At 40.3% G+C, this 223783-nt stretch overlaps 10 protein-coding genes and 1 long non-coding RNA gene across 19 annotated transcripts; 4 read left to right on the top strand and 7 right to left on the bottom strand.

Annotated features, from left to right (window-relative positions):
* Positions 1-1621: 1621 nt before the first annotated feature.
* Positions 1622-9873, top strand: LOC133981877 (ETS domain-containing protein Elk-3-like). The gene is made up of 5 exons (XM_062420744.1): positions 1622-1874; positions 4525-4733; positions 5434-6228; positions 8088-8210; positions 9087-9873. Exons 2-5 carry the CDS (start codon positions 4527-4529, stop codon positions 9183-9185), a joined length of 1224 nt encoding a protein of 407 aa, XP_062276728.1. The 5' UTR covers positions 1622-1874; positions 4525-4526; the 3' UTR covers positions 9186-9873.
* A 161-nt stretch (positions 9874-10034) lies between these two features.
* On the bottom strand, positions 10035-41873 carry LOC133981875 (cyclin-dependent kinase 17-like). Its single transcript, XM_062420736.1, has 17 exons — positions 41609-41873; positions 29470-29618; positions 24123-24287; positions 23171-23304; positions 17702-17827; positions 15830-15886; positions 15587-15701; positions 14460-14554; positions 14091-14153; positions 13521-13644; positions 13133-13253; positions 12650-12747; positions 12384-12489; positions 11891-11933; positions 11594-11684; positions 11345-11422; positions 10035-11243 (listed from the first exon to the last, which is right to left on the bottom strand). The coding sequence occupies exons 2-17, from the start codon at positions 29594-29596 to the stop codon at positions 11206-11208; spliced, it is 1581 nt and encodes a 526-aa protein (XP_062276720.1). The 5' UTR covers positions 29597-29618; positions 41609-41873; the 3' UTR covers positions 10035-11205.
* Positions 41874-46009: 4136 nt separating this feature from the next.
* ucmab (upper zone of growth plate and cartilage matrix associated b) lies at positions 46010-50283 on the top strand. Its single transcript, XM_062421416.1, has 5 exons — positions 46010-46067; positions 46250-46312; positions 46421-46516; positions 50025-50123; positions 50204-50283. The coding sequence occupies exons 1-5, from the start codon at positions 46010-46012 to the stop codon at positions 50281-50283; spliced, it is 396 nt and encodes a 131-aa protein (XP_062277400.1).
* Positions 50284-51460: 1177 nt separating this feature from the next.
* Positions 51461-73969, bottom strand: camk1db (calcium/calmodulin-dependent protein kinase 1Db). The gene is made up of 11 exons (XM_062420282.1): positions 73466-73969; positions 63591-63722; positions 62352-62426; positions 59665-59803; positions 59244-59370; positions 58906-58981; positions 56715-56827; positions 55562-55640; positions 54751-54838; positions 54442-54604; positions 51461-53454 (listed from the first exon to the last, which is right to left on the bottom strand). The coding sequence occupies exons 1-11, from the start codon at positions 73558-73560 to the stop codon at positions 53315-53317; spliced, it is 1227 nt and encodes a 408-aa protein (XP_062276266.1). The 5' UTR covers positions 73561-73969; the 3' UTR covers positions 51461-53314.
* Positions 73970-76280: 2311 nt separating this feature from the next.
* Positions 76281-89849, bottom strand: dhtkd1 (dehydrogenase E1 and transketolase domain containing 1). Its single transcript, XM_062420721.1, has 17 exons — positions 89614-89849; positions 89220-89372; positions 87762-87973; positions 87457-87651; positions 86990-87259; positions 85407-85578; positions 85079-85277; positions 84121-84433; positions 83433-83517; positions 83192-83331; positions 82909-83059; positions 82544-82650; positions 81091-81255; positions 80927-81009; positions 80538-80701; positions 77395-77480; positions 76281-77306 (listed from the first exon to the last, which is right to left on the bottom strand). The coding sequence occupies exons 1-17, from the start codon at positions 89783-89785 to the stop codon at positions 77205-77207; spliced, it is 2769 nt and encodes a 922-aa protein (XP_062276705.1). The 5' UTR covers positions 89786-89849; the 3' UTR covers positions 76281-77204.
* A 7259-nt stretch (positions 89850-97108) lies between these two features.
* LOC133981876 (CUGBP Elav-like family member 2) lies at positions 97109-127987 on the bottom strand. Of its 6 annotated transcripts, none has more exons than XM_062420742.1 (14): positions 127654-127987; positions 118074-118270; positions 115067-115149; positions 110359-110407; positions 109660-109794; positions 108615-108694; positions 107270-107431; positions 106126-106189; positions 105478-105606; positions 104680-104799; positions 103617-103793; positions 103347-103493; positions 101836-102016; positions 97109-100905 (listed from the first exon to the last, which is right to left on the bottom strand). In XM_062420742.1, exons 1-13 carry the CDS (start codon positions 127722-127724, stop codon positions 101889-101891), a joined length of 1542 nt encoding a protein of 513 aa, XP_062276726.1. In that variant the 5' UTR covers positions 127725-127987; the 3' UTR covers positions 97109-100905; positions 101836-101888. The 6 variants fall into 6 exon arrangements, with proteins under 6 accessions (XP_062276726.1, XP_062276727.1, XP_062276725.1 ...); XM_062420743.1 differs by having other exon boundaries at positions 103347-103490; XM_062420741.1 differs by lacking the exon at positions 127654-127987 and adding an exon at positions 123123-126296.
* Positions 127988-136237: 8250 nt separating this feature from the next.
* taf3 (TAF3 RNA polymerase II, TATA box binding protein (TBP)-associated facto) lies at positions 136238-143204 on the bottom strand. Its single transcript, XM_062421277.1, has 7 exons — positions 142879-143204; positions 142184-142426; positions 139506-141352; positions 139343-139425; positions 138495-138765; positions 138126-138232; positions 136238-136461 (listed from the first exon to the last, which is right to left on the bottom strand). The coding sequence occupies exons 1-7, from the start codon at positions 143042-143044 to the stop codon at positions 136347-136349; spliced, it is 2832 nt and encodes a 943-aa protein (XP_062277261.1). The 5' UTR covers positions 143045-143204; the 3' UTR covers positions 136238-136346.
* A 3790-nt stretch (positions 143205-146994) lies between these two features.
* tasor2 (transcription activation suppressor family member 2) lies at positions 146995-169191 on the bottom strand. 2 transcript variants are annotated; one of them, XM_062420122.1, is made up of 22 exons: positions 168751-169191; positions 168305-168453; positions 167901-167996; positions 167726-167798; positions 166088-166179; positions 165852-165989; positions 165324-165457; positions 165176-165192; positions 164066-164165; positions 163864-163958; positions 163666-163772; positions 163338-163410; positions 163180-163251; positions 160824-163007; positions 159025-159769; positions 158398-158854; positions 150143-154528; positions 149090-149212; positions 148851-149004; positions 148629-148734; positions 148268-148449; positions 146995-147975 (listed from the first exon to the last, which is right to left on the bottom strand). In XM_062420122.1, the coding sequence occupies exons 1-22, from the start codon at positions 168782-168784 to the stop codon at positions 147878-147880; spliced, it is 9615 nt and encodes a 3204-aa protein (XP_062276106.1). In that variant the 5' UTR covers positions 168785-169191; the 3' UTR covers positions 146995-147877. The 2 variants fall into 2 exon arrangements, with proteins under 2 accessions (XP_062276106.1, XP_062276107.1); XM_062420123.1 differs by having other exon boundaries at positions 159025-159331.
* On the top strand, positions 167444-171218 carry LOC133981440 (uncharacterized). The gene is made up of 3 exons (XR_009925300.1): positions 167444-167541; positions 167989-168441; positions 171050-171218. It is a non-coding gene; the product is annotated as an uncharacterized LOC133981440 (long non-coding RNA).
* A 24158-nt stretch (positions 171219-195376) lies between these two features.
* Positions 195377-202644, top strand: asb13b (ankyrin repeat and SOCS box containing 13b). 3 transcript variants are annotated; one of them, XR_009925329.1, is made up of 6 exons: positions 195377-195572; positions 196975-197174; positions 197268-197418; positions 198255-198389; positions 199188-199392; positions 200477-200612. XR_009925329.1 is itself a non-coding variant. In XM_062421401.1 (6 exons), exons 1-6 carry the CDS (start codon positions 195530-195532, stop codon positions 200924-200926), a joined length of 870 nt encoding a protein of 289 aa, XP_062277385.1. In that variant the 5' UTR covers positions 195377-195529; the 3' UTR covers positions 200927-202644. The 3 variants fall into 3 exon arrangements, 1 of the variants encoding a protein (XP_062277385.1); XR_009925328.1 differs by having other exon boundaries at positions 199015-199392; XM_062421401.1 differs by lacking the exon at positions 199188-199392 and adding an exon at positions 200778-202644 and having other exon boundaries at positions 200477-200668.
* Positions 202645-209764: 7120 nt separating this feature from the next.
* Positions 209765-219359, bottom strand: LOC133981707 (neuroepithelial cell-transforming gene 1 protein-like). The gene is made up of 13 exons (XM_062420532.1): positions 219110-219359; positions 217148-217214; positions 216828-216887; positions 215416-215523; positions 215154-215321; positions 214969-215031; positions 214769-214865; positions 214595-214671; positions 213708-213965; positions 213389-213559; positions 213099-213285; positions 209829-210607; positions 209765-209789 (listed from the first exon to the last, which is right to left on the bottom strand). The coding sequence occupies exons 1-12, from the start codon at positions 219220-219222 to the stop codon at positions 210276-210278; spliced, it is 1701 nt and encodes a 566-aa protein (XP_062276516.1). The 5' UTR covers positions 219223-219359; the 3' UTR covers positions 209765-209789; positions 209829-210275.
* Between the last annotated feature and the right edge of the window lie 4424 nt (positions 219360-223783).

Here is a 223783-nt window from a genome sequence, read left to right as displayed (position 1 = left end):
TATGCAATCTAAACTCAAAACCTTCCGTTTGACGGCAAAAGCTCATATTCAGCATAAAACAGTAGATGGGTCTGATACAATGCTACTAATAACTGGTGTAAATCTTAATACTTAAATGTAACCAGCTGTTCGTGTCACCTCTGACTCTCCTTCAATGTTTCCTCTCTGTTATTGTCAGTGATCAAATTTGGCAAATGTGCCCAAAAAATAAACTTGAAAGATGTAACAATCTCAAAGCTACAGGTTTAACATGTGTCAAATTACAATCATTATGCATCTGCCCTACAGTAACAATAGGTTGCTAAGTAGACATGCAACAATTGGATGTGTTCATTGATATTTTGCACAGTCTTTGTTCATATTGACAACATATTTGAAATACCATGACAAAAAATAGAATGCAACTTTAAATGCAATGCATATTTATATTTTCAGTAAGGTTTTAGCTGCTTTATTTTATTAAAACAGCTCCATGACATGTTGTCATATCGTTTAGCATGTCTCTTGTGTCCTCCACCGTCTCTACCCTCTGTGGATCAATAATGTCTGATTACTGTCATACAAAAGTTGCATTTCTTCATCACAAAATACGTAATTGGTTTAGTTCCAAAGCGCTGCACGTGTCCTGTCCTCTGATGTTTATTTAACCCACTTCAGTGTAGTAGCACAAGATGACCCTGATTATGAAAGATCCCCTTCACACATGTATGCTTGGAACAATAATGTGTGTCTGAAGTATAATTACCACATTAAAATCCTTTAAATGATATCAACTCATTAAAAATGTCAGAATTTCTCAATATGCACATATTTTTGATTCACAAGTTTAACTGCTGGATACAAGATGTCTCCTACTACACTGTCAAGTTCATACTCAGTGTATGCCCACTGGAGGCTTCAAGTTTCCACATCACACTTTAAAGGACCAGTGTGTGGGATTTAGTGGCATCTAGTGGTGATGTTGCAAATTGCAAACAAATGAATACACCTCCCTTTACCCTCCCTTTCCAGTGTGTAGGAAAGCCTGTTGTGGCCTCTAAAATCACCAAAAACACGAGTCAGTGTTTGGTTTCTGTTCTGGGCTACTGTAAAAGAGCGACTTCTGTAGAAGAGGATCTGCTCGGTATGTAGATATAAAGGTGTTCATTCTAAGTTTTAAAAGCACAATTGTTATTTTCAGGTGAGTATACACTGATTAATACATACATATGAATATTTTATTCAATTTCTGTCTAGTCTGTTGAGCTAGATGCCACTTAATCACTGGCCCTTTAAATTTTTGATTTTTAATGAGCATAAAGAAACTTTCCCCTTTAAGCAGATGAATGTATAAAAACTCATATATTATTCTGAACAGTGAAGTTAAAACTTCCAACTGTAGGGACATTTTTGACCGGAGGGGGACTTAATAGAAAAATAGATAAAACCTAAAAAAATAAAATAAAAACGACATGACTTTTGGCTGGGGAATGGAGGCATTTTGAAGTGACGAGGCGTACCTGAAAGCACCACAGTGGCCTGCTGCGGATTGATGATGTCAGTTTACGGGCTGTAGGAGTTTCTGTATCAACATGTGTGCCGACTCAGACTAGAGTAGGCCTACTGCTGGCCGTCAGCGGGCAGGCGGAGAAGAAGAGGAGGGGAGGAAAAGTGTGTTTACACAGACGGCAAACTGCCTGGGGAATCGTAGGGGAGAGGAAGTCAGCCGGCTCTGTGTCTGCCTGCTCCAACTTCCTGCTCAGAAAAAGAAAAAGCCCAGGATCCTATTTCAGTCCAGCACAACTGTGTAGACCAGAAGTAAGCATGGAAAAACAAGGAATCACACAAGCCTCACCGTAAAGTTTCGCGGAGGGAAAAAAAGACCAAGTAAGCAGGTAAGGTAAAACAAAGTGACATCTTTCTGTGCGCTGCGCTTTGTTGGATAATTGGGTGGTTCTCAGAGAGTGAAATAATGCACGATTCGCTGTATTAGCGGGGCGCATTCACGGTTTATATGATAAGTGTTGGCTGTGAAGTTTTGTCCTTGTGTAAAACTCTTTGGATCGACTGTATGTCCAAGTTTTATACAAGAATAGTACAGATCTAGATTCGGACACCATCTTCCGGTCCGAGCAACATATTGAAAATGAGTCAGTGGCTAAGACCTCTGTGCGTAAAAGTTGCTGCAACTTTTTTAACTGCGGATACGACTGTAGCCCCCCCCCCCCCCCCCCAACCCCCCATCCTTAAAAAAAAAAAAAAACAACAACAAAAAAACAAAGAGGCAAACAAAAACAGAGCAATGCAAAAACAGCAACCCGAGTGTAGAGATGCCTTTCCTATGGGCCCCTGTTGAATTTTCCAGCGTCTGCGAACAGGAAGAGAGCAGATTTAGTCATGGCTAAGTAATGTCTGCACACACACCATCTAATCTCATTAGGAGTTTCCGTTCAGCCAACACACTGGATGGCTTTGTGCGCGCAGCGAGACATCTCAGCCCGAGCATCCGCAGAAGGGCTCCTCATCCCGGACCCAAACCCACCACAATGCTCCTGAGATGTTCCTAGAAAGAGTTTATGTGTATGTGTGTGTGTGTGTGTTGTCACCTCATTGTAGGGCTACGGTGTGTGGTTTTACCTCTCTGTGTCAGTCCAGTCTTCACATAATGTGTCATTAGTGAGGTTATTACCACTTTGTTTTTGTTTGCTTTGTGACATTTAAAATCCTCTGCTGATTTATGCTGGAGTTTCCTGACATGTATACTCTGTGCTATTTCAGCCTCTTACAAAAGGTGAATGTGTATATGTCTGACTGACCTAATTGTAGACCTGTCAACTCAGTGGTCTTGAATTGGCAGAGTTTAGTGTTTGCTTCAAAGTGTTCTAAAGCCAAACTGAAGTCTGGGTTAAAGGGGTGGAGCTGGGGGAAAGGGGACAATGATTTGATCTTTTGACCCTCTACCTCTGGGATTTTTTGTGGGAAGTGTGGCAGGACTTGGGGAAACGCTCCCCTGCTGTGAGATCCCCTCTCCTCACCATTTGTCCTTGGAAGTAGAATAGGAGGAAGTCCTGACTTTGACAGGTTTGTAGTTTCACATGGCAGATAGAAAACTCAGGGGATAGCTCGTGTCGGAAATGAGTCCAGCCCTCCCTCGCCCCCCCTCTTTGCACAAAGGCACAGGGAGGTTGATAGGCCGCTCTGTTATCATTGTTTTTCAGCATCAGTCACCACTTATTCCTCGCATCCACAGATAAGACGGCGAAGAATACGAGATGCCAATACAGTCCAGTCCATCGGTGTCTGGACTCTGTATTGCTTCAGTACTAGTGTCAATACCTGAGTTTTGGCAGCGATTTCTCAAATACTTGTTTTCAACATTTAACATAACAACCCAAACTTTTCACACACACAGACAGACAAGAACTCTAAAAAGAAAAGTTCAAAATCATTAAAACTCTAAAATGGTAACTGATGAAAGAAAAAATGTACAAGAATTGTCAGTTTTGATGTCTTGTGCACAGACATATTAGTCTGTAGTATTAAAGTACAAGCTTTATCAATATGTATGTCTTACTAGCGTAGGATCGCAACTAATAATTATCGTCATTATTGACTAATCTGTAAATCTTTTTCGATTAATTCAGTCTCAAACATGTCAGAAAGTGAGTGAAAAATGGCAGTCATGGCTTCTCAGAGGCTAAGATGACATCTTCAAATTGTCATTTTCCAATCAAAAGAATAAAATGTAAAGATATTCAAATCACTGATGTGAAACCGAGAAAAGCAGCAAATCCTCACATTTGAGATGCTGAAACCAGACATTTTTTCCCCCTTTTCCCCTAATAAATGATTCATCGCTTATCAAAATATTTGCAGATTAATTTTCTGTCAGCTGCCTAATCGTGTAATCATATAATTGTTTCAGTGCTGCTCTGGTGTTGCTTGTCTGTGGTGACAGAAACAGCCCCCCCACCCCCAAACCCCCAAGTTAACGTGTGAGCTTTGAGCTGGCAGACAGGAGCTTCGAGGCTGCACATTCCTCTATTAAAGGAATAACCCACCCTGGGCCCGTCATACTTCCTGTGGAGAGAGGGCCAGGTTGAACCGCAGCATATTTCTGGCTTGAGCTGTTGTTCCTCCTTATATTTTTTTCTCTCTTCTCCTGCTGCCGCTACATTGCACTACACTCTTTTAACACACACTGTTCTATTCATCACCGGTACACTCGTCCTTACACCACATGTTACAGCTCAGACAGGCTGTTCCAATTTTAGTCTGTAAGGAGTAAAAGTACACTGGCAAGACAGAAATAAGGAGGAGGAACGTATGTTTTATTGACTGTTAGTTTACACATGTATACAACATAGAAAGTAATGAGAACAAGAGAGAAAAAGGCCACAGGAGAAAGACCTCAGACACCGTCATGAGGATTTTAAAGATGACCAGTGAGGACTTGGATGTTGCATGCTCGGCTCATTTAGCCAAACTGTGCTGCTGGTTTCACAAATCTCCTGCTGACTTTGTCATCCGCACGTCTTGTTTCAGGCATGGACAGCGCCATCACCTTGTGGCAGTTCCTGCTGCAGTTGCTGCTGGATCAGAGTCACAAGCACCTGATATGCTGGACGTCCACAGATGGCGAGTTCAAGCTTCTGAAATCAGAGGAAGTGGCCAAGCTGTGGGGGCTACGCAAGAACAAGACCAACATGAACTACGACAAGCTGAGCAGAGCCCTGCGCTACTACTACGACAAGGTGAATTAACATGGCTGTGGTTGTATGTGCAAAGAGCTGCTCCTGCGTAAGAGTCTAACTAATCCTGCCAGTGCAGCTGTTAGACTTGATAGGACCTGAAAGCATGTGAAAGCAACACTACAACTAATTCTTTGTTGTTCTGCTCTTTAAACCAACAATCTCCCGTCATAGACACTTCCACTTCCTCTTTTTAGCACAGCAGAGTTCCAGCTATGACACAAAACTGTTGCAGTGTGGCAATTTGTCTTAGCTGGACTCACCGAAATGCAGCCTAACATCTCTGTTACGCTGTATGTGTTAGGCTGGATGATATGAACACATTAAATATCACAAGATTTTTGACCAAATATCCATATTGACAACAATATTGTTAAGATGACTATTTGTGTTTTCATAAAATATTTACATAATGAGGAATTTTTAATTTTTAATAAATAATGACTTAGTAGTTAAAGGCATATAATAAAACAGCTAAACCAGTCTGGTAAGTTCAGAAAGATACATCAGTTTAGTGTAATGCAGCCTTTAAAACCAGGAAAAGACAACACTGATGCCATATCCAAAATTTAAGACAATATCTAGTCTCATATGGCGATATCAATATAATATTGATGTTTGCCCAGCCCTACTTTATGTGTTTATATTTTTTAGACTGATCAGCCTGTTGTACATAATTTGTTTTACTTTGTTTGTTTTGTAGAACATCATCAAGAAGGTGATCGGCCAGAAGTTTGTCTACAAGTTTGTGTCCTTCCCTGAGATCCTAAAGATGGACCCTCAGGCGGTGGAGATGGGCCTGGCCTCTGGAAGGTTTCCCCTCCAAGAAGAAGAGGCCCCTGAGCTGGAGGTAGAGGAGGAGGAGGAGGAAGAGGAAGGAGAGGAGGAGGCCCAGAGGAGGACCCTGGCAGCCCTGGGGGCACAGCAGTGTCGGAATGACTACCTCCGCTCGGGTCTCTATTCTTCCTTCAGCATCAGCTCCCTGCAGAACCAGCCCGAGCTGCTCCGTGCCCTGCGGGAACGCCAGGAGGAGCCGCGCTCCGTCATCCGCTTTGGCACCAATTCCCATGAGAGGAGCTCCCCTCCTTCTGCCAAATCTGAGTCCTATGTCTCCCCCAGGCCATCCAAACTCCCTTCTCTTTCCCACTCCCTGTCCTCCCCCCACACCCAACCTGGCCATAGCTGGAGCCCTGCAACCAAAGAGGAGGAGGAGGAGGACTCTGACCAGAGCGCTCAGCCCCTCAACCTCTCCTCTGGGCACAGGGAGCGAGCCCTGCAGCCTCCTGAAAAAAGGAGTAGCAGCAGCAGTGTTAGAAGTAGCTCCACTTCTAGTAGTAGTAACCAAGGAGATGGACTCCCACCAAAAAGCAAAAAGCCCAAAGCTCTGGAGATCTCCGCCCCGTCCCTGCTGCTTACAGGGAGTGACATCGGCTCCATCGCCCTCAACAGCCCGGCACTGCCGTCTGGCTCCCTTACTCCTGCCTTCTTCACTGCACAGGTGAGACGTTTAATCTGAATAATACACAACCAGAATCCGACAGCACGATCGACACTGCAGTCAGTTTACTTCAGACACTTTCTATGTGAAATATTGAATATCCTGCTCGCTTTAGATTTGATCCCTCTTTACAGACATGAATCAGGCAGATTAGAGACTCTAAATTGTGATTTTATAAGCCTTTGGGGAGCATTTCGGGAGTGGTAATCATTCGAGTCGTTCTCACCCTCTTGCCCAATCGGCCACATCGTGAAAATGACTGTTAGCAAGGTAGGTTAGCACACACCTGAGACCGCTCCAAAATTTACTTCATCTCTATCCAGTCGAGACATGTTCACACACCCCGCTGCTACCCGTTGACACATTTTTACTTGTTCTCTTATTTCTGCTCTCAATAATTGAAGACAAAGTAGAAATCATGTCACTATGTGCAGGCCACAGGCTGAAGTACTTTGAGCCCGATATTAATCAATTCTCAGAGAGTTAATAAATCTGTCCCCTCTGTGCCTGGCTGGCCGTGGGGAGGTGATGGGATCTATCCAGAGTATGATGTCAGTGTCCCTGAAGCGTTCAGAGAGCAGCAAGAGACATCTGACACAGCCTGGCATGTGTTGGTGGAAAGACTACCACTGTATTTATTTAAGTAGTTACTGGAGCTGCAATTCCCTCAAGAAACAGAGAGAGGGAAAAAAGGTATGAAAAAAGGTAAACATGTATGATTTTAGGTTAAAATATGCTCAGGCATTTTCAAGCCAATAAAGAGCATTACGATGCCTAAATTTGCTTGTTTTTGAAACTAATTTAGTGAGTCATTGTCTGTGTTTGATAAACAGTTCTGTGGGTTAAAGGCCAAAATTACTCCTAAAATGTTATGTGCTGCAAATAACAGGCCTTGTAGAAATGTGTCTATACTTAAAGTCTGAGGCATGAAAGCTAAGGTGAAATGTAAATTCGGTAAACACAGAAGTTATAATGCCTTGTGTTTTTACAACTTTTTTTTGTGTAGTTTTAAATGCTCTGAATGACTCTAACAGTATAATTTCTAGAGTACTTTCTGCCACAAATTTAGAGCCAAATCCACCCCGCTGTGACATTTTGGTTTGTTTTGATCTTTGCCATAACCCCAGAGGCAGTGCCCCAACCCTCAGCTGGTATTTAATAATCTATTTCAGTTAATGTGTTTACACAGGAATTTTTACAAAGAGAAAGTCCCCTGCCACATCAGAGCTTTGTCAACACATTGAGAGAGGCATTAATTCTGCACTCACACTGTCTGTTTATAAGGGTGCAAAAAAGTGAGATCAGAGGAAAAACAAGAGATTAACAGAAATCTTCTGCAAGTTCAACCTATGAGAGGGGGGGAAGAGGCCCTAAGTGATGCCATATGCTCCAATAATTCCATTAATAATGGGAGCAGGGCTGGGTCCCTCCGCAACACTGGCTCACTTCTCTGAGGTGACACAGGGGAAAGTGGGGGGAGGGGAAGAGAGAAGACCAGGAGAGAGAGGGAGAAATTGATTTCATATGTTTTCTCTGGAGTTGGCGTTCCAAGTGCTTGAGGACCCCCACCCCCCCCTTCCAATCAACAACTACCTCCACCATCCACCTCCCTCTCTCTCTCCTCCCCACGTCACCCCTGTATTCTCGGGGAGAAACCACAGACTTCCTTCCTGCTCCGTCAGTTTGTTTTTCCAAACGCCAATACACGTCCATTTACCATTTCAGCATGTTTCGCATTACTGAATCCTTCACAGCAAACGCCAGCGGGTCTCTGCGTTTCTCTTGTTGTCCTCACTGGTTTCGCTTATTTACACAACGTCTCCTCCTTCCCTCTCTTTCTCCTCGTCTCCCCCTCACAGACTCCCTCTGGTTTGCTGCTGGCTCACAGTCCGCTGTTGTCAGGCATCCACTTCTGGAGCAGCCTCAGCCCCGTCGCCCCGCTCAGCCCCGCCCGGCTGCAGGGCCACAGCTCCTTGTTCCAGGTAAAGACACACACACACAGACACAGGTGTGGACACTGAGAGGAAGATAGATGGACTAAAATAGCAGGAGATGAGAATAGAAGGTGTGCTCAGGGGAAAACTGGTAATGTTTCAGAGCCAAGGAGGAAGTTGTGAGGCTGTGCAGGTGAAATTAATGCTGCTGAAAAATCCGTTCTTCCCAGCGGCTGCTAAAATCAGATGAATGAACATTTTTGAGGAAATATAACAATTTTAAACAGTGAATAAAAGGTTTGAGTCAAGTTTTTAATGCCTGAAGTTATATTAAATATAAAAATATGCATGTAATCTTCATGGTCTCTGTATTATGTTCTTAAAGTGCCAGAATGGATCTTTATCAACTTGATCTGGTGTTTTTCAAGAACATACTCGACAGAAATCACATATTAAACATGAAAACAAGATGTTTTTGTGATCTGCAAAATTACAGACAGCAGTGGTTGTGAAACTAGTCGGGACTTAGTAAGCAGGTCCAGCAGAGGTGTCCTGTTTCAGCACTTGTGAGAGGGAGAGGAAATCCTGTGAATACTTCCTGTTTGAGCCCAGGGGAGGCAGTCTGAACAGGGTGGACTGGTTTGAGAGCTGCTCCTCATTTGTGAAACACACAGTCTTACACCACACCCCCACCACAGGCACACACACACACACCCCATACCGGATTCTTTTTGCACAAACAGTGTTGACTTCTCCTTCTGTTGCGGAGGTACAGGGGACAGAGACGAAAAGGAAGAGGCACAATGAATAAAAAAACAGGAAACCAGAGCAGTGACAATGCTGCAGTTCCTCACCGGAAAGCAGCTTTCATAGAGCCTCCGTCCCCTCCTCGCTAACTCTCAGCCCCTTTCTCTTCCTCCACAGTTCCCCAGCCTAATCAACGGACACATGCCTGTCCCCCTGCCAAACCTGGAAGGAACACCCTCCTCCCTGCTCCTGTCCCCCACCACCCACAAATCCTGATCCAGGGTCTGTCAAAAACCTCCCATCTTCATCCATCTCTTGTTTGAAAGATTCTCATCATCAACGTCATCATCAGCAGCAGCAGCAACAATCTTTTGTCCGTCTTGTCAAAAATTTGCTTCAGAAAAGTCCTTCGAGACATTATGTGACCTCACTTTTTTGCACTTGAGTTGCTTCAGATTCCAGTGGTTGAAAGCACTTGGTAAAAGCCATATGACATGCTGTCTGTGAGACGTGTGGCCCTTTGTGATAAAGTTCAGCACATTTCCACATGACCCTGTCCACGATGGACAGTAGTGACGTGTAGCTAGCTGTTGAGGACTAGCCAGCTGCTCATTCTGCGCAGAGCTTGGTTGTTTTAATCTTTGTTTTAAAAAATCGTTTTTTTCTCCCTCAAAAGATCATCACAGTGTGAAGCGGGTTGTTTCACTTGTGGGGTTTTGTATGTATTGTATGCACTATGCTTCTCAGATAGTACCGGCTGTGCCTTATTGTCCTATTTTTTTCTTTTTAATCTTTTAAATGAAGACGAGATTTCAAATCAATGAAAAACCTTTGTAACACTTGTAATGTTCTTTTTTTATACTGGACTTGGTATACAGTATGTATTCTGTATAATTTTATATTGTGAAGAATGTCTTGTCATTTTCAATAAACAAAGCATTGAATGCTTGAACGCAGGCGCCTTCAAGTTTTGCAGGAGCTCAAATAAAATGTGTGTACGTCAGAGGAAAAAAAAAAATTGAAACCAGTTCATATAATTTCTGTTTAAACTTTAAATTTAATTTTCTTTACTCTGGAAAAAAAAAAACTCATGGGAGGGCATCTGCAACGGAATCCCACACCAATAACAATTATCCACAAATAAAGTTAAAGAATATCATACAAAACATATCTTGTAACACTGTTAAATAGACTGTGACTCAGTATCGTATTCACTAGGGGCAGGACTATAGCTAGTTCTCCCTGAATTAGGAGTTCAGTGGCTGTGTGCTTCCTCATACAACAGAGCAGGCATGCAACAATGATGGAGGCAATCCAGAAAAAAAAAAGGATTTTTTTTTTTCCTTTTTTTTTTTTTTTTTTTACAGCTGATGGAGATGGGAATGGCAGCAAGGAGAACACCAACTTTGCACCTCCTCTCTGTAACAGATCAGAGGGTGAAATCGAGGTGGAAAACAACAAGGATGAGGAGGCTGGTCACTGCAGTTAAATATTTAGGTTTTCAGAAGAATTTAGGAGACCTAACCAGCTCTATGTTAATTCTACTTTGCCTCTTTTTTTTTCTCCTCCCCTTGCATTTGTTCATTGGTCACAACAGAGACCACAACATCCCGGAATAATATGCCAAAATCTGACAAGGATGTGATCTGTTTTCACCAAGCTTCTGGCAGCACTGCTCTTATATTAACCTCCAGTTAGGGTAAAATTATCAGTTACATCAAAGTTAGCCTCAAAAACCTTCAGAGTTAATGGTCACAAATGATGGGTGCTGCTGGGGACAGCGTCGTGGCAACAAAGACAGAAAATCTAAATCTTTTTGAGCTGCTACAGAAACATCTCTCTTGCTTGTGTGTCTTACACACTGACACACACTCAAGAGCTCTGAGGTGGAGTTTCTTTGTATGAAAATGGAAATAATAACAAAAAATAATCACAAAAAATACCACCACTTCAAAAAAATGTTTTAAAAATCTATACACATTGCATGTACTCAATAAAGTGACTGAGCCAGTTAGAATTCTAGACAGTAGTTGGATTTAGCAGCAAATTCTCTTCTCAATAAATATAGATGTACAGTATATAAATGTCTCTTTTGGGCCAGGTTCAGGATAAACCTGGAAGGGGGTTTGCACTGTGGACAAGTACCCCAAGTGGTTTGGGGGGGTAGGGGTGACGATGATGATGATTATGCTCCACGCCAACATCCATCTCAGGTTACTTATCCATCTGCGCAACTGTACAGCTAGGAGTTCCTTCCAAAATGTAAAAAAAACAAAACAAAAAAATACCAGAGAATCTAAAACAGCATGCTTTGCCTTCTGCTCTTTCCATTGCCTGAAGGGGGGGAAAAAAGAAAATGTAAACATGAAACTGGCTGCGTGAATTTTACAGTGAAAACAAGACATTAAGGTGTTGATTCCTGCGTCACTCCTCACCTGACTCGGGGTACGATGAGTTCCGGTAGCCAGGATCTCTCTGCAGCTGGACCTCCTTCAGTGTGAATATGGATATGTCTGCCAAACACACACAAAGTCAGTCAGTGCAACAGAAATCATCTTGCCAGGAGAATAGTGTCTTTGTTACGAGGCTGTAACTGATCCTCGCTGTACGCTGCAATATCCTTCAAGTTGTACCCAATGGAGTCTGCCAAGTCTGCATTACTGCGTTGCCATTTCATTACTCACTCTCTGGCAGTGTGTGCACACGTGGCCCCATGCTCCTGAAGTACGGCTGTCTCATTGCTTCATCAGCAGAGATCCTCTTTTTGGATTCATACTGAAATTTAGGGCAGTCGCAGAAACAAACACACATTAAACAATGAGCAAAAAAAAAAAAAATGGGGTCAGTGCTGTGTGATTGCATGCAAATGTGTTGGCGAGCCCTGATGCATTTCCATCCAAAAATACAATCCTGACATAGCTGCAAAATGTGTCACATTGCTTTTAACATCCCACTAATGCCTGACAGATATAATCACTTACTTTTAGGAATGACATCAGCAGGTCGATGCCATCGGTGTCCAACCTGCGGGGGGAGAGAGAGCAGGGGGGGAGGGGGTCAGTGGAGGTGGGGTGAGTCACAGATGCTAGCGAGTGTAAGGAAGGAAGCAGAGTCAACTATTCCACAGGATTTCCCTACAGGAAGTGACAAAAAGCACACACTCCTAACTAAACAAACCAATAACACTAATGTCTAACTTGCCATAAAAGTTACAAAGCTCTACACAGAAGTTCCTCTCATATACCTGGGTCTGATTAGAAATATTTGCTCACTTCCATCTCCAATGATTAGAGGGCTAACAGGAGAAGTGAGGGGGGACATTTTAGAAACTTAAACAGCAATACTAATAAAAGAATATGTTAACATTTGAAAAGCTCTAACACACTATGTCTGATGTAAAAATACAATACATACAGAATAGAAAGTGGAAACAGATCAAAGCGTATGCTCTGAGTATAAATATCCCAGTTGTACCTGGGTGCGTGGTTAATGAGCGGCTGGGGCTTGTACTTGGCAAACTTGTAGGACTTGAACTCGTCGATAGAGGATATCCCGGGCCAGCTGTCTTCTGTGGGAGTGCCTGTGGAGGGACATTCAATTGACCCTGTTAGAGTTGGGCTTTACCGTGGCAGCTGGGAGGGTTTTCACGCTGCCACAGGGGCTGCATGCCAGGGTTAATGCGATTAAAGACTCATATGAAACGTTTTACCGCTTCCCCGTCAGCAGGGGGCAGCACTGACCTAGTAGCCTGAAGATGAGGTGCAGCTCGTCCTCAACGGTGGAGCCTGGGAACAGGGGCCTGCCGGCAGCCATCTCGTAGAATATACAGCCCACACCCCTGATAGAGAGACACAGACAGAAGAAGCTCAGGTCATAAGGACGTCTCATCAGGTATCTAAACACCAGGCGTGTTCATCAGCAGCAACCACATCAAAGCCTCTCGACTGTAGATGAGGACACCTGCCTGCTCGCTTCATGTAAATTACTCAACATGAGAGCATCAACTAAATTAAAAGAAGCTCCGAACACATCATACTCCAAAAATCATTGAAGCAGCTACAGACTTCAAATAAAAACACATTAACAATTCATGACAGTAATTCTTTGGGTTAAACTCATCTTTGCGCATTCAGCGTGTTTCGTCATATGGACAGAGAGCAGTCAGGAGTCTGATTAGTGTTTTCTAACAGTTGTAATCACCCTGTTGAGTGAGGCCCACTCACCACATGTCGATCTGCGTGGAGTACTCGGAGGAGCCCAGCAGCACGTCAGGAGGCCGATACCAAAGTGTTACCACCTCGTTAGAGTATGTTTTCGTGGGCACAGACTTGGCCCTTGCCAGGCCTGTGGAACAAAAATATGAGAAATAAAAACAGATCCAAAGGACATGTTAAGCAGAACTCATGAAGAGTTTCATATTCATTCATTTAAAAAAAAAAGAAAAGAAAAAAGAAGAGTTGTTCAAATTTGTCATTAAGTGTTCTTTAAAATGGATGACTGAAGCTTAAAGGTTTCTTAATCTGAATGCTGCATAATTTATTTTGAAAGATCGCTGACATGCAAGAATCTCAACCGTAAACAAACCATCATTCATGTTTTTGTTTTTTTTACCAAAGTCAGCCAGCTTGAGCTCTCCTCTGTCGTTAATGAGAAGATTCTGGGGCTTCAAGTCTCTGTGGAGAACTTTCCGTCTGTGACAGTACGCTAAGCCCCGCAGGATCTGGAACAGAAAAATCTGAGAAAGAGATTTTTTGGTAAGTAAACATAATCACACTGGTAAATTTACTTTCAAATAGTAGTTCTGAATAATAACTATAGATTTTCTTTTCTGAATGACTAAACCATTAAATTCATCAAAACCCCACTGGAATATAGGTCATTTAAGGAAGCTAAAATATTTGAATTATTATGTCACTGTATGTTCCTTACACACAACCAATGTTCAAATACCCAGATTACATTTTTTCAGCACTGTTCAAATAAACATTAAAACAAAATTTAACAAAAGCACTGAAACAAAATACATTTTTGTGGAAAAGTAAACTATTTCCACTTTTCTGCACACTATCCACTCTCCACCACCAGGGGGCACACTAACAGTGCTTCTAGCACTGACTCCACCAGCAACAAAGTCTTGACAGTTGATGAAGTTGGCAAGCGGACAGGCCTGCGGAGGCTCACCTTGACATTCTGCATGCTCAGGATGTTACCGCAGTCGTCCATGTACTGCTTGAGGTCTTTGTCCTAGACAGGGGAGAGAGAGAGAGGGAGAGAGAGAGAGAGAGAGAGAGAGAGAGAGAGAGAGAGAGAGAGAGAGACAGAGAGAGGGGGGGGGGGGGAGAGGGAGAGAGAGGGCTTTAGAGGAAGAGTAAAAAGGCTGCAGGCACAGGAACTGCAACAGTTGGGCTGTGTTGTTCCTGTTTGAGCGTCCTCTACTCTGCAGGCTCATGAATAATAATAATAATGTAAAATATATTCATTTTAGCATCTGTGCACAGAATAACATGTGAGTCATGTAGGAAGTGAGGGCAGAGGTTTTGTTGTTCTCACCAGGTACTCAAAGACCAGTGTGAGCGACTTGTCTGTGTGGACGATGTCATGCAGCGTCACGATGTTGGCGTGTTTCAGGTCCTTCAGTAACGACACTAAAGACAGAAAGAGAAGAAGAAGACAGGTGGAATGGTGAAATTGTTTATATTCCTTGATCTGAACTGTAGACTTTGCTGTTACATTTCTGACCTTGTTGTGTCTGAGCTCACACTGATCAAGTCAAGTGAGGTTTATTTGTAAAATCTTGCGTCATACAAAAATGTCTCAGGCTTGACAAGAAAGCCTGCATGGATTTAACTAATCAACAAAGTCATAACACAAAAAGATAATATATAGGACTAAAAGTTCAAACAAAACACAAGGACACAAGATTAGCATGTTGCTAACATCATTCTCCTTATAAAGTCTTGTAAGCATGTTGGGGTTGTTTCCTGGAGTTAGTTCAACATTGTCACTGCAAACTAACCACAATGCATTTCTCTTGGATGATGGAAACTGTGTCCGACAATAACTTTTTGACTCACCTACCAAGGAGACTGGTAGATGAAAAAAATACCTCAACCAAGCATATTTTTACCAGTAAAAATAATAAATTGCCTTTTTGTGTCACATACTGCAGCAAGTGATAATTTAGTGGAGACTGCATGTCAAGTAGCTGATGTCTCATACAATAAGCAGCGCCGTGACACTAAGAGCGCTACAGACAGCGTGCGGCTGACGCTCCCATCTCGAGCGCTCCTACAGTTTCGAAGCACCGTTAAGACACATAAAAAAACACAGAAACAGCTTTGATGTGTGGGTCTACACTGTATAGGGACAAACATGAGTAATTTCCTCCAAGCATTAATGCCAGATATTTTATTAAATGACTATTTTGGTACAAACATTCATTTATCCGCCAGTGTGGTGGATAGCCTTCTGAGATTTACCCACCAAACGGAAAATCTAACCCCATTTGGCGCTCGGTGGGTGTTAATGTCAGACTGTGGATGGAAACCTGCTGTTTTGGTCAAAACGTTTTAGTAAATGTCCCAAATATGCCTGGTGACTGGGACCAGATAGCTGCTTATTATAAAACATTATACATAAATGGAGGAAGTTGTGGCGATTGTCGAAACACTTCGTACCTTCTCGAATAGCTGTGCATGGCGCTCCCTCCTCATGCTCCAGTCTGATCTCCTTTAGCGCCACGAGGTTGTCTGTCAGCTTACTCCTCCCCTTGAACACTGTAGCGTATGTGCCCTGGAGAACAGCAAGAGAAGAAAAACAGTTGAAAGAGCAGCTCTGGCGGGCTGTCAGGGGTTAAAGTGAACTCGCTTTCTCTAAGAACATCAACAGCTGAGAAGAAGTCAAGGTGAACGGCTACGTACCTCCCCCAGTTTGTCCAGTTTGATGTAGGTCTCTAGCTTCCCAAACCCAATTTCTGACTGGAGGAGAGAAAAGGACAAACATTATTAATGAGGGAAGCGTCTTTATTAGCACTGACAAGCTTACAGACACTGCGACAAATCCTTATGACGGCCTTGCAGCCACAGAGGGGGGATGTAAGGAGGTCACACAGCCCCCAACGACCATCACTGCTAATCTCTTGTGACAAATGACTGTTGGCTTTTACAATGTGTTTGTTTATAGACAAGGGAGGGCTAACTTTATTTATAAAGCATTTATAAACCAGGATGGAAAACTATGTGCTTTAGAGCAGCAATGATTAGTCAATTATTTATCAACAGAAAAATAATATTTGATACTTGTTTTAAATCAATTGATTTTGAGTCATTTTTTGATGCTTTTCTTTGTCATGAATGACAATACATTGAATAACTTTGGGTTTAGTCACATAAGAAGCTGTCTAAATGCATCAATGTGAGCTTTGGGGAAAAACAAACTATTTAATAACTGAGATACAAAACTCGTTCATTAAATGCAACAGATTTGAGTCTGTTTTGAACATACGTTGGAGCCTGAGCACATCTCAGCAAAGCTTTTGCATGTAACAGCATAAAGACCATTGCCAGATGCCTGAGAGGTCTGGGTGACTTGTAGCTTTTCAGTATGTCAAACACACATATTGTGGACTAAAGCCATTCAGTGCTTTATAAACAGCTCTGCAGGGGAACATGTATTTAAACGTAGTGGACTAGGGTGAAACAGTGTTTATACTTTTCTTCTGTTCCTCCTTTTGACAGATGTACCTTCAAAGTAAAACCAAAAGCCAATTATTCAGGCTGCTGACAAATGAATACTGAGCTGCAATGTAAACACATGACAGGAGGCTGAGAGGGTGAGATTAGACGGTCTCAGGACGAGGCGTGAGCTCTCACTCTCATTTCTGTTTCTTGCTGCCTTTAAATAAAACGCCACTCTCAAAGCCTTCGTTATCGCTCTGCAGGCCCTTTTTCTCTCCGGATTCTCAAACTACTTCTCCTCGCCGTCAGACATGGGCAACAAGAACTGTATATAAGTACAGTTTGGAGGTACTGACACTTTTTTACAGAATTTTCCTCAACTAGATTTCACAGGAAAATTTAACAACACTTACCTGACAACCATGGCTATTAGTTACTTATTCTGCAGATTTAAGCTGCAGAATGCAGATAACATGATGTGACGATGTGATGATAAAACTATATATAATATTTGTCAACCATCACAGAGTTGTCCATACAGTTTATACTGAGGTAGCTATCATGTAAATAACTTCGGGTGTACTGGACCATGGTGGGCCATGTCTTAAATGGATGAGCAGTACTGTTTTATAAAAGTATTGGATTATTGCATCAATGTGTTTAAGTGCCTCTGATAAGCCTTTCCACTGATTTTCAAAATTCAAAAGTTAATAAATTAACAAGTGAGTTTGACTCAGACTGAAATGAAAGTGGAACGCATTCCCACTAGCTAAAATTAATGAGTTGAATGCACAACTTTCACTTTATAACCTGTTGTATTACTACTTCTCATTAAATACATTTTGAATACTTTTCCCCCCAACAGTTCTCATTTTTCTGATTGTGTGAATGATAATGACACAAGACTAATCCTCGAAGGGCACTTCAGTGAGTAAACAGATTTTTCTTGCTGTGGTGATTTCCTTGAAAAAAATAATTTGTATTCTTTCGCCCTTTGTCTCCTTTCTAATGATTTGAAATGTTTCTGTCCCAGCATCACTTTCTTCCTCCATTCCTACCACACCCATCCCTCCCTGTTCCTCTGCACCCACACTCCGTTTCCTCTCTCCGTCTCACCAGTGATGCCCTGCGGGAGCGCCGGCTCAGTGGCTGGTCGAAGGGCGGGCTGCTCAGCTGCAGCTTCTCCAGGTAGCCGTCAGGTATCCGGATGTCAGCGGGCAGGGACAGACGTTTGTTCAGATCCTGCACATACACACAAATGGATAAAAACAACAGAGACCTGATTTAAAAACAGTGTAAACATGGTGTAACACCCTGAAAAAACAGGAGTAAACCTTCAGCAAACAGCGAAAGCGCTGAATAAATACCAATGATTGACACAAAAATGGCAGAAACCCAGAATAAACAAGCAGAATCCGTAAGAACCAGCATTAGACGGCATGCTTTAGGGCTCAGTGGTCAACAGAGAGGGCAGTGTGTGTGTGTGTGTGTGTGTGTGTGTGTGTGTGTGTGTGTGTGTGTGTGTGTGTGTGTGTGTGTGTGTGTGTGTGTGTGTGTGTGTGTGTGTGTGTGTGTGTGTGTGTGTGTGTGTGTGTGTGTAAATACAGTGAGTCTATACAGTTTTGTGCACATAATAAAGGTTGTCTGTGGAGCCCTTTAAGAGTTCAGGGTAAAGTCTTTCCCAGAGCAACAAAGTACTGAAGCATGATCCTAATGACTTGTTACATAAAATCAAAACACTCAGAAAACAACGTCTGGATTCTTCCCATCATGCATTGCCTCTTTTTGTTAGATTACTCTTAATCCGGCCTCTCTCTGCTGCTTTAAATCTACTTCCACCCCCTCTGAGGTAACACTGGACACTTAGTGACACCCCACTGCTCCACCCCTCTGTTCTGACGACGACAACAACACATAACAATGTGCAACTTTGAACTCATTTCAATATCGAGCTCGTTGATAAATCTGTAACTGAGAGCCGCTGACTTCTGACCCTACAGCCTTTTATTCAAACAGGACAGTGACTCAGCTGTTTGCCCTTGCAGTTGCCTTCAGCAGTGGATCTCAAACTAATTATTGCAGCTCCAAATACTTTATTGAGATTCTCTATTCTCTAAATTATTAAACAAAGTTTTTAATCAAAAATGTTTCACACACAAAACTTTCTGTGAATATTTTCTGGTTTTCTTTGTCCTGTTTGGTGTGTTGATGGGACAAAACAAGTGATTTAAAGATGTCAACGTGGGCTTTGTGTGAACTGTGATTAACATTTATCTCTTTTATGTGACATTTTATAAACCAAAAGATTAACCCATTCAGATATCCCTGTCAGATTAATATTTTAATGCTGGATTTCTTAGTCCAACAGTATGTAGGGTGAGATTGTGTAAAAGTATGTTGAAGCTGAATTTATAAATGAAGTAATATAAATAATACAAGCTTGGTTTGGTCATCTTGGTTTGGCTATCATGACATGCATCTGTATCTGTATTTTTAATGGTTTCTGTGTGCTGCGACATGATTGGTTGTTTGTCCCCAGGGCAAGTGATGCCATCCATCACCTGACCTTTGCACCCCTCCAGTTGTCCAATCAACCCGCCTTAATCTGTTACAACAGGGGCCCATCTGGACCGTATTACAGTAATCCCTGTGATGTAATTCCAAAACAGCGCTGTTTCCTCCCCAGTAGGAGACAGACAATCCACTACCTGACCACAGACGGAGGGATTTCCTCACTCTTCCTCCTACTTCCTTCCTTCCTTCTTTACTTCCTTCCTCTGTCCTCCTTTTCTTCTACTGTCCCTCCTCTGAGTGTGACAGCAGCACAAAGACAAAACCACGGGGCTGCACAGTGATTTCACTGTTGGATCACTCCATCAACAACGAGCCTGCAGCCAAACACGCTGCTCATACCAACACAAACAATGAATAGAGTGTTTGTTAAGCTGCAAGAAGAATATGAACACAACCGATTGTGTGTACACAGAGATTCAAGGAAGAAAAGGTTTGTGAGCCTGAAAAGTTGTCCTGGAGTAAATGTATATAAAAAAGTATTAAGTATTATATTAATAAAAAGTTCTCTATCCCTCTGAAAGCTTTAACTCCTGTGTGCGTGCAAATACTCTTTTTGGTTCGTCCGCTGTGAAACACAGGAAGTGTTGGTGTACTGCTTGCACATGCTGTCAATACACAGCAAGGGGTGATGTGTCATGTTACTGTGTGTGGGAAGCCCCAGAGGGAGTAAGCTGCTTAACCACGCGTTAGGTTTTTTTTTCTTCCCCCTTGCAGTCTTGCATGCTCGGTTTGTCTGCGCAGCTACTGCTATCCGCCTGTAAATCACCAAAGGTCCTGCAGTCAAATTAACCAATAACACAGTATCAGAGGATGGGAAAGTTTGTGCTCTTCAATCACAAGATCTGCCTTCCCTTGATCACCCAGCAGGTACTGTGCAACATGTGGTTCACTGGCAAGATGTCAACATCAACCGCACATTCAAAACACAAATGCAAGTACAAAAAGGAAATGCTGCTCTGCTCTAGTTTTTAAATGTGCTCATTTCCGACACTGAAATAGGTCACATTCAACATTACAACATTTTAAATTGGTCAAATGCAATGTTATGATTTTATTTAAAGTTTTAAACAGTATTTAATGTGTGTGTGTGTGTGTGTGTGTGTGTGTGTGTGTGTGTGTGTGTGTGTGTGTGTGTGTGTGTGTGTGTGTGTGTGTGTGTGTGTGTGTGTGTGTGTGTGTGTGTGTGTGTGTGTGTGTGTGTTTTTACAAAGCAACAACCAGGTCTCTTCAGAGTATCTTAAAAGCTCTTAATGGGATTGCTTCGACACACCTCACATCACTTAACTCAAACTCAGTATTTTGACACTTTTATCTGAAGGTTTAACATTTTCAGCTCCACCTTTATGTGTGAATATGCATTGAGTGAAATAATGATTATTACTGAAGACTCAAAACAGCAATGCTGAACATAAAAAGGACAACTGAGTTTAAACACACAAAATGATAAGTGATTATGAATCTACTTTCTTAACATGTTAGTTCTGTGTGTTTGAGAATATTAAACTTAATAAAAGAGTAAATAAAGATGTACAAGGTCAAAAGTTTACTTTCACTATGAACCAACAGGTAGTTAATACCAGTTGTACATCCTAAGATCCCATTAGGAGCCATTAAGGTGGATTGAAAGGACAGAGTTGCAACTTCGTAGTAGAGAAAGAGTTAAACACACAGTAAGAAGATACTGTTCACTACAAGCCAAACATCATGTCATGGGTCTGATTAGATTAGGCCTGTTTTGTTTGTTATTAAATTAAATTCTTGATTATGCTACGCATTAAACAAATGCATAATAGAAAACATTAAACACTGATGTCACTTTGTCGAACAGATTAATATAAGTCAATGTCAGAAATCAGTGATTTGTGGCTGGACCACAACAGCAGGGTCAGTCAGCCCTATAAACATAAATGTCCATGATTGACTGACTGAGTGATGTAGTTACACCATTGGTCAGCCGAAGCCAAGTATCCCAAGAATGCATTTCGCACCAACCAGCAGCAATGGCGGAGTTTCATTGTATTTTCATTGTATGACTGTTAATACGTCACTTTTTAAGTTTTAATATTTTTTCATACAACATTTACATTTAAAAATTAACTATTTAGATTCCCAATGTGTGCTCAGTTCATCCAAATGTTGCCTTTTTGTAAATTTGCTCCAATGTTTTCGGAGATGTGAGGATCCACTGGCTGGTCAACCAGCCGTCATCTAAGCTGCTAACAGCCTGGCTTATGCGATAATCGGCTGGTCATCGTCACCCCGGAGAAAACATGATCTGATGAACTGATCTGTGCAGCTCTTTGTTCATTTACTACTGGCACTAATGTCTCTGCAGCAGTTTGATACACAATATAATTCTTTTTGGATGATAAATGTTGGTCTCGGATGAAATCTAACACTTATAGCTGCCACATTAGTTTGAATGTAAAGTGAAGCTTCTTGTTTTTTACTTGACAGAACAACAGCGCTGCATCTGGGCTCTACATGTACACATATCAACCCATTTACATAAATATAAAAGTTTCAAAATGAACAAATCAGCCTATATTAAATTTTGTTTTATTTTATTAAGCTACATAACAGTTTGAATTTTTATTATAACTACATAACAGGCTGAATAACATAATTTACTGCGTCTCTTTGTCAATGAGGTTATTCCTTTGTGAGAAAAAAAGTGTTTGTGGAGCTTCCAGGTGAGATTATGTTCTTGTCCTCGGAGGTTGTGTCCTACTGAGTCGAACCAAATACTTGATATTGAGAAAGGCTCTATGTCATATTAGCAACAGTCAAAGCCCAGCACATTTCCTGGGGGCTTGTTTGCCACTTCCTGCAGCCGCTATTTCATATTAAAAGCCCTCCAGCGTTTCATACATGGCCATCTACTAGGTTTTGACCTTCTCTTGTTTAAAAAGGAAATAACTGTGATTGTGCAACCATTTTAATATTCTAATATAACTAATCCATTTAAGCTTAAGATGCAGCAATGTTTTATTTCCTCTTACTTCAAGCTGCCTTTCATGTGTCCATGTGAGCCAGCTGGATTAAAGCTTTCACTCTTGATCGGGTTCTGCATTTCTGTGCGCGTCTGTCTTTCCATATGCTTCACTGAACAGAGCTCAGCGTGCTGTGGTACAAGCCGTGTCCATTTAATCTTTAAAATGGGTTGTTTTATGTTTTCAACTTTATTATTTTGGGATAATAACATCATATTATATTTAAAATAGTGTATGTGAAAAAAATCATACATCCTGGATTCAAGAGATGTTTGTGGTGCAATGAAACTGTGTGTAGACAACAACAACAACAAAATAATAATAACAATTATAATGATGACAGCAAGAAGTCTTAACATAATGTGTTGACATTATGTAACCACGAGAGGAATGTCAAAATCTGGCTGCCCATGACCGTGTGTGTGTGTGTGTGTGTGTGTGTGTGTGTGTGTGTGTGTGTGTGTGTGTGTGTGTGTGTGTGTGTGTGTGTGTGTGTGTGTGTGTGTGAGAGAGAGAGACACAGAGTAAGTTGGGTGGATGGCGGCGACTCTGAAACCTTTTTAAAACAGATTTCAAAAGCATCTTCAGGAGTGCACTATGTGGAGTTACTGTGTGTGTGTGTGTGTGTGTGTGTGTGTGTGTGTGTGTGTGTGTGTGTGTGTGTGTGTGTGTGTGTGTGTGTGTGTGTGAGTGTCGTGTTGAGAATATGTGGGCTGCTAAAGGACTTTTGCGTGTTCATGACACATCATGAGAATACGCCTACGCTGAGTTACAGCGCAGAGCTATAATGCACACATCATTAAATACAACTTCGTGCAGGGAAAGAAAAACGTCCACTGTTAAACTTTTATTTTTTCAGTGATTTAATCAAAATGCACCTTTCCTACCTTTTCTACAAACGTCAAAGCTTGTTAACGGTAGCCAGTGACTCACATTCTTCAACATGTTCTCGATTGGAAAAGCAAAGAGGCAACATAAGGACAAAGAAAGTCTGGAGACACGGAGGAGGGTAGCTCACCTCAGCAGAGATGCGTCGGTTCCCTCTGTTCCTCAGACAAACACCCGTGGGCGACTGCACCTCATCGGAGGAAGTTCCCGACGCCTGGTCGCTTTCTCCGTCCGAGCCCATTTTCAGGTTCTCGTGGACGATATCTGGGGCGGAGAAAGAAGAGAGGGGACAGAGAGAGAAAAATGAGGATGAGAGGTTGAGTTTGACAGATGGATTCAGGTCTGTGGAAACAGGGCAGCCGATGATCTCAACAGCAGAACGGACAGAAAAAACACTCTTGACACTTTTATGAGTTGTCTGCTCTTGTCAAGCTCCTGGATGTACAGAGCAGAGGATAAACACAAGAAGTATACTGAGTTTAATAAGTTTGACTGATAGATTGAATTTATTTCAACGCTGCAGGGCCTTACAAGACAAATCCATAAATCATCTTGTAATTTCCCCATGAATAAACAAACTCAGGTTTAATACATATGAAGCACATTGCCCTTTACTCCAGGCTCTATGTTTCTATGAGGGAATATTATGAATTTAAATATTGTACCTGGGCTGCAGATCCAGGCTGCTGGTTTAAAGGAACTGTCCAAAATCATTATTTTTAGTCTCATTTTTAACAGATAGCGTATTGTGTGACACAGGAATGACTGACCTGATGTGTAGATGTGTGTGTGTCTGCACTAACATTTGCCTCTAGCTGTGGTTTGTTTTCTCACACGATGTGCAATTCAGTGTGCGTGCTGAACAGCTTCAAAAATGTTCAGGACGATGTAGTTTTGAGGTTAATCTACATGAGGACAGAATTTTAAGCAAAAATCTGGCATTAAATGTCATCACTGTTTGCCACAAGAGTCTGACACAAAAGAAATGTTCTGCACTAAACATCTTTTCTCAGCCTGAGGCAAAACTAATATTAAATGTGCCTAACTGATGTGCGGATGTGGAGTGTGTGTCCGTGTCTCACCGAGGCGACTGCCGTTGCGAGGCATGACCATGAGGGAGCCCAGGCCTCCACCGATGACGCTCTGAGGCCGCCGCAGCGGCGGCTTTTTAAAGGAGCCTGTGTATTGATGTAGGAAGGAGTGAACACTGTGGGCTGATGGAGGACGACCATTCCTCACTATGGGCTCTGTAAGAGGAGAGATGACAAAAAAAAAAATTATCCAGTATCCACAGAGCTCGGTGGCTTTCTGAGCATATGAATGTGGCTGTGGGGCATAAAGTCACTAAAAGGTTCACAATTTGCATTTCATTGTCCACATATTTAAATACTTCTGACCTATAATACAGACTCTGTCTGTCTTCATGTCTAATGAATTTGACACCCTCAGGTTGTTGTGCATCAACACACACACTGAAAGTCTGTTTCACCTAATGTAATTCTGAGTTTATCTTTGACATGTAAACCATTAAATTGTGTTTGTTTTATGAAAAACTGTATCAATAGAGAAATGTTGATAAATGAGAAATGATTGGTTATCATCTTCTACAATTGTAAGCTAGAGGTTATAAGGTCATATGATTTTATTGATTTTCCACATATTTCTTAGTTATTTTTACAGATTTGTATGTATATGTACAGTATGTAAGTTCAATTTTCTAACAAATCAAAGTCACACCAATAAAACTATTTGAAAGAAAATGGAACATTTTCATTATAATTAGAAGACAGAGAGGATATTAGGCATAACTGCTTCCTAACTGACTACAAGCTATCTGATGCAATAGCATGAAGCAGAAATCCAGACGGCACAAAATAAATGCTCCTTACATAAGAGGTTTTATCTTTTAATCTACTGAAACATAGATTTGCATGTTATATATGTTAAGTGCTGTGAATGAGAAAGATAGTCCATTGCATGCTAAGCAGAGAAAACTCTGACAAAATCATGGTGTTTCTATATATAGATTTAAGCAGGAAAACTTCTTCATGGCAGGTTTAAAACAGAGAGGCCAGAAATGTAAAACAGTGAAAACACGCCTGAGAACAACGAGCAGCGAAAGGTGTGTACGTTCAGAAGCAGAGAAAATGAAGAAAGAAACTGAGACAATTACAGTAAAAAACTGATGAGCAAATAAAATGTCTTGAGAACAGCGTACAATGTACACAGACACACTGTAGTTCAGGCCAAGTTATTAACAGCTGTGATATGAACACTAATATAAACATTAGTGTTCAATCTTCAATTATTTTAACAGTTTTTTAAATTCTGTTTTAATGAATTATTAAATCCACATGAAAATCTTATCAAAGTTTGTGATACTGTCGGCTGTAGTGTGGCCTTCGTGAGTCGACAAAATCAAAAGTTGAGAAGTGAGAGAGTCTCCAGTAAGTAAACAAAATGCCTTTTAGTCTTAGCTGTGCAGTTTGGTCAGAGAAACTGGCATTAGTCCAAAAGCAAGAATGGGGTTGACAGAATTAAAAAGATTTATTATGCAGTAGCACCAACTAAAAACACCCACAGTGACAGTGTGGAGAAAAATGGAGCCACGGTGAAGCAGTTCAGCAGAGAGTCAGTGCTCCAACAGAGGGACACTGTCTGACATGAGCAACAAGGGCAGTCATAGAGGAAATATTTCCATCAGCCAAAATGAAAGAAGTTATGGAGCATTTACTGCTAAGATTGTCTCTTTTAATGTGTACGATCAATATAGTATTTGACAAAGACATCCACACAAATACATAAACAGAGGTGGAGTGGTTAGTGTAAGTGTGTCGAGGCTGGACTAATCACATATATATCAGAGGTTACAACTGGTGGGTGATTATAGTTTCAATTATGGTAGCTATTCCTTTAATATCTTGTTAATACTTGACTGATTGATGGCAATATTTGATTTTTAAAGAGAGATACTGATTTTTCCATGTGTTTAATTTGCTGGATTGATCAATAACATATTCCTCTCTGGTTACTTCTCAACTTATTTTCAATAAAAAAGAACTGTGTCACAACATATATCAATATCACAATATAAAATTACTACTACGATAGATGATTTTATCCTCATCGGCCTACTCTAGAAAAAGTCAGTGACCAGACCCTTATAAAGGATGTCTGGTTGTAAACAAAATAAAAAAGATAATGATCTTTTATAGCCAGTGTTTAATTATGCTTCCGTCACTGTAGTCATGTTTGGGGCTGACGTCCCATCTGCTAAGCAGCACAATAGGTGAATGTGTTTTCCGTCAGTGAGATGTCAAAACAACCCCTTCCTACACCTGATAAGACAAATGGGCTGTCATCAACCATCTGTCCTGATCTTCAAACTGGAAAAACATGGCGACCGCTCTGTCAAATGTGTCAAAAACTCCCAGGCAGGAAATAAGTCATGTAGTTTCAGCGTCATGCTTCATTTTATATCTACAAAGCCTATAACAAATAGTTAACAAGATTCGTGAGCTTTGAGAGGCAGCAAGCTGCGTCATCATGTAAACCACCCCCAATAGTTCAGTCATTTATCTGGCCTCCAGTTTCCAGTGTCATTCAATTTCTCGATGCATTTTTCAGACTTAAATCTTATTGCTGAAATTAAGCTCACAAGGCTCAGGCCGCCTTTTTCGAGATGGACTCAGCGTGCTGTGGGTGCACAGATCTTGTTTAGCTATAAAAAGCGTTTTCACTACGTAATATTTCTGCCAACTGTCAAAATGTTGTAGTTTCTTGTTATATATTTGTTGCACACACAATTGCATCAAAATTCACTCATATACAAATCAAGCATTTCCTAGATTTGACATGAAAATGAAAATAAACCCCTCCTCATGTAATATCCAGGTCCTGATGCCACCTCTCCCTTATCTCTCTGCAGATGCTGCCGCCGCTGGCCTGAGTTATGAGTGTTACATAATCAGATCAGGACCAGAATGCTTTCCCCAATCACAGAGTTCAGATCACATCTCATCTGGCTACTACATTCTGTCTCCTCTCTACTCTACTTACTGTTACACAGGCTGCTAAAATCCCCTCACGCAAGGTCGCTAGCACGCACGCACACACGCACACACGCACGCACACACGCACACACGCACACACGCACACACGCACACACGCACACACGCACACACACACACACACACACACACACACACACACACACACACACACACACACACACACACACACACACACACACACGATTCTGTGTCCCCACTCACCAAGCACAGAACACTCTGGCCAAACCTGGTGTTAATCACTATACAAAAAGCTCTTTACAAAGTCCAGTTAGTTCTCAGAGGGAGATGTGGAGGGGGGCGGGTGGACTTGGACGATCTGATTGATGGAAGAAGGGAAAATAACACCTCATTTGGACAAAAGAAAAGAGAGGAAAACTGAGGACAGGCCTGAAAAGAAGTTTGGGAGGGAAAGCTCTGGGTGGGCAAGAGAGAGGAAGAAGAGCTGAAAGATGCAAAAAAAAAAAAAAAAAAAAAGGAGGGGGGAAATGCATCAAGATGCCTGGCTGGTTTCATCAAGTCATCCAAGTCGCCGTGGCAATGTCATGGAAACTCTAGAATTCTTCCAGACCCTGGGCACCATGGCAACAATGTGGTTGCATCGCTCCCTCCCTCACTCGCTCGCTGCAGATTTTGTGAATATCAGCAGCAGATAAGCTTATTTTGACGCCTTGAAGGCCGCAACCTACAGCGGGATCAATGTGAATGATGTAATTAACTGTATCTGCACGTGTGGAACAGCGTGTTTCTACAGTCAAATAAACTGTCATGTAGCACAGGGTGAACAAAGTCAGCGCAGAGTTGTGAAGTGGAAGAGTCCCGGAGGTAAAAGTCTCCTTTATTTTCTGTGTACACAATGTTAGATGACTTCAGCTGTATACTCTGTCAGAGCTGCTTGCCAGAAGGTTGAATACGATCTGAAAACTCCCCCTCCTCTCCTCATACCTTTCTGATCAGATTAAGGGGGAAGGACGTACAGCCATTTCTGTAACTCTCTGATATTAAAATCCACTTCACACTGAGATCTGCCAGCTGTGTGGAGGTGAAGGCCACAAAAAGCCATGAAAGCATCTGATGTGTGTGTTTCGAAGCACACCTGTAGTTTTTAAATGGCTGAACGTGCACCGAAAGCATAATGAGGTGCACCAAACTGCCCTACTCTGACCTTGTTTTAATTTTAGAGCACCAAATGAGGACGCAGAAACCAGAGCCTGTTTGTTTTTCTGCAGCTGAAAAAGAAAGAAATAGTGAGAGAGGGAGAGGGAGAGGGAGAGAGAGGAGAGCAAGCAGCAGTAGAGTGAATGAGAGAAATAAATTGTTGTCTAATTGTTTCATGGCGGTTACGTTATAAAGCACAAATAAATACTCAGCAGAACGATTAACTGAGGAAACAGACGCTCTTAATTTCGTTTTAATCCTCTGCATATCTTCTTTTCATTCATTCATTCAATGCATCCAACTCACGCAGCAGTAAGACAACAGGACAAATCTGTGTTGGTTCTGTGGTGTTGGCATTTCAAATCTGATGCCTGCAGTGCACCGTAGGAGCATCAAATGAGGCGCGTCAATTATCGCTTTCAGTGCATATGGGCCTTGAGAAAGCTGCCAGGACGTTAACTCTCCCTACCTCTCTTTTTTCACTGAGCAACCATGTAAGAACATATTTAGCTCTTTGATAAAAAGTCAAGGGTAAAAGACGGTACAAATGAAAAACAACAAGCACTCAAGATAGACACTTTCTGACTGTGCGAGCTGAAGCTAAAAATTACCCCTTGAAGCCATATAAAACATTCAGCAGTTTAACTCTTTTGGATTTTTGTATAAAAAGCACCATATAATACAGTACATTGAAACTCGGCCACTAAATCCCATTTCAGACATGCACTTAATCACATAAATGTGCTGTCAATTTTACGGTCTGATGTTTGAATAAAACTCAGAGGCTTCTCTGTAAAAGTCACATGGTAACAGTTACACTAAATGTCCCTTGTGCTTACGTTGGTCATTCATTTGGTGATGAAGTTAAAGAGTTAACTGGAGCGTACGTTTTAAAATGCATAACTCATGCAGCCTGTCATCGTCATCTTTTTCCAACATATATACATATTGCCGTATCGCATATATGTAAAGCCTAAAAAGCTGTGGCTAATGTGGTTAGTGGTCAGCATCATAAGCTGCAACATCCCCGTTTAGAGTCTATCTAATAAAATAATAAAATGTCCAAAAAAGGGGAAGAAAACTAAAAAAAACAGAAATAATTCTGATGACCTCTACAATCGTTTATTTGTCCAGAAGAAAAAAGTCTCTACACACAAGACTCTACACACAACAATCATCACAAACTGCTCATAAAACCCACCGCTGTCCTTCAGGCCGTTCTCCTCTATGGTCATCTGCTCGGCCAGCTCAGACAGCGACTCGTCGATGGTGTGGCTGCCTCTTAGCGTCTGAGAGAGACGTCGCTTGAACCGCTTCATTTTCTCCATGGAGCTCTCGGGAAGGGGAGGCCTGAGGAGGACAAATTTTTAAAAATGTAAATAGAGAAGCGGTTGTAACCAAAACTAAGTCAAAGATAAGAAGAGATATGTCTCGTTTCAGCAGAGCAATCCCTCTATCTGTGAGCCGCAGTGTTGATGAGGCCTGATAAGATCTGTAATGTAAACTGCCTTTAATTCACAAGAAAACACCTCACCTGCCTGCAGCCATGTTTCACAATCACACACCAAGAGCCAAACGGAAACTGAAGACTTGTTAGATCACCAGGTAACTCATAAACGCTGACACGGACCAATCAGCACTCTGGCGTTAATTATGACTCAGCTCATTCGGGCACGTTACTTTACATTCCTCCCGCTGGGAAAACATGACAAGTCGGTGAGAGATTCTTATGGGTGAGTTTGGAGTACAGTCCCTGGCACACCGGACTGTAAAAGCAAATCCTAAACCGGGGGGATTTGCTGCTGAATGGAGCAGGACTAGCCTGGGACACATCGAGTCCACATCACACATTCCAGCCGCATTTACTGCGTGCATGAGAGTGACTGTCTGTGAGAGCAAAGAGACTGTATGTATGTGTGTGTGTGTGAGAGTGTGAGAGAGAAAGAGAGAGAGAGAGAGAGAGAGAGAGAGAGAGAGAGAGAGAGAGAGAGAGAGAGAGAGCAGGTAAAATTGTGTTAGGAGCGGGAAGAGATTAGAAATCAAGACAGAAGACATTTGGAGACGTTTATTACATGCAGCCTCTCCCTGTGACATCAATGCAGAAATCATGACTCCACTACTGCTGCAGATCTGGACATGTGTCGGTCTGTCTGCCATGCTGATGAGTAAAGCCTTGACATGAAAACATTATGAGTATTACAGTCCCTCGGGGCTTTCTGCCTGGCAGATATTCCCCACTGACGGGCTTTTTGTCTTCCAAATATAACTCCTGAATTCTGTCCAGAGATGCAACAACTGACTCACTCAGTCAGTCAGAGGCAAACAGCAGAAAAAAAGTTAAGAGATGTTTGTCTTTGGAAAACACCCAGGCTGCCCTCTAAACGTTCATGAGTCATCAGTCAGGAAACTTAATATTATCAGTCTGCTTTTATTTCACTGTGTCACTGCACACAGAGAAATACAAGATAAAAGCACGCCATAAAGTGTAACAGTCTTCCTTTTAAAAAAGGACTTAAAACAGCTATTTTCATTATCAATTAATGTGTTTATCTCTTTTTTATTAATCATTTAATCTATAAACATAAAAATAGTATAATATTCCCATCTTAAAGATCCCAGATGTCCCAAAATTGCTTGTGACATCAAAAACCCAAAGACATTCAGTTTACAATATTAAACAGAGTAACCAATGTTTGACATTGGTGCTTAATAAGTTACAATTAAATTGATGATTTCTGTTGACTGATTAAACGCTTCAGTACTATCTCAAAATGACAGATGTGACTGTAATGAGAATATGAAGAAGCATCAGACTAAACTGGCAGAGATGGAAGCACAGGTGTTCGTCGCCTGCAAGGCATTTCTGCCTGTCGCACCTCTGCCGGTGCAAAACATGATTTGACTTGAAACTAATCAGAAACACGATAACTTTATCCAAAAAGGTGACAACAGACGACAGCGGCAGGCAGTCAGGCAGTGTACAAAACTGTGCCGGTCCCTTGTTCTTTGAAATATTCACTTTACATTTGAACAACCCAGGAAAAAAATGTGCTGAAGATCCAGTATCTGTGGAGAGAAATTGGCCATTCAGCTGCTGGATCTTCAGTGAGTTAAGAGCTGCAGCGGATGGTTAAAAAAATCTGTACACAGAGTTCAAAGAAGCAGCGATACTGTCCCCATTCAGTCCACATAGCGGAAAGCAGCAACCATCTGTCTGCACTGAGCTTTAGGGCAAAGAAAACTGGACAGAGCCAAGAAATAGAAACAGAAAATAGAAAAGAAATAGAGAGAAATATTAAACTGACTATGAGCACTTAAACTACACAAGGAAACACACAGATCCACAGCTTTAAGTAGCAGTGAAGAAGCTGAAACATCTGAACTTTAATACCCACAAATCAAATCACATTAGATGAGTAAACTACATCCAGGGACGTCGTGGTGGTTGAGTGGTTTAGCACAAGTACCGCAGTGACGTTCCCGGTTCAGTTCTGGCCAATTATCAATCAAGCAAGCAAAACCGAGCACAAACGCCAAAAGTTCTCTGGTTCCAGCTACTTATGACTGTCAATCAGACAAAACAGGCAAATTGAAGGCATCAGAGGGCTTTAAAAGCTTTGAAGAGCAGTTTTTCACAATATATTAATTAGACTGATTGAGGGAATAATTCAAATGACTAAGTTTGCCTCTCTCTCTCTCTTTGTCATAATAAGGGAAATACATTAAAAAAATGTTTTAGAGAGAGAGAGGCACTGTTTAATATAGATGAATCCTACTGTAATTTGGTTTTATATTCTGAACTGGCACTTCTTGTGAGAGGCGTATCTGACATTCAACTCCTTTTTCATTTCAGACTGATACATTTTTACACAATCGTCTCGTATAACTTTCATTATACGTTCATACATACTTTCCTTCTGTGCTTTTTAGTCTGTTAACAATCAAGCTAATTATTTCAGGAACCGAGATGAGGCAGAGCGTCAACTCGACTGTCACAACAGCTGCACATCAGTCAGTACTGCCCCACGCCGCCTCGGCAACAGCACTGGCAGGCGCTCTGTCGTCTCCTGAACAGCTCACTGCCTTACCCACAATCCTGCTGAAGCCTTACACGCGGCCTGCAACATGTGCACGAGACAGAGAAACTACACTCATTACCCTGATGAAGAACTATTTATTCATCACTGGTTTAAAGCATGCCCTGAATGGGACATGGGTGAGTTCATTGTCTCTGCCTCAGAGGTATAAGTTTGCAGCTGCTGTTTTCTGTGTTTTTTTGTAAATGTAAATTAACATTCTAGGTAAAGTAATAACGTGTAGCTTTTCCACATTAAAGTGTCTAAAACAACCAGAACTATGTTATATATATTTATGGAGTTATGTACTTGCATTATCCCAAATATTTCCCACAATGTTAAAATCCAGAGAAATATGTAATTTTAATCAAAGTAACAGTCCGTTTCATCTGGTCAGCAGTCGATGGCATCATACCCCCTTTGTGATGCATCAGCGTTGTGGTTAAAAAGCCAGAAGCTGTCATAAATTGACTTTTTATCCCCTTTTAAGCCACATTTTTATGATACACTTCTTAGATCTAGGTCATTTTTAACTATATCTTTTAACCAGATGAAGGATTTTAGTCATCAGACATCTGGATCTTAAGCCATCAGAGAAACAAGCTGAGCAAACAGCTCGCAGCCCCTCCGGACGTCCCGTGTCTGTCGAACAGCGTCGGAGAAACACTGATTTTTAACGTGAAACTGCTTCATTCAGTGTTTTTACTGGTTTTCATCACCAGGTCTGTTTGTTTTGGAGAGGAGGAAACCTTTGCCAATAATTCGGCTCCTGGTAAAAAAAAAACTCTGAACGATGAACGATGAACACTGAAAGAATCCTAAACAGGAGAAGCTGATTGCAATGACGTCAATGGTCATGATCCCACGTTACTTCACAACTTTGTGCTCTTCATGATATAATTTTGATGATTTTGAGAGACCCAAAACAGAATACATTATATATTGTGCATTTAAAGCTGAAGGGATTAATCAATTTATTATTTTAATCAATGAAAAATGATCAACAGAAGAGTCATCTGCAAAACTTTTGATGATCAATCAATTGTTTTGGTCAAAAATGCAGATATATTTTGTTGTTTCAGCTTCTTAAAAAGGTAAGATTTTCTGCTTTTCTCTGTTTTCTACCATTGTAAACTGAATATCTTTTTAACTGTTGGTTAGACACAGCAAAACATTAGACAGTGTCAACATAGGCTCTAGGAAGTTTTATGATTATGAAAAAATATTTGACAGATGAACTGACAAATGGACTAACTGATATTAATCTGGACCACCAAAACACCAACTGTGTTTACAATAGTTGGGATAAATTTATATCTAGATTATCCAACATGAAATTGAAATTCATTCACTGGTTGGTTTTTGCAGTCGGCCTCTCTTCCATTTCCATTAATATCCAGAATCCTTTGTTAATTTATGAGTGTACATGATTGACATATGAGGGAGTACATTATCATCTCATAAATAACCTGGATATGACTTAGTATTCAGTAGACTCTGTAGGTACAAATCACTTTCTGAGAGCTCCATGGAAACTTAATGGCAGCAGTAGAAAAGAGAAGAAGGGGGGGGGGGGCCTGTCTACAGTGCGCCTGTATCCGCTGGCCCGTGTTCCTGTTCTGGGATCGAGTGTGGAACTTTGGATATGATCCCTGTTCCTAGCCTTATCCCTGCTCCCATAAGTAGGCCGGTCTGAGGTCTGAGCTCCAGATCCGCTGGGAGGTGGCCAGGGACAGGGGAGGGGGTTGTGTAGAGGGTGGAGGGGTCCGAGAGCTGCACTGATTCAGGATTTGTTGCCACGGCAACCCCGCTGCTTTTTCCATGCTGGAAATGCAGAGCACGGCAGGAGACTGCATGCATGTTGATTTTCCGTCTTCCATCTCACACCCTATAGAAACCCCAACCCCCCTCCCCAATTTCCCCCCCAACTACGTCTACATTTTTTTCATCCCCTAAGCTGTCCATCAATACCCACCATGAATCTCACCTCATAGACAAACTCTGACATCTTCAGCTGTATGCTAAATTGCATTTTCCACCTCTGTTTTTACTGGCACATTCAGTCTGCAGGAGATAGATGAGTGAATGCAAGGGAAAAGGAGAGGGGAGGGGGCTGGGGGATTATGGGTGCTGCAGTAGTGACAATAGCCATATGCTTCATATAGATTCTTGTCCTTTTGCTGCTGTAGCCGTGAGCAAACAGCGACTGTGTGGATGATGATGAACAGAGGGCTACTGAAAGGGTAAGACCAGAGTTCCTGCAGCGAGGAACCATCACCACCACCCCCCACCCTCCCATGCGGCAGCCCTGCAACACCAGACTAGACAACACCACCGCTGATGTGCAGCATGTGCAATTGTCCCACTTGTGCAAGCCAGTCACACCACACTCGCCATCGCTGCCACAAGGTTACTATAACCTGGCCACCCGCAGAAACAGGAAAAGCAAGGTCATAACCTCTTGTGACCCCCGCAGGGTTCAGCAAAAACCCCTAGCATCACTGCCTTTAAGGGGACAGAGACCATTCAAAAAAAGTCCCCCTCTCCTCCCTGGCTGCCTCATTTTCAGAAGACAGAAAAACAAAAAGTGTGACTGTTGGCATGATTCATGGGTGAGCTCAGCCTTGCTTTTTCTAAAGAGCAGCCTTTTCTCATCCTGGCCAAGACAATGAGGACATGAGTGAAGGAGCTGGCTCCATTATGGGGGCCTTATATAAAGCCTGCATTGTGCACAGTAAAAAAAAAAGTGGGCTTTTTCTAGAGACACAGGAGGTAGCAGTGTGCTAAGCTGAGCAGTGCTGAGCATCACAACCAGGCAGGCGTGCTGCTTCCCCCATACTGCAGCAGGTGAAGCTTTGTTTTAACGGTGAGATCTGTTTTAACGTCGGACCTGCAGCTTCATTGAGACCAAACGCACAAAAAGTTTCATCATATCATATCTTTTCTTTACTGCTTTCCATCCTCAGTGTGGCAAATTCTTTTCTCACCCTGCTTTCACATTTGTCACACGTCACCTGTGTCCTCAGGCCTGAGTCACGCTGACACACAGGTCAGTGCTAATGTGTGTGTGTGTGTGTGTGTGTGTGTGTGTGTGTGTGTGTGTGTGTGTGTGTGTGTGTGTGTGTGTGTGTGTGTGTGTGTGCATGTGTGTGAGAGAGAGAGTGCGTGTGTGTGTGCATGTAGGACATTCAACAGCAGCAGCAGACTCCTCAACCAGAGTCTGTGGCCGAAGGAGGCCAGGCCAGTCCTGTGACGCACAGCTACAAATCTCACAGGCAATAAGACTCAACACTGGCTGGTTAACGCTGCTGCTATGGTTACGGCAGCTTGAGTGACAGGCCTGCTCCTCTCTAAACTCTCAAATTGCCGGCAGATAGTAGACGCCCAAGTTCAAAACAACAGGTTAGTAGCCGCAGTTTTACAGCATACTGCGCAATAACAGAGTAGTATATGCTCCAGAAAGAGTAGATGTGACTGTCCAACAGCCTAAAGATTTATAATATGATTCAGTATTTAGGGTTGTGACTAAATCAGTTAATCTTTTAGATAATTAGAGTTATCATTCAGTCTATACAATGTTACAAATACATAAAAAATATAATCACAAATGCCAGAGCACAAGCTCACATCTTATAATTACATGTTTTACCTGAAAGCCTTTCTCCAGTGTTTTATAGCAGAGGCCTAAAAACAAACACCACCTCCACTAACATCAGAAAATAAATCATATGCATGCACTTGGGAAAAATGCAGGAAAGCTATTCACACAGCATTTTTTATGGAGTGTAGATAGTGTTTAGGCCCTCATCTCACAACTAAATTGATCAAGACGAGACAAGATGTGTCAGGATCTGCAGTCCCAAACTCAAAGCTATTCAATTTCCAGTAACAGGAGAAGAAGCATATCCTCATGTTTAAGTGAACAGGAGCCAGAGGAGGTGCAAATAAAAAGATTGAAATACTCAAACTTGAAATAAGTGTTAAAGTATTAACTCTCATTCAGAAATGCCAGCCAGTCAGACACTGCTTTACTAGTGTTATTGAAAATGCTTTTTAATTTTTTGTAATTTGTTAATAATAATTTGTATTTTTGAGATGTTCCTTAAATATACAAGTATAGAGTGAGGAAGGGGGGTAAAGCACTGGACTTTCATTAATTTCCTTTCATAAATTTGTCATGAATAGCCAAAGAATTACTAGCAGCACCGCTTAGACTGAACACGATAAGACGGTTTGTGAATGGGATGAGAGGCGGGTGCGAGTTGTGACAGATAAGCTCTGTGCAACCAGCTGGGTTCATCGCAGGACGCTCAGATCAACAGATAGGGTCTGATTTTATCTGGCAGGCGGCAGACTAGTGTCACTCCAAAATAATGATTTTATCCTATCCAATGTTTTGTCAAACGTCCAGGAATTGTTAATTATTGTTATTGTTAATTTGATACGTTTGATTCATTTATTCTAGATAAAAGGCTGCAGGCTTATCACAGACTCCTGTTTGGCTCATTACAGAGATAATCGTCCAGGCGTGGACTCATCTGATCTGAGAGTCAAGTCACCTGGCCGTCGTTTGTGAGTGGAGCATTAGCATCAGAAAAAGCCACCATTAGCCTCCCCCTCCCCGCTCGTTCTCGCACCAGCAGCAGCAGCTTCAGCAGGTCCTGAGAGCCTTTCATGGCTGTTAAAAGACCGGGTTGCTATCTAACTAAGGGCAGGCAGCAGGATGGGGTTATCAGGATATCAGTTTCCATATCACACTGCAAACACAAGCAGCTCTCAGTAGTCTTTGTAGTAACTGTAAGAACTCTGCGGGAGAGTAAACATGCATCTGGTTTGTAACCAACTTTATTCTGTCTGTGTTAATACTGCGTTAAGATTATTTTTCAATTTATCATTTATAGGGCTGCAACTACTGATTATTTTCATTATCAATGTATCTGCTTAGTATGTTCTCAGTTAATCGCTTATACAGTTTGAGTCCTGATGTTTTAACTCAGAGGATATTGAACAAGCCCAAACTTAATTTTCCAGAATTTTTTTGCAAAAAACAGTCCAAATAGATTTCAATTACAAGGATATAAAACAGACAAAAGCAGCTGGAGCTAGCAAATATTTGGGATTTTAAAGTCAGTTATCAATATTTTCTTTCAGCACTAGTCTGCATTTTCTGTGTTGTAAGATCCCAGCCACACTGGTCACAATAAGACCAACTTCAGTGTGAGTGACCAGCAAGTGGTGAGAAACTTGCAAAGCTTTTAAAATTAGATGGAAAATTGATCACATTAGTAAGAAAGACTTTATTTTTAGCAGTCGAACAGAGGTCTACTTTCTCAATCCTTGATTAGAAAAACCCACTGAGCTGAGGTGGAGGGAGCCCGGGGGCTTCTAAATTCACTTAATTAAAAAACCAAACACACGGATTTAACATGGGTTTTTATTAAACCAGTGAGAGCTTAATTATGAACACCTCAACTCAAATATGCAGAGCTATGCTGGCTGTAATAACATTGGTGAGGATCAAGGTCTGTGTGTGTGTGTGTGTGTGTGTGTGTGTGTGTGTGTGTGTGTGTGTGTGTGTGTGTGTGTGTGTGTGTGTGTGTGTGTGTGTGTGTGTGTGTGTGTCATAGGCTACTTTTGGGGACAAATTTCAGGCTGACAAGCAGCTAATTGGGGACGGCATGTCCGATTTGGGACAAAAGCTGTGTCTTCAATTGGGAAAATACTGATTTTTGGGTCAGAGGTTAAGGTTCGGGTTATGATAAGCTTCCAGGAAATGAGTGTACGTCAATTTAATGTTCCCTAAACTGACGCACATATCAGGCCTTCAGGGTCTGATATCTGTATGTGTGTACGTGTGTGTCTGCTTCCAAATAAAGACCAGACATGTGTTCAGACAGCTTCTGCAAATCCTTCCAAGAGTGACGGGAAAAACGGCAATATTTGTCCCTCACCTGTCTCAGACATCAATACTGCAGATGATGACCCAGATATGTGGTTTAAGTTATTACTGTACGACTCAATTAAACAGGTTCTCGGCCAGCTGACTCAGGGGCGAGGATGGCATCTTTGGTACCCACCAGTGAGAGAATCAGGGAGTGGAAGCTGCCAAATTTGCAAGCGGCAGCATTTGTCTTGTGGGGCAACTGCATGCCGGTGCCAGAGTTCTTGTGTTAATGCAGCAGAGAAAAGAGGAAGAGTTTGTATTCATCGCTATCTATAGACAGGAGTGGTGCCTGTGACATAGCAGCTGCTCCCTGGAGAGCGGCGACACATTAACCTTCAGCCAGCTGTCTTGGCCTCCCGCTTTAACATGAGCTCACACACTCAAAAAACACACACTTGTATGCAAAACACACACGTGGAAGAGTGTTAAAAATCGCACAAAAATTCAATGACTTTTGGTTTGAAATCGTCCTGTGTACAACAGTATGATCGAAAGTAGAGACTGAATCATCCATTCATGTGTGCACTCACACACACACTGGACCATCATCTGATCTGTGCGGGGGCTCAAGGGATCAGCGCCACGTGGCTACAGCTGTTTCACAGTGGGTCAGGTTACCCTGCCACCACCATCCCCAAGGCCTTCACCAAGGGAACGACCCCACGTCAAACCAACACACACACACACAGGCACAGGCACAGGCACACCGACCCCCAACAGTTCCCTGTCGTCCTGCAGGTAACAGGCTCAACAGGAGCCCAAAAAAGCAACACACCTCCAGGCACTCCTCAAAGATACACATCTTACGAGCGAGCTCAACAACTTGTGGCTGTCAAACTGAAACCTGCTCGCAGGAAATGAGAGAAAATGCTACAGCAGCACTTTCATTCAGGGACGAAGAAAACAATGAAAACTGTAAACGGTGATATTTGGGGTTGAGTTTCAAAGAGTGAAGACAAAAGCTGGAATTTAAGGCAGGTACAGATTTGTACTCCTCTTTATTTAGTCTCTCTTTTTTAATCACAGTTTCTGATTTTAATCCGAGCCAATTGCAGACTGTTTTTTTAAACTTCCAATCAACACAAAATGAACTGTTGCCTATTTTTATATCAATTAATTGTTTAATCGAAATGTGTCAAATATTTATAAGATCCTCTGTGATAGTAAACAGAGCAGTTTGGGATTTTGGACTGTTGGTCTGACAAAACAAGGAGTTTTTTTTAGAAGTCAAGAAGAAGACCTGAAAAAAACCTGATTTATTGATCATGATATTAATCATTAGTTTCAACCCTAATGTTATCAATGTACAAACATCTGTTTTCCAAATTATTCTGAGCAAGTCATAACTTAAAAACTAACAAAAATGTGTTGTTTAAGTTTTTATTCTACACATATTTAAGAGGCTGGTTTGATTATTGGTCATATTGTGTTTTACGTATTGGAAAAGATCCTTATAAATATTGCGAAAACTATAACACACAGGCTTAGTTGATAGTTTGCATGTGCGTCAGTGGACTTCGAATGATGCTGCAACAACATGACAACAATAAATGTGGCAATGAATACAGCATGTAACTACAAACTCTCCTGGGTGTTTTCACACCAAAATGAACTTCCTCATCAGTTTGCCATGAGAAACCCTCCCACCAGAACAATGATGTCTTCCTTTTGGATATCCTGCTGACTTCACATACCACTCTCTCAAACACAGCTTAAATGTTAGGTTCAGAATATATCTGTCTTAAAACAGTATTCAGGTGCCCATATGAACACTGAATGAGGTTTTCCTTGTTGTGGTCATTCCTCCTGATCATACTAACCATTTAAAGTCCCCCTTCAAATGTGCTTTCAGTGTAAGTAATGGAGGACAAAATCCATGGTGTGTCCTGACAGTAGTCTTGTGCAAAAATGTACTTAAAAGTTGATGTGAAACTTATATGAGGCTTCAGCCGTCATATCAAAAGGATAACTGCCACATTTACAGTCTTAGTAGCATCATATTCCCTCTTTGTTTCCCTGTAGATCTGCAGTGGAGGTATAGTGGCAAAAAGCGGGACTTTGGCACTAAAAAGACTGTAAATTTGAAAGATATGAAGCTCCATATTAGATTCATATAAACTTTTAAATACATTTTTGCACAGTAAGATACACAGCTCAAAATTAGCAAGAGCCACCAGCAAAATAGTAGTGAAATATACAAGTGGATGATAGATTTGTTTCAATCAGTAGCAAAAAGCTGTGATAATCTATTGAGTCATTTATTAGCCATTTAGCCAGTGGACAAAAAAAGTTAATTTTGAATCCCTTTTGTCCCACATCACTTACATTATAAGTGTATTATGAAGAGCTTTTCTAATGGCTAGTGTGAACAGTAGGAATGATTATGGCAGTAAAACCCTATTTAACGCTCATTCGGGCACCTGACTGTATTAAAGCAGGCTTGAAAAGAAAGTGTGAACCAGTCCTTTAACTTCCCTAAGAAGAAAGACAGAAGTAGAGGAATGTTCGGAAAGCTTTATGCCTTGGAGTGATTCCTCGAAACTGTGCAGCAGCAGCAGTGTATAGTGTGTTTCCCATGCTCAGACTCCTGTGTTGCTCCTGTCTTGGCCTTACTACAACAGCTGAAAAGGCTTAAAGCAGCTAATAGTCTACTGGCTGTGTGTGTGTGTGTGTGTGTGTGTGTGTGTGTGTGTGTGTGTGTGTGTGTGTGTGTGTGTGTGTGTGTGTGTGTGTGTGTGTGTGTTGTCTTGTCTTGCTGAGAGGAGCCTTGTACTGTTTGTGTGGTGTTTCAAGTGGTTTGAGAAAGCGGGGTAAAAAAACAAAAAAAAGTGGACCAGACAGACAGGACCATCTCCGAAATGTGGGTCAGTAAATGTTTTGGTAGCAACTATGCAAGACGATACATGCACAAGCTGCCTGCCTGCTTTTACCTTCACAGCTCAGCGTCGTACAGTTTGTGACATGATCAAACCAAAGCAGACTCTTGTGTTTTTTTTCTACGTTATCTTGAAAACAAACTGTGACCTTAAAAGAGGGGGAGAAAAGATAAAAGTATCAACCACTCTCTGAACTTACACCACCGTTCTTTTTTTAAGCTGTGCGTAAGCTTACCTCACTTGTTTGTTTTAGTTAAATGCGGCTATTCACCGGTGAATGGGACAAACCTGAACAAGCGCCTGCATTCACACTGTCACAGTAAACATTGCTGCATTGTTGAGCTCGTTTTGTGTGACGGTTCAGTCACTGCTTCACTATGAAACTACACCGACATTTTTCTTTTTTTAAAAGGACTTATTATAGTTTTAAGTTAACAGGCTCACCAGAAACGATGAGCGTTGCTCCGACCGGAGTCCCCGACCTCGGAGCTTCTTCTCAGGCCGGATGCCGTCTTTCCCTCCGGGCGTGAAGAAGAGAAAAAAAATGCTTTGTGGCTTTGGTGTGGAGGTGGTGGCTACTTTGTGCTCTCTCGCTTATATCCGTGGGGTTGTTGTAGCGTCCACCAGCATCTTTTGTTTTTTCTTAAAGGCGGAGTGGAGCTTTAAAGTTTCACTCCGGGTGTAAAATAGGAAGCGCCGTGTTGTTGGTTTTCCGAGCGTAGACCATGGCAGTGTGAGACCTGATGGTGATTACTGGTTGATCTGAGTGTGTCCTGCCTCCACACAGCCGTGTCATCAAGCGTGTCAGCCGGGGAAACAGCGACACCCAGCGGCCGCTTCTGGAAGAGACGGACAGCTGGCCAGTGTGGTTCCACGGCGGCCCCTACTGGAGGAAATGCTGCACGCCTACTAATCTACATACACATTTCAATAAATGCTCTATTCGAGCAAGGGTGGAAAAAGCGTTCAGATCCTGTACTTAAGTAGATTTGACCTATCTCAAATCTTCCTTTTATAGCCAAGATCATTGAGAAAGTGTTTTTTAATCAACTCAGCAATTTCTTGAACTCCAGTGGCCTTTTTCACAAATTTCAATCAGGCTTCCGACCACATCACAGTACAGAAACAGCTCTTATTAGAGTGTCAGTGTTTAACCTTATGTCATTTAGACATAAGGTTAAACACTGACTCAGGCAAGGTGTCAGTTCTGGTCCTGTTGGATCTCAGTGCTGCGTTTGACACTGTGGATCACAGTATACTGTTGAACAGGTTGGAAACTTGGGCAGGACTCAGCGGAACAGTCCTAGAATGGTTCAGGTCCTACTTGGAGGAGCGGAGTTATTTTGTGACCATTGGAAGTTATGAATCCGATCGAGTGGCTATGACATGTGGAGTTCCTCAGGGGTCAGTTCTTGGACCCCTTCTGTTCAGTCTATATATGCTGCCTTTGGGTCAAATTCTGCAGCACTCTAATGTAGACTATCACAGTTATGCAGATGACACGCAGATATACCTAGCACTGTCCCCGGATGACTACAGTCCAATACAGTCATTGTGTCACTGTTTAGAGCAAGTAACAAATTGGATGAACCAAAATTTCCTTCAATTAAATCAGGACAAAACTGAGGTAATTGTTTTTGGCAATAAAGAGAAGAGGATTGCTGTCAGTAAACATCTCGAGTCACTCTCTCTAAAAACTAGCGACCAAGTCCGAAACCTTGGCGTGCTGATAGACTCAGATCTGACCTTCAGCAGTCATATCAAATCAATCACCAAAACAGCCTTCTATCAGCTTAAGAACATATCCAGAGTGAAGGGTTGATTCATGCTTTCATCTCCAGTAGACTAGACTACTGTAACGGTCTTCTGACTGGACTCCCACAAAAAAGCATTAAACAACTGCAGCTCATTCAGAACGCTGCAGCCCGAGTTTTGACCAGAACAAAGAGATCAGAGCACATTACTCCAGTTCTAAAGTCTTTACACTGGCTCCCAGTCAGCTATAGAATAGATTTTAAAGTTATGCTACTGGTCTACAAATCACTGAATGGTTTAGGTCCAGAATACATGAATGACATGTTAGTAGAATATAAACCCAGTAGAGCTCTGAGATCTACTGACTCAGGTCAGATAGTGGAGCCCAGAGTTCAGACTAAACATGGTGAAGCAGCTTTTAGCTGTTATGCTGCACACAACTGGAACAAACTACCAGCAGAACTGAAATCAGCCCCAACTGTGAATATTTTTAAATCCAGGTTAAAAACACTTCTCTTCTCCTGTGCTTATGATTGAGCTCTTTCAAAGCACTTTAAATTTTAATCTTTCATTTGCACTCTGTCCTTTTAATGATTTTAAAGCAAATCATTATTTTATGCTGCAATCTTATTTTTAATGCTCTATTATAGTATTTTATTTCTCTCTCTTTCTATGTTTCTGTACTTTGTTTTTATTATCTGTTGAATGTTTGTTTTATGTAAAGCACATTGAGTTGCCACTGTGTATGAAATGCGCTATATAAATAAAAAAAAATTTTTTTTTTAAATAAATAAAAAAAGTAAAAGAACCAATACATTCATCAAGGACTCTCCCCTCCCAGGACACCCACACTTCACACTGCTGCCCTCTGCAAGGCGATAAAGGGCCATGACATATCGCACTTCCACACTCCTTACAACAGTTTTACCCAAGTGCCATTAAAAGTATAAACCCTTCAACTCTGCAATAGTACCTCGCAATTAAATCTGACCTACTGCTCTTATTTATTCCTGCATCTGTATTTATTACTACCTCCTATAGGCTATTAATTTATTCTTGCTATTTTTATATGCTCCTTTTTTATCCATAGTGTATTGTATGTTTCATTGTATGTTGTTTTATGTTTATTGTCTGTCGCTGTTTTTATGTGTATTAGCCACAGGGGAATTCACAATTTCGTTGTACTGCTGTGCAATGACAATAAAGGCTTTGAAGTATACAGCAGTAAAAAAGTACTCCATACTCCATACTAAAGTAAAAATCCTGCTTAAATAGAGGTAGGCCTACACAAGTATTTGCTGTAATACTTAAAGTAATAAAGTAAAAGTACTCATTTTGAAATAACTGATATATTATTATTACTGAAGCATCAGTGTTTTAGCAGCATGTTACTGTTGTTGCTGCTGGTGATGGAGCTGGTTTAGTCCAGTGGTTCTCAACCTAGGGGTCAGGCCCCTCCAAAGGGTCACGAGATAAATCTGAGGGGTCATGAGATAGGAGATTAGGAAAGAAGAAGGGGAAAATAAACAATAATAATAATAAACAAATCAATTGTCGGGTTTTTTTTTACATTTTCTCTCATTTTTTATTTTTGGTGAAATATTGGATCATTAGAACATTTATTGACATGAATCCATGTGAGAAGTTAAGAAGGAAAAATCATTATTTAGTGGAGCTGTTAACAGCTCATAGACATCTGAAATGTGAGGCTGACTACACACTGCTTTTTGTAAGATGTCAAAAGCCAAAAACGTTGCAAGCCACTGGTCAGAAAAATGAGAATTAAATACAATACAACTTCTAAGAAAGTGCCTCTTTTTCAGCAGTAAAAAACATGAGGTGGCTGTAGCTCAGGTGTTAAATGGTTTGTGGTTTGATACTGAGCTCTTCTTGTCCACGTGCTGAGGTGTCCTTGAACAGACAGTCCCATAATGCTCCCCAAATGCAGGTCACTTTGCATAAATCACTGTAACATAACACAAGGATGGAGTTCATGACAAAACAGAGAACGTGTAAAAAAAAATGCCACGTCTTACATGTTAAAAAGTCTGTTTAAAAAGGCTTCAGATCCAAAAGCTATTGTATAAACTCATTATTTGACCAGTTCATTCACTTTCCACCAAATTTTTAAATCCGTGAGCAAGTTTTGGAGATCTTCTCTGACCTGCCAAATTTTTTTGTTGCCACATTGTCAGTTAGAATCTCTCTCTTGAATTCAGAGTCCTTTTTTCCTTCAAGTATGCTATTCAGCTGGGGCAAAATAGGTTTTCTTTCTCCTGTGTGCCCTCCTCACTTACCTGAACAAAACATCCTCACTACACATATTATCAGACTCTCCCTCCAATTTCCTCTCACTTCCCTGAGCAACAATCTTTCCACCTTGGATTGCCCCACAAAACAATTTAAACATTCACTCTTTTGTGGGTCACAGCCAGAATTCAGGTGGGAAAAAAACTCAAGCAAACAGAAGGCTGCATACTTTCCAGCAGGAATTTATGCCGAGCAAGAGAGAGCAGCCTTGTTGAGGGGCCCGTTTCAGCTGCATCTGCAGAGGAGACATGAAGCAAAAAAAAAAAAGAAAACCTGTTCCAGCTCTGGGCCTCGGTTGTTTCTCTCACTTCTTTCCAGAGACATCATTGTTTTTGTTGCTTGTCATCCATATTTTTTTCTGATAGACGTTTTTATTAACCAGGAAAGTGTACATTCAACCTACAGTGTAATTTCCAGTGAGTCCTTGTATGACACAGGACTCACAGGTTCATGACTTCACAAAGTGGCGAATTAATTCACAGCGTACACTTCAGAAAGCTTAATCTTATCGTACCTGCACTGGCTGAAAATGATTAGTACACAGTACACAATATGTTTATCAAGTTAGAATTAAATTCTCAGCTTCTTATTAATCAGCACATTCCTGCCCTCTGTAGTTTGTTGGATCCAGCCTCTTATCAGACCTGCATGGTCACTCCCTCCGTCTTCTGACAAGTAGTCAATATTCAGGCTCCCACCCCACCTCTCACATATGTCTTACTCACCTCCTGTTCTCCTTCACTGCTCAAATCTCTCAGCAATTCAGACACAAAGCTGAAGATGTCCTGGACATACACAACCCTCCTGGCGCTCCTCATTGTGCTTTTGGCACTTTCCTGTGAGTCTGATGCAGGAGAATGTGGCATTTGGGTTTTTTGCATCTCACTTGCATGTGGATTTTTATATCAGGAGTTTCTTAGAAGGGTATAGAGTGATTTTAGGTATTTGTTTTCTCTGTCTTTCATGGAGAGGTAAGCATAAAACCTAGTTTCTGTGCTCCTGTTTTGTCCTCTGACTCAGTGTCTTCAGAGGCCGACTCTGCAGCTGTTTCCAGCGGCACAGGCAGTGCTAAGGATCCACAAGGTGAGAAACTACATCAGCGGCATCTCTCCCACTCTGCCTGCAGACAAAATCTTCTTTTTTATCCCTTTATGTTGTGAGCTGAGCCTCCTTTTCCTGCTTGCACTGCAGGTCCACTGAAGAAGATCTTCATGAAGGAGGCTGATGCCTCAAACTTCTTCAGACAGCGCAGCAGACGGGGCGTGAAGTCTCAGGATGAGATTAACGGTGAGTTCAATCACAATTTGTTTTTGTAGCACTAAACCTGGTCAGTCAAGGTGGTTTGTGTGGTTGAATGTTTGTGGTAACATTTGGCATCTGTGCTTCATTATACATGTAAACATTCATTCTCATTTCTTCACCATTGTGCCATAACGAAAGTGTCAACATGCTGCATCCAAACTGATAATAATATTTATGATGATTCACTACAAAACCACTTATCTTAACACCTCATATAGTCCAATTTCAGTCTTTAATATTTATTTTATTCATAAAACATCCTGTACTCACATTAGTATTTGTGGTTTATTATTATTAATAAAGTGAGTATAAGTGAAGGACAATGTGTGGCAAGAACTTTGTTGTAAATGCTACATCCTAAAACAAGAAAAAAAAAAATCTGAAAGTTCCCAGTGAGGTCTCCCACATTTGAGAATTTCCCAGAAAGTAGTGTAACATAATACAGTAAACGTCTGCAGTAAATATCAATAAATGTACACTTGATTCCAGAGAAACTGCTGTGAAGAAACATTTACAACCCCTCAGGGAATTTGTCTTGCACAACAGGAGAGGAATAAAATAGATGTGCATAAAAACAGACATCAGACATCACCTGAAAACACTGACAAGATACAGATCTAATCATATTTACAAGGCCAAAGGTACTGGTGCAAAGTAAAGTCCTTTTTGTTCCTATCCTGGGAATAAATTAGGTGATGTTATCAAACCCTACTCACAGATTTATTTCACTTATTTCACTTTCACTTATTGTTATAAAACAATAATATTGTGTGTCTGTTACGATGATCAAACTGAATAAAATCCCTAAGATGGAGATGAAGATGGATGGATCAAACATGGACCTAAGATGGATAGCTGCAGACTGAATGGACATGTGCAAACATGTTTATGGCAGTCTGAATGTTTTATGAGTGTGGCAGCCAGCAGCTGTTAACTGTCTCCTGGACCTAGTTTGACCAGACACCACCTCAGACCTGTTTGACCACTCAGCAGCACCTCCTTTTCTGCTGGAGGCTGCAGCAGGAGCCACAGGGCAGCATGGAGCTCCCTCACACACACTTCAGTGAAGACTTGTGAATATTCTCCTTACAAGTGTTGTGAAAATTCATATACTGTACAATGTTTGACATTCATAAGTGATTTAACATCACTGTTATGTGTAGTTCCGCCAACAGGAAGGTGAGAGTACACACGACACCAAGACCACTCTGAATTGGAGTTGTATAACAGGCTGTGGGTCTCTGAGTGTGCACACAAAACATTTATGCAGTTATAGGAGGAATATAATGAATACAAAGCAGAGGACACAGTGAAAAGACTGAGATGGACAAGTGAGTGGGAGAAAAACGAAGAAAAAAAGTGGGACATAAATTGTGCTCACTTTGAAGAGCCTCTCCTGCTGCATAATGACAGAAGAGCACAATGTCTCCTTGCAGGTGGATGAAATTTGCAGAGGAAATATCTGAAATATGTATTAGCTGTTTCAGTAGGTGGCTGAAGGTTTTACATCTAAGTGGAGACATCAGACTCCAAACAAATGCTGCTAGCTGCCTTTGTGGGAGCCACAAGAAGCAGGCCAGCTGTGGTGTGTCAGATGAAGGAAATGATGGATGATTAAACCCGCTGTGCAGTATTTCTTAGGGAAAACAAGCCAAAAATAGTGGTTAGATGTTCTCAGTATTCATCCTACTAAACATGTCTGATATGCAGTTCAGCTGTGAATCTTATAAACATCACATTTTGTAATTTACAAAGTGATGTGAATTCCCAACATAAATTCCAGCATAGTTTGCTCCTACTGCATGCACAGACCTGTCCTGAGAATACCAGTGTAGGTCAAAGGTCATGACCGGACTTTGGAAAGGTTAAACCTAGTTTAATCTCAGCTGAAGCTACTGTGGTCAGTGTATGCATTCCAACTGACACTAACTTGCCCACACGTGACAGACAACTACATTTATGTGTACTGATCTTTTTCATATGTCTAAACCTGCAGGTCAGAGGTCACAAGCAGGTTTTCTGAAATCCTTGGACCCATTCCTCTCTGTATTCGTATCAGTAAATAGTTAGGTTCAAGCCTTTCATACTTGGTTTATTAGAGCTTAAAACTGTATTAGAGCATTAGAGCCCAATCCAACAAAAGCTGAAGTTTTCCCTTTTATAGAAGGCATCTGAACTTTTATATGAGTCACTGACAATGTAAACACAACTCAAATAAATTCCGATAATCTCTTATAAACTGACGAAATGAATAACACAGGTTCCTAACATAATTTGGCCTATGTGACCAGAACAGATTTGTGTAAATAACAGCACTTTTCTTCACCCATAGATTAAAGAGGCCACTGTTTATTGCGTAGATAAGCTATCAATTACATTTCTAGTCACATAGTGTAACTCTGAAGATATGTTCATGTTTGAGTCATTTCTTGCCGGATGAGCGTAACTCTGTTAGCCCTCACTTTCTAATAATGTGAGTGTGCCCTCAGATACAAACCTAAAACAGATTTTAAATTAAACTGATTTATAAATCAAAATTATTCTTAAACGGATTAAAAGAAATACAAAACAAAACATTTAAAAACATGAGTTGTGTTTTCACAGTGTGTATGTGCATGTGCAATGTCGACACCTAATAAGCAGCGGTAAAGAAAAGTGGCCCATGGTCGACCCTAATGGTTAATGCCTGGCTTAAAGGATAAGTTTACAATTTTTAAGTCAGCCTTCAAACAATACTCACATGCTCATGGGTGGATATCTGCTAGAGTTACTATAATATTTGAAAGAAATTCACTTGTTATTGCTCTTCACTGCCAGTCTCGACAGGATAAGAAATTAAAGCAACCAAAAATAGTTTCAATAAACAGTATATCAGGGCCTGTGGGTACATGGACTTGTGTACGAAGTGTGAACCTGTTCTTTGATTTAGCTTTTTTTCACACATAAAGCTTGCTGGATCTAGTAAAAAGGGTGAGACATGACTCATTAGACTTCTTTCTGTCACCAAGTTTTTGTGTCTTTGTGTCTTTGTGTCTTGGACACAAGCAGCTTTTATGAATCACAGCTTAACCACAAATACCAGCTCCATGAAGATCACAAAAAGCTGCTTTTGTTCCGAAGCTGTGATTCAGTTCTCTGGTATTTTTAAAAGTTTCTGTTTGGTGATGTTCAGGAGTTATTGTTTCGAGAGTATGTGTGTGTCTATACTTGTCCCTACTGAGCTCTTTTAGTTAACTCATCCCTTAAAAACTCCTCAATAAAACTGATCTTAGTATGGCTCTTTTTAAAGCTGGCACATACAGTAATAGTAATTGCACCCAACTGTGCGCCAGAAGAGCCTGAAGTCAGTTAATTTGTCCAAACTGTCTTTTATGTCGGATGTTTGTTCTGGCCCCTCTTCAGCAAACAGGAGCCAGATTAATATGATAATCAAGTACTGAATCTAGGTGTTCATAACTTTATTAATTCAACTTCTTTCTTCTCTTTCTTACAGCTGAGCACAAGCAGGTTCTGGCTGCAGATGAACGTAGGAGAGAGTTTCATGAGGAGAAGAGGAACGAGTTTGAGAGCTACGCTGAAGAGGAAAATGATGGTATGTGAACTACTCACGTCTGATGCAGCTGAGAGAGAGATGAGTTCATTCACTCTGTGAGCTTTCTCATAATCTTCCAGAACAAGATGAGAAGACCAGAGCGAGCACCGAGCAGTGGAGAGAGTTTCACTATGACGGGATGCATCCTCCACAAGAATAAAACCGTCACACCAACTGAGACCAGAGGGCAGTCAGAGAGGAGAGACGGCAGGATTTTAAGGAAAGATCTTCTTACTGCACGGCAATGCTTTTCTCCGCACAGCTTCAGTTGAAATGTCTCAGCCGCATTTGGGTTTGATTTAAACTCATTTTGATAACACTGGCTTTATATCCTTATTGTTTGGGCTCCCACAGACTCCCCTTCTTTATATGAAGAAGTAAAAACTATAATAATTACAACATTTTCAAATTGTTCCTTTGAAATTCTGACCATATTAAATCCCACTATGTAAACAATTGTTAAGGTTTAATATATTAAATTGACTATTCATGGACAAATATACATTCTGTGAGCTAAAAAGTCATTCAGTCAAACAAATGTACATATTGACATCACTCAATTTTTGAGGTCAATTAGACCCCAAAGAGGCATAACTCTCTGTTATGAAGAAACTGAAAACTCCAATAACAGAAATCAGAATAGACTTATTTAAATTTTACGAGGGGATTTTTGACAGTACTTTCAAAGATATCAAAAAGATCTTTTTTTAAAACAACAGAAAAAATATGTTGAAATTCAGGGGTTAGGGTTTCGGGACAGCCACCTCCTGATTGAAAGTAATCTATAAATTATGACTTTATTTATGTTAAGCTTACTGCTATCTTAAATATTATTTGAGTTTCAATGGATAATAGAGAGACCTTAGTATACATATAAGATTTTCAAACTTTTTGGTTGTAGGACAGCATTTTGCACCAATTGGGGTTTAATACATTGTCGATATGCACATCATAATGACAATCTACTGTATTATCCACATTTTACAGCTGGGATCTGAGACCTCAGAAAGAAATAAGGTATAATTTTCTGTTTTCAATTTTTGAAACGTCATCAGTTGAAAATCATGTTTAGATTAAATTCTTATTAGGAAAAGTCATTAAGTATCAAGTTCATAAAACCATGTCAGTTATGTTTTTGGGCTGTTAAAAAGAGCCCAAGACCCCAAACAGAATATAAGGGTTAAATGGATGTGCAATGTTTTTATATAACACATTACCAGAAGCAGAATAAATGTGAAAATACTGTATCTTTCATATATATATATATACACACATATATATTTAGTATATAGTTACTATATATTTACCTTAACTTGTGTCAAAGATGAAACAACACATGCAGCGTCTCTTTTTTTAATACACAAATCTCTACAACTCCAAAGCACATTTCTGCAGCAATATGTAATACATGCATACGGAGGGAATTTCACTGTTTCATATTTTTGCTTTCTTTTGAAGTTTTTTTCGGAGGGGGTGAGGAGGAGAAAATACCAGGAAGATAAAAAATAAACACTCAAGACTCAAGCAAACTGTGTTGTTGAGATTTGTATTTACAGTAAATGAAGGCTCAAAGTCCTCACCATTATGTACCACGACATTTCTTAGATAATTCAAGATGTCAAAGCCTTGACATTGGGCATGTTCTTTTTGGAGTGTTCTTTTTTTCCCCCCAAGCATTCATGTTGAGTGACTTAAAATCAAATAGAACCACAGAGAAAACACAAAGACAGATCCCTTCTCCACTCTGTGTGAAAGTCTCTAGACAGCGAGCGGGAGAAAGAGAAGGAGAAAGAGCCTTTCTGCTAAATTCAACAGGCTGGTATGAAAGCACTGTGATTAAACACAGAGTGAATGAACTGTTTTGAGACCAGCCACTTCATGAGCAGAAGCAGAGCAAGATATTTTAACTACTGAACTGTACACTACTGATTTGACGACTCTGCAGAGGGAGCAATCATTAGCAAGATACATTTGCATTCGTTTTGTCTGACATTTTTAAATTTTACTGTAGACATGAATGCACTGAAATACACTTTCTCTATATCCAAATATTTAATTCAAGGGTTTTAAAAGGGAAACAAGTAATTAATTATGAATTTAAAGAAAGAAAACTAACTAACTCTCCCAATGGCACATAAGAATAATATGCAGTATTTGGAGGTTTTATTTTTCTACTGCTCTAAACACCAGTGTCTGATCTCTGTGAGAGGGGTTTGGTTAGCTTCATGTCGGAGCACATCCCTGAGAACTGGTCACAAAGCGACAACACATGGTTGCCCTCCTGTGGTCAAGGAGAACTTCACAGTCACATCAAAACTAGTTAATCAAATAAAACAGTGATTACAAATGAATAACTATTAGATATCGTATTTTTATCATTCAATGCAATAGCTTTTCAGTCCAATCTAATACACATTTACACATTTCTGCAAGTGTATTCTTACAAAAGTCATAATATATTGTAAGAAAATAAATAATCCAATACATTAGTGCAATGCACCTGCCCTCTTAGCGATCGCAGCCATGACTGATGTACATGGTCCAGCTCATATTTCAAGTCCACACACTTTAAAGCAAAGAGAAAACACATACGGTCATACTGTTGGGAATTACGACCCTGTGAACCATTGTAGCAAATACCACAGCAAATTAACAAGAGCTGTCAAAACGACAAGAAGTTCAGAGTGCAGATGATGTCACAATTATTTACCACAGTTTGAAGCTTATATTTCACTTGCATAACAATCATTCCACTCAACAGTTCCAGGCAGGATATTTACACAAGGCATACAGTGGAGCACCCCATCTCAAGATGCTCACAGTCACAATTACAGCAGCTTCAATAAAGAGTTCCCTTTAGTGTGGCACTTTCCAGACACAGCTGCGTTTGTCTGCCAGACAACCACGATCCAGGCTGAACACGGCTTCCACAATAATATCTTCTGGTGTGGAGACACTCTGAGTCTCTCCCTCTCTGTACTGTACTTCCATGTCTGTAGACAGTGGGAAGTGCTGAGCCATGGTAAATGGAGCTGAGCCGCTCCTCAAATTCCTCCCTAAATGGCAGAAACAGATGGGAGGCGGCGGGATGGGCAAACTGGGCAAAGACGTTAAATCACGAGGCCTGGGATGGTTTCATCCCCGTCTCAAAGCTCCGTGGTCTCCCAGCTCACCTCCCGCGGAACCTGGCGTCATTTAGTCCCTGTGTGGATGACGGTGACGGTGGAGGGTCGTGGTCGTGACGGCTCTGCAACCACCGGTGGTTCCTCCCGTACAGGAGGAGAGGCATCAGAGTCTTGATTGCACGCTTTAACAGGAGATGGCAAAGAAGCTGCAGGAGAAAATATAATTTCAGCAAAGTGTTGGTTTTGTTTCATGAGGAGGAAAAATTTAAGTTGAAGGATACAGGAAGCCAATATTTGTTTGTTGGATCAATTCATTGTAGGTTTAAGTTTTTCATGGGATTTGCTGATAAGAAAGCCACAGAAATATGACCAGACTTATCCGATTAAAGTGAGTGATAAAGTTCATTCTTGACCTTTGAAATAATACAAACATTACTTATTTGTTTAAACGTTATAAAACCAACATTTACAGTGAAAAAGTGGTTGTAATTATAGAAATATCCCTGAGTAGAAACAGTAGAAATTATAGTGAGCAATCTCCATGACGACTGAACAAACTCCAGACACTGAGGGAGATGGTGAAATGTGGTGAAAAGCTCCAGAAAAAAACAGATATTGAGTTCTGAGGGATATGTTGAAGTCAGAGTTGTCAATCAAAACATATTGCAACTGCACAACTATATAAAAAGTTAGGTTAGCAAATGAACTCATTAAAATAATGATTATCTTTTATAACGGATTAATCTTTTGATTTTTGTGTAGTTTATTTATAATTGAGTCTATTAATTGATACGTTTTCTTAGTTAATAACATGTATGAAATACATATATCCCAAGGATATGTCTTGTAATTGCTTGTTTTGTTAAGTCCACAATCAATATATATTCAATAACAAAGAAAATCAATACAACAATATTTGTTTAAACACCGATTAATCAGCTCAGCTTAATATTAATGTAGTGTTATAACAGAGCTTAGTTTTTGAAGATCTTATCAAATGAAATGCCATTGGAGACAACATGACCATATGGCGGATGAGTCAAACTCAGTTTAATCCGTTTAATTGAAAATGACACCTCAAGAGCTTTTAAACAGTTGCCAATTAGCGGTAGACTGAGCGGACTTCAGCTGAGCGCGGTACAAAAAAGTTGGACGTGTTCAGGTCCACAGAGAGTATCTGAAGTGTCACTCACAGTCCTTCAGGGAGAGCGGGGCGCAGTCCACGGATTGGCTTTTGGCTGGAGCTCGGCTCTGCGGGTTGGACACAGAGTTGGAGCTGTTGAGACTGCTGCCAAAGCTGGTGCCCAGCTGAAGGCGCCTCATGTGGCGAATCACAGCTGTCGCATTAAAGGCTTGCTGTGGTGGCAGGGGAGAGAAGATGCACACAGACAAATGTAACACCAAAGACATGACACTGTATGATTTTATTCCTCAGCAGGATACAGAATATTATGTGTTTACTACTAAAAGATGTTTGATTTGAAAGATGAAGTCTTGCTCACCCTCCATTTGCTTTTGGCAAAGTTTTTCCGCATCTGCCGACTGACGGATTCATGTATGTTCTTGCAGAGTGCGGTGCCTCCAGCGATCCTGAAAATGATTAAAGTCAAGTCCTTTTAGAATCATGTAAATAACATTTCACACATACAAATACAGCCCCACCGGACTGATTTATATTTGTATGCGTAGCACCTTGGGAATCATACTCATGCTGTTTTCCTATTTGCTACCATTGTTTATTTTCATCCTGCTAAAACAGCTTTGATTAATGGGCTGAAGGTTTTGCAGGAGCTGTTTCATCATGATATGTCTGTATGAAACCGTGTCAATGAAAGCCATTTCTCTCTGTTATGACACCTGTTACTTGTGTCACAAACCACATATTTGTAACCGTGGGACCACCTGCTCAGGACCAGAAAGGCCCATTACCGGCTAACAGATTTATTCGTATTGGCCAGCTCAGCTGGAGACAGCAACCCACACCAGCTCGCTCTCGCTAGCTCCGGCTCAGGCCTGGCAAGACATCCTAATTGTTCATTAAAGCTTCCACATTCTTCAAGGATCCTTCAGGACGCCAGCCACTAATTGGCAGCCATTTATTCAACAGATTTCTCTCTGAGGGCCGGCGGTGCTGAGCAGAGGTGGGTTCGCGGCTCGGAGCCATGGTGACAGATGACAGTGGGAGGACATGCTCTCCGTGACAAATGCGTAAGCCTGGCAATCTGCGTCATACTGCTGTTTAATCACACTGAGATGTGTGGCTCCCTGTGATTGTCTGGTTGGGGTGCTGTGTGGTGGCGGTTAGTTTCTCACCAGGGGTGCTCAAGAGCCTGGTCACATGTGAACCTCTTCTCTGGGTCCTTCTCCATTAGGCAGCTGATGAAGTCTTTGGCTGTGGAGGGAGATGAAAAAGGTCAAGAGCACATCCAGCGGAGAACATGTTGAATACTTTGCCACAGCTGAGGACTAAAGATTTTATGCAATTTCATGATAATTTCTAAATACAATTTCAGGGAGAAAAAAATTGAAATTTGGATTAAATTTTAGGGTAAATAGAGTTCAGAGACAGCACTCATAATACATACCTGGACTTCTATTTATCAAGCTACTAAAAGTTAAAGATTTTTACTCTTTATTCTTATTTACTAAAATGGACATAAAATACCTGCTGACCTAGGCACCTCACTGTAAACCCTTTTCTTGTATTATCTTATTATTGTCTTTTACTTTTATTTTGTGTACCAGCAGCAGTATTTCTTTCCTGCCCCAGTTTAGTTTTGTGTTTGTTTCTATTTCAGCCATTTCTCTATCATATCATCATTATTTATGCATCGATACTATATCCATTATAAATGTGACTATGTAATGTTAATTAAAACATGTTGATTGCTGCTAGAGATATTGAGGATTCATTAATATTTAAGTGACTACACAGCGTTATTCATTATTCCTCACACTCAGTAAATTTGTTTTCTTCTCAGTTGGCTCTTTAAAGCACTGAAGTGTAATTTTCACGAGTTTGATACAGTAAATATGGGCCGTGCTCAGCAATTATATCAGCAGAAACCAGGAAATGTTACAGCTGTGTAGAGTTTGTAGTTAGTGATATCCAAACATAATTTCAGTTAAACAAATGCTAATATTTTTATTACTGGAAAAACAGACAGACACACTAATGTATTATTGTAATTTAAATTCTCAATATTTGCTGAACTGTTAGTAATTTTCAAGTACGACAAACTATTCTTGTAAGTTCAGCTGTCTGAAAAACTTTGTCATGCTGCAATTAAATTAAATTATTTATTGAAAGTCAACCAATAGGACACTATCACCAAATTATATATCCATTTTCAGGAACCTTCCTAAAGTATCTAATATTCCCTAGAAATTATTCAGAAACTTTTACCTTTTTTTTTCAAACAACGGAATATAATCACACACAAAAACACAGTTCATCATAGCTCACCAGAGTCTGATATGTCATCCCAATACGGTGCGTCAAACTCATAGTCTGCCTTGAGAATCTGCTCAAAGAGCTTCGAGTCATTCTCATCATAGAAAGGAGGGTAACCGCAAAGCCTAAGAAGATGGATGATTACACAACAGTCCATGTGAGTGCAGTCATCCAGCTGATGTTAGAAACTTTAGCCTAAATCTAAAAAGGATTTGCTGTGGCCTAATCTCATTCACTGGCACTTACATTTTTCATTTAGCATACAGCAGAAGACTATTCAGAGGGATTATAGAGACTACATGACTATTAAAAGAGGAAAAAAATGGGACAAAAAGGTTTATTTTCATATTATCTGAAATAAATCAACCTGCAAATCAGTAACAATAATCCATCCTGTGTCTTAAAGTTGTGCTTTTCATTATGAAACAGTATAAATTATTCCGTAGCCGCCATCAGGCAGAAGTCTCTCTTGTGAGGACATCAGAAAATTCACACACAACAAATGGATAACGAGATCAGGTTTTTTTTTTTTTGCAAATGAGCAACATCACTTTTCTTAATGAGTTTGGCAGCTTCATGCAACTTATTCTACTTAAAGCTTTACAGGCGCTGTAGAATAAGAACAGCAGCATTATATTGTGAAAATCCTTCACACTACAATATCAACAATGCAATAGTGGTTCAACATCAAAATGGAGTAAATTAGGATGTTGATTTAATTTAGTGTTGCAGCTAACAAGATCATTTTTTCAAATAGGTTAGTCTATAAATTATCAGATAAAAAGTGGTCGAAAACCAAAGATATTCAAGTTCACTATCATGTACAGTATGACACTTTTGAGTTTATAATCATTCACTTATGACCTGAAAAGCATGAGCAAATATTTGGCATTTTTGCAGGAATGCTGGCATGTTTCTATATTTTTGTTATTGTCAACAAATCCCATGAAAACATTAAAACCAACAATGTATTAGAGCGACTCTTAATACTTTCCGACTTTCCCAGCCGGTCTGTGTGTCTTCAGCCCCAAGGCCACCAATTCCTAGTTAAGAAATAAGTCTCAAACACATAGTTTGATTTTAATGAAGGTTCAGTTACTTGGGCACTGTATTTTTTAACGAACATGAAAACGTGACGAGTAAATTTCCTGTGGACTATTTTCAGCTGCAGATATGTGGTACAAAATCAAGTATTTATGGAGTGGGAACAGCAATGACCATGTTAATTGTAATGAGGAAACAGTGCAACAGTGTAGCTCCTTTCTGTGTTTTTGAGCAACAACAAAGGTCTACAGCCATATTCAGACTAAATCAGGTGTTGTGTGGAGGTGTGGGCTTGTTCATTTGTGCTCTGGACGCGTGACTGCTGTTAAACAATCAGAAAATAAAGTTTTATTGATCTGATTCACCAGCAGTTCCCTTGCTTCATTTGCTCTCTAGCTCGCTCGTCCACAGCTGCTTTCTTTCTCTCGTCGTTTTTAAAAGGAGTAGGGAAGCCGACACCAAAGTCTAATTTTTCTTTTAACGAAGAGAAATCTCCTCCCTCCGTCCTAGTAACATCTTTATACTCCATCATGGCAATGTTTAACAGCTCTGATCAGTCTGATCACCAGCAGCAGATTGGCCACCGCAGTGTGACATCAAAAGTTGACTCTGCAGGCCGGTGCGATACAACTGCAGCCAAAACACCCACAGCCTAAATGCACTTCCCACCATTCAAATGAATAGAAGAACTGGTGTTTTTGCAGCAGTGCCAGATTTGGTCTGAATGCGTTAAGATAGAGGAACAGACGACATCAGGCTCTGCACAGATTATGCTTGTTAGTAGGATCAATTTGTTGACAATAAAAAATAAACACAGAATATCTCCAGCCTTTAAGATACCAGTTACGGTTGTTTTTAGGATGTGATCATTAATCTAATCCTTGTTACTGCTTAAAAATTTAAATTCTGATCTTGTGACATATATTCCATGTTGCCTGTTTATGTAATACGTCTGCAAATTATTGTCTTAGCTGCCTATCTTGGTCAGGACACTCTTGATTAAGAGGTTTTTAATCTCATCTAGGCTTTCCGGATGGTTTTCAATCTGAGCAAGGCTTTCCTGTTTTATAAAGGTTAAAAAAATACAAGGAAATCAAGCTATCAAATGCAAAAAAAAAATAGGCTTCAGGAAATTACTGTATTTATGTTTAATACTCACAAAATATAAGCAATGACCCCGATAGACCAGCAGTCCACAGCTTTACTGTAGGGCTTCTGAGCTAAAACCTCAGGAGCTGCAACAATGACATTATATTAAAACATGGTCAGAAGAACGAATATTCATGTAGTGAAAATATGTATACAGTTTTAGGCCACACAGTATGACACAACGGCTGGAGAAGAATGTGAATGTTTGGTGGTTTGCCTGCAGCAGATGGCCAAGATTAACCTGTGGCTACTGGCAGATTAGACTAGATCATGTTGTTGGCCAACTAGCGCATCTAATTATCTCAGAGTTTCTTTCCACCAAAGCCGGAGCTCAGAGGACATGCTCACCCACATATCCTGGAGTCCCACAGGCGGTGGCCATCACGTCACCTGTTCCCTCCATTTTGGACAGGCCAAAGTCACTGATCATGATCTTTGATTCATCGTGAGGACTGAAGTAAAGCAGGTTCTCAGGCTGAAAAGGAGAGGAAAGAGTCACAAAGTTTGCCTTTGCATGTATTCATGTGAGCTGTGTGGATTCATTTTATTTATCCAAACAATGATATGTCAGACAAAATATGAAAAAAAGGCTTTATCAGTTTTACTAAGAAGGAAAATCCCAAACGTTAAATACAGGTACAGGTTAAATAACATCCCCTCTTAGTTTGATCTCAGAGTTCTCTTGGACAGGTAGCAAAACATTTTCAACTTTTGTGGTACACTCTGAGGAATTACAGCCTATATGAATGAATGATACAAGCTCGGATACCTTTAGGTCTCTGTGGACTATTCCCAAGGAGTGAAGGTAGTTGACTGCATCCAAAACTTGTCGAATGAGCCGACTGGCGTCCATCTCTGTATAGAAGCCCTTCTCTACGATGCGGTCAAATAGCTCACCTCCAGACACACTGTCAGCACACAGAGAAGATAAAAGAGAAATATTTATATATATCCATTCACTTTAATAGGTATACCTGTGCAATCTAATGCAATCCAACAGCTCTGCCATAAATTCTACTTTTATGAAGCTTATACATTTTCAGTTTTTGTTGACATTGTCATTCAGAAAGGTAATAATTCTACCCTAGTTTATTATTGAAGTCATAGTCAGTGGTAGTGGTGTACCGGGGTGAACTATAATGAATGGTGTTTCTAATATTTTGTCCACTCCATTAACACAGATTTGGATTAGTACAAGAACCCAAATGTTAACTAATTTCATGAGGATTTTGTTTGTTTTTGCTTTAGTGGTAAAAGGTCATACTGAGTCTGCAAGTTCACTGTGTGGTTGAGTCAATCTGTGTTGACAACTTCTTTGATATTTCCTAACGCAGTTTTCAGAAATGTTTTCATATGTCGTAATGGTTTTTGAGACTTGTCCTTTTGCCACATTGTGTAACTTTGCAACGTTTGACACGGATGCACAGGCGATTCTTCTCAACTACTTTAAATCACTATTAAAAAAATGCAGCCACACAACAAGTGATTCATATTAAGCTGAACATCAATTATGAGCATGGCGACAGGCAATCATAATTTTTATAAGTGAGTCTTGAAGGCAACATTATGCATCTTGCAGAAGTACAAAGAGGCAAGATAATCGCTGTCTAAATTGCTGGTGCATTAGTCTTGAACACTGTGAAATTATGTGGCGAGGGGAAAGGTCACGGAAATCGTGACGACATACTGTACGCAACACAAAAGGAAAACGGTAAAGTCAAAGTGGAATAGTTACCACATGTACAACTTCACAGACACTGCCTAAAATAGACTCAAGATATTTGCTACATAACAACAGTTTAAACTACAGCCTTAAAAGTCACCATTATGCCAGATCAATAACTCAACACTGTAAGAGCTTAGTTTTGACATTTTGGGGAAAACACTTTTGCTTTCTTGCAGAGAATGAGATGAGAAGGTTAAAGACCCCTTTCACATCAGCACAACAGCACAAAGATAAAAAAAAACAAGGGAAACCAGCTGGCCTGGCTCCATTGGAAGGTTAAAAAAATCCACCAAACATCATCTTTAAAGCTCACTAGTTAACATGTCGCATCTAGTTTGTTTAATTAGTAAAGAACTGAATCATAACAATGTTAAGTGGTATTTTTAAAGGAGTTTATGAACTGGACCATTTCTTGGTAGGGAGCAGTAAATCCCCACTGGTTGCTTGGAAAACTCCTGGTGACAACAAGGTTTAAGGAATCACTAACTTATTGCGTCCAGCAACAGCCTCAATTTGTGCCTCTCATGTATAACTATTACATTCGAGTCATCTGTTTTTCTGAAAAACATATTTCCATAATCGTCAAGGACTCTAATACTCCAGAAATGGGTTAAAAATATTTTTAATTATTCTGCGAACAGTAAAAACAACAAAGTTGTGACTGTGTTTCCTGGTCCAATGAAAGATGGTAGCCTGCAATTGATAAATGGACTAAATGGCATCTATATAGCGCCTTTCTAGTCTTTAAACCACTCAAAGCGCTTTACACTGCATGTCAACATTCATCCATTCACACACGCACGCACACACACACACACACAGACACACACAGACACACACAGACACACACAGACACACATACACACAAGGTGCCAACCTCATCAGGATATTTAATATGATACTCATCTAATGCTCTTTCACACACACTGATGGCACAGCCTTCGGGAACAATTTGAGGTTCAGCATCTTGCCCAAAGACACTTTGACATGTGGACTGACAGAGCTGGGGACTGAACCGCCGATCTTCCAATTAGTAGATGACCTGCTCTGAGCCACAGCCGCCACTCAATTTGTATGAAGTGAAACTAAACATGTCATGATCAGTAATATTTGTCTACTTTTATATCCTAACAAAAAAAGGTGTTTATATTTCACACATGACACACTGGCTATCTGGAAAGGTTATCTAAAAATACAAAGCAGTGACATGCAGCATTTTTTCATCCAGATAGTTAAAAGGTCTTTTAGGATTCTGGAAAAACTATCTCGGGTTTTCATAGATTTTTTTTTTTTTTAAACAGATGCTCATTTCTGTGACTCAAATGTAACGTTAATACATGAGAGGCACAAACTGGGGCTAGTCTAGCACATGATCCGTGTGTAAAACTAAATCTTGTTTTTACAACAATTCAGGCGTTAGTTAGAGAGCTTTAAAGTTGGAAGGTGTTTGTCTTAATTTTAAACAGAGCCAGGTTAGCTGTCTCCTCCTGTTTCCAGACTTTATGTTAAGCTAAGCTAACAATCTCCTTGGTCCAGCTTCACATATACAGTGCAGGTATGACTTTTACATCTTTAAAGCATCGCTGTATTCAGTCACACGTTCAAAAGACCTCAAGGATATTACAGATGCTTATTCAAGCAAAAACACGATGCATTATCAAAATGACCAGCCAAACGGGAGGCAAACAGCTGACCTAAGCACAAACAGTGTGGTGGGTTGATGCACTTACAGCTGCATTATGAGGTACAGGTGGTTCGAGCTCTCGTAAATGTCCTCCAGAGCCACAATATTTTCATGCTTTATCCTGGAGAGAAAAGATAGAACATTTAGTTTGCTTGCTGTCAGCCTCTGTTCATATGAACACAGGCCACTAATGAGGTGCAATTAGCTCATTCTTGTTAAAATGATGCCCTGCCAACTGAAAAACTATACACTCTCTTGTGTGTTTGTGCACATGTGTATGATGTCAAAACAGAACCTGGCAAAGAGTATGTTTCACACAAAGCAGACTCGCAAGGGAGAAAACCTTTTGTATGTAAAGGAGAGCAAAAGAGGGAGGTGTGGGGGGTTCTTAAAGGATGCTAATCAATGAGTCATGAAGCGGCAACCCCCGTCAGCAGGAGCACCTAAAGAAGATATTACAGGGCGAACTGGGAGTCTGTGTCCAAGCAACCAACAAGGTTTTTGTAAAAGCAAAAAGAAAGAAAGAAAGAAAGAAAGAAAGAAAGAAAGAAAGAAAGAAAGAAAGAAAAAAAGGCCGCTGCAAGGAGATATGCAGATGACAGAGCGTGTACAGAAGGGCAGGTGGCTGAAAAAGAAAAGGCGGGGGTGGAAAAGGAGGAGGCGGGGACATTCTCAAAGGACCAAACAAACTTCACAACTTCCTCTCAGAGTCCAGAACGAAAATGAAGTTGCAGTCTAAGGTCTGTTAGACTAAAACAGAAGTAACGAGCACCAGGAGGAGGTGGCCAGAGAGAGAAAGAAGAAAAAGCGGAAGTCAAAGGATAGCAACTGTAACTAGGCAACTACACCCAACAACTGGTGTGCTCAATTCAAGAGTGACTGATAACCAAACTCTATGGGGGAATTACCCATCGGGCCCAGGAGGAGGATAGAGTGTCACCTGGTGTCAGCACAATCCTATCATACCCCGTGTGTGTTTGTGTGTGTGTGTGTGTGTGTGTGTGTGTGTGTGTGGGTGTGTATACTGTGAGCACCCAAAATAGTGACATAATGGATAGATCGGATTCGACAAGGAAGTCACTAAAGCCTGACAATGCCTGTTAAATAAACTAAGAGGCACTGGCATCCAGACTCCTGAGTCATTACTCAGCAGAGAGAGAAAGAGAGACACACACGAGCCTCCCGGAGGATGACACAAGGTGGTGACCCCTTTTAAAAGTGGCGTTCTCCTTCTTCTTCTTCTTATGCAAACTCCCCCCGTGGCTTGGTGGCATGCGGTACCTACTTCCTAAGCACAGCGATTTCATTCTCGATGCTCGTCTCCTTTCCCTTCAGCGCTTTTTTCGGGATGCACTTGATTGCAACCATCTTTCCTGTGGTCTGCTCCCGAGCCATCACCACCTCGGAAAACGCACCGCTGCAAGACCAAGAGAAAGAAAGAGAAACATGTTAGCTTGCTTTAATATGTGCTCGGGCAATATTGACAGAGAAAACCTATCCCCGATGAGTAGATAGAGGGCACTCAGAGGCAGACAAGCCAGAGTACACAAACAGCATATTGTGAATATTTACTGAGAACTGGCAAAGTCCCTGACTGTGGCCAAGAGCCTTCTGTGTTGGCTTACGACTGATGCTCGTGTGCAGCCAAAAGCACAGCAAACACTTTTAAAACGTCTAAAAAACACCCATTTAGGGCAGCAGATAGCGCGTCTTCCTTGGCCATCTGTCTACATACATGAGAGCCTTAAAATAAATAAATACGGAATTAAGCGAATATTTGCTCAAGCAATCTGTATCTGTTGCTATGATACCACCTCCAGTCCACCTTAATAAATCTTGCTGAGCAGGCAGCATGATTTACCCCCCACCTCATTTCTTCTTCTTGTTTTCATTACACACCTTCACAGGCACCCTCAGCTGGGCTTAATGTGAAGATCTTGAAAAAGGATGGACAATGTGAAACTCTGTGGATCATGTTTGTTAGACTAGCTCAACTGATGTAATTTTAAAAAACTAAACTAGTCTTTAATCAGCTGATGACTGATGTGTGATGGTTTTCTTGCTCGCTGTCAAAAGTATTTTAAAGACATATTAATACTGTGTCATAGGTTTAAGCAAGGATTCATGTATAATGTGGCAAAGAGCACTAGACCTCTATTCCAAAAGTTCTTTTCATCAATGTCTTGCCAATATGAAAAAAAAGTTATAGAACAAGCTTCAAAAATGGCTGGCACCTGCCTCCTGCATGTGCTTTGCCCCTTTCAGACATGAGGTTTAATTAAGTAATAAGTGGCTTGTTGGAAATGAACGTCAACGGTCATACAAAAGTAAAACTGACGTGGAGAAACACACCTGAAGTGATTCACCATCTTTCAAAGAGCAAAGCAGCTAACATGAAAGGGTCCATTATGTTCTCAAAGTGTAATCAGTTCCTCCCAACAGGCTCTAAACTCAGTGCCGCTCACTGCACTAAGTCCCACCATGGCCATCAAATCCACGCTAATCCCTCACTCCATCAGCCTGCAGGGGGGGAGGGTCAGTTAGAAACAACGGCACACAAACACAGACCGTGCACAAACACACTACCTGCTCACAAAGCCGGGCCCCAGGTGTGATGAGGTGGAACACACCGCAAACAAACAGAACTGAGACGGCTCCAAGCATACGCCCTTCTGACTTTGACCTCATTTTGACACATGATGTGGGACAGTATGTAAATTCAAGGGCTTGTGGAAGTGAGAGAGCTGGTGCACTACTTGTGGCGCCCGTTACAGCACTATCTTCCCACAGCAGCTGTTGCCGTGAGGACAATGAGCATCATTTCTATTCAGCACATGCGACTGATTTCTACAGCTGTGTGGACATTAGGAAAAGCACAAACTTCCTCCACCGGTGGCACGCTCCGCCTGTCGAGCGAAACTCTCTTGCACGGTTTTTCAAAGCATGCTTTCTGCTTTCTGCAGCATGAGATCAAAACCACAGGAACTGACTTAGAGGGTGGTTAGAGCGCATAGCACCATTTCTGTCCCCCTTTTTCACAATGACAAGTAGCAACATCACTTCCTGTGAATGACAGCATGACAAAATCCAGCCCTGTGACTTCACTCATAGTGTCGATGCATGAAGCATTAACTACACTGCAGGCTCTGATCACATTCATTTTGTTAATTCATAATTCCCAGGAAAGGAAAGGTGCAATGTCTGCTAAAGACATGCATATGGTGACGCTGCCACCCATATGCTGTTTTTGCACACACACATATATAACACAAATATACAGTCACACATCCAACACAACTATCACACATAACTCAACAACCTATGAGGCTACCAGCACACCAAATTGATCCCAATAATAATAATCCTAGATGGGATCTGCAGCAGCATTAAGTGATGAGAGGCAGCTCCATCTGAATTGGACCCTTGATTGAAACTCATCTCAATCTATTACGCAAGATAAATATGATTGTATGGCTGCGAAATGTTCCTGACCCAGTGTCACAGGCTGCACAATCAAGTCAGCACACTGACTCGCCTGGCTGAATAATAATAGTTGAATTTTAAGTTCTTCCCAGAGCAACAAAGCTCCCTCTTCGTTGTTCTTTGATGACAGTATGAGCTGTGTATGTGTGTGTGTGTGTGTGTGTGTGTGTGTGTGTGTGTGTGTGTGTGTGTGTGTGTGTGTGAGTCTGCAGTCACACAACACCACCACAATATGCGCAGGATGGCCAAGCCAAACCGGCTGACTAACGTGAAATGTGAATGTGGGCTGCTCTCTCTGTGAAACCAGCGGCTGATGCTGCAGATGCATCGAATAATCACCCAGAAAACTTTTCCAGGCCGTGACCTCAGCTGGTCGTCCTTAGCGATTATGAAATTGCAGGATACTCTTAACGGAAAAAGGTTTTTTTATTTTTGACAGAAGAGGTGGGGGGCTCAACAACTGAGGCTGGCTTATTGACATTCACAGGCGATGCATGTATTGTGCTGCTGAGTAATCGCCCTGAATCATCTTGTGTAAGATGCATTACAGCAGCCTGTTATGCAACATATGGGATGGAAAAGTCAGAATTTAATAATCCAGGAAGAGATACTGCCATTGTAACCTATTGTGTTCAAAGTCACCCTTTAACTCTGCAATGATAGCTTTTTATCAGGAGTGATGATCTGAGATGAAGGGATGCAAGTAAAGTGGAAGTGTGGAGTTTGTGAAGGAGCAATGATGGGAAAACAGATGTGTATATATATATATATATATATACACATATACATAGTTGTACACATTTATAGAACAGGTTCCTGAAATTTGGGTATCGCAGAGTTGCATTGCCCGAGGGGAATTTTACAATCACACAAAACGCTTTTATTTTTAAACAGACTTCACACCACCATCTGCTCAGCTGTGCTACAAAGCAGTGTGTCAGCGATACAAATTCAGTGAAAATGACACTGTTTCTTATCTTAGTTCATTACTTCCTGATTATCATCATTATTATAATATCAATATCAGGGAAACACGGATAACAAACACTGGATGATACTGGTGGCTTTTCTCCAGCAAGATCACTGTTCTTGGATTACTGTAATGCATCTTTATAATGGAAATGGTGGAAGTCGTATTTAGATCCTTAAATTAGGAAAATGTGGCGTTGTCACAAGATACAAACTCCTAATTACATGTTACAGAAGTAACTTAAGTATTGTCCACGAAATTACAAAAACTATTTTACAGGCAGGAACACCCCTGTCAGTGTAATACAGTATCAAATTATTCATGACAGTTCAGTAACAATTAAACAGCATTTTACGATGTAGCTGATGAGGTGGAACTCATTTCAACCATATTAGATGCTGGTGGGTAGTTTAATAAAAGCTAATCACGTGTTCTTTGTTAAATCTGAATCTTTACAGTACAGAGCTGAAAGTATCGCAGGAATTCTCCTTTGACAGAAAAATAAGGTGTAGCTATTTTGATAATCAATTGATAGTTTGAGTCATTTTTCCCAATCAGAAGGTCAAACATTTGCTGCTTTTCTTTGTATCTATCTACAAGATACATCTATCTGAAGGTGAACTTAATATTTTGGGGTGTTGCATGGACAAAACAAGAAACTTCATGATAGGTTTAGGAGACCCTGATGGCCATTTTTTACTATTTTCAATTACAATCAATAAATCAATCAGCAGATTGATCAGCAATCTAAAATAATCCATCCATCCATTTTCTTTACTGTTTATCCTCTAGAGGGTTGCGGGGGAGCTGAAACCAATCTCAGCTGACATTGGGCAAAAGGCGGGGTATACCCTGGATTGGTTGCCAGTCAATCACAGGACCAATATATAATATGGTGACAGACTATCACTCACAGCTACGGGCAGTTTAGAGTCACCAATTGACGTAACCTTCATGTTTTTGGTCTCTGGAGGAAACTGGAGTACCCAGAGAGAACCCACGTAAGTACGGGGACAACTCAACACGGAAGACACCAAATGGCCGGTGGGTTTGAACCTAGAACGCTCTTCCTGTGAGACGACAGCGTTAACCACTGCACCACATGCACCGTAAACAAAATAATTTAGAGAAAATGCCTTCTAACTTTAACTATCAAATTAATTTATGGAGAAAAAAGTTTAATATTTGTCTCTGCCACGTAGGCAAGTAGAAAATAATCAATCAATTATTTCAATTAGCTGACTGATAGAAAATGAATCATCATTATTTTGAGTGTGGTTGTTTGTTTTTTTTAAGAAGGAAAAGAAAACCCTCAAATTGTCTTGTTCCAGCTTCTTAAATGTGAATATGTTCTGGTTTCTTTTGTCTTCTATGATAATAAACTGAATATCTTTGGGTTGTAGACTTATCAGGACAAAACAAGATACTTAAGGTTGGAATTTTCTGATTTTCTCCATTTTCTGACTTTTTATAGACTAAATGTATAACTAATTAATGGAGGAAATAATCAACAGTATAATTGATAATGAAAAACATTGCTATTTGCAGTGCTAGGTAGAAGTAGAATAAAGTAGTAGCATTCAGGTAAAGCACCATAAAATTGTTCTTGAGTTATATTCCACCACTGCATAAATGTGAGGTCATACATTTAATTGTGGTTCGTTTCTCTTTGGTGCCAGACGAGCCAGCATTGGTTTTCTGTCCTTCCAGGTAGTAAACAGCATTGATCAGGTGTGGCAGTTAAATAAACTCCAATAATATGACCTGAATGAAATCCAGCAGCTCTCATAGTCCCAATGACTGGCCCTGATGGGAACTATTACCCAACAACACACCGGACCTGAGGCCACTTTCCAGGAATGTGCACTTTGTGTTCATCACCAGACTGATGATTAAAGAGAGAATGATGGTCAGTTTACAGACTGATAAACTAAAATACAAAAATATCTGACACTCCCGGGACATGTCTGGCATGAAATCCGCCTGAAACTACAGATCAGACAGTCAGAGAGAGGCTGAATTATTTTAATAAGGGTGATTACTGCATCCTGTGCACTGATACAGTCTGGTACAATTCAACCCCTGAGTGCCCTGGATGGCACACTTTGGCTCTGTAGGCATTCACTGTGCTGAGAGGGACATAAATACAAATGGAAACTCAGGAAATTACTACGCATTCAACACACTACGCATTATTTCTGTGAATTATTGGACTCTCCATCAGCAGCTGCCGTGACAAAGTATCTCCTCCCACAGTGAATGCAGCTGGAGGACAGTGGTGGTGGGAAGTGGTAGGTAGCATCTTCTTCAGAGGCAGCAACCAAGGACTTCCATCCTCCTAGTTGCCTAGCTGCCATTTTCACAGCATTCAAGCTGCTTTCAAGGACCAAAGTAGTCTCTACACAAGCTGTGTTTCAGGATGGGATCAATGGAGGCAGCCACAGTCACTTAAATGCATCACAGACGAGCCAGAGCTTCGTCAGAGCCGGGGTCAGTTTGATATCAGCTGCAGAGGCCTGATAATTCATTCATATCAAACTCAGAAAGACTCCATTTAAACATTACAGGCAATAACATGTAAAAAATAATGACAGAGATGTGTTTCAGGGGCAACAAGTGATATGAATGAGTCAGCTCCAGCTAAGCTCTGTTTGGCCCTTCAGTGGAGGTAAATAGAGGACAACTACTGTACTTTAATCTCAGAAAGTGGGATTCTGGAAAAGCACGACAAAGCACTTAGTAGGAATTCAAATGAAAAGCTTTTTAGCCACTACATCTAAATTAATCAAGTATGTTGCAGAGCCTGACACATACTCACAATACTGACAGTGATATTTGAGGGTTTAAAAATCCACTTGATGATATTCTTTTGTTCTACGTGAACATAAAAACATTCTGGACATAAGGTCTATGATGATGTTTTTTAAAATATATATCAGGAGATTGAATTACTATGTGTAAAGTGAAAGGGGGTCACATGTAGTGATAAACCCCACAGAAACTTTGCAGGTGCCCTCAGCTCTACCGAGTGTCTTTCAGCTTATTGTTCTGGTTTTCCAGCCTTCAATTTTATCATTTAGGTTCATGCTATCTGCTCTCTCACTGCATCATTTTCAGCCACAAAAGGCAGCTGTTTTCGGCAAAAAACCTTAAAACCCCACTTTGCACTTCTTGCTGAGCACAAAATGGCAGACAAACAAAGTTAGCAACTTTTAAGGCTTAAAAATAAACTCCTCCTTCGGACAAACAATGCAACAGAGAAACAGTTCCAAATCTACCTCAAATGTGCTGTATCTTTTGCATTTCTCTCCTGCTTTTTGTTACTTATGAAATGACAAAGATACAGCTAATCTGCACTAAAATAATTCCATGATTTATCAGCTCATCTAATTTATAGTTAAGGGGTTAGTTTGTTTTTGTTGACACTGCAGGTGGTAAACCTGCCTTATGCTGCACAGTTAAAACATTTTCCCACCGGGATCTCTGAAGGTCCTACTGGCCAGGTTACTTAATTTGCTTCCACAGACTATCAGCAGCTTATGGGTCTGAAATTAGCCGCAAGGGAAGTGGACAGGTAGGAGAACTGGTTTTAGTAGCAAAGATCTCATTAGCTCACAACAGCTAACGCAAGAAAACACGGGCCAAGAAGTGGGGCCAGAGTATTACTGACACCGCTGCAAGCCTCCTGCTCCCAAGCGCCTATCAATGTCCAGTCAGTCATCACGTTCACATGCAGACCGACCTCCAGCTGCTGCTGCAATCAAATATTTCCTCTTTGTAGCATGTTCACGTCAATATGCAAAATTAAAAATTAAACATCCTGATGTTTTGGAAAGTCACATTCCACAGTCAAAACAACTGAACGTCAAAATTTACCTCGACAACTGTGTCTCTCACCATTTCATCTCAGGGATGCAGCAGTGACGGAAAATGTATTCAGATCCTTTACATAAGTAAACATAGCAGTACAAAAATAAAAGTAAAATTTTATATTTTACCTATGGGAAAACATAAAGTTATTGAGCACCGAACAAAATGGCCCCCAAGAGCGTTATACTCTGTAAGATTTGATAGATATGAGTGATTTTAAATGGTGGAGGTAAATCTCATTTTATGCTGCTGGATACGAGTTTAATCAATAACAATGCAACATATTTTATGAGTTCTCCTTAGGTTTGGTCAATCTGAAAAGCAACTACTGTCAGATAAATTTATAGTACTGCTGCAACTAAAAAATATTTTTATTACCAACTAATCTGTTGATTATTGTTATAAAATGTTTCACTGTTTCCCTAAATCCCAATGTGACGTCCTTAAATGTCAAGTTTCTCTCCAAACCAGCAGCCCACATCCCAAAAATATTCAGTTTACTGTAACAGAAGACTAAATGACCAGAAAATTCCCTCATTTGAGGAACTAAAACCAGAAAATTTTGACCAAAACTGCACTGGTGAAAAGTAAAGTGTAAATAGTCAAGTATGAATGCCTTAAAATTGTACTTGAGTAAATGTTGTTGTGGTGTGTGGAGAGTTTTGTTTGGCACAAGGAAGCTGTAGAGAGATGATCCCTCTTGGGCACTGATGGGAAACCTGACGAGGAACCTACAGTTAAAAGGAGGAGGGGATAATCTATGTCTCTTCCTCTGGCCAGCAATCCTTCCTCGTCCATTATTAATCCCCAGCCAAAGCTGCAGGGCTGCTGGGTGGCCTTTTCTGCCCCAGGCGGCCTGTTGTGAACCCTGCCGTGCAGCAATGACTGTTTAACAAGGTATTCCCTGATTAAGACACACAGGAACTAGTAAATGGGACTAACTTAAAGTCAATCACGACGTGTACATGTTGTACAATATGCAACATGGGTGATATGCATTGGGTCGTGGGCGAGGGACCTGGCCATTATGTGGACAGAAAATCATGATGATTCACCGGTGTTATTCAGAAACTCTTCACACATAAATGAAAGCCTTGGGGAAATCAGAACTGCCTCCAGGTAGGAACGTCTGACTGTTTAGTACAGCAGCTCAAGTGCCAAGTGTGCTTTATGATTCACCGATCCGTAGGAGAATTTTATCATGCTACTACTCAGAAAAAACACAAGTCTGCGGTCACACTGGGAAGATTAGAGTTTCACAAAGTTGAATAATCATGACAGCAAAGATGACTCTGATTGATCAAAGTTTACACAAGATAAAGCTGCATATCTTGTAACAGAAAACCACAATGTGTCTGTTTTACCATTTATGAATGACTAGCTTCCTTTTTAGCTACAATCACTCTGACTAGAGGCCATTTTTTGTCCAACATGATGCTAGTTTCAAAAAAAACAACAAATATATTTCCCAGGGGAGACTCCTTCCTCAACACAGGCCTTCCCCAAAGCCCCAACAACACAAACATCACCACATTAAATTCCTCTCCGCCAAGAGAGGAGGGACATGACTGTAGGGGACAAAGCAGGCCAAGAAAATGAGAAACACACTCTATTAAATGTGCGATAGCTTTCAGCTCAGCACCTTGCAATCCATCCACAAGATTAACTACTCAAGCCTTTATTTTGCGTCCTCTCATATGAGCGTGACCTAACCTTGACCACTCTCCTTTAGCAGTGAGTGGTCTTTCTTTTAGGGAACACTTTCTGCAGCATAACTTATTCAGAGGAGAAAAGCCATGAAGTCAAGCAGCACTAACAGCGGACCAAAATAAACTCTGGAATTTGTCTGTGGTCCCAGGGCCAAGAAAAAAAACTTGAGCGGCCCCTTAAACTACAAGAACAGACAAATATGTGTGACAGTGGGATGAATTCATAAACCCGGACATAATGTTTTAAAATCTGCTTCTCTGTTTGAGGAAGTCTGGAGCACAAGAATCCATAAAGTCACCACAGATGGTCCCTTCATTTGGGAGGGAGCTGATTTCATCATTTGTATATGCAAATTTGAGCCCTGTCTTTGTCACAGTTAGGTCGTACAAAACGACGCCAAAATAAATGTCTGCCTGCACAGATCTCACAAGGTCGTGTTTCATCTCTGATCTGATCTTGATCTGTGGGATTTGAAAAAAAGAAATATGATGCAGTAGTTTTTTTTGAATGAACAGTGACATAAGGAGAGGCATCCTGTAGCTATGACTTCACACATAGTGTCACATGAAGTAAGGCAGGGTTATATATTGATACTATATTGATATTGTGATATATGACTAGATATAAGTGTATTTTCCTGATTTTAAAGGCTTCATCACAGCCACTTAGTCATTATATCCACATTACTGATGATTATCAAAAATCTAAATTTGTGAAAGCACCAATAGTCATCCTTACTATATCGTCACAGTATCAATATCGAAGTACTCGGTCAACAAAATATCGTGATATTTGATTTTGTCCATATCGTCCAACCCTAATTAAGAAGAAGCATTATTTACACTCACTGAACAATTAACTGAGGATAGTCTTGATTGGATTTTAACTCGTGTCTTTTAGCAAGGCTGTAACTTAAAACAAAAAACAAAAAAGCCAACACACAGGCCCTGTCTCTGTGTGTCACCGTCGAGCAATTCTCAGTTAATTCAACAAATATTCAACAGCTGTCAGTCGGTTTCTCATTTCCGTTCACACGACACAACGTATGATTGTTGTCTGTCACTAAATCGCACAACTGGATACAAAGTTTGTTGTCGCCTGCACGGCTGCGTTATCTTGTTACTCACGTCCCAAGGACTTCCTTGAAGTCAAATATCTTCTTGATATCATCGACATGCTTTTTCCAAGATCCATCGCTGGACTCGCCGTTTTCTTTCGCCATTTCGCAGCGGGGTGGTGGAGGTGGAGGTGGAGAGGTGGTGGTGGGGTGAGGGACAGAGGAGCTCACCACAGTTGTCTGCCAAAATGTATATTACAAAAATAAATAAATAAAAAGAGAGAGAGGAAAGAAAAGTAGTGCACTTCTGTTTTTTCTTTCTTTCGCAAAGCCAAGCGAGGGTTTCCTGGCTGAATGTCAGTGTTGCTTCCTCAGCCCATGCATGCAGCCAGGCAAGCCCAAGGAGGGGAGGTATGTCCTGTCCTACCCCCCTGAGAGGTTATTTGACTAATCTGTTTGACGTAGCGGATCCCGAGCCTGAGCTTCCCCACTGTCCAGTTTCTCTGTGATGGGGAAACACGTACAGGCTCTCCCTCCTCCTTCTCCTCCTCCTCCTCCTCTTCCTCTTCCTCTCCGGGCGGGATTCAGTCAGTGAGAAGCGGCGAGACGGTGAGGTAAGGTCGGGCTAGTTGCTTGCAAGGAGGAGGAGGATGACACTTGGCGGTAGCATCTGAGCTGCTGTATGTACCATGCACTCACACCGACCGCCCTGTGGTTGTTATAGCAATGGGAGGAGTGGGAGGTTGCTGCTCCCTCCCGTTTGTCTATCTGACAGCGTGCACTATGAGCGATTTAAGTGTTCGCATTGCACCAAACCACTGGCCCGGTGCAAACTCCGCTGGACTGATCTCTGTCAGGGATTGGAGCCTCTCAAATACACCGATGAGGGTTGTGTTTCTTGCCTCTGGTTGTCTCTGTAGTTGATGTCTCTCATAGCTGCTCAAATATTGAAATTTAAATGGCAGGTGCGTAGATGTAAGCTGTAGTGCTAATGCACAGCAGATGGCCTCCAATTCCACCCCCCCCCCCCCCCCCCATCACGTTTGACTGTTAGCAGTTTTCTAAATCACAAAATGCTTAAAAACAAGCATTACATATGTATAGTGGGTATCACAATACCCAGTGTCTGATCATCAGACTTAAAGGTGCATTAGAAGAGTGGATTGACAGAAAGAAAATGCATAATTTGTGTATAATCGCCTGAAAATAAGAATTGTGTTTCCGTTACCTTAGAATGAGTCCTTTAGGTCTAAATGGCAAATGGACTTTACTAATTGTGCTTTTCTAGTCTTTTTGACCACTCAAAGTTCTTTTTACATTACGTGTCACATTCACCCATTCATACATGCATTCATACACTGATGACGGGCTACCATGCAGAGTGCCAACCTGCTCATCAGAAGGAGACTAACAACTTTCAACGTTGTCACAGGTATCAGGAGAAATTTGGGGTTAAGTATCTTGCCAAGGGACACGCTTTACCTCCTTAGCCACTGCCACCCTACAAATAAAGTGGGTCCTCTTCCACGAAGGCCATGTTGCATCGCCATGTTTCTTCAGTAGCCCGGAATAGACGAAACAAACAAAGATTCTGAAGAGGACTTTTTGAGTTTCACAGACACCGTAGGTGCTCCGACATGCCTGGAAGTGGAATGTGAGGGGTATTCATGCCCATGATCCCACGCTACTTCACAACTTCATCAAACTCCCGTCTTTTGTTATTGTTTTGATTGAGAAACTTCTTACGACAGAAAATTATATATTGTATGTTTAAAGGACAGGTTTGGACGATTTAGTGGCATCTAGTGGTGAGGTGGCCGCAAAAAACGTGAAAGGCCCTCTGTAGAACCAGTGTTTGGTTTGTCCATTCTGGGCTACCGTAGAAAAATAGCAGTGCAATATGGCAGGCTTCCTATGTAGATATAAAGGACTCATTCTAAGGTAACAAAACACAAACAATTTTATTGTTTGCTACTTAAATTAAGGAAACCCGAAGCAGAAAAAGCAGAATTAGTGATTTTAAAATGCTCTCAAATTACAAAGCACTTGAGAAAGCTTCATGAGTACCACTTTTTGCCCCCATGATGATGAGTAATATTCTTTTCTCAGTGATTAGCTCAAGGAAACAGTGAGCAGTTTCAACACATTATAAGCAAAACTAAATATTTTTTCCCCCTTAAACCAACATTATTTACTGAAACTTTAGTGAACTTAAGGCTGCTCTCAGTTCTTCTCAGGCTTCAGACTTTTCTCTTTGCCACTTACTTATATTAATATTCATATCTCTCACCGCACTGCAGTTTTTATTCTTTATTTTAATCTTTTTATTTTCTATTCTCCTTTACTCTTTGTTTTATGTAAAGCACTTTGAATTGCCTCGTTGTTAACAGGTGCTTTACAAGTAAATTTACCTTCTTCTTAGAACAAAGTACACACTGCATTTGGGCTTTAATCTGGGGCAAATAAATTAATTTACTCTGAGTCACACTGAGGGAATTTCCTTCAGTCACACGTATATATTGTTGTGGTTTTCTACACATTTGCAGCCTAGCAACCAGTGATAGATTTTTTTTCTAAAGCCTTTCACAGTTGTAGATTCCCGTAGAGATAGAGGAGCTCACTGACTGTAACAGTGTTAAACTATGAACTCTTTTTAAACGTATTTCAATATTTTTCTGTTGTTTAAATTGTGTGCTTTGGGAATATTTGTTAAGCTGCATTTTGTACATGAAAGGTGCCATATAAATCTTTATTATATCAATATTATAAAGCAAATAACTATCAATGTTAAGTACATAAAGGACTATCTTTACATTACCATACTTAATGTAAACTCTCACATCCATCTTATATAATCATAAAATGAGGGGAAAAGAAACAAGATGAACAAACATGAAAATAGATTTATTTGAAAATATGTCCATTTGAATATTCTGATTTGGTTTATTTACATCAGCCCTTAATGCCATTATTTTTTATCCATGTCTGAGTTCAAACCATAATTAAATAATGGAAATGATGAAGTACTTCTTAACACAAATTCGTACCATGAAATGGCCAAATATACTGTCCCTAATTTACAGTAGGCAATTAATGGCAGCACATGTAACAGTCTCAGTGGTAACAACTCTTTGTTAGCTAAGAAACAGTTTCACATCCTTGTTAAATGTTAGTGTTAGTTAATTACTCGAAAATATTCCCACTCTTATATAAATATTTCACTGACACTTTAAACAACTTATACTGATATTTTCTGTTCAGAACAGTACAAAAACTAAGAACATATCCAAACTACATGCATGAGATGACTGAACAATTATGATTCCTGAAACAATGAGCCTGTATGAAACAGGCAAGATTCAGTCCGTTATGCTACAAAAGCGACGGTCAGCTAACAGTGCTTCTGAACTACAATTATATTGTAAACGTCGTCTCTAAGGCCTCGATTCAGATCTGAATCAAACCAGCAGTTGTTCTTCTATCTTACCATTGTGCCGTGTGATTAAAACACAGATTACAGGCATGTTGAATGAGACAAAGGGGAAAATAACAGATAGCTTCAAACCATATAAACTTACAATTAAAACCTGTATTTGACTATCACAGTACAAATAAAATGATCAACCCTACTCTCTGTAACGCTTCCTTTAATCTGTCTATTATTAGCCAATTTATCTCAAAACTGCACGTCCACATTGTCTAAAGGTCCCGTGTATCTGCTGTGCAGCAGCCCTGTACTTGTAGCGACAGCAGATACAGCTGGTAGTGTAGCTCTGATGATTGTGTAGTGTTTATTTTGGCTCCCAGTCTTAGGAGAAGGTAGCAGTGAGGATGGCCTCTTGCTGCTGGTGGTGGATGATCCCGATACCCACAGCAGGGGCAGGCAGAGCAGGTCGGCTCACTAACCGGAGCTGAGAAGGACAGAGGAGACAGTTTAATATCAAGGATTCATTTCCAAACCATAATTCTTAACATTGTATTATAGGAAATGGTACTCACCCTGCAAGCCAGCTGCTTCTCAAACCTCGGGGCAACAAAAGACCAGGGACCCATGTTCTGAGGCTCCTCCTGACTCCAAACAAACTCTGTGGGGGCATTTTTTTATGAATTACAATTGAAATCACACAAAGAAATGATTCAGTGTTTTTTTCTTAGTGAATGAAACTAGATTTGCTTCTCTGTCTTTGGGCAGGAGACAACAACGCAGCCGAAAGCTGAAGTGAAACCAGAACTTCCAGGTTTTGGAGGACATTAGCCCTCTTTTCAAATCACACTGACATTTATAAACGTACAGATTACTAGAAAACCTACAACACATATATAGTTTACAATCTTTAAAGTGATTCAGACTCGTCTGTCTAGACAGTGATTGTAAACAAACAAAAAAAATGTGCAATATTTATAAAGTATCAAGTCTGATGTTTTTTCGAAACTACTTCCTTTTAATATCCATAAAATTACATTTAGGTCAATTCTTTTCTTTTAACGGACAGCTTTATTATGACATACGTTTTATTTATGTTCTGTATGTTGTATTTCTGTTGTGTTTTCTATTTGCTTTTTATATACATCTATGTGTATATACAGCAGGGTCCAAAAGTTTAAGACCACTCAGAGAAAAGAAAAGGCTTTCAGTTGTCCCTCAGGCCAGACTTTCACAGAGTGGTCACACACTTTCGGACCCCCCTTTATATTTATATATATGTGTGTGTGTGTATATGTTTACTTGTGTTTATGCATTATATTTATGTACAAATATACTGGATGTATAATATTTGCATATTTTTATATCCATTTAAATCTTTTTTTATGGGGGGGGGGGGGGTTCTTATTTATATTTATCTTGAAAAGTTATTATCATTTTTATTATTATCATTATTATTATTTACACATCCTCCCTCATTGAAAAATCCAGACTATCGATATGCAAACAGTTTCATTTCAAAAGCTATTGGACAAAAGATGTCTCCTACTTCACTGTGAAGTCTGTTCTCGTTGTTTCTGCTCTGGAGGCTTCAAGTTTCCACATCGAACTTGTGTATGCTGCGTACTGGACCATGATTGGCTCACAAATTGTTCAATCACTGTGATGTCACAAATCACGCTTGTAGGTAACGACTTAAACAGATGTGTGGTGAGCGGAGAGATGTTTTCTACTTCAGGCAGATTAGTGTGAATGTCCACGTTTATCATTCTGCACAGTGAGGCTCAAACATCACAATGAAGAAACAAGAAGAAAAACATTGTTGAGAGGAAAGGGACTAAGATTTTTGTTTTTATTGGCCTTTAATGTTGTTTTGAATATCAATAAAAGAACTGTTGTTAGACTTTGTTAAAATAACTGATTATTCCAACTGCTGTAGGAGATGTTCATTTATCTTAAAATAAGGATAATAAATTAAAGGAATCCTGTTTTGCTTTTTCAGAAACCCTCAATGAGAGATTATTCCATTGAATTACGAAATTTAGTGAAACTGATGAGTCCAGAAGTGACGTCAGGACTTTAGTTTCTCTAATCCTCATTCAGTGCTGTGCTGTAATTGTGCTGCAGTTCATTAGAAGAGTGAAAATAATCTGCAATGACCACATTTAGTCCAGAAATACACATATTTACGGGTAAGGAAGGATGTTGACACTGATATCGACACGGTTACAATACCTCAGCTATCGTGGGTGGACAAAAACACTTCATACAATCTTGCAGTGAATACCACTCAGGTATAATTAAATGTTTTCTTAGGCAGATACATCGACTGGTTTCTTTAGAAGTGTCCTTATGTTGTCTTTAAGATTAACTTGAAATGTTGACTGTCAGACCGTCATTTAAGTTGACACATACTGCTGAAGGGCATTCAGCTCACTGTGACTCACTTGTGTAGCTGCGTTTGTAATTGTTTTTCTGCCAGACACTCAAATTTAGATGGCTGTCTCATTGGGTGACAACATTCAATCTCTAAATGAGTGCATTGAAGATGATCAATAAAAATGTTTCCTCCTGGCAATCAGAGACGAGTGAAATAACATTTTTTGCTCCCCAGTAGGAAGTGTCATACATTAGAGCTCACTTTAAACCCTTTTTAAAAGACTTTAACACCCTCATCTACTAATTCTTTATATCTTTTGTATTTGCATTGTATTTGCATTTGCAATGTGTAAATTACAAATAATATGTCACACTGTCACCAACTGAAAGACCAGGAAAAAGGAGTTTGCATGTGTATTTTTAGTTGGCCAGACTTCTGTAACTGTAGTTCTCAAAAAGACAAAGTTAAGAGGATTCAAACAAAACCTGGAGATCTGCATCACAAAAACATCTGGAACAAATTTCCATCCACATCTGAAGCCTGAACTTAAATCTTAAATCAAGGCACTTTTCTTTCTATTTAATCTGTGGCAACACATTTTTACATTGTACCTGCAATATAACATTTATTCCTCTGTGTTCACAAATCTTTAAATGTTACTTTATGATTTTTTTAGTAGTTTAAGTAAAGAACTATGAATTGCCTTTCTGTGTGTGACAGGTGCTGTAGCATCAGTCAAAAAGACTGCAGTATTATATAACGTAGCCAAGGGAAATGCCTAAAAAAAAACACGATGACATATGCAAAACTCAGGAAAACTGTGTAAGCATAGAAGAACAGTGGTCACAAAGACATCTACTATGTTGAGCTGAATAGTGTACTGTATATGCAACTGACGGAAAATGAAGCAATAACAATCATTAACTTACACATCACATGGTAGTATTACAGTAAATAGAATAATCTGGGGTTATTTTTTGACTTTCGGATAAAATAATAAAGTTAAAAACGTATGGGCTCTACATTGTAAATAGTCAGCTTCAGCAGATTTAATGTGGGGGGTTTTGCCTCATTCGTTCTTAAGTTTTATAAAGACCAGAAGTCATTCACACTTATGTACAACTATGTAAAGAAAAATGAGCAAGGGATAAATTAGATTAGTAAAAGTGTTAATATGTTCATAACTAAACCCAGTCTGTTTTTTTTGTAACCGAGAAGTGAAAACCTAAAAATAATATACAGAAATTAACTTTAACCTTATTTATCTGTTGCTGGCACCCTGTGAAGTTAATATAACTGTAAAGGTGGACAGCAGAGGTCGGTGGAAGGTCACCATACCTTTGGCATTGGGATATTTTTTGAGCTCCTGCTGCAGAGCGTCCAGTGGGAATGGACACAGCTCCTCCAAGCGGATGAGTGCAGTGTTCTGGTTGGCTGTGGTCTCCCTCTGCTTCAGCAAGGCGTAGTAATGCTTCCCTGAGCACAGCACCACCCTCTGGACACTGTGTGGAAAAACAAAACATTGGTCTAGACTTCATATTTGTGTTATTTATATGTTTCGTTCAAGTTTTAGCAGGTTACATTAAGGACTACTCAAAAACTAGTCTGTGAACATTTCATTGACGACATTTGAAGCCTTTAATCTCTGAAAACCATGAGTGTCCCTACAGAATAAATAATAAAAGGCTCAAAGTTTTCATGATCACCAAAACCTAGTGATTTTGTACCTTTCTGCTGCGACTGAAGTATCACCTATCACTGGTCTGAAAGATGTTCCAGGTGCCAGTTCAGCCAGACTGGATGCAGCCCCCTGGGGAAAGAACAAACACTATTTAGCCTCTTTTTCTTCCTTTTAATCTATAAACAACAATAAAATAATTACAGTACTTACAGAAAATCTCAAAAGCATCTTGGGTCCAACCACAATGAGAGGTTTGCGGAAGTTACGGATCATCTGTCTCCTCAGCAGGTGGAAGTACTGAGCGGAGGTGGTGGGGTTGACCAGAGACATGTTCACACTGTCACCATCCACACCCTCCTCTTTACTGTCACACATCTGAGAGACAGACAAGGACAAGTTAGCAATCATTTACAATTCAGGTGAAGTAAATCTACCAGCTTGTTAACTTGCAGCCTCTTTAACATTTATCACAACATGTGGATGATAAATATTTTAGCAGCGGTGCCGGAGACTCAGAGGTCCTGGTTGTCAGTTAACAAATAACAGCAGAGACGGAGTTGTGCTGTGAAAACAACAGTCTAAACATGTTCCTCTGAACCCAGGAGCGCTGTTTTAAAATTTCACTTTTTTGCATAAAACAGGACTGTCCTCCCCTTTTGTAACTGTGCCTAAAACTGTTCTTTTCACTACTCACCATAGAAGGAATTCAATGTAAAGGACTACAGCATGTAACAACAGCAGAAACTACTCTGCTCATTCTTCTCATCCACCAACAGACACCTAAATTTAACTTTTCTCTTTTTTTCAATACAGGATTCTCATGCTGCATTGTGGACCCACTATATGTAGTATTACAACTTTCACTTAGCGCTCACACAACAAATACACAGGCTCCAAAATTACACCCCATTTACTATGAATTGCACTATATCCTCCCATTTATTTTTATTGTTCATTTTATGCACTATACAAGCAGTTTCCTCAGGAAGTAAAATCCATACAACCCTGCCAACAACCCCACAATGCAATGCAATGTGTCACATTTCATAGCTGTGAAAATAACCTGTAATAACCACCTGTCAGAGTTGACGCATGATGACAATGATTCATGAATGTCTAAAATTTCGATTTCCTGCTCACTACAGAATAAACAGTTGAGGGTTTATTACAGAGGTAAAGAATGAGAGAATAAAGAGATGATTTCTGATAAAACCTCATTGATGATGTCTTTTGTCTGCTGGTGACTGATTAAGACACATTGCATCTGTTCTCTTGATTTGCTATTGATAGCGCCTGTTAGTGGCCTGCAAATACAATTGCACTGCCTATCTTTGTACTGAGAACAGTTCACACACTACTGTATTATGGCACAAATCACAATTTTAATTGCAGAGGCCATTTTGATAAATGCCCAAAATTATCCTAGAATATGAAATGTTTCTCTTTTTTGTTGTTTTCAAAGCCATCTTGCCCTTTTTAACGGGGCAAATAGTAGAAGTATAAAATTGAGCTTAAATAGTTTTAAGAATAAAAAGATAACCCTTAACCTGGCTGAAGTTAAACATTAAGCTACCATGAAACTTCAAGGGTGTTTTTGGTTCATCATTAAGCAGCAGTGGGTGGGTTAAGATGATTTTCAGCAGGTAGTTACTGTCCAGCAGACCTGGAGGAAGCGCTCCATACGGCAGGACGAGTGTTCGGGTCCTGCTCCGTCGTAACCATGAGGCAGCAGGATCACCATCCCACACTGTAGCAGCCATTTGGCCTCACCTGTGAACAGTTTGACATCTCATGTATGAAGTTTCGCCTAGGAATATTTATTGGTCAACAAACAGAGTGGATTGAATAATCATTTTTAATAATTTTAAATTAATTTAATAATGAATAATATTTTTTAACTATTTCAGAAGTTTGAAAAGAATCTTTGGAGATTTCAATCTTATTTTCGTAATTATCAAGATAATATTGGCCAAGATAATGTTAGTAACTGTGACTATTTATGGCAAACGTGTCAGGTGAGGAGTTTACCTCCAGAGATGAAGGTATCAAAGATGATCTGCGCCCCGTTGAAGAAGTCTCCAAACTGAGCCTCCCAGATGGGCAGGAGCTTCGGCTGCGCGACACTCATCCCGTATTCAAATCCGAGCACCGCCTCTTCAGACAGCGGGCTGTTACACACCTAAACACACACACAGACATCACAATACACACATGGATGAAGTCATTTTACAAAGGTGGTAAGAATTATCAAGCTAAATATGTCATAATTTAGAAACAGATTAGGGTTTAATCTGGTTTATAAGGGTGTTACCTCCAAGAAACCTTTCTGCTGAGGGTTGATGTGGTTTAGAGGGATGTGCATGTCATTGGTGTCTTGACAGACCACCATGGCGTGCCGCTGACTGAACGTGCCTCTTCCCACATCCTGGCCACTGATACGGATATTAAAGCCTGCAACAATAATTTGTTATTTTCCAATGTATATCCTATAAACATCTGATAACATGCAATGATTCCCACATTTGATCCCAAGTATTTTCTGACACACTGACCTTGGCAGAGGAGGGAGCCAAAAGCCAAGGCCTCTGCTGTGGACCAGTCCAGTTTGGTCCCCTCTTCCAGTTTGAGCAACCGAGCCTGAGAACAAAATCGGAGGAACATAAAATCATCTATCTGCTGCCACAGCTGTTAGAGTTGTTCTGATATTGATGCCAGTATTGGGAATGCGGAATTGGGTATTGGCGAATATGCGAGTCTATGCACCAATCTGATACCACATCATTTATTAATAAACCACACAGATAAAATTAAAGTTTTACCAGAGATCAATTGTTCTTTGCCGCCATTGAAACAGCAACTTTCCCAGCAAACTGTGCTGCTCAGGCATTAGCAACTAATTAGTGGAGAAGAATAATTGATCTCCGTTAAATAGTGTAACGTTAGCGGTTAGCAAAATGTCAGCATCACCAGTAAAAAAAGCAACGTTGTACAGTATGCAAGATTTTAGTTTCGAGGGGTGACAGTAATGTTGCCAATTTTAACACCAGAAATCTTACAAAGCATTTGAGGACGCATCCCGTGAAAGACAGAAATCATATCACATGCTCGAGTCAATACTACACAACTGATATGCAAGTTCAGGTATTGGAATTGGTATCGGGAAGGACAAATTGTATTGGAACATTTCTAACAGCTGTCACCCAATGGAAAATAGAGGCGTGACGGACACGACAGCCGCACCTGTGCATGGGTCTTCCCGAGGTGGCTGTGCATCTGGATGTGCTCGGGGATGTCGACAGACTTTGCTCCGACAAATTGCAGCAGAGGGATGGGGACACCCGTGTCCCAGGTGGTGACTCGGGCCTGGGGTTCAACCAGATCCCCCCAGCGGCCTTGCAGGTTGGTGGGTGGGGGGCTGTACAGGGTCATGTTGGCCAGCTTGTCGTTGAGCAGGCTGTAGTGTTTGGACTTGATCTCGTCACGCTCGGCTTCGGTCATCAGACCCTCAGAGATCAGCTGGTCTGAGTAGGAGTCAGGGACACTCTTACGAGAGCTACATGGAAACAACAAAGTCACAGAGTTCCATGAGCCTGTATTACTTCCTGTCTTATTATACATTTTTCTAGCGTTGTTCAAAGGAGAAATAATATTGTTACTACCATGTAGCACAAATATAATGTCTGAAACATGAGTTAACCAATGAATCAATAAGTACTTCAGCAGAGAGAGAATTTATGAGCTTTTAAAACTTAGTGATTTTCCTTCTTCTCTATTTTGGAAACAAATATCGACTGCACTCCCACCAAAATCCGTCAGTCTGGATGCAATTTCTGGCAACACTCTTACCACTACATGTGTACAAAACTGTGGTGGAACCAATTAATAGCACAAATCTGAAGAAAAAGGTTGTCTTTTTTATTTGTTTTGTTTTTTTACTATAAAACCTTATATGCCATGTTGTGTTTTAAACATACATATTAAGCAACAGTTTTTCGTCACTGTGAAGATTTTGATGGTTTCAATAATAGATGGACAATTAAAATATCACCTTTCAAAAGAATATTTACCTTTCACAAAAAATAAAAATTACATTACAATACATGACAATCAGTCCACATTAAATGTTTACACATATTCTATATCTCTGAGGGAAATGATTAACCTCAAAGTTAATATTCTGAAGGTAAATTTAACTGACCGGATTATCTTGTACATGGTCGGATTAGTGAAGAAAGGCTCATCCAGCTCGTTGTGACCCCACTGACGGTAGCAGATCAGGTCCAGGATCACATCTTTCCTGAAATTCCGCTGGTACTCCACAGCCAGCCGAGTGGCGCGCAGCACCTCCTCGGCATCATCACCATTTACATGGATCACCGCACAGTTCACCATCTTACCTGTGATACAGATGTGAGCTTTAGTTTCCCATTATAAACACTAGCCATGCCGCAATTTTATACAAACAGAATCATTGAAATGATATATATTATTAATATATACTGATGCTGTTAACGAGTTTCACTGACCGACATCACTACAGTACAAAGAGGATCTCGCTCTCTCCGATGGCGTGGTGTAACCCACTTGGTTGTTCACGATGAGGTGGATGCTCCCACCGACTCTGTAGTGAGGAAGGTTGGAGAGGGTCAAAGTTTCTGGAACAATCCCCTGACCAGTGAAAGAGCCATCGCCGTGGACCTGCAGAGACGAGAACAGAGATCGCCTCAAAAGTCAAGTTGAAATGAAAAATGCCTTTTTAACCCTTTTAGTTCACATCCTCAGTCATGTTGTACACCTATTTAACAATATTTGCAAAAAATAATAATTTCTTTGTATTCTTATATCAAAACCTAGTCATGTTTTCTTCCTGTAAAACTAATTATGACGTGTGCTTATGTAGGTTTAAACCAACTAATTTCAACCAATAATATCGTGACATTCACCCATCAATCAATCGTCAACTTTTAGTGGTGCAGATCTAAAAATATTCATTAAGACCACTTTTCAAAACTCGATGTTACGTCCTGCCTGTCACTCGAAAATGTGTCACAATACGGATGTTAAATACTCTCAAAATGTGTTTCTATCTGGACTTTAATTATGTAGGAAGGTTTGATGAGTTGACTTTCCTGCTTCACTTAATACAACTAAACAAATTCAATTGTCCTACAATGATGAACAGAGCAGAAGAACTTTGCTTAAATCTGACATATTAAACCCTCTGATGCACATATTCAAAGTCTACAGCTGCTCTGAACACACATTTGTTTCTGGACTGACATGCTATTATTTTTATTACTGCAAACTTTATTCCACCACAGTTACAACTAATCAGTTTTGTTTGAAAAATATTTGCTAATAAACCAGTTTGTTCAATTAGCAGTGTCCATCAGTAGCATGTCAGTACTAGAAAACACTCAGAAAGTGCAAACCTCCACCAAGGCTTATTAATTCTTAATGATAAAAATGTTTACAAATTTGTATTTGAATCAAAATTTACATGTGCCAGATTTCCTTCATTAAACTAAGTGCATCGGTTAATGAGAAAAGAGCAAAGACATTTAAAACAAATGTTTAAAAACTCTTGACATTCTGCACCTAGTTTTGAATCTAAGAAAACAAATGAATAAAACCCACGCAATCCTTTTTCTTTCATTTTTTTCTGTTGTTGTTTGGGTGATGTTGGGCTGAATAAGTCCATTAAATTATTTTATCTAGTTTATGTCTTTGCTTGAATTATGCTGCCTACTATATGTTTGCTTTTAGATACTATGGTTGCTTGTTTGCTTATTTTTGTGGATTACATAACTTTTGTATTTACTTATAAAACATATTGAGGTGAGATTCCTTGTATAAGCATCCAGGAGTTTTCGAAATCTCACCTGCACAATTTGCCTCTTCTCTTTTGCTTCTGCTGCTTTGTTTTAATGTGTAAATAAATATAATTAAATCAAAGTTGAAGTGGATTTCTTTTAAATGTTTTGACAGTTTTATCAAACACTTTATATGTGACTATTGGTGAATAATAAAAGTTTGGACTGCTTCCTTACTTTTAAAGTGTAGTTTGACTGTGTGCCACATCTTTGTGTCAGTGGTTGTGAACCTGTACCTGCAGACAGATGACCTGGTCCCCTGGCTGGGCGTTGTCTTCAGGTGAATAGTCGCCTTCTTGTCTGAGTTGCTGCCTGGCTCGAGCTTTGCCCTGAGCCACAGGGTTGATGGCCTCGAGGTGAGACGGGTTTGGGAGCATGGTCACATGGAGGGGGTGTCCAGCTCCGAAATCTAGCTCCACCGAGGAAGTGAGATGGGAGAGGACGTCACCGATGGCAGGCGAGGTTTCAGGGAACTCGCTGAGGCCACGCATCTTACGGAACATGAGCTGGAGAACGAGAGATTGTGAGAACAGTGTGAAATGATTAATCCAATAATCCATGAATAATTTGAGAATATTTAAGAATCATTAAATACAAATCACGAGGCCTGTTGTTTTGGAAGTTGAGATTTTAATCGTGTTTTGGCTTTGTGGGAGACGCAGAAGTCATTTTCTACGTGTCCCAACATGACCGGCTGTCTAACCTCTGGTGGGAACTTCAGCAGGCCCGTAAGCAGATTGAGTCGGCCTCTGTGGGGCATGCCGATGATGATGTCGGTGACGCCAGTGTGGGCAGAATGGTGGAAAAGCTCATAGAAAAAGCCCATCATGCTCTCTGCTCCTTCTCCTCCATAACGCTTCACAGTTGCAAACTTGGTGGCGAGGAAGTGGTCAAATTCCTGCAGATCATGAGAAAAAATAAAGAGATAGACAGATGAGATATACACAACATTCCCATATGAAACATATGTAGGCTATGGGGAGTCATCCTCCTCGTTCTGTGACCCACCTGAGACTCCAGCATGATCTTTGTGAGCTGCCTCCTCTCCTCAGGGGAGAAACTCTTCTTCTTGAGATCCTCAAAGTGGTCAGCGAACCACTCCTGCTCCTCCAGGCTGCCAAGCTGGTTGGTCTCCACTGACAGGTGCCCACAGTAGGCTTCCTCCAAATAGGCCTGAACCTCTTCCATCGAAGCCTCTGTCTTTCCAAAATGCCGTAATCCTGCAGAATCACATGCAATCAGCAGCAGAGATTAAACTGGAGAACACCGTCGTTGTCTGGTCAAATTTGTGGGCTGATTTTCTTGATTTACTCAGTAAGTTTCTTTGAGTGAACCATGTTTCTGTTCCTGTTTTGCATTATGACCGCAATTAAGTAGCTGGTTCAATAAAGAAATCTGTTGGGTATAATGAGTCATTTTAACCTGAGTAGAAGGAAAACATGATCTTTTAATGTCTTCCAACTCCCAGTTTAGAATGATTTTTTTAAAAAACAACAACAACAACAAAATAACAATAATATTATTGTGTCAAATTATGAAGAGATGATGAGTCACACAGAATGTTTATGAATAAACTCTGCTAAACTTGTTCTTTAAGAGATAAATTTTCACTCAACACAACTGGAATATGTAAATTTCCTCTAATTTCAATTCAATTTACATATTAACTTATTACAGTTACATAGAATGGGATATTTTAAGGCAATTCAGCAGTGGTGGACTTAATAAATTAAAGTACTGCAAATGCTGCAGTTAGTTTGCACAATGATTGCCTGCATGGGGTAATGTGTGAACGGGAGCAGGGATCGATATTCTGGGAACTACATGTGAAAAAGGCCTCTGAATTATCATCAGTAGAAGTGAAGTTTAGATGAATGTGAAAATTTGATTGAAGCTGATTCTGTAGGTGCAAAAAGAAGACTTTTAACCAGTCTAAGTTAAATAATGTTCAAGTTTAAATAAGAAAAAGATTAGAAATGATGAATCGTTTATCAAAATCCCTGCTGATTAACTTTCTTTTGATCAACTAATACTTATTTCACAGCTGCCAATCAGTGAATCAGCACCAGTGAAGTTTATCCTGTAGTGCATGTGAAAATGTGAATGAAACTGACTCTGTAGGTGCAAATAAAAGCCCTTTAACCTGTCTAGATTACATAATACTGCATGTTTAAATAAATAAAAGACTAGAAAAGATTAATAGATTATCAAAATTCTTGCTGGTTACCTTTCTTTTGATCGACTAATACTTGTGTCACTGCTGCCAATCGGTGAATCAGCACCAGAGCATATAAAAAGGTGAATGATACTGACTCTGCAGGTGCAAATAAAAACCCTTTAACCAGTCTAAGTTACATAATGTTGCATGTATAAGTGACAAAACCTGATTACAAGGAGGGGACACTGGCATTACCCCAGCCTCTGATGGATGTCTCCTACAGGTTTCTGTACTCAGCTGTCAGTTACCTGAGGTGTTGAGCTGTCCTCTTATGGTGCCAGTCAGCATGTTGATCTCCGGGACACTGTCAGCAACAGGCTTTTGGGGCAGTAAGGGGTTAATTTTAGCAGCCTTGTGTCCATGTGCTCTGTATGCCTGCACCAGACGGGCAAGAGCATGATCTGGGCAAAAAGCAAAAACAAGTCGCTGTGAGGACAAGTTGTCCCAAAACACACTGACACACATTTAGAGTTATTTTTAAACTTGTATTACAACATTAAATACAAGTTTGCAACAAATACATGAAAAGTAATGTGAAAATAAGAGATCTTCACACTATTTTAACACCACACAGACTGTTTTTTCTTTGTATATGTGGTGATGTGAAGTTGTCCACACACTGAACATTTGTCCCACACTGACCTTGATTCAGAGCAGCGATGTGGTCACTCTGCAGCTTCTGGTCCCTGACGGTGGGTTTGGGTCGGTACCCGTACACACCTTTCTCCGTGTGGTAACAGCAGCCGAAAACCTGCCGAGCGACACCCGGAGGCAGTCTGCTCACCGAGTTTTTCAGGAAAAGTAAGGCCGACATGTTTTTTTTTAAGTGTAAAGCTATAATGTTACATATCACAGGAGAGCACACTAGGGCTACAGCACGGCGGCCATACTGCACACAGAGGGACTGAATGGGAGGAGACGCCGCATCGGAAGCTTATTGGCTGAAAGGAAGGCAGCACACATCCTGTAAACGTTTCATAACTTTATCACGAAGACTACTTTTTGTTTTTTTGCTGCTCAAGTTTCTGTTAAAAATGCACAACGATATATATTTTATACTACTACTACCTTTTTAGCTACTTTTAAGTGAGTTTAAAACCTCCGAAGGGAATTGAAGTAGTCACCCGTGACGTAGCGCAACAAGTGGATTGGTGCCGCGTTCAGGTACTCTCTGTAAATTGCAAATCTCATTTGACCGTATGTGATTGTGTGACCCATGCGTTTCTGTTTTCCATATGTAAAATATCGCGTTTTTTATAAATAGTTTATATGGTCAACATATTGCTCATATTATCTCATTGTTTTCAATATACATTTAATCCCAATACAACAGCTCTTCCATATATTCTAGTTTTTGAAGTTTATACATTTTCAGTTTTTGTTAACATTGTCAAAAGGGTGATCATTTTACTTTATGTTTATTACTGATGTGGTGGTGGTGTACTAGAGTGCATTATATTGAATGGTGTTCCTAATATTTTGCCCCTCTCCTGTATGTTCATGGAACTGACAAAATATTAGGAACACCATTTAATATAATGCACCCTAATACACCGCCATCACCCATTATGACCTCAGAGCTGTTGTATTGGATTGAATTAGATTGCACAGGTGTACCTAACAAAAAGGCCAGTGAGTGTATTTTCCATATTTTTGTATTGTAAATTCTTCTGACAGTTATGCACCACAAAACCCAGGCAAATACCTTGTATGTGCAAACCTATTTGGCAATGATTATGATATGAAGACATTAATTGTTGACAATCAAAGAAAAAAAGACGAGTTGATGAGCAAAGAAAGATTATGAACACAGATGCTTCAATACAGGACAGGGGGAATTTAACCTTTATTTATTCCGGAGAGTTTCACTCTTGTTTGTGGGGACTGCTCATATTCACACAGCCACACGCATTCACAAATGGACGCTACCCATTGCAACCACAGTCTGACCTCCTGGCCTCTGATTAGCTCTACTGCAGCATTTTGGGTTAAAGGACAGGTTCACAATCTTTCAAGTCTGTCTCTAAGCAATAGTCAGGTGCCCAAATAAACACCAATTGTTTTTGTCTTGCTCTTATCGCTCCTCTTTTTCATACTGGCCATTATAAGATTTCTTATAAAAGTAATGGATTAAAAAATCCACATTTATCCTTCAGTGCAAAAAAATATTTTTAAGTTCATCTGAAGCTAATATGACTCATCAGTTGTCCAAATTAGTCAAATGGGACGACAATAAACTTGAACTTGAATTTTTTAGTACCACGTCCGTCTTTTTGTTACTATACTTCCACCGCAGCTCAACAGGGAAGCACTGTCTAAGGAAACACAAAGTGGGAATTTGATGTTAAAAAGACTGTAAATGTGACAGATAAGTACTTGATATGACTAACGCATATTGCTGAAGCCTCATATAAGTTTTACATCAACTTTTAAATGCAGTTGTGCACAAAATGACTGTGTACCTTTGCCTGTGATACAAGAGGAGCTGTAAGCTTTGTTTCTATTTCATGAGAACAGCATCAACTTTGTTTTGTCAGCATTTAAGGGCAGCCTGAATTCACACAGCTGAGACTGAACTCAGTCAACAGTTAACTGCAGCTGTGCATACGCCTCATTAATTGTAAGCACAGTATGTGATGGTCTGATCTGTATATACATGAAAATCAACGCTTGTAAAGATAATCCAGAGCTCTGAATCCTGATTTGCAGTTTAGAATGACATCATAGATATCAGATGTCTCAGATAAATAACCAAAAAAAAGCTTAAGTTTATCAAGAGACTGAAAACAAGATAAAATATTCCATAAACTGTGTCCATAAACTTTTGGCCAGTAGAGGAAGTTTCGATCTACAGTACAATAGGTCTGCAGCTGCCTCACTTTTCGTCACTGTGTAGGAGTAAGAAGATGAGTCAGTGGTTGAGCAATAATGTCAACAGCTGGTGTTAAGAGGTATAATTGTGTGTTTCAGGTTTCCACTGACTGAGGCGTTTCAGTGATTTATGCTACTTGGATTAAAAAAAACCAACATGATCAGTCTTGATCCTGTTTCATCAGTCTCATTATCAGAACTACTGAGAGTCAAATAACTTAAGCTGCCAAAACCAACAGAGTGTTCATTCATTTATAATAATCAGATAATAACAGATTATTCAAACCTTTTGAAATTTATGCAAGTAGTTTGGGCCTTTTCATAGCCATGTATTGAGAAACTTTACTCTTTTACTAAACAGCTGCTTTCATATGAAGCTTAATCCTTAAATGTTAAATGTTGTGCAGAAGTCACCACTTAATAAAGATAAAGAGAAAATCCTTTTCATTAAAAATGCCCTATATAAAAGATTATCCAATGCCCATCCGTGACTTATCTGCCACTATTTAAAAGTTTTATTGACACAGGGATAAATTAACGTTTTTTAAATCAATTTAGTCTGCTTCGAGGGACTCTCCTGCTAGAGGGCAGTAGCTGGTACTCAGCCTGTAGAACAAAGGATGGGTCTGTTACTATCCTATTGGCTTGCCTTAGGGTGCCTTTCATAAGTAGACTGCAGGGACGTTTGTGTTTTACCCCTTTAATCTTCCATTAAGTCTGCATCAGTCAGACCAGTTTGGACAGCACAGATGTTACCAAACCAAGCTGTGATACCATATCTGATAAGGTTCTCTAAAGCAGACTGATAAAAGACTACTTTAATTATTTGACCGACAAAGGAAGTGCAGTTGTGGTCATTCTCTAAATGCCATGGATGTACTGTACCAGCTACGTGTGTGACAGCCTGCTGATCCCACATCCTGAAAGTGGGAATCTTTTTCTTCATCACACTTAACCTGTCACACTATGATGTGCCGTAATCACAGTGTAAACACGTGTTTGAAGATTAGCACTGAAAAACACTTTCACACCAGGAATTAAGATGTAAAGTAATTTCATGGTAGATAAGACATTCACATATTTACATAACACTATCAATGCAATGTCTGGTTTTCTTATGTTTGTTAAAAATATTCTACAGATAATAAAATAACCATTTTTTCTCTTATATTACCCAAACTCAGAAGACTCAGCAGCCTCTATGTTAGTCAGCAAATTTTAGGATTAGCGTGCAAAACTCTTGTCTTGTCTCTATCTTCCTGCCTAGTGCAGTCACTTAAATTACAGGTCTGAGAAAAATCTGCCATCAGTATTTTAACTCCACACAGTGACCGATGAGATCTGAGCCACAGACATGAACTGTTTAATGTGTTATGTGACCGTGTCTCTATGTTTGTTAGTGTCGACTGCTTTGCTGTCTCTTCCTTTTAAGAATCATGTGTTTTCTTCTTCGTCCTCATGTTTCAGTGAGCCAAAGACAATTTTCCACCCTGGTGGACAATAAAGATCTTTTCTATTCTAAAAAAATTGAATAGATGGAGTGTAAAAACTGGCGTGTGCTTGTTCCTGGGTAACTCTACATTAACATTCCTTACCAAGGTTGTTTTTTTAAACAATATTTTATTAAGATTTTACACACGTACAAAAAGTAATTAAAAATGTCAAGGAAAATAAAAACCATGTAAAGTACTCACACACATAAAGAAAACAGGATCTACAAAAGTGTGAAATATGAAATAAAGGCATAAAAGAAATAAACTAAAAGCAGCTGTAGTGATGACATTCATAGCAGGAAATTCTCATTTTCTAAAAAATCTGAGAAAGGTTTCCATATTTTAATAAATATTTTTTTCTCTAAAAATGTGTTTTCAGTCTCTCTAAAGTGGGGCAGGTTGCAGTCTTCTTCAACCATAAGCTTACAGAGAGCGATCGTTCTCCTGGCCTGGAGAAGTCTGAAATCTATCAGCACTGACTACTTATAATTGACAGCTAAGTTCTGCATCTGTATAATGCTTCCCCAAAATGACTGCACATCTGAGCGCTCCCAAACACAGTGTAGCAATGTTCCCTTTAACTCTAAACATTCACAACAAATATCTCAAGCATCATGAAATTTGTATTCAATTTTACTGGAGTGATGTAAGTTTGCATTAAGCTATTTGTTTTGCAGTAATTTAATTCTTGTATTAATTGTACTTCATTATGCCTTGAAGTGTGCCATCTCCCAATCTATTGCATGTCTTCTCGGGTATCTGTTCTCCCTGCCTCCAGTCTGTCTTTAAATGATTCCTTTTCACGGCAGCCAGGTGGAGCTTGGCTCCTCTTATGAAACGTGATTCATGAAACTTTGGGGCTCTATAAAGTATTGACAATATGCTATTTTTACCATGCATTTCTATTTTTCTGTATCTTCATTATCATAGATCATGCATATAATTAGGCTGTAAGTGATGTGATGACTCAGCCAGTTGGTGTACACAATAGCAGATGTTTATGATACTTTCAAGAAAAGAGTTCCTTGAGTTTTTTCTCAAAGTTTTAAATCTGCCAAGAGCTTGAGGCAGAAGTCTGATGTACTTTTTGCTCGATGCTTACCCAAGCAGGAGGGGTACCAGAGTTACAGTAAAATGTAGCAGAGTGTAACTGGCAGACCAGTAGTACCAGTGTAGATTTGGACGATGTGGACCTCCTCTTTTATAAGGCAAATAAAGCAACTTCAATCGTAGCCTAGATTATTTTTATTGTTCCAACAAACAAAAAACAAAAAAAAGACTTGGAAAGGAGAGGGAGTGAATGATAAAGCAGATCAGGCGGAGGAGTTTTGGCAGATATCTATTCAATTATACTTGACCAATCACTGATACTGGCATCACTGTCAAATGGTTTAATATCTACATTATCCCATCCATTAGTGGATCACAGTTTGAAGGTATGATTATTTTACACCCGAAGTTAGACAAAAACACTTTTTGCATTTGTAAATGGTGTCTTTATGGCAGATGTTCATCCTGACCCCTGTTCATCATAACCAGAGAACTCTCTGAATTGTTTGATTAGGTTCAGAATGTCTTTAAGACAAATCAGAAAAAGGATCACATCATCAACATATAGAGACATGCTACGTTCTTGTTGGATGCCCGACAGTCCAGCGTGCGGCTTACTGTTTAAAGGTTAAGCCTGTTATCTGTGTAGTTCATAAATATATTTCACTGTATGTTTTGAACCTGTTTTTAACATGTCTTAAATGTTGGTCATGATTAAGCCCTGTAGGTGTAGGTCCCTGTATTAAGCTGCGCCCAATAGTCCTGTTTCATCAGAGTATACGTCAAATGAACAAACAGGGTGATGTTATTTCAACTTTAATCGAACTGAGTTAATCATCTAAAAGTGGTCTTGACAGGGTTAATCTTAGGAGGGATCTGAGAGTGATGCATTTAATAGTCCTAATCAATAAAATCACACGCTAGTTTCCATGTAATCCTCTTGAACAATTTCCCTCAAACACATTAATAATATTAAGATGTTTATCATGTGCTGGCTGATTGCCACATCTAGATCCATTTTGTTGGTACTTTTGGCCCATCACATTTGAAAGGACACTCATCAGCAATCATTGGTTTTGAAGTGACTTTTTCGTAATCAATAAGCTTGGACTTCTCCACCTACAGCAGCTATTTTTGCTGATACGGTAATTCAGAGAAAACTGTAATTAAAGAGGCAGTGACATCAGTTTCTCCACCTACACCACATTATGTCATCAGACATGCAAGGCATGTTGCATCTTGGTCCCTCCTGTATCCTAATAGAAATAATTCACTCTTCTACTGTTATTATGTTGTGTTATACAATTATTACAGTGCTGCTAGAGCTGTCATTGTCCCTGAACGTACAAGTGACAGAAACCCATTTACTGCAGGGTGTAGGAAGACAGGGAAATGAAGGCCTGAAGTAGCTGAGGCCAGTTTATAATAAAATATACACATTTCTATCATCCTTGAATCTTCCCCTGAAGAAGACTGTTTTAATTACTGTTTTCACCATTATGGACCCCAGTATGAGCCAAATGCATCACTAATGGTGTGTGAAACCAAACCAAATCAGTTACTGTGTCAAATACTTGAATATGAATGAGGAAATTAGGTGAAAATCTTCCTCTGCAATGTGAAGGTCACATCAATTCTCTTTTGAAGGGATATTCATACCAATCTCTCTTGAAACTGTGCCGCTGGCAAGGTATTTGGAGACCCATCAGATTCTGTGTCCTGAACCTCATATTCTAACCCTCACCATCTCACTCATGTTTAAATCTAACCAACACTGCAGGTCACTGAATCTGATGGATTTTCTGGTTTCAGTAAAGTTAAGGAGCTTTTCTATGGAGTAAGGCTGAAATGAACACATATTTAAGTTGTTGACGATCTGACGTTCATATTTTTGATTCATCATTTTGTCTAAAAATAGTGAAAAATGCCAAGATGTCACATTTTCCCCACAGCTGCAGATGACAAACTGCTTGTTTTGTTTATCAGACAGTCCACAACAGAAATATCCTTCATACACAGTGACGTAAAAACAGAAGAAAAAGGCAAACCCTCCCTTTTGAGAAGCTGGAAGCAACAAATGCTTGGCATTTTTATCTGATAAGTGACTTGGAGCCTTTAGGCCTTTAAAAAATGTCAGAAAATGGTAAAATTTCCCCCTTCACAGTTTCAAATTATCATCTTCCACTACTTGTAGATCTAAAAGATAATTGGTTTCATATCATTAAAAAGAGAGTAACATTAAAACCTTGCATTTGACAAGCTGGAAAAGTTTTACAATTTTGCTTTAATAATCATTTGAAATATTAAATAGCAATTTAATTTTCTGATTGACTTTGGCAGACTTATTTTGACTCTTACGGCCTCAACAAATGATCAAAATTGTAGACCAATTTTTAGGTAATCAGCTAATAGATGAGTCAGTTCACATTTATTAGAGTCTAACTGAAGCTGTGAAAACTAGACTGACTAATACCTTTGTATGCAGCCTTGCAAACATATAGGAGACCCAGTTTAGGTGTATTATAGCTTTTGGTCATTGAAGCCCACAATATTCACTCACAACAACCCTCAGCCCATCAAACATCTGGTTGCTTACACTAAGAATTAAGCAAAGAAGCACAACGAAGAGAAACAAGTTAGCGAGACATGACACACTGGGGGAGGGAGGGGTGGTTTGTAAATGTCTTTACAACACTGGACAAGCACAACACACAAAGACACAGTTCAGATTAGGGGAAATGGTTTAATTTGGAGACAGAGGCAAAGAAACACACCACACATGAACAAACATTGACCAAAAAAGAACACAGAGTCTTTCGGCTACACACTTCGCAATGGGAAAAAACAGAAAACTCTACACAGGTAAAAAGCAAGGCTCAAACTAAACAGATAGTTAACTCTTCAACTAAGACAATTTTCCACACAAGTTGTTGAAATCCTGATGACCATTAAACTATGTGGACAGCACAAATACTAACATGAAACTTACCACGATTAGAGGATCCCAACCCCCCCGAAACTGAAACTGATTAACGAAGTGAGGAACACGTAGATATCCACGTAAAGTCAAAATCTGGCATCTTTTAGAGACAAAACTTAAAAAGAAAAAAAAAAATTGCTTGACACCACCAAGAGGCCAAACTCAAGACCTGGTCAAGGGGAGGCCACATTGAGAGGCCAGACAATTTTTTTTCCAATATAGATTTTTTTCCTTTAATTTCCAATATAAAAAGCTTCACTGGTACAAAATACATATGAACAACCAGTTGTAGAAATTGGAAAGCCTGTGTATGTCTTTTTTTTTTCTTTTTTACTTGTTCAAATCCCACCCAGTTTCAAAAAATTGATACTGACTGAACAGAAAAACTACTGTATGTATACAGATCACATCAAGATGCACCCACTTTGGCTTTCATCAAGACAAGACAAAACATCTATTAAATTATTGGTGGAACATGAACAAAGTCCTACCGATTATCAGACAAGAAAATAACACAGGAAAAGATTATTTTTTTCTTCTTTTCTTTTAGTTCAAGACAATATCTAGAGATGCAAAGCTAACCACACTGTCAAAAAAATAAAATAGCACTTCAGAATATGAAAAAACAACAGAAGAGAGAAGGTGATTGTTAGAGCTGAATGGGATTTGTGATGGAAGCCCCTGAAGTGAGTCAAGTTTCTATTGGGACCGCTGTGGGTTGTACATTGTGCTTTTTTATTTTATTCATTCACAGTAACACTTCACCACAGACCTGCAATCATTTCAGTGTTTGACACAGTTTTATCACTTAATGGCACCCGAGTCGCCTTTTTTTTGTTTTGTTTTTTAACTAAAGTTTTAGCTTGTTCTCGACTTTATTAAACTGAATACAGATTCCCTAAAAACACCAGATCGATCGTTTGTCCTGCACATTGTGGTTCCTATCACAAAGTGTTACAGTACATGTGTTCACACTCACTAAGAAAGAGGTTTAACCTTCAAATGTATAGGGAAGTTTATTGTTTTATCTACATTTTTTTTAAACCAACTGTTCAAATTGAGTACATCACAATACACATTTACCAATAACTCAACACACAGAGTAGGTAGAGGATGGGGTGAGGGGAGGGGAGGGGGGGTAGGAGAAGGGAAGGGACATGAGCAGGTGACAAAGAGCTTTATCATGACACTGGCGTAAATAGACAAAAAAGGCGAACTGCAGCAATCTCTAACCAAGGCCTAATAAGGATGTGTAGGCAGTTTCTAGACGTATATGGCACTTTGAATATTGTATTGCATTTGGATAGAAAAAACACACTGTAAAAAGCACATGCCCATATTAAAAAGTGAAACTGGTGGAACCTTGAAAATCCTGGAATATAATCACACACACAACATTCTGCAAAAGTGATTAGCTCCCACAATTGTGCTTAACGTTTTCCTTACAAAAAAAAAAAAACTACAACACTTCTTCCAGCGCTGTTTCAAATTTGGTAGCGTTCTGTCTTTTTTTTGGGATATATATTAATGCATTTTGAAAGAAAAAGGAAGAAAAAAAATCCAAACTGAAAAAGGTCAAATGGTGAAAATTGTGCATTTTTTTGTGTTGTAATCTCGTGTGATCTAGATTCTCACACACAAAAAAAAAAACCCTGAGTCGACAACTCAATAGCGCCATCAGGTACGCGGTTTTACGGGAACCCTTCTTTGGGGGGAGGTGAGAGGGGGGTTGGTGAAGTGGTTATTTTACCAGGGCTGTCTCAACAACTCGAAGTACAATAGACAAAATACCACCCTGATAAAAAAAGTGTAAACTTTGTGCTGAAAAAATGGAATGTATTTGTAAACCAACACTATTGTGGTGGATTTAATAGTAGTAATGTGCTGTGCATCGTGTGCGACAGGAAGTCACTTAAAAGAATAATTAGCAAAAAAAAGAAAGAAAAAAGAAGCGTTGTGTGTGAGCGTATATAAAATGTGCAGAGACCCACGGATTGTGTGTTGTGTCCAAGTGATCTCTTCTTCAGGGGCTCCCACATTATTTGCAACCACAGAAAAGTGTTGTGTGTCGCTGTGTGTGTGTGTGTGTGTGTGTGTGTGTGTGTGTGTGTGTGTGTGTGTGTGTGTACATAAAAGTAGGTAATATTACAGGAAAGAATGCTGTGTAAATCCAAAACACTGAGTTTGACACATGGGCACTTTAACAATAAAACAAAAGAAGACATTGTCTGGCATCTGTATGATTAACAGACATTGTAAATAATTAACTTTTAACATGAGGCATCCAAACCAAACAAAAGTGAAACATCCATTAATTAAATTATTAATGAGAAATTCACAGAAATTCAACAAGACGTACCATGGAAGTTAAACATTAAATTTAACTTTTTATCTTTAACATAGGAAAAAAAAATTGCCTACATACTCAAAATGTGACCCTTAAAAAAAAAAAAAGAAAAAAGAATTTTGATAGTATTTTTTCCCCCCCAGAACTTGAAATCACAATTAATGTAGAGAAATTTGACTTAAAGTGTGTTTTCAATTTTCAAGAAATGACCCTCAAAAGGTCACACTGATCAAACTGATTTTTAGTCCTCTTTAAAAATGCAATACACTGAAGACCCCCCCCGACACAGATGACATTACAACATAATCTACAAAAAACCCAAAGTTTTGCCTGGGTTCTGTTAGTTAAACTTCTATAGATTCAATGGTATAAAATATAGGTAATCTAAGTGTGCATTTAAACCACAGATTGTCTATTTGTGAATCAGTTCTAAAAAAGTTGACTCATGTAGGTAGTCATTTCTCTAAACAGAGCAAATGTACCTTTTATTGTGCCATCAATAGTTCAAAAAAAGGTAAATACACTGGATATTTTTGTAAATGAACACAACAAAAAAGTTTTAAATAGCCTAGGTGAAAATCTTCACACTGCCTGCAAAATGTAGAGATCATTACAGAACACTGAGGGGTTTTACTGGTCAGACTTTCAAAAGTGTTGGAAAGTGGTCTGTAAGCATGTTTTTTTTTTTTTTTTAAGAAGCCAACATATTGCTAATGGCACCAAATAGCACAGCTGTGTGCCGATCCCTGTATTCAACTTTCAAGTGAACTTTACTGAGAGAGGTAAAAAGAAAGCAACATGAAAAAAAGAGCAAAAAATTTAAAATAAGAAATCCCACAGGTTTTTTTAAAACATTCGCAAGGAGAAAAAACAATTGCAAAAAACAACCAAAAAAAAGGTCTCTTAAATGAATTCAACGTAGGTACGTTTTCACATTAATTTGCTTGACCTCTCTCCCACCTGTCACATTTCTATACAGAAAGAACAAAAAAAAAAACAACAAATGAACGTACATGCAGAAAAATCAGGTTGAGCTAAGGTCAAGGGTCAGTGGGTGGCCAGGTATTGGTCAGGCGAGCTTAGAGAGACATCACAGACAATGGTGGGATGATGAGGCCAGGAGTTTGGCTTGGCTTTCAACATCATGAAGACATGCTAGGCTAATGATGAGCAAACAGGCATGGAGATTTGTTCTAAAAAAGGAACAAAAACACAAAAGGAAGAGAGAGAGGGAGAGAGAGAGAGGGAGAGACAGAGACAGAGAGAGAAGACAAAGAGGAGAGAAGAGAAAGTTAGGGGCACAGCACAAGAATCGTTTAGCCATGAGGCACAAAACCAACAAAAACAATGCCAATCACCACATACAGTAAGGACAGTGCGGTAAACATCCCCCTCCCCTTCCTCCTGACACACAAAACAATACACAGATTTAAGGAAGTGACACCACCAGGACATATGACAAAGAATCCGACATGCACAAACTGTATACTTGGCACCCAAAGAGATCCATCTAGAGCCAGTCCCTTGTGAGGAGACTTGGAGGATGGATGGAATGACTGGAAGAGGTTGTTAATAGAGAAAAGAGAGAGGTAGCCTAGCTCAACATGGCTTACGTAACGAGAGACGACAAGAGAGGAGGGGGGAGAGAAAGAGAGAGAGAGCGATAGAGTGGGGGACAGAAAGAAGAGATAAATAGGGAGAGCGACAAAATGAGACAGACTACATGTGAAAAGCAGAACGCGGGTTGAAGCTCGGGGACTGCTGCACGTGGCCTGGCTTCAGCCCTTCAACACAACTGATCCTTAGTCAACCTGTCTAGCTTGACCTGAAGGCAATGAGATGGCATGGAAACACACCTGACGCTCTCCACTAATTACAGTGACACAAAATACCTCCAGCGAACACTGACTCCAGTGATAGTCATAAATAATCATACATTAAAATATTTAATTTGACTCAAATTACATGATAAAACCGCAGGAATGAAATACAGTAGAATGTGGAAAGATCATTGCAACCATTTTTTTTAGGAATAGGGTGCGTCTCCCCTCCTGTGGTGGGCTCCTTTCCCCCTGCCCCACTGAGTCTCTGCTGTCGTGACCTTGGCTGGAGGGTGAACTTACCCTAGCAGTGCTAGCATTAGAGCTGGGGAGGGGGGGAGGCCCCGGGGCTAGGATCAGTAGGGTTTGCTGTCGTTCTTGGAGCGCTTAAGCTGAACCTTCAGCCTCTTCATTCCGATCTGGAAACCGTTCATGGCCTGGATGGCAGCTTGCGCAGACACAGGATTGTCATAGCTGACGAACCCTGAGAGCGAAAAAGGTAGAAGATACATTTAAAAAGACCCTGTTTTAGCTTGAAGACACCCCCTACTCAACCCAACTAACGTCAATCACATAATCTCTAGCTTCCAGCAACTGTTATGTAGGTAACTATGGTTGAATGAGTTCTGGCTGACCAGAAATGATATGTAATAACTGAACTCTGACCGTCCGCTGAGGCCAAAAAGAAGGAAAATGGAGCTCTTCACACCGCTCAGAGCTGATCTGTTTTTATATCTGTCTTCACAGCGAGGCATCGACCACACTGATGTTAAAGTACTCAGAGTTAAAAGGGTCACTGAACTTTAAGAATTATTCGATTTCCTCTAATACATGCACAGAAATGATGATGTGCATTAACCCTGCAGAATGCCAGCATTAATTTGTGACATTTAAGTGCACATATTTCACTATTTCAGAAAATGTAATCATTGATAAGATTATTCTGTCACTTTTGTGTTAACAGTGCCAATAATCTCAAGAAAAGAAGCCGTTTCATAACAGGCTCAATAATTAAGAAAAGATTCCGTTTTTTTTTGTCAACATTAAATTGATGCAGAATACTTTGAAAACCTGGTTAATGTTCATTAAGTTAAAAAAAACCATATCTAAATATTAATTTAAAAAACTATTGATTGATCAGTGATGAAAACAACTTAAGACACCAAGATAATAATCCACTTAAGAGTCTTTGTGTCATTATACATGTGATTATTTAATACTTCAGCAACATATCTAAGGTCATTACAACTACACTGAAAAGATCACTATTGTGTAACATAAAAATGACTTCCTTCACGTATTTCTAACTGTGAGGGAGGACTGCCTCAAAAGAGCATGTTTGAACTACATTGAAGACAACTTAAAAAATGATTCAACTTAAATGTTACACATTATAAATGCAGATATTTCATCTGCAGCTACAACACGGTGCAGAGAATATAAACTGTGCAGAAACGAAAGTGTAAAAGTGTCAATTTGTGGTTTTATGGGCGTTTTGGGTGATGACTTCCTGGAAAATTTGCTGGTTGCCTGGCAACTACACAGTGACGACAGCACATTACCACAATTTGTTTATACATTTTGGCTTTTGTATGGATTTAACATAAAATATACAACGTTAATTTTATTTATAGGTATCATTACTATTGTAGAGTATTATTCCTTTAACTGCACTGTGTCACATTATCAACAGAGAAGAGAAACACTGATGGTACCATGGCGACCTAATGTCCTGAACACAAAGGACCAGACTGGCAAGGTGTATCAGTTAGCATTAAGAGGCGTTCAGGGACCAAAGCAGATAACACACTTACCAAAGCACTTGCTCAGATTGGTCTGTTTGTCGATGAAGACTTTGGCAGAGACCACGTTTCCAAAAGGCATGAACATCTGCAGAAGATCCTGGTCCCCAAACTCCTGGGGCAGGTGGTAGATGAACAGGTTGGCCCCCTCTGGCCCTACTCCATTTGGTAAAAACATCAGGTACTCAAGTTAGATACAAATTAACTTAAAGAACACCTGTAAAATATCTTCAGAAATATCAGAAGTGTGGAGATGTGAAGCATTCGTGCGTTGGTGCTCACCTTCCTTCTGGCTGCCTGCCATGCTCTGCTGCAGGAGAGACTGACCATAGAGGGAGGGCAGGGCGGAGGCTGTGTACTGCTGCATCCCTGAGTAGGCCTGGGTCAGAGCGTCCATGGAACTGGCTGCTGACCCATTAGCCATGGAGGCTCCAAGACCTCCATTCATGGCCCCCATACCTGTTACAGAATCAAATCAAAACATTTTGAGCAAGTTGTGTAACGTCTATGTCAAACATAACCAGCTGCATTAAGTAAAGTTGACCACCAGGGGGCAGAAAAACAAATGTTATGTTGTTACATGTTGTCTCAGGTTTTGGTGAGATGGTGAAATAAAATCAAGGAAAGCAGGTCTGAGCTGTAGATGCATGACTATGAAGATTTATGAGACTTAAAAAGACAGCACAGTAGTTCATAATACTCTGAAAAGATTTAATAACATTTATATTTAAAAGTAATCTACCTGAATTCCCACCCCAAGTTTCTTAAGGTCTGGGGACCCTTTATTGACCATATTACGAAGGAGAAGTGTCTCACTGGGACCTATTTCAATAGGACTATACTGTATTATGTTGTATTGCATTGCGTATTGTATCGTGCTGTAATCCACCAGGTTAATGTTCTTTCCTGGGTTTCATTGACCTCTCGGTCTTAGTTTCATGGACTCGATTCCTGACGCTCAATTCCCTTCTGGACATTTCACTCATTGCACGGATTGACATGCATGTGCATCTTTACTGAGCTGGCAGTGTTGTTTTTTTCTTCTTCAATATTTTAGTATGTTCTGTTTTGTTGTGTCGCTTTGTCTATTTGGTTCTCTATGTGGTGAATAAGCAAAACTCATGAATAAAATATATATTTTAAAAAAGTAATCTACCAGTAATGCACTCTTGCATATGCATATAAGCATATTTGGCCAGTGAGATTTAGCTTTTGCCAGGCGACCTGGCTCATTACATAGCCGCAGAGACAAACACTTAATGTGGCTTTAAATTTAGTGTACACTCGCTTACAGTATACAGTCAAAATGTGTTTACATTTTTAATATTTAGAAGGATATTCTTACCACTGACGCTGCTGGTGAGAGCGTTGAGGCTGTTGAGGCCCATCGAGTTCGCAGTGAGACCCTGCAGGGTGCCCAGAGATGCCAAAGTGCTCATGGCACTGGACCCTGCTGTTGAACCGGCTGTTGAGACAAACATAAAAAAAAATTAAAAAAAAAAAAAAAAAAGGGCATGCGGATTACCACAGGGTTGATTTGCTAATGTTCGAAACACCTCTATGACTTTAAACGTCTGCCATCTTTGCCACACACCGTTATAGTTATGAGAGGATGACACAGCAGTGAGGGGGCAGTTAAAAATCTTAACGAGGAGAGGTCATTATCGCAGCAGCAATATACTAAACTCAGACAGATGGAGCCAACGTATATTTACACAGATTAAAAGGGAAATGGGGGCTCTCATAACATTTTATATGTGGATGATTAACTCCCATAAAATAAATGAGGAATAGCTGAGGGTCGTTAGGCAAATAGCGGATCAGGGAGTTTTTGCAGAGCAGTTGGTAGGAACTATCATCGCGGCAGGAGGGCTTACTGTGGACATTTATATCTCAACGGGTGAGGAGTTGTTATTTAGGCTTAGTTTATATTCACGTTACATTTAAGTAAAGATAACATGCGATTGAAACTGACAGTTAAAACTAAATAAAAAGGTCAAAACCTCAGCGAGCAAATAATCAAAAATACACATTCATAGCTGGTAATGATCATCAACGCTGCCAGGGGATTCAGGTGTTTAATATTGTATACACATGCTCACACTATGAATTTGCACCACGCTGCATGTTGGCGATTAATTACCTGGACTTCCCAGAGCCCCCAGGGCTCCGCTGTTTGCAGACAGGGCGGAGGTCGGGCTGGCAGAACTCTGGGCTGCGGCAGCGGCGGCGGCTAACGTGGCCAGGTTCTGCAGCTGGAGAGGATTCACACCTCGAGAGAGAGAAGACAGACACACTGGAGGTTATTATCAGATTGAAGAATACCAAATTCGTGCTCACGTACTCGCAGAGAAACATCTTCCTGACATGTTGTGGAGTAAACAACTAAGCAGAGAAAAGTCTCTTTGGTCTGATTATATTAGAACAAATCGAGGTACATTTACTCTGATTAGATGGTGTTATAAACATCAAATAATATGACAGCTCCTCTTTAGTTATAAAGCTGCACATACATGCCGTTTCTTTAAATTAAAAGCACACGTGTTTTTCCAGGTTCAAGTTGTGGTAAGGTGCTTTGTGCTAGTCTTCATGCAGCTTGCAGAGACCACGGATAGCAAGTCTTATTATTAACATGCCACTGATCTGAATGAGTTATGTGATTTACGGTAATAAAACCATGCATGTGTACAGAACTGAGTCACAAGATTGGTCACATGAGAAGTGTCAGCCTGTTTATTTACAGAGGATGACATCAGAATAGTTATCTTGACTTTTGAGAGGATGAGCTTACCTCCTAGCCTCTGAATACCATTGAAACTGCTCTGGTTACTGGTGGATGTCGCCTGCTGGAGCAACTGAGGACAGAGTGAAAAAAAAAGACTGAATTCAAGAAGCAAACAGGGAACGATCACACAATTAAGTCTTAATATGGTCTTAAATGTTGTCTTGATTAGTAATATAATTACAATTACTTGTCTCTGTGAATTGGAGAACATTTACAATTCAGTGTAGTTATTATACTCCAAGTGACCGGCAGGCAAAGGACAAATATTGGATGCAGTAATCTTGACTTTCATACAGTTATCTACTAATATCTGATGCCTAATTATTTGTATTCATTCATTTATCCAATTACTGAGAACACTGCATTTATTGGTTACAGTGACAACTCTGGGTAGAAAGTTTATCATCACGTGATTTGTTTATAAAATTCTACTAAATGACAAATTGTGAGATAGTTGAACTAATAAAATCAGTTTTTCCATGTCATCACTTAAACTGCAAGTAATAGCATAAATATCTTGCAGGTTTTTTTTGCCAGAAACACAAACAGTTCAGCTGTTCATGTTACGTCTGTGTTGAAGTCACATGCTCACAGTGGCCACATGCAAGTCACGCGCCAGTGTCCTTCAGCCAGAGCATAAACTGAGTGAGACAAGATGCTCCTATTCTGAGTTTAAGAGAATAATTTATAGTTCAGGTCTGAATACCGTGCCATATATTTTATTATACAATAACCTTTCATCCATCTGCATTATGGACCATCAAACTGTCTGTATGACCAGGGCATAAAATTAGCATCAGTCGCCAGCCAAATGCTGGTAAAATATGCAGGTGGCTGATAAATCTGCTTCACCCCCCCCAATAATCTTTCAAATACTATGTTTTGTTTTTGTTTTTTTAATTCCTCCTCACACATATAGCTCATAGGGTGCCTTAAATAAGCTTTTGGTGGAGAGACAGATATGAAGTCTAAATGCCAACCTGCAGTTTTGTGTGCCAATATAAGCTCTGGTATAGCCCATTATGAGTAGCGCAGAGAGTACTACTTGATTTACTTTCCCATATTTTTTGCAGAAACTAACGATGTGCCATTTGACAATACATGAATAATTGTGCAGCTCAACAGGGTATCGTGTTTGGCTAATACGTACAGCCAGGTACTGTGGTGTGAGGGTCCCCAGGCCGGCCAGGTTTCCCCAGGTAGAGGCGCTGTTGAGCTGCTGAATCTGCTGTACTAGCTGCTGCTGCAGGCGCCGCTGCTCCTTATCTCTCTGTGTGTCAGCAAACTTCGCCACTAAAGGTGAGGAACAGCCCTGGAGCAACAGAGAGGTAAGAAACGTTAAACCGGTTCAGAAGCACACAGAAAAATCCACAGTTTATTTACCAATGCAAGGACACAACATGTTTTGAGGAATATTTCCAAAAAAAAAAAGGAGGGGAGGGGGGGGTATCCTCTATGCCTCAAGACAGTTTAGTGCCTGTTGCATTCATATCAAATCTAACACACAGAGGACATCTGCCATGCATAGCTGAGCCAGGCCACATTCCAAAAGGGGCACAGGACAATGCTGCAGACAGTGAATCTTTTTAGCACTCTGAGGATCTGAATCGAGTCCACAGACAAGCAGAAAACAGATGGAGACAACACTTAAAAAACAAACATCCAAACGAGGATATGTCAGCAGACGTTAACAAGAAAAATGCATTACAATAAACACACAATCTCGCAAACAGACAATCACATACTGGACGCATGGACACAAGGCATGCGGTGCAAAGTATTTTGAGAATTGAGAGCCAGACAGGGACCAGGCTGGACAGGGAAAATGGCTTCTGCACCAGCAGCACCTCCCATGGCAGCTGGGAATTGGGAGGTCATGATATGGGGGGCGGGGGGGGGATAGGTGGCACCACCACTGGGGCCTGTTTTTAATCTGGTGTTATGTTTGGTTGGGCTCCTAATTAGACTTGGTCTGATGCTTCACTGGGGAGCCTCTGACCTGCTAGCTGTCAAATTATTGCTGCTCCACTTCCATAAAGACTCCTTTGGCTACATGAGGACATGGACCCAGTTTTTGAAGAAATCTAACAGGGTGGCTGCTCCAGTCTAGGTTAATTCTTTGTCAACCTATATTTGAGTGTGTGGGCTCTTTTTTGTGTGGTCTAAAATATAGATTGATTATGACAGAATGACAGCTAGGCACTAAAATATTATCAGAATCAATAAATGATATTCAGTTAGCTCAGCCCAAAATTAGAGATGACAGAAATTCTCCTCGTGCCCTGTTAGTTCTGGATTCAGCAGCTATGTTAGAGGCAATATTTGTAAGGTAATTTTGTAATTAGCAAGAGTGGTTTTAGAAATGACTGTGTGCTCTGATGAATGGAAACCATCTGCTTGGACAGGTTCTTCACCTTTCCAACACAAGGGGGCAGCAAAAATGTATGAGGGGGAAGGGAGGGGGGATGAGAAATAGGTGCTAAGGGGTACAGTACCTCCATAGTCTGAGAGTGATGCATGGTTTTGATTGCATTCTGTGCCATTGCCCTGGTAGCAAATGTGACAAACGCACAGCCTGTAGGGGGGGAACAATAGGAGAGGGGGGGAGGAGGGAGGGAGGGACAAGAAGAAACAAAACAAGACAAAAGGTTTGGACAACTCGTTATGAACCCCAAAAAAACACATTACAGTACAGAGAATGGCAACTCCCAAGCACACAGAACCACCCTCACTGGTTAGCACACAGAGAAAGAACACAACAAGGAGAACAGTAACAAGTGTCACATGAGCACAGTGATCGACGGATTAAATTGCCACCCAGAGAGGCTTGACTATGTGGTGTCATGGTGAAACAGTCAACGTGATTATATACACATATAATGCACACATAAATACACACTGAAAGGCTTTGATTTACAGAAATGTATAAGAGCTGCAACCATTAAAAGGGTATTAAGGTCTATTTATAATTGCAGTTTCATTACATACATTTAGTAGAAAAACATATGAAAACAATTGTCGAGGCCTCTGCTATAAGGTGTGTGTGTGTGTGTGTGTGTGTGTGTGTGTGTGTGTGTATGTGCGTGTGCATATCAATACACGATCCCCGTGCTGCTTGATATCTGAGGCTTTATGCAGCAGACAGCTATGTAGGAGATGCAACGACAGGCTAATTCAAGCCTTTGTAGAGTGTGATGAAGGAGGCGGTAAAGGAGGAGCCGAGCTGAGCTGAGCCGCCTGCCAGCTGAGCCCAGGAACACCAGCAGCTAGCGGTTGCCAAGGCAACGGGCCATTGTGCCGGACAGCGAGTGCAGTGGCCCTTCAATGTGCGATGTGGAGGCTGAGTGTCAAAGCGACAGGAGGAGAGACTATGGGGATGGAATGGGTGCCACTGGAGGTGAATGGCACTTGATTTGGGAGTTGAAACGATGAAGCGGAGAGGGGCTTGTATAAATACTTGATGGGAATATGTACTCGGCTATGCTGGAGGTGGCGTCTCTGCGGACAAGAACACTGTGCCTATGCTGTGATCACACCTACCTCTGCTCTGACCATCTGGCCCCCGGAGAATTCGGCATTCTTCGATCTGTCCGAAAGACGAGAACATCATTCTGACCTCATTCTCGCCGTATTTCTTTGAGACCATACCGATGAAGAGTTTTCTGTCTTCTACCGCTGCAGAAGGACGAGAAGAGAACAGCCATTCAGTTAAACTCAAACAATTATGGAGCAATGAAAGCGGCAGTTACATCAGGCACTAAATCTCACACCTCTCTTTTTCTTGCTCGAGCTCGCTCCTTTGTCACGCTGCCACATTTTCTGCCTCTCACTCAAGGTGCCAGCCTCTTGTATATTTCTGTGAAACTTGCAGCTTTGTTTTTTCCCCCCCCTCAGAGTCTAGTTCTCCACATGGATGACTGTATCACCCTTTTCTGCTCTCTTCCAGATCCTGTACCTGCTCTACTCTTCCCCCTTGTCACTTTTTAAAGCCCTTAATCCTCCTAACTCCTGACACTATATAGAAATTGTATATTGCTGCACATTCCCTGAACTAAGCCCTTCTTAGGCCTTCATTTTGGCATTAAATAGAGATAAAACCATGCCTTCTTTAAAACCCTCACACCCCATTTGTCTTAGCAAAATCTTCCACTTTCAAGAAATTTCCTCAACAGACATCACCACTGTACCCCTCTCATCCTTTGGTTGCCGTCACCCTGCATCCCAAATGAAGCCACTTACCACTTGTTTTCTCACTGTCAGCGGGTTTCATCTGGATAGGATGATGCATCTGGGGGGGGAAAAGTTTTTAAAAAAGACGGTTAGAGTATTTGTTAACATCACACCTGTCACTGTTATAAACGATGTAGGAGCTTGGCCTCGTAATCTCTTATCACAAGGGTCTCATAACTATACACTCATCCCCCCCATCTTCAAGCATTCCTCTGCGCCTTGTTTTGCTGAATCTCACTCTAAGAACATCATCCCTCACCACTGCCAGATTCAAGAGGAAGTGTCTATGAGTTGATGGCGAGGATCAAATTCTCTACTATCCAATTTCACTTCTTGCTCTAGTGTGGACTTTTGATTGAACTTATCGATTCTTCCTATCAACATCCCTCATCTTCGTTGGAACAATTTTACAGAAATGGTTGACAAGAGAGTCACTTCTGTATTGCTTTGAAATGTATGAAGTGTCTTAACAAGACATTTTGAGAAAATACTATACTAATGTATTATATTACTTACAATGAGAGCAAAGTGTGGTAAATCGGAGCTGTGAAAAACATCTTTGAACACTACACCCTTTTTCGAGCTGTGCTCATTATGTGAGCAAATGGATGCAGAACAACTGCTTTGAAATCTGTGATTTCATGCCAGTGGATAGACACTTTAGTCCAAGGCGACTCACAGAACTTCAAGTGAATCATTTTTAGCACATTTACCTGCCATGTGACGCAAAAGAGGGTAAATAAATCTATCCACAAGATGCCTGAGCAGCTTGTACTTATGAAAAATGGTGGGTTTGTTTTTGACAAGCACTAAAGAGAAGCAGACAGATGGCCTGCTCAGTATGGGCACTGGCTAGCGTCACTGACCAAGGAGAGTGAGCCACAGAAGGCAGAGAAAACAGGAACAGGGAAACAAGCTTCTCCACTGTCACGCAAAACCAAACTCAGTCACCTGCAGTTAATGCTGGTAGCAGTATGATCGGGGACTGGGACTCGAGCACCGAGCTGTTAGAACACACTTCATTTGAAATGTTTAGCCGAGCGAGTCGTCCGGTGAAGAGAGCTCGACCAGTGCATGCAGCCCGCGACACTCATTTATCATCCTGGTTCAATATTTACCTGTAATCTCACTGACAGCAGCTCCTTTTCCAATAGACTGGGCTATTGATTTAATCGATGACTGGAGTTGTTTGGTATGGATTTAATTGATTGGAAGGGGAGTAATTCACAGTGGTGTGTAGGCATGGAAGGTTTGTAGAGGTTTAACAAGCAATTGCACTTATTCCAGTTCACTGGGCTTTAATGTTTCTAGATAAATCAGGTGTGGAATTAAGAGACCATCTCAACAGACCTCAACAGAGACTATTTCAACAGGCTCCATTGTTACAAAAGACTTTAACTCACCTCCTTCCATACCTCTAACTTTGGGAAATAAAAATGTAGATGTGCATCAATGATTCATGAAGACAAGCATTAATAATTTGTTCCACTTTGTGGTGATCGGGCCCTGTGCCTCAGTGAATAACCTGCTGCTTGCATAAGCTCACTCTACCCGATACCTGCATGTGTGTGTGTGTGTGTGTGTTGGGTCAGCTGGTTTGTCAGATTCAATGTGTTGAGGTTCAGGGAAGTCATTAGTGCAGTGTTGGTGCAAAGGTACGGGATGAATATCGTGTCCTATTTCGAAACTGAAAAAGAAACCAAGTTTTGAAGGCTTGTATAATGTTTTGATAGGCTGAAAAAAATGTAAAGTCTCTGAAAACATTATTTTGTATTCTTCACACCTGCAGCACTCTTTTTACAGTGTTTCATAGACTGTTTCAAATTTGTCACAGTTCTCCTGGTGTATTAGTTTGTTTTCCAGGTTTAAAACCTTGTAAAATGGTGACATGAAAACTGGTGCACATATGTTGGGCAAATGACGTTTTGAAACAAATTTTGAAAGGGCAAATCCTTATTTTGAAACATTTGCGGATGTACAATTGCACTTGTATTGCAGACTATTCTTTCAGAGAACCCACACAACACCCACTTTCAGAAATCTGCCCACACAGCTGCGAGCTTAAGAGTCTTGTCATTTCTGGCAGTGTTGCGTCGCAGCTCTGGTTTAAAACCATTGACTGTATATAAATATGGATGATGCTTCTCCACTTCCTCCTGCTATGCAAAAGTGAAGCCAAAATCTCTCATATACCAAATTAAATATCAGGAGCTGCCAGTTTTGTTAGAACAGTGCATTTACAGTCTATGGTTAACTGTGATCATGCTAATGTTAATGCTAATTTTCAAAAAAGGGGGTATTTTAGTACAAACACTGAATGAGACTTTTTTGGAAAACAAAAATACGACAATTAACTTTCAGGTACTGAAAATGCACTGAAATAGTGACGTATACTCTATGCTTATAATATATGCCTATTCTCTGAATCTGGGGTTATTCCATGGTTACGTCAGCTAACCAACGTTGTTGCTATGGTAGCAACTGGCCTGTGATGGTACCCACCTGTCACTAACTTTAAAGGGGTGTTCAGACCAAACGCGATGTCGCGCGTCGATATTACATCGAAAGTCAATGCAAAGACACGATTAGACACGAATTCGCACCGGGCGCTGCGATAACGCGTGACACGCGAATTGAAAGTTTTGAACTTTTGCGGCGACAGCCTATCAGCGTTGAGATTCTCCCGATGTCACTGACGTATAGCCCCTGTTAGCATAGCTGGCTTTCCCTTATAAAGTTTTGAAGGAGAAAAAAAAAACAGCTGGCTTTCCCGGCATAGATTCAACAGTTAATTTACGTGCGTTTCTGTCAGTTGATGTGTGTCGCAGGAAATGGAAGCGCCTCAGGAGCCTCAGGGACACATATGAGAGATAAGAGTAAGTGATCTCAGCCATGGTTGATGATTGAAGAAGCAATGTTGTTTTTATCTAGTGAAAATGGGCGGGATCGCTACACGCGCAATGACGCGAATTTTACATTATGGTCACAAAAGGGTCATGCGTCGAAACTGGAGCGATAGCGCATCAGATTCTCATTTGTTGCGCGAAAAAAAACGCGTTCTTCGCTTTTGGTGTGAATGCGGCCTACGGCTTAACATTTAAACAGGCAATTTACCCCCTGTACGGTTGTCATCAACAGTGAAATTAGCTATAGAGACCAAATTCAATATTTGGACCAGGCTGCAAACATGTTTATTTCTGCTGTGGGGGTCTATGGAGAATGACTTGCTTATGGAACAAGCCCCAAGTGGCTATTTGAGGAACTGCAGTTTTTCAGCCTCAAAGGTTGCCGCTTGGCACCATCACTTGTGGTATATACCAGGATAAGTGGCACTGACAGACTGCTCCACCAATAACTGACATGTACAGGATACACCAACACGATGCACATTTCTCTCTGCTGCCTGGCTGAAGCGTCATGTGAAGTAACGCCCATTTTGGATGACAGTAGCTGATCACAGATGGATCAGCCATCAGTCTACTTTAACAGGTGCAGCGCATTTGATGGAGTTGTGTGTACGTGTACACTGTCCTCATACAAATTAAAAGAGTGCAGATTTCTGCCAGCTGTGCTGTGGGGGAATGTTTATTCTGTTTTCTTTAAGAAACACAGAAAAGTGTGACGATATTGTTACCAAGCATCCTCTGAGTTTATCTAACTGTTAAAATGTAGATCTAGGGTAACACACTTGAGTTTAATCTGTAAACTGTCTCAACACAGTTATGTCAGGTTGATCAGCTGCAGCATCCGATCAATTACTGCTTTCCAATAAGTGGGTGAATCAACTGGTAATGGACTTCCATGAAAGCTTCTCTCGTGTGTCTTCCCTAATGGACCCTCAGAAATCCCTCTACGTAATAAGAGCTCTGGGACGGACTACAAAATGGCAGACCATCGTTTCAAACAAGGATTGAAGAGCAAGGAAAGATCAGGTAAGGGACTTGGGAGGTTTCCTGTTCCTGTTTGCCTGTTCCAGTCAGTCACTGGCGGAGCAGTTTGCCAGTCCCACCTAATACGGTAAATAGGACATATGATTGGACTGTACTTCATCCGCTGCCTCCAGGATCACAGCTTTTTTCCCCCCAGACCGTCTGTTTTGGAGTTTCAGAGTTTCTGACCAAACACTGCCAGAAATCACGTGACTCAAAAGCTTGTAACAGTTTGGGCTGGTCTATGAACTGTGGGTGTTGGAAAATCTGCTCCAACAGAATTATCTGCAATACGGGTCCAAATGTACATCTGCAAAAGTTCAAAATTAACTTTTTACTCCCAACATATGTACACCAGTTTTCAGATAACATTTCATTAGGTTTCAAACCTGGGAAAAAAAGAACAGTGATGAATTTGAAACCATCTGAAAATGTGCTGCAGCTGTAAAGACAGAAAACACAAATAGATTTGCAGAAATATGATTCTTTTCAACCTATTAAAATATTATGCAATCCTTCAAAATTTAGTTTGAATCTTGCAAATCTTTTTTTATTCGATTTCAAGCTTTCAAACACGAGTTCCAACATTTCAAAGCTTTTTTTTTCCTGTTTTGAAATATGTCATGATATTAATCCCATACATAAGGGGGGCCCCCCCAAGATATTTCTCTGGCCAGACAGGCTTCAGTGAGCCGAGAGCTCATTATCGGACAGCACAGCACACAGCCTGCACCAGGGATGTAGAGGGGCTCAAGCAGCTAAAAGCAGCCCATACTGTGCTTACTCACCCCACTTAAGGTCTTTATGTTGTGCAGTGCATTCTGGGCCTCCAGTGCAGCTTTTCTTGTATAAAAAGTTACAAAACAGCATCCTGCAGAGAGAAAGACAGGGGCAAACAATGGGTAGGGGGGGGGAGGAGACAAAACAGCATTAAAAACATGGAGCATACAGAGAGTAAATGTGACACCACAACTGCTGCAGAACAGAGAAGCTAAATGGATGAAAGCATTTTCTCTGCATATCACATGTTAGAAACATGTGACAGGATATTCTTAGCGCTGCACAGCACATGTAGGAGCTTGCAGGGAGGACAGTGGAGTAATGAGATAGTTGAAGGCTGCTGTGTGACACGGCCATAGAGATGACCACAGGGTTAGATAGCTGTCAGGAGGCACTGAGGCATGGTCCACAGGTCAACACGGCACAGGCATGCAGGGGCAGAGTACTAACACATCAACACATCAGAGTGCTGCTGTATTACATAAGAATCCAATCGCAAACAAATGTACATACAGGAGGCATTTAAAACGGCACAAAGACAAGAGGGAGCAGAAGTGAGAGCGAGGAAGAGGAATCATGGGAGGAGGGAGGTGGTGGGGGAGGGGTATGAAGAAAAGAAGAGCGGGGGAGGAAAAAAAAAAAAGCCTCTCATCCTCCCGTCCCAGCAGACCGCCAGTGGCGTTCCAGCCTGTCAGTTTCACTGGGCTAGGGAAGTGGAGCACTGCAGCGTCTCTGACCTACATAGTGTGTATTATGCTGTTACTGGAGCTCCCAGGCCGCGGGGAGGGCTGTTGAACTCTAATATGCATCGAGCAGCTCTCTTCTCTCGTTCTCTCTCTCCCCTCTCTCACAACCAGCTGAGCTCTCTCTTACTCTGCTGCTGAGCCCTGCCTCCGATTTACTGGCGCTAAATAAACCATCCAGAGAGGCGTGATAGTTATCAGATGATTTTTTCATGACCTGCAGTAGACGTGACCTAAAAAAAAACCAAACAAAAAACGCAGCAAATCTGATGGCTCCTCAATAGCACCGCAGCAAAGTAAACAACCAAAATGGAAGCTGGATTATTAATTTCAACGGAAAATCAAACAAAAGGAAGATTGATGATATAATAAGGGGGTGACGGGTATATTATCTGCTTTTTAAATAAACATAAGCCTGATAACATCAGACAGGCCGAGCTTTGATAAAATAAAAACTGTCCACATTTCACCCAGTAAGAGTATGACAACTGGGAAAGGAGGACGGTGGTGAAATTGATGGGCATGGAGGTGCCGTTGAAACAAATTCACCTCACACAGACTGGGCGAGCCAGACCACTGTGATCAGGCCAGATTATCTATTAGAATACATTAACATGTCAATAGGCCATCACAGCTGACACTCTGCATAGAGTGAAGAGAGGGAAGGGCTCGGCTAAAAAAAAAAGGGGGGGGGGGCTTTGAACTCCTCAGCCTCCCAGTGAACTGCACAGTGGTGGCTGTATATGTGTAATTATATACACATACAGCCACATTATATATATATATATACCTACCTACTTATACGCTCACACACCATAAACAGCACCTTTGACACTATTTTGTGGTGTTAGATGTCTACATTTGTTTAAAAAAAAGTGAATTTAAGTGTGTTGCAGGTAGGGCCTCGACATACCAATGGGTCTTTTTTTAACTAAAATGGTAAATTAAACAAGTAATAGGTTAAAAAGAAACAGCTATGATTGAGACAAAATCTATCAACGCTTCAAGATAACATCATCATGTTGTTGTAATTTACTGTTACACAACTGATGTTTCAATGCATGCTAGGAAGGAGTTGAAAGGGATATGGAAAAAAAGGAAGAAAAAGATGTCCATCTCCATCGTGGTATTGTCTTTTTTTGTTTAAAAAGATTTTTTTTTAAAGAATAAATTGTACTTGTACAATGTGTGACCACTGATTCAATAAGCCGAACAGCCAGTCAGGCAAATGCTCACAGACAGCTTTCACCACTGATTCCACAAACTCAATCAGTGGAAGAGTGGCTGATAAAGGCTGAAATGGTGCCAATGATTCGGGACACACCACAACATTTTCGGGCTATGGTTGTACAGAGACCTCTAATGACAGCCAAACGGCTCCAGGCGGTTTAATCCGGCTTGATGTGTTGGGGGCTGTTAGATTACTGGCAACACACACACAAAAAAAGAGACTCCATTTGATGCTGGACGCGTAGTCCGGCATCAAATATGGTCTCACTCCAATAAAAACCCAAGAGTGGATTAGTTTAACCATAGTGAGTCATCCAAGCATCAAGGGAATTGAAATTTGGTTGATGCCGTAAACCGAAGATAGTTACATCAGGAAAACTGTTGTTTACTTTATTCACCTGCAGTTAGTTACGGCAGACTGAGCACTTCCAGCGGCACTCTGTGGCGCTCTGCAGACGCCAGGCTTCCACTTCACCGTCCTCTCTAATTGCAACCTAAACTGAAACACTCAACTCGAGCACCATTTCTTTTAAAAGGTGAGTGCATCGGCAGATGTCTTAATGGAAAATTGCAGTTGATTAACACTTCCTTAATACAGTGCTGCTGCTAAACCAGCATGGCAAAAAATAAAAATAAAAATTTCTATAATAGCGTGTTGATGAGAAAAGGTGTTTGTTTTTTTAACCCTGAAACAAAAGACAATTGAATCATCTGATATAGAAGTACAAACACAGCTGCATGGCATGTGAAAACAAGCGATGCAGAGCTTTGCCTAAAGGGATTGTGCTGAAATGTGACTGTGGATGATGAGACAATAACACAAAACGTGTTTTTGTACTCTGCTTGACCACTGAAAGCCAATCAAATAGAGGTGAAAGACATCAGTGGTCATATGACACAAAATGTCTTTTTATTTCTGGCCAGTTTGATCACCAACCAATATTTAGATGACCTAATTTATTACCAGTAGAACTAAAAGTTTTGATTATATTCAACATTGTTGGTGAATCAAACGATTGTGATTTTGGGGTCGTTATTGTACCTTTGCTCTGAGGGGGATTCTGGGTGCGATCGCGGAGGATGTTGATCTGATGCACGGCTCCGAAAGGCTCAAAAAGCTCTTTGAGTTCTGTTTCTGACCAGGCACGCGGGACCTGTCCCACAAACATTTTGATGGAGTCTGGGTCTGGCTGGTCCAGGTGTTCCAGCGACCCATTCATCTTGCTGCCGTTTCCGTTGCTAAGAAGGAAAAAACAAAAAAAGGCCATAGTTAGTGTACCAGAGTCTAAACATGTCAAAACTTGTTAGAAAATAGTTTCTGTGCAACATCAGTCATGTTTCTGGTCAACTGGTCAACTCTGTTTTTGGTCTCTAACAAATCCTGAGGGGAAATATTTGTCTCTTTAGCTCCTAAATCCTCAATTATGTACACAGGCTAGTTGCTAACTGTGCCCCTTTGCCATTTTGTGCTGAGCAAGTAGTTCAGCAGGCTTTAAGAGCTTTTTCAATGACAATAACCATGAGAGCGTTGAGAGTGACCGGAACGGTGAAGATGCCGTCTGGGCCGCTAAAATTAATAAACTGAAGCTTGTTACAAAAGTTTGTAAAGCCGAGTGGAGCTTCAGAGTCAGGTGTGACACCTCTCACATTACACAGTGTAATTTGATGCGCTGGTATTATAAAAGCATTGATTGTAACCACTTTAAGCTTGAATCAGTGGTCATCTTTACATTGAGTTCACTGGAGTTCACCAAGTGGGACTAAAAAAGATGAAAAACAAAGATGACTCAACACCATGATTTGAAAGATCAGCTACATGGTTTCTGAGAAACAAATTATCGAAATAGATCCGGTTATTCACTTCAGACTGGTAGAACAACTGAGTTCCTAAAACATCTATCACATGACTCAATGGAAGCCTCTGAAATGAGAAACAGTTGTAACGACAATTTACGGAAACCAAAATCATGTGCTTGACCAGAGAAACGTTATGTTTCATTTGGGGCTTCAGCCACAGCAGAAAGAAAAAAGGACGTGTGGAAACATTCGGAGCATAACCACCACGCACTCAGTATTTTTTGGGTTAGAATGAATTAAATTAAACTTATAGGACTGCACTGTGTGTGACAGCTTACAGGCGAGCACTGCATCATCTCGTTTGCATCCATTTCCTCTTAGCTGATGTTTAAATCTAATGCGATCCTTAATGCCACACAGACAGCCTGGTGTAATCATGTTTAAGAGAAAATGGTCAACGTAAACGGAAGATATTCTTCAATCTCAATCTTCAATTTTAGATAGAAATCAGTCACAATAACACTGCAACAGTGTTTCCCCCCAGCTTGACTTCTTTGGGGCGACGGATGGAGGGGTTTTCGGGGGGGGGGGGGGGGTGCTGAGCCAAACTCAGGATAGACTCATTTCAGCAGCCAGACATTTCTCTGTTCTGTTTACAGCAGGAGAGGATGAGATTGACACTAAAATGAAAATATCCACCTTAAAAAGGTCAGTCCACCTTCAGTTGGCCTGGTCAGGTTAGGCTAACCCACTGTCGCCAGCTTTGGTGCTAATAACCTACAGACTACAGACTTTTCTTGGTCTTTTATTAAGTGGCACAAATGTAGCCTGAACTGAACATTTACTGCCATACTGACAACTTATTGCTAGCCTTTCATCTGCTGCGCTCGTATTCAACGCCACTTTTCTGCTTCTCGCCCTAGTCGCTCAACTACACACTTTACACACTAACCTTAAAAAGGAGCCACGCTACTCTTACAACACCTTTAAGGTAGATGTCGTCTGGAAAAATGAGGAGCAGTAGGATTTTGGAATTTGATATTAATGATGATGTGACGTTAGGGGAAACATTACATAAGTGGTGTGGGTCTGTTAAAGGGTAAATATACCAAAGAGAAGCCCAGAGGTTACAAAAACATGCTAAACCAGTTTTTACTTCAGCGTACTTTGTCTGATGGCAGTAAAAACATGAGTACCTTTCCAGGATATGAAAAACAGCAACCTTTCGTTTCTGGCTCTCTTTTCCTTTTTATCTGCTCTAGTTTAGCCATTTACTTTTGTCAAATGCATTTTTGCTCAAAATGAGTAATGACTAAACTGTATTGTTTCTGCCACTCAGTCAAACACTTACACAGCTAATACAGTCAAATCAAGACCACAAAACATACAAAAATATGAACTTTTACCTTTAAAAAGAATTACATAATTTTAAGCAGAGAAAACCTGAATAGTTTCATATTAGCTGACACAACTTTACTCAATTATTTTTGACATTTTCTAAATAATCAGTGTTTGGAGAATGACTGTTCGGACATTTTCATGTTTTCAAAGTGAAGGTGTGATATTAACCAAATTGTTAATTGTGTACTTTATGTCTATTCACTTTGATATATTTCCATTTCTAATCAAGGAGTCAAATTGTTTAATCCTTTGAAGTGTGAATATTTAGCATGCGAACCTGTTAAAGTAGATGAAACAATACGCTGTTTACCATAATAGACAGCGTTAACGACTCCGAACTGCAGATTCAACAACACATCAAGCAACTATCTGGGTGTTTGCGAGTAGAAAAGCAATGATGGGAGATAAGTGAAATACTAAATCGTGCCATTTTCCTTAGAGGCGAGCCTTAGGGACAGAGAATCAATACCCGCCAGTGTACCTGCAACACACACACACACACACACACACACACACACACACACACACACACACACACACACACACACACACACACACACACACACACACACACACACACACACACACACACACACACACACACACACACACACACACACACACACACACACACACACACACACACACACACACACACACGTTGCAGCAGAGCGACTTGAAACTAGGACTGATGCTGGAGTTACAGCCATCCACAAGTTGTTAAGGCATGGAAATCATGTTAAGCATAAAGCATCATTCTCAACACACACACTATATGACCACAGACGATCAAGAAAGGCCAAGTGCAATACACACACACAAAAAAAAGATGGAGTTTGGCAACTGCACAGCTCTCCAAAAAATTATTCAAGACAACATTGTAAAAGCAAGACTGAAAAACGAGATACACCAACATTAAAAACAAACATTTTTTTCACACAGACCTTTGGACGCGAGCCATCCATCTCTTACAAATTGAGCCCAGCCGTTCAGCAGAAACACCAAACTCCTTGAGGGACTTAAATGACATACTAACAAATCACACTTTCAGGGTCTTTTTCTTCAGAAATCCAACTCCACACCTCGATATGAAGTGTTAGTTTCTTTCTTTCTTTCCCCCCCTCCTCCTCTGTGGGGCTGTCAATACATTTGAATGATGAGTTATGAAATGCAGAAAAAAAAGCTCCACTGATACAAAAGCTTCTCTCCACACAAACACAAATACACATAGGGGGAAAAAAATTTAAAAAAAATAAAAAATAGGGGTGAGTGGCCCCCCTCCCAACAGCTCTTGACAGCTACACAGAAAACAGCACTGCGGAGCTCTAAAAAAAACACAGAGAATCGCTGGTTAGCAGGCAGAGATTTAGCGGTGCATCTCCTCAGGCGCTTTTGGCGATGGTACAGAGAGTAACCTACAGCTTCTTCGCCACAGCATGGGGGAACAATCACATATTGTTCCCCCCCATGCTGGAGAACACTATTCACCGTTCCTCCACAGCACAATGGGCCAAGTCAGAGAGATGCTTTGGAAACACGTCGAAGGTTACGTCTGCTAAGGCCACGCCGCTGGTGTATGTGTGTGTGACACCATTTATCCAGTTTTTACCAGTGGCACCCAGTCGCCATTTTGCTGAGGGCCCTTTGATTAAAATCTCGCTTTAGAAAAAAACCCCGGCAAAACTCAACTGACAAACTGTATTTGTGTCACAGAATTCGAAAAAAATGAAGGCTAAAAAAATCAACATAGTCTCTTTTAGATTTGTTAAACTCCTGCTGCTGCAAATTGTCTCTTCTGCTTAAATAAATATATTAATACATTTTATTTTAGAGGCTGACTCTGAGCTTGTATGTGACAGATTATAACCACAATAATACAGTCTCTGGTGTTGAAATACACCTCCATAAAAATGAGAATTTTAACTACTGCAAGAAAAAAATGTCTATATGCTATTTATATTCCTCCAGGAACTTCAGTAAGACAAGTAATACAAATTATTGATTCAACTTGTCTGCCTAAAAAAGTGATGATATATTACGGTGCTATATTATACAAACAGACGAGTGCATAGAGAGTAATGTAATGTCACATCGAATGCTATATTTGACCGCTCAAGCTGAAACTGGATGAAAGAGAAAAAGAGGAAAAAAAGACAGGAAGAAGGAGACAGATAATAAAAAAATAAATAAAATGCCAGACATTATTTAAATGTTTGGTAGCATTTCAAGTAAGTGGTGCACCAGCCTTAAAGGGACAGTATTTAGCTACTTTGGTTATGAGGATCAGTATCTTGTCAGTGAGTATATCCGTTTTAAATTTCAGCTGCTGATAAAAGTGCTATCTCTGACTGAAACTAGGGTGTCGAGCTTGTCAATCAGCTTTAAGTTCTGTCGTTGTCCTATTTGCATTTCAGGCCTCAAACAAGCAGAAAGCCAGTTCAGTGAGTTCAGAGTAACCAGGATGTTGCTACGGTTAAAAAGGTTGCCATTAAATTTTTTTTTACAATGATTTGAGCACCACAAATAAAATTATATACACATCAAATTGTATTGCAGGAGGCAGCAAAAAGAAGATGTAAATGCGGATATCCGAAAACCTCACAAAATGGAAACCAAAACTATCTGACTAGACGCCACTAGGTGTGAGTGAAACTTCCTTTTGTAATAGTGTGAACTGAACCTTTACATCTTGTTCTGGTGTTATATCCTGTATTAAAGTGACGCTAAAGCGTTGTTAGCCACATTAGCAGCCATCATATCCACATAAGCCTCACAGACTAAGTGATTCACCCTAATTCAAAATTAAATATTGCATAAAAGCATAAATCAGATTATCAATAAAGTCACCAAGTCAAAAAAAATGCTGTAAGTGATTCTTGTTAATACTGCCCACCTCCAGTAGTGACAGTAGTGATGATGAAATCTTTTGCTGAGCCCCCTCCACAAACATGCCTCCATGATGTGGCGGCTCATCACGCTCCAAGACGCCCTGCAGCAGCTGACAAGTCATTTAGAGCCAGAGCTGCGACAGTTGCATGCTGCGCCGCCCATAAAAACTGGTGATTTATCTGGACCATGTGTCCCGTCCTGTTGGTGAGCTCTGACCGCGCAAGTATGCCAGCAACACCTTTGCCGTGCCCGTAATAGACAGCCGGGACAATTTGCCTGGTAATACACATGATTTTTTGAAAGCTCAGCGTTGTGTGTTTGGACGTTACTCTTCCTACCAACAGGGGTCACGGCAGCAACACATGTCACATGATGTTGAGTTTCGTCAACCCTGCTGACGAGGAAACAAATCTTGCAACTTATAATCCTGCTACGTTATTAAAAATGCATGATATCAATGTATACTTATAGTAGTTTTTATTTATCAGTGTCATTTAGAGCTTGTAATGTCAATTAACCTACCGCAATGTTATTTTAATTAAAATACTAATCAAGCAAATCCTTTTTTTTTTTAGGTCAATGTTACACATAAGGCTGACTGAGTCTCTTCCTGTTGTGAGTAACGGACTAAAAAGTTGCTCTTTTGCCCCTCTGGCTGTTTTGGAAACTGACAACACACCACTGTTGTCATGCTTTATTGTGGATCTAAAAAAAGGAGGGCCAAAGTTCACATGAACACACGTAATGCTTCTGCAAAAAGAGGAAAATCGTTTAAGTGAAACAGCTGTTTGCTAGTGATTCCCTCAAAAAAAAAAAGAAAAAAAGAAAATCACGAGTTGTCTTTTCTTTCAGGAAACCAAAGGGCCTCATAAGCTGATTCAACAAGACACAGAACGCCTCTAATGCCTTTGTAATATCTTCGACAGCTGTCAAGAAGAACACGTAGCCTCTCTTTAACCTCCATCTATTATCTCTGCTCCTGACAGGCTCAAAAGGTGCGACTCTTCAAAACTAGCCACAGAAAACAGAAGCAGGAAGTGCTCCGATTTGAACAAAAAACACGCAAAAAAAACCAACAAATTATGATCAAGGATGGATGTCGCTTCAGGCTGAAAACAGGCGCACTCTCGTTATTTGATTTCCATACCAAGTGGTCGACCATAATCAGCACATTGTGGTTCTGATGGGGAGTTAAGATATTTTCCTACTGGCATTAGTTCCAATTCAGCTCAATATGGCCTGATTTCATTGCTGCATTTCCCTTGATGAAGACAGACATGTTCAATCAGCCTCTGAACGGGGCCGCATGTTAACAGACGGACAGCATCTGATGACAAGGTCCGCCCCATTAGCTCCATAATCACACCCAGCGTCCCTGGCGATTATGGATGACGTTGCTAAAGTAAAGCTAGTGTGAACCAAATGCTTACATATCAAAACCAAATAAACTCTGTTCACAGCCCTGTCACGCTGAGATGGAGCATGAATGTAAATCTTCAGGTGGAGAAACCGGCAGCAGCCTTACCAATGCATCTCAAATGAAGAGACAAATAGCTCACTAAAAGCAGCAATTACACTTGATTACTCTGACAGAGTGTGCTTACTGCTCGGACTTAGTCAGTCATCCATTATCCTAACCTGTAATAGGAACAGAACATTTTAACTAATACAAAACTCTCCTTTAGAAAACATGCAATATTTCCTTTTTCTAGTACTTTGTGCAAAATTACTTCCTCTTTCCTTACACCCTACATTATAGACACTCTATAGTAAACCCTATACTAAAAAGGTGTGAAATAGAGATTTCACACATTTTACACCAGTAATAGATGGACTGCATTGTGGGTCTGTTAGTACTGAACACATCATGCACATTACTTTCATGGTATTGTTGAGGACCAATACTGCATTAAAAAAAACATTTCAATCAATTCAGACACCCACATAAATGGCTAACAGTAAATATAATGGACTATAGTAAATATTGAGTGATTTCAGAGACAGTCTATAACTGAGCACAGAGGCTTTCAGCTGCACAACGGCATCAATCCAAAAGAGAGGTTCACTTGTTGTTACATCCCCTCAATCCAATCCATTACCGCTACTCTTGACTCGTCCACTCAAGAAGTGCTTTTTCAACCACACAGCTGATTCCACTTCACGTGGACTGCGGACACTGACTTCTAGGTCACACAAGTCGCTGCATGACCCTGAACGGTGTAATATCTTCAAAACGTGCTAATTGCTATTCTGTTTTCATAAATCACAAGATCAGTTTTATTTTTGAGCCTTCAACACGGCCCTTCAGTGTAGATTTTGTTAACTGAGAAGCCACACAATTCTGACAATTATGTGCATGGTGGGTGCATCTGGTCTTATGTAACCCTGTCCCACAATATCTTTTGTTTGCAAAGCTTGCAGTAGAATTTGTTCAACCTTCGATCACACCACCCCACACTGGAGATAGAGGCCGCACGTAAGTCCAGGGACAGCCAGCCAGTCTTCTAATTATTGAAGTGCCAAGCTAGCAGCAAGAGAGAGACAGAGAGAGACAGGTGACAGGCCAGATCAGAGCCCTCCTACTGTTGATCTTCAACATCTGGCTGCATGGCACTCTCCCACCACCAGGACCGCCCTCTCAGCGTGGGGAACAGAACAGAACAGCTGTCCCGAGCAGCTCCAGACCCGGTGCCAAGATCTTACACCTCGCAACAGATCAACAGCTCCCGACTGCCACAAAAAGGATCACCGGGACGCTTAGCTTACTGATACAGCACCCCAATGGTGCTGGCTGCTAGAGGATCATGCTTAAGCCCTGATAGTCACTCTCACTGTCAACAATCAGACAGATAAATCAATCAAATACAGCTGGGGTGAGATCTAATCCATGACCTCGCTGTCTTCAAGTCCAACAGATGCGATATCTGTTAAAACATTTTATTTAAAAAAGGGATGTGAAACATAAAACAAATCACAATGCAAATGTTCGCAAACTTTCCACAATTTTTGAGATCATAATCAGCAGTTACAACTACTTTCATTTTACTTAATCTGTTGAGTATTTTCTCAATCAATTAGTAATTTTTTGGTCTGCAGGTGTTGCAGATACTAAAAAGTCTCAATCATAATTTCCTGAATCTCAAAGTGACATCTTGTACACTAAATAACCTTTGTTATTTGTGCCCCATAAAACAAAGGAAAGGAAGTTGAAATGTTACATTCAATGATAATTTGCCCTGAAAAACAGATACTATCATCACATTTATCACCTAATACCTCAGCTATGATCACAGGACTTTGTAATAATTCACACCTAACCATACAGACACAGACAAAAACTAGATTGTGTTTCTTTTGCCTTGATTGTAAGACCATGAAATCAAAGGACAAGGCCCATTTTGCTGCAAGATAAACGTAGCACTCCTGAGAGTGCAAAATTTAAATTTTAAACAGTCCTGAAGTAAAAAAAGAAAAACAGAAAGAAAGCAGGCTGTGGTTTTTTTGGTTAATGTTGTTGTCAAACACGATTAGCTGACATGACATCGACATTAGTTTTAATATGAACCTCTGGGCTCGCCGTGCATGTCTTCTACTCCCTTGTTTACATGTTCTGTCACAAGATTTCCATTAAGGGCTCAATAATGTAGCAAACCACGTGTTTTTCTCTCGTTAAGTAAGCACTCTGCATCCAACATGGACGGAGGCACCGACGCCTCTGAGCTAGCGGAGCTAGCTCAACCAAAATGCTAGCAGAAAAAAAGACAGGGAGGGACTGTGCTACAAACGAGCTTCACTTATACTGTTCAAGTCCCCCCCCAATAAAACACAAATTCCTCGACAACAAACTATATTAATATTAAACTTTCACCAACTTAGAGCTGTTTCTCTGAATCAACGCACTTCCCTTTAAACACAGTTTTAACACCTACCGTCTCCACCGAGTTTCCAACACTTTAACTTGATTAAATCTACCTAACAAAGCTAACTAAAGTGCCACACAAGAAAGTGAGGCTGTGTTTGTTTAGATAGCACTAAAATCCACCCTGTGTTGCTGTTTTTTAGTAGCTAATCGATGCTGTTTTTTCTGATACCGAAACGTGTGATCTCCGGAAGCACATGTCACTTGACTCGCAGCGCGCCGATAAGACCTCGGCTAGCAAAACTGCATTTATACTTCCACTTCACTTCTGAGTAATGCGTGTTAGCTGAAAGCCAGTGGATATAAATGACAGTACGTGTATCTAACTAACTTGTGTCGTTGGTTACGTTAATTATTATCCAAGTTAGACAAAACTACTTCCAACTCCAGGTGAGGCGGGTTTGTTTGATTAGCAGCGTTAGCATCCCCACTTCCCAGTTAAGCTAATGTGAGCTAACTCTCTGAACTGAGCCACATACATACATACATACATACATACATACATACATACATACATACATACATATTCACACTAAGAGAGGATAGGTTTAGCAAAGGCGAATAAGAGGCGGAGTAGTACGAAAAAACCCAGCGGATCGATAGTTGTATCACTTACATTGTGTCGCCTGAAGCCAATAACCGACTTTCGGTGAGAGGGTGGAAATCCAGGTTGTACGCCGAAGTCATTGCTCAAAAAACAAAACAAAACAAAAAAACACGTCTAAATCTAACAATGAGAGGACGTCCGCTCACTCGCAAGAAGCTCAACTCCTGCGAGACGGCGAGAAGACGAAGCGGAGCAGGTGCAAGGAGGGGGCGTCTTCTTCAAAACTGCATGAGAGAGAGGGAGAGAAAAGAGGAGGGGGGGCACCGGTATCCGCCTTATTCCTTCTTCCTAATTTCTCTCTCGTCTCCGACTGAAATAAACTGAGCCGCTGTCACAGTGCACACCGAGCTGCAGCACAGCAGAGGCGTGGCCTCTAACAAAAAAAGTCTGAAACCCACGCTGCCCTGCTGCTCCCACTGATGTAAAATGACTGTAATATCTCTGAAGGGAGAGACACGTGGTGCTCTATATTGGAGTTTTGTGGCCTATTGTGGTATTTGCCTGCTGTGCTATCACTATTACATGCACGTAATGACTAATATTCTGCAGTATTTCAAGAAAAAAAAGCATATTAGTAAAGGAGTCAGATCCTGTTCTGAGGATGAGTCAGTGGTTTAATGATCCTGATTAGAGGGCCATTTAAAATGTTCAAATATAGCACACAGGTCATTATAATCAAGCGTAATGAGGCTACTCCTGTTTCCATATTTTCATCAGGACTCCAAATTAGGCAATTCATTGGATTAAAGCAAATAAATATTATTTTCCAGTTGGTTACATGCGTTACAATGAAGAGAAGTCCATAAATAAAAAGTGAGATGATTAAAATGCTTGTTTTCAGTCCTGCTGTCTTCAGTCATGTTTTTTTCAAGGGTCATAGGTCGTGTTCCCCTTTGTGCCAGGCTGTTGTTTCCCTGGGGGAGGGGGAGCCTATCTTCTTTTGTTGAGCCGGACTTGCAGGGCGAGGCCTCTACACTTGGGGGGGAAAGGTAGGGGGGCTGTTGTCAAGTACTGTTTACCATAGTAGAGGCAGAGGGACCTAGCCTAATTATCAAACCATTCAGTATTGCCTCAGCAGCTGCACAATCCAAAAATATTATTCATAGCGAGTGTTAAGAAACATCCCATTTATGAAATCCGACTTAATCCTTGTATCCATAGCAATTTCAAGGCACCCTGGCACCAGTGCCGAGTGCGCTCTGTTAAACAGTGCCTAAAACAGGTTTGTATGCATAATGTGATATGCGACCTATTTTTCCATACATGCAGACAAGCCCACTTTGTAACATGCATTACCATTAAGCTTGAGGGGATGCTATAAAAAGCTAGTCTAAACCTCTCTGGAGAATCAGGTTTCATTAAGATGGAGCAAAAATACAATAATGTCATCCCAACTGCAGCATCCACATATTTCTTTTGACTCAATTAGATCTCAGGGGATGTTATTGAATAGATTTGTTATAAAAAGGAGTGGGATTCTTGTAAAGAGCCGCTCATGTTTCCCTTATGGATGTGTGCAATATATACAGTTCAGTTTTCTGTATGGTACATATAATGCCATCGCCCCAATTTATATCTTGGATTTTCTATGAGATGTTATTGGAGTAGATTCCAGAGGCCGATGGCTGGTTGCTGGCACCTTTTAATACTAGCCTCCTATTCTTAATCTCAGATTATTACTACTGTAATCCTATCATAATCCTTAACATGTACCATGCTTTTGTTGTTTACATCAAATGTTTTTCCCCCTCATGCGGGGGAACTGGATTCTCCCGCATCATCCAGCGTTGAAATTTGCACCCTTTTCATGACGAACTGTACAGTGTAAAAATAGGGCAGCTTCAAACCCAAATGGGCCACATCATATCTTATTGAACGCGTCGCTTTGAACTTGTAGGCACACTTTTTCTTAGCGCTGCCTTTTATGAAAGCATTTGCAGAATGGCGACCAACTAAAGGGCTCTCAAAATGGAGAGAGGGAACTTCATCTTATCATCCTTTCTAGAGGAAATCTATTCTGTACTATACTGTGTCAAGATGTACTAAGCACACATGATAACACCTCCTTATCATGGTCCAGTTCCTGTAAATGTATGCAAATTCCATGACAGATGTAAATGTTTCTTGTTGTTCTTTTAAATATCTTTGATATATTTTGTTGTTTTGACTGAAGGAGTATAGCTAGGCCTGGGTCGGTTTCAGTAAATATCTAATAACACAGGTTTGTCTTTTTCAGTGGTCTATTCAATTCAGAGACAACTGCATCACTGACACATTCATCTCTTTTTTTCCTCTTTTTTTTACAGTCCACACAAGTATGTCAGCCCTTGTGGAACTTTGAAACGCCGGGGAAGGTGATATAAATGACTTGAAATACTACAAGATATTGATTTTGCTATTCCAATACAATATAAAACAAAACTATAGTGGTTTAGTTTTATATCCTCCTCCTGATTGAATCATTTTTGTCTTGTGAGGAAAGGTTTGATATGAATTACCAAATTCATTCGATTGAAATACATTCTGTTCGGTTCGGGGTTACAAAAAAAACCCAAAAAACATATAGGGACACCAGAAGAACACTGTCCTGCTCACAGTCACAGCATGGGAGAACGCCTCAACTGGAAACAATACACCCTATGACAATATCCAGCCCAGACAAAGAGGCAGTCCAAATACGGGCTGCTCCACAAAAGCTAGCCCAGATTTGAATGAGGGGCCAAACCCAACGTACCTCATAGGCAGGTCCTCATTCCTAACAGAGATCCCGGCCGCAGAGGGGGGACAGCGCATGCTGTTGGCATACAAACTCTGCACCAGGGCCAGCTCAGAAGAGTGTTCCAACATCGGTGCTCTGGAAAAATCCACCCGGTGTAATGGACACTTTCTTCTCTTTTCCTCTTTCCTCTATGTGTTTCTCTCCCGTTCTCTGTCTCCCGCCCACTCTTTCTCCTCGGTTTTGTGCAGCAGAGCGTCGCCCACCCCCTTCACTGACTGGCGTGGCTGAAATAATCCTCTCTGACAGCTCATCGTGCGCTAATGCATTGTGCTGCCTGCGGCAGCCCAGTTTGCAGGCTATAAAGCTGTGGCCACAGTGGCACTCTTGCACTAATTGACACCCATATTAGGAAAACTTCAGGAAATTGGACATGGATGATTTATTCCTACTGTCAGATTGGGGAAAATTGGAGGAAACATCGACACAGTTGCCACAAGATCTCATCCACAAGCCCTGGTTTTGTGGCATGTTGGCATGTATTTGAATCATTGAACTGCTCCACATACAGGCCAGAGCAAATGGGTTTATGAAGCCTAGTACTATCATAACTGTGCCCATTATAACCAATTTTATCATTAAACATTCGACTCATCACTGAACACCTGTATATTCTGTCGGTAAACGTTTCAACCATCCTCCAGTTAGTTCCTGTGCAGTTCTCTTCCTAACATCTGGATGTACTGAACATGTCACAGTTGTTCCACTAGTTGGCTGATATGAACCAGTGGATGACAGATGGCGAGCTTTCCTTTACATCATGAAGTTATTATTGCACTGGAACGGATTTAAAGAAAACCTGATCTAATATAAGCAAACAGTATAAGCATGATTTCGTGTTAAATAAGAACAGATTACGGTCTCGTCCTCTCCAGGACGCATAGTTCACCATTTTAGACTGCAGTTTATCTACGTTGGAACTGAAATACCCGCAGTGCTTGAAAGTTAATTTAACTGGCAGTGAGTGTGTTATCAGCCCACCTGTGTGCCTACTTAAAGTATTTCAGAGCGTAATGTACACATACTCAAATAGCATCTGCCTGGATGTAATTCTACAGCAATATCAAAGATTGGATATAGTCCCTCTACATTTCAGTTTAATATACCCTTATCATCTGATGGCAGGATCCACAGCATATTGGAGAGGGCACGATAACCTCGTTCATCAAAAGAGGTCTATTGTCCAATGCATCTAATTTGCATTGGACAAAGCCCATTTGCCTATGGTCAGGACTATATAGTTAGGAATATTATTTGTGAAACTGATGAACACTGTGCAACACATATACTCTCATTTTGCTGCCATTATTACATCAGAAATTTTAAGAGTAACTTGCAAAAGTATTCTTCATATAACACCCAGGAGAAATTAAATCTAGGTCTCCCTCTCCCATAAGTGCTGTCCCATTAGAGTAACATGACATTAAGAGGGAAAGTCATCTGAAACAGGGTCATGTGAGCGTGTACTGGTATCATGAGTGAGAAGACTGGCATGAAGGGGCCCCACTTCCTCTGATCACAGCACAAAATCTTTTTCATTTCAGCCCCGCTCCTTCTGCTGACATGAATATTTTAAACACTGATGTTGAAATCCGGTTCGTTATGGTGTGTTGCTGCTTAGTATGAATGTTAGTGCCACAGGCGCCATGTAGAGCACTGAATAACTGAAGGCCCTTCTCTTCCTGCTCTGATCTACCGACATGTAAGAGCACTACAAATGCACTTTGTGGTAATGGCTGCGCTTTCCGGTTGAAACCATGTTTTTTTAAAAAAGGTTCCAGTAGAGCAAGTAAGTATAATAGTACGATAAAAAATGGCATTTGAAAGATATAAGAAATACATATGTAATTCGATGAACTGAGAGCTATAAAGATGACTTTCGCCGTAAGAGGCAGCCACATCCTGTGCACACATCCACTGTAATGTGAAAGCGGCTGTCAGTGGGTCTTGCATGCTGCAGCTGGAAAAAATGCACTCATGCTTGTCATGTAATAAGTCAAATAACAGCACATGTTTACAGCACTGCAGGTGGTGGCCTCGTGATGAGTGAAAGCAACCATCAGCTTTCCCTTTTTACCACTTGTGGGCTCCCGTGGGACTGATCGCCCAAACAAATTCTGTCTGTGTTTATGCAGCTTAAAACTGAAACTGTTACAGCTCGGTGAACATTGTGGCGTGCACTAACACCAAATACATGAATTTTAACATTGAAGACGCTAACCTAATGTGCACTTGAATTTGACACATATCATTTGTTTATATATAATTAAGCAGTGTATTCTGTATTAAAGCACTATTATATGCCGTTTTTGAGGCCGTATAGATGCATGTGGTTGAAAGGTGAAAAGACTTTAAACTAATAGGGAATAAAGATGTTATCCTTTTTATGACATACGTGCCACTGTCCTATCTTTACCAGTACTGAGCAGTGAAATTTATGATCCAACAGATGCTACCAGCAAGCTTCGACTGTTCGAGACCTGACACCAGCATGTGTGATTGAAGAGGGAGAGAGAGAGAGAGGCCCATAACCATGAGTGGAGGTAGCCTTTTAGCATTAGACACTGTTTGATTTGACTGTTAACATTTGAACTTCAATAGAAAGTCTCATCTTTTTTATCAACAACCTTTGACTTTGCTAGTTTATCGCTGACATGCTTTATTCCATATTTAAGATAAAGTATTCCCCTTTAATGCTGTTTGAACCGCCTGCTTGCATGAGTGAGTGCATTTCGTATGATAAAAAGCTACACCACATTAAAATGTCAGCTTATTTTGCATGGGCAGAAGTCATTTTACTTCCCCTCTTCACTGGTCACACATCATTTTTTCCACTTCCTCTTAGATTCTGTTTCATCGTAAGACACTGAGTAGATTTCCATTAGGGTTGTCTAAGGGAAGCGCAAACTCATGGCGAGAGAGGTCAGTGAGGAAGAGGTGGCACCGAACTGTACAGTATGTCACAAGTTTAATAAGTGAATGAGTCAGGTGTGCTTTCTATCTTTAGACAATATCAACTATCCAAGAGCCTGCGCAATGATCTGATTTATTACTATGATTGTTGTCTAATGGACTGTTTTTACCAAATATGGTTATGGAGCTCATCTGTGGTTGGGTGTGTGATAAGTTCCTTCAGTTAAGTGAGGATAAAACTAAAATAATTTACTTTATTGCCACAGTAGAAAGAGAAGACTTGGCGTGGTTAAACTTTAACATCAATCAATACATGTAAACCCATTACCACTTCAGCAATATAGCAACAATTAGATGATTACTGTCCAAACAAGATTTATAAAAACATATCGATGCTTTTACTCTTGAACAACTTTGGCAGGCTTTTCTCTAATAGCTGAGGCTCATTCAGAAGCACACCACACCATTATGTCCAAGAATATATTTTCAAGTATTTCTACTGAAAGAGCCCCTCCAGTCAATGTGATTTGCTTATTGTTGCTTCACTTTTATGTTTGACCTTCACTAAGCAGAATGATGTATGTGCAGAGTTTGACACTAAAGGGCTGTTTTCACATTCATCTGCTGAAGGGGGAAAACTCTCACTGATGCCTGTAAATACAAGCATGATTTTGTGATAAAACAACTAGTTTGGACAATTGGGTCTATAAAATGTTAGAAAGTGGTGAAAAATGTCAATTGCTGTTTCCTAAAGCCTAATTTGATGTTGTTTTGTCCCGACCAGCAGCCAACAACCCCAAAATATTCAGTTTACTGTCATGTAAGACTAAAGAAACCAGTAAATATTCACATTTGAATGACTAAAAACAATTGATTATAAAAAATAGTTAAGGTTTAATTTTTTCAATGGATTAATCAATCAACGGTAGTTAAATGTTTTAAAAACCCTAATATTTTTAGGATAATTAAACTTTTTTGTGTAGAAACCACATCAGACACAAATCATTGCAGTATTTATGTCATTAAACATGTCTGAAGGGGATCTTTAATTAATAATTGGTTAAGCATCAAAATACATCTGGCTTTCTGCTGTAATATCAGCCAACAACAACCATGAAGCCAGCCAGCACCAGTCTGCTGATTGTTCCCAGAATAAATAGACACAGTAAATCTGATAAACATCTAGACCTTTTAGAGTTCAGTGTGTAAAGTCATGGATGACTAGTAATAAATCCTTTGAACACAGTTGATGGCATACTTTTCACTGGTGCGTTTTACTTCAAAGAATGGAAAAAGGGAAATCACACATGCGAAAAACCTGGATCATAAACATGATAGTTGGTTGATAACTTGGAGAAACATGTTTTACTATTTCACAGCACATTCCCACAGAAATCTACTGTAGGTCTTACTAGCTTCTGACAGGCTGTAAATCTTATTTACAGTCTCAGTCATCTATAGGTTATTTTATAGTGGGCAGCAATTTTAGAGCAAGAGCTGGTTTGACGAGGCATGCTTGCAAGATAAGGATTCCACATGCATCAGCCAAGAGACACCTGTTTCATTTTTTACATTCATAATGTGACCAAACATGTTTTTTCTTTTTTTTGTGAGCCTGCTGTCTACATGTGTCCCACAAGCAGCATGTCACAGCGTCTGTGCAAGAAGAATGACACCATGTGGTCATTCAGGGAAAGGCAAAAACAACTCTGCTGCCAACGGCAAAGGAGACATTTTTAGGCACGGAAGATGTTACAAATCAACGCCTGAAAATCCACAATTTATCTTTTGAAAGAGCTTCAACGTGCAATGTGACCATCAAGCACCCCTGCACGTATATAGTGGAGGTGAAGCTCTGAATGAGGATTAGGCACAATAGCCTCAAAATCTAGTCTAATGCACTGAACAGGCTGCTGCAAGGGTGGATCCTGAACTTGAATCTGTAGCTGAACACGGCTTAGAAACATCCAACTCACCACAAATTGTTTCGTCATCAACTGAAATGAGTAGGAACAAATTCAACGTCTGAAACTTGGTTTGTTAAAATATTTTCATTCTATTTTTTTTTTTAAAGCAAATGCAAACAAACAGCTACTGGAGAGAGAAAAAAAAGGTTGGGATAAATGTTTAGAAATCTGTCCAGGTTGAAGAGAAAATAATAATAACGATGGAAATAAGGATACAGAAAATCTGTGTACAGTTTTGATGGTAATGAGATTTACGTCGTTAAGTCTGCGAGTACACAGACTGTTCATCTTTAATATTGAAATATCAGCGAAATGAATGACATTACAAGCACAGCTACAGTATAACTCCAGGACAAATCCATATGAGGGGAAAAAATAAAATAAAAATACAAACTTTAAATTTAAAAAATGTACAGAAATTACAGAAAATCATTCAAGTTAAAAACCAATATCTGAAAATGGATTTAACAAGTCAGAATCCTAAGAACAAAATGCACTTGGCTTGGAAGTTGGTATTTACACATTTTATACACACCCGATGCAATCATCATTATATACATGACATTTCAATGATACTGCAGAAAACTGGGGGGAAGGTCTGATGTAGAGGGCGTTCCTTTTGTGGCAACAGGAAGGGAACGAAAATAAAGACGACGGATGTTAGTTGTTCTCTGGTTCTGCTTTCTGACAAAGTTGAGCTCTGATCTTGTAGAAATCGTCATGGTTTCCTTATACAAACATAATTGTCGTGATCTCCTATGACGGGACATCCAATACAACAAGCAAACCATTTACAGGTGAGAAGGGGAAACCACAGAGCCCACATGAGAACTAAGGCTGGATATGTGCTGGTTAAAGCCTTTTTTTCCTACCAACTCACAAAGCATCATGGCTGACATCATTTTAAAAAATCATCAGAAGTTGGTATCAGCCACAATTTCTTTCTTTCTTTTTTTTTTTTTTTTTTTTTTTAAATTTTACAGCAGTGCCACAAGGGTTCAGTGATGGCTTCAAGTCCAAAAAAAATATGTGCTTTTTGCATAGTCTCAATGCAGTTTGTGTTTCCTTTTCTTGTGTTTTTTGTCCTTCTTCTTGCTGGAACATTTAACACAAAACCACTCCTGGTCCTCGGGAGGGGCTGTAAGGATCCCGACACAAGGCCTGAAGAGAAAGGGACAGTTCAGGTTAGTGAAAAGATGCTGAGGATGCAGCTATTTTTACATTTGCACTAGAGGTCTTACAAATGTGTATTAGTCCCAAACTGCTACAGAAGGCTTGGTTATTTGGCTTCTTTTGGCTTTGGCACCCTGCAAATTTAATAATTTCTGTCAAATAATGATAATATTGTTGAATTAAGTTTAATTATTAGCATGTGGAGAAAGGGAGTCACCTGGACAGCTGTGGCAGTGGTGCAGTTGTTTTCTGTTGACTAAACTATGCTAGTCAGGTTAGCCACTGGATGTATAGTTCATGGCAAATCCAAATGAGAAACCAGAACTGGAAGAGACTCATGTCACTTAGATGTATTGCTTGAAAGTTATAGAGACGCTGGACAAAAAGTGGAAGTGATGAAAAACGGGGGCGGCAACCTGTCTACTTTAAGTTCTGTGAACAATGAAATGTGTGTCGATTTGCATCACTTGGATTCTTCCGTTACATGTTTTGGGCCCCACTATGATGTGTATTTCAGTCGGTCTGTTATGTCTGCTCAGTACTATACCGACAAACCTAAGCTGTAGTGGTCCAGAAACCATCCACTGAATGCCAGGTACTCTCACTACTGATGAATAGACCTCCTTGGCTACAGGGAGCAACCTACAGTAAGCATGTGTAGACTGAGCATAATATTATACAAAAAATACTACACTGCCTATCAAAAACCTTAAACTGTACGGCTGGATTTAAAGTCCCCCTCCATTCAAAAAATGTGTTTTTCTTCTTGTTCTTTCAGTTGGATGATTTCAGTTGAAAACCAGATTTTAAAAAAAGATTTTTGGGGGGCATTTTTGCTTTTAGTGGAAAGTCAACAGTGAAGTGGCACACAGGGAACATGGAGAGAGAGAGATGGGTTTGACACACAACAAAGATCCCAGGCTGCAATTGAACTAGGGATGTTGCGGTTGTGTGGCGTGTACAGCAGGGCTTTTATTTACTTTATTTTTTATTTGGCCTTTATTTAACCAGGTTTGTCCCACTGAGATCAAGGATCTTTTTTAGAGGGAGATCTGGCCAAGACAGCAGCAATACAGTTACTGAACAATTAATCAAAATATGGCCTACTGCAATTTTCAATTCGAAAGGTCCTGGCTTACACGTGATGTTCAACAGACTTAAAAAAACATCTTTATGTGATACAGATCCCGGCAAAAATCACACATAATCGTTTTATGTTTTTCACTGAAAATGAGAATGAGAATAGTAATGTACAAATAATTATTCCCTCTTATATTGCAAACCGCAATTACAATATCACAAACTCAGATTGACTTTAACAACTGGCACAACTTATACATCCATGCTAACCTACTCTCTCTTTCTCTCTCAACCCAATCGGTTGAGGCAGATGGCTGCCCTCCGAGAGCCCGGTTCTGCCCCAGGTTTCTTCCTGTTAAAAGGGAGCTTTTTTTCTTGCCACTGTCCCCAAGTGCTGGCTCATGGGGGTCTCTTTAAATAATATTATGCTCTATATGAAAAGTATCCTGAGATGAATTCTGCTATGATTTAAGTTGAGTTGACTACAACATATGATCTTATTAATACACATCATGGAACAAGGGAGGCCAAAAAAAAAGAAGAGATAAATATAAGGAAATAAAATCTCTTACCAATGATACCAGTCATCACAGTCATCACATCCTATCATGGGACTGCCATCATCAGGTTTGTTGCATCCAGGACAGATCCAAATCTGGTTTCCCCACTCATCTCGAATCTTGGGTAGATACAAATAATGAAAAGTATTAGCAACGTGCTGCTCAATGACAAAATAGCCAATACATAAAAAACACAGGATATCAATAACTAAGCAAAACTTTAACAGTTCTTTTAATTTAGGTGTAGTATTTACTGTTCCGTCAGACTGAGTAAACCTGTTAAATCTGAAATGCACTGCATAGATTTTTGCTTTGCTCGAAGATAAATCACAATTTAAAAATACTGTCACATATACACCAAAGTGTAGAATAAGTACTCACCACGTAGGTACTGACAGTTTCTGTGACTACGCTGCGAACAGGCGTCTTGAGGGAAGCAGCAGGAGAGAGCATAGGAGGCGGGGAAAGCAACGACGACGGGGCAGGAGGTGGTGGGAGTGGGGCAGGAGCAGGGGGCAAAATGGGTATGATTGGGAGGGGAATTGGGGGCGGTGGGGGCGTCCGAGGACGATTCCCAGGTCCAGACTTGGCAGCCGGGGTCTTAGGTGCTGGCATTTTGGGCTCTGAATTTGGAACCACCTTGCTGATAACACTGTGAACAGAGATAAATACAAGTTACCACAAATAGTACAACTAGAATTACTTATAGTATTGACTATTAAAATGCTTTTCTATCTCTATACAGAGTATATAATGTAAAGAATAAAGCATACCCATGTTTCTATACTGATACCGAAACCATTTTTCTGTTTAACAAATTAAGCCAAAATTCACACATTTTAAATTAAGTCTAAATACGAGCAACTGTATAAGAACTTAACCTTAATATAATAGTCTAAAACTTTCAAAATGTGTATTAAAATCAGGCATTATATGATGAAATGTTAAGTAAACCAGATTTTGAGTTTGACCATGCACTTGATGCCAGCTTTTAAAACTACTTCTTACTTTATTAATATTATTGACACAGTCTAGTCGTTGCCAAAAATGATTGAGATTTGATACGCAGCCCACAGACAATATGTCTTCATAACACTGCTGAAGCAAATAAAATAAAAACGTTGGCTTTTAATTGTGCAAGAAAAAGAAGACCCTGTGTAACATGCAAAAGATAGAGGAAATATAACGAGAGTACCAGACGTCACTAGAAATACTTATTCAGTGCTTACATTTTATCCTGGCCAGCTCCAACTCTGAGCGTCAGTCTGGGGATGACTGGAGACGGTAGAGGTGTAGGAGTGTCTACTTTAACCTATGGGGAAAAAAGACATCTCAGTGCCACACCAATGCTAACACAGAGACATAATGACATACCGAACAAAAAAAGGTTACCTTCTCCAATCGAATTCTCTCCTTTTCTTTTTCCTTCTCCTTTTCCCGTTTTTCTTTTTCCCTCTCCTTTTCTTTCCTCTTCTCCTCTTTCTCTCGCTCCTTTTCTTTGGCCTTCTCCCGCTCCTTATCCTTCTCCTTATCTTTCTTTTTCTTCTTCTCCTTCTTGTCTTTCTTCTTGTCCTTATCTTTGCTCTTTATGTCCTTATTCTGGAGGATCGGGGCCAAAGGAGGAAGCATGGTGGGAATGGCGGGCAAGGGGGGCATGCGCAGACAGGCAGACGGGCTGAACAGTGCCGGGATTTCACCCAGAGCAAAGGGAGCGAGTGCAGACTGTTTCTGCCTGTCGTCCTTGCTCCTGTCTTTGCCCTTGTCTCGCTTATCTTTGTCCTTCTTACTTTTTTCTTTATCCTTCTTTTTGTCCTTGTGTTTCTCCTTCTCCTTCTTAGAGCCATCTCCATCTCTGTTTTTTATTTTACCGGAGCTCTCCGGCAGAGGGTAGTCTCGCTGACTGAAGAGCTCATCATCCTTCAGTCCAAACTCCTTCCAGGGCAACTTGCCATCCTTGGAAAACTCCTTGTTCTTATCCCGGTTTTTGTCCTTATTTTTCTCTTTCAGCTTTCCCTTGTCCTTGTCCCGATCTTTGTCTTTCGGCTTGTCTTTCTCCTTCTTCTTCATTTTAGTTTTAAGCTCCTTCTTCAGCTTTTTCTTAACGTCCACTGGTGAGACAAACTTGTTCTTCTCCTCAAAAATCTTGAGCAGAGGTTCAGGAGTCGGCGGTGAAGCCGATCCCGATGACACATATTGTCCGTGACTTGGCGGCGGCGCAGACGGACCACCCTGGTTGACTTTTCGGATCACCTCATTGATTGAATCATCCATAGTCCAATTTCCAAGGCCTGCGTGTGCCTGTAGGTGAAGTGGTGTTGATGTATCTTTTATAGAGTTGCTGGCCCCCATCATGATTTTGGGTGTGGATGGCTCCATAATGGTCAGTCTCCTGGGGCTCGAGAATCCATTGCTATCGGAATCAGAGCCCGATGAGAAAGCAAAAGGATCTGGCTCCCGCTCAGCACACGCTCTGGCGATCACAGCATCGATGGAGTCATCGATGGCTGTATTATCAGGTTCGAGTTTCTTGAAGGGGCCCTCAGCTAACTCTCTGTCCTCTATGTTCTGACGCATATGAATGTTCTCTTTTCCCATCCTCTCACTCAGTGCAGACATTGGTAACTTCTGCACAACCTCCGTCTTGATCTGGGGTTGAGATGTTTTGACTGAAACCATCTTTGGGCTCTTGGGGCTTTTAGGACTCTTTGTCCTGCCTGGGGATTTCTTCCTTTCCTTAGACGGTTTTGGAGAATGGATGGGGCTGCCACCCACTGGAACAGGAATGACCCCTTTAGGGGACTTAGTCCGTTGTCTGCCAGGGGAGGAGACCTTAGGCTTTCTTCCTGGAGTGGTGAGGGCCTTTTGATCAGAGTGTTTCGGTACTACCATCTGAGGTCTGAAGGAAGGCAGCGCCCCAGAAGGTGTTTCAGGTGACAGGGGGTCAAGGCTATCGTGAGAAGGCAGCATTCCAGGGGGAACACGCTGAGGGTTGAGCGAGGTAAGGGGCTCCCTGGGCTCAACCCCCCATTCAGGGCTGAGGCCAGGGTACAAGCGTGGTCTCTTCGAAGTAGGCATCATGCCCATAGCCGCATCTGGACTGTCCAGGGACCTCTTCAGTGGGTGGTTCTCATCGTTGACTGTCTCATCGTCATCCATTTCCTCCTCGTCCTCCTCCAGTGCCACCTGCATAGCTTCAGCTGAGGTACCCATGTCAGGAAGGACCTCTTCCTCTTCCTCTTCTACAAAAAAGGAAATAAGACAAAGAAATAAGTTAATCACTGTTTTCAGTTCGTCTCCCCGGATTCTTACTACCACAAAACCAGATTTAACATGTACACAGTTTATTTTGGAGAGTAGTTTTATACACAGTTTATTAGGTACACTGCCCTGCAATAAATCCTGCCTTCATAAAGGTTTAGTGTTCAATTTTAATTTAAACTGTTCAACTATATGTATATATTGAAAGGCTGTAGGTTGTGATGCTATTAAACAGTATTGTTTGATATTAGGAGGCATTACTAATATTTAATTTATTAATATAAAGCAGTTGGATAAAATATTAGAAACAACAAAACAACAAAAACTTAACTTAATATTGGTATACTTTATTGCAGGGCTGTTGTATTAGATTGCATTTGTTTGCTAGCTGTACCTAATATATTGGCAAAAGGAATATAAAAGATATAGATACAAGAATTAAAAATATATGCTAACATCCCCCCCCATGCACGTTAATGTAGTGGACACGTAGAATTATCATCTTTCTGATGTCAACAAAAACTGAAAATGTATAATCTTCCTAAATGTGGAATTTATGGCAGAGCCGTTGTATTGGACTACAATAGATTAGATTAGATTGCACAGGGGTAACTAATAAAGTTGCTGATTAGTGTATATACACATATATATTCTTTCTTCATGAATATGCAATAACTCTGCAGTGTCTTGTCCAGGTTTTCCACCTGCACATGACAGCTCCCCCCCTCCCCAGGAGCTGGCCACCACAAATAAACCTGTGGAAACTACAGACCAGCCACACAGATGTGCATATAAATAGCATAAAAACTTACCTTCTTGTAAGGAGACCAGGGGTGGCATGTAATCTGGAATGTAATCCTTCCTTTCCTCTGCATCTCGAGCTCCAGGCTGGGGAAACTGCAGGACATTGTTTTTGCTAACAGGAAAGAGCGGCGTTTGTTGGGCAAAGGCCACAGGCTCCAGGTTGTGGACGTAGTCCTCCAGTTCACTCAGACTCACCCCCAGCAGCCTGAAGGCCTGGCTGACATCGTCCAGGACTGGATCAGTTCTTCCATCTGAAATGTAGAATCAAAACAAGCCATTAATAAATATCAGCATGCTTAGTCACTAACTATAATTCTTCTTATTATGCATACTCTATTTTAGTGTTGATGATAGCGTGGGGCAAACGTTTAACAACATAAAAGACATTATGTTGTAGTTACACTGACTGATGTTGACATTAAAGCTAACAAGAAGTAAAGCTCAACAGGTTTCAGACTGAGAGAGTGAAGCCTGACATAGCTAACATTGCTAACTAACATGAATACATGTGTTTTCCAGAGCTGTAAAGCATCAGCCACACTTATAACAATACATGGACGCTGTTTTACTCTCGTTACTGTACTTTTTGACACATCAACCTTTCCTAGGGGGCGCCAGTTCAGACCCAGTTAACAACAACGTGATCGTCTACTTGAGGTTTGTGGGTTTAAAAAGTAATCGGGAAGACACACGAAGCACTTACAGAGCTCTGAGTACCGATGGCAAACCCTGGCCAGCTGCTGGATGTACCGATGCAACACATCGGACAACAGATCGCACGCAGTGAGCTGAACCGCATCCCAGCCCAGCGCTTGGCAGATCTGCGCCACCGACACACGCAGCAGCGAGCGGGCATAGCTCTCACACATCTCGCTGACTTTGTTACGGTCTTAATCCCGGTCAATCCCTCTTCCAAAACATGCCTCCGGTCTTCATGTTTCACGAACCCCGTGAGGGGCTTGAGAAAACCCGCTACGGCGGATAATTTGGGACATCTACTTCAGTAAATATATTGGCGCTTTTGCCAGAGTCGCCATCTTGAATCCAATCGATAGACCCATCCCCGAAAATCTTGACCGCGCATGCGCACAAGTGAGGGTCTGACTACACGGCTCTGCTGTGTTGAGGCGGTTCATCATTGAGCGACGCCGCGCAGGAGCTCAGTCACTGAAAAGGTAGATATTTTAACGTTATTACCCAAACATTTGACCTTTGAGACCGATAAAATACTCGATACTGAAGAGGGGATATATCTAAACAAACGACAGGCGGCCTGCTCACGAAAAACAAACCGTGAACAAGTCGGTTTCGGTTTTCTCTTCTCATTCGCTGAGTCACATTGAAGTGAGAGAAAATACCTGAGTCACTGTTTAACATGTAACTAACTAATAGTATAACTAACTAACCAACTAATTTACCAACTAACTAACTAACTAGACCATTGCATTAAAATCAGGCCAGTGGTGGGGGAAGTACTCATATCATGACATTTTGTAAAGGTGTAAATAAAATACTCTACTTTTAATTAACCATAACTCGTGTCTCAAATGTTTTTTTTCTCCTACAAATAAAGTTCACATATCTCGTTACTTCCCCCTTTCCCCCTCACTAAACATGAGGAATCTCTATTCAAAATACGGAAATAGCCTACATATTAATTCATTTCAGTTTAGCTGTTGAACACCAGATGTCTCCTAATTCACTGTAAAGTCTATTCTCAGCATTTGTTCACTACAGGCTTTAAGTTTACACATCACACTTGAGCAAGTGCTACTTTCCACTTTCAGCAGATGGATGTGAAAACAAACTCTGCACACTGACGCTCAAACATCCAACTACAACACGCAAAACACGTTTGTGTGGAGGGTGACTTTAAGTAAAAGTACATACAGTGCCTATAAAAAGTATTCACCCCCTTGGATGTTTTCCCCCTTTTATTGCTTTTATAAATTGAATCATGGTCAATCAAATTTGAGTTTTTTACAGAATAATTTATTTTTAAAAACCCTCATTAGTGTCAAAGTGAAAACAGATTTCTACAAAGTAATGTCAATTAATTAAAAATGTACAATGTAAAATAGGTGATTGCATAAATATTCACCCCCTTTAAAGTGACTGCCCTAATTCAATAGAGGTCCAGCCAATTCTTGCTAGTATTCTCACAAATAGTGAAATGGAGATCACCTGAGTGCAGTGAATGTAGTATAAAGACACCTGTGTCTGGAAGGTCCAATCACTGGTTAATCAATATTCCTGCTACAATTACACCATGAAAACAAAAGAACATGCCAAGAAACTCCAAGAGAAGGTTATTGAAAAGTATAAGTGAGGGGATGGATACAAAAAAAATCTGAGTCACTGAACATCCCCTGGAGTTCAGTTAAATCCATCATTTAGAAATTAAGGAATATGGCACATGTGTCAATCTGCCTAGAGTAGGCGTCCTCACAAACTGAGTGACCGTGCAAGAAGGAGACTGGTGAGGGAGGTCACCAACACACCTGTGACTACTCTGATGGAGTTAAAAGCTTCAGCAGCTGAGGTGGGAGAGACTCTGCATGCAACAACTTTTGCTTTATGGGACAGTGGCAAAGAGAAAGCCACCGTTGAAGGAAACTCCTATTAAATCTCGACCAGTTCACCAACATGCATGTGGGAGACTCCAAGGTCAACTGGAAGACGGTTCTTTGTCCTGATGAGACCAAAATACTGCACATCACCACAAACGCACCATCCCTACCGTGAAGCATGGTGGTGGCAGCATCATGCTGTGGGGATGCTTCATAGCTGCAGGCCCTGGAAGGCTTGTAAAGGTAAAGGGTAAACTGAATACAGCAAAATATAGGGAAATCCTCGAGGACAATCTGATTCAGTCTGCAAGAGAACTGCGGCGTGGGAGAAGATTTATCTACCAGCAAGACAATGACCCAAAGCAAACAGCAAAAGCTACACAGAAATGGTTTAAAAACAACAAGGTGAATGTTCTGGAGTGGCCAAGTAAAACCCCAGACCTAAATCCAATAGAGAATTTGTTGCTGGATGAACGCTGTTCATGTCTGATCTCCAAGCAATCTGACAGAGTTTGAGCAGTTTTGCAAAGGAGAATGGATTAAAATTGCAGTATCTAGATGTGTAAGCCTAATTGAAACCTATCCACACAGACTCAGTGCTGTGATCGTGGCCAACGGTGCATTTACTAAATACTGACTTGAAGGGGGTGAATATTTATACAATTAATTGACATTACTTTGTAGAAATCTGTTTTCACCTTGACATTAAAGAGGGTTTTTTTTGTAAATTATTTTTTATAAAGGCCATATTATATAGACCATGAGTCAATTTATCCACATCCAATGGGGTGAATACTTTTTATAGGCACTGTAAGTATTAGCACTGAGCATATTGCAGTAAAAGTAGCCTACTTATTTTGTTCCCCTGACTGATATATTATTATATATGACATCATTAGATTATTAATACTGAAGCATCAGTGTTATAGCAACATGGTACTGTTGTAGCTGCTGGAGGTGGAGCTAGTTTAAACTACTTTATACACTAGTTCAGTTCAGTGGTTCCCAACTTAGAGGTCAGGCCACTACCAAAGGTCAACAGATAAATCTGAAGGATCATGAGATGATTAATGGGAGAGGACTTTTTCCCTAATCTTTGATCTTTTTTTGGTGAAATCATTTTGATTTTTAAAATGTATTGAAAATTAAACCATGTGAAAAGTTTGGAAGGAAAATCACTATTTGGTGAAGTACCTCAAAACTGTAGTTTAAGTATAATACTTGAGTAAATGGTCTTAGTTTATACCTAAATCAGGCTGAACTAAACTAGCAGAAACCTTTAGTTCAGCCTCTTTTCAAGGACAATTTAATATTGTCTTTAGCCTTTTTTTAAGTTTCAGTTTTACTTTCAATTTAAAATCATTCAGATATGCAACCTACTAATGTTAGCCACAGTAAATAAATGTATGGTAAGATCTAACCTTTTTTTTTTCAGTGACAATAACTTGTCACTGAAAACTCTAACTAACTCGACCTCTACTTTGCTAAAATAGAAACAGTCCAAGATGTCTCAAGTCTTATCAAGGGTTTCTTGAAGAAATAAGTTGTACATTATTGTCATTAAAAACATTTCTAAAAGACAGAGTATTCATTTTGTAATCACAGAAGCTGAAGGTTCCACACTGAATACATATATTTATGAATGTTTCTCAAAAATGGCTTGATCATGTTCTCCCTTACTTTCATTTTCTGTCCAGCCTATCTTTGTAGCTGCTGGAGGTGCTTTCATTTTTTTCAAGCATGTTTGGGAGGGACACCAGATCATTTAATTTCTCTCTTTTTATAACTAATTCACAGATCTGTTCCAGTTTAAATACATCCCTTTACCTCCCCATAACGGCACTTTGATTTAAAGGCAAGACTTGATCAAGAATGTATCCAACTCATTTGGTTTAAATCATTTGTTGTGTGTAGGAATTGCCTGTGTCTTTTAACTATTGGTTGGGAGTATTAGGATATATTGTGATCAACAGTGCTATATATTTTGATTTTATCTATACATTTTGTGATTATTTTTAGGATTTTGATGCACTGTCTGCTTTTGTTTATATCTTTGTACCTTGTAATGCTTGGATTGCCTTCATATTTGACCATATTCATTATAAGTCTTGCACAATATGTTTTTGACTTATACTCCATGTGCTGTCAATATTGGCCAGGACACTCCTGTTAGAGAAACGGTTATTCTCAATGAGGCCCTCTCCTGGTAAAACAAAGATCATTGTAATTTTCCATTCCATGTTTATTGCGTCACTTTACCTACAACCACCTTTGTTGATATTTGAAGATAAATACAGTTATTAACATGCCTCTATGTACCAATAAGGGGTTTTCTCTCCACCTTCACACACCATATTCCACTCGTCTGTGTAAAATAAACTCTCGACTCTGAAGCTCATTGGTATTTGTACTGTCCCTGAGTTAACTTTCTTGTAGTAGGTATGTGACCTTTCATCTTTTTATATCTTATCTAAGCTATGGTCATTTAATGTTACCTTTTTATTGCCTAGAGACTAACTTTAAAGCAGACTTAGCAGCAACTTTAAACACATTCACAAATAAAGTATATTTTCTAACATTAACACTGCGTGAATGCTGCCCAGCACTCTCAAAAGCAAGGCTTTGATTTATGTGTTATTGGAGTATTGAATTTAATGCTCAAGCCAACTCTGTAAATCCCACAATGCAGATCGAGAACTACTCGTTTTGACAAAAACAATTACAAAAAGCAACAACAACAAACAAACACACATTTTGTTTTGAACCCCTAATAATTTTAATATCTAACACACAAACTGCCTAGACTGTTTTCACCTAAAAAAAATTAAATCTTTCAGCTGTCTCTCAAAAAAAGAAAGCCTTGTCATTAAACAATTGTAATGATTGTGCTGCATGTATAAAGTCAAGAACAAAATATATATAATTTGTAATCACATTAAAAATACAATATAAGATAAATTATTTTACAAATGAACAACATTAACATAAAAAAACAACTAAGGCATATTTACTGCTGCATACAAAAAAGCGAGCTGGTACGTGTAGTAAGTTCGATGACCCCTTGAAATGACTGTTACAAAACCTGTGCTTAGATCAGCACAACTTGGGTTCATCCATCTGACTTTTTCCAGGTCAGACTGTAAATGTTTCACTTGGAGAATTTGTCAGGAAAGAGTTGACAGTCAGTGTTAAAATTCCATTTTTCCCAAATGCAGCGTCCGTTGTCATATCTGTAAGAAAAAAATAAATCATTAATCCTTTCGCACTGTACAATAACTCAAATATTTACATATTAACTCAGACTAATATTGCTATTTATGTTTAGGGAATGTCCAACCAATACAGTAGTTTATGAAGGGGTGAAGCACTGAAAGCAATCAATCTTAATCATTTGTGATTAATTACATAATATTGGATATGCAATAGTTACAAATTCTTGCCAACTGCAATACATCGCCAAAAAAAAACAAACAATGTGATGGGATTCAATGAATTTCCAGATATAGTGCATTAGTGTCTCACCAGTTACAAAAACAGGGTATCGGGCTGATACATTTTGGACCTGCAAGCGGACCAGACAGGAGAAATAGTCGGGTTTATCTCTTGTCACAAGATCGCACTCGTGGTAAGGCAAGACCTCCACAAGTCCAGTTTCTTGGCACCAGTTTAGGAAGTGCTTCTTCTCTTTTGCCTCTGCACTCAACCTGGACATGGAAGGAACCATTCAGTTACATTATCTTTATGTTTTGTCAACTGAACACTGTTCACATTTGTAAGATTTCAAGAGAAAGTTTTTTTTAACAGCTGTGGACTGCCATATAGGGAAGTGAGAAGTCAAGAGTTTTTTTTTTTTAAAACACTATTTTAACAAAGCGTACCCTACCTTGCATTTTCTTTCAGACGACGACTGTCTCTGTAGTGCAACATCCATTTCCACTTCCCCGTTCTGCTAAGCTCTTGCAAGATTTCTGACATTTTTTTCATGTTGCCTAAAAATTCATACAAAGGAGATATCATTAATTAAACTGGAATGAATTATAAGACACTAATCAAACAATATCACATAGGACAAAAAAAATAGTACTTTCGTAGCAAATACACATACAAAGGCTGAGGGGCTCCAGTGCGGCTTTGTCAAGCATTATAAAACCACCCCTCATGAAGAGTTCCTGGTGGGTGAGATTCACAACATCATCTGGTTCATCAATTCCTGCAAACTGCACACCTGGTGACTTCTTTAGCTCCAGCAAATGTGGAACCTGACACAGAGAGAACAGAGTTGTTAATTCAAGATTTATTAGCCAAATTCCCCTGATTATCTTTTTACACTAAATGATTTGTTACCTCACAAATGTGCTCTGCAATGTCTTCATTCCTGAGGATGATGAGAAGAGATGAAGAACTATCCTCACCAAGGAAGAACTGGGATGGCTGTACAGCAGTATGGCCCTCTGCCTCTAACTGTGCCTTTTGAAAATGAGTTTTAAAATTACAAGCAGGCTTGAGCATGAGTGATATTTTGCTTCATTGCTAAGAACAGAACCTATGAGCTGTTTCATAATGGTTACATCCCCTCTATCTTAATCGAAAAGCACAACCCCATCAAATGAGTAAGCAGGTGTCTGCATGTGTGGTTTAAAAATTGAAGCAGGCACTCGCATCCCCTCTGCAATTCATGTTTGATAACTTGTGCATATGACTGCAAATTACAAAATTATAGCAGGTGGGAAGACCCAGAGCACACCTCACAAAGTGTAAAACATCACAGTATGTTGCCATATCGAAAAGCCGCCAAACATTAAGATTGTGTACATTTGTCCAAAGTGTCCACTACAGTATCTAATGTATTCAAGTCATAACCACCTTATTAACTGTTTGTGTACTTGTCATTATCAACACTAAATGTATGATTGTAAATTTGTATTAAACTTGTCTTAGATAAGATATTCCTTTATTAGTCCCACAACGTAACTTCCTGTTGAAGGAAGTGAAGCATTGAGCTTGAAAATAAGTAACCCAGAACAGACTGATGCAAGACCAGGAAGTGGGTGCTCTATAGTGCACAGACTAAGCACCAACACAGTAGACTATGAAGATAGAGGCAATGTAATAATCCATGTTTGAAATAACATTTTACTGGGAGAACACTTTGAGCATACAAATGGACAGCAGAGACATTGATTATACTGCAGAAACAGGTTGAGGCGTTTTGATTTTTCAAAAAAGTTTCATCCACCATGAAAACTTGACCTGGACCTTGACTAGACCTGGAGGAGTATGAAAGTTCAAATATTTGATTTTGGGTGGCATATCGCTTTCATTATTTTAGGAATTCACACTATTAAGTCCATCAAAAAATATAATTATTAGAAATATTGTATTAGAAACTTGTCTTACCTTGGTTTCCTCAAAGAAGGCATCACCTGATGTCACTAATATGTAGAATCTGTACTTTGTTCTGCAGGATTTCTTTACAACCGAATTCAGGTTATTCCGAAAACTCTCATCCAGTTTTCTCTTCATTTGACCACAGAAGTCAAAAGGGTCACTTGGTTCAGTCTTTGGGTAAATTCTACCCATTTGGGAGGTCTTGGCTTTAGATAGGACCTTTGTGCCAGCACAAACATTATTCATCATTTCCTCATAAAGTGTGGTGCATTCTGCAGTCACATCAGCAACCCCAGCATATTCCAATTCATTGCCAGTTGCTTTAGACATTCTTTCAGGATGCAAAGTCTTTTCTTCCTCTGTGGTGTCTGCCAAGGATTTCCTGTCAGACATGTCGACCATGATTTTTAGTCCAACAAGTGACGGTGCAACCAAGTGATCCAGAAATTCCTCCTGCTCCTCCAGATTGGAAAAGTGTACAGACATGGGAGTGACGCAAGGAAACTTTAATTTGTTATGTGTATCTTGTTGGCAGGGGGGTCCCCCTTCACTCCTTTTCAAAAGTTGTTTCATTTGTTCTGAGAAGATAAGGCACTCCTGTTCCAATGATGCCTGAGTTGGGTCATCCTGTAGGCACCTTTGAGAAAGTTTCTCCAAAAAAGAGTTAGAACTTTCCTGGCTTTTGTTGTAGATTGTACATGCAAGTGAGCTTTGAGGTCCCAGAACAAGACTCTCATCTGTTTCGCTATCATCATTGTAATCCACCAATAAAGCCAATGCGCCTGAGCAGTTTATCTGATCCATCTTGATGTTCTCTTTAGTTGTTTGTCTGACTTTCTCAACTGAACTGTATGTCAGCAAACGTTGGTTTCCATCATCAAGTTTAGAGGAACTATTTGCAGATTCAAAAGACTGTATGGAGGTAGATGAAGAAATGTTTAACTTTGAAATGCCTGTTCCTTGGTACTGACATGAAAGATCTTCAAGAGCAAATTTTGCTCTATCTTTATCGTTAGATTTACTGTTATTCACATTTGATAACCAACTTCTCTTGGAAGGAAGCTCACTGGCCTCCCAATTATCATAATTTAGTCTTTTAAGATATCCCTTGAAATCTTCTGTCTTTCTCTCTGAGAGCATGGGAGTGGATGTTATGTATGTGACTACAGGTATTTTAGCCTTTTTATTTTTTGAGGCGTTTTTGATTTGTTCTTCAATACAGATGCATTCTGCTTGACTTTCATCACTCTTTGATGGTTTCACAGCCATGATAGGACGCTGACTGTATGAACGGGGTTCATAAGTTAATTGGGTCTGTGATGTTGTTATATGTCTGTGTTGGTCAATATTTGGTTTAGTGGTTTGCAAAGACTCAGTAGATGAAAGGGATCTGTAGGGATGACAATAGTCTTGTCTGACAGAGGTTTCCTGCGATTTACCTATTTTTTCAAAGTATTGTTGATGAACTGTTGAGTCTGTTTTCTTTAGCTGCAACTTAACACCAAGTACTTCCTCTAATTTACTTTTGAAAGGTGATATAAGTGAGTGGTCTGATGATTCTGTACTCAGTTCTTGTGAGGTACAGGCTGCCACCACCACTGGCTTTGTATTGTTTATTGTCTTGTCTGTAACTTCAGCTGCAGTGTTGCCTAGGGCTAAGCAAGTGGGGGTGTACTTGCTACTGGGATTAGGGGTTTGATCAAGAGAGTGTTTCATGACAGCTGTTTCATTTTGGCTGGATTTGTCAGTGTGACTTGCTTTGGAGAAAAACTTGTCAATACTCTGTAGAACTCTAAGAGTTCTTAGTTCAAGATCAGGATGAAGGCCACAAGGAGGGTTGTGGTCACTATTTAGTGTAGACGTGTGGCAATGTTTTTGCTCAAGAGGCACTTCATCCTTTATAGGTGTTGAACTTCTGCTACGATATTTCTGAGTTACGTTTTTGCAGGTTTCACCATCACTAAAAGCAGAAGTACTACTAGTGCCTGAACTAGGTATGTACTTATATGGTTTCTCATCCATGGTTGGAGTAGGACATCTGTCATCAGACTCACTTCCCAAAACTACTGGCTGATTGGTTTCCCTTACATCTAGAAGAGAGGTTTTGCGAGCTGACAGTTCCGCCTCTTTCCTGTACATTTGAGAAGTGCTGTATTCCTGTATGGGTAGAATGGCGTTAGGGAAGGTAGTATCACTGATAAATGGTATTTCTTTCTGGCCTTCAGCAACTTCTTCAACCTTGCCTTGAGAAGGTAAGACACGTGGTTGTTTAGTATCTTCTCCTGAAGTGTCCATCCCAATAAATGGGATTACAACCGCACTATGGATCTTCTCCAACCCATCATTTGTTTTGTCTCTATTCCAAACTGTTTCTTCAGTCAATGTCACTTCAGCTTCACGCTTAACCTCACAGTGAGGTAAAGGAGACTGTTGATGGAATGGTTCTTTCTGAGTTGTGTTATCAGCGTTTCCCTCTGCCTCAATTGATTTGGTATCCTGATTTTCATGAACATTACAACTTGGACGAAAACGTACTTTGTTTTGGCTTCCAGTTTCAACATTGTCCTTTGTCTGGGGAACAGACCCACGTGCACAAGACTCTTCTAATGAACAGGTGCTCTCATCAGACATGGCTAAAGCTGCCTTCTTGAAATGTACCTTGTCAATCAAACAAATATATGTTTCTGAATTTACTTCAACTGCAGGTTCATTATGACAAGGAACCATGCCAGACAGAATATCAGGAGCTTTGTCCGATATGGCATTTTTTTCTGTCAATGCATTCCCATTTGCAGACAGCTCCCTCAACTCCAAGTCATGGCAGACATCTGTGGTGCTGTCTGCTTGATTTTGTCGCTCATCCAGTGGTTCTTGGTGATTACACCTTGTTAGGCAATCTTCTTTTACTGAATCAGGGCTTTCACACATCATAGGTACTAGCTGGACACTCAAATCCCTGCCCTCCTCCTTAGCTAAAATGCAACTGTCTTTTTCATCCAGTCCATTTTCCTTGTCAAAGCAATTTTCATCTTCAATTGCTTTATCTTCATGTCCTATACAACAATCCTCATCTTCATTGCCATTTCTAGCTTGGCCTGGTGAGACTGCTTTAGGTTCCTCTGTAGCTAACTGCCTCTCATCTTCCAAAATATTTCCATTGCAGGCCGTACCCAATTCTTTGTTTGTTAGATCATCACCTGTATGCATCACCTTTGGGAAAGGTTCTAGATTGCCTTCTTGGTACAGGGTTTGTCTCACTTCCAAGTTGTTTTTCCTTCCTGTTTCAACATTGTCCTTTGTCTGGGGAATAGACCCATCTGCATAATATCCTTTTAATGAATAGGTGCTTTCATCAGACATGGTTAATGCTGCCTTCTTCAAATGTGCCTTGTCTACAAAACAGTCAGAATCTGACCCAACTGCAAGTTCATTGTGAATAGCATCCATCCCTGAGGTAGTGTCAGGAGTTTTAACCTGTAGGGCTTGTTCATCTGTCAATGCACTACCATTTGCACACGGCTTCCTCAAATCCAAGTCATGGCAGACATCTTTTCTACTGTCTGCTTGTGGTGGTTGCTCATCCAGTGGTTGTTGGTGATTACATTTTGTAACGCAATCCCCCTTTACTGAATCAGGGCTGTCACATATCATAGGTAATAATTGGTCATTCAAATCCCTGCCATCCGCCATATCTGAAATGCAACTGTCTTTCTCATCCAGTCCACTTTCTTTTTCAAAGTTATTTTCATCTTCAATCACTTTATCTTCATGTCCTATACAACAATACTGATCTTCATTAGCCTTTTCAGCCTGGCCTGGTGAGACTGCCTTAGGTCCCTCTGTAGCTAACTGCTTCTCATCTTCCAAAAGATTTCCATCCCAGACTATACCTGACTCTTTGTTTGTTGAATCATCACCTGTACACATCTCTGGGGAAGGTTGTATGTGGCCTTCTTCGTATGGGTTTTCTTTCACCTCCCAGTTTTCCCCATCTTTGGATTTTGTTACATTATGCTCCACTGTATAAGCCGTATCACCTGCTTCTTTGTTGGGGTCCACCTGTTTGTCTGCCATGGATTTGGATGAATCCATTCCATGTCTTTGCATCAACCTTTTCTCTGTAGCTTCTGATTTCGCCATGCCATCTTTTCTTTCAGTCTTCTCATTGTTGGATCCATGTCGCATTTGGCCAATTCCTGAAGTAGTCCCATGATCCTCTGGCTGAACAGATATCTCTTCTTGTACAGGAATTACTGTTCCATCCCCTTTAACAGATGGTAGATTGATGTGCTCCAGGAAGCCAATGTTTTCCAAAGGAATACAAGTCGTCTTACTTTCATAGATGCTTCCAACATCATTCACCACATTGATGATCTCTACTACATTTCTGTGACACTGGAAAAAGAAAGCATAAACGGCATATAAGAATTATATTAATGAATACTTTGTTTACACAGTGAAAACCATGACTCTGATTACAAAATGTTCAAAGAAAAACAAACAAACAATGAATATTGTAAATCACAATTAAAAAGATAGGTTATCTCAAGTTGCATCAATCATAAACAAAGGGAAAAGCAAAACCTATAAAAATAACTATTTGGAGCCCTTCGTAGCCACGTGGTTACCGCGCATGCCACATAATCACAGCGTCCCTGGTTTGACTCCAGCAAGGGACCGCTTTGGTACATGTAATTCCCCTCTCTCTCTCCCTATTTCCTGTCAGCCTCTATGCCATAGTACTTTATAAATAAAGGCAAGGAAAAACCAAAACCAAGGAAATTGCACTGGATGCATCGTTTGGTGCCCATTTAAGTTTTACATTATATATTTTTTTTTTTTTTTTGCCCACCTATTACAAACACAAATACCACCAGTGTAGCACAAGTTTGGACATGATATAAACTGCAATGGGCTCTTGGGAAATACTGAACGTACACAGACATTTTCTGGTATAGCGTTTCTACAGTTCAAACCATTAGTGGTATGGATGGATTTACATTTAACTGCCCATTAGAGAATGTTAAAAAGGGATAAAGAGAGCTAAAGTTATTGATTGTGACTCAAACTAACCCTTACTTCAGCTGCAGGTAATGAATTTCTGCTGTGCTTGAAGTGTGTATGCCATCTTATGGCGGAGGAGTTAGCATATACCTGTGCACCTGGGAGCTGTATCAGGGATAACAAGAGCCTGTTGACGTGTTTTTGGGAATTGTATGTTCTTTTTTATTCCTCCGAAAACAGTAATTTAGAAATATTTTTAAACACTCTGGATAAAAAGCTACTATGTGCATGCCAAAAACAGTTGTATAAAGTGCTACTGTGTGGACAGATAAAATACACATGTGGTTGCCTATCAATGCCTATTTCAGTTGTAACTTTTATCAGGTTGATTTTGCCCAACAAATAATGACCAATCCCCTTTATCCTCTGCAGTCTTTTATTAGGAGATCCTTAACTGTGCTGATGATTGTATGCCTTACTATGTGACTGGCACATATGCATTGAATTCAGGAAATATTCAGACCCCTTCACTGTTTTCACATTATTTCGTTGCAGTCGTATGCTAAAGTTGTTAAATTGATTTTGCTCCTCATCAATCTACACTCAATACCCCATAACAATAATAAAGGGCAGAAATTTACAAAAGGTTGCAAGTTTTTTAAAAAAAAGGAAAAAACTAAAATATCACACTGACACAAGGCCCAGACACAGACCCTTTACTATGAGACTTGAAATTTAGCTAAGGTGCCTTCCATTTCTCTTAATCGTCTTTGAGACCTTGATTGGTGTCCACTTGTGGTAAACTCAATTAATTGGACATTATCTGGTAAGGCACACACCTACAGTTGCAAGAAAAAGTATGTGAACCCTTTGGGATTACTTGGATTTTCTGCATAAATTGGGCATAAAATGTGTTCTGATCTTCATCTAAGTCACAACAATAGACAAACACAGTCTGCTTAATCTAATACTGCACAAAAAATTATATGTTTTCATTTTCTTATTGAACAAAACATGTAAACATTCACAGTGCAGGGTGGAAAAAGTATGTGAACCCCTAGGCTAATGACTTCTCCAAGAGGTAATTGGAGCCAGGAGTCAGCCAACCTTGAGTCCAATCAATGTGATGAGATTGCAGGTGTTGGTTAAAGCTGCCCTGCCCTATAAAAACACACACCAGTTTTGAGTTAGCTGTTCTCAAGAAGCATTGCCTGATGTGAACCATGCCTCGCACAAAAGAGCCCTCAGAACACCTACGATCAAGAATTGTTGACTTACATGAAGCTGGAAAGGGTTACAAAAGTATCTCTAAAAGCCTTGATGTTCATGTGTCTACGGTAAGACAGATTGTCTACAAATGGAGAAAGTTCAGCACTGTTGCTACTCTCCCTAGGCGTGGTCGTCCTGTAAAGATGACCGCAAGAGCAAAGCGCAGAATGCTCAATGAGGTGAAAAAGAATCATAAAGTGTCAGCTAAAGACTTACAAAGATCTCTGGCACATGTTAACATTTTTGTTGACAAATCTACAATAAGGAAAACATTAAACAAGAATGGAGTTCATGGGAGGACACCACGGAGGAAGCCACTGCTGTCAAAGAAAAACATTGCTGCACGTTTGAAGTTTGCAAAAGAGCACCTGGATGTCCCACTACTGGCAAAATATTCTGTGGACAGATGAATCCAAAATTGAGTTGTTTGGAAGGAACACACAATGCTATGTGTGGAGAAAAAAAGGCACAGCACACAAACATCAAAACCTCATCCCAACTGTGAAATATGGTGGAGGGGGCATCATGGTTTGGGGCTGCTTTGCTGCCTCAGGGCCTGGACGGATTGATGTCATCGATGGAAAAATGAATTCCCAATTGTATCAAAACATTTTGCAGGAAAACTTAAGACCATCTGTCCGCCAACTGAAGCTAAACAGAGGATGGGTGATGCAACAGGACAACGACCCAAAGCATAAAAGTAAATCAACAACAGAATGGCTTAAACAGAAGAAAATCCGCCTTCTGGAGTGGCCCAGTCAGAGTCCTGACCTCAACCCGATTGAGATGCTGTGGCATGACCTCAAGAGAGCAATTCACACCAGACATCCCAAGAATATTGCTGAACTGAAACAGTTTTGTAAAGAGGAATGGTCCAAAATTCCTCCTGACCGTTGTGCAGGTCTGATCTGCAACTACAGGAAACGTTTGGTTGAGGTTATTGCTGCCAAAGGAGGGTCAACCAGTTATTAAATCCAAAGGTTCACATACTTTTTCCACCCTGCACTGTGAATATTTACATGTTGTGTTCAATAAAAAAAATTAAAACATATAATTTTCTTTGCAGTATTAGGTTAAGCAGACTGTGTTTGTCTATTGTTTTGACTTAGATGAAGATTAAAACACATTTTATGCCCAATTTATGCAGAAATCCAAGTAATCCCAAAGGGTTCACATACTTTTTCTTGCAACTGCATATATACAAAGGTCTCCCAGCTGACAATGCATATCAGAGGAAAAACCAAGCCATGAGGTCAAAGAAATAGCCTGCAGAGGTCAGAGACAGGATTTTGTCAAAGTACAGATCTAGTCATCGTATCATAAGGGTAGACTTATATTTAGGCTAATATGGTACCCAGAGTATGCTGTACCACATAAAGAACAAGCACCCAGCTGCCATGTCCAAGGATTGTTTGCAGTCACAGCCAAAGATACCATCACTGCTAGCTGGAGGGAAAAAGTGTGATGCGTGCCAGTCTGAGGCTGCCACCCAGATGCCTTGCCGATATGCTGCCAATCAGTGTGGTAGAAGGCAAGGGATCGAAAAAGCAAGTTTGGTATCCCGAGCCCATGTAGATTGTGCCATTGTGCCACAATGACTAAACGTTTATTTAATGTGTGTAGTCATTGTGTGACTAAACGCATTGAAAAACAATTTGAGGAGAAAAAGGATGAGCTAAAAGTCAAGCTTGCCAGGGTAGACAAGCTATCTCGGACCACTTACTGCTGCATAGCTTGCACAAAGGAAAGCTACATCACAACTTTTTTTTGGTTGTTTTTATTGGTCTCGAGCAAAATTAGCCAAAACTAACATCCCCAGCTAAGGCATAACAATATGAAAAAAGTGTACTAATCCATTCTGGTTGCAGTGTACCTGGAAATAAATATTTTCTATATCCTAAACAACATCTGAAAATCACAATAAAAACATTCAGTGCAAAACAGTCGTCAACGTAATAGGTACATTAAAAGCAAACTGGAAATGTGCTTACCTCATGTAGTCTGACTGATGACTTGAGTAAGTTCAATGTCTCAGTTGCTTCTTTCTGTTCCCTGGGCACAGAAGTCTCTTTTCTGTTGACTTGTAAATCTGAAATGACAATCCCTGCTTTGGAGTTTCTCAGTGACAAGTCCAAAATCTGAGATTCTTGGTCCATGACAGAGGTATCTTTTTTACTGAGGTCCAAAGCATCTTCAACAGGAAGGTCTGAGGTGTTCGGTAAACTCCCTAATGGATCAAATGAATTGCCGTTGAGGTCAGACTGAGCTGGAGCTGATACAGTTCCACTGGATGTTACCAAAGGATCACTCTCTGCTGAACATGGATATGTAAAGTTCGACTCAAGGTGAAAGAGCCTAGCTGTTGACCGGCTATAAAAAAGACCTATCCACATGTGGATGATGAGGCGAAACTCTTCAATGGGTTCTTGAATGGAGAAATCCCACGGGCTATCAAAAATGATAAATGTATAAAAATTAGCTCTTTCACAGGATCATGTCATGTCATTTCACCAAAAGTAGAATGTCCCACATTTGTTAACTAAATACAAATATGTTTGGAAAATGTGTGACCCTTATGTTGAGATACCTTGTATAATTAAGTAACACAGTATACATACCCATGCAACGCTCGGACGATAGCCTTCTCCTTTAAGTCAGTTGAAAACTTGCTGTCTAGATTGAAGTCATAGTTTTCTTTCCATTGCCTTGTGATTTGGAGAGATCCATCCTTGTTATCAAAGATACGGGAGTTTCTGAACTTTGTCCTGAACACCATGTGTTTTTTCAGGGATTTGGGAGTCCTGTTACCTCTGTCTTCCCGACCAACAGAGGGATGTAGTGTTTGAATTCCAATGCCATACTTTGTCTGGTGACGGTGCAGCAGTCTAGTAGAACCACTTATAGGGGATACCTGGAAGGGTGTACCTGGTAAACCCAACAGTAGAGAGGAAGACGGGGGCAATGAGTAAGCATGTTCTTTAGACACCAAATCAACCAACTCACTGCCTCCCACAAGATGGTTTGGAGAAGGAGACTCAAGAGGATGAATGGGTCTAGCAGTAGACTTTCTAAGTAGTGCATGAAGAACTGACTCTTGCTCAGCACTGGTAACATCTTTTGTAAGAGCACACTTCTTCAAACTTGACTCAGGTTTTCTCTCAAGTTCTGGGTTTGGTTGTGGTGGAACCTGGTCATTACTCGCACCAAGTGCCAAGTCAGCAAGTAAGTTCAAAGCATCTGTAGATGAGCAAGCAGTCTGCATTTTTTCCTTAACAGTCTTCCTGACAGAATTATCCCTAGTACACTCTTTGTTTTTGAGTTTTTCACTTGCATAACAAGCTGGGGTTTGAAAATGCAACCACCCTGTGAAGACAAAACAGAGAAGAAAAAAGAGACACTGCATGAAGATAAAAAGTAGCACATTGAAAGCATTTGAAAAATACCAGTGTATTACAATTATGAGCTTGTAACCAATAGGGCTGGGCCATATGAACAAAATCCTTGAATCCCAATATAGGTAATTTCATATCCTGATAATACTTATTGCAATGTAGCACATTTTAAATCAGTGCATAAACAGTTGGTTCTTACGCCACCCAAGCTATTACTCAATAGTACTCAAGTACTACACCTGGTTCACTGTCTCTCCTGTGTGTGCAGCACACACAGAGGGCTCAGCCAGCCCACGGTGAACCATAGAGAGCAGAAGAGAGTAGCACGACCATAAATGACAGCAAAATGCAATAGGGACTCTCACACTTAGCTGAAATGAAACAAGTGCACATACATTTGGTAAACATGGATAAAGACAGCCTCTTTTGCGTTTGGCTGTCATTTCTAGTCACCATCTCACTGCTTCTCTCCTCTTTCTCAGCATTAGTGAACTGAGCCCACCATGTGTATGCAGCACAGCAGAGGAGACAGAAAACCAAGAAGAGTCATTTATAAATATGATCTGCGCAACAAATGGACAAACTCCAAATGATGAAAAATATTGCTATAAAGAGTGCGACTCGCATCACAATGAAATAAAAAATAGAGCATATTAAACGATAGATGTTTTTCTATCGTCACACCATATATATCATCATATCGCACAGCCCTAGTCGCCAACATGTAAACTATTCAATGTTTTCAATTGTAGAGATTGGTTTATAAGACAATAATGCCACCTTAGGGTGCAGATGCATAGGATTAGCAAAAATGCCATGCAAGCAAGAGAAGAGCAAAACCAAGCTAAGAAAGAGCAAATACTAAGCAAAGCACAGCGATAGCATGTTCAGGGACAGTTGTACAAGCAAAACGGGCAAGAAAAGGGTCAGTCAATTTCAAAGTCGTGCACAATGTTGAAGTGATTTTACAAATCATGCACAAAAAACTAACATTAAAACTCTTAGTATTTTCAAATATGACTTACATTTCTTTTTAATATATTCTGCAGGGATGTCTTGGTGCTTTTTGAGTGTTTTAATCCTGCCCCTCCTTGGGAAAATTGATGGAGGCCTTTGTAGGATTTGAGGTTGTTTTTCTGAAATGGTTTGTTCATGTGTCTCTGATGTGTCTTTCTTTAGTTGAGTGTCCTGACCCTCAGTTTTCTTTACCATATCTGGTGTCTCTTTAGGTGTCAGGCCTAAGGCAAATGCAAAAAGAGGGTCAACTGACAGCATCTTTGAAACTTCCTTGACTCCTACATTGGTTTTCTGGACACCTGTTATTGCATCCATACTCCTCAATGTCTCAGTGTCTGAGTCACCTTTGCTCTTCTTAAGACAAGGCTCAGTTTCTTGTGCGGTATCTGCAGTTTTATTTGAAATAAGAAGATCAGTTTTTCTCTTTCCCCTTGAAAGTACAGATTTCAGTTTCCTCAACAGAAATTCACCCTTTGTATGGGTGATGCTATCAGTAGGTTTTTTTTTAACTGCTTTCGAGGGAGGAGTTTGTATGCTATCCTTCTCTGAAGATTGCTCAGAACTCTCTGAATTCAAAGTCAATGAACCATTGCCAGCATCTAATTGTCTCAAAATGCTGTGTTCAGGATTAACCTGACTGTCCACAACATTTTGAATATTGTTCCTTCCATCCTTGGATTCTGTCACTTCTTCCTTGTCCTCTGCTGTTTCTGGAGCAGCGCTTGACTTTTGTTCCATCTCCACTGCTCCATGAGTGTTGGCCAGGACATCAACCAACATTTCCTCCTGGATCTGTGCAGCTTTTGTAGATTGAAATTTATCCTTTAAAGACTTAATCTGATCTGCAAAGTCTACAGTGCCATGAGGAACCAGGATTCTTCCACATTTGCTGATTACTGGCTTTAAGTCCCATCGTTCAGTTTTCTTTCTCAGTGAACAAGTGTCCAGTTCCATTGAAATTGTGTTTTCAAATGTCTCCTTTCCTGATTCAGTCTTTTTCTCCTCTGCTACGGCTAAACTAACAGTAGCAGATCGCAATATTCTACTTGTTGATGATAGTCTATACTTGCGCTTATTTCTTGGTCGTTTTCTCCAATCAATAACTGGAGGTTTGTTCAACTGTGATTGGGCTAATGGTTCCGTGGCCTTGTCATCCCTCTGACTCTTAAAGTTATTATCCTCCATTGGTATTTTCAAAGTTTGCAAACTGAGAGTCTCAACAAGTTCTTTAGATGCCTTTTTTCGAGCTTTGTAACGTCCCCTGCGTACTTTCCTCTGTCGCGTTTTAGTGGGAATAGGGACCTCAGGGCAACCCAGAACCCTTTTGGTTATGACAGTGTCATCATTCAGAGAGTTCACTCCTGCCGTTTGTAATTTGGCTGTTGAAAAACCAGGAAGCTGAAAGTCATTATGCTTTGTTGCTGACACAGTACTGATCACAGTCAGACTCTCATCAGTGACAGTTCGCTCTGCTGAAGTAATACTGACAATCAGCTCTGCTCGTAGGTCATCTGCTGTAGGGGGAGGTAGGCAAGTCTTTGCCCCCATATCATCAGTTTTGATAAGCTCAGTCAGGTCAGATTTTTCAGTGTCTTTGGTTGCATCTCCAGCTTGCAAATCATTTGGTACAACATTTTGAGAGACTGTTAAGTTAACCTGTGCTTCAGCACTTGTTATACAACTGTCCACATTTGTCTCAATATTTGCTGGAGATATCTGGCCTGCCAACTGATCTTCTGACCCTATGCTAACAGGACAGGCTGGTGCCTCCTCAGGTGATGACAGACAGATGTAGACATCATCATCAAGGTCTTCTCTTCGCTCCTCTTGTCCAGCTGCCAGGATTTCGGAGGCCTTCGACACTGGCAGTTGAAAAGAAATTGGTTTGCTCAGGTATAACCTGATGCTCTGCCATGCCCTGTTGGTCCACTCTGGCGATGTGTAGAGGTGTTTATGGGCATCAGGTACATCATACTGATCTGGGAAGATGCTCGCTTCCCTAGAGGGACTTGATGCCAACCCAGGATTTATCAGTGCAGCATAACTCTGCATATGCTGAACCAACACGTCACACAGATCTTCACTTGGGTCAATAGGCGTTTTCTCAACTTCACCCTCTGCATAACTTAGTACTGGTAGAACCCGAAGAATTTCAGATGACATGAAAGGCTTTTTCTGTCCTAATTTTGTATCTGTGATAAATCGAGAAAGAATACTTGATTAATTTCTGCTTTTGCTCTCTTGAATATCATGAATCAATCAAAAACTTAAAAGTTCCACTGAGCAGAGAAAATGTCAGTTCATGTAAGTGACATAAGAAACAAATCAATTGAGAATATCCACCATTAAACATGCTGTAATTACCTCTCTGTATAACTCGTGAGTCTGGAAACACAAACAAGCCTTGCAGTACATCAGCGGCACTGGAACCAGTATCTGGAAAAACACAAATATATATTGCTGACCTCAATCTACGCAGAATTAACTTTTTTTTTTTTAAATTTTATATTTGCATATCTTACCATCATAGGTGAGAAAGTGGGTTGAGTGCAAGAGGATGAGAAATCCCCCATCATTCAGTGGAAAAGTGAGAGCCTGTGCAAAAAAAAACCAAAAACAGAAAGTCTTTTGGTTTCTAGATGTTAAATAGCAACTAAAATTCAACCATAAAATATAAATAATTTGCTGATTAAAGTTGTAAAATGTAAGGGTTTGTTTGGTTTCCAAATTCTTATAAACACATCACTTGGGCACCAATACTCTCACAATGTGTCATTATTTTTGACATTTCATAAACAGAATGACCAGGCCCTATTATCGCTTTGAAAGGTTGATAATAAACAAACTTACCAGATCTTTTTCCTTTATCTGCTGAAGAAGGACAGATAGTGAGCTTGTTCCCTCTGCCACAGAAGAAACCAACTCACACAGGATGCAGTATAAGCTATCCAGAAAGACTAAAAGATAGCAAAAAGGCCAAATTCAGTAATGATGCATTCATTAAACCTTCTTATATAGAGAGATTAATAAAGCAGGATTTTCTCCAACCTTCACCAGAGAAGCAGGTTTCAAAGACAGCCCTTGGCAAGAGCTGTCGAAGATCTAACATGGAAATGGCTCTGTCAACTTTCACCACTGGTGGCCTTTAATGAAAACCAAGACAAAGCATAGAAAACATGCTAATTGTATAATCTCAATCATTGAAGTCTTTAAAGAAAATAGTGTATTTTCTAGGTTTTCTTTAACTTACAGTTTTGCAGGGATGATGGCCCCTACTGGAGACTTCAGCCTAACATCATACAACTGGGTGCCTATTTGAAGTTGACCTCCCCATGGCATGTAATGAGAAACTGGAATAAAAATAATCAAATACAATAACTATTTAAAAAGTGATACCCATGTTAATAAAAGTCCATTTACAGTCAATTAAATATGTTCATTGCAAATTATTGACCAAAAAATGACCCATTATTGAACATGACAGTACTAATATACTTCTTTTGAGGGCAACTAGGGCCTATAAATAATGTTGCAATGTTTTTAGGCAAAATTGATATTTTAAAATCTCCTCAAAACTACTAAATAAACTAAAGTTACAATTGTTAAATAAAGTTATGTTAATAAAGTTAAGGAAAACAAAGTTTGTTAAAGTTAAATACAGTAATGTTAATAAAGTTAGGTTAAATAAAGTACTGTTATAATTAAGTTAAATAAAGCACTACTAATAAAGTTAGATCTAATAAATAGTTATAATAAAGTTAAATAAAGTATTACTAGTAAAAGGTAAGTTGAATAAAGTACTTTTATCATAAAGTACTGCTAATAAAGTTAGGATAAATAAGGTACTGTTATAATAAAGTTAAATAGAGTAACTCTAATAAAGTTAAGTAGAATAGAGTATTTTTATAATAAGGTAAAATAAAGTACTATTTAACTTTATTATAACAGCACTTGTGCTTTTATTCTGAAGCACCCAGTTTATCTCAGGCAGGAAGTGCAGTTGCTGTAACATGAATCTTCCAGTTAAAACAGCACCAGTTAGCAGAAAGTTAAACTGTTACCAATACAAAAGCACATATCCTCACCTCCATACGTCACACACACTCACCCAGAGGGGTCTGCGTGCACAGGCAAGTATGTGTGATGTATGTAGGGGAGTTTTTTTTTCTTTTTGTTTGTGAGAGGAAGAGGGCAAGAGAAACAAAATGCCAAAATGAGTGTCAAGCTGCTTAAAATGTTTGTGATATAGCAATTTACTATATCCCAAATAGAACAAGCTTTGATACATTTGAGCATATTCAATATATCGCCCACCCCTAGAAACATATATGGGGTTTACTATTTATTACATTTTACTTACCCAGTTTTTTCTCCACACTGAAAAGAGAATTTGGAAGGAAAAAAATTGTCAATATGACTTCAACATTCCCAACTTGTATGAAATGGATTTGGTCAGGTATGTAATGTATTTTAACATAAGGGGCAGAGTGTGTGTTGCCGTGGAGTACCTTTTCTCCTGTGGTGCTACATGTGTTGTTTTGGTGTCTGTATATGAAAATGCCACAATAGCAAAAGGACAGGCAAGGCTGGGAGATTGGGCTGTTTCATTGCTTCCATCATCTAGCAGCTCATACAGGTAATACTGCAAAACAAAAAGAAGAGGCACTTGACTACATAATGTCCTGCCATTTTTTTCTTCTTAGCATGAGTGCATGTTCCCAACGGTGCTCAATATTGTGCTCAGCTTCACACAGATAAGAGACAAGACAGATAAGAGACACATGGAGGCCGCAACATGTGATCACTGATACGGTACATGGGGACATGCAACCTTTCACAAAGACAAGTTCTTTTGTGGGTGATTTCATTCACATTTTCTGTATGTTTGTTATTCTACATGAAGTGAGAGGAAAGTGATGTTATATCTGTGATGAATGACTTTAATCACTGCAATCAAATCAATTAACAAATTAAGATAGTCTCCTGATTATAATTGTCGCTGTCATCATGGCACTCAGTCACATGCCTCCCCTTACCTGGGTCCTCTCAAATGCCAGAAAGGAACTGGTTTTGGCAGAAACTGAAGGCAACTGTTCAGACACGTGACAGTCAAAACCTGCAGTGGGTGCAGTTAAATTCTGTGTGTAGTTCTCCAAAACCTTGTTAACTCTCCCCTGTTGGTGACAACAAAGGACAATTATTCACTTCATATCATTTTTTTTCTTTTCTTTGAATGAAAAAACAATAAACACGTTAACCCTTTGTTCAATACCTTTGTCAGCCTGATGATGGCAATGTACCCTGATTTCCCATGATACCAGCGATTCAGGTCCAAACAGTCAGAGTACATGGATATGTACACACCTAAGCAAACACAGAACACTTTCACTTGATGTGTATTTGGTTTAAAGTAAATACATGAAGATTGTTTATTAGGATTTCATCACAATCATAAAAAATACAGTTTAACTCAAAACTCTGAAGAAGCATTCCAAAGAAGTGACGCCCACATATACCACACCTTAAAAGATCAATGTGTCATAAGAGTCAAGGACATACCCATATATACATGTGCAGCAACTATTCGAATGACCTCACCCACTGCTACCGATCAAGCAACATGAAAATGTTACATCACACTCTTAAGTAAAATATGCTTTACTGGACTGAAGTCTATTTGATAGACCGTAACCTATTAAGATATTAAAAAAAATCTGTAATGAAGTCCAACAGGGGTTGACACTGTTTTTGAGAAGAATTGCAGTTCACATGTGGTATCAGAATGTAGTTAAAACACATAAACAATTATTTATAGTTAAATAATTTTAAAATGTGAATGAGGATAGATGAAACACTTGACTCATGGAAACAGTAACATGATTGATGAACACTTGACAGAGTGGCATTAAGGTAGGTTTTCTTAATCCTACATTTCTTAGTGTAGGAGGTAAGAAAGTCAAGAACTGGTTTAGCAGGTTTGGCATTTGCTTTGTATTCACTCACCAACAGTGAGATTTAACCTTTTAGAATATACAGTATGTTAGCAGTATAACTTTTTAAAACATCTCTTGAAACCATAAAAAAATATAGTCAAAATGTTAGCAATTCATGTCTTTTTTATGAGAAGCTGAACAAAGAAATCTGTTGTGGCTCCGCTTCAATCTGTACAGGAACCATAGATCAAAACAAGGACGGATGTGAAGTAAAACAGAGATTATCACTGTGTACATTACACGTGACACAGTGGAGCTCTTGTTTTCATGTAGCACTCCAGTGTGCTTTTATACTACCGTTCACTGAAAAACAACTCCATAAAAAGGACCTAAACTGATAACCTCCACTTATCACAGCCACACCAGTTAGAGTGATAATAAATAAATAATTTGAGAGGCAACATTTTAAATTTAATGTTAAATTAAAAAAGGGGAAACAGACATATCTAACAGGACTGCATGTTAAAATTAACTTGGATTACTGTTTTCAAGCACAGCTTTCACATTCACTGGCTTGTATATCATGAACTGCTCAAACTTAAGTTTCTGTTTCACATAAGAAATTCTTCCACTTTCATTTGTATACATTCATACAGCTCTTTCCTTTACTTTCAATTTCACAACCTGGGGAACACTGGACACATAGCATGGACTGCTCCTAAGCTTGATTTCTACTACAAGAACTTTGGACAGTCTGCCTGCATGGACAGTGTCCTGGATTTTGTTCATTAAGGTAACCTTTTGGGATCACTTGAATTCAAGGATAAAGGTTAAATTTTAAGCTTTGCATTTTTAAACAAGTAAACAGTTAAGTTACATGTTAATATTTAACAGTTATTACATAGATATATCTTAACTTGCTTTTTCCTGTATGGAAAATGACCCTCTGTTTGCTGTACATTCACAGCAGTGCTTACCTTTTAAGGGGTCTCCCAAAGTTGTACAAGAGCTGTTTCCAGTGAGCACACTAGTTTCTCCAAGTGCATTAGCCTAAAAAAAAACAAGATTTATGAATTGTAATAAATACATAGATATCCAAAGATTTGTTTAAACAAGTATTTTCTAAGGTGTGGCAGTTGTTCTTGTCTCTACCTTGTTGACATCATCAAACAGTAAAAACCCATAGGTTTCTTCCAGATCCTCTTCTGAATATCCTATTTCTCTTCTCTTTTCTCGGAAGGCATTATACTGGTAGAAAAGACAGAGGGGAAGGAGAAGGAAACAGTTCAGACAGTGACAGATAAGTCATTCTGATTTCATGTTTGAGGTTCCTCTCAAAGTTTTTCATGCACTCACTTTATTCTTTAACAAAATATAAAGGCTATACTACTACAATAAAACTAGAATTATTACAGCAAGAAAAGAAAGAAGTAAAATTAAGGAGTGTTTCACAAAGTACGTTTTGACATCAAACCATGTGCAGGTTTAATCTGTATGTGGTTTTATGTTTAATGATATTTAAATATTGGGACATATGAATACAATAATGGACTAACCTTTTCTTCCAGTGCAGAATTTCTAATCAGGACAGCGGACTTGTATCTGAAAGACTGCTTTGACTCTTCATACAAGTACGCACTTTGAAGAGGAGCCAAAATGTTGTTTTTAAAGTCGTCACAGCTTTCTGGCACAGGTATAAAAACACCTAAAAGTGGACACAAAAACATATATAAAGATAACATACAAGCGACACGGCGACAGAAAAGCAAAAATACGTTTCTTTTTCTTTCTTTTTTTTCTAAGGAAAAGTTGCCGAGCTGTTTTACAGTGCTGGGACTATTTGTACTGTTCGGCGCGACACCTCAGCTCCACGTCCTGCTCTTATTTTATGAAATGGCGAGTGTAAAGGATATGTCTCAGATTGAAATAGGGGGGTAAACAAATCCGATCAACGTTTAGGTTTAAAGTGAAAGTTACACGAGGGCAGAAAAAGCGCCGTCACCTTTAGTCGAGGCACCATCGGTCCCACTTTCCATTGCTGAAACACTTATGAAATCGGTCGTTCTCCTTTTGCCCTTCGTTGAAAACAGTTGTCTCTGGTTTTAAACATTACTACAGGATTACAACGCCTCACATATTCGCTTTCCTATAAACTTTTTTCTTTTTTGTACCGTCACTTGAGCTTTGGCCGCAGTCGAATAGACATACTAAATGCGACAACCAAACCAGGAAGTTACAAAATAACCGAGAGTCTGATCCATGGTCCAAACACGTAGGAGCAAAAAAGACATCCACTTTATCCCAGTTTGATCGTTTCACGGGTGATAGGTCCGTTTAATAATGGAAGCGTCTCAGTGTCCACTTGTTTCCATATAGGGATGATTGGCGCATGTATAGTCGAAAAAGAAACAGAAACCTATCGAGGCTGCAGCGTCCATCTTGAAAGCTTCCACTGACTGAGCTAGAGAGAGAGGGAGTTGAACACATGCCGAGGCTGCGCCTGCGGTTCAGTCCTCCTGAGCTGGGCTTGGCAGTGTGTTCATCCTTACAGTCAAAAATCAATGATTAATATCTGCACACTGACGAGCAATGTCAAACAGCTTATGGCTTAGCAAGAAACGGTCGGGTATAGCTGTAGCAGGTCCACAAAATATTATAGAGACAAATGGTTTAGTCCAGTGGTGGAAAGTATAAATACTACATTTTGAGATAATTCCATTTTAACTTGAAAATTTATATTTTGGGCAACTTTTTACTTCCCACTCCACGTCATATATTATAATTGTCGAATATTATAAATATTCTTATACTCCATTTATTTTTTAGCAACTTTTCGGATTAAGATTTTAAAAACAGGGTTGGGAAAAATACTTTGAAAATGTAATAGGTTACAGATTACTAGTAACCCTATTTAATATGTAATATTTCAATAACTTAATCAAAGTAATGTAACTTATTACATTTGATTACTTTTTTTCTAATTTTCTAATGAATGTTTTAAACTGTTGGGGTAAGTGTGCCCATTAAGCACCAAAATATAAGTTCAGGTGTTTTTCATGGATAATGAAATGATGTGTAAGGGAGATAATTTCTCATAAAGAAGTATCTCTCATACATGTACATTTAGGAAAATAAAATAAATATGTTTTATGAAAAAGGTCAAAAGGCCTAACTGGAACTGGGACAACATTTAAGCCCATGTGTGCTCCAAATAAGCCCATATCATGATTTACAAAATATAAAAAAATATTGATTCAAAAAATTAAAAACGACAGTTCAGTAACATGTTAAATATTTAAATAACGGATTATAGTTACATTTGTTTTGTAATTTAATTACATGTTAATCCCCAACACTGCCTACTAATAAACACTGAAATTTGATATTTTAAGCAGTTTTCTGACCTACACTCACCCTAACCCTAACCCTTTATTAGGTAAACCTGTTCAATCTAACAGGTTTAAATCCAATGGTTTCAATGGTTTATAGTTTAAAATAGCAGGTAACTTCAAATACTGTCAAAAACCACAGCAAAAATTACAAGTGAAAAGTCTGCGTAATTTAGCCTAAAGCCTTTATCCACTGTAAATCATTTTCAAATCATGTTTGCTGTTCTTAAAAATGTCCCTTTCTAAACATAATATGAATGTAGGCGCTGCTGTTAAAGCGCAATTTACATACACTTTCTCTACCCATCCTGGATAAGCCTTGTCAAAAGTTGACCACGTTTGACATTAAAACACAAAACAAACAAAGCACAGAAGATCCCTACCTACCTGAGAGCTTGAACATTTCTTTATCTATGCAGTTAAATGTCATGTTGATTTACAAGCTTTGTTTTTATGAAGATAGCTAACCTAGTAGTTAGCATTAACGTCAATTGACATTAGCGGGCTGAACTTAAACTGTAGCTAAAAACAAAAGCCTCATGTAATTTCACATGATGTTATTTGCCTTTTTCTACATTATCGGAGTAACAATATCGACTACAAATTAATAAATCGACTTGTTTGTATCAAAAATCCTTCGAATGGATTTTGCGTGACTTTCTTTCTTTCTTTTTTTTGTCTTTTCAAACCTTTTTGCGTGACTTTCTTTTCTGCTTTACTGGCGGACTATACGTCAGCTTAAAGGTCCTTGTCGCCACCTACAGTATCGGAGTGTGTAACATCATCACTAAACACAAATAAATAAAAAATATAAAGAAGTAACACACTACATATTCAGTCTGTTTTGTTAAAAATATTTAAACAAAGCCATTTGAACTTGTAATATATTTTTTTATCCCCTGTCTCTAACAGATCTTTGAAGCTTCTTTCACACCAAGCAACTGCAGATGTGACTTAAACCTGCATTTCCTCTAATGGCCAACAGATGTCCACTGGGTCAAAAATAAAGTTTGATTGTGTGGAAATCTACAAGAAAATGACCCTACTTCTCACTTAATTTATTACCACAGTAAAGACTTAATGTGTTTATGGTCTCAATCGCTAGTTTCAAGTCTTCTGCAACATTTTGGTGGCCTTAAAAAACTTGTTGAGCATTTGGTTGTACTGAAGGACCCTCTAAGGAGTCAAATGTTTAGTGTGTCTGGTAAGTACATTTTATTTTAATGTTATTAAGCCTGATGTTCGCTAGCGAAAATTAGCGTTAGCATTATCCCAGTTAACCATACACTGTAAATGCACTGTGCTAGCCAAGCAGCTAGCGTTAGGGTCAGCACTAAAGAGCTCTACCCGTGGATGCATTGGAAGAGCTCTTATAAAACAAGTAGGTTATAAGAGCTCTTATAATACATCCATGGTTTTGCTCTCTTCACTTCTGGCTCCAAAAATCCAAGATGGCGACAGTCAAAAATGCAAACTCAACGGTTCAGTTCAAAACGGGAGTGTATGGCAAGCTGTTTTAACATAGACTTAAAAAAAAAAAAAAAAAAGTATCTGTAATTACATTTTACATATAAATTATATGATGTATCATAGCCAAAATATATATTCTTATACACAGCAACACTTTTCTGAAATTATTAATAAGAACATCAACAACATTCGCACTCTGTTTACTATGGTTGATCAGCTTACAAACCCCCCTAAACAGATTGCTCCAGATCTCATTCCACAGAAAAATGCAATGAATTTGCTTGCTTTTTCAGTGAAAAAATCCAGTTCATAAGGTTAAATATTAACACAAAACAATAAAATGATGCAATCCCTAAGACCTCCCAGGAATAACTCAACTGCGATGTCAGAATTTAATACAGTTGACCAAAAAACCATAGAGGAAACAGTTCAGCATCTAAAACCATCAACATGCTGTCTTGACACAATGCCATCAGACTTTTTAAAAACTATTGTGAACTCTGTCCAAACAGATTTGCAACAAATAATAAATAGCTCACTTCAATCAGGCACATTTCCTAAACCCCTTAAAGTAGCTGCCATTAAGCCACTCTTAAAAAAGAGAATGCTGGATGCTTCCATGTTAACCAACTACAGACCTATCTCAAATCTTCCTTTTATAGCCAAGATCGTTGAGAAAGTGGTTTTTAATCAACTCAGCAATTTCTTGAACTCCAGTGGACTTTTTGACAAATTTCAATCAGGCTTCCGACCTCACCACAGCACAGAAACAGCTCTTATTAGAGTGTTAAATGACATAAGGTTGAACAATGACTCAGGCAAGGTCAGTTCTGGTCCTGTTGGATCTCAGTGCTGCATTTGACACTGTGGATCACAGTTTACTGTTGAACAGGTTGGAAACGTGGACAGGACTCAGCGGAACAGTCCTAGAATGGTTCAGGTCCTACTTGGAAGAGCAGAGTTATTTTGTGACCATTGGAAGTTATGAATCCGATCGAGTGGCTATGACATGTGAAGTTCCTCAGGGGTCAGTTCTTGAACCCCTTCTGTTCTGTCTATATATGCTGCCTTTGGGTCAAATTCTGCAGAACTCTAATGTAAACTATCACAGTTATGAAGATGACACGCAGATATACCTAGCACTGTCCCTAGATGACTACAGTCCATTACAGTCATTGTGTCACTGTTTAGAGCAAGTAACACATTGGATGAACCACAATTTCCTTCAATTAAATCAGGACAAAACGGAGGTAATTTTTTTTGACAATAAAGAGAAGAGGATTGCTGTCAGTAAACATCTCGAGTCACTCTCTCTAAAAACTAGGGACCAAGTCCAAAACCTTGGCGTGCTGATAGACTCAGATTTGACCTTCAGCAGTCATATCAAATCAATCACCAAAACAGCCTTCTATCAGCTTAAGAACATATCCAGAGTGAAGGGTTTAATGTCTCAAACAGACCAAGAGAAGTTGATTCATGCCTTCATCTCAAGTAGACTCAACTACTGCAACAGTTTTCTGACTGGACTCCCACAAAAAAGCATTAAACAGCTGCAGCTCATTCAGAATGCTGCAGCTCGAGTTTTAACCAGAACAAAGAGATCAGAGCACATTACTCCAGTTCTAAAGTCTTTACACTGGCTCCCAGTTAACTATAGAATATATTTTAAAGTTCTGCTTTCAGATATCCACAATGATTCTTGGCTTGCTATTGTTAACCCCTTCTCATCATCTATTTTCTTTTTTGTGACCAGCATATAGTATGTCCTGCAACTGAAATTTAAAATCCCCAATCATAAAACCATCTCTCTACACTGACTATTGCTTTTTGTATACATCTCAACAGATGTTAGAAATGTTCTCCCCATTTTCAGATTGCTTCATCATCTGTGTATGATGATGATGTACAACTGTTCCTGTATTTTCAAATATATCATTAATTATGATATGAAATAGAATTTAACTGATGACTGATGAATATTCCAAACTTTGTGAGATTTCTGATCCTATTGGAACTTGAAATGTTTTGTTTGTTAGATTTAGTTATATAACCTATGCCAAATTCATTCATATTAATGAAATGATCTTCTCTCCAGATGCGCTCATAAGCTTTCTGAATCTCAACGACAACTATAGCTATCATTTCCTTCATATTTCATTACAAACCTTAATTACAGCATCTGTTGTAGATCTTCCTTTTTCTAAAGCCACTGTGTGTCAGTATCCTTGCATGTTCATTGACACCTGCTGGACATTTTGTGTGTTGCAACCATGTGCTTTTGTTTATTTTGGGTAATGACTCCACCCTCACCTGTCATGCTTCCATGTGGTCATTGTCGGCCATTTTGTGCTCACCTGTTTTCTGTTAAGTCCTAATGATTAGGCCTACTTATTCTGTGCTCTGTCAGCCCCAGTTTGTCAGATTGCCCCAGTCTTTTGTTCTGAGCATATCAAACCGTTGTTACCTGCTTTGCCTGTCTGCCAACCTGCTTGTTTGAACTCTGCCTGTGAACCTGGTTTTTGGATTTTGCCTGCCGATTTGGATTATCTGCCTGTTTGGACTGCTTATTTGGACCTGACCCTTGCCTGCCTCTAGACCACTCTTTGGACTGCCCTCTGGTTTGTCAGCTTTTCTCCTGTTTGAGTTTTGTGGCCAAGGGCCTGCATTTTTGTTGAGTTTTTTCACCGTTTGACGGGACATTCTTTGTTGGAGTTGTTTTTTTGACTTTTTCTGTTCAATTAAAAACTCTTGAATTTGAACTTTTTGCATCTGGGTCCAAACTTTCTACAAAACCTGACAGTGCAATCTGACCAGATAATGGACCCAGCAGAAATAAATAAGGTTCTTGATCGGCATGGAGCAACGCTGGGGAAACACCAGGCACAAATTGAGTTTGTTTCCAGGACGTTGGAGGCAGCTACAGCAAGTGTGACTGACCTTGCTGCTAAGGTGCAACAGCTCCAGTTAGCCTCCTCAATACCACCTCCTCCAGCTGCTCCAGCCCGAGAACCTCACCTGCCTCCACCTGAGACTTACTCAGGAGATCCAGGATCCTGTCAGTCATTCCTAGCTCAGTGTGAGCTGATTTTTGGACTACAGCCATTGACTTTTCCTTCCGATCGTTCTAAGGTTGCCTACGTCATCATCCAGTTGTCTGGAAGAGCTCGTGAGTGGGGAACGGCCATCTGGAGCAACCAGGTGGCGATCCAGGATGACTTCACTCAATTCACTGGTGAAATGAAGAAGGTCTTCGATCGCTCTAAACAGGGAAGGGAGGCTGCTCATGAGATCCTTAACTTCCTTCAAGGCCGCAGGTCAGTGTCCGACTTTGCAATAGAATTCCGGACTCTGGAGTCCTCTACTGGTTGGAAATTGGAAGCTCTGTATGATACGTTTTTCAATGGATTTTCTGAAGGGATTAAGGATGAACTCATTCCCCGCGATTTGCCTTCATCTTTTGATGGCTTGGTGGATGTGGCTATCCGTGTGGACACTCGGCTAGGTCAGCTTCATCGGTTGAGGACAACCAGTAGTTCTCAGCGGACTGAGCTTCGTCGAGGGTCCAGTTCTCCTCTTCAGGTCCTTGAGGGGGGATCAAGGTCGTCCACTCCGGCTCCTCCAGAGCCAATGCAGATAGACCGGACTAGTCTTTCACCAGCTGAGAGACAGCGAAGGCTGGAGTCTCGTGCCTGTCTGTACTGTGGCCATTTTGTTTCAACCTGTCCTGTAAAAGACAACGCTCGCCAGTGAGGCGGGGAGTACTGGTGAGCGCTATTCCCTCAAAGATCTCCCCATCCCTTCGCACTGTTCTGTAAGCAACTGTGATGTGGAGGAGCCATCATCACACCACCTCCGTCCTTATTGACTCTGGAGCTGAAGAGAGCTTCATTGACGTATCACTGGCCACCAGATGGGGAGTTCCAGTAACCACCCTGCAAGTGCCATTGACTGCCTCAGCGCTAAACGGGACCTGTTTCGCCAAGGTAACCCATATCTCATCCCCGGTGAGTTTGATGCTCTCTGGTAATCACACTGAGGAGATTGCTCATTATGTTATTGATTCACCACAGATTCCCATAGTTCTTGGTCACCCTTGGTTAGTCAAACACAACCCGCACATTAATTGGGAGAATAATTCTATTTTGGGCTGGAGCCCATTCTGTCATTCCCAGTCTCTGAGGTCTGCCCTTAACTGGTTCCCTGAGTTTCCAGACCTTTCAAGAGTCCCGGTGGAATACCTAGACCTGAGACCCGTCTTCAGCAAGTCCAGGGCAACTTCTCTACCACCTCATCGTCCATATGATTGCTCTATAGAGTTGCTTCCTGGAGCTTCTCCGCCTCGAGGTCGTCTGTACTCTCTGGCGCCCCCTGAGAATATGGCCATGAACAAGTATATTGAGGACTCCCTAGCAGCAGGTATTATCCGTCCCTCGTCCTCTCCAACAGGGGCAGGGTTTTTCTTTGTGGGCAAGAAGGATGGATCATTAAGACCTTGCATTGATTACCGGGGCCTCAATGATATTACGGTTAAGAACAGATATCCTCTTCCCTTGATGTCCTCAGCCTTTGAACTGTTACAGGGTGCCACAGTGTTTTCTAAATTGGACCTTCGTAATGCCTATCATTTGGTGCGAATCAGGGAGGGAGATGAGTGGAAGACGGCATTTAACACACCCACAGGGCACTACGAGTACCTTGTAATGCCATTTGGACTGACCAACGCCCCAGCTGTGTTCCAGACTTTGGTCAATGATGTACTGCGGGATATGGTAAACAAATTTGTTTTTTTCGTTTATTTGGACGATATTCTGATTTTTTTCTAAGTCCCTTCGTGATCATGTCCGGTTAGTTCTTCAGCGGTTACTAGAGAACCAACTTTATGTAAAGGCTGAGAAATGTGAGTTCCATCAACGCTCCACATCGTTTTTGGGCTTTGTCGTCTCTGAAGGTGGTGTTGGGATGGACTCCTAAGATCAAGGCAGTCATTGATTGGCCTACCCCTCAGTCCCGCAAGGATCTGCAGAAGTTTCTGGGTTTTGCAAATTTTTACAGAAAGTTCATTCGTAACTATAGTTCTCTCGCCTCCCCTCTAACTGCTCTGACATCCTCCTGTCAGGTTTTTCTGGTCGGAAGTGGCGGAGAAGGCGTTCCAACAACTGAAGAGGCGTTTCACCTCTTCTCCCATTCTGGTTATGCCAGATCCTTCGTGTCAGTTCATTGTTGAAGTGGATGCCTCTGAGGTAGGGGCTGGCGCTGTCCTGTCCCAGAGATCCAAGGAGGACAATAAGCTGCACCCATGTGCCTTTTTCTCCCACAAGTTAACGCCTGCTGAGAGAAACTACGATGTCGGGGACCGGGAACTTCTGGCGGTCAAACTCGCTCTGGAGGAGTGGCGTCATTGGCTAGAGGGCGCTGAGGTTCCTTTTCTTGTGTGGACGGACCATAGGAACCTGGAGTATTTGAAGTCTGCCAAACGACTCAACGCACGCCAGGCCAGGTGGTCTCTTTTTTTTTTAGTCGGTTCAATTTTACCTTGTCTTTCCGTCCTGGTTCCAAGAATGCTAAACCTGACTCTCTTTCTCGACAGTTTAGTGCTCCAGATGCTGCTCCTGCCCCTAACACCATTTTGCCTTCTCACTGTTTAGTGGGTGCAGTTTCTTGGGATATAGTCTCTGTGGTTCGCAGTGCCCAGCAACAGGAGGCTTGCCCAGCTGGTTGCCCCCCTAACTGCCTGTTTGTCCCCAGTTTGGTCCGTCCTCAGGTTTCGGAGTGGGGTCACTGCTCCCGACTGACCTGCCATGCCGGGGTTAGGAGGACTATGGCATTTCTCCGTCAACAGTTTTGGTGGCCCCGAATGGTTGCAGATGTCCAAGCCTTCATCGCTGCCTGTCAGATTTGCGCCCAAAACAAGAGCTCAAATCAGCCACCTGTCGGACTCCTCCAGCCGCTCCCGGTACCCAGACGACCATGGTCCCACATAGCCTTGGATTTTGTGACTGGCCTCCCGCCTTCTGATGGTAACTCTGCTGTCCTGACTATTGTTGATCGGTTCTCCAAGTGTGTGCACTTTGTTCCTCTGACTAAACTCCCTTCTGCCAAGGAGACAGCTTCTCTCATGGTTAACCATGTCTTTAGGATCCATGGAATGCCTTTTGACATGGTGTCTGACCGAGGTCCTCAATTTGTGTCCTCGTTTTGGAAGAAGTTCTGTAGGCTTATTGGAGCCACCGCCAGCCTCTCTTCAGGATTCCATCCTCAGACCAACGGCCAGACAGAGCGGGCCAACCAGGACCTTGAAAGGGTTCTTAGGTGCCTGGCATCCCAGAATCCCACATCCTGGAGTCGGCATTTGGCATGGGCTGAGTATGCCCACAATTCTCTCCCTGTTGCATCTACGGGTCTCTCCCCTTTTCAATGTTGCCTTGGTTACCAACCACCTCTTTTCTTCCCAGGAACTTGAGGCATCGGTTCCATCTGCCCAGGCGTTTGTCCGGCGGTGCAAGGCGACGTGGAGACGTGCTCGAGCCTCTCTGTTGCGTTCGGGTGCCCAGGTCAAGCGGTTGGCAGACCGCCGAAGGGTCAAGGCCCCCCACTACAGGAGCGGTCAGAGGGTTTGGCTCTCTACCAAGGACCTACCTCTCCGAGTGGACTCACGCAAGCTGGCTCCCCGCTTCATTGGGCCCTATGTCATCGAACGGGTCTTGGGCAGATCTGCAGTCCGGTTGCGCCTGCCCCTCTCACTTCGCCGAGTCCATCCCACCTTCCATGTGTCCCAGGTCAAACCTGTCTGTCACAGTCCTGTCTCCCCCGGCTGTGCCCCGCCCTCCCCCCCGGCTCGTTGATGGGGGTCCTGTCTACACTGTCGAGAAGCTGATGGATGTTCGTCGGCGTGGGCGTGGTCTCCAGTTTTTGGTTGACTGGAAAGGGTATGGGCCAGAGGAGCGGATGTGGGTTCCCGCCCGCCACATTGTGGATAAGACACTCATTAGAGACTTTCGCCAGCAACACCCACGCCATCCAGCCTTGACGCCGAGAGGCGTTCGTTGAGGGGGGGGGGATAGTGTCAGTATCCTTGCATGTTCATTGACACCTGCTGGACATTTTGTGTGTTGCAACCATGTGCTTTTGTTTATTTTGGGTAATGACTCCACCCTCACCTGTCATGCTTCCATGTGGTCATTGTCGGACATTTTGTTCTCACCTGTTTTCTGTTAAGTCCTAATGATTAGGCCTACTTATTCTGTGCTCTGTCGGCCCCAGTTTGTCAGATTGCCCCAGTCTTTTGTTCTGAGCATATCAAACCGTTGTTACCTGCTTTGCCTGTCTGCCAACCTGCTTGTTTGAACTCTGCCTGTGAACCTGGTTTTTGGATTTTGCCTGCCGATTTGGATTATCTGCCTGTTTGGACTGCTTATTTGGACCTGACCCTTGCCTGCCTCTAGACCACTCTTTGGACTGCCCTCTGGTTTGTCAGCTCTTCTCCTGTTTGAGTTTTGTGGCCAAGGGCCTGCATTTTTGTTGAGATTTTCACCGTTTGACGGGACATTCTTTGGAGTTGTTTTTTGACTTTTTCTGTTCAATTAAAAAACTCTTGAATTTGAACTTTTTGCATTTGGGTCCGAACTTTCTACAAAACCTGACACTGTGGTACTCTTTGAGCAAACTCCTTATTTCTAAAAAACTATGATAACCTGTATGCAATGTTTATTCCACCCATTTAAACAAGTAGGTTCATAGGGCTATTGGTCAGTAGTTTTCAGGAGATGACGGTTGAATCAACAGGGTTATCACTTCGGCCTGGGAGGGACTGCTCTCAACCCTCGGAACACTATGTCTATATGCACAGCAATATAAAAATCCCCACAACATAAAAGGGTGCACACCAGTTGGATGCGAATACGCTCACACTAAGGCCCACACAGGCTTCACACGAGGGTTAACACTACAAATATGGGCAGGAGATCATCCCCCCCCCCAAGCTAAATATACAATTAGATAAAGTAATACGCAAAACATAAATGAACTAACAGGTTTAAAATACTTAACCGGGGTCTGAGCTTGGCACTGTCCGACTCCCCGGGGAACAGTGATTTGGTCAGCGCGCAGCGGCGGGCTGAGCGCTGAAGGCCAGGACTGGAGAGCAGAGGCTCACACACAGTAGAGAGTGTATCTACTGTTCTGGTCACATAGTCGCTGACAGACGTAAACTTGTCCTTGGAAGCCACACCTAACATCACATCAACAGGTAACACTATTTCTTGCCCAAACAGGACTTTGTAGGGTGTAAAACCTGTACTAGTGTGAACACTAGTCCTGTAGGCCATCATGACATAAGGCAACAAACAGTCCCAATTAGTTCGATTGTCGTCTACGAACAGGGACAACATGGATAGCAAAGTGCGATTTAATCTCTCAAACCATCGGATTGTGAATGGTACGGGGATGTGCAGGTTTTTTAAATATCCAATAGCCTACACAACTCCCTGAACAAATTGGACTCAAAATTTCTTCCCTTATCAGAATGGATACTACGAGGGGCACCAAACCGACACACCCACTCCTCTGCTAAAATGCGAGCGATGGTTTGGGCCTCCAGGTTGGGCATGGGGAAGGCTTCGGTCCACTTTGAGAAATAATCGCCAATAATAAGGACAAACTTATTCTTTCTTTGGGTTTCAGGCAAAGGGCTGAGAACATCTCTGCGACACGTTCATATGGCAGAGAGGCGGCAGACTGAACCAGGGGAGCACAAGGAGCCTGTCCCTGATCTTTGCAAGATCCACAATCCACACACTCCCTACACCACTGCTTAACATCCCTGAACCGACCTGGCCAGTAAAAGCAATCCTTCACTTTAGTCTGTAATTTCTGAATACCCAAGTGGCCTCCAGTGGCTGTGTTGTGTAGTGTGGCCAGAAAAGCAGAAACCATAGACCTAGGCAACACAACCTGAACAGAAGACGTAGCATCACAATAAGGGGGCAGAATGCGAACTAAACGGTGACCCTGGATCTGAAGTTGATCCCATACAGGGGCATATTTATCAACTTTACCCCAGCAGCCTGTTTGAGTTCCAGGATCAGACCAATTTCGTCATCATTTTGCTGAGCTTCTACCAACTCATCTCCTAACTCTAACTCAGAGGACCCCAGCACTTGAGCATGTACACTATATACCGATGCAACTGGTGCCTGCTGTGTGGAGAAGGGGGTTATAGCCGGTGCCTGCTGTGTACACAAGGGGTCTCTAGCCAGAGGTCAAGCATCGGTGCCCTGAACAAAGGCTGGCAACCGAGACAAAGCATCTGCATTAACATGTTGTTTTCCGGGGGCGCTGTTGAGCCGCAGACCAAGATGGCAGCTTAGAGCGAGTGCTCCTCACAACTCTGCAAAAAAATTACAAAATCCTAGTTATTAATGCTCATTAACGCTGCTAATTAGCTCCAAAAGATGTCTAAACAAACAACACTTAAAGACTGTGACAATGGCTCCAGAGCACGCAGTTCTCTGAGACCTAAAACTACTAACACGACTACTGCGGTAGCCGATGATGCTAACCATGAGGCCGCTAGCAGCCCACAGACTGACTTAACTATGGTGTTAAGAGAGCTACAGTCACTCCGCACGACTATCACCGCGATTGGCACCAAGATAAGTACTCTTGATGGCTTTGGGGCAACACTCGACAACGTGGAGCGACGCATAACCGAGATGAACGGCTCTGTTGATGCTGTGCAAAAAAGTTTCGCGGAACTTCAACAGGATATCACTGCCAATGCTAAGCGGCTTGTGGAGGCTGAAGGCCGCATAGGAGACACCGAAGACAGCTTGGTGAGTGTGAAAACGGAGCTAACTGACGCCACTAAACGCATCGCCTACTTGGAGTCTAAGACGGAGGACCTTGAAAACCGGGGTAGGAGAAAGAACCTAAGGCTGGTGGGGCTCCCCGAGGGCGCTGAAGGGTCCCAGCCCATGATTGATTACATCCAACACAAATTGCTGACATGGTTGGGGCTTGACGGCGCTAAGACGTTCACTTTGGAAAGAGCGCACCGCTCTCTGGCAAGACCAAGGCCGGACCAGAGCAGAGCTGTAATCATACGGTTCTTGAGATTTCAAGACCGCAAGGTCGTCTTCGACACATCTAAACAACGCTCGCCCACCCATTACGGTCACAAGATCTTCTTTGCCCAAGACCTATCAGCAGGAACCATGAAAGCACGGAGCTCATTCAACGCAGTGAGGAAAAATTTCATCGACGCAGGAACCTTCCGGGGATTCAACCTACAGCCCTGCAAGATGAGAGTTCTACAGAATGGGAAAATAGTTCTTTTCTCCACACCAGAAGAAGCTGAGAACTTCCTCCTAAACTCCTAAACTTCTAAATGGCCGAGGAGTACGGGTAACTATGGCAGGACTGATACGGACAATAATGTTGATGCACTGCAGTTTATCATGGGTTTTTCTATGTTATATTTACATACGTTTTGCACTTCCTAGTTTATTTTGATTATATGCAGAGCTGCTACTACCATATTTGGTGGATACTTTATTTTATGTGCCTGTTATAGACCTGTTACTCTTGTTTATTTGACCCAGACTATTGAAGTGGTCAAATCAAGAAGCGTTAATAATATTATGCTTTATATATTTCATTCTAGGACGATAAATGTTTAAATGTACAGGTTAAGATGCAGGGTTGGGGGGGGGGGGGGGGGGACGCACGTGGGCTGCCTGAGAGATGTGCCTACAGTTAAGCCACTCCTCAATTGTGTGGATTGGTATTGCCCTTACATTGTTTAGTTTAAGTAAGGGAAGGGGGGTCGGGACCTCCAAGGTTAAGTATTCCTATATGTCTGGTTTAGTTCTTAATATTGTAACTCATTTTGTTTTTTGTTTTTTAGTTTTTTTTTTTAATTTTCTGTCACACTCAACTTGGTCACCTACCTCATTGTATTTAAAATGACATGGAAAGTTTAAAATTGTCTGATTTGGGATTTACAAGCTGGAATGTCAGGGGACTCAATAAGTTAACTAAATTGAAACAGGTAATGAACAGGATTAAAAATGTACATTCTAAAATAATTTTTCTTCAGGAAACTCATATCACAGTCACGGAAATTAAGCAAGTGCAGCGTAGATGGCCGGGTCAAGTTATACATGCCACATATAACAATTACGCTCGGGGGGTACTAATTCTTATCCACAAAACAATTCCTTTCCAACTTACCAATACTATTCGAGACCCCCAAGGGAGATTTGTAATCGCTCAGGGTAGGATCCTATCTTTCGCATTGAACTTGGTAAGCATATACGGCCCTAACAAGGACAATCCAAAATTTTTTGAAGATTTTTTTTTAACCCTGTCCTCATTGTACGGCCTAAATATTATCGGTGGGGATTTCAATTGCACCTTGAACCCGTTGGTAGATCGCTCTACAAAAAATGATCCCCATAAAAAACAATCTAGAAAAACAATACTGCAATATATTACGGACTTAAACTTAGCAGAAATTTGGAGGGAACTTAATCCAGATAAATTTGAATACTCATGCTACTCGGGAATACATAAATCCAGATCTCGCATTGATTATTTCTTGGTGTCACAAGAACTGGTATCCAAAATTAAGAAATGTTGGTATGACTGTATAGTCATTAGTGACCATTCCCCCATTTCCATGTCTGTACACCTGGAGAAACTCCAACAGTCTCCCCCTAGGTGGCGCCTGCAAGTGAGGTGGCTTCACAACCCAGAATTTGTTAAATATATAGAACATAAGATTGATGGCTACTTTCAGATCAATACTAATCAAACTAACTCATGCATTAGGTGAGAAGCCTTCAAGGCATATATTAGAGGGGAAATCATTAGTTTCACAAGTACTAAAAATAAGAAACAAAAAACGGCAGTTAACAAATTAGAGAAACAAATAAAATCTTTGGAAACAGATATAAATAATAAAGATGACCTAGGAAAACAAAAACGGTTATTAATCTTAAGAACAGAATATAATAAATTAACATCTGATATAGCAGCAAAAAGTTTATTGTGGTTGAACCAGGCTTTTTATGACCAGGGAGAAAAGGCTGACAAATTGTTAGCTTGGAGAATTAAGAAATTACAATCTGAGAGAGCCATTAATGGCATAATTACACAAACAGGAGTGATGTCAAACGACCCTCAAGATGTTAATAATGCATTTAAGGAATTTTATCAATCGTTGTACAGGTCAGAATGCTCTTCCGCTTCTGCCCATAGGGATACCTTTCTCAACTAACTCCAGTTTGAAACGCTTACAGAGGAGGTTACAGAGGGCCTGGATAATGACATAACGGTGGAAGAGCTATTGCAGGCTATTAAAAGTATCAACTCAGGCAAAGCTCCAGGGCCTGATGGCCTGCCGACAGAATTCTATAAAACCTTCCAGAAGCAGTTGTTGACCCCACTTCTGAATATGTTTACGGAATCACTTAATAATGGTATCCTTCCACCAACTTTAAGACTTGCTACTATAATCCTCATTTTAAAACCTGGTAAAACACAGACTAACTGCTCCTCATACAGGCCTATTAGCCTCATGGGAGTCGACACCAAAATATTGTGTAAAGTTCTTGCCAAAAGGCTAGACCCATACATCCCTTCGTTGGTACATAGCGATCAGAGTGGGTTTGTACAGGGACGCCAGGGATTTCATAACATTAGAAGGGTCCTCAACATAATTCACTCTCAAAATAATACCAAGGATACAGCACTGCTATCTCTAGATGCTAGACAAGCGTTTGATAGGATCGAGTGGCCTTATTTGTTCAATGTGTTACCGAGATATGGAATTGGGGGAAAATTTCTGAAATAGATAGAATTACTGTACACCAAACCTACAGCATGTGTAATGACGAATAACAATCTATCAAGCCCAATAACTTTAGAAAGGTCAACCCGTCAGGGCTGTCCTCTCTCCCCATTATTGTTTATTTTGGCCATTGAGCCCTTAGCCATGTCCATTAGAGCTGAAGCCAATCTATCAGGTATACAAATCGGTGATCACGAACATAGATTATCGTTGTACGCGGACGACGTGATCCTTTTTTTGTCCGACTTATCAAACAGTGTCCAGACATTATTACATTTAATCACTAAATTTGGTCAGTTTTCTGGATACAGTATTAATAATGCAAAATCTTCTATACTTTTCTTGAACAAGGACGAAAGAACCAATCCTATCATAAGAACACCTTTTTTTCGGTGCGAAGGAGGGCTTTACCTACCTTGGAATTAAGATTACTAACCCTTTTTTAAATATTTACAGTTGAAGCACTTCATCTCATCAAAACATCATCAGGTTTCACGTGAGCCACCGCTGTCCTGCCTTGAGGGTATTGTGTTTAAACATATGCACGGGAAACAGCAAATTTCTATACTATATGCAGCACTTGTCTCGCATGACAAGGAATCTAGTCATGATAGGAGGAGGGCATGGAGTTTAGACATTAAGGAAGATATAGACGAAGCTCAGTGGATGATAGCTTGTTCAAAAGCTCAATCACAAACTATTAATACTCGAATGAAACTACTGCAACACAAATGGCTAATGAGGACATACATAACCCCTGAGAAACTTAATAAATGGTCCCCTGACATTCCAGATACATGTGTGAAATGTTTGATTGAGAAAGGTACTTTAATTCATTGTGTATGGGAATGCCCCAAGTTGGTAGCTTTTTGGAAAACGGTTGTCTGTACTTTAAGTAGAATCACAGGTACCCAGGTACCCTGTTCAGCAAAACTGTGTGTCCTAGGGATATATCCAGATGATTTCTCTTCCAACTCTAAGTGTAAAACTCTGATCAATTTTGGCCTCTTGCAGGCCAGGAGGATGATTGCTCTGTCTTGGAGAGATACTGAAATATCTTCTACACAGTCCTGGATTAGAGAGATGGCAATGTGTGTAACATTAGAAAAACTAACCTATGTAATCAGGGGTAAAGCACAAGAATTTGAAGACGTATGGACACCCTTAATGGACTTTCTCAAGCAACAATAGAATATACACATCTGTACAGCTAGTGAGTGTGACAATCTATTTGTTTATTTATTTATTTGTTATTTATAGTTTAGTTTTGTTGTTTGTTTGTTTATTTGCTCTGTCTTGTTTTGTTTATGTCTTCTGTTTTTTTTTTTTTTCTTTTTCTTTGCTCGAGGGTACACAGCAGGACCAGCTTGTGTTTTATTGTGCAATTAATGTGATACTTGTTGACTGCTTTTGTACATTTCTAAAAAATATTGTTAAAAAAAAACCCCGTTGTTTTCCGGGGCGGTGCACTATTTTATAATTGAAACGGGCCAGCTGCTCCACCCACAGAGCTAGCTGCCCCTCCAGATCTTGAAAATCATGCAACCACCGCAAAGATCCATGATCCGTTTGTAAAACAAACTCCTTGCCAAGTAAGTAATGTTTAAAGAATTTTGTAAAGGTGACCATGGCCAGCAGTTCTTTCTTGGTGGTTGCATACCTACGCTCCTCCTCTGTCAAGGCCCTACTGGCATGAGCCACTATGCACTCTGCACCCCCTTCCTCTTGAGACAAAATTGCACCAATCCCAGCCTCACTAGCATCTGTGTCCAAAATGAATCTCTTTTTGGGATCTGGATATGCCAACACCGGAGCTGTAATCAAACTAGATTTTAATTGCATGAATGCCTGCTGACAATCCTCCCCCCACTTGAATCTCCTCCCTTTCTCTGTCAGCCGGTGCAAGGGTCGAGCAATGTCTGCAAATCCCTTTACAAACCGCCTATAATAGGATGCTAACCTGACAAAGCTCTTAACCTCTGTCTGGTTTTTTGGTATGGGCCAGTTATGCACACACTCAACCTTAGCAGGGTCCGCCCTGATTCCATCTGCAGAGATAATGTGACCCAAGTACTTCACTTGGGAAGAGAAAAGGTTACATTTGAATGGCTTGGCCTTCAGGTTGGCTGCATGCAATTTAGACAAAACCTCATCCAAGCAACTGAGGTGCTCTGAAAATGTACGGCCAAAATCAATAATGTCATCTAAATAGACCAGACATGTGGTCTATTGCAAGTCTGCTAGCACCAAGTCCATAAGCCTTTGGAATGTGCTAGGTGCATTGCACAAACCAAAGCTCAGGACGTCAAACTCAAACAATCCCTGCCTGGTGGCAAAAGCCGTCTTGGGCCTGTCTTTAGGATCAACCTCGATCCCATTCGCTTGCATCTGCTTTATGTGGTCTGAAACTTCCTGTTGGAGGTGCCGAGGAACTCTACGGGGCCCCATCTTAACTGGCTTTGCGGCCTCAGTATCAGTTTGGTGCATTGTAAGGTTAGTATTCCCAAGTCAGTGTCACTGGTGCTAAAAACTGCAGCATGCTTATTAAGGAGGTCCAAGACTGACTGAAGCTGAGCAGGAGAGAAGCCTTTTTCATTTAAACCAAACTCTCTTAACAATGAGTCACCTGACCACGAGCGTATTTTAGAGACATCCTCCTTGCTGTCAGCTACGCTATCCATAACAGTGATATTAGTGTCCAATGTCCCAATTCTAATGCCCTGTTTTAAAATTAGGGGGTCTTCTGTGACATTGATGACCCCAATAGGCACTACACCCTGATTAACATTACAGACAACTATAGCCACAAAAACACTACAGTGCTTAAATAGGGGGGCCAGGGGCTATACCATGCCAGTTGTACACCCCTCAGGTAGCGCCGCAACAGCCCCTGAAATTATAAATTCACTACAGTGGGGCACAACGGCATCTGTGTGAACAGTGACAATTTGGGGTGCAGTTTCATCAGAGGCAGAGACCAAAGGGAACTTTCTACCCAGTAGGTGGCAGCACTGGTTACCCACATCCACAACAGCCCCATATTTAGACAGGAAATCAAACCCCAACAGTATGTCAAAAAGTTGGGACATCAGCCACCAGAAACTCTGCAACCAAGGCTAGGAATACAATTGGCAAACTGTCTGCCACCGCCCCACAACACAAATGGGACGCCCATTAGCAGCAGAAGCATCAACTGTATACTCCATCAGTTTCCCATCCCCATTAGTCACACTCAACCACACTGATTTGGGGATAATGGAAGCATTAGCTCCGGTATAAACTAACATGACATTCTGACCCACCTATTTTGGCATGAAAATACATGTCAGGTCTATTCTGATTATGTGAGGCCATTCCAACTGAGTGAGCGAAGGGGGCGGGCATTTGGCCTGCTGTGCCAGCCCCCTCTAGTCTACCGACAAATAAGGGCAATCTCGTCTCAGGTGCCGATTACACCCATACTCCCCCTCGATTGGAACCCCGGCTGCTTTGCTCACGGGGGGCTGCAGCACCAGGGCGCATTGTGGATGGAGCCCTATCGGAGGAATCTTTGATGGACTACACAGTATTCTGGAGCGTTTTAACCTCTTGGCTACTATGCCCAGAAACATCTCCATTTGTTTATCATGTTGTGTTTTTTCTACAACACTGCGCACTCTTGCGTCAGTATCAAGGCGTGTTTGTTCCAGGCTCCTTATAAGCTCGAGCTCGGAAGCAAGATTAATTGCGTCTTCCAGTGAAGAGGGTTTGGCACTACGAAGGTTAACCCGCAATTCCCCACTGCCTACATGTTCAATGAAGCGGTCTCTAGCAAAGAGATTGCGGGTATTTATATCTGCATTTGGGTAAGCATTAATTATTAGCCTGTGTAACGCGTTACCAAATTCTCGTGCAGTCTCATTGTGTAAGCGCCGCTGTGCTAAAAAATTGGCCCGATTCCAGTCCCCGCTATCACAAGGCTCTAGACACCTCCAGCGCCTCCTTCAGCAGTGCGTAGTAGTAATCCCCACGGGACTCGATGGGAAGCCCATTATAAATGTCCCGTGCCCGGCCGGACAACAACAAGGACATGAATTTTAGCCTCAAATCCTCATCTCAGTTATGAGGATTAACTTCAGCAGCCATTTCAAATTGTCCTACCCAATTGGACTACTCTCGCCTGGTGCCAGTGAATGTCTCAGGTATAAACACAGGGCGCACTGTGTTGGGGTTAGACTGAGCTGATAAGTAATACGCAAAACATAAATGAACTAACAGATTTAAAATACTTAACTCGCCCCGCTGGCGAGTCAGCGGGCCGAGCGCTGAAGGCCAGGACTGCAGAGCAGAGGCTCACACACACACTCCTAAACCCCGGGCCCTCACTGGCTAAAGGAAGCGTCCAGCCTCCCCTTCTTGGCACTGGAACAGCTCCCCTAACTCACTGTCTTCGTGCCGGCAACACTATAAGCTGCGAGCACCCCACCCGCTCCCTGAGTGTACACGCTCACAAGATAACACAGTTCTCTCCAGCCACCCAGAGCAGACTCTAATCTCTGCCTTTTAAAGCCCCAGATTCTAATGCAAAGCTGCTCCTCCACAGCTGCAGGTAATCAGCCTCATCAAACCATCCCCCTCCCCCAATAGGTCCATCACAATACCATCTTCCACTTACCAGGTATAGTCTTTTTTCTGTCCATATTCTGTCTCTCATTGAAAAGTTTCAACACTATCTCGAATGCTCTCTCTGGTAATTGTCTGAACATGGCATAACTCAGTTGATATTGTCCTGGTGCCCTAATGCCCTTCTGCTTTCCCTCAAGGTGAACTCCATATCCAGAGCTGAGCTAATCTACTAATCTTCTACTTTTTTTTACCAAGCATCTTTTCATTATCATTTAGGACTTCTTCTTTCTTTGGTTATATATATCAGTAAGGTGTTTTCCATTGTGAATACTGGCAAGTAATCAGAAACTTGGCTTTTTCCATCTGTTATTGCTAAATTGTCTTCATCTGTACTGGTAATTTGTTGGTTATCTGTTTTTAACCATATTCCATACATGGCCTACATCTTTCTCTGTTCCAATAGAAGAACAAAAACTGTCTCCATCCATTCTGAGATGTCTGAGAGAACTATTTCTATAGTTTTAGGAATACTTTTTGTGGCAGCTTCAGTTATCATATATGCAATTTCTTACATTTATCCACATTACCATTCATTTTAATAATGTTCGGTAATTTCCTGCAGTATTCTGTTAATTTGTCCCACTGAGAATTTTGAAAGCCCCATCCGTATATTAGAGCACTTTCCTAGGTACATTTATCAGTATTTAGAGTACTTGTTATGGGAAAATGGTCACCACCTATGATAACATTGCATATTTTCCATTCACATAGGCAAGCCATATTTGCACAAACCAATGTTAAATCAATACATGACATTTTATTCCTCTTTATATCTAATCTTGTTCCTCTACCATTGTTTATACATAGAAGATTTATTGTTTCTATAATGTTTCAGTTACTTCAGCAGTTCACTTCCCCATAAACTATTGTCAAACTACTGCCAATCTTCTCTTTGACTTTCGTTTTCCAGAATTTCCCAAACACTGCTGCAGTTAAACTATGATATGGATTGTAATAATATTTCCTTTGATCCTGGTGTTGTGTATACCTGAAGAACTGTGCATTCATGTCCACCTGAATGATTTAATCTTCTGTATGTTAAATTCACTTTAATGAATGTGAGAAAGCCACTCCTTTGATTATTTGCTCTATCTTGTCTGACTGAATTATTGCCTGCCATAACAAAGTTTAGTTTAATCACTAAACAAATATTATATCAAAGGATTCATTACCACAGTACTCTTTTGCTGCCTCCACAGTTGTTTCGATTCTCTAATTCCTGTTATTTTTGCTCTAATCCGATGTAAACAACTTTACATATGAATGCAACAAAATGTACTTTATCCACTACATGGTTCCATCCTTTACCCTGCAGTTGTGGAAGGTCTCATGTTGGCAGACGAGCTCACACAATACTGATTAAGCCTATCTACGCCAGATATATCTCTCTGTATTTCACAGTATACTCGAGTTTTTTTTTTTTAAATGTATGATTTATTTGTGAGATTTTCAATATACAAAAAACATGTACAAAAGACCTTATACATATTTACTGACAATAATGCAGGTGTTCATTTTCAAAACTTAGGTCCTAATTAAGATGAAAATGCAAAATGTACCCTCCCTCCCTTGGCTCAGCCATTTGGTACAAGATCAAGCTGAAGGGACCTGATGTGAACTAAGAAGGGCTCCCAGATTTTCGAGAATTTTGCAATGGAACGGCGAAGGGAATATTTGATTTTTTCCAGTGTCATGAAATAGAGAACATCCCTTATCCACTGAGGGTGAGAGGGGGCGTGGGGCTTCTTCCAGTGTAACAATATGGCACATGTGAGAAAGGCCACAAGCTCAGTAAAGTAAGATGACAGGGGGTGGCCAATGGGTAAGACACCAAACAGGGCAAATAGGGGTGAGGGGCAGATGTTGGCAGATGTAATGGCCGAGAGAGTCAAAAACACCCTTCTAGAACAAAGTAAGGGTGGCACAAGTCCAGAACATATGACCTAGATTGGCTTACTTTTAGACCAGTGGACTCTATGAACCGCTTTGCATTGTAAAACTCCTTGTCAAGCGCAAATAGAGAATGAGTGAACCCATTTCAGAGCATGATCCCAGATCGCAGGCTCTATCTCTATATTGAGATCTGTGGACCATATCATGCGTAAAGCATTAGAGGCCGAGGACTGGTGTGAGAGAAGAGTGTTGTACAATACTGAAATAGTACCTTTAAGATAGGGATTAATTTGGAAGATGGTTTCAGTGAGGGTGGAGGGAGGGATGACAGGAAAGACAGGGAAATGATTGTGAACAAAATCTCTTATTCGTTGGTAACTAAAGAAATGAGTCAATTGTAACTTGAATACATGAGATAACTGTCCAAAGGAAGCAAATGTACCCTCAATGTAAAGATGTTTAATGGACATAATCCCATGGTCCTTCAGAAAAGCTTTGTCAATCACAGAGGGGGTAAACAGAGGATGTGAGTATAGAGGGGCCAAAACAGATATAGTCTACAGTGCAAAGTGACGTTTGAATTGAGTCCAGATTCTGAGGCAGTTTTTGACTACAACGCTATTGGAATGTGCGGATGGCGATACAATCAGGGGGAGGCACAAGAGGGACATAAGAGATGAGGAGCCACATGACGCTTCCTCAACCTGCAGCAATGGTGGGGGTTGACTGTTAGTGCAGCAACAGTGCAATATAGCTCTGATGTTCGCCACCCAGTAGTAGAGTAAATTCGGCAAGTACATTCATTTTAATGCAATTTGTCCGTCCAAGAGGGGGATAGATCTATCTGGGTCAGAGATAAAGAGCAGACGGTCATCGGCATACAAGGACAACTTATGTTCAATGCCACCCCTTGTGATGCCCAGTATCTGACTGGACCTGAGGGCCAACGGCAGTGGATCAATGGCAACAGCGAATAGTAGTGGAGAGAGTGTATTATTATAAATATAATAATACAGTATAATATAAAAGCATAATCCATGAAATAAATGTATAGCCAAAGCCAAAACGTTGTAATGCATAAAGTAGATAGAACCACTCCACCTGGTTGAATGCTTTCTCCGCATCCAGTGAATATAGAATATCAAATAACCGTCTGACATTATGAAAAGAATGTCTGTCCTTAACAAACCCTGTTTGGTCAGTAGAAATAATAGTGGGCAGGACAGATTCTAAACGCCTAGCTAACATTTTGGCCAACAACTTGACATCTGTACATAGCAAAGAGATTGGGCGATAATTACTGCAAGAGAGGGGATCCTTGTCTTTTTTTAATATAAGAGAGATAGCGGCTTGGTGTATTGTAGGGGGGAGTATGCCATCCTGCAACGACTCATTGAACATGTTTACTAATAGTGGGGACAATTTCTCTGCAAAAGATTAAAAAAATTCAGCAGGGAAGCCATACTTTTAACAGTGATTCTGCTGCCTCGTTAGAGGCCAGGATGTCAAATTCAGCCTTTTTTGTAAGTAACTCTTTGAATAGATCTGCGTCAGATGAATGCCGCTCTGATATCTCCCTGACAGTTGTACTTGGACGTAGTTGGACAACTGTTTGGCACTACGGTTAAAAAAATGCCAAGCCACTAACTTCAAACTTGAACGTGGGTAAAATAATTCAATTAACGCCAGGCATCTGAGACTGCATATTGCTCCATAAACAACTGAATAACTTTATCAATCAATCAATCTTTATTTATATAGCGCCAAATCACAACAAAAATCATCTCAAGGCACTTAACACATAGAGCAGGTCTAAATCGTACTCTTCAAGTTTAATTTTTAAGAGACCCAACATTCCCACATGAGCAAACACTTGGCGACAGTGGCAAGAAAAAACTCCCTTCTAAGGGGAAGAAACCTCAGGCAGAACCAGGCTCAAAGTGGGCGGCCATCTGCCACGACCGGTTGGGGTAGAGAGGAGAGAGAGGAAGGATAGGCGAGAGAAGCACATTGAAAATCAACATTGAGAGAGAAGCAAATTGAAAATCAACATTGAAGTTAGTAGGTCCGTTGAAATTTGTTTTATGTAGGAATTGTAGGACAAATCCTGATCAAATATAACTCCTAGATTCCTTACAGTGGTGTTGGAGGCCAGAGTAATGCCATCCAGTAGTAATAGTATGTCATTAGATAATGTGTTTCTAAGGTGTTTGGGGCCAAGCACAATAACCTCAGTTTTAGAGTTTAGTAGCAGGAAGTTGCAGGTCATCCAGGTCTTTATGTCCTTAAGGCATGTTTGTAGTTTGGTTAACTGGTTGCTTTCACCTGGCATTATTGATAGATATAATCGTAAGTATCGTCTGCATAACAATGAAAATGTATTGAGTGTTTCTGAATAATGTTACCTAAAGGAAGCATATATAAGGTGAATAGTGTTGATCCAAGCACTGAACTCTGAGGAACACTGTGTCTAACTTTTGTTTGCATGGAGGATATATCATTAACATTTACAAACAGAAATCTATCTGATAAATAGGATTTAAACCAGTTTAATGCAGTTCCTTTGATACCAATTAAATGTTCAAGTCTCTGTAACAGGATTTGATAATCAATGGTTTCGAAGGCAGCACTAAGGTCTAACAGGACAAGGACAGAGAGAATTCCATTGTCTGATGAAGTTAAGAGGTCATTTGTAACTTTTACTAGTGCTGTCTCTATGATGAGCTCTAAATCCAGACTGAAAATCCTCAAATAAACTATTACTATGTAGAAAGTTACACAGCTGATTGGCAACTGCTTTCTCAAGGATCTTGGAGAGAAAGGGGAGTCAAGGCAGCAGTTAAAGTCACTCCCAAGGATGAGTTGGTGATAGTTTAAGTCAGGAAGAGAGAAAAAAATTTCATTTTCATTGTCCCAGTTTGGACCATACACATTTGCCAACATCAGACTATGGCCTCCAATTTTACCTGTGATGATAACAGAGTGACAGTTTGGGTCTGATATGACATTGGTCACAGAGAATGGGACTGATATATGAATAAGAATTGCCACCTCCCAGGCCTTACTTGAAAATGAGGAATGGTAGAGTTAACCCTAACCCTGCGAAATACTAGTTTTTAATGTGGTGTTGGGTGTAATAATCCAATTTTGGCCGGATGAATGCTTACTGCACATATTCTATGGGACAGAGCATGCAAACTGTAGACTTGCGCTGGCCAAGCCACTAACTTCAAACTTGAACGTGGGTAAAATAATTCAATTATGAAGTTCTTGTAGACTTTCCAAAACCAAACCGATAGTGAAATGAGTCATTTTGCAAGAGTTGTGTGATGCTCAAAACAATTTATCATCTGTTTTACAGCTACAAAGGTAGTAGACTACGGTGTTTTTGTATACTCTCACCACCAAAGGAGAGAGGATTTTTGAGAGGAGTCCAGCCTTAAAGCATCTCAATACTGGAGGAAGGAACTCTGGGCAGCTGGGTTGTGTTCAAAGTCAATGGTTACTGACAACATGTCTGCTCTTACTCCATTTCTTTTAATAGCAATACATTGAGCAAGCATTTTCCCTATTTTCAGTTCTGTTTTAATAGTCCCCACTGAAAGATAGTGGTACTCCAGATATGACTCCGCTAGGTCTAATAGCTGAGCCAGTACATGGGTTTTTACTTCTTTTTTTTTACCATCCAGGGTATGCATTTTCAGTATAGGGCTTTTTATTGTTCTTTACTCACTGTGTGTACAAGTACACACTTGTTATTCTTTTACTTTTCAAACTACCCTTTGCCTATCCTTTTCTAGAGTTTTAGCCACCGTTATGAGATGGAAATGCTCATCAAACACACTCAATCGATGACTTTCCAATCATTGTTTTGGTTTTCAGCTTGGATTTGCCCTAATTTTCTTAACTGGTTTTTATCTAATTCTGCCTCTGAACTGCTTCAGTGACCATTTTCTCCATTTTACTTCTTCTTTCCTTCTGCCACTCCTTATCTTCATGATCCCAACCTCCATCTAGAACGTTTCAGTAGTGTGTGAGAGAGCGCTTCTTGTTGTGTGTGTGAATTTCAGTATAGTATGTGAGTATTTTTGGTTTCATTAGTGTATGTGAGAGGAAAACTATGTGTATGTGAATGGTAAATGTGAATGATGTCCCTAACTGCCCCTTGCATCCATCCTTAACCCCAAAAGTCATGGTGGCTTCATTCACGATACAGTTGTTTGTCGTTACACCAGCCACTTCCCTTTTGGCCAGACTTTTGCTGGACTCCATCTTTGTAGGCCAGGTCAGTCGCCTACATTTCCCAGAATCCCAATCGATTGTTTATTTGGACCGGCACCTTAGCTGCCCCAGGACCTGCACTCACTGAGCCCTCATCACCCGGCACTCCAGCGTGTTTTTTTTTTTAAATTTCTAGTAATGCCTCCCCTTCACTTGTCATTCTACTGCATCAAAATGAACTGCGTGTTTGGTTGAATCTACGCGTTTAACGGAGAAGAAAGCGGTAACATGAAATGGAGATCACACGGACCAGACCGTCCTTGTATGGAGACATCGGTAAGTAGCTTACATATGGTGACCAACGACAGTAACCCAAAAACGACACAGCTAGCTCAACCAACGGGACTGGTAGACTTCATGGCAAACTTTCAGTGGCTTTCACCCATTTATTAAGACACGTCCTTTAGCCTCCATTAGACGTACAACTAGGTCAGCGGTAGCTCACGTTAGCACGCTCTCCGTTTTAGTGTCTGACGTTAATTTGAGAGCAGTAAAGTGTAAGCTCGTTAGTGAGGCCAGCAGACACCGGAGGGCATGTTGTGCAACTGCATGGGTAACAAACTGTCCGACAGACCATTACAAAAACACCTATTGTGCTAATGAATAGGTAAATGGACCCATGAGGTGTAATATAATATTCAAATACACTAGTGCCAGTGTGATGGTTTGGATAACTGTGTGTGTGTGTGTGTGTGTGTGTGTGTGTGTGTGTCCCTCTGTCTCAGTTTCACATTTTTAAGTCTTAAAATAACAATCACATGCTAATATGAGCACTGAAAAAGGTTTTACTCGTCATCATTTCTCCTGTTCATACTGACCATTAAAACCCCCCCTTCACATGCACTTTTAAGTGATGGAGCCCAAAATCCTCATCATTTTGTGCAAAAAAAAAAAAACATTTAAAAGTTGATCTGAAGCTCATATGAGGCTCCAGCAGTTAGTCATATCAAGTGGATATATGCCATATATTAGCGTCAAATTCTCTTTGTGTTTCCTCGGGTGTGTTTACTTGTTGAGCTGCGGTGGAATAATTATTTTTTTAAAAAGAAGAAGAGGGATTTCATATTAAATTTTTATAAACTTTTAAATGCATTTTTGCACATAAGGATTTTGGCCCCATCACCTACATTGCAAGTGCATTATGAAGGGCTCCTCTAATGGCCTGTATGAATAGGAAGAATGATAATGGCAAAAAAACTATTTCCTGTTCATTTGGGCAGTGTCATGCAGAAAGGGCCACAACTAACAATTATCTGATAATTTTCTCAATGAAGCATTCTGTTTATAAAACTTGTCACTAATGTCACTTATTAAAGCTTAAAGTGAGGTCTTCAAATATTTAGTTTTGTCTGATCAGAAGTCCAAAAAGTAACGATATTCAGTTTAATGTCACATATGACACACAGCAGCTTCTAATCCTCACTTTTGAGAAGAAAGCATTTAACATTTTTCCTGACTAAAATGATGAATCAGTCATCAAAATAGTTGCATAGATTATTTTCTGTCAATCAGATGTACAGTTAGCTTTGTCCATGTCTGATGTCTTACAAGCTTAATGCCCTTTGTAGAGAATATTTTTTCAGCTATGTGTTTAAGGTTGCAATGAAAAAATAAACAGAAAATGTATACATCCTATGATCAGACACGTTAAGTTGTGTTTGGTTTCTCATATTTGCAGCTCATGGTCTTGGGTTCTGGACAGACCGGTCAGCAGTGCATGAGGCGGCCGCGCAGGGGAGGGCTCTTCAGCTGCAGCAGCTGATCGAAGCTGGAGCAGCAGTTAACACTGTGGCTGTCGACTCCATCACTCCACTGCATGAGGCGTGCATACAGGGACAGACACAGTGTGTCAGACTGCTGCTAAATGCTGGTGCACAGGTGAGGTTAATTCATCAGGGCATGATTGGCTAAATTATATTAGTACAATTATTATTATTATTATTTTTAAAATGATGGCGCTGTGTTCCCCAGGTGGATGCTCGTAACATTGATGGCAGCACACCGCTGTGTGATGCCTGTGCAGCTGGGAGCCTCGACTGTGTGAAGCTGCTGTTGGAGTATGGAGCGACAGTTAATCCTCCACTATTTACCTTCTCACCTCTTCATGAGGCCTGTATGGGAGGTGTGTCATGTTACAGTACACAATACACATTAATGTATCTTGCACTATGTGTTTTCTTTATCAGTCAGGTACTGTTATCATACTGGTTAAAGAGCATTCCAATCAGAATGATAATGGCAGGCTTTGACTACATCAAGTTCCTCAGTATTTTTCCTAAACAATGCTGAGGTCATAAACTGTATATATAGCAAAGAGGCTGGGGGTGAAGTGTCACACAGGAACATCTTGTACATGACTGATGTGACTCATCATTCATCACAGAAAAATCCTGACAGTGGCTTATTTCATCATTCGTCACAAAGGTGGAGACTCGAAAGACAAAAAAAGAGCAGGAGAAAGCAGAGTACAGTTCTCTAACATCATGAGATGTTTGTGGGGCTCTTGATTATTTCTTAAAGCTTTTTCGAGATGTGGCAACAAAACAAAAACCCAATAATACAATTATGGGACTTAACTATGGGAAATAAATGTTCCAGCTATGCCTGCTAAGGAAGTTAAACACCCTGGAGTGATTGCAGTGTTGATTTGAAAAACGGAAATGGTTATTGAGAAGAAAGCTGATTGTTGAGTGATTGCCCAGAAAAAATCGTTTCAAACAAATAATAGCTTCCGTGTTCTGTGAAGGACGTAATTGTTTTACAGCCACTTTTCAAGTGCTAAGAGTGTTTAATACTCAAAAGGGTTTGGATGGAGAGGCACTATTAACTGGCATTTTTCAAATTTACTGCAGCACTAATATGACTCTGCCACCTGATTTTTTTTTTTACCCCCAGCTGGGTTTTAAAAGTCAATATGCTGCAGGGCATCATCATCATTTTGTTTGTCTCCCACAATAGGTAATTCAGACTGTGTCCAGCTCATGATTGACCAAGGAGCTTTCATGGAAGCACATGACTGCCACTACGGTACACCGCTCCATGTTGCCTGCGCCAGACAACATTATGACTGCGCCAAAGTTCTCCTCAATGCAGGTTTGTACATATTTGCATACCTTTTGGTTAACATTTTTTTTTTAAATGAACAAAAGAAAAATGTGCTATTTTGGTTTTACTTTTTGTATATATTATGAAATCTAAACAACTAGGTTTTCTTTGACACTTTTGTCATTAGGTCTGTAACTAAAGATTATTTGTGTTAGTTGATTAACCAACCTGATCAACCATATTTGCAAGAACAGTCATTACATTTTCTCAAGGTTTTATATTTTAGCAGTAATCCAAGAAAATACAACTTTTAAATATATATCTTATTGTAATAATCATCCTTTTATTGGATTGTTCTGGTCTCATGTGATGATATTGATGTAAATCCCTGTCTCTTCTGAAAATCGTGAAAATGCTTCTTTTTTTTAACCCGAAAATTAAAAAAAAAAAGTGTGTCTGTGCTTTGCTAACTACAGTTATACAGACAGAGAGACAAACTGCTGCATAAACCATGCAATTAAAATGGATCTATTATGCTCATTTCCACCTCTGTATATTTATACTGGGACTCCACTAGAGTAGCTTTGCATGATTCACAGTTCAAAAACACGCCTTATTTATCTTATACTGGCCCTTTATGCAGCCCCACAGTTCAGCCTCTGTCTCTCAACAGGCAGTTTCAGCTCCTGTATCTCCTGTATCTTTACGGCCCTCCACCCAGTGACTCATGAGAGCTGTATCAGAGTTGTGTTAAGTTACCGCCAATGCAAATGCAACATCTCCTGGAACCGCTTCATATTAAAAATGTTTAAATTACTAAACTTTTTTATTGTGACAAATTTGTAGGAAATTAAATGTGTTCATCACAGCTTTGGCAGAGTGTCGTTAGCAGCACTCAAAAAACGGTCAACACAACAAGATCTGGCAACATTTGGAGGTCTTTGTTCAGCAGATCAATTTGAAATAATGCAGGGAGGAAAAGTACAAGCAGAAACAGCCACAATGATGATGATGTTTGAAGAGCTGCACTTGACCAGCACACCTTGAATAGGTAAACAACTTATGGAACTTTGATGTGCTGTGTAATGGAAAAAAACTGTGTGCCAACTCAACCCCAGTCACGGCTTGGTGCAACTATTCCCCAAACCGTCATAATGTTAGCAAAGTCGAGCAGTGAACTCCAGTACTAATGGTGCATTCCAGTTGTACTCAGAAGTCGGAATGTCTGAGTTCCCAGTTGGAAATTTGAACTGGAATGCCCCCTGAAGTCAGATTTCTGACTCAGAAAGTCTTACGAACCTCACCAGACCTCAAATCCAAGATGGTAGCCCCGTGCATCAAACAGTGGGAAAGTTGTAGTAATATCCTGTTTATTAGCAGTTTTGTCTTATTTGTGTCTCCCTAAATCAGTCGTACACGCAGCACTGTCCAACTTCTATCTGTGGATATGTTGCTATGCTGTTTGTATGCACAAAATACAGCACAATGATGTTTTATCAACTGGTATTGCTAACAATGTCTAACCTGGCTAGAACTGGTTTTCTGACTTATAAACTGGACCGATACAAACTCGGGTATGACGTCGTTCCCAGCTCTGACCTCCAACTTCTGAGGTAATGCAGCATAATAAACAAGAGCAGCTGACCAACAAACACTGTAGCACTTGTGGGTGTGCTGTGCATAGAGCACATAACCATATAAAAAAATCAGTTACAAGTTGATGCCAGCTTCTTTTGAAAGTGGAAAAAAGCGTTGACAACCTTGTATTCAAAGCATTACTTTTACATACGTTTACCTCATTATTTGAAACTTTGGCCACCTTTATTATGAACATTGTAACATATATATTACTAAAAATAAGGGAAAGTATATAGATTCCCTTTTTTAAGCTGGGTCTTAAGCCTTGCCTGCCACACCAATGAGCTCATCCCTCATGAGGGCAATTCACTTTATGTAGACCTAAATGCCTCTGTGACTTATTATATTATCGAAGCAAAACATTTTCTTATCATACTGTTGTTGACATTTTATTACAGTATAAAGCCATTATGGCATTTGTAATTAGTTTATAAGCCCAAATGCAGATAACAGACCTACTTCTCTCACTCATGCTGTTTTTTCTTCCTCCTCCCAAGGGGCGAATGTGAATGCTGCCAAGCTACATGAGACGGCACTTCATCATGCAGCCAAAACAAGAAACATTGACTTGATTGATCTGCTTGTCGAGTTTGGGGGGAACGTGTATGCCAGAGATAACCTGAACAAAAAACCTATCCACTACACCAGTCTAGGATCGTCTTCTTATCTCTGCTTTAAATTCTATGAGGGTAAGTTGTTTTTTTTTATATAAAATGTGCATCCGGTTGTGGTTGCTGTCAGTATCTAAATCATTTAAGAGCCACAGATAAAATGTCATCTCTGTTCTGTCTTCCTCAGATACCCCCCTCAGTCTACAGCAGGTCAGCAGACTGGCACTGAGAAGGGCTCTGGGCGCAAAAGGACTTGAAGTTGTTTCCAAACTGGGTTTGCCCAACCGCATCATATGTTTTCTTTCTTACATGCCACCTCCAGTTATTGAAATTTAATTACCTATGATGAGATTAGATCAGTCAGGTCTGTTGGCTCTGCGGTTCTATTTCCGGAAAGTCACATGACAGGATGTCGAAGTTTGCAGAAGTGCAGCATAGATGTAATGTCTTAATAGTGCCAGAGGAGTAGGTTGTACAGAGATTTCATAGCTTAAACATTCAGACTGGTTACCAAAGCAAATTACAAATGGCTTAACTTCCTCATTCATTTATAGATCATTTTGACCATTTGGGGGTAGAAAGATGCCAAAACAAACCAGCAGATATACTGTACATCCCAAATATACAACCAGTATATAAAAATGTTTCAGCTATCCTGTTAGCAAACAACTGCTTACTTAAGCTGCGTTCAGGCTGAATTGCTCTGTGTTTAAAAAAAAAAACCCAAAACCCCCCAAAGTCTTCTCATTCATTTGAAATGGGTGCAGTCCAGAGGTGCATCACGTGTGTCAACACAGGGGGCTCTGCCAAAAACCACAGGGTCGTCCACCAAAAAAAATGTACCAGACTTAACTTTTACTGTAATGCAATGTGACATCATCCAGCAAGGTGCTGTGTTGGCCAATCACATACATGCTAGCATCCTGCAGCATATACCTGGTGGACTACTGTAGCATGAATGCATTACCTCTTTGCAGCCTTTTGTTGTCTTGATTAGCCTTCAAGTTCACAGATCTGTTACTTAAATTGGACCTTCTGGATGGCATTTTATGCTCTGTGTTGTTTTTAACACTGTTTTCGGTCCAAATGCCCTTTTAGACTAACTTGGTTTGTTACACAGAACCATCTGAGAAGTCATCCATGGAGACTGTTTGGAAAGGGCTAAGCACTTTAATTGTAATAATTATTGGATGAACCCTCGGTTTATCACTGTCAATCACTTTGCTTTGTGAGGCAACTGGATTTACCACCAAACTTGAAGCCTGACAAGATGGATTCTTTCTCTCATGATCTTGCAAATCCAGCTGCCTCGCAAGGTGACTCCTAGACGTCCAGCAGACATAGAGAAACATGAGAATACCACTGTAGTCATGTTTTCTGTCCCCAAATATTTAGTTTTACCTCTGGTTTTGTCCACCATCTCGTGGGAATAATATCTCCACCAACTACTCATTTTCTTCAATTCTGAGGATTTGTTCTTAGTGGGTAGTGTACAGTTGGTTGGCCGTGTTTATCTTAAACTGATTAGCAAGAAAAAAAGGTGAGACATAATCGTACAGTTTACATGCCGGCCAGAAGACCAAGACAAAGCAAAAGCTTGTAATGGTTGCTTCCATTACGCATCACATACATTTAAGTCAGTGTTATTGTCAAAAGAATTGCTTGATGGAGCTTGAATAGAGCAAGATTTATTTGCCATTTGTGCATACACACACACAGTAGGAACTTGTGCGGTCGTTCAAAGAGTCAAGTTAAAAAGACACATAAATCTATAAAACAAAAAAGTGCATAAAACCCTATATAAACCCTATATAAAGGTGACATGCACTTAGCTTCCTCTTCTCTATCAAGTAAGTCGGAGCTCACTACAAGCTGTTGTAATTAAGCATTACATAAGAGATACTGTGTTACAGAGTTAGGATTTTATCATTGTATATATTTGTATATATACTGTGACTATTTATTTTTAATGTATATTTGTAAATAATACAGATGGTTCTACCTCTATTCAAGATGTGTAAATAAACAAACACTTCAAGACTGTTTTAAAAACATTTTTTCAGTTTTGTGTCTTTAAATTCAAGCATCAAAATTCCAAAATGAGCTGTTTTTATTGTTGCTTTCAGTTATTTAATGCTTCAAATGACTGCACTTGTCATCATCATGAGGTAATTCTTTCAGACTTTTAAAACCAATTGGCATTTAAAATGCTTTAACATCCAATAATGATGTAATGTTGCAGAAACATATTGCAGATTTGACCACTCAAAGTCATCTTATTGAACCATATGAAAATACTTAGAAACTAATTATTGCCTGGATTAGTTTGAAAAATACAACCAAAAAACTATTATATGTAACTGAAATAGTCAAATAGTCAGACATCAGTGTATGAATGTATGTGTGAATGTTGGCATGTAGTACAAAATCACTTTTAGTGGCCGTAAAACTCAAAGTGCTTTATAAATACAGTCCATGCATCTACCATTTACTTAAACTTTGCAAAACACCACCAGGCTCACTATACCTTACACATACAATAAGATAAGATAAGATAAGAAGTACTTTATTTATCCCTTGGAGGGGAAATTGAATGTCACCTTCTCACAAAAAACAGCCAACATACAGCAAGGAAACATACAGACTGTACAAGTTAAGTGCAAAGCGCCACATCAACATCAATCCAACAATCCACAACACTCAGCAGTCAACAGCAATGTTCATTAAAAAACCTCACTGCACCAGGTATAAAGGACCTTCTAAATCTTTCTGTAGAGCACCTTGGCATCACTAGTCTGGCACTAAAGGAGCTCTTCAGTTCACTAAAAACACCAAACAATGGGTGGTCCTTATTGTGCAGGATGCTACTGAGTTTCCTCAAAAACAGTTGCATTATGAATTAAATGCAGATCACATTTCTGCTGTATACACCATCAAGCTTGAAATTATTTTCTAATGCAGAGAAGACCGTTTTAACTGTTGTGTCAATTGGGAAAGTTAATTATTGAGCAATTATTGTAGATGATCAACCATCTGAGCCCAGTTCCTGCTGTAACATTCTTTGAGGGAACAAGGGTTGTAAAGTTCACAGATGTATTGAAATTTTCGTGCACTTAACGGGTTGAAAATCGTATCAGTTGAAACATTTTGGTCTAGCAAAATTGGAAATAGAAAATCTATAACTGGCTAGACAACAATCCTTCTAACAGGCCACAAAGGCAGATTCCCTTTTTCAAGGCAGTCAGATGCACACAAGATACAGAGACGGGGCAGATAAAAGGTTAAATACTTTGAACAACATGAAAGATAACCAAGAGATTCAGAAAAGAAGTTATCTCACCACTTGTCAAGGTCATCATGGGACCAACGCCCAGTACAAATAGCAGGGAAGGTGGAAAGCGAAAAAAACACTACTGACAATTAGAGGAAAGAAAGCTGCAGCCACAACCTGAAATGAAAATTACATGCACTCATGTTAAGGAATAAATGTCCATAATTTAGTCTCACAAATATATGTACGAACATGAAGCACTTCTAGAGAACCTGACAGTTACCAAGTGTAAAATGTTTGATACTGGTAGTTTCTGTTATGTTTTTAAATATTTGATGAGTGTATAATATCTCCTAAAGATAGTCCAAAGTATTAAAATGTATTACTGATTTTATTAGAGAACACCGGTCATTTGTTTGGAATTTGGAAGTTTAAGAAAAATTAAAAATACCTTTTCTTTGCTATCTCAAATTCTGTCATGGTCGCGGACATAGCGTTTCAAGCACTGGTATTTGTTTTGTCTTTTTGTGCAGAGTATTTATTGTACTGACTTACAGTCTACAATTGAAAACTTGTTTGGTGGGTATTTTACAGGCTGATTCCTGTATGTTTACTCAATAATAATACCACTAATATTATGACCAACAAAAACCAGAGAAAGGGTGTCAATGGGCCAGATACAAGAATATGTTCGTATTTTTCTTCTTAAATCTGTCGTACTTTTCTTGTGAGGTGGAATTTACGAGTGTGGCACGTTGGATTCACCAAACACTCGTATCACCAGGAAACAGTCGTAAATGACCTTCGTAAACATGATGAATCCCACCTGTTCTAAATGAACGTGCGTTCCCGAGAATAGTACATTAACATGAATGACGCCCCCAAAATACCATATAAGGACAGACGACCGGCAGGTTGTGGAGAAGCTCCATTCATGAAAATGGCACTAAAGACTAAGAATAAGAACTTTACGAGCTCTCAGACTGAGGTCCCGCTCTCAGAAATAGATCAACAGAAACACATATTATTATTTAGTGTTAGTGGTGGAATTAAAGGTCCTGAAAAAGACAGAATGAGGAAAAATGACCCGTGCTGTGAACGCTGTCTCAGCTGTTGCGCGCAGCATCACAGAAATAAAAACAAAAATGACTGAACATGAATTATGCCAGAGGATGTCATCAGCCAGGGAGTTAAACTATTACTTCGATAAGCAATATTTCAATTAAATGAATAACAGTTATTAATAAATAGTCAGTTTATATTGTGGAAAAGTAACTGTGGACAAGTCGCTTTGTAGTTTCGGCCGCTAATATTTATATTGTACGCTTGCATTATATCATAGTTTCAATTGTCAATTTAAATGACTGATATATCTACCTAAATTGTTAAATAGCCTACTTCTTTATACTAAATAGCCTAATTGTTTTACAAACAGAGTAATGTCATCATGATTATGGATTCAGAAGTGCAATTTAATGAACGGGACATAGTATACACTTTCCCCCCCTTCTCTACATCCCCTGTAGTTCACACCCATTACTCAGGGGTCTCTAAAATACTGACAATATAATAATCGCTCAGCCTGCGGATCGACATTATTCATCTCTCTGTTAAGTGGTAGTCAGCATACAGTGATGTTAAAAAGAAAATCCAAGTCAGTTGATTCAGAAGCTCAACTGCTGATGTTACACCTGCTGCTGGACTGCTGTCAGCACAGACCTGCTAACACCCGGGATGACAACGCAGGGCAAGCCGGCAGAAGAAGTTTAGCTTACCCATGTGGAGGTGTTATGTGTTCATTAAATGATTATCAAATCTTGCTTATAGTATATGATGTCGAACCCCCCACCCCCCGGAAAAAAATTGAGTTCCACCAAAAGACATGATATCGTTGCCACACTGCCATTAGACAATTAGACAGTAACAATCGTGTTTTATTGCTTTGGAGGACTGCAGGTTGGTTGTGCGTGAGAGGTACGACAGGTCTGCATCACTCGTAAATTTTGTTCGTACCTAAGAGAAAATCCAAGATACGAGGAAATTGGTGAATGCGGCAAATCCTCGTAAATCACTCGTACATCACTCGTACGCATGGTTTAAGAACGAATCTGTGCGTACGAGTGGTTCTTGCATCTGGCCAAAATATATGAAATTACTACTAAAGCAGCAATATTATATAAAGAATGTACCTTAATAAAATAGGGTAATCTAAGTGTAAAGTTAGGAAAACGTTTAATCAAAGACCAAGAAAACAAACCCAAAACATAGTGCGAAGAGTAAACAGACAAGATACAAACATCTTAACCTTCTTGGAAAATAAAATATACAGAACGAAAAATTTACATAACTGAATTGTCAAGTGAACAAATAAAACATAAAATATCCAAATAATGGGTCGGCCTGCATTAAGTGGTAATGACTGTGTGTGTGTGTGTGTGTGTGTGCACTGTGACCTGAATTTAAGCCAAACCTGTCCAGCCAAGAGTAAAGAAGAACAGTTGCTCTAACCTGAAACATAACATCAGAAAAAGGGAGTGTGAAACCTAATGCTGGTAGTTTGAGGAAATGAATTCAGTATTTTAAGTACACTTCCTGTCTAACCAGACCAACTTCACAAACCTGTAACTCCAGCTCCTACTTCATGCTTTTAGCTTTGAATGAGGAACTTGAGAGCACTACACGTAATGTGACTGGACATCCTAGGATTGGTTAATACCTAAAGCTAAAAAGCCGCAACAGCCAGTGACTAAATCATCAAAGGAGGAAGTGAGGAGGAAACAATCAGTCGAACCACAGTCAGGAAACTAACTAACCAATGGTAGAGTGCTGAGAGTATCTCATGTGACAAAATGATCAACCAATAATTAAAATAAACACTCCATATTAATAAAATGTGTCACCATAAATCATTTTATGAAATTATTAAAAAAGTACAATACCAATAAGTGTTGCTACTAATATAAAACATCATGGTTTGGCTTATTAGAGCCATAACTGTACAGAGCAAACAGTCCAGTAACATGGCGCCCGCCAGCAGTCTCACCCACTTGCTCACCTCGACCTTCCTTATCACTTTGTGCTTCTTGCCTAATTGATCTCCACCCATATATGGGTCCACTTGTCTCCCTGGTGTAATAAATTATTAACTTGAGGCAATAAAGCACGTGTTGAGAATTTCTCTTTGATCTTCATAGCGCCATATCTGACAGCAACAACCATAGCAAGACCTGCACTGACTGTAAAGCTATAAAATTAACCAAGGTAATATTAAATAGGTCAGCAAACAAGCTTAGAAACATATTAAACAAGGAAATTATGGATTTCTCCACCACATTTGCCATTAAGAAGAAAATGTTTTACCTGAGGAGCTCCCAGTGTTCTTTATTTTGCACCAATTATAACTTTTGTACTGGATACATTTTTATATGACTGGCATTGCAATGAATATCTTCTTAGATTAATCACTTAGTTGTTTGGTCCATAAAGATGGGGGAAAATATCAATCATTGTTTCCCAAACCCCAAGATGATGTCTTCAAATGTCTCCTTTTGTTTTCAGCAGCGATCAACAACTGAAAGGTATTTAGTTTACTATCATAAAAGACAAAAAAAACAGAAAATATTCACATTTCACATTGAAAAGCTGTAATCAAAGAATTTGGATTTCTTTTCTCATAAGATGACACCAAGCGATTAACAGCTTAGCGAAATAGTTGGTGATTCATTTAATAGCTTACAACTAAACAATTAATCGACTAATCATTGCAGTTCATGTATAGCCCTTATTTTAAAAGACAACGCTGAATCCAAAATATACTTGGCAAAAAAAAAGGAACATCTGAGCTAAATTGCTTAACATGTAGCTGACAGAGATGGTTAAAGGTGAGGGAATCATTGGTGAATAAGAAGAAGACTCATTCTTCATAGAGTTGATAGAGGATCCATTTTAACTTCTCTGAACTGCCCCGCTCATCGTCATTTAATTCAACCTGAACTGTAGAGGTTCCGGTAGCGGTGCTTAGTTTGTTGTAGTAGTATCACATCAGGATAGCAGATGTCTTCTGATAGAGGAGTCACAGAGCAACTTGACCAAAGAGTAAAGAGGTGAGGGGATGGGGGAGGTAAATAACAGGGGTGACAGAAACATACTTAATTAGTTTAATATCAACAGCCTTTATAAGCCTTACTATGACAACTGCATGAACCGTAATGCATTGGCAGATGCAAACTGTGCATCAAATGGTTTCTTGAAGCAGGAAGAAGGTGGTTTCAGCAAGGATGTGAAGCTGCAAGAGGTGTTGGTGGTACATCATGCACTATAAATATTGCAGATTCAACGGCCAAAACTTTGTGAATGTCCTGTACTCAAGTGGGGAAGTGATGATGTACAGCTGGGGTTTCTAGCAGGACCAACAGTGATACTCCAGAAGACTGATCAGAGCAGAAAAACAGATGGAAACAACTCATCTGACCACTTGGGCTGGACACTCGTTCCCAAGGTACAGTTTGGGGAAGCAGGGGAGTCAAACCATCCAAAAAGCCTGTCTCGTTTCCTCTAAGAGACATTCAATGGACACAGGGGGAAACATCATGATAACTGAAGTCTGTGTACTTGGCTTAATCTTGGTTTTGTTAGTTTTCTGGGTATATTTTACAGTGAATTTTGTTTCTTCACAAGTCATTATGAGAAACTACATTTTTGTTACCAGCAGTGGTTGCTCGTCACCCTGGGAAACCAGAAGTTGACAGTTAGAAGTTTCACAATGAAAACCACCACACCACATTAACATAAGAAAACACCTGATAAGCACAAGCTGGAAGAAATTTGTATAATACCAGCTGTACAAATATAATGCAAATCATTTGTATCCTCCTCATCCTGTTTTTCAGGTGTAATGGGAATACTTAATATTCATCTTCTGATATTCAATCGTAAGCAGTTAGACATCTAACTGTGTTAGAAACTGCTGATAAAGTGAACATCATGTATGTTAAAATCTACTGACTAACCCTTGTCCTGATTGTACAACACATTATGACGTGCCTTTTGTGCTGACATTGTTCTGATGGTAGAACAAGATCATCCTTTTCACAAGATAATGTATTGTATATTATCTGACAACTTCTCCTGCTCTGGGCTCATTCGTGCCATCTCACACTTGAGACAGCAAACAGTCCGTCTACAGGCGACCAAATAAACTCTCAGAAAGACAACGAATGACTTTGTGCTCTTTAATACAAAATTGCCAGAACACAGGCCACAAAAGTTTGAATGTGGGGTAAAAACCTTCACCAAGCTGCCATTTCTTTTCACAATTTCACACTTACCACAGGAGCAAAATATGAGTCAAATGTTGTGTATTCTCACTTAAAATAAGAATTAATAAGTGAGGTTTTCTTTGTATATCCAATTGAAAACCAAAAGTACTACCTTATTAGTACCTAATAAAGAGCTTACTGCGTTGGCAATTGTATCATTTTGAAAAAAGTACAAAACACCATTTCAGAGTTGTTGTTTTTTTTTTACACATTACTTGTGAAAGGAACTCACTTCTGAGCTTCCCTCAGCCTGTTTGTCTGACAGATGTTGCGACACACTCGAGCTGCTGTCAGCAGCAACAGGAAGTGACTCAGGGTCAAAGTACAACCCGAGAGGATGTGTGTGTTGAAACACGCTATCTCACAGTTAATCATACTCAAGACTCAAAGTACAAACTAAATGTTTTATTTTTTACTGAGTAACATCTTTCCACTGAATACATCTATCAACTTGATTTGTGTCTTGTTTTCAGGAAATGCCGTTTCTGTGGTCAGTGTTCTCACTAGTTGTTCATTATCTTGTGTCTGATCATTATTTTTAGACCTTCTTAACTGCTTCCTGCACAGTTTAACACTTATGATGCAATTTCCCTGTTTCTTGATCCCTTATCTTGGCACAGATAACGCACACACACTCTCACACACACACACACACACACACACACACACACACACACACACACACACACACACACACACACACACGTAACAACTGCATACATAACATTTTGATTACAGCAAAAAAAGGAGAAGAAAAAGCTTGAAAGTGTTTAAACTGGAAAACTGATGAAACAAGAGCGAGACAAGTGGGTATAAAGTCATTAACTTAAGCAGACACAAAACACTGATTCCATACATATTTAGCTGGTGTAAACATACAGTTCAGTCACAATGGTACACACTTTTTTTGTAAACTAATTACACAATTTAAATGAGATAAGACTAAAATTGGACGGAAATTATTGGGAAGGTTTTTTCAGTGCTATAGACACAAAGCAGAAGCACTAAAATAGTGGTTTCATTGAGATATATTTCACTGACAGACTCATGTGACCAGACAGGACACAAGCTGTGCACACATGGCCTGTCTCTTTGTCTACACTCCAGTCTCCTTCCTCTTTATGGAGCCTTGAAACCTCTGGTCCAGTCTGGTTTTGGAGAGCGTCTGAGGCCTGAGTTTGGGGCCCAAGACAGGTGGACAGTTCTCATCTGTCTCTTCATCATAGATGGTGGGTGAGACAGTGGAGGAGCGGCGCTTGGCTCTGACAGCTTCTACTTGCTGAACTCTCGGCGGAGCCCTCTGTTGTTGGGTCATGGCAGTGCGCAGGCAGTTGAGCCACTGCTGCTTGTGATAGACGTCATTGACGTGCAGGGTGTGGGACTGGCCATGGGAGGGGTCCACGGAGCTCACACGGAAGACATTTTTAGCTAGAGAAAGACAGAAATCAAAGAGATTAAAAAAAAGAAAAGAAAATAAAGTTGGACAAGATCTCAGAAGGCTGCAAAGTCTTGAATACAAGAATCCAGTTTTAATGGCATCTCCTTTAAAGACAGTTGACTTCTTTAAACCATTGGGTATGTGGGCCCTGAGCTAGAAAATCAACAAACCATCCTACCTCAAAGACTCAACCCAAAATACTCAACATATTCTTTCTATATAGTATTTATTTTAACTCCCTCTTTTGCACATTTACAGCTAAATAATTTGAATTTACCAGTGAATTCAAACCTGCATTATGATTTTTTTTGCTGCTTCGGGGCAGCAGAAATGAGCTGTGACATATAATCCCCTTATATAGCTCATATGGTGAACTTCTTTTATTCACACATCCAACAGATGTCCTGCGCCTTTCAGTCCGTGTCCCTCTGATCTGAGACTCTTTACAAGTAGTTAGTATCGCAGACTAGAAATCACTCAAATCCTAACTATTGTTTTGATCTTATTTTTTTATGCACCTCATTGTTTTACTGTTTCATTCTTTGTTATACTTCTTGTAGTTTAATCATTTCAGCATTTTTACCATTTGATCTGTTGTTGTTTTTTTTTTTTTTTACTGTTAAGCACTTTGTAACTGTTTGAAAAAGTGCTAAATAAATAATATCATCATGTTCCATGAACCTGATGAAGGTAAGTCCAATATTCACCCTGCTTTTAGCTCAGTTTTGCTCTCCACCAACACTAGAGGGAAATATCTGGCTGTTTAGCTGCTAAATGCTCCAATGTGTTTGCCTGCTAGTTGCTAATTTTGTCTGCTGTTTGGTACCAGGCAGTGTCAGAGGGTTTTTAGAGCTTTCTTTTGTTGAAAACAGCTGCTTGTGGGTGAAAAACAACAGTATAAGAGAAGCAGCTGAAAGTGAACCAAAACCGTAAAGTTGTGGGCTGGATAATGCTTTATAGAGCTGAGGGGAACAATAAAGTCAGTGATATTTATCTATAAACAATCCTTTTTACATACATGTGTGGATATTTGATCTGCTGCAGTAGTTACATTTTTTTAGTAAGAAGTTCAGCCTCTTTCCTCTTTGGCCTACTTTTTGTTTGTGCTTTCTTACTTTGAGAAAAGAAAAAAAAATCTGCTGCTTTTGTCCTCTTGTCTCATGATTCTTATCATTGCACACTTCACTGGATGTCCTCTGGCATGTATGTGACAAATAGAAATGCTAATATAGTGGTTAGTCAAGAGACACTGTGACTGGATCAAAAGTGTGCAAACTGGGTGAAAAACCATCACAGAGCATGGTTTTGTCTACGTGCCGTGTATGAGAAGATAGAGTTCAATCTATATACCTTCAAGTACACACACACACACACACACACACGCACACACGCACGCACACACACACACACGCACGCACGCACGCACACACGCACACACACACACACTGTAAATTGCGTGACATCACAAAACAACATGAACAAATAAGAACGATAATGATGTAAGCTGTGCCGATCTGACAGACACGGACATGAGAAGAGGCAACGTGAGTGAAAACACCTGTGTGGACTGTTGCTGTTTGGATGCTTTATCTGATGATCAAAGTATCATGTATCTGAAAATGTGCTTTAATTACAGCTGAACTTTGATGTGGTGCACGGCTGCTGCAGAATGATCATGAGGGAAACACTACTACGGTTAAGACTGAAGCAAGGAAAACAGAAACAGGGATTTATTCATGTTGTATCACGCCTAACTTAAGTGAATCATCACATAACAGGTATGGAATTAATTAGCAGACGCTCCAGTTCAAGATAAAACAAAACTACTGCATGGATGTCAGCTTTTGAGCCACGACGAAGACCAAAATCTGGCCTGCAACAGACTAGGTAAGACTTGTTTTTAGCCTAGCCGATTGCAACAAATACCTTTTGCTAAGTCGTAATGCATATCATAAAAAGACGTAGCCTGCTGAAAAGACAAAAGTCTGAGCTGTACGATAGGCTCTAAAAGAATGGTGTTATAAAATAGGTTTTTCAAAAATTATGCATCACCACAACCACAAACTTTTAAGTTTACAGTCATAAATGTGCACAAAGGATATTAGGCTGATGGGTCTAGTAGCATGCAAGATTAGCTGCAGACGGAATACATGACCAGATGCATGATCCCCTCCAGCCTTACATCTGGCAGAGATAATGATACACTATTTCCAAGGCTGTTTCAGGGCTGCTAGTTTTCAATTAATCTTTTATTATATAAAAAAGGTCAGAAAATAGAAAAACTCATTCCAGTTTCCCAGAGTGAAAGGTGAAGTCCTCAAATATATCAAATGTACAAAGATATGAAGAGAGAAAAGCAGCAGATCACATCTGAAAAGGTGAAACTAATAAATGTTTGACTTCTTTGCTGGAACAATGACACAATGTTGTCGTCAATTAATTGGTGGCAAAGTACAACTGAGCTGCTACAACTAAGCTCACCTTTCTCTGCATTGGTGAAAGCCCCTCTGAAAGATCCCCCCATGCGGACCTCTCCATCCTGCAGGTCCTCCAGAGCCAAGTCCCGAACTGGGATGGGCTGTCGATACACCTGGAAGCAGCTCCTGTCGTTACGAGTCACTGGTCGGGTCAGAACCAGCAGCTCAGAGAAGAGGAACACGTGAAGCCTCTGCGAAGTTACATATTAATAGAGAATAAAGGTCATTTTTTATACAAGAGAAAGTTTATTACATGCGGAAGCTAAAGATGAAGAGGGTAACCCTAATTCTTACCGAGCCACTCTTGTTCCGCAGCTCACCGTGACACAGGAGGCCCTTACAGTTGTCTATGAGGGGGTCCCGCTGCTTTTCATCCAGATATTCCAGTTTGTCTATGTAATACTGGCACTCTGACTCCCCTTTCCTCATGTTGATATCAGACAGAATTCCCTGGATTATAGTGATCTGGATAATAAAAGTAGGACTGTTATCAGTTGGCGATTTGGCTAAACTCCAACAAACAAGCCTGAATAACTTGATTACCTGAATTTGATGGATAAATATAAGCAAATACAGTCCATAATTGCAAAGAAGTGTAATAAAGATATCATACAGCTCTCTCCAGACTGGCGACGTCTGGGTGATCAGGAGGAGTGTGTCTGAGGATCTCTCGCAGCAGCAGCGGGTATTTTACTAAGCGTGAGCGCGGGATGTCCAGGAAGCTCCAGAGGTCGAGTTTCCTGCTGAAGGGAGACTCAAGGCAGCGCTGCAGGAAGTCTTGGACCCGCCTGTCCTGCTTCTTCTGGTCCAGCAGAGCTTTGGCTGCAAGCTGGTTGCTGCAGTAGTCTTTGTAAGCGTTCAGACCAGGCAGCTGAACAGGACACAATCACAGTTTTACACACAATAATGTTCTGATATGTGTGACAGTGTTGATTAATCAATTAGTTATTTGGTCTATAGAAGGTCAGACCATGGTGAAAAATGTCACTCATGTTTGTGTGTCTGAACAATATGTTTCTGTTTGAAAGAGAAACAAAGAATGTCTGTTTATTCTGAAACACATCCTGCTGTGTCTGTTTGAGTATAATCAAGCAGAGAGCGGTCACAACAACAACTCCTAGAGGTTAGTTGTATCTTTCCTCATTGAAGTCAAGTGTAAGAGGTAAGTACCTCTCATTTCCCAAAGCCTTATTGTGGAATATCAGATATCTTGTTTTGTTCTGATTAATTGTCCACAACGACAAGATATTCTGTTTCCTATCATAAAAGACTAAAGAAACCAAAATATATTCACACTTAAGAAGCAGGAACCAGAGAATTTTTTTATTTTTTTCACAAAACTACTAATTGATTATCCAAATAGTTGACAATTTTCTGTCGATCATCTAATTGATGAATTGTTGCAGTGCTGCTTCAAGTTAACATCCATTTAGTGTTTTTTTAAGACTCTGTGTGTGTGTGTGTGTGTGTGTGTGTGTGTGTGTGTGCTACCATACACACCCAGTCTATTACTATTCGTCCGATCTGAGCTACTGTTCCATCAGGACCAGTTCCCTCGGTCAGTTTCATCAGTAAGTCTGCAGAGAAAACAAAAAGCAGAAACAAATAAGAAAACAGACAAGAAGAGGGAACAATCAGAACAGTTTCACTCCTAAACAGGCACTGATTACTCACCCTCATGTAAGGGGATGTATGCATCCAGATCCCCGAAAATATGCGCAAGTTCCTCCTCTGTTATGATGGAGAGCTTCAGCATGGGATCGTGGTATGCCTAAGTGTAAGCGAGTCAGCGGTGTGAATGCCAAAAACCAAGTTAACAAAGGGAGGATGAATGTTTTTGTTTCTTGGTCTAATTGTGAAATCAGTTTTCTAACCTTTCGTGCAAGTTGGAGATCTTCGATTAGATCTTGTTCTCCCCTGTAAAGCTCGTGAATCGCCTGGAGAATACATTTTAACATACAAGAGAAACAATAAGAGGAGAAGTTAGTTTTTCTGCTCTCTACACTTTTTTTTTTTAGCTCAGCATACTCCAGACTTATAAATCACTGAACTGCACCACCTCTTGTCTCTTGATCTCTTTGGTGGAGAATGAGCTCTTCTGATGAACATCCAGCGTCTCCGACCACAGCGTGCTGTTTCTGCGTTTGGTGGGTGTGGGACCTGCTGCCTTGCTGCTGCCTTTAAGGGACGTCCCTGGTGACTTGGTATCACCACGTAACGACCTTGACTGGAAACAAAAAGTTGAATTATTTTATCATCAGAACACAAAGTTTGCTTACAGTTTGTAGAGTCTGCAAATATAAAACAAACATTTATGTTACCTGGATGGACTGGCCAAAGCGTCGCACTGCTCCATTCTTTGAAGGAGATATCAAGTTGACCAGGGATGAAACTTTGACCAGTGGCCGTACACGCTTGGTGTTTGGTTCCTGGGAATCAAGGAAATAAACTGTCTTCAATTCAACTCAAAAGTAATATGGTAACGCTGTAGGGGTGGAAGAATCCCCTGAATACTGTTACATACTGTATATTAGCTCCAGATTGAGCCTTGTGTAATAGCAAACACTTGCTTTCTCTAAAACAGAGGTTTTCAAATTAGGAAGGGGCCTCCCGAGGGGGGCTCCAAACAGTTTCAGGGGAGGCTCAGTGAATGGAAGAGAAAAAATACCAAAAAACTAAAAGGAGATTTTGTCTCTTTGGTTATACTTCAAAGATGTAGTAGTTTAGGGGAATTTTACTGTTTTTGCCACTTTCCCAGAGTCATAAACTAATAAATGCTTTCAGACAGACTTTTATGTAGTCCGAAGTATGTCAAACAGCAGTATTCTATCTACGCTCAATTGTTAAGTTCCTGTGGGATCAAATAACATTATCTCAAAGGCATCCAGGAACTGAGCAAAACTAAGAAAGTAGACTAACAGGGAGTGGGGGGGCCTTTTCCAAGCTTTGTCGGAGGGGAGGCCCGCAGTCTCAGACTTTGAAAACTCCTGCTATAAAAGATAATTAACCTGCAATTTTTGAAAACACAGAAGGTCATTTAATAAGAGTTACTGTTGTGATATTTGATATTTCCACAATCCCTAAAGACTCTTCTTAACATCGAGATGATTAAATATTAAGTCTGCTATATAATGAAAAACATTTTGAAGTTGTTTTTTTAGTGTGCACTGGACAGAAATGTTTTTATCCAGATGGTGAAGTGAAACAATTACCATCATTCAGTGTTTTCAAATGATCATTTTGGTTAATTAAGGTTAGAGAAACTGATGGTTACCTCTGTGACCCAAATGTACACTCGTACATTAGAGGCACAAAGTGGTTAATTGTGGTTTTAATAAAAGGTTCTCTGTTACACTTTGTGCTCAGCTAACTTACATTAAAGTTAAATGTTTTAGTATCAAACTGGAATTTTAAATTGTTGATGTTGTAACAAAAGATGCATTAAACTTAACTAATATATTGACTGAACCATGATTTTTTTTTAATGTTATAGTGCCAATAGACTGCCATCATGCCACTGCACACGTGTCTGATTTCCTCAGTCAGAATGTGTGCCAATGTCTTAGGCATAGTGGGATTATCCTGAGCTCATAACACACAAGAGCACTCCCGGCTGTCTGTGGTGAGGAGCTGCGTCATGCAGAGGGATTAAAGTTTCTTGTTAGGACACATTCAAGGGTGCCGGACCAGAGTTGCACCCAACAGGCAGACTGTAAGCTGCCCTGACTCTCACCTTCAGGTCGAAACTGGACAGGCTGACTGTGTCATCGTCTTTCTCCTTGCGCTTTCTCTTCTGTAACAAAAAAACAAAGCACACATGTGTCTTTTAGAAGTCAGATGAGACTTCAAACAGTAAATCTGTAGCAGCCTCTTTAATGCAAATGTAATTATATGATGAATGATGACATGCAATTTCAACTATTAGTTATAGTCACATGTATGGCTCATGACAGTCATGTTCATTTTTATTCAGTCTATAAATAGATAATAATGCACAAAGATGGGATCACTGCAGTCTAACATGATGGTGTTGTGTAATTAACGTTAACTCACTAAACTGAAGTCCCACGGTGTCCCCGGAGTCAGAAACGTGAAAGAGCTGCCTCTCTGCAGCGGAGGCCTACAGGGAACAGAAGAAAAGGAAAAAAGAGTCATGATTGTGTACAGTGAAAACAAGATAGTGGTAGTTTGGTTTAATCTAGCTTGATCACCAATAATAATCAAATTGATCAAAGAGAAGAAGGTAGAGAGAAACTGAATCATTGTTTTAATTACTCTGTTCCTAAATAAACTGGGAATGCATCAGAGCTCTGTTGATTATATGAATGCTTTTGGTGCCATTTTTGTTCATGTCGCTGTTATGTTTCAAATGTGTCAAGTGCTGCGGGTGATGACTGAGGGGTCTCGATATTTAAAACCATATAAAGAGCTGCTCTGCTCTCCGCTGCTGCAGAAAATAAAGTCAGTTATTTTGACAAAACAATGCTGTTACAGAGAGTTACAGTATATCTCTCCCTCTGAGGGAGTGATACGCTGAGGCTGCTGTCAATGCCAAGTTCAGCTGAACAAACACAACCTGCTGTTAATCCGCTCTTCAAGTCAGCGGGATGAGATTTTTTGGGGGCAGAGGTCATGTTATCTTGTAAATAGAGTAGAAGGCCTGCAACTAACAATGATTTTCATTATTGATTCATCTATTAATTATTTTCGACATTGATCAATCAGTCAGAAAATCCTTTACAAAAGCACACAATTCGATCCTAAAATGTCTGTTTCGTCCACAACCCAAAGATATTCAGTTTATCATCATAGAGGACTTTAGAACCCAGAATATATCCACATTTTAGATGCTGGAACCAGAAAATTTGGGTAGTTTCCTAAAAAATAAATAAAAAAATGAATCAATTATCAAAATAATTTAAATACTTGGTGATTAATTTTCTGTTGATTGACTGTTTGTTTCAGCTCTACAGATTAGTAATAACATTATATTAATAACTAATATTCATGTGAGTTAATATATACCGATATTATTGCTTAAATTACGACTTTGTGAGAATGCAGTGAGACATTTGAGGCCAGTACAAATACCCAGTAAACTATGTCCGCAGATGTTAATATTGCCTCAAAGTACAAATACAGGTGCAATAGAGGCTGAACTATGAGGACAAACCTGACTGTAGGAAAGTGAAAAGGTCATGACATTTTATTGTGTTGCTATCCAGAGTGTTGCGTTTAAGTGCCAAAGCCAACTCCACAGTCATCCAGTATTTACATTACAAACAATACTGAACTGATAAAAACTGGACTGGCTAATATTAATAGTATGCTGGCCTACCGTGTCTGAAATGAGACAATGAAGCAAATAACTGACACATTTTTTGTTAAACAATTAGTTTAATATATCAGGTAAAAATGCCAAATATCCACTGGTTACAGTTTCTTAAATGTGAGAATTTGCAGGCTTTTTGTCTACAGATGTTTTATACTCTGTTGTATTATTGTTCTTCATGTTACTTTATACACCTAATGTATACATTAACAAGTGTAATTGTTTTGTAATGCAGATTATAATAAACTAAATAAAAAGGAGGAAAATAATAATAATAATAACAATATTAATAATAATGATTGTGAAAATTGTTTAAAAATGAATTGATAATGAAAATTATGATTATATCTAGCCCTAATTAGTACTTATTTCACTCTTTGTTTTTCATACAATAAAAGACAGCTTTGATGAAATGAGAGTTTTCTCTGCTTATCTCAAAAAGAATTCAAACACCCTAAAAACAGACATTTGTTATGTTAAACAGTTTCAAATTAAACTGCTGCATACTAGAGCATGGCATGAGACTTTATGGTTTCCGAGCTGTACTTGAAGGCATCGTTTGCCAGTTACCAGCTTTGTCAAAGTTGGTTGACGGCTGCACAAAAAGTCGTATTATATCCCCTAACGGAGCTTCAAATTAATAATAAATATAATATAAACCATATTTCGACACATGCACTTACTTTTTGGAGTTATTTCTCCGCAGTGTTTGAGGAGATTGCTCGGCGGCGCTTATTGATGTCCTCTTCTTTTTGTTTGCCACCGTCCTTCCAACAACTTCCTCGTTTTCTTCCATTTTGCAGGAGGCTTCGTCTTGAAATCACTTAGAGTTGAACCAAGAACAGGATTGAATTTAGCGAATAAAAAATTATATACTCTACCCGTATAAAAACAACAGCAGGAGAAGAAAGAAAGCAGGAGGAAGAGATCGATGACAACAGACGAACAAACACACACCACGGCGGAAGTTTGAATATGGCGGATTCTTGGAAATGGACCAATCAGGAGAGAGCTCTGAGCTCCGCTGCTAGGATACCAAGAAATGGGAGTGGCCAGGGAGACCTTGAACGTTGTGGCTCGTTTAAAACACTTATTTTACATAAAAGATTCATTTATATCGTGAATATTTCTTTATTAAACATGTGCACATATTGCATATATTCACATGTGGATACCAGTTCATTTTAATATACTATAATAATGTTAAAAGACGACCACACAACCACAAACCCAAAACCACAAACCATCCCACCCCCCATCCTAATCTGCAGAGACCTCCCACCTACATACATCTACTATTCACCTACCCCCTTGAGTATTTCCATTTGATGCTACTTTATACTTCCACCTCTCTACATTTAAGAGGGAGATTTTAATAACTTTATTTACAAATATTTCCATTTGAATATAATATATAATATTGTACTTACTACTCCATGAAGATTTGACACAATGGATAATATAACAAGCATTTAAAATACAACAACCTTTTTGCCTTTTGACTTTATCTTACAAAAAGCAGTGTGTTGTCAGGGTCACATTAAATTGTGATTTTGTTTCCCCCTTCTAAACTTCTCACATGGTTTCATTTCAATTAAAGAATCAAATGATCCAAAATTTACCAAAAGCAACAACAACAAACAAGCAAAAGAGTAGTGCAAAAACTGAAAAAATGTAACTAAGTAAATGTACTTAGTTACTTTCCACCACCCATAACCACACATACCATCTCTGTGCTAATACTGCATTACCCACACAACGTCAATCCCAGTATTCTTTGTACTAATGCACATTCAGGCCTGTAACTCAGTAACAATCAGCTCACGACCTTGAGACAATCTAATCTGTGTGTTGATACTGAGTGTTGGTGATGTAGTTGATATGCTATTTTGATACATCATTTCAATAAAATTATATTCGTTTAACTTTGCTGTCCTTGTTTTTCTCTGTGTTTCCTTCATTTGTTTCCTTTCCAGTGTTTCAACGTGTTTGGACGGTTACTAAACATGAACGTATTGGTCCATAAAGTTGATTCTGATTCTGAGTTTGAGTCTAATAACTCAGCTGTCATGTGTAGCCTGCTTTGTTCATTACTGTAGGTCTGCAACTAAAGTTTTTTTTTTCTCAATGAATGGATTAATTGTTTAGTCTAAAAACATCAGAAATAAAAACAGAAAATTAAAGCTGCAAGCAGCGATGAACGGGCCCTCGCCCCCCCATGCATGTCGGGCTGTGGCGCAGTTGGAGGGCGCGCAGGTAGACATCTTCATTCGCAGGCTTTCATTTGACGTTGCATGATGTGGTGAAATATCACTGCCTGTGTCCACTATGTGGCGCTAGAGAGCACCCACCAATTATATGTCATGTTGTAGTATGTGATGTGGAGAACACATCCTGTAAATTTCATATAAATCGGATAATGTTTGTCATATGAGGCTGACCTCCTGTGTCCAGTAGGTTGCGCTCGAGATCCCCCACCAATTATATGTCATGTTGTAGTGTATGATGTGGAGAACGCATTCGTTCGCCAAAATCGCATATATTTTTCAAAATGGCGACTTCCTGTTGGAGTGACGTCATCGGTCCAAGAGACTTTTTAGTGCGTCTTTACACGATACATGTGTTTACCGAATTCTGTTTGTCTACATCAATCTGAGTCGAGGGGCTTGATTTTTTTAATCTTCTAGGGGGCGCTATTGATCCATTTTGCGTCACCCATTTCCGCGATCCTTAAAATATCATTTTTATCAATTTTTTGCCGGATCAGACATGATTGTGAGTTTTGGGGCACGTTTAGGCTGTCAAAAAGGCGTTTGTTTTATAGGAACTATAATAATAATAATAATGATAATAATAATAATAATAATAATCAGGACAAATTCAATAGGGCCTCACACTTTTAGTGCTCGGGCCCTAAAAAGCCCATCTTAATTTTCAAGGTGATATCTTCAAATGTCTTGTTTTGTTTGACCAACAATCCAAAACCCAAAGAGTTTCAGTCTACAGTGATATAAAACATTGGAGAAGCAGAAACCAGAGGATATGGGATTATTTTTAGTGAATCAAAACAAAGAATTAGTTATCAAATAGATTAATTTCCTGTTGGTGGATTAATCAATTAATAATCATTGTAGTTCTAATGAACATTGCAGAAGATCGGTCCTCAAAGGCAACAGTGTACATACACAAGTCACAGAGTGGGAAGAAGTGGGGTCCCCTTCTGGCTCAAATTGGCCTTGAATATCAGTGTCCCAGTGGAGCTGCTCATTGATCTGCAGATCAGACTGTGGTTGTATCGGGCAGCTTTCAGGTATTAATGTGTGTATCTGGGATTATGATCCATCCTCTAAGTGATACAGTACTTCCCTGAATAAATAAGGGGTTAAAAAAACCTGGAGGACTGAAAACATGTACAGAGAAAATAAAATATCACTATGCAAAATGTCTCATTTGAATACAGAGACTTGTTTGTGCTCAGAGGCACAGATGTAAATATTATGAAAATTAACATCAGGATTTTTTCAGCAGATGCATGCTGCTTTTAATAAATGCTCTAAACCGTATGAAGTCAACAATGAAAAATCTCAACCAAAAAAAGATGAAATTATTATAAATTCTGTCTAAATGTCATCTAAGTAATATATCGTATAAGGCTCAGGATTGGATTTTTATTAGTACACTGTCTGTCTGTTTGACCGTCCTTTGTAGCACAACCTGACCATCAGTCAAGCAGGACCGTACATCTGTGTTCATCAGCACATCATCGTCTCATCCGTTCCACTTCAATCAGGAAACCTGTCAGTCACATGATAAACTGCGTTTGACATCACTGTAGTGTCTTCATAACAGCAGAGTTGAGACTTTAGTGACAAAACATGTAGTCTGCCGTCATTCTGATGGTTCACAGTTAGCAAGAATAAGCTGTAATATATGTTGTAGCACACATTCAGCGTTGGCTGAGTGAAAACAATCCCACAAAGTCCATTTAGTTCTGAAGCTTTCAATTGTCCTTTCAGCCCAATTGTCCTGGAATTGTAAATGTTCAAATTTGTACATTCGTTGTTATTTTCCTTTTTCTTTCATATCCATGTGGGAGTAAAAGTTGAGATTGAAAGTTCACTCTTCTGTGGATCAAAACAATCTCACCTCAAGGTCCATTTAGCAGCTGTTCCAGAGCTTTTGACCATATGCAATCACTCCCAACTTTCAAACCAACATGGATGAGAAGTACTTGAGATGGTTGTAAAAATAGAAGTTCTACACTTTTATGACAATTGAGCAAACACCATTTTTCTGGGGAAAATCATCATGTTATACAATTGAAAGCAAACAGCTACAAAATGAACCTCATCATCAGATTGTTTTCAAGGTTGAATATGTTTTTATAAGTCCTTTATTTGCTCCATTAACACAAGACTTTTAAACATTTTTCATATAAACATTCAAAAGATCAAACATTTTTAACTTTGAGAGAAAAGTTTTGCTCTCTATTGAATAGGTGATTTCAGGTTAAGCGAGAAAACCTTGATGCCTCAGAAGAAACAACAGGTTCAACGGGTTTCAGATGAGTATAATGAAGGATACTGGAGATAGCTGCATTGAGACGCTTTATTGTGATAAAACAGGACACAAAACTTTGTATAATCTTACAATTTTATTACCAGAAAATGCAAGTTAATGTCAGTAATTCAGAAATATGTAAAGTATGTTACATCAGTCAGTTGTTATCTATAAAATAAATTACAATTCAGTTAAAAAAAAAAAAAGTAGAAAAACCCTGTAATGGAATGAAAAGCAGATGGCAGCCATAGAAGGAGACTTTAACATTCAAAATGCTTCAAAACAACAGCCATGACAGGAAAGTACAGTACATGTATGTTTGAGACTATGGGAGGCACAAAGAAGGGAAAAGTATATATAACGAGAAGCAGGACAGCAGCTGTCACGAGTTTAGTGGATGAAGCAGTACAGGGAGTAGAGTAATTTACACAAACATGACCTACTTTTTTGGCTCACGAAAAGAACATATCATATTTCAGTTTTATATTCATGTACAGCGTCTTTACATGCTGATAGTCCACTTCCCAGAACACTGATTTCACATGGTGCTAGAGACTGGGTACAAACATCTACGTCACCACATGAAATCAGTTTCTGAGTGCAGTCGTTTACTCAACAATAAGCTTAAACCTGCAGTGCAGTACATGTTGCATACAGAAAAAGCTGATATTGTGGAGATAAAAGTGTCAAAAGTCTAAAGCTGTCCTGTATATTTTCTCCTATCCAGGCTCGATTGCCCATTCTACAACCGAACAGCAGAGGGTGTGGTCACATTGCAAGTCACAGCCAAAACCAGT

The sequence above is a fragment of the Scomber scombrus genome, chromosome 6 (assembly GCF_963691925.1).
Source record: "Scomber scombrus chromosome 6, fScoSco1.1, whole genome shotgun sequence".
Classification (NCBI taxonomy): domain Eukaryota; kingdom Metazoa; phylum Chordata; class Actinopteri; order Scombriformes; family Scombridae; genus Scomber; species Scomber scombrus.
Note: the sequence above shows the minus strand (reverse complement) of the source record. Positions and strands in the feature narration are given on the sequence as shown.

Excerpts from the sequence above, each read along its gene's own strand:
- tasor2 (XM_062420122.1), bottom strand. The coding sequence starts at position 168,784 with ATGGAAAGTGGGACCGATGGTGCCTCGACTAAAG. Across the intron at positions 167,799-167,900 it reads TGTTTGATGATGTCAACAAG|GCTAATGCACTTGGAGAAAC; the intron begins GTAGAGACAAGA and ends GTTTTTTTTTAG. Across the intron at positions 149,213-150,142 it reads CCTTCTTTGAGGAAACCAAG|GCACAGTTAGAGGCAGAGGG; the intron begins GTAAGACAAGTT and ends CATTTTCAAAAG.
- LOC133981707 (XM_062420532.1), bottom strand. The coding sequence starts at position 219,222 with ATGGAAGAAAACGAGGAAGTTGTTGGAAGGACGGTGGCAAACAAAAAG. Across the intron at positions 217,215-219,109 it reads CGGAGAAATAACTCCAAAAA|GCCTCCGCTGCAGAGAGGCA; the intron begins GTAAGTGCATGT and ends TGTTCCCTGTAG. Across the intron at positions 215,524-216,827 it reads TGTCCAGTTTCGACCTGAAG|GAACCAAACACCAAGCGTGT; the intron begins GTGAGAGTCAGG and ends CTTGATTCCCAG.
- asb13b (XM_062421401.1), top strand. The coding sequence starts at position 195,530 with ATGGAGATCACACGGACCAGACCGTCCTTGTATGGAGACATCG. Across the intron at positions 197,419-198,254 it reads TCATGAGGCCTGTATGGGAG|GTAATTCAGACTGTGTCCAG; the intron begins GTGTGTCATGTT and ends CTCCCACAATAG. Across the intron at positions 198,390-200,476 it reads CAAAGTTCTCCTCAATGCAG|GGGCGAATGTGAATGCTGCC; the intron begins GTTTGTACATAT and ends CCTCCTCCCAAG.
- taf3 (XM_062421277.1), bottom strand. The coding sequence starts at position 143,044 with ATGTGTGAGAGCTATGCCCGCTCGCTGCTGCGTGTGTCGGTGGCGCAG. Across the intron at positions 142,427-142,878 it reads CCATCGGTACTCAGAGCTCT|ATGGAAGAACTGATCCAGTC; the intron begins GTAAGTGCTTCG and ends TCTACATTTCAG. Across the intron at positions 138,233-138,494 it reads AAACTGTCAGTACCTACGTG|ATTCGAGATGAGTGGGGAAA; the intron begins GTGAGTACTTAT and ends TATCTACCCAAG.
- LOC133981875 (XM_062420736.1), bottom strand. The coding sequence starts at position 29,596 with ATGGAGAAAATGAAGCGGTTCAAGCGACGTCTCTCTCAGACGCTAAGA. Across the intron at positions 13,645-14,090 it reads TGAGCATGCAGAATGTCAAG|ATTTTTCTGTTCCAGATCCT; the intron begins GTGAGCCTCCGC and ends TCTCTTTCTCAG. Across the intron at positions 11,244-11,344 it reads CTCATCGTACCCCGAGTCAG|GCAATGGAAAGAGCAGAAGG; the intron begins GTGAGGAGTGAC and ends CCCCCCCTTCAG.
- LOC133981877 (XM_062420744.1), top strand. The coding sequence starts at position 4,527 with ATGGACAGCGCCATCACCTTGTGGCAGTTCCTGCTGCAGTTGCTGCTG. Across the intron at positions 4,734-5,433 it reads TGCGCTACTACTACGACAAG|AACATCATCAAGAAGGTGAT; the intron begins GTGAATTAACAT and ends TTTGTTTTGTAG. Across the intron at positions 8,211-9,086 it reads GCCACAGCTCCTTGTTCCAG|TTCCCCAGCCTAATCAACGG; the intron begins GTAAAGACACAC and ends CTTCCTCCACAG.
- dhtkd1 (XM_062420721.1), bottom strand. The coding sequence starts at position 89,785 with ATGTCGGCCTTACTTTTCCTGAAAAACTCGGTGAGCAGACTGCCTCCG. Across the intron at positions 83,060-83,191 it reads AGCAGAAAGGTTTCTTGGAG|GTGTGTAACAGCCCGCTGTC; the intron begins GTAACACCCTTA and ends GTGTGTGTTTAG. Across the intron at positions 77,481-80,537 it reads AAAATATCCCAATGCCAAAG|AGTTTGTTTGGAGTCAGGAG; the intron begins GTATGGTGACCT and ends ATGCCCCCACAG.
- LOC133981876 (XM_062420739.1), bottom strand. The coding sequence starts at position 121,259 with ATGTCATTTAAGTCCCTCAAGGAGTTTGGTGTTTCTGCTGAACGGCTG. Across the intron at positions 104,800-105,477 it reads GGGGGCTCTGGGAAGTCCAG|CCGGTTCAACAGCAGGGTCC; the intron begins GTAATTAATCGC and ends TTGTCTCAACAG. Across the intron at positions 103,494-103,616 it reads GGCAGGCAGCCAGAAGGAAG|TAGGGCCAGAGGGGGCCAAC; the intron begins GTGAGCACCAAC and ends TACCAAATGGAG.
- camk1db (XM_062420282.1), bottom strand. The coding sequence starts at position 73,560 with ATGGCGAAAGAAAACGGCGAGTCCAGCGATGGATCTTGGAAAAAGCAT. Across the intron at positions 54,839-55,561 it reads CAGGCTCTTGAGCACCCCTG|GATCGCTGGAGGCACCGCAC; the intron begins GTGAGAAACTAA and ends AATCATTTTCAG. Across the intron at positions 54,605-54,750 it reads TTGCCAAAAGCAAATGGAGG|CAAGCCTTTAATGCGACAGC; the intron begins GTGAGCAAGACT and ends CTGCCACCACAG.
- ucmab (XM_062421416.1), top strand. The coding sequence starts at position 46,010 with ATGTCCTGGACATACACAACCCTCCTGGCGCTCCTCATTGTGCTTTTG. Across the intron at positions 46,068-46,249 it reads TGTGCTTTTGGCACTTTCCT|TGTCTTCAGAGGCCGACTCT; the intron begins GTGAGTCTGATG and ends CCTCTGACTCAG. Across the intron at positions 46,517-50,024 it reads GTCTCAGGATGAGATTAACG|CTGAGCACAAGCAGGTTCTG; the intron begins GTGAGTTCAATC and ends TCTTTCTTACAG.